Below are 288,358 nucleotides of genomic sequence, written 5' to 3' on the forward strand. Positions count from 1 at the left end.
TGACATATTTCTTCAAACCACGTAAGATCTCTGTGGAGGCGTTCCTTATGCGGGAGAGACCCATAGTAGTGCGTCAGTTGTAAATAGCGGAGAGATGCCATAGGTGAGTTAGGTCTATCGGCCAGTAACGCGCGGAGGGGCCGAACAGTGCCTCCATGGAGGACCGTTCTAATCGGGACGTAGTCTTGTTCTTCCAGGAATATCCATGCCTTTGCTGGGACGCCACCAGCAAGGTTTGGGTTGGGAACTATTGGGAGAAGGGGACTAGGGATCGGGGATACGTGCGTATTTTTGCGCAGCGAGTTCCACGCCTTCAGAGTTTGTGTCGTCGGAGTCTCTATTCCTTCTCTCGTGCGACAGCTTGTACCCCCTTGCCATACTGCTGCTTTAAGTGTGGCAGGTGAGTCCCCGTTGTTCAGGGTAACCCATTGCTTCGGGGAGTCAGCTATATGCCACTCCAGAATTCGTTGTAGAGTGGCGGCTTGATGATAGCGTTTGAAGTCCGGGAGTGCCAGGCCACCTCTAAGTCTAGGTAGGCAGAGGATGTCGCAGCGTATTCTAGATCTCTCCCCTCTCCAGACGTACCGGATAATTGCGGATTTTAAGGTGGAAAAGAAAGTATTCGGTGGCGTCAGGGGTATTGTCTGGAACAGGTAGAGAAGTCTCGGGAGCACATTCATCTTTAGCACTGCGACCCTTCCGTGCCAGGTGATGTGTGGGTACGCCCATTTGTCCAAATCTGAGGTAACCCGTCGCAGAATAGTGGCGAAGTTGTGGCGATAAAGCTCCTGGGGGTTCGTGGTGATCCATATGCCAAGATATTTCATCCTCTCCGTGCACCAACGAAATGGGAAGATAGTTCCCAGTTCCTCGTATTCCTCCGGTCGAAAAGTGAGATTGAGCGCTTCACATTTGGAAAGGTTGAGTTTGAAACCCGAAATCCTTCCAAATTTTTCGAACTCTAGGAGTAAGCAGGGCAACGTGACTCGTGGTTGGGAGATAAAAAAGAGGAGGTCATCCGCATATGCGGCCACCTTATGTTCCGTCCCCATCCAGGTGTATCCCGAGATGTCTGGGTGATGGCGGATCGCGTGAAGCAGTGGTTCCAGGGTCATTGCAAATAAAAGCAGCGACAGAGGGCATCCCTGTCTAGTACCGTTCCGAATTTCAAAGCTGGAAGTGAGGGCCCCGTTCACTCGGACGGCAGCATGTGGTTTATCGTATATGGCTGTGATCCATGCCAACATATTGTGCCCCAGTCCCATGACCCGTAGGGTTTCCATCATGTACGACCAGTTGACACGGTCGAAAGCCTTTTCAGCGTCCGTGGAAAGAAGTAGGATTTTATCCCGCGTCTCCCGTGCCCTGTGTTGGATGGAGAATAGGCGTAGCGTACTATCTCGTGCCTCCCTCCCCGGTATAAAACCCGTTTGGTCTGCGTGTATCAGGTTCGGTAGTACCCGTTGCAGTCTAGTGGCCAAGATCTTTGTAAGCAGTTTTGTGTCCACATTCAGCAGGGATATGGGTCGATAGCTGCCACACTGCTCTGGGTCTTTTCCCGGTTTGAGGAGGACCGTGATAGTAGCAGCTAGAGATTCCGCTCCAAAGCGTCTCCCGTCCGTAACGGTGTTAACAGCAGTAGTCAGCCGAGGCAGGAGGATTGAGGAGAAGAGCTTGTAATACCCCACGGAGAATCCGTCGGGGCCCGGTGCCTTGCCTGTTTTGGTGGACTTCAGGGCTGCGGCCATTTCTTCGGTGCTAATTGGTTCGTCCAGCATATCCGCCGCTTCTGGAGATATTCGTCTGTCTACATTGTCATGTAGGTAGTCCTGAATGAGCGTGGTGGGTTGGCGTCCCAGTGTTGTATTATCAGGGCCCGGGATATTGTAGAGGGCGCCATAGTAATGACGGAATTCGTTGGCTATGTCTTCGGGGAATTGGGACAATTTTCCGGACTGTAAGCGGATTTTATGGATCCGTGTGCGAGGAGTGTCTCCTTTCAGGATGCGGGCGAGATATTTGCCGCCTTTGTTGGCGTGAATATAGAAGAAGTTCTTGGAGTGTTGTAGCGAGCGGTGGTATCGTTTCGTAAGGAGTTCCTTCAGGCGGTGTCGGGCTTCCGTCAGGTCCTGTTGGATTGAGGCCAGTGGGGTTTGCTTATGTTGAAGTTCTAGCCTCGTGATGGTCTTATATACAGTCGTCATTTCCTGCATGGTCGCTTTGCGTCGACGGGAGGCTATTTTTATAAGGATGCCACGTATGGTACTCTTGTGTGCTTCCCAAAGTGTGATTGGAGAGGTATTTGCCACGTCATTTTCCTGGAAGTAAAGGTCAAGGGCTTGTTTGATCTCAGTTTCCACCGCAGGGTCTTGGAGTAAGGTTTCATTCAAGCGCCAGGTCCACTGCGCCGGTTTGAATAGCGGGGAGTCCAGCTCCACCGTAACCGGACCGTGGTCCGACCATGTGGCGGGGCCGATCTCGGCCGACCTCAGTCGTGGCAATCCTTCCTGCTGGAGCAGGACGTAATCTATCCGCGCATAGCGGCAGTGGAGTGCAGAGTAGTGGGTGTAGTCTTTGACATCTGGGTTGAGGGCTCTCCAACAGTCCACCAGTCCCAAATCACTCATTGACTTATGTATCGCACGAATGCTAGATAGCGGTAAGGAACTATGTCCCGTCGACGTGTCCTGCTGAGGGTCCAGTGGGGTGTTAAGATCGCCCCCCACAATCAGCGTACCTTCCGAGAATTCGCTCAGTTTGCTCACGGTTCTGCGTATAAAACGCGCTTGATTCTTGTTGGGCACGTATATAGAGGCCAGAGTGTAGATTCTGTCTGCTATCGTGCCTTTTAGGAAGATAAACCTCCCCAAGTTGTCGGTTACTTTGTCCAGTTCCTGGAAGTCCAGGTCTGCTGCAAGGATAATGGCAACTCCCGCTTTACGGGCCGTGGGGTGGTTGTTGAAGAAATTGTCGGGGTATTGCCGATTTCGAAGTTTAGGCGCAGATCCCTCGAGGAAGTGGGTTTCCTGGAGCATTGCTATGGAGGTCCGTTGTTTCCTCAGTTCCCGAAGTAGGTGAGTGCGGCGTTCAGGTACGTTAAGGCCTCGGCAGTTGAGGGTCACCACACGAAGCGGAGCACTGAGGTATGCCCGTGTTCTGTCGTTGTTTGGGCCAAGGCACGTGGAGGTTTCTGCCCTAGTTCCCATACCAGTTAACCAGAGTTCTCCGTACACTATCTAGCTGGTCCCTGATGGTTAGGCTGTCGTGTAGTTAATGGGGATAGTAAGCTAAACGGTGCGCAAGTCTCGGCTATGCGGGGGACTCGTTCCGCGGGGAATGTTGCTCTGAGTCGGTATGCGTGTAGGGGTGTGGGGCGATGTACGTCGTCGGTGTCTTGTGAGGTCAGGGTGGGTAAGATAACGAGTATGGCGGGCCGCCTAGTGCGAGGGGTGCGCCCCTAGAGCCAAGGAGAAGGCGGCACAGGGACGCCAAAGTAAAAGTACAGAGTATAGAGAGTAGAGGGTGAGTATGTTAAAAAAATGGGGAGTTAAGTAAGTCCCCAAGTAGAGGTGACCCCGAGAGGTGGGGTAAGAGAGGTGTTCACCTCAGTCCTCCTCCGAGAAGAGGAGGGAGTAACCGTGCGACGAGAGGAGAGGCCCGGGATCACCCAGGTACCAGACCAGGGGGTGAGTCAGCGGGAGACTCCCTTGTCTAGGACTATGCACGGCTCGTAGTGGGGGTCAGTGGTCCTACCTCGGCCCGTAATGGACCAGAAGCAAAAGTGTAGTATCTGTGTTATTCCAAATAACTCCTCTCCGCCGGCCACACAGCCTGGTGCCTTAATCTATACATGGAATGTTAAACATAGAAACATAAATACCCATATGTAGGGCAACAGAATAACCTAAGAAAGGGAAGGAGCCCCGTCCCCCCGCCTCCCTCAACCCGGGAGTATCCCTCACGGCAGCTAAATAAAAGGAAATAGTGGTTAGGCATTTGCAGCTCATTTATCATACATATATGCAGGGGATAATGCGATCGGGTCATTTGGATACACATAACTGTGGCGAGAACACATAGATCGGTATCAACATAATTCCTAGCTAAGTCTCTCCAGGCTACCGGGGGGTGGCTCGAGCCTCTAATGCATGGCTAGGGCGTGTCCCTTCCACTCCCCGGCTATATTCTTCTATACAGCTATCTAGGTCATTCATTCCTGACTATGTCAGTGGAAATGGTAGAGCGTGATCTGGAGACTATACATGAGATGTCATACATGGTAATATAGCTGTGTATAAATAGGGTAGCCAGATAACCCAAGGAGCCATGGTCAGAGCCCAGCTAACCTGCTCTTGATGGGGCCCAGCCCCCCGCCCCTCCCGACCCGGGGGTGGCTCCCACGGCAACTGAGCAAAGAAAACAGTGGTTAAGCATTAAGCAACATATTCAATAAACATATATGTAGGGGGCAATGGGATGATTGCAATATTGTACACATAGACGTAACGATAACAGATATAACAGCATCAATAAGTTTCTCAACTAGCCCTTTCTAAGTTGCTGGGAGGCAGCACGTGTCCCTGAGGTATGGCTCGAGTGTGTCCTTTCTACGTCTCAGCCTCAGTTACCTGTATGATTATCCACGACACGCACTCATACCTATGTCAGTGGAGGTGGCAGAGCGTGACCCTCCCGTCCCTGTGGGTGTTAGATTAGTTGTCCACTAGCCAGTGTGGGGTATGATGTGTGCCATCCCCCCCCCCGCCTCTACGTGGTGAAGCGAGAACAACGTGTGGTGGAGTATTGCGGCCTATCCATTAAGTGCCTGTTGTAGCGTTTGGAGGGCTATGTGTAGGGCTATGGGTGTAATCTGGTCCCTGAGTGTCATGCGGGCCCTGTGGCCATGTAGGTGGGTTATCAAATAAGTGCGTAAACGGGACCGGGTATATCCAGTGTCCTGTATGGAGGGCCGTTGCCCCGTACCGTATGTCCACGTTGAGCATCCGAGTAGGCGATGTTGTGGAGTGAAAGGTCCAGGAATGCAGTCAGGGAGAGCGTATGTGTCCCAAACAAAAAGGTGGACTGTAGCGTGTGGGTGTTGACATACCCCAGGGTAGGTGTTTTTCCCCATTAAACCAGTTCAAGTATCTCGCTGCATCGTGGCGAACAGATAGACCCGCAGGGTGTTGTCCGTGTCGTAGAGTGTGTGCCCCCCGTTATCCCCCCTCCCAAGTTCTTTACTGACCCTTAATGTTAGGTAAACGGGTGTTCAGGTCCCGGATCACAAATAGAAGAAACAACCCAATTGGTACCTCTTCGTTGCCAGTTCGGTTAAGTCCCCAGGTTCAGCAGTAGAATGGTGCAAGTGGTCTAAGCAGGTGTAGTGAAGGTTAGGGAGCACGGAGGGTGAATCAGGGGGACATAGCTAGGGGATAGTGCGTGTGCCCCTTACTCCGGCGCCTCCGGGTTGTTGCGCCTGCGTTGTGCTGGGCCTTGCGGTGGTTCTCTGTCTCGCCTCCTATGCGCCCTGTGTTGTTGAGGCCTCCCTCCTAGTGGGCCCAGGACCCAGTCAGGAGTGGGGATATGCGGCAAGTTCATTTCCTCCAGGAATCTCGGGATCTCTTCAGGCCAGCGGATTGAGGCCCAGCCATTCCGGTGTCGGGCCAGTAGGGCAAAGGGGTAGCCCCACTTGTATGGGATGTTGCGTTCCTGCAGGACTGCTGTAATAGGCTTCAGTGCTCGTCTGGCCTCTAGAGTGATGGGCGAGAGGTCATTAAAGAGGGAAACTTGCGCGCCCCCGTAATCCCAGGCACGGCGGGCTCTGGCCGCCTGCATGATGGTATCTTTGTCTCGGAAGGAGCTGAGGCAGCATATAATGTCTCTTGGGGTGCCGTCCGCTAACTTGGGACGTAGTGCTCTGTGTGCTCGTTCGTATCTGAATGTGAGCGGAGCGCCCTCTCCCAGGATCATATGAAAGAGGTCGTTAAGGGTAGTTTCAGGGTTTTCCTCACCTTCAGGTTCAGGGACCCCGCGGACCCTAATGTTACATCTCCTCCCTCTATTGTCTAGGTCCTCCATTGTCCTCCTCATGTGCAATAATAGCTCCCCTTGGCGTGCTAGGGCCATATCAGTCGCCTGCAGTCTCGTGGCCTGTGTGTCTCGGGATTGCTCTAAGTTTTGTATTTGGCCTGCGTGTGCATTTACCTCTGCCCGGACACCCGCTATTTCAGCCCGTAGTGCATCCTGGATGGACGTGGTGTGCACTAGGAGGTCGGCTTTCGTGACCATAGCAGCAGCCATAGATCTGATTTCCTCTCCGATCTGCTCCAGTGTAGTAGTGCCTCGAGGTTCCCTGGAGGACGGCTCCGTCGGCGCCATCTTGGATCCGCTCGCCTCCTCGCACATGTCGGCCGAGTTTTGGAGAAATCCATCCATCGGGCCGTGAGTATGCCCGGATTGGGAGCCCCTCGGGGTCTGGGGGGTGTCGGTTCGTCGGTGGCGTCCCATGTATGCTGATGGGGTCGGATTAAAGGCTGTGTTTTACGCCGGCGGGTCGGAGCTCACTCACTGTGCTGCCATCTCGTTCCGAGCCCAGGCCACGCCCCCTTGTTTTTCAGTTTAACTAATGAATGGTATTGTGTCTCATGGCTCTTTTGATCACTGAAAACAATCTCGGACACCTGTGATAAATATATTGCTAGATGAGCACAATTTAAGGAAAACTACTAAAGGATGGTGTTCCAAATTATTAAGCAGAGCACCATTTTCATGCAATATGGGGAAGAAAAAGGATCTCTCTGTTGCCGAAAAGAGTGAAATAGTTTAATGCCTTGGATGAGGTATGAAAACATTAGATATTTCCCAAAACTTAAGCGTGATCATCGCACTATTAAGAGATTTGTGGCTGATTCAGAGTACAGATGGGTTCGTGCAGATAAAGGCACTTTGAGGAAGATTTCTGCCAGATCCATGCATCGGATCAAGAGACTAGCTGCTAAAATACCATTACATAGCAGCAAACAGATATTTGAAGCTGCTGGTGCCTCTGGAGTCCCGTGAACATCAAGGTGTAGAATCCTCCAGAGTCTTGCAACTGCGCATAAATCTTCTATTCGGCCACCACTAACCAATGCTCACAAGCAGAAACGCCTGCATTGGGCAGAAAAATACATGAAGACTAATTTTCAAACAGTCCTGTTCACTGATGAGTGCCGTGCAACCCTGGATTGTCAAGATGGATGGAGTAGTGGATGGTTGGAGGACGGACACCCTCTTCCAACAAGGCTGTGACGTCAGCAAGACGGTGGTGGAGTCATGTTTTGAATCGGAATCATGTGGAGTTTCTGACTGACCACTTTCTTCCCTGGTACAGAAAGAAGAACTATGCTTTCCATGATAAAATCATCTTCATGCATAACAATGCACCATCTCACGCTGCAAAGAATACCTCTGCATCAATGGCTGCTATGGGGATAAAAGGAGAGAAAGTCATGGTGTGGCCTCCATCCTCCCCTGACCTCAATCCTATTAAGAACCTTTGGAGCATCCTCAAGCAAAAGATCTATGAGGGTGGGAGGCAGTTTACATCCAAACAGCAGCTCTGGGAGGCTATTCTGACATCTTACAAGCAAATTCAAGCAGAAACTGTCCAAAAACTCACAAGTTCAATGGATGCAAGACCTGACCTGTTAAAATGTTTAAAAAGTAAAAATGTTGTAATAAGTTTGATTGAAATAGCTTTTGAGTTCAGTAAATATGCTGCAAACACAACAAATGACAATTTTCAGTTCTTTACAACCTATAAAGTGTTTTGAAACTTACTGTGCGTAATAATTTGGAACAGTGCATTGTAAGTTTATTATGTTTAAAACAATACTGCTATCATTAGGAGGTTTGTTTAATAAAATTTGAATTATACACTTAATTGTTGATAACGAGAATTATGCTGACTGTTATTTACATCAATTATTTAGGTAAATTAGAAAAATATAATTTGCATAATAATTTGGAACAGGGTGTATGTATATCATTATATATAAATAAAAATAATTTTAAAAAATTATATATCTATATCTATATATATAAAAAAGTTATTGTACCTTGCACTCAGGCTTCACTGTTGTATAACCAGGTGACTCACCAGGGCTCCAGTATCCAGGCAATTGAAATGGTTAGCTGCACTCACGGATTTTTCTTAAAATTTAACTTTTATTTAATTATATAAGAGCAGATCAACGTTTCAGTCCCTCTTGTGGACTATGATCCTGATGAAAGTCCACAAGAGGGACTGAAACTTTGATCTGCTCTTATATAATTAAATAAAAGTTACAGAGTGCAGCCAACCATTTCAATTATCTATATATATGTATATTTATCTTAATTCTACATGTATATTTACGTAATATTTTTACATAATTAAGTCATTTTATTAATTACAATTTGCGGGACCTGCCTGACAACCAGGCCGAAAGTTCAGAGAATTTAATTTGCTAGCACTCTATTTAACCCTGTAACTTCCCAAGACTCCATAAAACCTGTACTTGGGGGGTACTGCTTTACTCGGAAGACTTTGCTGAACACAAATATTAGTGTTTCAAAATAGTAAAATGTATTACCATGATATCATCATTAAAAATGCATTTTTTTGCATTTTTGACACACAAACAGCACTTACACTAACTTACTACAGTCTCTTGTAGTAACCACTTAGTCAAAAACACTGTCCAAAATTATCGTTCAATTAGTTTTTTGCATTTGTCACACACAAACAAATATTAACGCTAACTTTGGCCAGTGTTTGTGACTACTAAAAAAAACTGGACATACCCCATTTGCAATACCTTGGGTTGTCTACTGTTGCAAATGGTATGCAATCATGGGGGTAATTATCATTCCTGGGCTAGCATACGGTCTCAAAGGCAACGTAACCAATCTGGCAAATTTCAATGTGAAAAAAACAGAAAAATGTAACATGCTATATTTGACCCTGTAACTTCCCAAAACACCATAAATCCTGTACATAGGGGGTACTGTTTTACACGTGAGACATCGCTGAATACAAATATGTGTATTTTATTGCAGGAAAAGCCAACAGTTATATGACACTCACAGTTAAAATGTCATGCAGAACTAAAAAAAAAAAATTCTTAATTTCTCACATTATTTTTATATTTTATTCATATTAAATTATGTTTCATAGCTAAATATTTGATGTTAAATGAAAGCCCTGTTTCTCTTGAATAAAATGATAAATAATAAGTGTGGGTGCACTTAATATGAAAGAGCTGAATTATGTTTGAACAGGCATAAAGTCAAATTCCAAGTTTTGTTTACGTTTTATTTTGATCAAAACGTGTACATTTGACTCAGTCCTAAACCCCTTAACCCCTTAACGACGAGTGACGGACGAGGTCCGTCACTCAGGGGAATGCGTTAATGACGAGTAACGGACCTCGTCCGTCAACCGTTAAAATTAACCCCAGATCGCCGCTATCGCGGCGATCGTGGGGTTAATGGTGCTCCGGTCTGCCTCTGCATTAGAGGCAGACCGGGAGCACCGGATCGGGCTGCCCCAGTACATGTGCCCGCTCTGACAGCATGTCTGAGCGGGCACATGTGCTCTCTATACTCACCTCCGCCTCCCTGCACTTCCTGGTTCTGTGTGAAGTGCAGGGAGACGGATCTTCAGTGATCCTGCCCCCTGGTGGAAAAAAAAAAATAGTAAAATTTAAATCCCACCCCCCTTTACCCCCCTTTACCCATTTTAATAAAAAATTAACCCCTTCCCTGCCAATTGATCACTGACTACAGTGATCAATTGGCAGGGATTACATTTTACTAAGATTTTTTTTAACCCCTGAGGGTTAATTCTTTTTTTTTTAACCCTCAGGGGTTCAATTTATTTTATTAATTAATTTAAATATTTTAAAATTATAAATTTAGCTAGCTGGGCAGGGTGGAAGTTAGTGGGGAATTGGGGGATTTAGTATTACGCTAACTAGGGGTTAACGTTAAAAAAAGTTTAAAAATAAGCTTTAAAAAGTTAAAAAATTAAGTTAAAAAAAAAGTTTTAATAACATTTAAGTAAAAAAAAAAAAAAAAATAAACCCTTTACCCAGTCCAAATAAAAATTAACCCCTTCACTGCCAGTCGATCACTGCCTACAGTGATCAAAATACAGATCACAGTATTATACTGTTCTAATTTTTTTTTTAACCCCTGACGATTAACTTTTATTTAGATTTTAACCCTCAGGGGTTAAATTTATTTAATTAACTAATTTAAATATTGTATAATTAATTATTTTGCTAGCTGGGGTGGGTGGGAGTTATGGGGAAATGGGGAATTTACTGTTAGTGCTGCTTACTGCTAGTTAGGGGTTAACGTAAAAAAAAAAAGCTTAGAAAAATGTTAAATCTGTAAAAAAAAGTTTTACGAAAGTTTAGGAAACTTTAAAAAAATTAATAATCAAAACAAAAGTTTTAAAAAATAGTTTTAAAAAGTAAAAAAAGTTTTAAAAAGTAAAAAAATACATTTAATAACGCTCATTACCACTACACCTGGTACAAGCTAGCGGAAAAATGATCCCACGCTAAGGTTCAAAATATGCCTTTTGAAATACCCTGGGATGTCTTCTTTAAGAAATGGTATGGCTTTATGGGGTATTTGGTTTATATAGCCTGGTAAAATACTCTAAAATGGGACATGGGCACAGCGTAAAAATTTAAAGTTTGAAAAAAAATGGAATGGCTGTGTCCCAAATGTGCCCCTCCGATGTCCACATATACCTGGCAAAGGTACATACGGGGGTATTTTTGTACTCAGCAGACATAGCTGAGCAACATATGAAGTATTATACAGTGGTAGTACACATAAGGTTTGCAAAATATACTGTGCAAACTCACTTTGTGTGTCAAAAAGGCAGAAAAAACGCTTATTACCACTACACCTGGTACAAGCTAGCGGAAAAATGACCCCACGCTAAGGTTCAAAATATGCCTTTTGAAATACCCTGGGATGTCTTCTTTAAGAAATGGTATGGCTTTATGGGGTATATGGATTATATAGCCTGGTAAAATACTCTAAAATGGGACATGGGCACAGCGTAAAAATTCAAAATTTGAAAAAAAATGGAATGGCTGTGTCCCAAATGTGCCCCTCCGATGTCCACATATACCTGGCAAAGGTACATACGGGGGTATTTTTGTACTCAGCAGACATAGCTGAGCAAAATATGAAGTATTATACAGTGGTAGTACACATATGGTTTGCAAAATATACTGTGCAAACTCACTTTGTGTGTCAAAAAGGCAGAAAAAAACTCTTATAACCACTACACCTGGTACACGCTAGCGGAAAAATGATCCCACGCTAAGGTTCAAAATATGCCTTTTGAAATACCCTGGGGTGTCTACTTTAAGAAATGGTAGGCCTTTGTGGGGTAGTTTGAATTTAAAACCTGCAAAGATGCTTGGAAATTGCACATAGGCCCGGCGTCAAAATTCAAAGTTCGGTCAAAACTGATATGGCTTGGTCTCCTATATGGCACTGTAGCTTCACAAAATAGTGCCATAGACATACAATGGGGGTGTCCTTTTACTCAGAAGACTTAGCTGAGCATAATTTGGGGGGTTTGAACTTAGTGGCACACATGAAATATACAAAATGCCCAGCAAAAATGCAATCCGTATGTAAAAAACGCACAAAATTATTTTTTACCACATACTTTGGCATGTAATAATAAAAAAATGGGGGCATGTTAAGGCACAATATGCACCTTATGAGATACCCTGGAGTGTCTTCTTTTACAAATGGTAGGCCTTTGTGGAGTGTTTTTGAACAGTCAAACTGTTATAATACCCCAAATGGAAGCATAGGCTCATTAAATCCGTCTCTCAAAATTCTACTGTGAATACTGAAAAGGACAGGTCTCCTGTATGGCACTGTAGCTTCACGAAATAGTGCCATAGACATACAACGGGGGTGTCCTTTTACTCAGAAGACTTAGCTGAGCATAATTTGGGGGGTTTGAACTTAGTGGCACACATGAAATATACAAAATGCCCAGCAAAAATGCAATCCGTATGTAAAATATGCACAAAATTATTTTTTACCACATACTTTGGCATGTAATGGTAAAAAAATGGGGGCATGTTAAGGCACAATATGCACCTTATGAGATACCCTGGAGTGTCTACTTTTACAAATGGTAGGCCTTTGTGGGGTTTTTTTGAACAGTCAAACTACTATAATACCCCAAATGGAAGCATAGGCTCATTAAATCCGTCTCTCAAAATTCTACTGTGAATACTGAAAAGGACAGGTCTCCTATATGGCACTGTAGCTTCACGAAATAGTGCCAAAGAAATACAATGGGGGTACCGTTGTACTCAGCAGAAGTAACTGAACACACAATAAAACTTTGTACAGGAATAGCACACACCAACTTTACAAAATACACATGAGAAGTTCTTTGTTATAAGTTTGTGTGCGAAAACCCCCAAAAAACACAATTTTACTCCAATATTTAGCAGAGGTTGGCGGTAAAATGGCTACGTAGAAAGTGTCAAAACAACCTTAGGTAAATAGCCTGTGGTGTCTACTTTATATAAATATATACTTTTGTGTGGCAATTTTGTTTTCTTTTATGGCTATTAGGCTTACAAGACAAACATACCAAATTCTAAAATCGCTCCACATAAAAAGTTTATTTTACTCCTTGTGCTTTGTGACCTGTAACTACCAAAAAAAACTTAAAATCCCAGACACATTATATATTCTGTAATTCAGAACAACTAAATGAATTTATTTTTAATTACTTTCCTTAACCTGCACTAATTATGTACACATTATTATTGCAAAAACTGTAAAAATAAACACACAAAAATTAATTTTTTCGCATATTTCTGTATTTTTTTTATAATAAATAAGCATTTATATATATATATATGTGTTACATCAAATTAAAGCCCTTTCTGTCCTTTAAAAAACGGTATATAATATGTGTCGGTGCAATAAATTAGTAAAATGCAAATTGCAGTTGAACGCAAATAGCAAAAAATGAAAAAAATGCCGTTGTCATTAAGTGAAAGACAAGCTTCTGAAGCTCTGTCCTTAAGGGGTTAAGGACAGAGCTTCGGAAGCTTGTCTTTCACTTAATGACAACGGCATTTCTTGCATTTTTTGCTGTTTGCGTTCAACTGCAATTTGCATTTAACTAATTTATTGCACCGACGCATATTATGTACCATTTTTTAAAGGACAGAAAGGGCTTTAATTTGATGTAACATATATATACATAAATGCTTATTTATTATAAAAAAATACAGAAAAATGCAAAAAAAAAGAAGAAAAATGTTTTTTTTTTACAATTTTTGCAATAATAATGTGTGCACAATTAGTGCAGGTTAAGGAAAGTAATTAAAAATAAATTAATTTAGTTGTTCTGATTTACAGAATATATAATGTGTCTGGGATTTTGAGTTTTTTTTTGGTAGTTACAGGTCACAAAGCACAAGGAGTAAAATGAACTTTTAATGTGGAGTGAATTTAGAATTTGGTATGTTTGTCTTGTAAGCTTAATAGCCATAAAAGAAAACAAAATTGCCACACAAAAGTATATATTTATACTACGACTGTATAATACCTTATATGTTGCTCAGCTATGTGGTCTGAGTACAGCAATACCCCCGTATGTACCTTTGCCAGGTATATGTGGATGTTGAAGGGGCACATTTGAGACGCAGCCATTCAGTTTTTTTCAAACTTCCCCACAAACACATACTATTTATTAAAGAATACACCCTGGGGTAATTCAAAAGGCATATTTTGAACCTTAGTGTGGGATCATTTTTTCTCTAGTTTGTTCTAGATGTAGTGGTAATGAGCGTTTTTAAATGTATATTTTAACTTTTTTAAACTTTTTTTACTTTTTAAAACTATTTTTTAAACTTTTGTTTTTAAATATTTTTTTCTAGCTGGGGTGGGTGGGAGTTATGGGAAAATGGGGAATTTACGGTTAGTGCTGCTTACTGCTAGTTAGGGGTTAACGGTAAAAAAAAAGCTTAGAAAAATGTTAAATCTGTAAAAAAAAGTTTTAAGAAAGTTTAGGAAAGTTTAAAAAAATTAATAAGCAAAACAAAAGTTAAAAAAATAGTTTTAAAAAGTAAAAAAGTTTAAAAAAGTTAAAAAATACATTTAAAAACGCTCATTACCACTACACCTAGAACAAACTAGAGAAAAAATGATCCCACGCTAAGGTTCAAAATATGCCTTTTGAATTACCCCAGGGTGTATTCTTTAATAAATAGTATGTGTTTGTGGGGAAGTTTCAATAACCAACCATCTAAACTACTCCAAATTGGAACATGGACACAGCGTAAAACTTCAAAGTTAGAAAAAAACTGAATGGCTGCATCTCAAATGTGCCGCTTCAACATCCACATATACCTGGCAAAGGTACATACGGGGGTATTGCTGTACTCAGACCACATAGCTGAGCAACATATGAAGTATTATACAGTCGTAGCACACATAAGGTTTGCAAAATATACTGTGCAAACTCACTTTGTGTGTCAAAAAGGCAGAAAAAACGCTTATTACCACTATACCTGGTACAAGCTAGCGGAAAAATTATCCCACGCTAAGGTTCAAAATATGCCTTTTGAAATACCCTGGGATGTCTTCTTTAAGAAATGGTATGGCTTTATGGGGTATTTGGATCATAGAGCCTGGTAAAATACTCTAAAATGGGACATGGGCACAGCGTAAAAATTTAAAGTTTGAAAAAAAACTGGAATGGCTGTGTCCCAAATCTGCCCCTCCGATGTCCACATATACCTGGCAAAGGTACATACGGGGGTATTTTTGTGCTCAGCAGACATAGCTGAGCAACATATGAAGTATTATACAATGGTAGTACACATATGGTTTGCAAAATATACTGTGCAAACTCACTTTGTGTGTCAAAAAGGCAGAAAAAAACTCTTATAACCACTACACCTGGTACACGCTAGCGGAAAAATGATCCCACGCTAAGGTTCAAAATATGCCTTTTGAAATACCCTGGGGTGTCTACTTTAAGAAATGGTAGGCCTTTGTGGGGTAGTTTGAATTTAAAACCTGCAAAGATGCTTGGAAATTGCACATAGGCCCGGCGTCAAAATTCAAAGTTCGGTCAAAACTGATATGGCTTGGTCTCCTATATGGCACTGTAGCTTCACAAAATAGTGCCATAGACATACAATGGGGGTGTCCTTTTACTCAGAAGACTTAGCTGAGCATAATTTGGGGGGTTTGAACTTAGTGGCACACATGAAATATACAAAATGCCCAGCAAAAATGCAATCCGTATGTAAAAAACGCACAAAATTATTTTTTACCACATACTTTGGCATGTAATAATAAAAAAATGGGGGCATGTTAAGGCACAATATGCACCTTATGAGATACCCTGGAGTGTCTTCTTTTACAAATGGTAGGCCTTTGTGGAGTGTTTTTGAACAGTCAAACTGTTATAATACCCCAAATGGAAGCATAGGCTCATTAAATCCGTCTCTCAAAATTCTACTGTGAATACTGAAAAGGACAGGTCTCCTGTATGGCACTGTAGCTTCACGAAATAGTGCCATAGACATACAACGGGGGTGTCCTTTTACTCAGAAGACTTAGCTGAGCATAATTTGGGGGGTTTGAACTTAGTGGCACACATGAAATATACAAAATGCCCAGCAAAAATGCAATCCGTATGTAAAATATGCACAAAATTATTTTTTACCACATACTTTGGCATGTAATGGTAAAAAAATGGGGGCATGTTAAGGCACAATATGCACCTATGAGATACCCTGGAGTGTCTACTTTTACAAATGGTAGGCCTTTGTGGGGTTTTTTTGAACAGTCAAACTACTATAATACCCCAAATGGAAGCATAGGCTCATTAAATCCGTCTCTCAAAATTCTACTGTGAATACTGAAAAGGACAGGTCTCCTATATGGCACTGTAGCTTCACGAAATAGTGCCAAAGACATACAATGGGGGTACCGTTGTACTCAGCAGAAGTAACTGAACACACAATAAAACTTTGTACAGGAATAGCACACACCAACTTTACAAAATACACATGAGAAGTTCTTTGTTATAAGTTTGTGTGCGAAAACCCCCAAAAAACACAATTTTACTCCAATATTTAGCAGAGGTTGGCGGTAAAATGGCTACGTAGAAAGTGTCAAAACAACCTTAGGTAAATAGCCTGTGGTGTCTACTTTATATAAATACATACTTTTGTGTGGCAATTTTGTTTTCTTTTATGGCTATTAGGCTTACAAGACAAACATACCAAATTCTAAAATCGCTCCACATAAAAAGTTTATTTTACTCCTTGTGCTTTGTGACCTGTAACTACCAAAAAAACCTGAAAATCCCAGACACATTATATATTCTGTAATTCAGAACAACTAAATGAATTTATTTTTAATTACTTTCCTTAACCTGCACTAATTATGTACACATTATTATTGCAAAAACTGTAAAAATAAACACACAAAAATTCATTTTTTTGCATATTTCTGTATTTTTTTATAATAAATAAGCATTTATATATATATATATGTGTGTTACATCAAATTAAAGCCCTTTCTGTCCTTTAAAAAACGGTATATAATATGTGTCGGTGCAATAAATTAGTAAAATGCAAATTGCAGTTGAACGCAAATAGCAAAAAATGAAAAAAATGCCGTTGTCATTAAGTGAAAGACAAGCTTCTGAAGCTCTGTCCTTAAGGGGTTAAGGACAGAGCTTCGGAAGCTTGTCTTTCACTTAATGACAACGGCATTTCTTGCATTTTTTGCTGTTTGCGTTCAACTGCAATTTGCATTTAACTAATTTATTGCACCGACGCATATTATGTACCATTTTTTAAAGGACAGAAAGGGCTTTAATTTGATGTAACATATATATACATAAATGCTTATTTATTATAAAAAAATACAGAAAAATGCAAAAAAAAAGATGAAAAATGTTTTTTTTTTACAGTTTTTGCAATAATAATGTGTGCACAATTAGTGCAGGTTAAGGAAAGTAATTAAAAATAAATTCATTTAGTTGTTCTGATTTACAGAATATATAATGTGTCTGGGATTTTGAGTTTTTTTTGGTAGTTACAGGTCACAAAGCACAAGGAGTAAAATGAACTTTTAATGTGGAGTGAATTTAGAATTTGGTATGTTTGTCTTGTAAGCTTAATAGCCATAAAAGAAAACAAAATTGCCACACAAAAGTATATATTTATACTACGACTGTATAATACCTTATATGTTGCTCAGCTATGTGGTCTGAGTACAGCAATACCCCCGTATGTACCTTTGCCAGGTATATGTGGATGTTGAAGGGGCACATTTGAGACGCAGCCATTCAGTTTTTTTCAAACTTCCCCACAAACACATACTATTTATTAAAGAATACACCCTGGGGTAATTCAAAAGGCATATTTTGAACCTTAGTGTGGGATCATTTTTTCTCTAGTTTGTTCTAGGTGTAGTGGTAATGAGCGTTTTTAAATGTATATTTTAACTTTTTTAAACTTTTTTTACTTTTTAAAACTATTTTTTAAACTTTTGTTTTTAAATATTTTTTTCTAGCTGGGGTGGGTGGGAGTTATGGGAAAATGGGGAATTTACGGTTAGTGCTGCTTACTGCTAGTTAGGGGTTAACGGTAAAAAAAAAAGCTTAGAAAAATGTTAAATCTGTAAAAAAAAGTTTTAAGAAAGTTTAGGAAAGTTTAAAAAAATTAATAAGCAAAACAAAAGTTAAAAAAATAGTTTTAAAAAGTAAAAAAGTTTAAAAAAGTTAAAAAATACATTTAAAAACGCTCATTACCACTACACCTAGAACAAACTAGAGAAAAAATGATCCCACGCTAAGGTTCAAAATATGCCTTTTGAATTACCCCAGGGTGTATTCTTTAATAAATAGTATGTGTTTGTGGGGAAGTTTCAATAACCAACCATCTAAACTACTCCAAATTGGAACATGGACACAGCGTAAAACTTCAAAGTTAGAAAAAAACTGAATGGCTGCATCTCAAATGTGCCGCTTCAACATCCACATATACCTGGCAAAGGTACATACGGGGGTATTGCTGTACTCAGACCACATAGCTGAGCAACATATGAAGTATTATACAGTCGTAGCACACATAAGGTTTGCAAAATATACTGTGCAAACTCACTTTGTGTGTCAAAAAGGCAGAAAAAACGCTTATTACCACTATACCTGGTACAAGCTAGCGGAAAAATTATCCCACGCTAAGGTTCAAAATATGCCTTTTGAAATACCCTGGGATGTCTTCTTTAAGAAATGGTATGGCTTTATGGGGTATTTGGATCATAGAGCCTGGTAAAATACTCTAAAATGGGACATGGGCACAGCGTAAAAATTTAAAGTTTGAAAAAAAACTGGAATGGCTGTGTCCCAAATCTGCCCCTCCGATGTCCACATATACCTGGCAAAGGTACATACGGGGGTATTTTTGTGCTCAGCAGACATAGCTGAGCAACATATGAAGTATTATACAATGGTAGTACACATATGGTTTGCAAAATATACTGTGCAAACTCACTTTGTGTGTCAAAAAGGCAGAAAAAAACTCTTATAACCACTACACCTGGTACACGCTAGCGGAAAAATGATCCCACGCTAAGGTTCAAAATATGCCTTTTGAAATACCCTGGGGTGTCTACTTTAAGAAATGGTAGGCCTTTGTGGGGTAGTTTGAATTTAAAACCTGCAAAGATGCTTGGAAATTGCACATAGGCCCGGCGTCAAAATTCAAAGTTCGGTCAAAACTGATATGGCTTGGTCTCCTATATGGCACTGTAGCTTCACAAAATAGTGCCATAGACATACAATGGGGGTGTCCTTTTACTCAGAAGACTTAGCTGAGCATAATTTGGGGGGTTTGAACTTAGTGGCACACATGAAATATACAAAATGCCCAGCAAAAATGCAATCCGTATGTAAAAAACGCACAAAATTATTTTTTACCACATACTTTGGCATGTAATAATAAAAAAATGGGGGCATGTTAAGGCACAATATGCACCTTATGAGATACCCTGGAGTGTCTTCTTTTACAAATGGTAGGCCTTTGTGGAGTGTTTTTGAACAGTCAAACTGTTATAATACCCCAAATGGAAGCATAGGCTCATTAAATCCGTCTCTCAAAATTCTACTGTGAATACTGAAAAGGACAGGTCTCCTGTATGGCACTGTAGCTTCACGAAATAGTGCCATAGACATACAACGGGGGTGTCCTTTTACTCAGAAGACTTAGCTGAGCATAATTTGGGGGGTTTGAACTTAGTGGCACACATGAAATATACAAAATGCCCAGCAAAAATGCAATCCGTATGTAAAATATGCACAAAATTATTTTTTACCACATACTTTGGCATGTAATGGTAAAAAAATGGGGGCATGTTAAGGCACAATATGCACCTATGAGATACCCTGGAGTGTCTACTTTTACAAATGGTAGGCCTTTGTGGGGTTTTTTTGAACAGTTAAACTACTATAATACCCCAAATGGAAGCATAGGCTCATTAAATCCGTCTCTCAAAATTCTACTGTGAATACTGAAAAGGACAGGTCTCCTATATGGCACTGTAGCTTCACGAAATAGTGCCAAAGACATACAATGGGGGTACCGTTGTACTCAGCAGAAGTAACTGAACACACAATAAAACTTTGTACAGGAATAGCACACACCAACTTTACAAAATACACATGAGAAGTTCTTTGTTATAAGTTTGTGTGCGAAAACCCCCAAAAAACACAATTTTACTCCAATATTTAGCAGAGGTTGGCGGTAAAATGGCTACGTAGAAAGTGTCAAAACAACCTTAGGTAAATAGCCTGTGGTGTCTACTTTATATAAATACATACTTTTGTGTGGCAATTTTGTTTTCTTTTATGGCTATTAGGCTTACAAGACAAACATACCAAATTCTAAAATCGCTCCACATAAAAAGTTTATTTTACTCCTTGTGCTTTGTGACCTGTAACTACCAAAAAAACCTGAAAATCCCAGACACATTATATATTCTGTAATTCAGAACAACTAAATGAATTTATTTTTAATTACTTTCCTTAACCTGCACTAATTATGTACACATTATTATTGCAAAAACTGTAAAAATAAACACACAAAAATTCATTTTTTTGCATATTTCTGTATTTTTTTATAATAAATAAGCATTTATATATATATATATGTGTGTTACATCAAATTAAAGCCCTTTCTGTCCTTTAAAAAACGGTATATAATATGTGTCGGTGCAATAAATTAGTAAAATGCAAATTGCAGTTGAACGCAAATAGCAAAAAATGAAAAAAATGCCGTTGTCATTAAGTGAAAGACAAGCTTCTGAAGCTCTGTCCTTAAGGGGTTAAGGACAGAGCTTCGGAAGCTTGTCTTTCACTTAATGACAACGGCATTTCTTGCATTTTTTGCTGTTTGCGTTCAACTGCAATTTGCATTTAACTAATTTATTGCACCGACGCATATTATGTACCATTTTTTAAAGGACAGAAAGGGCTTTAATTTGATGTAACATATATATACATAAATGCTTATTTATTATAAAAAAATACAGAAAAATGCAAAAAAAAAGATGAAAAATGTTTTTTTTTTACAGTTTTTGCAATAATAATGTGTGCACAATTAGTGCAGGTTAAGGAAAGTAATTAAAAATAAATTCATTTAGTTGTTCTGATTTACAGAATATATAATGTGTCTGGGATTTTGAGTTTTTTTTGGTAGTTACAGGTCACAAAGCACAAGGAGTAAAATGAACTTTTAATGTGGAGTGAATTTAGAATTTGGTATGTTTGTCTTGTAAGCTTAATAGCCATAAAAGAAAACAAAATTGCCACACAAAAGTATATATTTATACTACGACTGTATAATACCTTATATGTTGCTCAGCTATGTGGTCTGAGTACAGCAATACCCCCGTATGTACCTTTGCCAGGTATATGTGGATGTTGAAGGGGCACATTTGAGACGCAGCCATTCAGTTTTTTTCAAACTTCCCCACAAACACATACTATTTATTAAAGAATACACCCTGGGGTAATTCAAAAGGCATATTTTGAACCTTAGTGTGGGATCATTTTTTCTCTAGTTTGTTCTAGGTGTAGTGGTAATGAGCGTTTTTAAATGTATATTTTAACTTTTTTAAACTTTTTTTACTTTTTAAAACTATTTTTTAAACTTTTGTTTTTAAATATTTTTTTCTAGCTGGGGTGGGTGGGAGTTATGGGAAAATGGGGAATTTACGGTTAGTGCTGCTTACTGCTAGTTAGGGGTTAACGGTAAAAAAAAAAGCTTAGAAAAATGTTAAATCTGTAAAAAAAAGTTTTAAGAAAGTTTAGGAAAGTTTAAAAAAATTAATAAGCAAAACAAAAGTTAAAAAAATAGTTTTAAAAAGTAAAAAAGTTTAAAAAAGTTAAAAAATACATTTAAAAACGCTCATTACCACTACACCTAGAACAAACTAGAGAAAAAATGATCCCACGCTAAGGTTCAAAATATGCCTTTTGAATTACCCCAGGGTGTATTCTTTAATAAATAGTATGTGTTTGTGGGGAAGTTTCAATAACCAACCATCTAAACTACTCCAAATTGGAACATGGACACAGCGTAAAACTTCAAAGTTAGAAAAAAACTGAATGGCTGCATCTCAAATGTGCCGCTTCAACATCCACATATACCTGGCAAAGGTACATACGGGGGTATTGCTGTACTCAGACTACATAGCTGAGCAACATATGAAGTATTATACAGTCGTAGCACACATAAGGTTTGCAAAATATACTGTGCAAACTCACTTTGTGTGTCAAAAAGGCAGAAAAAACGCTTATTACCACTATACCTGGTAAAAGCTAGCGGAAAAATTATCCCACGCTAAGGTTCAAAATATGCCTTTTGAAATACCCTGGGATGTCTTCTTTAAGAAATGGTATGGCTTTATGGGGTATTTGGATCATAGAGCCTGGTAAAATACTCTAAAATGGGACATGGGCACAGCGTAAAAATTTAAAGTTTGAAAAAAAACTGGAATGGCTGTGTCCCAAATCTGCCCCTCCGATGTCCACATATACCTGGCAAAGGTACATACGGGGGTATTTTTGTGCTCAGCAGACATAGCTGAGCAACATATGAAGTATTATACAGTGGTAGTACACATAAGGTTTGCAAAATATACTGTGCAAACTCACTTTGTGTGTCAAAAAGGCAGAAAAAAACTCTTATAACCACTACACCTGGTACACGCTAGCGGAAAAATGATCCCACGCTAAGGTTCAAAATATGCCTTTTGAAATACCCTGGGGTGTCTACTTTAAGAAATGGTAGGCCTTTGTGGGGTAGTTTGAATTTAAAACCTGCAAAGATGCTTGGAAATTGCACATAGGCCCGGCGTCAAAATTCAAAGTTCGGTCAAAACTGATATGGCTTGGTCTCCTATATGGCACTGTAGCTTCACAAAATAGTGCCATAGACATACAATGGGGGTGTCCTTTTACTCAGAAGACTTAGCTGAGCATAATTTGGGGGGTTTGAACTTAGTGGCACACATGAAATATACAAAATGCCCAGCAAAAATGCAATCCGTATGTAAAAAATGCACAAAATTATTTTTTACCACATACTTTGGCATGTAATAATAAAAAAATGGGGGCATGTTAAGGCACAATATGCACCTTATGAGATACCCTGGAGTGTCTTCTTTTACAAATGGTAGGCCTTTGTGGAGTGTTTTTGAACAGTCAAACTGTTATAATACCCCAAATGGAAGCATAGGCTCATTAAATCCGTCTCTCAAAATTCTACTGTGAATACTGAAAAGGACAGGTCTCCTGTATGGCACTGTAGCTTCACGAAATAGTGCCATAGACATACAACGGGGGTGTCCTTTTACTCAGAAGACTTAGCTGAGCATAATTTGGGGGGTTTGAACTTAGTGGCACACATGAAATATACAAAATGCCCAGCAAAAATGCAATCCGTATGTAAAATATGCACAAAATTATTTTTTACCACATACTTTGGCATGTAATGGTAAAAAAATGGGGGCATGTTAAGGCACAATATGCACCTATGAGATACCCTGGAGTGTCTACTTTTACAAATGGTAGGCCTTTGTGGGGTTTTTTTGAACAGTCAAACTACTATAATACCCCAAATGGAAGCATAGGCTCATTAAATCCGTCTCTCAAAATTCTACTGTGAATACTGAAAAGGACAGGTCTCCTATATGGCACTGTAGCTTCACGAAATAGTGCCAAAGACATACAATGGGGGTACCGTTGTACTCAGCAGAAGTAACTGAACACACAATAAAACTTTGTACAGGAATAGCACACACCAACTTTACAAAATACACATGAGAAGTTCTTTGTTATAAGTTTGTGTGCGAAAACCCCCAAAAAACACAATTTTACTCCAATATTTAGCAGAGGTTGGCGGTAAAATGGCTACGTAGAAAGTGTCAAAACAACCTTAGGTAAATAGCCTGTGGTGTCTACTTTATATAAATACATACTTTTGTGTGGCAATTTTGTTTTCTTTTATGGCTATTAGGCTTACAAGACAAACATACCAAATTCTAAAATCGCTCCACATAAAAAGTTTATTTTACTCCTTGTGCTTTGTGACCTGTAACTACCAAAAAAACCTGAAAATCCCAGACACATTATATATTCTGTAATTCAGAACAACTAAATGAATTTATTTTTAATTACTTTCCTTAACCTGCACTAATTATGTACACATTATTATTGCAAAAACTGTAAAAATAAACACACAAAAATTCATTTTTTTGCATATTTCTGTATTTTTTTATAATAAATAAGCATTTATATATATATATATGTGTGTTACATCAAATTAAAGCCCTTTCTGTCCTTTAAAAAACGGTATATAATATGTGTCGGTGCAATAAATTAGTAAAATGCAAATTGCAGTTGAACGCAAATAGCAAAAAATGAAAAAAATGCCGTTGTCATTAAGTGAAAGACAAGCTTCTGAAGCTCTGTCCTTAAGGGGTTAAGGACAGAGCTTCGGAAGCTTGTCTTTCACTTAATGACAACGGCATTTCTTGCATTTTTTGCTGTTTGCGTTCAACTGCAATTTGCATTTAACTAATTTATTGCACCGACGCATATTATGTACCATTTTTTAAAGGACAGAAAGGGCTTTAATTTGATGTAACATATATATACATAAATGCTTATTTATTATAAAAAAATACAGAAAAATGCAAAAAAAAAGATGAAAAATGTTTTTTTTTTACAGTTTTTGCAATAATAATGTGTGCACAATTAGTGCAGGTTAAGGAAAGTAATTAAAAATAAATTCATTTAGTTGTTCTGATTTACAGAATATATAATGTGTCTGGGATTTTGAGTTTTTTTTGGTAGTTACAGGTCACAAAGCACAAGGAGTAAAATGAACTTTTAATGTGGAGTGAATTTAGAATTTGGTATGTTTGTCTTGTAAGCTTAATAGCCATAAAAGAAAACAAAATTGCCACACAAAAGTATATATTTATACTACGACTGTATAATACCTTATATGTTGCTCAGCTATGTGGTCTGAGTACAGCAATACCCCCGTATGTACCTTTGCCAGGTATATGTGGATGTTGAAGGGGCACATTTGAGACGCAGCCATTCAGTTTTTTTCAAACTTCCCCACAAACACATACTATTTATTAAAGAATACACCCTGGGGTAATTCAAAAGGCATATTTTGAACCTTAGTGTGGGATCATTTTTTCTCTAGTTTGTTCTAGGTGTAGTGGTAATGAGCGTTTTTAAATGTATATTTTAACTTTTTTAAACTTTTTTTACTTTTTAAAACTATTTTTTAAACTTTTGTTTTTAAATATTTTTTTCTAGCTGGGGTGGGTGGGAGTTATGGGAAAATGGGGAATTTACGGTTAGTGCTGCTTACTGCTAGTTAGGGGTTAACGGTAAAAAAAAAAGCTTAGAAAAATGTTAAATCTGTAAAAAAAAGTTTTAAGAAAGTTTAGGAAAGTTTAAAAAAAATTAATAAGCAAAACAAAAGTTAAAAAAATAGTTTTAAAAAGTAAAAAAGTTTAAAAAAGTTAAAAAATACATTTAAAAACGCTCATTACCACTACACCTAGAACAAACTAGAGAAAAAATGATCCCACGCTAAGGTTCAAAATATGCCTTTTGAATTACCCCAGGGTGTATTCTTTAATAAATAGTATGTGTTTGTGGGGAAGTTTCAATAACCAACCATCTAAACTACTCCAAATTGGAACATGGACACAGCGTAAAACTTCAAAGTTAGAAAAAAACTGAATGGCTGCATCTCAAATGTGCCGCTTCAACATCCACATATACCTGGCAAAGGTACATACGGGGGTATTGCTGTACTCAGACTACATAGCTGAGCAACATATGAAGTATTATACAGTCGTAGCACACATAAGGTTTGCAAAATATACTGTGCAAACTCACTTTGTGTGTCAAAAAGGCAGAAAAAACGCTTATTACCACTATACCTGGTACAAGCTAGCGGAAAAATTATCCCACGCTAAGGTTCAAAATATGCCTTTTGAAATACCCTGGGATGTCTTCTTTAAGAAATGGTATGGCTTTATGGGGTATTTGGATCATAGAGCCTGGTAAAATACTCTAAAATGGGACATGGGCACAGCGTAAAAATTTAAAGTTTGAAAAAAAACTGGAATGGCTGTGTCCCAAATCTGCCCCTCCGATGTCCACATATACCTGGCAAAGGTACATACGGGGGTATTTTTGTGCTCAGCAGACATAGCTGAGCAACATATGAAGTATTATACAGTGGTAGTACACATAAGGTTTGCAAAATATACTGTGCAAACTCACTTTGTGTGTCAAAAAGGCAGAAAAAAACTCTTATAACCACTACACCTGGTACACGCTAGCGGAAAAATGATCCCACGCTAAGGTTCAAAATATGCCTTTTGAAATACCCTGGGGTGTCTACTTTAAGAAATGGTAGGCCTTTGTGGGGTAGTTTGAATTTAAAACCTGCAAAGATGCTTGGAAATTGCACATAGGCCCGGCGTCAAAATTCAAAGTTCGGTCAAAACTGATATGGCTTGGTCTCCTATATGGCACTGTAGCTTCACAAAATAGTGCCATAGACATACAATGGGGGTGTCCTTTTACTCAGAAGACTTAGCTGAGCATAATTTGGGGGGTTTGAACTTAGTGGCACACATGAAATATACAAAATGCCCAGCAAAAATGCAATCCGTATGTAAAAAATGCACAAAATTATTTTTTACCACATACTTTGGCATGTAATAATAAAAAAATGGGGGCATGTTAAGGCACAATATGCACCTTATGAGATACCCTGGAGTGTCTTCTTTTACAAATGGTAGGCCTTTGTGGAGTGTTTTTGAACAGTCAAACTGTTATAATACCCCAAATGGAAGCATAGGCTCATTAAATCCGTCTCTCAAAATTCTACTGTGAATACTGAAAAGGACAGGTCTCCTGTATGGCACTGTAGCTTCACGAAATAGTGCCATAGACATACAACGGGGGTGTCCTTTTACTCAGAAGACTTAGCTGAGCATAATTTGGGGGGTTTGAACTTAGTGGCACACATGAAATATACAAAATGCCCAGCAAAAATGCAATCCGTATGTAAAATATGCACAAAATTATTTTTTACCACATACTTTGGCATGTAATGGTAAAAAAATGGGGGCATGTTAAGGCACAATATGCACCTTATGAGATACCCTGGAGTGTCTACTTTTACAAATGGTAGGCCTTTGTGGGGTTTTTTTGAACAGTCAAACTACTATAATACCCCAAATGGAAGCATAGGCTCATTAAATCCGTCTCTCAAAATTCTACTGTGAATACTGAAAAGGACAGGTCTCCTATATGGCACTGTAGCTTCACGAAATAGTGCCAAAGACATACAATGGGGGTACCGTTGTACTCAGCAGAAGTAACTGAACACACAATAAAACTTTGTACAGGAATAGCACACACCAACTTTACAAAATACACATGAGAAGTTCTTTGTTATAAGTTTGTGTGCGAAAACCCCCCAAAAACACAATTTTACTCCAATATTTAGCAGAGGTTGGCGGTAAAATGGCTACGTAGAAAGTGTCAAAACAACCTTAGGTAAATAGCCTGTGGTGTCTACTTTATATAAATATATACTTTTGTGTGGCAATTTTGTTTTCTTTTATGGCTATTAGGCTTACAAGACAAACATACCAAATTCTAAAATCGCTCCACATAAAAAGTTTATTTTACTCCTTGTGCTTTGTGACCTGTAACTACCAAAAAAAACTTAAAATCCCAGACACATTATATATTCTGTAATTCAGAACAACTAAATGAATTCATTTTTAATTACTTTCCTTAACCTGCACTAATTATGTACACATTATTATTGCAAAAACTGTAAAAATAAACACACAAAAATTCATTTTTTTTGCATATTTCTGTATTTTTTTATAATAAATAAGCATTTATATATATATATATGTGTTACATCAAATTAAAGCCCTTTCTGTCCTTTAAAAAACGGTATATAATATGTGTCGGTGCAATAAATTAGTAAAATGCAAATTGCAGTTGAACACAAATAGCAAAAAATGAAAAAAATGCCGTTGTCATTAAGTGAAAGACAAGCTTCTGAAGCTCTGTGCTTAAGGGGTTAAGGACAGAGCTTCGGAAGCTTGTCTTTCACTTAATGACAACGGCATTTCTTGCATTTTTTGCTGTTTGCGTTCAACTGCAATTTGCATTTAACTAATTTATTGCACCGACGCATATTATGTACCATTTTTTAAAGGACAGAAAGGGCTTTAATTTGATGTAACATATATATACATAAATGCTTATTTATTATAAAAAAAATACAGAAAAATGCAAAAAAAAAGATGAAAAATGTTTTTTTTTTAACAGTTTTTGCAGTAATAATGTGTGCACAATTAGTGCAGGTTAAGGAAAGTAATTAAAAATAAATTCATTTAGTTGTTCTGATTTACAGAATATATAATGTGTCTGGGATTTTGAGTTTTTTTTGGTAGTTACAGGTCACAAAGTACAAGGAGTAAAATGAACTTTTAATGTGGAGTGAATTTAGAATTTGGTATGTTTGTCTTGTAAGCTTAATAGCCATAAAAGAAAACAAAATTGCCACACAAAAGTATATATTTATACTACGACTGTATAATACCTTATATGTTGCTCAGCTATGTGGTCTGAGTACAGCAATACCCCCGTATGTACCTTTGCCAGGTATATGTGGATGTTGAAGGGGCACATTTGAGACGCAGCCATTCATTTTTTTTCAAACTTCCCCACAAACACATACTATTTATTAAAGAATACACCCTGGGGTAATTCAAAAGGCATATTTTGAACCTTAGTGTGGGATCATTTTTTCTCTAGTTTGTTCTAGGTGTAGTGGTAATGAGCGTTATTAAATGTATATTTTAACTTTTTTAAACTTTTTTTACTTTTTAAAACTATTTTTTAAACTTTTGTTTTTAAATATTTTTTTCTAGCTGGGGTGGGTGGGAGTTATGGGAAAATGGGGAATTTACGGTTAGTGCTGCTTACTGCTAGTTAGGGGTTAACGGTAAAAAAAAAGCTTAGAAAAATGTTAAATCTGTAAAAAAAAGTTTTAAGAAAGTTTAGGAAAGTTTAAAAAAATTAATAAGCAAAACAAAAGTTAAAAAAATAGTTTTAAAAAGTAAAAAAGTTTAAAAAAGTTAAAAAATACATTTAAAAACGCTCATTACCACTACACCTAGAACAAACTAGAGAAAAAATGATCCCACGCTAAGGTTCAAAATATGCCTTTTGAATTACCCCAGGGTGTATTCTTTAATAAATAGTATGTGTTTGTGGGGAAGTTTCAATAACCAACCATCTAAACTACTCCAAATTGGAATATGGACACAGCGTAAAACTTCAAAGTTAGAAAAAAACTGAATGGCTGCATCTCAAATGTGCCGCTTCAACATCCACATATACCTGGCAAAGGTACATACGGGGGTATTGCTGTACTCAGACCACATAGCTGAGCAACATATGAAGTATTATACAGTCGTAGCACACATAAGGTTTGCAAAATATACTGTGCAAACTCACTTTGTGTGTCAAAAAGGCAGAAAAAACGCTTATTACCACTATACCTGGTACAAGCTAGCGGAAAAATTATCCCACGCTAAGGTTCAAAATATGCCTTTTGAAATACCCTGGGATGTCTTCTTTAAGAAATGGTATGGCTTTATGGGGTATTTGGATCATAGAGCCTGGTAAAATACTCTAAAATGGGACATGGGCACAGCGTAAAAATTTAAAGTTTGAAAAAAAACTGGAATGGCTGTGTCCCAAATCTGCCCCTCCGATGTCCACATATACCTGGCAAAGGTACATACGGGGGTATTTTTGTGCTCAGCAGACATAGCTGAGCAACATATGAAGTATTATACAGTGGTAGTACACATAAGGTTTGCAAAATATACTGTGCAAACTCACTTTGTGTGTCAAAAAGGCAGAAAAAAACGCCTATTACCACTACACTTGGTACAAGCTAGCGGAAAAATGATCCCACGCTAAGGTTCAAAATATGCCTTTTGAAATACCCTGGGGTGTCTACTTTAAGAAATGGTAGGCCTTTGTGGGGTAGTTTGAATTTAAAACCTGCGAAGATGCTTGGAACTTGCACATAGGCCCAGCGTCAAAATTCAAAGTTCTGTAAAAACTGATATGGCTTGGTCTCCTATATGGCACTGTAGCTTCACAAAATAGTGCCAAATACATTCATTGGGGATGTCTTTTTACTCAGAAGACTTAGCTGAGCATAATTTGGGGGTTTTAAACTTAGTGGCACCTATGAAATATACAAAATGCCCAGCAAAAATGCAATCCGTATGTAAATAAATGCCCAAAATTATTTTTTACCACATACTTTGGCATATATTGGTGAAAAAAATGGGGGCATGCTAAGGCACAATATGCACCTTATGATATACCCTGGAGTGTCTACTTTTACAAATGGTAGGCTTTTGTGGGGTTTTTTTGAACAGTCAAACTGTTATAATACCCAAAATGGAAGCATAGCCTCATTAAATCCGTCTCTCAAAATTCTACTGTGAATACTGAAAAGGACAGGTCTCCTATATGGCACTGTAGCTTCACGAAATAGTGCCAAAGACATACAATGGGGGTGTCCTTTTACTCAGAAGATGTAGCTGAGCATAATTTGGGGGGTTTGAACTTAGTGGCACATATGAAATATACAAAATGCCCAGCAAAAATGCAATCTGTATGTAAAAAATGCACCAAATTATTTTTTACCACATACTTTGGCATATATTGGTAAAAAAAAAATGGGGGCATGTTAAGGCACAATATGCACCTTATGAGATACCCTGGAGTGTCTACTTTTACAAATGGTAGGCCTTTGTGGGTTTTTTTGAACAGTCAAACTACTAAAAAAAAACAAATGGAAGCATAGGCTCATTAAATCCGTTTCTCAAAATTCGACTGTGAATACTGAAAAGGACAGGTCTCCTATATGGCACTGTAGCTTCACAAAATAGTATCAAAGACATACAATGGGGGTGTCATTTTACTCAGCAGATGTAACTGAACACAAAATAAAACTTTGTACAGGAATAGCACACACCAACTTTACAAAATACACATGAGAAGTTCTTTGTTATAAGTTTGTGTGCCAAAACCCCCAAAAAACAAAATTTTACTCCAATATTTAGCAGAGGTTGGCGGTAAAATGGCTACGTAGAAAGTGTCAAAACAACCTTAGGTAAATAGCCTGTGGTGTCTACTTTATATAAATATATACTTTTGTGTGGCAATTTTGTTTTCTTTTATGGCTATTAAGCTTACAAGACAAACATACCAAATTCTAAAATTGCTCCACATTAAAAGTTTATTTTACTCCTTGTGCTTTGTGACCTGTAACTACCAAAAAAAAACTTAAAATCCCAGACACATTATATATTCTGTAAATCAGAACAACTAAATGAATTTATTTTTAATTACTTTCCTTAACCTGCACTAATTGTGCACACATTATTATTGCAAAAACTGGAAAAAAAACACACAACATTTTTCATTTTTTTGCATTTTTCTGTATTTTTTTATAATAAATAAGCATGTATATATATATATATATATATATATATATATATATATATAAATGTTACATCAAATTAAAGCCCTTTCTGTCCTTTAAAAAACGGTATATAATATGCATCGGTGCAATAAATAAGTCAAATGCAAATTGCAGTTGAACGCAAATAGCAAAAAATGCAAAAAATGCCGTTGTCATTAAGTGAAAGACAAGCTTCCGAAGCTCTATCCTTAACCCCTTCAGGACCGGACTGTTTTTGCGATGTTGTACATTTGTGACCAGGCATCTTTTTGACACTTTTGTGGTGTTTGTGTTTAGCTGTAATTTTCCGCTCTCTCATTTACTGTTCCCATACAAATTATATATTGTTTTTTTCAGGACAAAAGGGGCTTTCTTTACATACCATTATTTATATAATCTCATGTAATTTAATTTAAAAAAAAAAAAAGAAAAAATATGATGAAAAATTGAAAAAAATACATGTTTTTTGACTTTTATGTGAAAAATCTTTTACTCATCTACAAAAGCGAATCAAAAAAACTGCTAAATAGATTAAAAATGTTGTCCTGAGTTTAAAAATACCCAGTGTTTACATGCTTTTTGCTATTTTTTTGCATGTTATAGGGCTATAAGTACAAGTAGGATATTGCGGTTTCAAAACATACATTTTTAAAATGTATCAATAGTGACATTGTAACACTATTATCTGTCATAAATCTCTGAATACCACCCCACATGTACATATATTTTTTAAAGTAGACAACCCAAGGTATTCAATATGGGGTATGTCCAGACTTTTTTAGTAGCCACTTAGTCGCAAACACTGGCCAAAGTTAGCATTCATATTTGTTTGTGTGTGAAAAAAGTAAAAAACTAAATTGAACGCTAATTTTGGCCAGTGTTTGTGACTAAGTGGCTATTAAAAAAGACTGAACATACACCATTTGCAATACATTGGGTTATCTTCTTTTGCAAATGGTATGCCATCAAGGGGGTAATTCTCATTCCTCGGCTACCATAAGCTCTCAAAGGCAACATAACCAACCTGGCCATTTTCAATGTAAAAATATTTGACCCATATATTTGACCCTGTAACTTTCAAAAACGCTATAAAACCTGTACATGGGGGGGTACTGTTATACTCAGGAGACTTTGCTGAACACAAATATTAGTGTTTCAAAACTGGAAAATGTATCACAACAATTATATCATCAGTAAAAGTGCTGTTTGTGTGTAAAAAATTAAAAAAAAGTCACTTTCACTGACAATATCATCGCTGTGATATGATTTACTGTTTTGAATCACTAATATTTGTGTTCAGCGAAGTCTCCCGAGTAAAACAGTACCCCCCATGTACAGGTTTTAGGGTGTCGTAGAACGTTACAGGGTAAAATACAGTGCTAACAAATTAAATTCTCTGGACTTTCGACCTGGGTTGGCAGGCAGGTCCCTTAAATTGCAATCAATAAAATTACTTAATTATGTAAAAATATTACATGTAGAATTTAAATATATATGCATATTTATATATTTGAAGTCTACGTGTATATTTATATAATTATTTATGTAATTTTGTATATGGACATATGTATATTTCGTATTCTTTTTATTTATTTATACATACATAGATATATATACAATTTCATTCTAAGTGTATTTTGATATAAATATATATATATTAATATCAAAATACAGTTAGAATAAAATTTCATATAGAAATTTTTTTTTTTTAATTTTTATTATTTTTACATTTTTTTATTTAATTTAAATTACTTATTATTTGTATTTTATAATAATATATATATACAATATATATAGTTATTATATATATTATATATATACACGTGTGTAATTTAATTATAAGTGTATTTTTACACTTATATGTACATATTAATATAAAAATACACTTCGTATGACATTATATATATGATATATAGACGTATATTATATATATATATAATATACGTCTTTATATCATATATATACACATATATAATAATAATTTTTTTTTTAATTAACTTTAACTTTTATTTTTTTTCTGATTTTACACTAGCAGGGAGACTGCCTGTCAGCACAGACAGTCCCCCTGCAGGCAGACACATGGACACATGGACACCCACAGGGGTCCTAATTCGCCATGGGGAAACTGTCTGGGCTGCAGGCAGTCTCCCCACAACGGGAGCACCGCCGATCGCCGCCGGGGGAACGACGGCGATCGGGTAAGTACATTGGACCGTTAGGACGGTTCAGGACCATCAGCGGTCGGCAAGGCAAAAATGCCAATGACGGTCCTGAACCGTCCTCGGTTCTTAAGGGGTTAAGGGGTTAAGGACTGAGCCAAATGTACACATTGTGTACAGAACAAAACAAAACAAAACCTGGCATTTGCGCTATATGTCTGTCCAACCGTAATTCACCTCTTTCATATTAAATGCACCCCCCTTAATATATATCATTTTATTCAGGGAAAACAGGGCTTTCATTTAATATCAAATATTTAGCTATGAAACATAATTTAATATGAAAATTTTTTTTTTTTTTTTTTAGTTCTACATGACATTTTTTTTTTTTTTTTTAAATCTTTATTTTTGTTGTGCAGGTAAAAACAAATTACAAACTGGCTCCAGGTACCCCAACGGCAGTCCTTGAGCTGCTTGGCTTGTATAACAAATAGGGTAGTTGCTAGGCATTGCACATTTTTTGGTAAATTAGGTGCAAGATAAGGTTACATGCAGGCAGTATATTTAGTTTAGCTAGGCACATGCTTAGATATGAGAGATATAGCATCACCCCATAGACCCCTATAGCTACATATGAATGCAGTTAGTAAGGCTAGAACAGTAAGACAGGTAATATTTCGACATTGCCATAGTTATACTGGGGCAGGTAAAGACTAGTTAGGTCATATTTAGAAAGTCCCCTTGTGACTGGTTAATTCATGCCCTCTGTGGATTCAGCTTGTTCGCGCTGTTGTCCGGTGGTCTGCCTGTGTTGCGGCTGCTGCGGGGCTGGTTGACAGGTGCTGCACGGAGTGATGTGCGGCATCCGGCTCGCTGGACCTGGGCCCCGGTGTGTCTAGAGGGTGGCGTGGTGCGGAGTGGGGGCTGATGTTCCCTGCTGTTCAGGCAAGTGCTGGCTTGGCATGCTGTGCCCCTTTTCCAGCCGCTAGTTGCTGTTCCATCCCCTTACCGGAGCCGGGAACTTGAAGAGAGTCACCCGAGGTAGGTGTCCCGTTAGGGTGCCAGAATGTGTGCATGCGGCTGGATTTTGTGGGTGTCTGATCCTTTGGTGCTGCTGAACCACGTTGGTTGCGGCGTTTGTGGGGTGGGCATCTTTCATTCAGATCTTGGGGTTAGGCGCGCGGTCTCCGCCATCTTAGAGTCTGCATCTGGTAGTGCTGCTAGGCCTTAGTCTCAGTCGTAGTGGTCGGGGCTTCAGGGTGAGGACCGGGATCACCCCCGCCGGTCCAGAGGGGGGGCGAACGGAGCCGGTTCCTCGAGGGTGTAAGCCCCAGGTTGAGCACTGTTCGGCAGGATAGCAGGGCGGCGGCACTCCGCTCCACTCACCAACGGAGTAGGCCTCAACTTCAGCATTGAAGATTTCTCCCCCAGGGGACTAATACTCATCGAGCAAGCCTCACCCTGGGTTCAGTGCACTCTGCCCGTCGAGGGCCGCCGTTGCTGGCCGGTATTTTTTATAAAAGTCGTAGTTTTGTGGCTGAATGGCTTAGTTTTTGCTGGAGCTGGTCTGTCTTGCGACCGTCCAGCTCGGCGGTCTGGCCCCGCCCCCCCTACATGACATTTTAACTGTCAATGTCATAATACTGTTTGCTTTTACTGCAATAAAATACACATATTTGTATTCAGCAAAGTCTCACGTGTAAAACAGTACCCCCTATGTACAGGTTATGGTGTTTTGGGAAGTTACAGGGTCAAATATAGTGTGTTACATTTGAAATTGAAATTCGCCAGATTGGTTACATTGCCTTTGAGACTGTATAGTAGCCCAGGAAATAAATTTACATCCATAATGGCATACCATTTGCAATAGTAGACAACCCAAGGTATTGCAAATGGGGTATGTCCAGTCTTTTTTAGTAGCCATTTGGTCACAAACACTGGCCAAAGTTAGCGTTAGTATTTGTTTGTGTGTAAAAAATGCAAAAAACGCCAATTTTGGCCAGTGTTTGTGACTAAGTGGCTACTAAAAATGACTGGACATACCCCATTTGCAATACCTTGGGTTATCTTCTATTGCAAATGGTATACCATCATTTCATTATTGGGCTACCATAGGGTCACAAAGGCAACGTAAGCAATCTGGCGAATTTTAATGTGAAAAAAATGAAACACAAGCCTTATATTTGACGCTGTAACTTTTGAAAACACCATAAAACCTGTACATGAGGTCCGGCCCCGCCCCCCCTACATGACATTGTAACTGTCAATGTCATAATACTGTTTGCTTTTACTGCAATAAAATACACATATTTGTATTCAGCAAAGTCTCTCGTGTAAAACAGTACCCCCTATGTACAGGTTATGGTGTTTTGGGAAGTTACAGGGTCAAATATAGTGTGTTACATTTGAAATTGAAATTCGCCAGATTGGTTACATTGCCTTTGAGACTGTATAGTAGCCCAGGAAATAAATTTACACCCATAATGGCATACCATTTGCAATAGTAGACAACCCAAGGTATTGCAAATGGGGTATGTCCAGTCTTTTTTAGTAGCCATTTGGTCACAAACACTGGCCAAAGTTAGCGTTAGTATTTGTTTGTGTGTGAAAAATGCAAAAAACGCCAATTTTGGCCAGTGTTTGTGACTAAGTGGCTACTAAAAATGACTGGACATACCCCATTTGCAATACCTTGGGTTATCTTCTATTGCAAATGGTATACCATCATTTCATTATTGGGCTACCATAGGGTCACAAAGGCAACGTAAGCAATCTGGCGAATTTTAATGTGAAAAAAATGAAACACAAGCCTTATATTTGACGCTGTAACTTTTGAAAACACCATAAAACCTGTACATGAGGGGTACTGTTGTACTCGGGAGACTTCGCTGAACACAAATATTTGTGTTTCAAAACAGTAAAAAGTATCACAGCAATAATATCGTCCGTGTAAGTGCTGTTTGTGCGTGAAAAATGCAAAAAACTTCACTTTTACTGGCGATATCATCGTTGTAATATATTTTACTGTTTTGAAACACTAATATTTGTGTTCAACGAAGTCTCCCGAGTAAAACAGTACCCCCCATGTACAGGTTTTATGGTGTCTTGGTAAGTTATAGGGTTAAATATAGTGCTAGCAAATTAAATTCCCTATACTTTCGGCATGGGTTGTCAGGCAGGTCCCGCTAATTGTAATTAATTAGGATACCTAATTATGTAAAAATATTACATAAATATATGTGTAGAATTAATATATGTGTATATATATGTATATATATATATAATTTTTAAAATATTTTTATTTATATATAGGTATATATATAGTGATATATACGTATTTAATTATGTATATAGATATATATATTATTTTGTTCTACGTGTATTTTGATATAAATATATATATATATATATATTAGTATCACAATACAGTTAGAACGAAATAACACACATCTATATATTTTTTAATTATTTATTTTTATTTTTTTAAATTTCATTCTTTTACGTATTTACATATTTATTTTTTACATTATATATAAATATATATAACAATAATTATATATATATTTAATCAGTATCAGTCTACGTGTAATTTGATATTAATATATATATATATATATATATATATATATATATATAATTATATATATATATTAATAGTAAAATACACCTAGACAGTGTATGTGTGTGTGTGTGTGTGTATATGTGTGTATATATATAATATATATATATGATCTAAGTATATATATATTTTTTTTACACTTATTTTAACATTTATTTATTTTATTTCCAGCCAGCAGGGGGACTAACTGTCATTACAGTTAGTCCCCCTGCTGGCAATGCCTGAGCCAGCTAACCCGGCCATGTGATTGTGAGGTCCTCGCAAGGCCGGGGGGACCCCCAGGAGTGAGGATCTGCCGCGGGTAAGTAACAAAATAACGGAGGGCGTACAATTACGCCCGGCGGCGTTTAGAGCCGCTTAAAATAGGGCGTAATTGTACGCCCTACGGTCTTAATATATGTTCAATACACTTATTATTTATTATGTTATTATTTATATAGCGCCATCAGATTCCGTAGCGCTGTACAATGGGTGGAGTAACAGACATGTAATTGTAACCAGACAACTGGACGTACAGGAACAGAGAGGTTAATTAAAATTTGCATATAGTTTTGCTCTTGTTTACGCTTTTATGATTTGGCAGAGAATTCCTGCTAAATACTGAATGCACATTGCGTAAAAGTAATCAAAATTCTTAGTGATCAAAAAGATAAGAGAAACATAATTTAATGCAAGTGCCAGGAGCTAACACAGCTCACTGTTTTCTATCAGTAGACAGAAATTTTGATTTGATGATTTGCATAGCTGTTGAGGAAAGCAAATTAATTGTTTAACATTTTCTGAGACTGCACTTGAGCCTCTTGTCAAATCACCAGCTTTACTTCTCTGTTTAATACTGCCACACAGTGGGCAAATATGCTTATCGCAAGTTATTTTATCACAAAACTAGAAATGCTTATGTTAGAAGTTTCTTTGCTCTCTAAAGGTAAATTGAGTAAACTGAAGAATAAAATGTGTTGGAATTAAGAATTCAAAGCAAATAGGGGACAACATGAATACTTTACTACCTGAAACAGCCAATATCTTATCAGAAATAAAATATATGCAGCATTCACTCTCCATGTACAGATTTATTGACTAGTAATTATCTACTTTTATAGTTTGCCTAGGAACCATGACAGGTACATCTAAAGCAAAGGCCAGCAACCTATGGCACATGTGGTGTAGATGCATGGCACACAAGGCTGCCAGACTCAAAAAGCCTGGGCAGATCTGAGGATTTCCCGTTGAGCTGGCCTAACAGGGTCCACAGTGGTAAATATGCAAATATCTACTAGTGCCAACCTAACATTTGTCAATAGCGGTGACTGCAGCAAGTAGTGAAGGCAAGTCCTCATATCACTCATTACAACACTTAGAGAAAGTGATCTCAGATTATTTCCTCCCAGTACTTGTGAAGAAGAATCCACACTGGTGGAGACCACTTGCAGCAGCCATTGGAACCCCTGTCTCTGTACAGCCTGGTCCCCTCTGGACCCCAGGGAAGTCATTAACAAACAGCCCCCATACATACACTCAACACCACATACACAATAAATCACCCACACACAATCCCACAAACAGCCCCTTAACATACACACAACACCACATACACAATAAATCACCCACACACAATCCCACAAACAACCCCCTCACATACACACAACACCACATACACAATACATCACCCACACACAATCCCACAAACAGCCCCTTAACATACACACAACACCACATACCCAATACATCACCCACACACAATCCCACAAACAGCCCCTTAACATACACACAACACCACATACACAATAAATCACCAACACACTGTCAGGGTACCTGTTGTCTCTACCTCAGAGGAGGTGAGACACTTAGACGTTCTTCCTCTCAGAGGGGCTGACTCACTCGTTCCTCGCAGTTCTCTTGGTCGTTTACACGCCGTCCGCGAGGGACCCGCTTCCTTTTATGACGCGGCGCTCAGTAGCCGACGTCATGACGACAATCCGTTCCGACCTGTCAATCAAGTCCCGAGCACGAATCAGGACTCGTCGGGGGTGTGATTACCTATCTAGAACCAGGGTATAAAGTAGGGCTTTCTGCATTTGTTCATTGCCCTGTCGTGGTTCTAGCTTGTCTAGTCACTCAGTGCTCTTGTTATCTATTTGTCTCTTTGGTTTTGACCCGGCTTGTTTGTTCTACCCTGCTTACCTCTATTACCCTTTGACTCGGCTTGTCTCTCGCTTATCTGCTCTCTCGTTCCCTCGACCTCGGCTTGTCTCTAGACCATTCTTTGCTTACTCCTTACGTTAGTCCGGCCATTCTAAGGTCCGGTATACGTACCTACCTCCTGTTTGTACTTTGCGTGTTGGATCCCTGTCCCGATCCTGACATTACGACAGGGCCAATGGATCCTGCAGGTACAAACACTCAGGTTGGTTCTTCCGACTCTAGATTTGAGGCCATGGATCATAGAATGGATCAGATGGCTCTAGCGCTGCAGGCTTTATTATCTCGTTCTAGTAATCAACCAGAAGAGATGCGTACTACATCCACCTCCCCTGTAAGTTCAGGTCTAGAGGTAGCCACAGTAGGTGCTTCTTCCCGTATTACTCCCCCTGTACGTTATGGTGGCTCTCCGGATAAGTGTCGTGGTTTTTTAAACCAGATAGGTATTCATTTCGAATTACAACCCCGCTCCTACCCTACAGATAGGGCGAAGGTTGGATTCATTATCACACTACTCATTGATAAAGCTATGAGATGGGCCAATCCATTGTGGGAGAATGATAATATAATGATAATGATAATTATAGACCCGTTAGTCTATAATTATAATGCCTTTGTCGCTGCTTTTAGAAGAACTTTTGACCCTCCAGGTAGAAAGGTCAATGCAGCTAGATTACTGTTGCGCCTTAGACAAGATAACCGAACCCTTGTGGATTATGCACTAGAGTTCAGGTCCTTGGCGGCAGAAGTTAAGTGGAATGAACAGGCTTATATAGACGTATTTTTAAACGGATTATCAGATGAAATTCTAGACGAGGTTGCTACAAGAGAGCTTCCTGAAAATTTGGAGGATTTCATTTCTTTTATTTCTCGTATTGATGAACGTTTAAGAGAGAGGCAGAACACTCGAGATAGAACCCGTAGACCTTCCTTTAAACTAGCTCCTTCATTTCAAAGTCCTGAACACACAACCTCAGCTTTTCCAGAACCTATGCAGATAGGCAATACTTGCCTCTCAGAAGAAGAGAGACAGCCCCACTAGTAAAGGCATGATATCCTTATGCTACTCGTTTTATAACGCCAAGCCCCTAGTTAAATTAAAACACATGTTGTCATGGGAGACGGAGTTGGGTGCCCAGTACGATCTAGAAGAATGGTTCGCTTTTTTTAAAGCTTTAAAAGGTATTTCGTATTGCACCGACCACTTTGAAAATCATTATAAAATTTTATATCGTTGGTACCTGGCCCCGTCTAGATTGCACAACATGAATAATATGTATTCTGACCGGTGTTGGAGGGATTGTGGGGGTGTGGGCAATATGGCCCATATCTGGTGGTTCTGTCCTAAATTAACTAAATATTGGAAATTGATTCACGACCTAATTATTAAAGTGGACAGGACCATTGGCATTTTAACCTCGGAACTAGCCTTATTTAAAAAACTCCCGGAGTCCATTAATAGATCGGACAAAATAATCATAGGTCACATTTTGATCGCTGCTACATCCTGTTTACCTAGACATTGGAAGTCCCAAGATGTGCCATCTCTCAGGGAAGTTTTTAATTTGATTCTAGAAAACAAGGCACACGAATTATCCCATAGAGCTCATATGCGTGGTTTCCCAATATTAAAATATAATTGGGATAAGTGGGAAGAAAAAATCAAAGCAGCATATGGTCTTTGACATATTGTTATTAAAGTGCATTGATGTAAAAACATATTTTTTTTAATTTATTTTTTTGCCATACACTGTTATGCCTATTTTAATACTGGATGGTTATTCTCTTCCATTTCCAAGTTCCCCTTCCCTTCCTACCCCCAAATACAATGTTTATATTCTTGTTGTTATACAAATATGTAAAACTTTAATAAAAATTATTTGAAAAGAAGAAGAGAGACAGTACAGGAGAAGGGAGGGGTTGTGTATGTATTGTGGAGTAAGAGGGCACCTACGCCTAAATTGTCCTAATCGCCCGGGAAACGCTCGCACCTAAGTTTCTCTAGAGGACAGGCCTTGGGTGTTTCTATTTTGTCCTCTATACACAATTATAAAGATCACAGGCTTCTGCTACCTGTTTCTTTAGCTTGGGAGAAGGGAGTACTAAAAACTATGGCGTTGGTAGATTCCGGAGCTGCTGAGAGCTTTATTGACCAAGTTTTTGTTACTAAACACTCTATTCCATCCCAGCTAAGGGATACACCCTTGGCCGTTGAGGCCATAGATGGTAGACCATTATCTGAACCTGTTATTTTTCGTGAGACCATACCTGTTAACTTAGCTGTTGGTATCCTACACGAGGAAGGTATATCTCTTATGCTTATTTCGTCTCCTTCTGTTCCTATAGTCCTGGGGTATCCGTGGTTAAAGAAACATAACCCTATTATTGATTGGGAACTAGGGGAGATAGTCTCATGGGGCCAGGGTTGCCAGAGCAGGTGCTTACAGAAAGTCTCACCGGTTTGCGTAGTTAACGCACCGGCTAATTCTACCCAGTCTACAGACGTACAAATACTGCCTCTGTACCTGGATTTAAAGGCAGTCTTTGACAAAAAGAATGCTGACACTTTACCTTCACACAGGCCCTTTGACTGCAAGATCAGACTCCTGCCTGGGACCATGCCTCCGAGGGGTACGGTATACCCTTTATCCACTAAGGAGAACTTAGTCTTAGAGGAGTATATTCGTGAGAACCTAGACAAAGGATTCATTAGGAGATCCTCCTCTCCTGCCGGGGCCGGTTTTTTTTTTGTGAATAAGAAGGATGGTACGTTAAGGCCTTGCATTGATTATCGAGGCTTGAATAAAATAACTATTAGAAATGCCTACCCGATTCCTTTGATTACTGAGCTCTTTGATCGTCTAAAAGGCTCCAAGATTTTCACCAAGTTAGATCTCAGAGGGGCGTATAACTTGGTGAGAATTCAGCAGGGAGACGAGTGGAAAACAGCGTTCAATACCCGTTATGGGCACTATGAGTACACGGTAATGCTTTTTGGGCTCTGTAATGTACCGGCAGTATTTCAGGACCTGATCAATGAAGTTCTTAGGGAATTTCAACATGATTGCGTTATTGTATATTTGGATGATATACTAATACACTCTAGAGAAATTGAGACCCACCACAGACAAGTCAGAAGGGTATTGCGCAAACTTCTACAACATGGGTTGTACTGCAAATTGGAGAAATGTCGTTTTGACCAATCTCAGATAAACTTTCTTGGTTACATGATTTCTGGGGACGGGTTTAAAATGGATCCGGATAAACTCCAGTCTATTTTAGATTGGCCATTACCCAGGGGTCTCAAGGCCATTCAGAGGTTTATTGGATTCTCCAATTATTATAGGCGTTTCATTAAAGGATACTCTTCTATTATTGCTCCTATTACCAATATGACCAGACAGGGGGCTGACACTAAGACTTGGTCTACTGAAGCTCTCGTTGCTTTCAAGACACTCAAGGAACTTTTTGCTTCTGCACCGATTTTAGTTCACCCTGATACGACTTTGCCTTTTCTACTCGAGGTAGACGCCTCAGAGACAGGTATAGGCGCTATCTTGTCTCAAAGGTTAGGTGTGGATAAACCGTTACATCCATGTGGGTTTTTTTCCAAGAAATTATCTGGGCCTGAAAGCAGATGGGACATTGTTGACAGGGAACTACTAGCGGTTATCATGGCTTTAAAGGAGTGGAGACATTTATTGGAAGGGACCTTGCATCCTGTTACTATTTTGACGGATCACAAGAACTTGTCCTATATTGGGGAGGCCAAGCGCTTGTCCGCCAGGCAAGCTCGTTGGTCCTTGTTCCTCACTCATTTCAATTACGTCCTCACTTATAGACCTGGTTCTAAGAACTCTAAAGCCGATGCTTTGTCTCGCCAACATGAACCTTCTACTATATCTGAGGCGGTTTTGTCTTCTATAGTTCCCAAGTGCAATATTATCGCCAACACGAGTCTCAGGATTCATTCTCCGTTGCTTGCCGAGATCATGAAGTTACAGCATCTGGCTCCTAGACAGGGTCCTGGGGCACGGTATTTCATTCCTCCTGAACTCCAACTGGAACTGTTACAGTGCTTTCACAACAGTAAGGTGGCTGGGCATCCTGGCATTCGCAAGACGTGTGCCTTGATTTCTAAAGATTTCTGGTGGCCTTCACTACGTAAGGATATTAGGGATTTCGTCGGAGCATGTGAGGTCTGTATGAAGACTAAACAACCTCATACGCTTCCATGTTAGTTTTTGCATCCCTTGGAAATTCCTGAGAGACCGTGGTCCTGTCTGGCTATAGACTTCATTGTCGATTTGCCTGTTTCTAAAAAACAGACTGTTATTCTCACGGTGCTTGACAGGTTTACTAAGATGGCTCATTTCGTGCCCTTACCTAAACTTCCATCTTCTCCCGAATTGGCTGAGATATTCACAAGAGAGATTTTTCGTTTACATGGGATACCCTCCGAAATTGTTTCTGATAGAGGTTCCCAATTGGTTTCCCGTTTTTGGAAATCCTTCTGTTCTCAACTGGGCATCAAATTGAATTTCTCTTCTGCCTATCATCCCCAGTCTAACGGAGCTGCTGAACGCACCAACCAAAAGATTGAACAATATTTGCGTTGTTTTGTTTCCGAACACCAGGACGATTGGGTCGGTCTGATTCCTTGGGCGGAGTTTGCACACAACAATCTCGTTTGTGATTCGACTCGTTCTAGCCCCTTTTTCATGAATTATGGCTTTCATCCTTCCATTCTTCCCTCGGTTTCTCCTTCCCAAGGGGTACCGTCGGTTGATGTTCATGTTGCCAATTTGAGGAAGTTGTGGGATCAAACTCGACTAATTCTCCTGCATAATTCCGCGTTGTTCAAGAAACACGCTGATAAGCGTAGAAGGGCGGCTCCGGTTTTTGTTCCAGGTGATAGGGTATGGCTGAGTACCAGAAACATTCGCTTGAAGGTTCCTTCTATGAAATTCGCCCCTCGTTACATTGGTCCTTACAGGGTTCTGACTCGAATTAACCCAGTTGCGTATCGTCTGGTCCTTCCATCTGCCTTACGCATTCCTAACTCCTTTCATGTTTCCTTGTTGAAGCCTCTAGTATGTAACAAGTTTTCCTCCACTGTATCCTCTCCTCGCGCTGTTCAGGTTGAGGGTCAGGAGGAGTATGAGATCAACTCCATCCTCGATTCTCGAATCTCTCGGGGGAGGTTACAATATCTTGTTGACTGGAAGGGATATGGTCCTGAGGAGAGGACTTGGGTACCTCAGGAGGATGTGCATGCTCCTCGCCTCCGCAGGGCTTTTCACTCTCGTTTTCCATCTCGCCCCGGTTCCTTCCACCCGGTGGGCGTTTCTGAGAGGGGGGGTACTGTCAGGGTACCTGTTGTCTCTACGTCAGAGGAGGTGAGACACTTAGACGTTCTTCCTCTCAGAGGGGCTGACTCACTCGTTCCTCGCAGTTCTCTCGGTCGTTTACACGCCGGCCGCGAGGGACCCGCTTCCTTTTATGATGCGGCGCTCAGTAGCCGACGTCATGACGACAATCCGTTCCGACCTGTCAATCAAGTCCCGAGCACGAATCAGGACTCGTCGGGGGTGTGATTACCTATCTAGAACCAGGGTATAAAGTAGGGCTTTCTGCATTTGTTCATTGCCCTGTCGTGGTTCTAGCTTGTCTAGTCACTCAGTGCTCTTGTTATCTATTTGTCTCTTTGGTTTTGACCCGGCTTGTTTGTTCTACCCTGCTTACCTCTATTACCCTTTGACTCGGCTTGTCTCTCGCTTATCTGCTCTCTCGTTCCCTCGACCTCGGCTTGTCTCTAGACCATTCTTTGCTTACTCCTTACGTTAGTCCGGCCATTCTAAGGTCCGGTATACGTACCTACCTCCTGTTTGTACTTTGCGTGTTGGATCCCTGTCCCGATCCTGACACACACAATCCCACAAACAGCCCCCTCACATACACACAACACCACATACACAATACATAACCCACACACACAATCCCACAAACAGCCCCACACATACACACAACACCACATACACAATACATAACCCACACACACAATCCCACAAACAGCCCGACATCCACACAGCCAACATTCACACACATAACATGAGACACAGCCCACCTAAACAAGTAACACACACAATAGCACAAACTGTTTATGCACAAACACAGCATAAAACAGTCCATATATGCACAAATACAACCCTGCAAACAAGCTCTAGAACCTTAATACAAGCAGCATACACTCATGTTAAAAAATTAAGACTGACACACCAAGGGATTTCAAAATCTTGTTTTGGCATGCTGCTAAAAGATTGCCTCCCGACCAACTGAGAGCAATCTCCTTAACGACAACAACATGCTGGTATCAGCATCAGAATTGATTGACATCCGTCAGTCAGTTCCTAAATTCTAATCTAAAAGCAAACATGAAACATGCTTGCAGGGGAGAACAGACGGTGATGATTAACTAACTTACAACCATCAATTACTGAAAATCCGGTATAAATGTCCCCTCATCTTGCAACATTATGTGCTATCTCCATCCCTCCCCCACTGCTTCCCTTTGTCACAGAATGCGTCATATGTCAATTAAATTGTGTGTTTTGTTTGTTCATAACCCTGATACACATATTCACATTACAGTGACTAACACATTGGATACATACTGGTGTAAAATACATGGAGAAATATTAGCAGCACCCACTATTAGGCAGACATAAATAGCAGTTGTTGATTGGGAACTCAACCCTCACAAATCTTTGGCGGACCAGAACATTTATTAGGGAAAATAACGCCGTAACAGGCATCGCCCTACAGTGCCATCAGTATTATGATTAATTATTAAAAGTGACAACATTTTCTGCAGAGCTGTACGAAGCATGGGCAAGTCAAATAAACTCAACAATATGAGTTTTACCTACACATGCCTCAATTGAATACTCGTTCCAAATCATTCAATACGGTTAGAAGACTTTCCAAATGATGTATCTACAAACATTTCTATAGACTTTAATGGTGACTGCTGTAAATAAATCATTTGGAATGTTTTTCTAACTGAATTAAATCATTTAGAACGCTCATGCAATTGAGGCCCTACAAATAGGTTGTGGTATCCTCGTTCAAAAATCTTTTATAATCTTAAAGAAATGGCATAACATTTAAACAAAGTGCACATCATAGTATTTACCTCAAAGTAAAAATGGATTGCTCGATCTATTCCCAACAGTCTGTAAATATTACATGACCTGAGTGGAGGTGCAGAATGAATAATGAATATAACCCCTAACATTCCATACATTGTGAGACACCATGTTAAAAAGGAGAAATTGAATTACTGGTCAACATTTTAAAAGGTGTCACTCTCTGTATTGGTGCTGATCTGTTACTCATTACCTCAGAATTTCTGTATATGGAGATTCTTTAGAGATTTTAACACAAAGGGCAAATAGCAGAAAGTCTAAGCACAATAGAAACTGCGGCACGCTCTAAAAGTTATGGTGCCAGGAGTGCCCAGGTTTGTAACGTTACCAAATCTCCTGCTGTCCACGACCCTTTTCATATCTCGTTCCCTAGACTTACTAGCTTTAAACAAAACATGTCTCTCTCTCCCTCTGACACAACTACCCCTGCATCTTTATCCTTTGGTGGTGTTCAATTTACCCAAACCCAAGACACTCTGAAAGCAAAGGTGGTAATGGATGATTTCTGCTCTCACCTCACTGCTCCTTCAAACCTTTAACACACCTTTCTCCTCATTTGAAATTCATTCAATTCACTTTTTCAAATCCATCTCTGTTAACATTGCGGTTATTTCTCACATGTAATAGAAAAATAAGAAATGATCCCAAGGCACACCACGGTTTTGCAAATAAAAAGCAAAAAGCAAATAAAAAGACAACAAAGCATCATTATAGGAGAGATTAAGTGCACAGTATAGGTGCTAAACCAGTATATAGTACCAAAACCACAATGTAAGTAAAGTGACCAAGAGCAGGAGAAATGAAAGTCTTGCACCCAGTCAGACTTTCTCCACTTTAAATGAATCTTGTGTTCATACAGTGCAGCCCATATCCTTGCCAAACAGTCATAATTTGCATGCTACTTTACCAACAAGATTGAACAGCTAAGGAAATAATGCTCCCTACCTTGCCCCTCTCTTTCTCAACCACATCTAGATCATGCCTTTCCTATCCTTCAGTCTGTCTCCCTGGTTACTAAACAAGAGGTGGCTGCGCTTTTTCTTTCCTCTCGCCCCACCACTTGCCCACTTGATCTTGTCCCATCTCACCTTATCATATCTCTCTCCCCTTGTCTTGTGCCTTTCTTAACACAACTGCTCTCTTTCCTCTGGCATTGTACATGCTGCCCTTAAACATGCTACGGTAGGGGGGCAGGGCTTGACCACCATAGTGAACAGACCCAGGATTGGCGAGCTCCCATCAAAAAACAGCCAAAAGTGTTGAAAAACTAGCTTACAGCGACTTAAATTAAGATACATCAAACTCTGGGGGTGTAGAGAGTCTACTGGACTCCAAAATGGCAAATGAACTGGGCACTAAAATGGCAAATAAAATTTAGCGTAGAGAAATGCAAAGTTATGCACTTTGGGGTTAAGAATGCACAAGCATTTTACACCCTAAATGGTAGTGAACTAGGGATAACCACACACGAGAAGGATTTGGGAATTGTTATAGACAACAAATTAGGCAGCAATATGCAATGTCAATCTGCAGTTGCTAAGGCCAGTAAGGTTTTGTCATGTATTAATAGGGGCATAAATTCTCGAGATGAAAATATAATTTTGCCTCTTTATAAATCGTTGGTAAGACCACACCTTGAATATGCTGTGCAATTTTGGGCGCCTGTTCTAAAGAAAGATATCATGGCACTAGAAAAAGTCCAGAGACAAGCTACAAAATTAATAAAAGGAATGGAGCATTTTAATTATGAAGAAAGGTTAAAAAAATTAAATCTGTTTAGTTTGGAAAAACGGCGCCTGAGAGGGGATATGATAACATTATACAAATATATTTGGGGCCAGTACAAACCATTATCTGGAAATCTATTCATAAACAGGGCTATACATGGGACACGAGGTCACACATTTAGGCTGGAACTAAGGAGATTCCATCTAAGGCAAAGGTTTTTTTTTACAGTAAGAGCAATAAGGATATGGAATTCTCTGCCTGAAGAGGTGGTTTTGTCAGCGTCATTACAGATGTTTAAACTGCAATTGGATAAATACTTGCAAAAACATAACATACAGGGATATAATTTCTAATTAGTGGGGTAATAGCTGCTTGATCCAAGGAGACATCTGACTGCTATTTTGGGGTCAAGAAAGAATTTTTTCCTAGTTTGTGTCAAAATTGGAAGCGCTTCAGACTAGGTTTTTAGCCTTCTTTTAGATCCATACGTGAGGAAGGCTGAAGTCTCTTTTCAGCTATGTAACTATGTTACTATGTAAACGGTGCTTTCACGTGCCCTGCAGGGACAAAAAACTGGCACATAGTCTTTGCGGCCTAGCAAGATCCGATCAGGAGTGGTGGCCAAACTCCCTGTGTGGAACCTAGCAGACCTTGCAGCAGTCAAAACTCAGTTCTCCCCTACCCCCACTGGACCGGTGGGGGTCATTGCGGTGCCCACTGAGCACACACCGTATAATCCATTCTACCCTGGCACCATCCTCCGTGTACATTGCCATAACTCCTATCACTCATGGCTGGCCTTCCAATTCATTGGCCAAACATGCCCCCTTTTTGGGCATGTTCGCCGCTTTTGAGAGATTACGTGATTTGCGTCAGTGGCCCACCCTTTTACTGCACCCATTGACTTCCTGCTTCACTGGACACTGCTGTTAGGGGTTATGGATTTACTTGAAAGATGAAAACATAAATTAGAGAGAGATTAGCATAGGGTATGTGCTTTGTTATATCTGCTGTTTTTTTTTGTCTCCAGCACCATCAGAAACGTGACGCTTGGAAGTGTTTTTGTGTCGATAAGATTCTGTAATTAGGCCCATCATAATTGTCAGCACCAGGCCCACTGAGCTCTAAATCTGGCTCTGGGCCTAAGAAGTTTACCCTTGATACATTTACATGCAAATTATTATTGCATAAATATGTTCTGTATCTGCACACCTCCCGACATGTCTTAATCATCTCACTGTCACAATAACCATCACCCCCAAGAGTGTGTTTTTATGACCCCTAAAAGTTGTGATTTCCAAGCAATGTTATGTAGAGCATAGGATACCATGATGGCATAATGGATGTTATTAGTGCCATAATGTAGTGTTCCAACATTCTTAACCTTCTATATAAGGATTAAAAAAACAAAAAAAAAAACAGATGAATTCTATTTTATCATTCTGTTTATAAACAAAATAAACCTGAGCTAGGAAGGCTTTCAAGGACCAACATGTCAATAACGAAGAGCTAACATTTCAGATGGCTAACTTCGACACTGAAAATATTTGTGGACGACCTAAAGCTGGGCTGAGAATCATGGGGAATGTAGTCAGTAAACATATGCAGTTCAACAATTTGTCATCAGAACACTAGGATGGTTCAAGCAGTTAATCCTCTTCCCATGTTCTCCCATCTGTGCTACAGAAATTAAACTGATTGCACAGCTTTGCTGTTTAATTTTTCAGCTCAATTGACCAGCGTAAGTAAATAAAACAGAGGGAAAGCTCAATTAAACAACTAGCAAAGCCTTGAGAGATATTTAGATTTGTACCGCTGCTTACAAACTAACGATGCGCACATAGCTGGACTAATTTAATAGAAAATTAAGCCAATAAATGAACATCCAGGTAATTTGGTTGCAGAATTGGTTCCATGCATGTTTTATAGTGTAACTATCTGACCTTCAATCACGTTAGGAAAACAGAGTGCACCTCGTGAGAACAGCATTGGACGCAGATCCTATACAATGCTTCTCGGCGTCAATACCAAAATATTATTTCACAAAGTATCTGTCTCGACTGAGAACTACTTCATAAAAGGAATGTATGTTCATAGTATGTAACCTACTAAGACGCTGCTTCCTCTTATACATGAATCCTTGATGTGAACAGGACAGGACTTTACATAGGACATGAGGTCATGCGTTTAGACTGGAAGAAAGAAGATTTTGTCTAAGGCAAAGAAAAGTTTTTTTTACTGTAAGAACAATAAGGATGTGGAATTCTCTGCCTGAAGAAGTGGTTTTATCAGAGTCCATACAGATGTTCAAACAGCAACTAGAAGCATAATTGCAAAAAACAGAATATTCAATTATATAATTTTTCAGATCAACAGCAAAAAACAAATGTCAGGAAGGCCGAACTTGATGGACTCATGTCTCTTTTCAGCCTTGATGGACTCATGTATTTTCTTTTTAATAGAGGTGCGTGTTTTATTTTCTTTCTAAAAAGAATAGTAAAGAAGAATTTAAGAACTAAAATAAATAATGTCAACATTTGAAACTCATTATTCATGTAACTAATCTGTATTCTTTAAAACATATTTAAGATACTTAAGTTACTATGTAAGTTGTTATCTGGAGGTCATACTGGTATCTAATATCTCCCAGAATAGATAGATGCATATCTCTGTATTCACACACTACATTCACACACTATAAAGTGAAATGACTGAGCGTCTCTGAGCATTTGACATTTTGGAAGGTAAAGATTGGGGTAGGAGGCAACACTGTGTGCCTCGTGGATTGGGCATTTCACTAGCATGTGATTATTTTATATGCTAGAACGAGGGGATACAACCTTCGGCACTCCAGATGTTGTGGACCTATAAAATAGATTTTTGTAGAATAACAGATCACTCACAAGGTGTCCTATTAGGAAAAAACGTAAACATACTTATTCATTGGCATTAACAGTCATCTGTTCTCAGTGGCGTACACATGACCCATGGGGCCCTGGTGCGAAAATTGATCCGTGGGCCCCCCCCCTCGCGCTTACTCTGCGCGGGCCGGGGCAGCAACACATGGCGGCGGGCACCTGGTCGCAGGGGTTGCGACCACGGTATGTACGCCACTGCATGCAGATGCACACACACTTAAAGGACCACTACAGACACCCAGATCACATCAGCTCAATGAAGTGGTCTGGGTGTCAGGTCCCTCTAGTTTTAACCCTGCAGCTGAAAGCATAGCAGTTTCAGAGAAACTGTTATGTTTCACTGAGGGTTAATCCAGCCTCTAGTGGCTGTCTCACTGACAGCCGCTAGAGGCGCTTCCGCCATTTTAAGACACTGAACGTCCATAGGAAAGCATTGAGTAATGCTTTCCTATGGGCGGTTTGAATGCGTGCGCGGCTCTTGCCGTGCATGCGCATTCGGAGCTGAGAGGCGGAGGGATCCCCAGCGCCATGGGAGTCCGGCGCTGGAGAAAGGTAAGTGCTGAAGACACACACACATACACTCTCACGAACAAATGCATACACACTAGCTAACAGACACACACATTTACTGACAAAGACACACTCAGCGGCAGACATACATACACACTCACTTACAAAACATACACTCTCACTGACAAACACACACTCACTAACAGACATCAAACAGACTCACTAACACACACACACTCAGTAACAGACACTCACACTAACACACACACACACACTAACGCTCACACACTAACACACACACACGCTCACACACACACTAACACTCACACACACACACACACACACACACACTAACACTCACTCACACACACACTAACACACACACACACTAACACACACACACACACTAACACACACACACTAACACTAACACACACACACACTAACACACACACACTCACACTCACACTAACACTCACACACTAACACACACACACTAACACACTCACACTCACACACACACACACACTAACACTCACACACACTAACACTCACACACACTTACACTTACACATGTTTTTTTTTTAATTTAATCCCCCCAGCCTCCTTACCTTTTGGAGTGCTGAGGGGATTCCCTGGGGTCCAGTGGTGCTGCTGGGCTCCTGGGGGGGCCGGTCACCCGGCGGGCTGGCTGGTCCTGCGGGCGCGCGAGGGAGCACTATCCCCTGAGTGCTTCCTCTTCAGCTCCCTTGTGCGCCGCGTACTGATACCGGCGCCGGAAGATGACATCATCTTCCGGCTCCGGTATCAGTGCGGTGCGCGAGGGAGCTGAAGAGGAAGCACTCAGGGGAGAGTGCTCCCTCGCGCACCAGCCGGCCGCCGGGTGTAAGCAGGGCCAGCCTCGGGGGGCCCGGAGGTGGCCGGCTCCTGGGCCCCCCAGGAGAAGAGGCTGGCCCAGAGCGTACATACCGGGTCGCAGGGGCGGCCGGGCCCCCTGGTGGGCCGGGCCCGGTCGCAGCCGCGACCCCTGCGACCCTGGTATGTACGCCACTGTCTGTTCTGTGTTCTTTCCTCCTAGCTTTAAATGATTACAATATGTAGAAAATGTACCTTTCTTTTTCTTACTAGGAGTAAAAGTGATTTAAAGGCATCATAAATGAAGAAGTACCGGTATATGAAATGACACAGAGAAGAAATACAATACATCTTAGGTATAAACACAAATCGTTGCATCGTTGCATTAATTTGGATGTTTTTACCATCGCCAGAATCACTAGATTAACTAAATTAATTCAACTGACTATTTAAATGAACATGGAAATAATATTTTGGGGTTACGGAAAATGAAGAAGAGGAAGAAAGAAGATGAGGAAGAAGTAATAAGAAGTGGAAAAAAAGAAGAATGCTTTATATAGATAAAGTACAAATTTTTGTGCCAGAAAAAAAATAACAGGTAAAACTAAAAGTACCTTCCTAAAGCAACAGAACCCATTTGGCAGGCCCAGCAGGACCATATAATGCTGGCCATTGTGGTGAGTATCCTTATCCCATAAACCCCTGTACAGCAGGGTTTTTCCACTCATCATTTAGGATGAGTGGAAATGCTTAATAAGCTCATAGCAGCCAAACCATAGTTGTCATCAATATACTCCTAGTTAGATGAGAACCGGGCTGTATGAAATTACCTAACTGGAGTTCCTTGGGCTATCTGCAGAGACAGAGAGAATATAGGAAGGATTGTCTGTTCATGCATGACCTGCATGTATCTCTACAGCAGTAAGCAACATTGAGTAGAGAAACCGGGTGCACAGTACTCTATGCACCATCATGACCATTTCAATGACGAAAAGTTCTGGTGCCTCGGGTGACCCTTTCATTACATTGTTTTTGTAAGCATAATCGTTTTTCCTTAGAGAATCTTGCCCTTTAACCCCTTAAGGACCAAACGTCTGGAATAAAAGGGAATCATGACATGTCACACACGTCATGTGTCCTTAAGGGGTTAAAAGAAATGTAATCATAGTCTATGTATTTTATTATATACGCATTTCCTGAACATATACCCCTCTTCTTTTCAGACAATGATCAGCGTGAACTATCTGTGTATAAATGTCAGACTATAATCCTTAACTGGAACTGAAAGGTGTACTGGCAGAGAGAAAAAAGTTCATTATTTTACTATGAAAAGGATGCTGGTAATTTCAATAAAAAGTATAACTTTAACAGGTTGCTCTACAACAGTTCTCAACCCAATCCTCAAGGATCCCTGAACTGTCCAGGATTTAGGGATTACCCTGCTGTGTCTAATATGTTTTTAGGGGGAGTGGAGGGGAGGACAAACACTTTAGACACAACAGGGTAATCCCTAAATCCTGGACAGTTCGGGGGGTTTTGAGGACTGGGATGAGAACCCCTGCTCTACAAGATTATGTATAAACATAGTTGTGTTCTGTTACCCATAGAGGTAAGGGCATAAAGGAATAATTTAGAATTTTACCATTGTTTTTATTGATTTGTCAACTTAATCAAGAACGTCTAAAAAGGTAATTAGTTCTGAATGTCCTTTGTTTTTAGCACCATGCGTCAGCGAAGCTTCTTTAATGAGGAAATGACACTCATCTAACGGTGGTCTGTCCATTGCTTTTATGAACGCATACATACCAAATGGTAAGCAAGATCAATCAACAAATATTGAATGCTCCCACACTGATACTTACACAGAGGAGGAAGAATTTCACTGATGGAGTTCTGGTTAGCCATTCTGCCTTGCAAAGAATATTTGGAAATCTTTTAGGTGTTTAGTGCTGCTGGATAATAGCTTAGACGGGAGAGATAGTTAAGGAGATACAGCAACACATTTGCTAGAGTTCAGACATTAATCTGTATTAGTCATATGCACACGTGTTATTTAGATATCATGCCCATAAACATTCATAAACCTTACATTCTGTTTCCTCTGCATTTTTCTCTCTCCTAAATACGTTGTTGATTTGAAACTTCCCACTGGTTTATGCAAATAGAACATTTGCTGCTGTGCATCATCTACATCTGCATATCTCAAGTAGGACCAGGACTCAAGCAGGACCACAACCTATTGAGTACTTAGATCCATGCTGTCAAAAAAACTTTAACTCCAAGACCAGAACCAGATCCAGGAGATGAGAATTGTACTACCCATGGAGCAGTTTATGTTCATTGGTCCTTTTGGATCATATCCCATGCTTTATGCTAAAAAGATGTGTGAAAAACAAATAGTCCATTGCTAAAAATGCCCCTAAAAAACTGGATTAAATCTCAAACCGGATGCCTGTTTATGCTCATTTGCATATAGAGCTTGGAATTCTGGTAGGATATTGGAAATTTATTTACTCGTAATTACTGTGCCCAAGGTAGGACTTTTCCCAAAGCCTTATTTGTTATTTGTATGCATGTATGCAAGATGCACAATAGTAAACTAAAAAACGTAAGTAAATTAAAAACAGTAAGTAACAGTAACTAAAAAGTATGTTGAGTTCTGACAAGTAGAGCATTAAAAAGTAAAGGCTTTCTCCTAAATACATGTAATGCCAACTAGAGTACTATCATCTTGCCAAGGCCCTTAGGGCATCCCCAGCTGTGCAGTAATTAAATACATCTTGCATTCGCTGGTATTGTCCTTAGCAAGGTCACTGTTATACTGAGCAAACAGAAATAGCGTCTGCTCTGATTTCCCTTCCAAGTTTAAAACCAGAGATGCAGACACAGAATTTACTGTGTGCAGTTTCACCATTGAAGCTTATGGACTTAAATACTCACTTAGACTCTAATGCCAAAAACACATACGGGATTTCTAGACGGTGAGGAGCGTTTGGATGATTACGGAATAAGAAGGTGAGAATAATTAATCGTGACATTTATCATACTGATTAACAGTAATTAGTGCTATTTATTGAGCCTCGATTCATTTGTACAGTAGAATATCCATCATATCTATGTGTTTGTACATGCATTTTGAAGGTGCTATTTTTCTGAAAGAAGGAAGGTAGTTTGAACGCCCCCTGATGGTAGAGGCAGGGAAAAACAAAATAAATAGCTGTTCATCAAGTACCACTCCCTTGATATGATTTGCTCAAATTGTATGAATATGAGTTTGTACAAGGACAACAAGTGACAGCGTACAGGGTAGCCTTTTCTTATATTCTCTGGCAATCTGTTTCTATCATAGATTTGTGCGCAGATTATGTTAGAAAAATGCTAAAAGGTGTTACTTTACTTTAAGGAGACCTGACCGTCTTGTTTCTTTTGTGGTATACAATAACATGGTATTAATCAGAAATCTATAGAAAACACAGTAGGTAGATCAGTTAAAGAGCTGCTAATAGTAAAGGGAAACTGTTTAAATATGTGAAGTTCTCACCATGGAAAGCAATAATAACCAGCAGAAACATTCCATTGGTTTCCAAGGTGATTGATAGCTTCATGTTTATAACTTCCCCTACTAATACCCACTGTACACTTTTTAGCTTCCCTTACTGCCGGGTGTGCTTCATTTAATTTTTTTTGTCCTGCTCTGTTAATAGCCTGCTAGAGCCTACAGCACCCTCCTGTGTTCGAATATAGTTCAATTAATAACAGGAGATAACATCTAAAGTAAAAACACGGTGCTGTAAAAAAGTTACCTTTTTTCATGTTGGCTGTGTGAGCCACATCCAGGGGAGGTATGACTAGGACTGCATAAACAAAGCAATTTAAAGGACCACTATAGGCACCCAGACCACTTCAGCTCAATGAAGTGGTCTGGGTGCCAGGTCCATCTAGGATTAACCCTTTCTGCTGTAAACACAGCAGTTTCAGAGAAACTGCTATGTTTACTTTAGGGTTAATCCAGCCTCTAGTGGCTGTCTCATTGACAGCCGCTAGAGGCGCTTCCGCGCTTCTCACTATGATTTTCACAGTGAGAAGACGCCAGCGTCCATAGGAAAGCATTGAGAATGCTTTCCTATGGACTGGCTGAATGCGTGCGCGGCTCTTGCCGCGCATGCGCATTCAGCCGATGACGGGGAAAGGACGAGGAGAGTCCTCAGCGCCGAGGTAGCCCGGCGCTGGAGAAAGGTAAGTGGTTAACCCCTTCCTCTCCATCCAGGAGTATGTTTTCCTGGCACTATAGTGGTCTTTTTACTCCTAAATGGAAGAAAATTGAGCAGTGAGACTGCAAGGGCATGATCTATGAACCAAAATGAGTGCGTTAAGCCAAAGTTGTTTTGGTGCTTAAAGTATCCCTTTCAAGAAATATTCCAAGCACCATAACCTCTATAGCTTGTTAGCTCTGGTATTGTCATACCGATTTAGTACAGTTTGAAAACTTACCTGGGTCCCGCAGGTCAAATCTGGTCTCCTGCAGGAGAAGCTGGATGTCACTGCAGAAAACAATGCAAGACAATATGATCTTTGGTGGAGAGCACTCTGTTGACTCTCTCAGCCAATGAGCGTGGTCCTGGTTAGCTCTGTGGTGTGGCCCGGTGAACACCAGTTAAGTTCTGAATTGAAAACAGTTTGCCTATTCACCATGGGATAGAGCCGGCACCATAACCAACACAGCACACTGCAGTGGTTATGGTGTTTGGAGTGTACTTTTGATCACACAGTTCTCATTTTAAAAGGCAGAAAGAAAACTTACGTATCACAGAGTGTCCAGGTGACCCCATTTTGTTTTCCCCTGGCTCACCAACCCCTGTGTATGGTGCTGATGGTGGGAAGGCAGATAACATTTATACATTTGAATATGTTAGTATTATTATCAGTTGTTTAATCACTGCTTCACTGGTCTCTTTCATATAAAATATTTTGTTATATGAAAACGACTAGAATGTTAAAATACATAAAAAACATATTAAGATTGCTTTCGTCTGCATACCGGTGATAGAGTTTTATTATTGAGTGCACTGTCCCTTTATTGCAGGAAATGGTTTGCACATGGCTTGCCTACCTCATTTAATAATGGATTGTGAGTCCCATGGATTACTGTAGGGATTTTATCTTGCTGTAATCTCTGGAAAGAAATATACAAACAGCTGCGAGCACCCAGCAGAGCTCCACTCTATTGTCCACCAACATCGGAATACAACTTTTCTAGACGGACGTTGATGCCTTGACTCAAAATGAATCTTTTCTGTTTTTCATTGGTAAGTTCCTTATTTTGTATAATTTAGTTCACATTTTGTATAATTTAGTTAAATGAAAAAATATTTTGAAATGCAAACATTACAGCATACATGCAAACAATCCTGGTGAATGTATTCATTAAATCAGATATTGTGGAGGAATGACGAATTCCGGGACAAACTCCTTAAGCACACATGATGTTAATATTCCGTCATGCTGGCCTTTGCTTCAGTAGCTGTGTTCTTAAGGGCTTAAATATTAATTTCGAGTTGAAAAATGTTCCCAGTGACGGAATTCCACTTTCAATAAAAAAAAAAAAGAAAGAAAAGAAAGTATGGTTTAGTGCATAACCATACACATTTAGAAAAAGAAACATTGTGCCGAAAGATGGTATGATAACAAAGAAAGGGAAGATTTATCAATATCTGATCAGTTGTACTTTTGTATAAATTTAATATAAAGGAAAATAATTTGATTTGACTTTCTTTCTTCAGGTAATAGATAACATGTATGACAAAGACACAAATGTGAAAATAAAGATTTATCACTAATACAAACTACTTTGTTAGAAAACAACAACTCTGCAATGTCTCATTCTGTAGAATGAATGTGTGTGATTATTGTGAGAATTTGGCTGATTAACGATTTGGGGAGGGATAGAGTCAAACTGGAGAAGGGGAAGAGTTAACCAGAGTTAAAAGAGTTAAAATTGGCGGCTACGATAGGAGTTGTATTCCAGATACAGACCATAAAGGGCTAGCACCATAATATATTATTATGTTTTGTATACATTTTTGAATGTCAGCAATGCTTTGCTTTACACATAAAGTACATATGACCGTATATATTTATTTTTATAAATATCATATCCCAAATATTAGAGTAATTTCTTTTTTTGTTTCTCTGACTATCTGCCTTATAGGACTACTGCTATGTTTATTTTATCATTCAATTTAAACTTGTCATGTCATTTTTAGAAATAGTATCTACTAAAGCAGTAAATATATCATTTATCATAGAAATAAACGATATATTTAATTGGTTTAGCTGCTGTTATAGTCTTACTTAGCGTCTACCCCTCACTCCAGCGCCGATGTTCTTGGAGGCCGTGGGTGTTACATTATTGTAATACTCACCCTTTGTTCCCACCTAGCTCCCCCACTCTGTAAAATGATTGGTGGAACCTCAGCATGAGAGTAAACATCCTCCATGAGGTTACCATTAATTACTCCAATCCTGTATACTCCTAGAAAACACTTGCTGAGTATATTCCTGAAATGAAGAAAAGGAGAACTGCCTGGAGAAAAGCAGGAGAACTCCTAGTGTTCACTGTCACTCAATCCTCACAACAGACCTATATTGGGGAGAAAAAACCTGGGGCTTGAGCCAAAGACAAACAAGTATCCTCAAATCTCCACAAAAGTCCCTTACAAATTCCACCTGTGTACACCTGCAGCATATGTGTCTTTACATTCTTTTTACATAAATACATATACTTACAGTTAGATACTAACAGAGATACACAGATACACATATTAAAATAAACACATTTACATAAACCTATAAACACACGCATACATAGACATTCAAATCATACATAAACACACACACAAACACAGACATATACAGACAGACACATACAGGGTCACACAGTAGGGCTCACACACACACACACACAGGCACACAGAGACTGGCTACACAGAAACACACAGACAGGCTACACTGACAAAGGCACACACAGACACACACAGGATACACTGGCAAAGACACAGGCACAGGAATACACAAACAGACATACATAGAAAGGCATACACACTACACAGACATAGAAAAAACACACACTATAAATATATTTTCCCACCATCTCTACCTGTGCTCTGTGCATGGGTTTGGTGAGCTGCATTTAGTAAACTTTGCAGGGCTGGTGGCTTCAAGCCTCTCTATAGCACGTACAAAGTGAGGGAGAGGAATCACAAAGTCGATGGCTCTGCACTCATGGCCCTTGAATCTCTCAACTGTTTCTCCCATGCTGCTCTTCCTAGTTGAGCCCTTACCGGAAGCAGAATCAGTACAGTGATAGAGATGTGAAAACATGGCCAAATGTTATATTGCCTCTCGCATCTCTATCTTAACTGTTCTACTACCACTAACAGCAAGTGCTCAACAAGGAGAGCGAGAGGGAGAGCAACATGGTAGAAACAGACCTATATGTCCCTACCAATGAGATCTATGCTGAGAACTGAATGACAGATGGGGACGGACATATTGTGAATAAAGCGTATGCCGTAAAAATATTTTTGTAAGTTTTCTTTTGTTTTTCCAAAAGTGTGCTATAAACCCAAAAGTGCCCTTTAGTGGCTGTCTAGTAGACAGCCACTAGAAGAGGAGTTAACCCTGCAAGGTAAATATTGCAGTTTATGAAAACTGCAATATTTACAGTTGCAGGGTTAAGGGTAGTGGGAGTTGGCACCCAGACCACTCCAATGGGCAGATGTGGTCTGGGTTCCTGGAGTGTCCCTTTAACAGTGCTTCTCATCCCCAATACTCCTCTTTGAGGAGCATTTTATCGGAACAAGAAGACAAAGAAGGATGTCTAACAGATAACGTCACATGAGGTGGAGCATGGTGGAGCAAGAATGAGTCTTGGCACTTAAAAAAAGTAAATTTAAAACTCTTTTTAAAATTGAATTTAAGGGCATTAATGGAACCTCCTCTAAAGTTGTGTGTATTTTACGCGGTAAACTTCTAAGTACGCATGTTACCTCTACTCATCATATAGGAATATAATACATACTTTTAATATATAATCGTTGCTCAGTAGTACTAGTATCTGCCTATTCTATATAATTAAAATATAGCAAAGTAACCTGTACAATGCAAGGCAGTGTAACTTCTAGTGATTCATACGAATACACTTTTTGAGGCCATAATGAGTCCACTACTTTATATAAATCCTTGTAACTTTTTTTGTTGTTCTTGAAAACAGAATGAGTGTAGGAATAAAAAAAAAAAAAAACAGTGTAGGAATATTTTTTGTCTCTGCCCATAACCTAAAACTGCTCTTTCTTGGCTTTCTCCATAAAACATCTTTATTATTTTTACAGTATCTATACCTGGGGACACTTACTTCGGATGTCATATTTTCTGACTTTAGCATATGTACATTCATCAATGAGGCCCATCCATATCTAACTAGGTCTCTGTTTTTGGTTTTAGTAGAAAGTCTCCAAATATCAGCAAGTATTATTATTATTTTTTTGCTTTCTTTTGCCACATCAAGTATAAATTTACATAGTAATTGATATTATTTCTATAACAAATTTATTTCAACTTTGAATTGTTTTGTCCTTCCATATACTTTTTTGTTTTGCTTAATGACTCCAGTGTAAGAGACACTAGCCAGACAGTCATTTTGTGCCTTGCATAAAACCGTAACCTTTGTCATTTAAGATAAATGAAGATATTCCTTAAATTATTTCAGGAGGGGTCTATGGACAGTTTGTATGAACCAGTGCAGAATGCGCAAGATTCCAAGGAAAACACTTTAACCCGAGCTTGCAATCCACTAAATTCCTATTCTAAAATGGTGCCTCATGAAAGATCTCTGTCTCTGGTAAGTCAATACAAGTCACTTGTAAATGTTTATTATTTGCCTATCTGCTGTTTGATTGGGACAAGGGATATTCATCGTTCTATATACCCTCCAATGAGCCAATGCTAAGCACCAGCACGTTATGCTCATATTTAACCCCTTAAGGACTGAGCAAAAAGTGCACGTTGTGATCAAAACAAAACGTTAACAAAAACTTGAATTTGCGCTGTATGTCTGTTCAGGCGTAATTCGCCTCTTTCATATTATGGGCACCCACACTTATTATATATAATTTTATTCAGGGGAAATAGGGCTTTCATTTAACATCAAATATTTAGGTATAAAACATAATTTAATATGAATAAAATATAAACAAAATGGGAAAATATAAGAATTTTAAAAAAATGTTTAGCTCTACGTGACATTCTAACTATGAATGTCATAATACTGTTTGATTTTACTGCAATAAAATACACATATTTGTATTCAACGATGTCTCACGTGTAAAACAGTACCCCCTATGTTTAGATTTGATGGTGTTTTGGGAAGTTACAGGGTCAAATATAGCATGCTACATTTTTCAGTTTTTACTTGGTCACAAACACTGGCCAAAGTTAGTGTTAATATTTGAAAATGCAAAAAACTAATTTAAACGTCAATTTTGGCCAGTGTTTGTGACTAAGTGGCTACTTAAAAAGACTGGACATACTCCATTTGCAATACCTTGGGTTGTCTACTTTGCAAATGGTATACCCTTATGGGGGTAATTCTCATTCCTGGGCTACTGTACGGTCTCAAAGGCAACGTAACCAATCTGGCAAATTTCAATTTGAAAAAACTGAAACGCAAGCCTTATATTTGACTCTCTACCTTTGGAAAACACCATAAAACCTGTACATGAGGGGTACTGTTATCTTCAGGAGACTTTGCTGAACACAAATATTAGTGTTTCAAAACCGTAAAACATATCACAACAATTATATTGTCCGTGTAAGTGCCAATACAAAATATAAAACAAGAAAAGAATGTAGCGCTTTGATAAAAAATGAATTAATCACCTTTTAAGTTTGTTCGGAGGAAGATTTCTCCTTGTATGTCAAACATGTACAGATATCTATAAAAAAAATATTAAACATAGTATAGATCATACAGAACAGGGTAATATGTTTTAATCCTAATGTATATACACTCACAAATGGAGAGCTGTGGACCCAGCTCTGGTTTGAATCGTTTCTGGGTCCGTATAGGCGACCCACCCCTATTACCGGTATGAATCTTGTTCTGTAGAAAAGATAGAGGCACAAACGATTGCGCAACATTGTTGATAATAATTCTAATGTAAAGTAAAGGATCCCAAGTGGGTACTTACAAGTATGGAGTCATATAATAATGACTCAATTCTAAAGCGTTGTGCAGATTTAGGACTGCACTCCCTGCTGTATTAGATGAAGTGCTGGGAACCAGGATCGGTGAAAAAAAGTAAAAAATTTATTACCCAATTTAAGATACCCGTTGGCCTTAACTTGTCCGAAGCCTACTGCTATTGATATTAGAAGTAATTTAAATATACTATATACTGTATGATCACTTTACTACTTTAACCTATATATGTATATTTGTTTAGCCTCTGTGGCTTAAGCGCATGTGATTCCCTGTTTACCCACATTTTCTAAATGCTATAACACCTGTCTCTACAGATTTTTTTTCATTCTTTTGATTTCCACAGAGCTTCTGTATTTCTTTCCATTCCCGTAGATCTTCCTAACACACGGATGTTATGCATAATTGACAAACACAGATAAACTAAAAATGCTGCACAACCATTCAGTTTAAAACCATAAGCACAGTGTAATTCTTGCTCCGTTTATAATGCGAATGTCCTTTTCTTCTGGGTTCAGTGCTATACCTTGAATACCGTGAAATCCAACAACCGTAGAGGGTAGATAATAAATATATTATTATATTATCCAGCCCTACACAGACACTTGATATGATAGAAATTGTAGCCCCCACCAATCTCAGTCGGGTTTTTCCCCGAAAGAGACCAGGCTGAAGGGCAAGATACTTAGTTTCTGCACGTTCTCCATGTGCTTATATTCTGTTTGCTATTAGCCCAAAAGTATCTTGTATTGTGATAAGCCCCCACCAAAGACCCCCTATGGTGGGAAACCAGGAAAAGGTGAGATTTACTTACCTGAACATGTCCCTCGTGGGCACCACCATTTTCTTCTGGTCAGTCCTGAACTGCTCCTGGCACATCAGCTACAGACGCCGATGTCACTGCTGTACTCTCATGCATGTGCGAGAGTACAGCACTGAGGTCTATGGAGGATCCTTCGAGACAGTAGGATCCTTCATAGATGCAGCCAATATCTCTGCATCCAGGAAAATTGACACTTCCAAACGGTGTTAGCTCCACCCAGTGTCTAGAAGTGTTGGAAGCGGTGGAAAATATACTTTGTCTCAGTATATCTCTTGACTGCCAGGGGAGGGGGGGGAAGCTGTGAGGGTGCTTCTCTAAAGTGACATTTTGATGCCTATGTTTTAATGCACACCCCCTCGAAACAATATGTTTTTAATCACAAGTCTTAATGTTGCAAATTTGTTTTAATGGGCAAAGTATGTGTGAATTAGTATAATAACATTTAAAGGCCTGTAATCCCATGGTTGGTTACTGCAACGGACGTCTTCCGTTGACGGATGCTCCTAGCGCTTCCTGAGGACTCCAAGCCCTGCAGATGACACCACAACCACCGCAGACTCCACAACCGCCGTAGCTTGACTGGAGCCTCGCCATCTTCCTTCCACCCTGTATGAACCTCCAGCATCCAGGACCGTGTGGGAAAGACCTCTCCTCCAAGGAGAGCGTATCACGATCAAGCTCTCAAAAGAGCTAAGTGATTAAAGCTCAAGGGAGTATGCAGAGCATAGCAATCCCCAGTGTGAATATAGCTGTACCCTCCAAGCACAAGACAAGACTACGTGTTGAGGGTCAAGAAGAACTCTGGTTTAATGGCACACACTCAGCTTTTATGCAATTCTCCCCTGCAAGGGAGACACCCACATACAATTATACATTACCCAATCACACAATGGTTACATCCCACAGATTCCCTCCCCTTAGCCTGAGAGGTAACCCAATTATACATACAGTTTAAACACACTTTTTACCCAACTTTCATAACTCTAAAACCATACATCCAATATAACAGTTATATATTATTAATCAGCACATTCCAAATACAAACATACCCAAAAATCATTTGAATCCATTCAGCCGTTCGGGAGATAGGTATAAGTCCTTTATGACCGACCGCAAGCACATTTTCATGCCCAAAACAGTTCCATGGATTTGGGCTGTGCGGTCGGTCTATTTTGCACCGAGAAAATGACTAAGTCCCAATCGAACGAGTGTTCGAATCTTCGAACGGGACTTAGTCTCCAGCCGCGGTGTCAAAGAAGGTACGGGTCAGCGGTGTTCGTGCAATTGGGTAGCCGCAAACAGTTCCATAGATTTGGCTGCACACACCACTGACCGCATAATCGAATAAGTTAAAATGGCCGCTGCCACGTGTTCGTTTGTCGAATGGTGGCCACTTTGACGACTTCGGCACTTCGGCTGCATTCGAAGTGCCAGTTTAAAAGTTGTAACCCTGCTCCAAAGCATTTAAAGGGCCAGGAACAGCATTAAAAAATCCATTATGCCCAAATGTAATTCTTAAAGGGCAATACATCCCAGGGCCATAGTTGCAGGGCAGGAGGCTAGCGATCAGTCCTCTCCAAAGCCCAGTGGCAAATGGCAGTTTGTCACAGTTACATAGTTACGTAGGCTGAAAGAGACTTGCGTCCATCAAGTTCAGCCTTCCTCACATTTGTTTTTTGCTTTTGATCCAAAAGAAGGCAAAAAAAAACCCAGTTTGAAGCACTTCCAATTTTGCAACAAGCTAGGAAAAAAGTCCTTCTTGACCCCAGAATGGCAGTCAGATTTATCCTTGGATCAAGAGGTTATTACCCTACATTGAAAAATTATAACCTTCAATATTTTGTTTTTGCAAGTGTGCATCTAGTTGCTGTTTTTCATACAAAAACAGGGTATGGAGAGACTAAATATTAACAGAGACAATATCCACCTGGGTGCTATTCCTCACTGGTACTCCTTCTAGTACCAACATAAACATCAATATTATATGAAAGAGGATGCACACCAGAACCAAAAAGAAATATATACAATTATTTAATGAACCAACAATTGGTTAAACATGTATATTACAAGAAAACACAAAAATGACAATAAACAGGCAAACAAATAATCAACAGTAATAATTTACCAGAGTTCACACAAGCCTTATAGGGCAGAAACACGAAAAAATAACCCACCAACATTTCGGCACCAACTGGCTGCCTTTATCAAGGGCGTTGATAAAGGCAGCCAGTTGGTGCCGAAACATTGGGGGGTTATTTTTTCGTGCTTCTGCCCTATTAGGCTTGTGAGAACTCTGGTGAATTATTACTGTTGATTATTTGTTTGCCTGTTTATTGTCATTTTTGTGTTTTCTAGTTGCTGTTTGAACATCTGTATGGACTCTGATAAAACCATTTCTTCAGGCAGAGAATTCCACATCCTTATTCTTCTTATTAACAACCTATAGCTAATTTATCAAATTGTTCTGCTTGCAAATCTGGAATCTATTAGTAGAAATCTGTTGGGGGCGGGGCCTGACCACCATTCTGAGCGGTCGCACATGGAGTGAGCTCCCGGCTATACTATAGGAGAAAGCTGTTTTTTCTGACTCAATACCCGAGCAAACCTGACAAATCTTGCTGAGAACACCCTGCGACACAATCTACGACATATCACCGATTGAATGGTGGTTTTACCCCGACACATCTCAGAGAAATATCGGTGGGGGCAGCTGGGGAGAAACGGCCGATCTCCCTGCTGACACCCTGCCTGGACGAGGAGAGGTGGTCAGGCTTCCCGTCCCCCCCCCCCCCCGGCCGGTAAGGGACATCCCGGTATATAATCGACTGTTCATCGAAAAGAGGCCCCTGCAATCTGAGGCCGTCCACCCAGCCGTCCCAAAATGGCGGACGCGCCATGTGAAGACAGCCTAGCAAATTCCATGAGGCACCTGGACGAAATCTTTGCCAACTTCTGGCGCAAACTCGCTGGCAGGCAAGAGCAACGAGAGGAGACGGAACGGGGCGACAGCACACTGCAAGGTTTACCTCCCGACACCCTCCGACCTGCTAACCCCACGCCATGCATTCTACACTGGCGGAGGCAACGCAATCGACCCCCAGGCACTTACAAGAGCCCAAAAGCGACCAAAAATCAGCACCGCAACCCCGGGCTGAAAACAGCAGGGGGATGCCTCCCAGCGCACACCTCGAACCTCCAGAAGAGGGGGCTTCAAGAGCACGCTGGCACTGGTGGTTAAGGGATGTAAACCAAGGTGAAGGCAGTTGGAGAAGCTGCATGCATGCGGACCGGCAGGAACCGAATATCTCACATATAATATATTTTCTTAATAAATGTAAAAAAAAACTAGCCTGATGAGTAGCTTTAGCTATAGCTGCTATTGCTACAGCCTCTCCATCCTGACGTACCATAATCAACTCATTATAGTAGTTATGGTGTTTTACACCTATGGTTATCATGCCATTTTTTGTGTTTAATCATTTTGGATTATTAAAGATTATTTAAAAAATGGATCTCCATGGCACTTCTTGACCACCTCTTCTTTAGCCATACTGATAAAACTGCATTATCATTGGTAGTCCAGCCAACCTGGAAATTAAGTTTTGCAATTAAGCTTGGCTGAAGAACCTTCTTTTTTTCAAACATCTACAAAACAGTTTGACAAAATAGAAGGGCTACACCAGAGACTTATAGCAGACTGGTCCTTAAAAGGAACAATCAAAACACCGTAACCACTACGGTGTATTGAAAATCAATCCAGAAGTGCCCTAACACCCCCAATGTAAGTAGTCAAACCATTTTATAATAGGACATAGGACATCAGGTAGTTCCTTTTAAGGAAGCGCCTGCTTCCATTGGCTCTCCTGAGCAAGTCCTGCACTGAGGTGCTTAACTCCTGGAAGAAAGCCACCAACTAGGTTAGAGGCAGTGGGCGGCACTCGACAGACCCCAACAACAAGTGAATGTTCAAATGGTTTGGCTACTTATAATAGAGGAGGTGCCATGGCACTTGCTGTAGCAGTTATGGTGCTTGGCATATTCATTTAAAGTTGCAAACAGTGGATAACTACACCTACAGATAGGCAACAAACATCTCTACTCTAAAATAATAAACAAGATATAAACTCATTTAGTGTAAATATTTGATGAGGGTATTTTTTCGTACTCCATTACCTTTCCTTTAATGCAGTTTTATTTAATGTACTGCCATAAAAATGAAAGTGCGAACCAGAAACAAGAAAAGTAAAGTGTCATTTTTATGTACAAAACTGGGACTAATCAAATGCATAATAAAGTAATCTACAGGGTATGTTCTTACCTACAATTCATTGTAATTACATGTTAAATGTATCCATTTCTACTTGGTTGTAAAACCTTGAAAAACCATTAAAGAGTCAAATTTGAACGCAATCCATACAATCTTTTTAAAGCATACGTTGCTACTTGCCAAATAGTTGTGTAATATTTTCTGCTATTGTCCCACTATTTTCTTAACTCCTTCCCCACTCTAAACACAAAAAGTCCAGAATGCAAAGCTATCACATTAAATAAAAAACTAAACATCAGCGTGATGCATAGATAGCTGTTGAGTAATATCACATTGTTAAAATGTTCTTACAGCAGCAAGCAGGTACTTGTTTTTATTTTATTGAGCTCCATTTTTTTCAAATTTACTTTAAAAAAATATTAACAAATATGGTTTATAATTTGCCTTCAAAATGTAATATGATAGTATATTAGAATGTTTAAAAAAAAAAAAAAAGAAAAAAAAAATCGCATTCCATTCTGTTAACAAAATAAAATAAATCTGTGTTATTGTAGTCCATGACAAGTTTCGGGCATTGGGGAAGCAGAACACACAGCCTGACACACCAGCCCATTCCCCTTTCTTCTTTTTGCCGTATTCAATGCTGTTCTTCCCTGTTTTTTTTTTTACTCTTATGCTCTCGGACCTCCTAGTTTCCGTATGCTCTTCTGTATGCATACACATTTTACTCTCCTGTTGCCCTAATGTTCGGGCGGTTGAATCAATATACAGTAAGGTCAAAATAGTTTGAGGAGGTAAAGATCCACTCTTCTGTAATTTACATTATAAAAAGAAAGTTATTGGATATAATACGTATGAATACAGGAAAATACTTATTATGCTTGAGGTTGTTTCTCCTTTGCTGACGATAAATAAAGAATTAATATAATATTAATAATTCTTAGATAATTGTGAAAATCAAGCATATAGTTATATAGTTTTGCATTGCGAACATATTAGAATACACCCGACTTCTACAAAATCACTACCGCACTGGCCCTCATCTAGCTGAAAGAAATGTCTCAGTTTGAGTCAATCTCTTTGCCACGTGTAGAAGAACTTTAAATAATACACCGCCTCCCACTATCTACAAAAGCCTTTTGGATCAAGGTGTACAGGATTCCTGAATAGTAAGGGTATTTTACGCACTTCAGGGGTACTGTAACTTTGCACTTCAAAATGCAGATGCCTGATTTGCAAACTGTCATGATGTTGGCTGCCTGGAGGGTTTTGGGAAATCTTAACTACCAGAAATGTGTGCACATCCTTTACAAGTACCAAAACCAAATCAGTACTTGTTATTCAACACCTACTGTACTTTTTATAAACAGTTTTTGCGCTCCTCTGCAAAGTATTGGACCGATAATATCGTATAATCCCCAGCACAATTTATCACCTTCCCAATATTTCTGCAAAGTATGAACAAATAATTGAGGGATCCCTGGAAATGTAAATAATTGAAAATAATCACTAGGAACTAGATACACATGTGCTGGCTAACACATGTTTAAAATAAAGTTAATTTTAAATAACTTTTTTTTCTTAAATAAACTGGGCAATAAAGCAGTATATGAAGCAAGAAATATATTCACGCAGTGAAAATCAATTGCTTTTCTTACACAGTGTGTACAATACATTAATAAATGACATCTGTTTCAAATGAACAGTTTGAATGCTTTAAAAATATCTCATATGCATGAAAAACATTTACAAGCAACCTTTATCTTTTTATCTGTTCACCAGGAGAAGACGGTACAAGCAAGTCCTATTTTCAACCTTAATGAAGAGGATGTGGTATGTAAGATTTCTTAAAATAAATTGCAAACAGGCTGGACTGAAATTATTGCTAAATGTTCAGTCTGAACCACGATGACGATTATTATTACTATTGTTATCTATAGTGTCTTGTAATTTACATGGAAAAAAAGCAAAAACGTGCAGTCTATCTTGCAAATGTCCTATACAAAATATGTCTAAGTACCTTGATTATCTTTCTGATATTACGCAAATGTTCTTCATGTACCTTATGCACATCAAAAATAAAGAATAAAAAAAAAAGACAAACTACTGTGTACAGAAACAAGAAAAATGGCAAAAATGTTCTGACATATAATGATCTGTTTATATATGTCCCATATATAACACTGTGGAACATGGTGGCACTTTATAAAGTATAATAATAATAATAAGCCAGAGTTGGGATGCTATTTGCGGTAGAATAAGAGAATTTCGAGATGCCGACACACCTTTGTCTAGGGCAAGGGCAGGCAACCTTTTAGCAGCACTGTGCCAAAATAATAGAATTGTGATGTCCCGTAGTGTGCCGGTCCTATTTTTTTTAAATTGAGGTGTGTATGTTGCCGTATTCTGCTTGTGTTATTTATACTGCAGTTGCTTTGTATAGTTGTAGTTGTGCATATGTGAGCTATTATATTGTATATGTTCATGAGTAGTTTGTGGTATCGTGTATGATACCTATTAATGGGGTCTGCTTGTGGAATTGTGTGGGTGGGGATATGTTACATTGTGTGTTCAGTCTGTGTGTGTATGTGTGGGGCTGTTTGGGGTATTGCATGTGAGAGGCTACGTGTGGGGTTGTGTGCATTTATGCGGATTTTGTGTATGTGTGTGTACGGGTTGTTCATATTATTTGTATGAGGGGAGAGTTATTCTGCAGCTCTGTGTATATTTAGCAGTGTAGGTGGCTTCCCTGGGGACCAGGGTGGCCAGGTGCAGGTCAAGGATAGGAGCTGCACCAGCAGCTGCGGGCTGCTCTACTACAGTGTGGATTCCCATTCACAAGTGCTGTAATGAAGTGATCTGACATCACTTCCACTATGTGCTGCAATGCATAATTTGAGGATTGTCCTTCACCACCTTTTCATATTAGCAAATATCTGAAGTTTCACTGGGACTCCTGATAGGCCAGAGCCTGTTTGGCTCTAGTAGCCTTGAGTGCCATGCAAAGACACCTCGAGTGCCGTACATGACACACGTGCCATAGGTTGCCTACCTTTGGTCTAGGGCTTAAATCTTTGTATTCTTTCTTTGATATAAATGAAGTGTGTGACAGAAAGTCAAAAACACAGGGTTATATCAGGAACTCATAGTGAGAGTTGTACAACCTTCAGATGGAATAATTGCACAAACAGAATGCAACTAGGATTGAAGGGATTCAACATACGACTGTCATAATGAGGTCCTGTGGAGGCAACAATGATGTTACAAGGTTTTGTGGAAAAATGGTACTAACAGTGAGGATTAGAAAATATTAGACATATACAATTAGTTTTGCTCCGAATGTACATTTGGACGAATTTCGTGCAATTCGGACATTCAGATGCTTACGAATGTCCGAAGTTCGAATTTACGAAGTGCCTAACCGAACCGAATTGCCGAAGTTCTGAATTGCCGAAGCGAACTGAATGCCATTGGTCCGAATTGCCGAAGCAGACACATTTTTTTACTTACCCGAATTTCCAAACCAAATTTTTTGCCCATGCACATCCCTAGGAAATATAAAAATACTACTACATTTTACTACAGATAAAAAAAGAAAGACACTTTGCAGACATTTAATAGGGTTGTGAGTTTCCAGAGCCCGCACCCCTTTGGGTTATGATAATTATTACTGGAAATTATCAGAGATTATTAAGACAAATTGTGTAGTAAATGGGATCAGGGTTCTCCTTAAACAATATAAGCTTTCTTGACCTGGATAGTTAGCTTTACTATAATTTCTTATGTTACTGCATTAACATAAATATTATTATTAGTAGTAGTATTGCCATTTATATTGCGCCAACAAATTCCATAACACTTTACAATATTATAAGAGAGGAGATTATACTATAAATAGGACAATTATAAGAAAACTTCCAGGAACTATAGGTTGAAGAGGACTCTGCTCAAATGAGCTTACAGTCTATAAGAGGTGGGGTATAAAACACAATAGGACATTAGGATATATGATCACATATCCTGAGATAATAAGGGGTATTACTTAATGATAGACCCTGATATGTCTGACATTATCTATTGTGTCATATACACTATATATTTACAGAGTAAGATAATAATAAAAACACGAGGGAACATATTGATTTATTAAGGTAACTAAAGAGCAACTACGTTTTTGCTTTGTACACTAAGGTGGCCAATGGACATAAAGTCCAGAGGACACAGTAAAGTCCCTAGGATTTGCAAGAAATATATTTAAATTTAAAACCATAATTTATTAAAGAACATAAGTATCATATAAAAAAATTGCACAATATATAATCCCCTAAGGGGAGCTAATAAGCTCAGCAAACCTAATGGGTTGGAGGGGTAGCAGAATGAAGGAGGCTGTTGGACTATAGTTGGACGGTAGCTATAATATGAAAGCCTATGTGGCATAAGCCTTGCCAACCAACAGGAGATCTATGTCTCAAAAAATGGAGCTAGCCTACAGAGCAGAACACAGATAAACTAGTAGGATTATGTTTCAAGAAGAACTTGAACAAGATCACGCTGTGATCTGTATGTTCTAATCTGAAACAATCTGATGAGGGTTGGTGACATTGCTAATTCAAGATTTGGACATAAAATCAACTCGGGCACATTTTTGCACAGACTAAACTATCCCAGCATGGCCAAGCCGCCCTAGACCCACAGGTAGGTCTACCTTTGCTCTCCGTAGTTTTCTCCTTTTCTCTTGCTGTCACTTGTTGGCTACATTGCGTGGGAGCTATTGTGAGCTAGCTGATAATTCTGTTCCAGTCCAAAGTGAATTAAAAGGGCCCCATTCAGAAGGCAGCATGGCCAATAACTCCCTCACATCACATCACATCATACCTAAGAAGTGGCAGCAGGGAATAGAGAAGAAAAAGTCGGGCAGCCAGTATATAACCCAGCAGCTGGCACATTATGTACATCTCTCACAGTACTGGTTGGCATCTCCAGGTACTGTTGATTTAATTGGGCAGACTAGATGGTCCGAATGGTTCCTATCTGCCATCACATTCCATGATTGGAGCTCATAACCATTGTGGTCTACCTAGATTTCCTCTGATTTGCCCTAAACAAGTCCGGGCCCGTGGGAGAGCCTCTAATTTTTATACGTACTTGAAGGATGGATTCATGTAGGTCCTCTCCAATGTGTATATCTAAAAAAACAAGACTCACTGATTAAGCAGTGAGAGAAAGTTGTCTCCTGTAAGCTGGAGATGAGCTAATGTTCTCTTTGTAAAACTGAAAACAAATAACATTTTATTTTCACAGTTTAGTGTCACTTTACATTTTGGAGATATTTCCAGCTATTCAATATGCTCAATGTGTCAACCAAAAAAAAAAAGTTATATTGGAAGAAAATAGAAAGAGAGAAATATTTTATAAGTACAGTAAAAAAGCCTTCCAGTGTCTCAAATGAATTTCATGTATTAATATTGATTTAAAAAAAAAAATGTGTTTCATAGCAAAACATTGCTAATAGTTTTGCTATTAAATATAAAAACATAAAAAACTACCATATAAGATAAGTGATAAATTAACAATAATACAACATAAAAAACCCTATTTTGGGCTATTTCACACATAACACATGAACCAAATGTAAACAAATGAGAAACCAAAGAGGGATATACATGGTGTATAATGCCAGCACCAATATCAAAATAAATAATTGCAACTTTGGTGTTAATAGCACCAAAACTTGCTAAAGGATAGGAGCCTTCTTATCTATTATCACAGGATAAGAATCTATATCTATATCCCTCTTTGGGCTCATTTGTTCATTTTTTACTTTTAAATATAGTTTGCTCTAAAGTCATTTAAAATATAACAAACTTATCAAATGACTTGAACTTCCTCCATTTCTCGATTTTTATTCAACTAAATATAGCATGGTGCAGCAAGCATGTAGTCTGTTAAGATTCAAAATTTGTGCGCAATATATGGAGGAATAGTTGGTGTCTAATGCTGACAATATTAAGTTATTCACTAAAGCGAGAATTCCATGTGAATTTCAAATTTCAGTTCAGAATAGTTTTTAAAATGCATGTGTTTTCAGTGTGGCTACTCTGGCTTTATTTATTTTTTTAGAAAATAATTATTTTTTTTCTTTATTTTTATTTTTAATTTCTATATATGCAAAACTAGTGTGAGTACGCCAATTAAACGTTCAGCCACGCGCAGGTGGATTATGCCGTTACCAACAGTAATGTATTAGAACAATAATAGTGGGCATACAATCACCGTCTTTTCATGTACCTTCTCTTAAGGTGTAGCGAATGTGACATGGGTCATTGGGTTCGGAATTGCCATGGTGTTGCCATGGTGTTGTAGCCCAGGGCCTCAGGAGAAGGGTGAATAATGGCAATCAGAGTACAGAAATATGAAGGTAAACTATTCAGTAAGAACGGTAGGCTTCTCTGGCTTTAAAGTCAACATTATCTTTGATATCACTTTGAATCATCACATTAGTAAATAACCTTGTATATCTTGAAATCTCACTATCACAAAAAAACAGGAGGCAACGTCCGTAAAAAGGAGAACTTTCAAAACATAATGATAAGACAAAGTTTTCTAGTGTAGACAAGATAAAGCTCCAATAGAGCATGACAAACAGAATTTTCATATTTTTGTGTCATGTATACTGGACACGTTAACACAAACTATTTATTTTAGCGCTGAACTAAATATTCTTAATCATGCCAAAAAAGTGTAAAATCAGAATAATTATGAAGAATCACAAAAAAAATCTAAGTCTTGTTAACATTTGTATTATCATGATATTAGCTTGACAAAAAAAGGCATTTTTGATGTTTATATAACATTCAGTATTTATTGCCCAAAATAGATAAGTTAAAGCCTTATATGAAGTGTTATATTAAAGGGGCACTATAGTCACCTGAACAACGTTAGCTTAATGAAGCAGTTTTGTTGTATAGAACATGCCCCTGCAGTCTCATTGCTCAATCCTCTGCCATTTAGGAGTTAAATCCCTTTGTTTATGAACCCTAGTCACACCTCCCTGCATGTGACTTGCACAGCCTTCCATAAACACTTCCTGTAAAGAGAGCCCTATTTAGGCTTTCTTTATCGCAAGTTCTGTTTAATTAAGATTTTCTTATCCCCTCCTATGTTAATAGCTTGCTAGACCCTGCAAGAGCCACCTGTCCGTCATTAAAGTTCAATTTAGAGATTGAGATACAATTATTTAAGGTAAATTACATCTGTTTGAAAGTGAAACCAGTTTTTTTTTCATGCAGGCTCTGTCAATCATAGCCAGGGGAGGTGTGGCTAGGGCTGCATAAACAGAAACAAAGTGATTTAACTCCTAAATGACAGTGAATTGAACAGTGAAATTGCAGGGGAATGATCTATACACTAAAACTGCTTTATTTAGCTAAAGTAATTTAGGTGACTATAGTGTTCCTTTAAAGGATACGGTAGTAGCTCACATAGGAAGACTTCCCATTGATACGAGCAATGATCTCCTACTGACAGCAGCAAAGTAAACAACAGATACCCCAGCAAGCAAAGTGCAAACTGCCACAGATTATATGGAGAGAATTGAGGCTCATGCAGCCTAATGCAATTCATGCATGCAAACACTTCCTAAAAGGAATATCAATGTATTTATTATTTTTGTAGAGGAAGTGTGAATGCCACGTCAAGTTCTATTTTCGAACTGGCCACGTTAGTCTTGCAGTTGAACAGTCATTGGTGGAGGAGGGGGTGCTTTGAGTGCCCTGGCATCACTAGATTTTGATATACCTTTAGACGCCCTTTGTGCTCTGTTATTAGAGGTCCATCCTGGCACTCCTAAATTCTGTGTGACAATTAGCAAAAGGTAGTGGGATAAAAGCACAATCTGCTTAGTCAGAAGGCTCTGGGGGTTTTGCCAGTGATAACTTGCATTATGGATAGGCTTGTCCACTGAAGTGGCATGTCAGCCAATATCAAGCAATGCAGAAGAGCACACAGAGAGCACTGCTGAAGCACTCTTTGCATAATCCAAGTGCCCATAGGACGGAACAAGCGTGTCTAATGATGAGCTTGCATTGTGCTGCCTGGGGACAGTTCCTAAGGAAGAAAATTAACATGGTGGGGAAGAACTTTAAAATGTGGACTGTACTGACAAAATGGAAACAGTTTGGAGACCTGCCCCATGGAAGAATAAAATCTCTCTTTTGAAAATGTAGCCAAGAAATCGTTATAGTTGTCACCGTTCTGATACCGGAGAAACTGACGGAAGCAAAGCACAGAGAGATGGACACAGGTTTCTTCAGGAAGGAAGAGATTCTTTATTGGATCACCGATCGGGACTCAGAGGGACTAATGTCACCAAAATACAGCAAGTTCTGAGCCCCGGACAATAGTGCAGGCTCCTTATATAGGCACATAACTCCTCCCATATTAAGCTCCACCCGCACATTCTCTTGACCAATCAATACAAATAAGAATTAACTTCCTGCTTGACCGCATGGCCTGTCCAGCACAATGGAGGAGGGGAATACTATATCCTGTATTCTTGCACATGCTCCGTACACTACTGATCGTATCTTGCCTCGTGCAACCAACTGATCGATACGTCAGCATATGCACGTACACATGCCACGTGGTAATCTCGGCCTACTAAATTTATTTTTACCGAGATTCCACCACATTCCCCCCTTTGATGCCTCTTGATATTTCACAATTACTTGAGGCATCACTTAACCTAAGTTTGCATACACCGCAAGTTACCTTGAACCAGACCAGACTTATCTTATGATGTGAATCTTCAACACTCATCTTCCTGCATTGGTTCTCCTTGATCTAGAGCCTTATATTTATAAATTGCCATTATCTGTGCAGCAGCCTTCCTCTCTGCTATATTTTCTATCAGGCTTTGCACAGACCTAACTACTAAAGGTATAAGACACGGCAGGAGTAGACACAACATTAAAATCAGTAGGACTCCACCTACCACTGCCTTAAGCCCTCCAAACCACTCATACCAGCTACCAAACCAACTGCTTGGATTGTACCCTTTCCATACCTGAGTAGGCACATGCGCTAGTTTAACCATATGGCTAGTAAGCTCAGCTATTGCTTGCCCTTCGTCATCTATTTGAAGACAGCAATTGCTCAGGTTAAACTTCCCACATACACCTCCCTCTACTGCCAAAAGGTAATCCAAGGCTAATCTATTTTGGTAGACTGCTGTCCTCATCCTGGTATTATGCTTCGCTAGAAGATTGAGCGCTTGTGATGTCTCGTTAGTAATGATCTCAACCACCGCCTGTAATCGTATAATACGGTTGAGCATATAAATAGGGGTTCTATAACCAAAGGTACCATCTTCTGCCCACGTGGCTGGCCCATAATAATCTATAATACGCTGGGGAGGCCATTCATTATCTTCCCAGGCGCCTATCTCTATGGGTCCCCTTTTCTTCCTATGATTCACATCATACACTTTAACACCTAAAGTCTCACCTGTTTCAATAGGTAACAAGAAGAAGGATGGTTTGAGCATACCCAACACACATGCCCCTTCCCAGTCCTGTGGCAACTCAGAATAGGCTTTCTTACCACAGATCCAGTACAAATTTGCTGGGGCTCTCCAAGTAGATGTGATGGATAGGTCAAACCACACATCCTTTAAATTGGCGTATCTAGCAAACGGGTTAGATGGTTCTGAGACATTTGAAGCCGACCACCAAGTTGTATTCTTTGTATCATCATCATAAGCTTTTTGCCCTAGACAAGTTAATTCTCCTACAGAAGTATTATACATCATTCCTTTCCTTGCTATGCAAACATAACCTATGATGGAGGTCTTTAATCTCCACTCAGATTTACCTCTAACACTCATATGATAATCGGCTTGTGTAGATATTAATTGGTCAACTGCCTCAGAACCGGACATTACCTCCTTTGCTTCCCAAGGCCATTGGTCTCCCATGTTAGTACCTCCACACACATAGCAGTTGGTAACATTAAGACTACCGGCAATACTTTCGGCTAAATCAATGAACAGGTTTTTAGCATTATGGGGGATCTTATTATCTATGCTCATCTCTTCATAAAAGGAATGGTATACTTGATGAGTTTGGGAGGATACCGTATCAGTCTCTATCCCTATAAACAATACTGTCCCAGGATCTAAACCCGTCCCATATATTTGAAACCCAAATAAATTACCATATGTATCTAAGAACTTGTCGGGGTTATTTATAAGTATATGGACTGGATTGCATTCCATAGACTTACAATATGGGCTGGTAGGCAACTTAGTCACTATCATGTCCTTGTCTACTGTCTGTCCCCAAGTTGCCCACCCCACACAAGACCAATATGGGCAAAAGTTATAATCTCTATTTGGGCATCTAGGACTCACATATTTATTTTTACTACTGGGACAAATATATTTATCGTTAGACCCATACGTCCTCTCCCATCTAAGATCCCCACATACATTCCACGGCTTTCTACCACTTGATATCGCCTTACACGCATCAAATAGCAGAACCCGTCTTATTAATTAGGGTCCCCTGAGGATCTCCATTCCTGAGAGTCAACCAAATTGTACGAGGTTGATACTCTGGACTGAAGCACTTAGGTTCTCCTACTCCTAAATGGCACACACTATATTCTATATTTAGGTATCTACATCTTGATACTAGTGCTTTGCTCTCTCCTCCAGCTCTGCTTCACTCCTACTTGATATTTCCTATCCTAATGTTTCTAATACCCCACCTCCTATAGACTGTAAGCTCATTTGAGCAGGGTCCTCTTCAACCTATTATTCCTGTCAGTTTTCTTGTAATTGTCTTATTTATTGTTACATCCCCCCCCTCTCAAAATATTGTAAAGCGCTACGGAATCTGTTGGCGCTATATAAATGGCAATAATAATAATAATAATAATAATAATCTCCTTTACACTCGTATTGTGAATGCCAAATTAGGGTTTGGGAAATATGGTTACCTGTTCTTGTAGTCTTAATGCATACCTCACAGCTAGGAGTGTCGGTACCTCTACCTTCCTGAATATAAAAATACACATATAAAAACATTATTAAGAACACATCTTTCGTCGTCATCCTCAGTCTTCGTCCGTGCGAAGGCACCTCAGCTTCCAGGATGTAAGGGCTGCAGGGAATGGAGTTCTGCTCGTCTTCACAGGAGTCCCTTCGAGACTTTTCCTGGCTTATATACTATACGTCGGTGAGCGGACAGGCTTTATTATGGCCTTCTCACTCACGTACCAAATCTCTGAAACAATAAAATTTGTAATCCACAAGGTTCCTCGTCACTCCGACTGAGTCGTGCGCTTTAACCGGATCTTGCAGGGATTCTCTGGATCTGCTGTAACTTGCCAAGAATCGACTGCTGCTGGTTTAACCCTGGAGTGATGTATCCACGGAGTCACTTCGGCTACTTTTATCGCTGTAGGGGTAGACAAAAGAACAACATAAGGACCTCTCCACTTGGGCCCTAACGGTACATTATTCCACTCTTTAATCCACACTTGGTCTCCTGGGTGGTAACTATGAACTGGGGGATAAATATTCACAGGTAATCTATCTTGTACCCATTTCTGTACCTCCTCCATAGTCTTACCCAACTCTACAACCTGCTGCCGGGTAATTCCTTCTCCCAACTGACTCAAATCCCCCCTTAAGTTACCAAGTACGGGAGGTGGTCGCCCATACATGATTTCAAAAGGAGAGAGGCCCATCCTTCTGGTAGGGGTACTGCGGATTCGCAATAGAGCTATGGGTAAGAGAACGTTCCACTTAAGTTGGGTTTCTTGACACATTTTAGCCAACTGATTCTTAATAGTTCTATTCATTCTCTCTACCTTACCAGAACTCTGGGGTCTATATGCCGTATGAAGCCTCCACTTTATACCAAGCATATGAGTCAGTTGTTGTAGGCACTGGTGAACAAAAGCTGGACCATTGTCCGATCCTATAGAGCAGGGTAGTCCATATCGGGGTATTATTTCTCGTAGCAGGAATCTCACAACTTCTCCTGCTTTCTCTGTACGAGTAGGACATGCTTCTACCCAGCCTGAATAGGTACACACAATTACCAGCAGGTAACGATGTCCACCCGATTTAGGCATCACTGTATAGTCAATTTGTAAATCGGACATGGGGAGTCCCCCCATAAACTGGACTCCTGGTGGCTTTACTGGTCCTTGCCTTGCATTATTTTTAGCACACGTTACACATCTTCGTACAATGGCCTGAATCAAGTTGGACAATCTTGGTATGTAGAAATGTTTTCTGAGAGATTCTTCTGTGCTGTCTCTCCCAGAATGTGTCCCGTTGTGATAGTTTTGGACAATTTCTACCGCTAGTGATGCTGGAATGACTATTCTTCCATCTTCTAACTGATACCATTTGTTCTCCAAATACTTTCCAGGTTCAGTCTTTAACCACTCCTCTTCTTGAGCTGTATAAACTGGAGTCTATTGAGACAGTGGAGTTGGTATAAGAGCAGCTATATGCCCCACATACTCCTGTCTTCCCGATTCAGCGGCACGCTTAGCTGTACTGTCTGCCATCCGATTTCCTTTAGTTACATCACCATCTCCTCTCAGATGCGCTCGACAATGTATGATACCGACTTCTTTCGGCTCCCACACTGCTTCCAATAGTTGTAGGATTTCAGCTGCATACTTGATTTCTTTGCCTTCTGAATTCAATAGTCCTCTTTCTTTATACAAAGCTCCGTGGGCATGAGTGGTTAAAAACGCATACTTGGAGTCCGTGTAGATGTTCACTCTTAAACCTTCAGCCAATTGTAACGCTCGTGTCAGTGCTATCAATTCTGCCTTTTGTGCTGATGTTCCTTTCGCCATTGGCCGAGCTTCTATCACCTTGTCTATTGTTGTTACTGCATATCCTGCATAGCGGATCCCTTCTTTCACATAACTACTGCCGTCGGTATAATATTGAACATCGGGGTTCTGGATGGGAAAATCACGAAGATCTGGTCTACTTGAAAATACTTCATCCATTACTTCCAAACAATCATGTTGACTTTCAGTAGGTTGTGGCAAAAGGGTAGCTGGATTTAAGGTGTTTACAGTCTCTAAATGCACTCTTGGGTTTTCACACAACATTGCTTGATACTTGGTCATACGGCTATTACTAAACCAATGATTTCCTTTGTAATCCAACAACGTCTGTACTGCATGTGGGACTCGTACATAAAGTTCTTGACCCAGAGTGAGTTTATCGGCTTCAGCTACTAGCAAGGCGGCTGCAGCTACGGCTCTTAGACAAGGTGGAAGTCCGCTGGCCACTGCATCCAGTTGCTTAGACATGTAGGCGACAGGTCTTTGCCATGATCCCAAGTACTGTGTCAATACTCCCACAGCCATTCTTCTTTGCTCATGTACATACAGGTAGAATGGTCGTGTGTGATCAGGTAGACCTAATGCTGGGGCACTCATCAAAGCCTTCTTCACATCTTCAAATGCCGTTTGCTGTTCTTGAGTCCATAAGAAGGGGTTGTGCTCTGTACCTTTGATAGCTGCGTACAGAGGTTTTGCCAGTATCGCGTAGCTGGGAATCCATATCCTACAGAAGCCTGCTGCCCCCAAGAATTCTCGCACTTGTCTTCTATTCTTGGGTATCGGTATTTGGCACACAGCTTCTTTTCTCTCTGGCCCCATAATTCTTTGACCTTCAGAGATATGGAATCCCAGATATTTGACAGTTGGCAAACACAACTGAGCCTTCTTTCTAGACACCTTGTATCCTGCCTTCCAGAGAATGTGTAGTAGATCGTGCGTCGCTTGCTGACATATTTCCTTTGTAACTGCTGCTATGAACAAGTCATCTACATATTGTAACAATACACACTCTCCTGGGATGGACTCGAAATCCAATAAATCTTGACTTAGAGCTGAACCAAATAGGGTAGGTGAATTTTTAAACCCTTGGGGCAGTCTTGTCCAGGTCATTTGGCGTTTTGAGCCCGTTACAGCGTTTTCCCATTGGAAAGCAAAGATACATTGACTTTCTGCGGCAATTCGGAGGCAAAAGAAGGCATCTTTGAGGTCTAAGACTGTAAAGTAAGTAGCCCCGCCCGGAATTAAAGCAAGCAGGTTATATGGATTGGGTACAACTGGATGTATACTAACAACCGCATCATTGACTGCTCTCAAGTCCTGCACAGGTCGATACTCATCTGTACCGGGCTTTTGAACAGGCAGCAATGGGGTGTTGCAGGGGGAAGTACAGAATTTTAGGATACCATACCGTATGAACTTATCCAGATAAGATTGGATGTTCTTCTTAGCCTTCTGCGGGATGTGATATTGTCTTAGGCTCACTGGATAAACCCCAAGTTTTCGCTCGATTTTAATAGGTGGAATATTGCGGGCCAGTCCTGGTGGGTTGTTCTCTTCCCAAACTCCTGGTATGTTGAATAAGGATTCATCACTCCTAGGGTTTTGGATAGTCAACGCTGTATAAAGTCGCCACTCTTCTTCCTTTGGTACGGATAATGTCATAATACCTGAAGGTCCATTAAACTTTAAGGATGTTGTTCCATTTGGTAGGAACGTAATCTGCGCTTGTAATTTGGATAGCATATCACGTCCCAGCAATTGGACTGGACATTCAGGCATATAAAGGAATTGATGTTTTACTACGTGGCCTCCCAATGTACAGAGTCGACTTTTAAGAACCGGTTTTGCAGCACTTCTTCCAGTTGCTCCTATTACAGTAATAGTCCTTCCAGATGGAGGAGCAACTAGGTCAGTCACCACCGAATGTTCAGCACCAGTGTCGATCATGAACGCACTCCTTTTTCCCCCTATTGATACATCGACCATAGGCTCCGCTCGACCAAGGGGGATGGAGCCCGGTCGGTATCAATAGTCCTCCATGACCGTGTCAGCCAACCCTACAAAGTCCCTACCTTCTCTATCGCGGGACCTTTGCACTGCTGGAAAATACCTATCTTCCCTAACACTTCCTCTGTTCCCATTTCTCCCTCTATTACCATTACTCCCTCCGGGGCCTCCTCTACCTCTCCCTCTGCCTCTAAAGTTTCCATAACCTGTCCTAGGTCTGTCTCTCTCATACTGTTCTCTTCGCGGACACTAATTTCTCCAATGCCCTTCTTCCCTACAGTACGCGCACTGATTTCTACTTAGAGGTTCCTCATTCCACTTACTATCGCCTCTATCTGGGCCCCGTCTATCTACGCCTGCGATCGCTACCGCTAACATATCTGCCTTTCTACGCATCTTACGCTCTTCCTCTTTCTTAGTCTCTGTTTCCCTGTTCATGTATACTTTATTCGCTACCTCCATTAGTTGGGTGATAGACATACCTGCAAACCCGTCTAACTTTTGTAACTTGCGCTTAATATCTCCGTAAGCTTGGCTGACAAAGGCGGAATTCACCATTCGGGAATTATCTGCGTCTTCCGGATTAAAGGGGGTATACAAGCGGTATGCCTCCAATAATCGGTCATAAAAGACACTGGGCGCTTCATCACTTTTCTGAATCACCTCAACTGTCTTCGACATATTAATGGCTTTCTTTCCTCCGGCTTTCATGCCAGCAATTATAGCGTCTCTATAGGCTCTGAGTTGAACCATATCAGCACCATTTACATTCCAGTCGGGATCGGTGTTAGGATAATGTGTTGCGGCCCATGCTGCTGGATTGGCTTGATTCAAAGCACGGGCTCTATCCTCTAGCGCTTTAATGGCCGCTTGGTTAATCCTTGTCCTTTCCTCATTATTAAACAAAGTCATTAATAACTGCTGGCAATCAGCCCATGTCGGATTATGTGTCTGAACTATCGAGGTGAACAGATCGGTCATAGCTTGTGGTTTCTCAGTGTACGAGGAATTGTGGGTCTTCCAATTCAAGAGATCGGTAGTCGTGAACGGGACATATACGAAGACTGGGTCAGCATGTGCCATTTGACCTGCGGCATCGATATAGGCTGACCCGGGATTCAGACGAAGAGGCATCTGATAATGTTTTAATTGTTGGGTACCGGTCAGTTGTCGGGTTAGTATGGGGCTACGTAGAGGGGCGTCAGTTAGAGGTTCCGGTCGGGGGGTAATAAAGCATGAGGATGTGGGAGCTTGGTTTTGGGAAAAGTTAGTAAATAGAACACTTCGAGCCGAGCTAGAAGAAGCTTGACCGAAAGTCTGAAGTGGCGCCAAATCAGGATATTCAGATCTAATGGGGGTTGGTTCTGGTTCCGGAAGGGGAGATTTAGTACGAGAGGGGGTGGATTCTGTACTGGAGGAGGAAGCGGAAGTGGATGGGGGCAATGGGGGAAGGGGTGCAGGACTTCCTGCATTCGCGTCACTTCCTCTTAAAGGAAAGTAAGGGGGCGGCAAAGGGATCTCGGACTCAGGGGGCGTGTCCAAAATGGGCCTAACACCAGTCCTAGTGGACAAACAAGTCCTAGCCACCATGAGGCGACATTGCTCCTCGTGGCATGTCTGAATCCATTTTGGCGAGTCATTTACGGCCTATCTCCATCAATCAATATAAGGAAACTGCCCGTAAAGTTCAGGCCTACCCGATACAGCCACGTGTAAGCGCTGTACCAGAGTTGGATCCAAACTGCCACGTGGCGGCCATGCCGCAACCAAAGTAGGCCACTCCCTAGTACACAAAGTGACCAAACGTACAGGAGACATTTTAACCCCAAAATCACATGTTTTGAATCCCTTTTTAAAATTCTTCACCATACAACCTAAGGGATCCGGAATCGTTGACTGCGACGCGCCCATACTTATCAATGGAACGTCGTTGACAACGAATACTATGCACGCGTACTATTCAACAGTCACACCCGTTTCCTCTGGCAACGGCACCACGTGGTACGGTTACCAAGTGAAACGTACACAATAACACAATAAACACTCAGGGAATTCCCATACACACACAGCTGTTACACCAGTCACTATATAATCAATATTATGCCCTTTGGCGAAACTATACAGTCACCCACGCTATAATTCTCTATATATGAATTACCCGTCTATAACACACCCCAGTAACATCGTCTTTTACAAATAGCGGTTACAGTACGGTTAGCATAGGTCAAAGCACAATTTAAGGTCACAATACAATTATTAGTGGTTATGGTGTTAAACATGCAATGGACGACAGTGATTAGTACTTATATACAGTGTCAGTAAATATACAGGGTTATGGTACCGTGCACTATGATACAGCAACACACTATTAACACTCTCGCTAGACGGCTGAGCTCGCGCTATCTAACAAGATATACACTTTACTAAACAATCTTTATCACATTTACAATTCCCAACTAAACTATTGGCCAGTACCTTGAATGGACTACCTAAAACTATCTACATCCGTTTTGGTTAGCCACACTGCCCAAGCACCACATATAGCGAGCTAGAGGACCGAATTTACACAGACGCCTCTTAGTCGATTACTATCAAAAATCTAGTGGGTTCCAAATTTACACGCCTTCCCACTTAGCCAAGATAGTTTGAGAGCTAGCGAACCGAATTTACACAGACGCCGCTTAGTCTCCCGGTCCCTCCGACCTAGTGAACAAAATATACACCCTAGAACGCTAGTCTAGACAAGACACCGGTGTCCGGCTAGGGCTATTTACACCAGAACCCCGCCTGACTAACAAAATCAAACGGTCTGACTAAAGAGCGTTCGATCGAGCAGTGCGCCTTCGCTCCTTCCCTCCGACAGAGGGGGCAGATTCCATACACAAATAACCCCTTATGGGCCTACCGCACAATCGGTATACCCCTAGTGGGTCTGCCGTCTTAAACAGCAGTTGTCTTACCTCCTCGTTCCTGAACCTGAGTTCACACTCATCGACGGGGACACCCCAGCACTTCTTACGTAGAGGCCGATGATCTCCTGGACAACAGACCAGTGGCGCCGAGACGAAGGGAGGTCCACGCAGAAGTTCAGGGGTGCAGCCGTAGAGAACGTGGGCAAAGATAGACCGTCTCACGCCTCTGCCTCTCAGCTACCGTTGAACGATGAGCTTCCCGGCCAATGCACCAAATGATACCGGAGAAACTGACGGAAGCAAAGCACAGAGAGATGGACACAGGTTTCTTCAGGAAGGAAGAGATTCTTTATTGGATCACCGATCGGGACTCAGAGGGACTAATGTCACCAAAATACAGCAAGTTCTGAGCCCCGGACAATAGTGCAGGCTCCTTATATAGGCACATAACTCCTCCCATATTAAGCTCCACCCGCACATTCTCTTGACCAATCAATACAAATAAGAATTAACTTCCTGCTTGACCGCATGGCCTGTCCAGCACAATGGAGGAGGGGAATACTATATCCTGTATTCTTGCACATGCTCCGTACACTACTGATCGTATCTTGCCTCGTGCAACCAACTGATCGATACGTCAGCATATGCACGTACACATGCCACGTGGTAATCTCGGCCTACTAAATTTATTTTTACCGAGATTCCACCACAGTTCCTCTCTCTGAATCTCAAGTCAAATATACAGGTTTATTCACTAAAGTGCAAGTTCAAAGTAAATTTAAAGTTAAAATAGCCAAACTTAAAAAATTCTCTACATCAGCTAAACTTTGAGTTTGGCTACTCTGCCCTTAAATTTGAAATTCGCTTTGAATTCTCACTTGAGTAAGTAAGTCTGTTGAGTCTTTTGAAAAGGTACAGACAGCAGCCATCGATAGCAGCCAATGACAGTAAAAACAGAAATTGTATTCCCAATTAAAAAGAAAATGTTTCAAGCTTGAGAAACCATAAATCCATAACATCTATCCAGAGATTGCACTACATCAACTCTTTACAGATATGCAGATGGCAGCATAATCTAACCTAAGAATTGTCTAGAATTGCCTAGAATCTCATGATCTACTGTAGTTTTAAGATGCAATCAAAACAGGATGCAAGAAAAAACGCAACAAGCTTGCCCTCAGTTCTCAAAGAAGTTCAGCTCACGTGTGCAATTACTTATTCCATTTTGAATATCAGATTGGTCACAACTATTTGGGCAAAATAGAAGAAAAGCCGAGGCACTCCAAGGTACAAATCAGGCAATTTTATTGAACCCACTCCATCGCAACGTTTCGACCTACACGGTCTTTGTCCATGTGTAGGTCGAAACGTTGCGATGGAGTGGGTTCAATAAAATTGCCTGATTTGTACCTTGGAGTGCCTCGGCTTTTCTTCTATTTTGTTATTCAGCATTTTGGTCTCTGGTACTGAGACTGTCTGAGTTGCACCCAGCTACATACTGCTTAAAGGGATAGAGTGCAGTTCCACACCCTACCATAACTATTTGGGCAGTCCAAAATACCAGACTGATGTGTCTTCTGTGAAACATCAACACCCAGCCAAACAGGTCTGCCAACGTTTACCTACAGAGATTAGATCACGTTATAAAAAATAAAAAAAAATCATAAATAAATGTAAAAAAATCTAAGTATTCAAATATTTTTCAAAATAGTAAATCATTTACAAAGTTTTTCCAAAAATAATAAATAATTTGTAAAGCTTATCCAAAAATGATTAAATTGAGGCCTTAGCGATTAAATTCCTGATATCATACTACCGCTGCGAGATTTAAAGGAATGTAGAGGTTTTATCCTGATGCCAATCACAATATTCTCACTTTATAAGTAAATAGCTAAATGTAGGTCGGTAATAAAAAATTGATAGGAACTGAAAGTAATTTAATAAAATGATTTTTACTTAAACTGACACAGAAAACGGGTTTTCAGCAATGAGACTGTGAAAGCAGATGGGGATTTGCCATGCTTTCAATCAGAAAATCTCAGATGTTAATCCCAAATTACTTTACGGACCTCTTTTAAAGCATGTTAACAGATGTAGAGTATCTGGAATATAAATCATAATGGTTTGGAAACCTCTTCAGTCGGAGGACCATGATAAGCAATTGACACAAACAACAAATATTTACACACTGCCTTCAACAGAAAAAAACAAGGTCGATAGGATTTATATAAAGTAGGCTGACAAATGTAAATGAATGGGCTCAACAATTGTGTGTGTGTATGTGTGCATGAATCACTAGAAGGTCTACTGCCTAGCATTTTACAGGCTAATCTACTGTATTTTACTTATATAGAATTGGCAGATGCACTATTGAGCACCTAGTAGGTACCATTGCACAAAAGGTCATATATCAAAAGTATGTATTATATCCTTATTTGATATGTAGAGGTAATGTGTACTTTTACAGGATACAATATCGTACAGTAAAATGCATTATAATACAGTAAGTGCAAACGATATACATTAAAAGAATGTATGTTATATTTATAATTGGTCTAAGCATACATGAAATTGAAGATTATATTAGCTTTAGTGTACTAATAATCTTAATTTTAGTAATGACAGGAGGCGAATATTTGCATATCTTTCTTTACTGAAAACTCCAGCAGCATAGAAACAGTAACAACCAATCAGAGAAAAGATATGCTGCCCATAAAAGGGCCTGTCTATGACATCATTTCCTCTTTCTTTGAGGCGAAAAAAGGTAACAGTCAATACATAAAATATCAATACAGATTAACGATTCAACAATATAAAACGATAAAGAACTTAGGTAAATCCATGATATGACCCAGTGGAAAACGATTCTTCGTCCCATGAAATGAATATTCACGCTGAAAGAAAAAGAAAAAGGTGAAAGGTTTCTGGCGTGGAAAACGTGTCCGCATATCATAACCATTGTATAACTGAACAATAATATATATTAAGAGTAGAAATTTAAACCTAGGGCATCAAAGTATTATACTTAAACTAGGTTATCAAAAGACCACAACGTCAAATGAAAAAGTGATGATATGAATAATCCATACATAACCAGAACAATGCGAAAAAACATATGCTAACATATACAGTAGTAACCTGCATGCTTACCTGAGCACTAGGACTTAATACCTGAAGAAAAACAAAATATCTGGGGGGGAAAGAAAAAACCCTAGGGCGGGAAATATTCGCCTCCTGTCATTACTAAAATTAAGATTATTAGTACACTAAAGCTAATATAATCTTCAATTTTACCACATGACAGGAGGCTTCATATTTGCATTTTTAAAGCTTAGGCCTAACCAGTGTGAAGGAAGCATGTGAAACCTGGCGAAAATAGAATGTCCGAAAAGTACTTTCCCTAGACCAGTCTGCGCAACGCATAATGTCGGTTAGGGAGGCGCCTGCCAAGAACGCTTGGGATGCCGCCGCCCCCCTAACTGAGTGTGCCCCAAAGCTAGAATCGATTCCCACCAGTTGTAATAACCAGCGAACCCATCTGGCCAGGGTGGTCGTAGACACTGGTCCGTGAGGCTTCACGTAGGAAATCAACAGTTGACCCGTCGGAACCTGCCGTAGAGAGGCTGTGCATTCTACGTATCTCTTGAGTGTCTTGACAACACACAGTTTGGGGTCCAATTCAAAGTATGGATAGGATACGGAGGGCGTATCCGATTTAGTCCGTCTCGCAATGGAAAAGGTGACTCCCTCTGGAGTGAGAGAGAAACCGTCCACGTCAAAGGCCCTAATGTCAGACACCCGTCGAAAGGAGACCAGACACAACAAAAGGGCCAATTTTGCTGAGAGTTGTTTCAGAGATAGAAACGGGTTGTCCGGCCAACCTCTCAGAAAGTCCAGAACTTTACTTACCTGCCAAAGGTTGGAATATTTGGGCGCTGGGGGTCTCGTCATTCTAGCGCCTCGCAGTAGGCGACACACCAGCGGGTCTTGACCCACCGGTCTGCCTTGTACTGGGATGTGAGCCGCTGAAATGGCCGATCTGATCACGTTAAGGGATCTGAATGATCTACCAGTCGAGAAGAGATGGGCAAGATAGTTAAGTATCAGCGGGATAGGGGCAGTAAAGGGATCGGAATCCCTCTCCACGCACCAATCACTCCAGGCTGACCAAGCGGAAATGTAACATCTCCTGGTGCCCGGGGCCCACGAATCCCAAAGGAGGTCCTTAGTAGACTGCGATAGGCCGTGGACTGACCAGGATCCCCTGAAATCGTCCAAGCCACCAGTTCCAACTGGTCTTCCAGGACGAGGGGATGAGGTTCCCCTCGAGGTCCCGACAGCAGGAGTGGGAAGGTCGGGAGTCGCACGGGAGTGTCGTGGGACATCTCCAGGAGGTCCGGGAACCACGGCTGACTCTGCCAGAGGGGCGTTATGAGTAGAGCCGAAGTCCTGTGGGTGCGTAAGTACCGTAGCACTCGTGGGATCATCGAGAATGGAGGGAAAGCGTAGGCTCCGTGTGAGGGCCAGTCCTGCAGGAAAGCGTCCGCCGCTTCGCTCATCGGATCCGGAAGCCAGCTGTAGTATCTCTGCAGTTGGTGGTTGGTCCTCGATGCGAACAGATCTATTGATAGCGGACCCGTCCGTTGTCGCAGTGACTGAAATATCTCTCTGTTGAGCGTCCAGTCGCTGGTGTCTCTCCAGTGCCGGGAGAACCAGTCCGCCGTCAGGTTGGCGACCCCTGGGAGGTATTCCGCCTGTAACGTGATGTTCCTCTGCATGCAGAAGCTGTAGATGTCCTTCGTAGCTTCGGTCAGGTCTTTGGACCTCGCTCCGCCCAGGCAGTTGATGTATTGCACCGCCGAAATGTTGTCCATGCGGAGCAGGATACAGCAGTTCGATTTGTCCTTGGCCAGGCTGCGTAAGGCGAAGGAGCCCGCGATCAACTCCAGGCAGTTGATATGCAGACCGGTCTCCTCCCCTTGCCAAGGGCCCCCTGTGGAGGCCTCTGAGCAGTTGGCGCCCCATCCCCATAGACTGGCGTCCGATTCCACAACGAAGTCCGGGGAGGGGCCGAAGATCGCCTTGCCGTTCCAGGCTTGTATGTGTAGCAACCACCATCTCAGTTCTGATCTCACCTCCCGAGTGAGTGGGATCCAGTGGTCGTAGGAATGTCCGGTGCGTAAGTATCCCGCTTTCAGCCGTTGCATGGCCCTGTAGTGTAGTGGGCCCGGGAATATCGCTTGAATGGATGAGGACAGGAGTCCTACAATCCGGGCGAGCATCCTGAGCGGCATTGAGTCCATCTTCAAGACTCGCCTGATTTCCTTCCTTATTGAGGCAATCTTTTTCGAGGGAAGGCGTAAGACGCATTCTCTCGAATCGATGTCGAACCCCAGGAACTGCACTGACTGGGATGGAGCGAGAGACGATTTTTGCATGTTCACCACGAAGCCCAGGGACTCTAGTAAGTGAACTACAAAGTTCGTCTGCGATCGTAGCCTGGACGCTGATTCGCAGAAAATCAGCAAATCGTCCAAGTATACGAGACAGCGTATGCCCCTTGTACGGATGTGAGCCATCACCGGTCTCAATAGCTTCGTGAAACACCACGGAGCCGAGCTGAGGCCGAATGGCAGACAGGTAAATTGGCATACCCGTCCTCTCCATCTGAAGCGGAGAAACTGGCGGTAGTCTTTGTCCACGGGAACCGTGAGATACGCGTCTTTGAGGTCCAGGCGCGTAAACCAGTCGTTCTTGACGAGCAGGTCTTGTAGAAGATGGATGCCTTCCATCTTGAAGTGTCTGTAGGCCACAAAGGCGTTTAGTTGTCGGAGGTTGATAACCGGCCGATACTCGCCTGTTTTCTTCTTCACCAAGAAGATATTGCTTATAAAGCCTCCCCCGTCTGGCGCGTACTGAACCGCGCCCTTTTCGAAGAGCGAGTGGATCTCCTCGTCCACCAGTCGGTTTTGTTCTGCCGACATGTGTATCGGGGGGGGGAGAGCGGTTTGGACAGGCTGTGCGGTGAAGTCTATTACGAAACCGCGTACCGTCTGGAGGACCCAGGCGTCTCTGGTGATCCGTGTCCAGTTCTGGAAAAAAGAAGACAGGTTGCCTGCAATAAACTTTGGGGCAAATGTACGTATGGAGGGACTCACCATTATTGAAGCGGCCGCGTCCGCGGCTCCTGAAACCTCTGGACCTTCCTGCGCCTCGAAATGTAGAGGATTTTTGTGAGGCGGACGGGAAGAAGGTTGGCGTCTGTGGGAACGCCCTGGAACCTGAGGTCCAAAATCGGCTGCCGGCACGGTTCCGCTGTCGGCCAGCCCTGTCAAAAACACCTCTAGCTGGAGGAGCGTGGAACACTTGTCTGAGTGAGGTCTGGGCCTTGTTCAAAGTTGTGAATAAGTTCACATGTCGTTTCAGTTCAGAAATGAAGGCATCGCCAAATAAAAGACCTTTGGCCTTAGGCCCGAACTCCTTGGCTCCCAGTTCCAGGAGCTTGCTGTCGATTCTGATCAGAGCCGATCTGCGTCTCTCGACACAAAGCGCTGCGTTGGCGTTGCCCAGCAGACAGATTGCGCGTTGGGCCCATTCGCGCATGATATGGGGGTCCAGTAGCGATCCTTGATTGAGGGCCATGTCAGCATGATACAACATCTTGGCTATGGGACCCAGTAGGTCCAGCACTTTGTCCTGTGCTGCCTTGATGCCCTTTTCAACCCCTTTGCGCGGGTCTCTGCCCGAGCGTGACATAAAGGCTACCATCGTATCATCGAATTCTGGTGTTAGTGCCACCTTGTCGGGGATCAGGGGTCTGGGGCATTCGGCCCGGAGGCGCGTCCGCACCTCCTTCTCCAATGGCTTGCGCAGCCAGTAATGAATAAATTTTGCCAGATGTTCTGGCAGTGTCCACTCTGAGGAGCGAGGGTGTCGGATGGTGCGTGGGTCAAACAGCGGCAAGCCCTGCTCGTCCATAAGGACGCCATCCCCGGACGGACCGGCGGTGTGGCTGTCATCGGCCTCTCCGTCCAAAAAGGTCTCTTTGACATAAGTCGAAGAAGTGGGTGGCAGGTCCTGCCAGTCCTCGTTGTCCGAGGGTGAACCCTCCCGTTGCCATTCATCCACCACATTTAGGTCACGTGGGTCGTAGGCGTCGTCCTCGTCCGAGGACAGGGGTGCGCGGGGTGCGGGTTGTTGGTCCGCGCCCTTGACCCGTTTGGCGGGCACCTTGCTCTTCGCCTTGGCGGAGGGGGGGCTCAAAGGTTTCTTGAGTCGCCTGGTCTTGGACGTCTCAGAGCCCGACACTTCCATGCGTCCCGAAGGGCTAGTATCACCATGGCTGTGGGGGAGGGCTCGCAAGAGGGCCTTTTCCACGGAAGCCGCCACGGCGGCATTGATCATGGCTTGAAAATCTGAGCTTTGCGTGTCTTCCATGACCAAAAAGTAGCGTTAAACCTGTGGGGCGAGAACAAGGTTCAGTGGGGAGAACCGTGGAGGTTTTTTTGTATGCAAACGTAGACAATATAGTCGTGTATAGAAGGCTTTTATGCACGTCTTTTTTATCCAAAGGGCTAAGTCAGACTTAGGTACGCCCTAGTGCATATTCTCGGGGTTCACCCCGGGTGGCGTGCCGTGGTAACCAGAGGACACCCACATTAACCAAAAAAAGGGGGGGCCGTAGCGCCCTGCATGCGTGACTGGGGGGTCACCCCAGGTGGTGTGCCATGAAAAAATACCCAGAGGACACCCACATAAGTTTCACCCTTGGGTGCAGTAATTTAACAGGACCCTGTGAGGGGTACCCAATGATATACCCTGGAGGGTTGGTAGTGTCAGTAAATTCCCCTGAGGGGTGATAACATATATATGTGTATATGTATGTATGTCCCTTTAATAGTAGTCACATTGAGGGAACGGTAGCCTTATGAGCCTTCAGATTATTGCATGCAAACCCTTGCCTTACAGTGAGGCAGATGTACACATAGTAAACCAATGTTGTGGAGAAAATCTTGCACCCTCAGTGAGACAGAGTGCATGACACATAAAGCACAAAAAAGGAACTATCCCTGCATGTGGTGCAGGAGCTGGGAGTGAAAGGAGACCGGGGAGACACACTGATGGTGGTCCCCGGTGTCGATACGGCGGTCGGTGAGTACCGAACCGCAGAGAGAGGCCGCCGCGGATCTCGCGATAACCGCGAGATCCAAGATGGCCGCCGGCCGCGTGGGGAAGGGGTTCCCGCTCGCGGCCGCGATCTGCAAGGAAAAAACGCGGCGGAAAACTCGAATAAGCCCTGGCTACCCTCCACCCGTCACCCCACAATAGCCCTGCGCTAGATAGAGGCAGGTCCGCGCGGCGAGCGTGGCACAGGCAGCCGCGCCGCCCGCGGATCGCCGGAAAAATAAAGTGAGAAAAAACGGTCACAGAGCAGAGTGGGGGAAGCAGGTACAGGCAGTCAGGGCAAGGATAAACACATGTTATATAAAATATATAGTACACAACTAAAAAACAGGTATACAGCAAATATCTTTGCACAAGGCAAAATACTCTGACCTGTTAATGGCTGGAGCAGCAAAGAAAGAGGAAATGATGTCATAGACAGGCCCTTTTATGGGCAGCATATCTTTTCTCTGATTGGTTGTTACTGTTTCTATGCTGCTGGAGTTTTCAGTAAAGAAAGATATGCAAATATGAAGCCTCCTGTCATGTGGTAAAATTAGAGGGGGTTCTATTAATGTAGTGGTTATATAGTGAGTGTATATATATTTTAACAGACTAAACTACAGTAGATTGGTTACAGTAAGTGCAGTGGTTATACAGTGTGTGGATTAATATTTTAAAAGGTTACATTACAGTAGTTAGTGCATTGGTAATACACTGCGTGAATGAATATATATTTTAGCAGGTTACGTTACAGCAATTGGGGGTATAGTGTGTGAAAGAATATATATTTAATACATAATATATGGTTATTAATACTTTGTGGTCCTATGTTGGAATATATCCAACAAAATATTTTACCTCTTTCGGTCCAATGTCGGATCTTCCCTGGAGAGTGCCGCCAACCCTCCGTGCCGCGGGCCGTGAATGTGCACCAGGCACGGAGGATAAGACCAATGGTTCATTCAATCTACATCATAAAGCAATCAAAATGGAATGTTTTCAAAATGTACACATAATTACAGTGATACATAGAAACATAGAAACGTAGAATGTGACGGCAGATAAGAACCATTCGGCCCATCTAGTCTGCCCAGTTTTCTAAATACTTTCATTAGTCCCTGGCCTTATCTTATAATTAGGATAGCCTTATGCCTATCCCACGCATGCTTAAACTCCTTTACTGTGTTAACCTCTACCACTTCAGCTGGAAGGCTATTCCATGCATCCACTACCCTCTCAGTAAAGTAATACTTCCTGGTATTATTTTTAAACCTTTGTCCCTCTAATTTAAGACTATGTCCTCTTGTTGTGGTAGTTTTTCTTCTTTTAAATATAGTCTCCTCCTTTACTGTGTTGATTCCCTTTATGTATTTAAATGTTTATATCATATCCCCCCTGTCTCGTCTTTCCTCCAAGCTATACATGTTAAGATCCTTTAACCTTTCCTGGTAAGTTTTATACTCAGATAAAATATGTGGCTACGAGATCAGAATGCTGTCAACAAAACACGTCCTTGCATAAATGTACCAAAGATTAAAATAAATAAATCTTACCTTAATAAAAAAAAAAATAATCTCCACCTTCATGAACATTTCTAAAATAATCATTTTCTACTTAGATGCACCGGTTAAATGTAACCCAGATTCATTATAGTATTTCGTTTTTTTGTATTTAACAAAATAAATAGAAATATCCTTATAATCTAAGGCATTACATTTCACAGTTGGCTGTGTACACTGGAAAGAATATTACTTATAAACACTGTGCGATTCTCCGATTGACTTTCTATCTGCATAGAAATTAATATTATTAATGTTATTTGGCTTGGCATAAACACTATAGCTAAGACTTAACATTTGGTATGAAACACAGGATTTGAGGCTAGCTCTAAAAGTTTTATCATTGATTATAAGAAAACAAAATTGCCTCAATTAGAAAAAAAAATTAATACTTTGATATGTTTTGCTATATTGATATATTTGTATTTAAATGGAAACTCCAGACCCTAAAGCACTTTAGCTCGCTGAAAAACTTTATGTGTGAAGAGTGTGTCCTATTTTTTTCATTTGGGAAAAAGTTCAGATTTTAATAGAAATGTACACTTTTATAAAATATACAGCCTTATACACACCTCCCTGGTCTTTCAATCAGACAACATGTCCTGTTACTTCCTGGTTTGGTAAGCTTAGCACTGAACTCAAGAGGCAGCAATTGCCCAGATCACCAGCCAGAGCATGTGTCATGTGATTGAACAGTCACATAAAGCCTATCCAATAATATGAAATCATTTGACAAGCTTATCAACAATATAAAATTGAAGCCTATGTCTTTTACAAAATAAATTAGTTCGAAAAATATTATATATCATGTATTTGATTTGACAAAATAAGAGTTTTTTTCTGAGCACTTTTATCGTGCATAATTAGCCCACCAGATGCCAATCATGCCATAAAAGTAAGCCTTATTAGTGCCTTAATCCTATATATGACAGAAGGTTAGGCATTTGCCAGGCCCTCAGAAGGAATATCTCTTAATTTATTTAATGGGCACTTTTATTTTTTAAGAGGGTACGAATGACACAGTAGCCCAGGTTTGGATATTCATGACATTTTAGGCAATTTTATAACCTACTGATAAGTATTTAAAGGCACACTCCAAACACCTTCCTGAAGGTCCCTCAGCCTTCCCTGTTGGCAGACTTGTTATAGTTGTTTTAATTTTATCTGGAGTGATGGGAGCATTTAGAGCTTCCATTTTGGGTATTAGTTAGTCTGAGCAGGTCCTCCCTGTGTTGGAACTCCATACCTCAGGTTTCCTCAAAACGGTCTGCAGTGCATAATTTTTGAAAGTATTCTTGGAAACGTGAGTTTATATGTGTGTTCCTGTGTGGATTATCTCAAGGGGTGAGTAATAATGATGATGTGGCAGTATTTGAAGGTCCTTTGACTAAGTGCATTGGGACTTTTCAAGATTTGTTTGCCCCATCGATAAAAATGGATTTATGGATTCAGCTGTAGTGGTATCTCTGTAGCTTATTTGGTCCACCTCACATGGATTTGCTCTTGTGGGAGTATGCATTGGCTCAGAATAGCTATAAGACTATTCACATTGTGGCTCTATAGAATGTTGTAGCCCTCCCATGAAGCCAAGGAAGTATTTGCAACCATTCCCCCGAGCTGTTTACCAAGGGGTGAGCTTATACAAACATGGGCTTAATGTGGGCTGTTGAGGCCACAAAGGTGCCAGTTTTGGTATGTAATTTTACGTTGACGTTTGTAATTTTAAATGTGCCCACATTAAACCCTTCACTCCAAAATACATGTTTTCTCTTTTAGTTACTATGAATAATGTTTTTTATATTTGTGGGTTTATTTCAAAATTATTATTTACATGATACATGTGATTTTTGTGTATCTTTTATATAGCTATATAGATACACATCTTTAAATGGCAGCCTCTCCTTGTCTCCCACTATTCCCAATTTTAGCAGGACAGTCCCGATTTTATGATCATGTCCCAAAATCCTAATTTTGTTTCCTGGTGCCCCAGAAGCAGGGCATCAGGGAACAAGGTCAGGACGGTAAAACAGCACCCTATAATTGGAACTGTTCAGCCAAACACATTATTATATGCACTTGTGCTACGTTCAAAGCACTAGAACCCTGCTGAGTGTTGAAACAGCGTTTCTTGAGTGGTCTGCCTTTGATCGGCATTTTTGATTGATTGGCAGGCAGCCTAGCATTCATTCATAACAGCCTCATCTGCCAATTCTCTGGGTGGCCTCGCCCACACTCCAGGTTGGCCTGCCTCCTTGGGCAATGGCAGCGATGCGATGTATATTACCAGCACTTCATGGGACACCAATGTAGGGGGGTTTGCCTCTCTGTTGCCTGTGTTCAAAGGGGTTCTAACGACCATTGCTAATTTTTTTTAAATCTTATTTGGGGTTTTTTCAACCATTCTCCTGCCCAATGCTAAATATTCTGAATTTAAACTAATTAATCATGTATTTCTTTAATTTTCTAAGACACAGAAAGGGTATTTTATATATTCTCTTTACTTTTCTTAGCTGAGGTTACGAAAAGCAGCATTTATACAAATGTAGTTGGGATCAGCAATTTTTTAACCAAAATAAAAATTTTGACAACTGAAATCATTAAAACCATGAAATAAACTACATAAAAAAATCTAAAATCCTACTTTCTTTTGTTCTAAAAAGGAGTTTCCTGATCTGGATAACACTGATGCAAAAAAGAGACGGAAAAGGTGAGAAATAATTTTATTTCTACTTTGCTGTGTATCGTCGTTTAGTTTTGGATTGTGGTAATGGACAAGTCAATTGCCAAACCTCTATAGAGAACTAGACAAGTGTTCCCCAACCCAGTCCTCATGGACCACCAACAGTCCAGGTTTTGTCAGTATTTCCATTGGAATAAAACAGGGAAATACATAAATCCTGGACTGTTGATGGTCCACAATGACTGGGTTGGGGAATATTGAGCTAGACTATATTAAAATGTTACAGTTAATTTAGAGTTTTCCCAAAAAGGCAGAATCTGAATTTTCACAGAAATTTCAGTCTAATCAAAAGATATCATTAGAGAAAGTAAGAATGTTTTTGACTTAGGTACGAGATGATTTCTGGCAAAATGTGGCATGTACTCTGATTAGCCACAACATTAAACATGTGGCCACTGTCACCACTGACAGGTGAAGTGAATCATATTGATTATATTGTTACAATGGCACCTGTCACAGGGTGGGTTTTTTTAGTGAGCAAGTGAACAGTTGGAATTTCATGTGTTTGAATCAGGAAAATGGACAAGTAAAAAAAAATCTGAGTGGCTTTGACAAGAGCCAGATAGTGATGGCTAGATGATTAGATCAGAACATCTCCACAATGGCAAACTCTTGTGGAGTTTTCCTGGTATGCAGTGGTTAGTACCTACCAAAGTGGTGCAAGAAAGAACAACTGGAGAACCGGCATCAGAGTCATGGGTGCTCAAGGATCATTGATTCTCATGGGGAGCGAAGGCTAGAGTGTCTGGTCCAATCACACAGAAGAGTTATTGTAGCTCAAATTGCTGAAAAACGTAATGCTGGTCATGATAGAAAGGTGCCAGAACACATAGTGCATAGCAGTTTGCTGCCTATGGGCCTGCGAAGCCACACCAAAAGTACCTTCAATTAGGATGTGAGCATCAAACTGGACCATGGAGCAATGGCCAAAGGTTGCTTGGTCTGATGAATCGTGTTTTCTTGTTCGATCAGGTGGATGGCCGGGAGCGTGTTTCATTACCTAGAGAAGAGTTGGCAGCAGGATGCACTATGGGAAGAAGGGAGGCCAACAAAGGCAGTGTTTTGATCTAGGTAATGTTCTGCTGGGAAATCTTGGATCCTGGAATTCATGTGGAAATTAAGCTGCAGGACTTAAAGGATCTGTTGTTTTGCCCAATACCACAGGACACATTCAGAGGCCATGTAGAGTCCATGTCTCAATGCACAAGGAAGTGCTTCCCGATATTGTAGGTGGATTAATGTTGTGGCTGATCAGTGTAGTTTCTGCCTGTTATATTTTGCCATTTTTTGCCATCAGTTGTAAATGAGAATGGACGCTTGTGAGTAAACTTGAAAAGGGGATTTGAATAATGTGTGGTTCTAAGAGGCAGACACGAAGCAGTTTTCATATATTTTGCTTTGATTTCAATTGTAGAGTTGATCATGAAGATTAGAAGAAAATAATAAACAAGCAAACACATTTTTAACAGTTTGGCAGGTTTAACAAATGATTTCAATTAAAGGAACACTATAGTCACCTAAACAACTATAGCTTAATTAAGCAGTTTTTGTGCGTAGATCATGCTTCTCAAGTTTCACTGCTTAAAGGATCACTACAGTGTCAGGAAAACAAAGCGGTTTTCCTGACACTATAGTGCCCTGAGGTTGGCGCCACCCTCATGGTCCCCCTCCTGTGCAGCTTACCTTATTCCAGCGCTGGGCTCCCTCGGCGCTGGTGACCTCTCCTCTCCCCGCCGACGTCAGCAGAGCCAAATGCGCATGCGCATTCAAAGTGTCCATAGGAAAGCATTTCTCAATGCTTTCCTATGGACGCTCTGCGTGATGGAGGCATAATATGCCTCCAGCGTCGCAGATGCACCTCTAGTGGCTGTCCGGAAGACAGCCACTAGAGGCTGGCTTAACCCCAAATGTAAACATAGCAGTTTCTATGAAACTGCTATGTTTGCATCTGAAGGGTTAAAACCTGAGGGACCTGGCACCCAGACCACTTCATTGAGCTGGGTGACTATAGTGTCCCTTTAATTCTCTGCCATTTGGGAGTTAAATCACTTTGTTTCTGTTTATGCAGACCTTGTCACACCTCCCCTGGCTCTGATTGACACTGAAAAAAACTGGTTTCACTTTCAATCAGATGTAATTTACCTGAAAGAATTGTATCTCTTTCTCTGTAAATTGAACTTTAATCACATACAAGAGGCTCTAGCAAGCTATTAGCATAGCAGGGGATCTAAATTAAACATAACTTGCAATAAAGGAAGGATAAACTGTAGATTATTCTTTACAGGAAGTGTTTAGGAAGGCTATGCAAGTCACATGCAGGGAGGTGTGACTAGGGTTCATAAACAAAGTGATTTAACTCCTAAATGGCAGAGAATTGAGCAGTGAGAATGCAGGATCATGATATATACACCAAAACTGCTTAATTAAGCTAAAGTTGTTTTGGTGACTATAGTGTCCCTTTAATTCCCCAATTAGGATTGCATTGCTGTTCTGAACGTTGGTGAGACTTGTTAAAACTTTGGATTTTGTAAGTATGAAGTATTATAGCCGTGTTTCTCTGGATTCTAAATATATAGGATTGTATGTAGCAGAAGTCTGTCATGTAAACATGATTGATATGCACAATATATGAAGTACATGTAGATGAATACATATTTCAACAAAAGCAGGTTCACTATAGTATGTTGCATAATACCTAAACACTGTTATTTACATCAACCCTCTGAAAACAAGAGAGTCAGAGTTTCAAAGTTCTAAATAACTAGAGCCTCTTACAAGCTGAAAGATGAGGTTGCTTGGTCTCCTAGGAAGTGTCTTCCATGCGAAAGGTAGTGTATATTCTAAGTCTGCTTATTCTATGAATAATGATTAGTGTTTACTTGTTAGCAGCTACCTTCTGAATAATAATATATTATTATATTCATGTTACCATGTTGGTGCTTACCTAGTGTCTTTATTTGTTCATTGAGGAGTAAATATCACTACTTGCTTGCCATCAGACATGTGCATTCGTTTTTGTGCGAATACGATTTCATCAGAAAATTTAGTTTTTTTTCATATTCGTTTACTAAAACGTAAACGAAAGCCCGACGAACGAAATATAAACGAAACAAAATTACCTGTGACAAGACCAATCTCGCCACATTGCATTGGAGAAGCCTGGTTGCCCGCCTGTTGCGTCTGGACTATGGCCCCATGTTAAAAAGCTTGATTTTCCCCTGCAAAGACATGAAAGTGCTTGCCCTGTTTGAGCGGTTATACCCCAGATAGCTATGCCATGGAGACCATTCGTATAATGAAAGACTATGGGAAAGACTTTGGCTCCATGGCAATTGAACTGTATGTGTGTGATCTGAGCACCATTCAGTAATACTGTGCACTCAGATCTCCTTTTCCAAGGATACCTCCTCCCCTCGCCCTGTCTCGGTTGGAGTTCCCCAAGGCTCTGTCCTTGGTCCCCTTCTATTTTCTCTTTATACTGCCTCTCTTGGAAAACTTATTGCCTCTTTTGGATTCAACTACCACCTGTACGCTGATGACACTCAGATATACCTCTCCTCACCGGACCTCTCCCCGGCCGTCCTGCAACGTGTCACTGCTTGCCTCTCTTCCATCTCTGACTGGATGTCGTCACGCTTTCTCAAACTTAACCTCTCTAAAACTGAACTCCTTGTCTTTCCTCCTCCTAATACTGATCCTCCTCTCTCACTCTCCCTTCAAGTCAGTGATATCCACATAAGTCCATCCCTACAAGCGCGCTGTCTTGGCGTCATACTTGACTCTGGTCTCACCTTTGAGTCTCACATCCAGTTTGTTGCCAAGTCCTGTAGGTTCCAACTCAAAAACATAGCCCGCATCCGCCCCTTTCTTACGCAAGATGCTACCAAGGAGCTTGTCCATGCTCTAGTAATTTCCCGCATGGATTACTGTAACCCTCTCCTGATTGGTCTCCCCAAAAGCCGTACTGCCCCGCTACAGTCTGTAATGAATGCTGCAGCTAGACTGATTTTCCTATCCAGTCGGTCCTCTCACACCTCGCCCCTCTGCCAGTCCTTACATTGGCTCCCTGTATCCTATAGGAGTCAATTCAAAGTGCTAACCCATACATTTAAAGCACTGAACAATTCCAGCCCCTCTTATATCTCTTCACTGATCCAGAGGTATGCCCCTCCTCGTACCCTCCGCTCTGCCCGCGACCACCTCCTGACCGCTGCTCGCACCCGTACGGCCAACTCACGCTTGCAGGACTTCTCACGGGCGGCTCCTCTCCTATGGAATAACTTGCCTACTGCCATCAGACTCTCCCCTAGTCTTCAATCATTTAAGAAGGGCCTTAAATCCCATCTCTTCAGGAAAGCGTATGGCCTCCCAGAGTAATCTCTCCCTTACATACCTGTCCCTATGGGATAGTGCTTTGCTCTCTCCTCCAGCTCTGCTTCACTCCTACTTGATATTTCCTATCCTAATGTTTCTAATACCCCACCTCCTATAGACTGTAAGCTCATTTGAGCAGGGTCCTCTTCAACCTATTATTCCTGTAAGTTTTCTTGAAATTGTCTTATTTATTCTTACATCCCCCCCTCTCAAAATATTGTAAAGCGCTACGGAATCTGTTGGCGCTATATAAATGGCAATAATAATAATAATAATAATAATAATATGTTGAATGTACCTGTTTATGCAATGGCTGCACAGTTATATATTTTTATGTATTTTATTGTCTTTTGCTGCCATGTGTTCAATGGAGTTTTGCCTGTGTCCTTGGAGATAATTGGATTACTTCCCAATTATCTCCAGGATAGAAGACTCTGTGGAACTGGTTTTGGGCAGAAAAGCCATGCTTCATTTGGTCACAAAGGACTACGATCTATCTTTTGAACCACTGGACCAATTTGAATGATTTTGACATATGTTCGTGTGGCGGCAGCAGCCATTTGTAAAACTGTATTTTTCTTAAACATGTACGTATCACTTTAAGAACCAAGGGTACGCAAGTGTAATGTACTGAATGTCTATCGAGTTCGTATGCTGGTGGTATAAAAACCCGTCGGCATTCAGGTAATCGTTCCACGAACAGTGATTTGCATCTCTGTTCGTGAAACGAACAAACTGCCGGATGGAGACCACCCTCAGAGGGTCGTGTGGCTCTCGTTAAAGATTGCAACATCGTTGCAAACGGTAAATTAAGAGGATTCCCGGTGGCCGTCGTTCGGCTACCGACCACGCAGCGGTCGGCCATCTTGGATCCTTTGTTAGCCCAGCGGTATTTGGTCGTCGAGTGCCTGGAACTAAAATTGGCTACTCGGCAGGCACGAATACCGCTGGACTTCCAAGCCGTTCGGGAGCCCCGGTCCTTCTGTATCAGGTTCTATGGGATCCTTCGGTAGTTTGGGGAGAACTTAGAAAATAAATGTATTGTATGCAAGGTTCGGTTATTTAAGATGGGATCGGGGCGACACTTCCAGGGAATGTGCGCCCCGACCCCAGCTATCTGCCGAACACCCGTTCACCCAAATCTGACGAACAATATTGCAAAACTGTATTTTAATGTAAAAACTTGTTTCAGCTGCACGAGGGGATAATGCACTTAACAGTATATGCTGGTGGGAGGGTCCCTCTCGTGCAGCAGTGTATTATGGGAGAAATGTCTCTCTGGTTCAGTCCCCCACGTAGTCCCCCATTTCCTCACCCCTGAATTGTCTGTAGGGAAACCCCTTGCAGGGGAATTCCCATAAATACTGTGAGTGTGTGAATAAAACCTCAGTTGACCTCCAAGCTATGTGTCGTCTAGTTCTTGAAGGGAAGGGATTGTAACTACGCTGTACCTGTCTTGGATTACCTTTCCTGTCTACCAGCGGAGATACCTTGGATAATACTTCTACTCCGCTACAGTTCGTATCTGGAGTATGCTGATTCTGAAAATGTATGTGAATGTGGTGCCGATTCTGAAAATTTATGTGAATGTGGTGCATACTTTTAAAGTTATGAATAACGTGGAAAAACTGTATTTCTCTGCTTGTGATAATTACATTACCCATTGTGTAAGGTAATTGTATCACAGGCAGAGGGGAGGATTTTGTGTGGGAGTGTCTGAGTGTATTGTACGTGTTTATTGGTTGTTTTCCAAAACCCTGTGGGTGGTACTAATGTGTATATAAGAACAATAAACCTACAGCTCTGTCTGTTCACTGCTTGACCCTCAACACGGAGCTTCGTCTCGTTCTTGGGGGGATTTACTGTATGCTGTTAGAGACTGATTGCCAGGAGTGTAAGCCGCTTGGGTGCTTTTCCTGTTCAGCTGCTAGCAGCTATTCGTGAGGTTCCAGTTCGGGAGTTTGGAGTGCTACTTGGTATCCTGTTCGGGAGTTTGGGGTTCTGCAGTATCTGTGCCTGTGTCTCTGGAAGGGGAAGATCTACTAAATGGCGGTTTAACCCTTTTATGCCTGGGGGTGCCGTTACAATTACCTTGTCATTTCGCTTGTTTAATAGACCCCGTGATGCAGTGGAGTTAACCCCCACAGCATGGAGAAATAACAGTGCGCATGCGCAAAAACAAACAAACAAGGAGGGAGCCGGCAGCGCTAACTATTCCTACCCCCCCCCTGCATTAAAACCTATGGGGTTCACTATGACACCCATATTAATAGAAGGGAGATTCAATCCTCCCGCATGCTGCGAGTAGGGGCATTTCACCTAAACAGCGAGCAGCCACTGTCATTTAAAACTACTAGTGACTGGGCAGCTATTGCTACCAATGGATGTATTTATCACAAAGCAAACAAGGCATTTGCCTAGGGCGGCACATTCAGGGGGGGCACCAAAAAATGCAACTCCAAGCTCCAAGACAAATGCCTTGTTTGCCTCGTGTTCTGGGGCTGTCCACCTTAATGTGAGTGAGTGTACCTGTCAGTGTGTCTGTGAGTGGGAATGGGTGTGCCTTTGAGCAGGGGAGGGCTGGCAGCCTTAGGCCTGGGGGGCAAAACCAGTCAAGTGGCCCATTGCGCCACCAAATCAGTAAACCATCCATGCCCACCTTTTTCTGGTTTTATAACGGATATTGATGTTATGCTAATCAGTAGCTCTTTGCCATACCCGCTCCTTCACGGCTCTGACTTTCAATGTTGTCAGAGCACAGGCTGAGAATCTCTGAGCCTGTGCTCTGACTCACTAACTGAGCGCTGGAACCACGAGGGAGAGGATATGATCTGACTGCACCTACTGCTGGTGCGCACCAGTGGACCACCAGCGAATCGTTTAAATTAAATATGCTGGTGTACCCAACTTGTGAGCTGTGTTGGCCGCTGGGCGCCTCTGTTGTCATGGCACCCTGCGTGACCGCACAGCTTGCCCACCCCAACGGCTGGCACTGCTGACACACACTGATGTTACTACTTAGACATCCCTCAATATTAATACAGAGATGAGAGTAAACACCAATAAACTGTGGAAACAGAGCTGATCCCCCCAAATGTATAAAGGTTTGCTTAGAGGATTTATTCAAGATTAAATCATGCCTCCTCCTCTCTCCCCCATGCGCTGCTCTGTAGGCTGGGAGGAAGTGAAGAGTAATCACAGTCTCCCAGCACAACGCCACCTGTGGCTGCATGGGGAACAGCTGTTTAATGTAATGCTTGCAGGACGGCCAGCTGCCGCAGAACCTCTTTGTTTCCGTCTCTGCAAAGGGCTACAGGCACTGCTTGTTGTGAGTGTGAGCCACTGTAAATTAGGGGCAGAGGGCACTTGCACTGCGGTCAAGACAGGTCTGGGCAGGAGGAGAGTGCAGTGCAATCAGTGCACTCCCCTCCTGTGGGTCACCAGTAGACTGGTGCACCTGCCCAGGATCAGAGCCGGTGCAAGGATTTTTGCCGCCCTAGACAAAATATAAATTTGCCGCCCCCCCCCATGTGACATCACAATGCCCCACCCATATGATCTGCCATATGAACTAACGCCAGTGCTGCACACAGTGTGTGTTTACATTAAAAAGCCTGCAGGGACCAGCTATAGACACCAGAACCACTTCATTAAGCTATAGTGTCCCTTTAATGTGAGGTAAATTATAGATTAGTGTCACTAATAATATACTAGATTGCCTACTTACAATTAGATGAGGATGATGATGGGCTGCAGTTTGGCTCCACTGGTCTGGTGTAGAACAGGACCTCTGGAGGCTGTTTGCAACTGTGGTCACAAAATTCAACGTTCTGGGAGAATTGGAAGCAGCTCCATTTTTTGGGGGCCTCTTACACAGCTCAAGGTCTGGGCCCCAGTGCCTGACGGTGAGTATGCCCATAAGGCCCACTCATAAGTCCACTTATATGTTCCACCCACCCATGAGCTCGCTCACAGGGAGTGGAGTATGTAGGGGATGTGTTATGTGTTATCTAATATGTGTGCTTATGGTATGTAGTGTATAGGGATACCAGTTTGTGCAGGTGATGCAGTGTGTTTGTGTGTAGTGGAAGCAGTGTGTATTTGTGTATGAGGGATGTATTATGTGTTTCTGGTTGTGTGTGAGGGATGCATTGTGTGAATCTGTGTTTGTATGCATAAGGGATGCAAGGTGTGTGTCTGTATGTGTGTGCATTGAGTGTAAGAGATGCATTGTGTTTCTGTGTGTATGTAAGAAAAACAGTGTGTGTGTTTGCATGTGTGTGTAAGGGTTTGCATTGTATGTTTCTGTGTATGTGTGCAAATGATGCATTGTCTTTGTGTGTAAGGGTTGCATTGTGTGTGTGTGTAATGGATGCATTGTGTATTTCTCTGTGTGTAAGGGAAGCATGTTCTGTTTCTGTGTATGTATAGGGATGCATTGTGTGTGTGTGTGCGCATAGTGTTAAAGAGCTCCCTGTCTTGCCCCCTGTCCTATAGAGCTGTCCCTTCTGTCCCTTAGAGCTCTCCCCTGCCCCTTAGTGGTCTCTCCTCTCCCCCACCCTCCCCTAGCGGTCTCTTCTCACACTCACCCACCCTCCCTGTGCTCTTCTCATCCCCCCTCCACCCTCCATGTGTTCTTCTCACTCCTCCCTCTGTGTGTTCTCACCCCCCTGTGTTCTTCTTACCCCCTCCTCCCTGTGTTCTTCTTACTCCCCCCCTTGTTCTTCTTACTCCCCCCCTTCTTCTTATTACTCCCCCCTTCTTCTTCTTACCCCCCTTCTTCTTACCCCCTTCTTCTTCTTACCCCTCCCTTCTTCTTCTTCTTACTCCCCCCTCTTCTTCTTACCCCTCCCTTCTTCTTCTTACCCCCTTCTTCTTCTTACCCCCCTTCTTCTTACCCCCCTTCTTCTTCTTACTCCCCCCTCTTCTTCTTACTCCCCCTTCTTCTTCTTACCCCCCTCTTCTTCTTACCCCCTTTTTCTAATTACTCCCCACTCTTGTTCTTACTCCCCCCTTCTTCTTCTTAGCCCCCTCTTTTTCTTATCTCCCCTCCTTCTTACTTCCCCCTTCTTCTTACTCCCCCCCTCCCCTCTTCTTACTCCCTCTTCTTACTCCCCCCTCCCCTCTTACTCCCCCCTCCCCTCTTCTTACTCTCCCCCTTCCCCTCTTCTTACTCTCCCCCCTCTTCTTTCTCTCCCCCCTCCCCTCTTCTTACTCTCCCCCCTCCCCTCTTCTTACTCTCCCCCTCCCCTCTTTTTACTCTCCCCCCTCCCCTCGTTTTACTCTCCCCCCTGCCCTCTTTTTACTCCCCCCCTCCCCTCTTTTTACTCTCCCCCCTCCCCTCTTTTTACTCTCCCCCCTCCCCTCTTTTTACTCTCCCTCCCCCCTCCCTTCTTCTTACCCCCTCCCCTGTAGGTGGCCGAGCTGCACTCCAGTCCGCGGTCCCAGCCGGAGTGATAGGAAGGTGCTCAGTGTGCACCTTCCTGTCAGTCCGGCCGGGTACAGGAAACAGAAACTCCTGTTCCGCGCGGAACAGGAGTTTCTGTTTCCTGTACCCGGCCGGACTGACAGGAAGTTCACACTCAGTGTGCACCTTCCCATCACTCCGGCCGGGACCGCGGACCGGAGTGCAGCTCGGCCACCTACAGGGGAGGGAAGGGAGGGAAAAGCAGCTGCAGCTGTCTGAGCGCTCTTTACAGAGCGCTCGGCGGCTGCAGCATTTAAAGGGCCGGCCCGCCGCGGCCGGTCCTAAAATAATTTCGGGCGGCCTGGGGGGCAATTGCCTCCCTGCCCCCCGGCCCAGCCCGCCCCTGCCTTTGAGTGTGTATCATTGTGTGTATGTCAATGAAAGTGTGTGCCAATAACTGTGTATATCAGTGCATGTATCATGTGTCTGGCAGTCAAAAAAAATGGCCTTGACACGAATTGGGGGGGGCAAATTTAGATTTTGGGGGTGCTTGAATTTAGTCGTGCCTAGGGCAGCACCAATCCAAAATACAACACTGTTGCTACCCAGTCGCTAGTAAAATAAGAGGGAACCTGTTCCCCCATGGTGGGGAACACAAATAACTAAAATGGGTGGGGATTATTAATATAAACAGGGGACCTAATATCCCCCCGGTCCCCACCCATGAGCGGCGGGTGGGAACCCTAAATAAAAAAAGAACAATGTCATCCCCATGAGCTGCAGGTGGGGACCCTAATTAATTAAAGGGGGGACCTAATGTCCCCCTCCAGGTCTCCACCCATGACCGGAAGGTGGGGACCACAAATAATAAAGTGACTAGGGATCCCCAAGCCCCTAGTCACTCTCCCTCCCAATTAAAATATATCCTACCTTCCCTATAGGCTCCTGATGAGCAATGCAACTGTTGTGGTCCACATTTCCCACCATAAAGGACCAAAAATGACTGGTTACTGTTCAACAATAACTCCCAGAGCTGACACTTTTTTTTCTGCACAACCTTAGGTCTATTAATATATCATTGAATTTGCAGCAAAAAACACATTTACATTATACATTAGCAATGAATGATAGAACATTGTAACACATTGAAACAAAAATATCAGATATTTATATTGCTTTCCTTATTTATTTTGCCTAACATGAAATCCATTCATTGCATTATATGTTTAATATTAAAATATATTTTAATAATTTTAAAACCTGACCTTCAACTGGTAAAAATACATAAATAACCAGATAAACTAGTTACTGTTTATTAAAAAAAAGTTTTAACTTTCTAATTAGCTTAGAAGTGTCTAGCCTTCATAGTGTCTTGAAAATTTCAGGAACTCTCTTTCCTATAGGAAGAGCTCTTTGATCTTTGGACTTCTCCCTCTCCATGTATAAAAACCATAGTAACATTAAATAGCCAATTTACATCATAAATAGAAAATATCCCTGAATCGAGCTCTTGAGTTGTGTTTCCATTTAAATCAATGGACATTTAAGTTGTATGAGCTTGGAAAGCATTGAATTAGCTGAGAACTTATCTTACAGGTTACATGTTTCCCTGGGTACCGACCACTTTTAGAAAATCTAACAATCTAAACTTTATGAAAAGATGCTTTCTTCCAATTCCTAATTTTTATTCTATGAAGAATGCATCATAACAACCTTGACCTGCTCCCTTTTACCTAACTACAGGGTCCCTCAAGAATGAGAAAGACTTGTAGGTACATCGTTTGATAACACAATTGACATCACATAAATTGCTCATTGCTCCTTCTTATTAAACAAAAAACATCAAAAGGTTTTGAGGGAAAATATAAAAAAACTGAACAAAATATAAAGGAAAAGCAGCGAGAATGGCTGAAGCATGTTAAATGTACCTGTCACACACATATATACACGTTGAATTCTAGGGACCTTATATATTGCATTAGCATGCTATAGTTTTATTTCCATAAATTAACACTTTATTTTCTTTGTTTACTTTCCAGGTCCCTCATACAGAAATCTGTCTCAGAAAATGAAGCATTTGGTATGCATTTCATTCAAATTCAAATACTAATGCTATTGATGGTCACTCGTTTATGCAAAGTCCCCCCAGTCAAATAACTCTTAATTAATCTTAAAGAAACAAAGAATAAAAAATGCATAGGTCACGTGTTTAACCAGTGCAGATGAAGCACGTAAAGCACACTGATCATAGCCGAGAAATATTCTCATTTTCACATGTATCAGAGGGGTCATAAAGGTAGACAATTAATTTCGGAATTTTTCATAGCGATAGAAACTTAATGAATCACTATCTTTGAAACATGGTAGAATTTAATGACAAACACAATATTTGCACCCAAAAGGCACAAACAGATCAAAATCAGGATATTCATTTTGAGACTGCATGTTTTGTCATTTCCCATCACAAGTGATTACTGATGGAAAAGGGGCATTTTCTCATGTGATGTACAACATCATCCACAGACTATGATTTGGTACTATCCGGCCAGTGATGTAGAAGTCTTACTAGACTCAAGAAGAGGCACTGGTAGTGCTAAGGAGAAGGAACTTCAAGTGAGAATCTGTAGTTATCTCTTCTCCAAGTACCAACATTCAAAGGACATGCCAAAAAAAAAAAGGTGTTACAGATTCATTTAAATCACTTAAAGGGACACTATAGGGTCAGGAACAAAACATGTATTCCTGGCCCTATAGTGTTAAAAACACCATCTAGCCCTGTCCCTCCTAAATATAGCAAAATCTTACTTTATTTCAGTATGCTGCTGCTGGCTCTGCCCCTGATTTGACTGCTTAGCTGACATAATCAGAAGTGTTATTCAAAGCCAATCACAAGGCTTTTCCAAAGGAAAGCATAGGATTGGCTGAGACTGTCAAGGAGACAGATCAGGGGCAGAGCCAGCACAAACCAAACACAGCCTTAGCCAATCAGCATCTTCTCATAGAGATGCATTGAAATGTCAGTGTCTTCATGCAGAGGGTGGAGACACTGAATGGTAGGGACTGCCCCAGGAAGCACCTCTTGTAGCCATCTGAGGAGTGGTCAGTGGAGCTATCCCTAGGCTGTAATGTAAACACTGCCTTTTCTCTAAACACAGTGTTTGCTGCAAAAAACCTGAAGAGAGTGATTATACTCACCAGAACAATAAGCTGCAGTTGTTCTGGTGACTACAATGTTGCTTTAAGAATAATTTAATTAATTAACTTCAGTAGGGTGGAACCAGCAGATAGATCCCGGGGCTGATATGTCATAATATGGATAAAGGAAAATAAACCGTAATATCTCTGAAAATGGGAACCGAAAATGGGAATCGAAAGGGAAAAGAAGGGCAGAAAAGACTGAAGGATAGAGGGAAAGGAAGAGGAGAAGAAGGAAGGGGAAAAAAAGAGAAAAAAAAAGGAAAGAAGGAAAAGTGATATAAAGATAAAAATTCCTACTACCCTGGTCCAGGGTCCTGCGACGGCAGCAGGGTTAAATATGAAGGCTGTATACAGAACTTCATATTATGGAATGAATGTTGTAAGAGAAAGCTGGAGACTGAGATTCCACAGGAGGTTCAAGTATATAGGGCTGACTGGGGAAGGTATGAATGGATTTGTGTGTCGGATGCTATCTGAGGGGAGGTTAGAGGGGAAGTGGGTGAGGGGAGAGTCGTAGTAGGATGTCATTAAACATACTGTCTATTAACGCAAGGGGCTTAAATTCAGGACAGAAAAGAGGCTATCTGTAAAAATTATTGATTGACAGCAAAACAGATATTGGTTTCGTTCAAGAAACACACTGGACTAACTCTATGCCTAAATTATGGAATTATAAAAAATTTCCAGTGGTCCATAGATCTAATTTGGCAGGAAACAATAAGAAAAGAGGGGTGGCAATTTTCTTCTCAAGTAGCTTGAAATATGAGCTGATCTATGAGGAGGCTGACCCTGGCGGTAGGTTTCTTATAGTGATAGTTCGAATTAACGATATTTTGTATACTTTAGTAAATGTTTATGCTCCAAACCAATCTCCATATAGATTTCTGGGAAAGCTGATGCAAAAGATTGACCGCGTATCGTCTGGAGGCCTTATTATCGGTGGGGACTTCAACTGCATTATAGATAATAGAATAGATAGGAATAGAACTAACCCCGCACATATAGACGGTAATCAAAGAACAGGACTATCAATGATGCAGACCTTTCTAGCAAAAAACTGCTTATACGATACCTGGAGAACATGTAATCCAGAAGAGAGAGATTATACGTTTTTTTCAAATGTTCATCAGACATATACCAGAATCGACTATTTTTTGGTTAAAGCTGAAACTTTGGAGCGAGTCAACAACGTGACAATTGGACCTATAACATGGTCTGACCATGCTCCCGTAAGCTTAGTTATAAAAAACAATGCTGAATACAAATGTAGAGATAGATGGAGACTAAATGAAAATTTGCTAAAATCAGAAATTAACGTAGAAGAACTGCGTATCCAGACCAGAGAATTCTTTGAAACCAACGACACAGGAGACGTTTCCAATGCCATGTTATGGTGTACTTTTAAATCATATATGAGAGGATGTCTTATAAAATTGGGTACTAATATAAAAAAAAAGAAGGGAAAAGAGCTGAACGAGCTATATATTGATCTGGCAAAACAAGAACGCTTACATAAACTTACTTTAGATCATAAGATTCTGGAGGACATTAAAGAGACCAGGAAAAAAATATTAGTAAGAACTCAAGAAAAGATTGATAAAGCAATGTTAATACTAAAACAGAGATGGTATTATGGAAATAACAAAATAGGGAAAAATCTTTCAAATAAATTAAAAAATAAAAATAAACTTCAATCCATAAACTACCGTATATACTCGAGTATAAGCCGACCCGAATATAAGCCGAGGCCCCTAATTTTACCCCAAAAAACTGGGAAAACTTATTGACTCGAGTATAAGACTAGAGTGGGAAATGCAGCAGCTGCTGGTAAATTTCTAAATAAAATTAGATCCTTAAAAAATTATATTAATTGAATATTTATTTACAGTGTGTGTATATAATGAATGCAGTGTGTGTGTATGAGAATGCAATGTGTGTGTATGAGAATGCAGTGTGTGTGTATGAGAATGCAGTGTGTGTATATGAATGCAGTGTGTGTGTATGAGAATGCTGTGTGTATGAGTGCAGTGTGTGTGTATGAGTGCAGTGTGTGTGTATGAGTGCAGTGTGTGTGTATGAGAATGCTGTGTATGAGTGCAGTGTGTGTGTATGAATGCTGTGTGTGTGTATGAGAATGCTGTGTGTATGAGTGCAGTGTGTGTGTGTATGAATGCAGTGTGTGTGTGTATGAGTGCAGTGTGTGTGTATGAATGCTGTGTGTGTATGAATGCTGTGTGTGAATGAATGCTGTGTGTATGAGTGCAGTGTGTGTGTATGAGAATGCTGTGTGTATGAATGCAGTGTGTGTGCATGAATGCAGTGTGTGTGTGCATGAATGCAGTGTGTGTGCATGAATGCAGTGTGTGTGTGCATGAATGCAGTGTGTGTGTGTATGAGTGCAGTGTGTGTGTATGAATGCAGTGTGTGTGTATGAATGCAGTGTGTGTGTATGAATGCAGTGTGTGTGTATGAGTGCAGTGTGTGTGTGTATGAATGCAGTGTGTGTGTATGAATGCTGTGTGTGTGTATGAATACTGTGTGTATGAGTGCAGTGTGTGTGTATGAGAATGCTGTGTGTATGAGAATGCTGTGTGTATGAGTGCTGTGTGTGTGTATGAGTGCTGTGTGTGTGTATGAATGCATTGTGTGTGTATGAATGCAGTGTGTATGAATGCAGTGTGTGTGCGTGAGTGCAGTGTGTGTGCATGAATGCAGTGTGTGTGTATGAATGCAGTGTGTGTGTATGAATGCAGTGTGTGTGTATGAATGCTGTGTGTATGAGTGCAGTGTGTGTGTATGAGAATGCTGTGTGCATGAATGCAGTGTGTGTGCATGAATGCAGTGTGTGTGTATGAATGCAGTGTGTGTGTATGAATGCAGTGTGTGTGTATGAATGCTGTGTGTATGAGTGCAGTGTGTGTGTATGAGAATGCTGTGTGCATGAATGCAGTGTGTGTGCATGAATGCAGTGTGTGTGTATGAATGCAGTGTGTGTATGTGTGTGTGTAATGCAGAGTGTGATGCAGAGCCTTGGTGGGGGGTGGGCATTTTTATTTTTTTATTATTATTTTAATATTTTTTTTGTTTCATTACATGTTTTATTATTATTGTTTTATTTTATTATTATTTTTTATTTAATTATTATTTTTATTTTTTTTATTATTATTAATATATATAAATTTTTTCGTCCCCCCTACCTGCTTGCTAGCTGGCCAGGGAGGGGGGCTCTCCTTCCCTGGTGGTCCAGTGGATGGGCACTGTGTAGGAGGGGGCTGTGGGGGCTGCAGAGAGATGTTACTTACCTCTCCTGCAGCTCCTGTCAGCTCTCTCCTCCTCCGCCGGTCCGTTCAGCACCTCGGTCAGCTCCCAGTGTAAATCTCGCGAGAGCCGCGGCTCTCGCGAGATTTACACTGTGAGCTGACAGAAGAGCTGAACGGACCGGCGGAGGAGGAGAGAGCTGACAGGAGCTGCAGGAGAGGTAAGTAACATCTCTCTGCAGCCCCCACAGCCCCAGTCTGTATTATGGCAATGCAAATTGCCATAATACAGACAATTGACTCGAGTATAAGCCGAGTTGAGGTTTTTCAGCACAAAAAACGTGCTGAAAAACTCGGCTTATACTCGAGTATATACGGTATATAACAGTAGGAAACAAAAAAATGTTCTCGCCAACTCAAATAGCCAATGCTTTTGAAGATTTCTATAAAAGTCTATATAACATAAAATTTAATGAGCCATCCGTAGGTGAAACAAAGCAGTTTTTGGATAAATTGAATCTACCAAAAATAGCTTTGGATAAATTAAGACAATTAAACGCCCCATTCTCCATTCTGGAAATTAGCAATACTATTAAAGCACTAACAGCAGGTAAAGCTCCAGGCCCAGATGGCTTCTCTTCAATTTTTGATAAAAAATTGAATGATATAATTTCTCCCTATATATTAAGGACATTTAAAGATCTTGCCAACCATAAAACCATCCCATCGGAATTACTCCAGGCCTCCATAACACCAATCCCTAAGATAGATAAGGACCCAACTTATACTTCGAATTATAGACCAATTTCTCTTATTAATTTGGATATCAAGATTTACTCCAGAATTTTGGCTGATAGACTCAAACAAATCATACCCAATATTGTACATTTAGATCAGAGCGGGTTTGTAGAGGGTAGGGGCACATCTGATAACATTAGGAAACTACTGAATGTCCTATATCATGCGGATCAAAGTTTGTCTCCCTTTGCCATGGTTACCCTCGATGCCGAAAAGGCCTTCGATCGGGTTAATTGGAAGTATTTGGAGGAAGTACTGAAGGCCTTTGGCATCGAGGGTTCCTTCAAGGAGTGCACAATGGCACTTTATAAAGATCCCCAAGCCAAAGTTTTAGGACATATGTTCCAATCACAATGGTTCCCAATAAGAAACGGGACGCGACAGGGATGCCCTTTGGCACCCCTGTTATATATCCTTTCTATAGAACCGTTGGCAGCCGCGATCAGACAGAACGAGGATATCAGTGGGCTAAAAGTGAACAACTTGGAGAATAAAATTGCACTCTACGCAGATGATGTCCTATTGACCCTTACAGATCCCATCAGATCTATCCCAGCCGTATTTCGGCTTATTAATGAGTACAGCAAACACTCAGGATATAAAATAAATATAAAGAAAACACAAATCCTGACAAAAGGTTTAAGTGGACCTGGGGCAGATAAACTCAAAAAGAAATTTAAGTGCGACTGGGAAGCAAGGAATATAAAATATTTAGGGGTAAGATTATCTCTAGATTATAGAGAAATTGGAGAACTTAACTACACAGAAATTGCTACCCAATTTAGGAGCATCCTTAAAAGTTGGAAGGGACTGGAACTGTCCTGGTTGGGAAGGACTGAAGCTGTAAACTTCTATCTTCTCCCCAAACTCACATTTTTATTTAACAGTCTCCCGCTAAGGGTGCCATGCCAGACGATACGCGGTCTCCAAAGACAACTATCAAACTATATATGGCAAGATAGGAGACCTAGAGTGGCATTGGAAATATTACAGAGAGATTGGAAAGAAGGGGGAATTTCTTTCCCAGATATACAGAAACTATACTTGAACAATATGTCAGCACACTTAATTAAGTGTGATAATTTTACAATGTCAAGACCAAATTGGTTAGATATCGAAAAATCAGACCTTGGTAATATTGAACCCTTATTTCTCTGGTGGTGCGACAGTGAATTCTTAAAAAATATAAGGTCTAGCAACCCGATGAACAATACAATGATTTATATTGTCAAGCACTTGAAAAAAAAATATGGAACAAAATATATATCAAGAAACGCCCCATTAGCATGTTTAAAACTTTACATAAAGGATATAAATATTCATGAATGGGAAAACTGCGCAATCATAAGAATCGCGGAACTCCTAAATGATAACAAAATAATGTCATTTCCAACGTTACAGTCGAAATATAACCTCCCTTCGAAGGAATTATTTAACTACCTAAGAATAAAATCTTTCACTATGGGAAAAATTCTTTTCGGAAACTTCCCCAATAGACCAGTTCGTAGCATCCCATCACAAAAAAAAATTGCATCTAAATTTAATCAATTCCTAAGAAGCCAAAGGCAAAAAGATAAAGCGCCAGCAATGAATAAATGGGAGCAAGAACTCAATTTTTCATCTTCGGCTGAGGACTGGGTTTCGGGCCTACAAGCAGTAAAAAGATACATACATGGGGTGAATATTCAGGAAGTGCACTTTAAAGTTGTATATCGTTGGTACTTGGTACCTACTCGTCTTCACAGATTTCAACCCACACTCCTACCAGACTGTTGGAGATGTGGCAGGGAGTTAGGTTCATTCTCCCACATCTGGTGGGACTGCGAGGAGCTGAAGCCTGTGAAAATAATCTTATCAGAACTGGTAGCTTTTATTTTTGAGATTCAGACTGTGATTACGCCTCAAATGTTTTTGTTTCATTTGGATCTGCCAAAAAGCAATATAAAATTAAAAATTCTCATGATTCATATTTGTATGGCAATAAAAATAGTTATGGCCAGAAATTGGAGAAATATGGGTGCGCTAAACTGGCACGATATATGTTTACAGATAGAATTTCAACGTAGTATGGAAGCTGGGATAGCTCAAAATAAGATATCCAAAGAGAAATACAATGAAGTCTGGGCCCCTTGGGTTAGATACCTAAATCACAAAACTCAAACCCCCCGCTCCCCCATAGATCGCCACTTCTAGGTAGCAGAGAACTGTGTATGGATAAGTTGAATAGTATGTAATGTATGAATGTAGATATAGCAGAAAGAGTATTTATTAGCATTCGAAACACGGTCCTATTGTAATATATGCACAATATTCTACTGTAACACAACTTATTGTACTGTGTTTCAATCCTATATCTGAAAAGTCGTATGTGAATGAATTTTTTTTATCTAATCGAAAATAAAGATTTATATATATAAAAAAAAAAAAAGAATAATTTAATTAAATGGCATCTGAGAAAGCTTCAATAATATATAATGGTATGCACCCATAAAGGTTATTTAATAAAGATACAATTTTACGCTATGTGTGATCATTTTTCATGCTTTAACTATCAGACAGGAAATCCTGGCCCACGGCACAATGGCAGAACCCCAGGAGGTTTGAATATGATTCCTATCTTCGTAAGCATTGTCACATTGAAGGTATTATTTAAATATATTTTTACTTAGTGGTATTGATCCCTAAAGATGTGTCAATGACACCACAATTGTTTGTTTATTTCAAATGCAATGAACTACATGAGTCTTCAATGCAAAGACAGATTTGTAAATAGGGCAAATGGCCCTTAAATTGACACTCTGCCCATTGGAGTGGTCTGGGTGCCAACTCCCACTACCCTTAACCCTGCAAGTGTAATTATTGCAGTTTTCATAAACTGCAATAATTACCTAGCAGGGTTAAGTCCTCCTCTAGTGGCTGTCTATCAGGCAGCCACTAGAGGGACGTCCGTGTTCTTAGAACATGAAAAGTGTGTTATACGACGCTGGATGTCCTCACGCTATGTGAGGACCTCCAGCGTTGCAAAAATCCCCATAGGAAAGCATTGTACAATGCTTTCCTATGGGGAGGTCTAATGCGCATGCGCGGCCATTGAGGGACATTGGTGCTGAACTCTGGTAATTCACTGAAGGGGTTTTAACCCCTTCAGCAACTTGGGATGAGGGGTGGGAGGCAGAGGGGCACTAGAGGGTTCTGCAGTGCCAGGAAAACAAATATGTTTTCCTGGCACTGGAGAATCCCTTTAAGTCAATAGCAATTCTTAATTTATTGTTGTATCTTTCATTTGGTTTTTTTGATAGGTACAAATTAGATATTGTGAACCAAAAATTATACTTATAATACTTTTGCCAATCTTAACTTAGCGTGGAGAAAACTGTGTGTTTTCCTAAAAAAGTTGAAGGATACCAATACTTTCAGCCACATCTGTATATAAGCCCACAAAAAAATGTCAAGGGCTTTTCTCCATGCAATAGATGTTCTTGTCTATATTGACTGAGACAGAACAAGAAAATGTATAAACTGTAGATAAGACTGGCAATGATAAATATGGTAAATCTGATGACTCTTAATTCGCTCTCGCCATTGTCATAAATACATTATGTATTAATAATTTACAACACTATATTCAGCATTTGTTCTCTCTATTTTGCAGACCTCAGTGAAGATGACACAGTCATAGGTGACAGAATGAATTTACGCACAAGAAAACATGCTACAGAAAACATGTGTCAGGTGAAATGATCTGAATGTATAATATATCTGTGGTCATACTGCCTAATGCTTCTGTGCATCCATAATACTCTCATCAATATTTTACTTCTCATTTTTTTGAATGAAACTTAATGATGTTTTTTTTTTTAAATTAAACATAATTAAGTTTCATTAAATATAATAAATGTTTTAAAACAGTAGCAACATTTTTTAAATTTTATGATTTTGCTGAGGGGAATCTGGGCTGCCGGTCTGGATCAGGAGAATGAAGGAATGCAAAGTTGAGAATTCACAAACATGCTTCTCTGTAGGAGGTGAGGGGGGAGGAAGGGGGTATAGCATTTGGTGTGGTACTGAAACATTTTGGCAAAATATTCTATCTCCTAGACATGTGCAATTTGTTTCGGTCCGAATAGGAATTCGGACGAATGTCGGGCAATTCGGACATTCGGGTACTTCGAATGTCCGAATTGTTGAAGTACCGAATTGCCGAAGGGCTGAATTGCCGAGGTGCCGAAGTTCTGAAGTTCCGAAGGTGCCGAAGTGTCGAAGTGCCGAAGTGCTGCAGTTTCGAAGTGAAATAGAGAAATACCCATACCAAAGACAGTGCTGAGTTCAATATAGAGATACAATACACAGACCTTAGTACAGGAAGGAGATACCCATCACTGTGATGAATACACAAAGCTGTAATACTGAGGTACCCATGTAGTACAATGTCTCTGGACAATGCTCCAGTTCTCTCCATCTACTTCTAGCTCTCTAGCTCTTTCTGAGCCTCCAGCTCTCTATTTTATAATCCCATCTTCAGTAGTGCAACTGCTATGAAGACTTCAGCTTGCTTCTGTTATGGAACGACTACTCCTGACTCACTACTACCACTGCAGAAAGATTTTATTGTTAGCTACAATAAGGAGCCATTTAGTATCCTGTTGCTTTAACTTTCTAGTTCATTAGTTTAACTACAGATTGATCACAAGACACTGTGTAATTAATCAGGGCTAGAAAGTGACTTAAATTATAAAATACCAGAGGCAGCTTTCAACACACAGTGTGTACAGGGCTAAAGCAGCAGGATACTCATAGACTCCTTATTACCACTGCAGCTGGCAACATGATCAATTTGCAGTGATAACATGGAGTCAGGAAGTAGTTGACATGGTTGATAGAAGCATTGTTATAGATTGATCCTTCCTATCTTTTTATCCCAAATGTTATCTCCTTTTAGTTTTTCATCTCTAATTAATTACCTCAATAGCCCCATGTCTCCCCACCCATAATAGTGTGTTTTATTTCTTTTTTTTTTTTTTTCTTTCTAACCTCAGACCTTATATTTCAGACTGGGCCCCTTAAAACAGCATTAACACCCAGCACTCCCAAGCAACCAAGTCCTGCTGAATCTTCAGAGCAGAGGTATCATCTCTGGAAGATTGCCCACCCTACCCTCCCCACACCATCCCACCCCATGGTCGACAACTTACTTATAGATAGTGCACATCAGCTGGTTTTCTTAACACACCAATCAAATCGCTAAACCTCTCTTCACCTGAGTTTATTTTAACACACTGCATCCTTACATTGGTTTAATCACTCATTGATATTTGTGTGTTTGTATATGTGATCTACATATCTATATAATACACATTTTTTCTAATGTTCTCCCTTCTATTTTTCACTTTAACACTAACTTCTCTCATCACTAAAATATCTCTATCCTTTCACTCACCTGTTCCTAGCAACACCATAATTATTACTTCCACCTTACTCCCCTCCCCTTTCTATTCATCCCATGCACTCTACACATACCTTTCCAGCCTATCTCCACCAACTTCTCCCAAATCCTCTACATACATACCCTCCTACAAAACTTTCAAATCCTACTCCCACCTTCACTTCCTTTCTATCCTTCTGCTCCTAGCTGCTGGTGATGTCTCTCCTAACCCCGGCCCCCTCGCAACAAACTCAGCACATACTAATCTCATACACATCTCATGTTCCTCTAAATCCTCCTTCAATACTGCCCTCTGGAACGCACGCTCTGTTTGCAATATAACTAAATCCACTGCTGTCCATGACTTCTTCATCTCTCGTTCTATAGATTTACTAGCCATAACTGAAACCTGGCTCTCCCCCTCTGACACTGCCACCCCTGCATCTTTGTCCTTCGGTGGTCTCCAACTTACCCACAACCCAAGAAACTCTGAATGTAAAGGTGGTGGTGTTGGGTTTCTCCTCTCCCCTCACTGCTCTTTTAAACCTCTTCCCACCCCCCCTTCTCTCTCTTTCCCGTCATTTGAAATACACTCAATTCGCCTTTTCAAACCCTTCTCTGCTAACATTGCTGTTATTTACCGTCCCCCTGGTTCCCCTCTTCTCTTCCTTGACCACTTTGCTGCCTGGCTACCCTATTTCCTCTCTTCTAACATTCCATCCCTAATTCTCGGGGACTTCAATATTCCTATAAACCCACCTTTGACCTCTGCAGCCACTAAACTACTTTCAATTACTTCCTCCCTCGGGCTATCGCAGTGGGCAAATTCTCCCACCCATGTAGCTGGCAATACCCTTGACCTAATCTTCACTTATGCATGTACAGTATCTAATATCTGCAACACTTCATATCCACTCTCTGATCACCACCTCTTATCATTTGCTCTCACATACCCCCTCACCCAAAAACCTCAGCCTAACCCCCCTCAACTCAGGAGGGACCTTAATTCTCTTGATCTCCAACAGTTGTCAGCTGACATTGATTCTCAACTGCTGTCCATCCCTTCCCTCTCCTGTCCTTCACGGGCCATCTCCATATATAACTCTACTCTTACATCTGCCTTCAACACTGCAGCACCACTCCAAACAAGCACCTCGAGGAGGACCCGCCCCCAACCATGGCATACTAAATCAACGCGCTACCTGCAAAGATGCTCCCGTTGTGCTGAACGCTCCTGGAGGAAGTCCCGCACCCAGGCAGACTTTCTCCATTATAGATTCATATTGTGTTCATACAGTGCAGCCCTTGCCCTTGCCAAACAGTCCTATTTTTCCGCTCTCATTAGTTCATGTTCCCGCAACCCCAGGCGTCTCTTTCACACCTTTAATTCTCTTCTTCGCCCTGCTGTGGCCACCCCCAAAACTAACCTTACTGCTGATAACTTTGCATGTTACTTCACTGACAAGATTGAACAGCTAAGGAAATAATTCTCCCCTCCTTGCCTTTCTGTTTCTCAATCACACATAGATCATGCCTTTCCAACCCTTCAGACATTCTCCCCAGCTACTGACCAAGAGGTGGCTGCTCTTCTTTGCTCCTCTCGCCCCACCACTTGCCCGCTCGATCCTGTCCCATCTCACCTTATTAGATCTCTCTCCACTTGTCTCGTGCCTTCTCTAACACACATCTTCAACTGCTCGCTCTCTTCTGGCATCGTCCCTGCTGACCTTAAACATGCCACTGTAGTATCTATACTAAAAAAAACCATCCCTCGACCCATCCACCCCCTCTAACTACCGTCCCATATCTCTGCTCCCTTTTTCCTCAAAGCTTCTGGAAAGACTTGTCTTTACCCGTGTGTCTCATTTCCTCAATTCCAACTCTCTCCTTGACCCCCTTCAATCTGGCTTCCGCCCTCTCCACTCTACAGAGACTGCCCTTATCAAAGTTACTAACGACCTAATCGCAGCTAAATCCAAAGGCCACTACTCCATACTAATTCTTCTTGACCTCTCAGCGGCCTTTGACACCGTTGATCATGCTCTCCTTCTTCAAACTCTTCAATCGCTTGGTCTCTGTGACTCTGTCCTCTCGTGGTTTTCCTCTTATCTCTCCCAACGCTCATTCAGTGTCTCTTTTTCTAATGATACCTCCTCCCCTTGCCCTGTCTCGGTTGGAGTTCCCCAAGGCTCCGTCCTTGGTCCCCTTCTATTTTCTCTTTATACTGCCTCTCTTGGCAAACTTATTACCTCTTTTGGATTTCACTACCACCTGTACGCTGATGACACCCAGCTATATCTCTCCTCCCCGGACCTCTCCCCTGCCGTCCTGCAACGTGTCACTGCTTGCCTTTCTTCCATCTCTGACTGGATGTCATCCCGCTTTCTGAAACTCAATCTCTCAAAAACTGAGCTCCTTGTCTTTCCTCCTCCTAATACTGATCCTCCTCTTTCCCTCTCCCTCCAAGTTTGTGGTACCAACATCAGTCCATCCTTTCAAGCACGCTGTCTTGGCGTCATACTTGACTCTGGTCTCACCTTTGAGCCTCACATCCAGCATGTTGCCAAATCCTGTAGATTCCATCTTAAAAACATAGCCCGCATCCACCCCTTTCTTGCACCAGATACTACCAAGGAGCTTGTCCATGCTCTAGTAATTTCCCGCATGGATTATTGTAACCCTCTCCTGATTGGTCTTCCCAATAGCCGTACTGCACCCTTACAGTCTGTAATGAATGCTGCTGCTAGATTGATTTTCCCCTCTAGTCGTTTCTCTCACACCTCACCCCTCTGCCAGTCCTTACATTGGCTTCCTGTATGCTATAGGAGTCAATTCAAGGTACTAACTCACACCTATAAAGCACTGAACAACTCTAGCCCCTCTTATATCTCCTCACAGATCCATAGGTATGTCCCTTCTCGGTCTCTCCGCTCTGCCCGTGACCACCTCCTGTCCGTTGTCCGCACTCGTACGGCCAACTTGCGCTTGCAGGACTTCTCACGGGCGGCTCCCTTCCTATGGAATAGCCTGCCTACCGCCATCAGACTCTCCCCTAGTCTTGCATCTTTTAAGAAGTGCCTTAAAACCCATCTCTTTAGGAAAGCTTATGGCCTCCAAGACTAACCCTTACCTCACATACCTGTCTCTTGCCCTCTCCTAAAGGGCAGCCCACCTTATTTGATTGTAAATTCCTGTCCCAATGTGTTTTACACCCCACCTCCTATAGAATGTAAGCTCGTTTGAGCAGGGTCCTCTTCAACCTATTGTTCCTGTAAGTTTATTTGTAATTGTCCTATTTATAGTTAAATCCCCCTCTCATAATATTGTAAAGCGCTACGGAATCTGTTGGCGCTATATAAATGGCAATAATAAATAAATAAATAAATTGAAACTATTAGAATGAGTTCAGTCCTTCAAAGTCACAGGCTAGGTCCGGCAGTGTGCAGCTAGCCACATTGTGTGTGTTGCAGGCAGGGCTCGAGTCCTGCAGGAACGGGTGGGAACGGCGTTCCTGCACTTTCTTTTGAGCAGGAACGCCGTTCCCGCTGTTGCTGCAGGACTCATGCCGCTCCCAAATGCCCCCGTGTCCCCCCTGTCATGGGGGGGCCCAAGAGGTGGCCTAATGGCCACCTGCTGGACCCCCCCGGCGGGCGGCTCTCTCTCTGTCACACGCAGCGAGGGAGCTGTGTCCTCTCTGTTTCCTCTCGCCGCGCGCTGTTTGCTGATGCTGGGAGCCGGAATATGACGTCATATTACGGCTCACAGCATCAGCAGACAGCCTGCGCGGTGCGAGGGAGCAGAGAGGACACAGCTCCCTCGCCGCGTGTGACAGAGAGTGAGCCGCCCGCACCACTGGACCCCAGGAACACGTCCAGGCCAGCTCTCCAGGTAGGGAGGCTGGGTGGACATTCTTTTAGTTAAAAAAAACAATTTGTGTGTGTGTGTGTGTGAGCGTCTGAGTATCTGTGTGTCTGTGAATGTATATGTGTGTGTGTGTGTCTTCGAATGTATGTGTGTGTGTGACTGTGAATGTATGTGTGTGTCTGTGAATGTTTGTGTGTGTCTGAATGTATGTGTGTGTCTGTGAATTTATGTGTGTGTGTGTGTGTCTGTGAATGTATGTGTGTGTCTGTGACTGAATGTATGTGTGTGTCTGTGAATGTTTGTGTGTGTCTGTGAATGTTTGTGTGTGTCTGTGAATGTTTGTGTGTGTCTGAATGTATGTGTGTGTCTGAATGTATGTGTGTGTCTGTGAATGTTTGTGTGTGTCTGTGAATGTATGTGTGTGTCTGTGAATGTTTGTGTGTGTCTGTGAATGTTTGTGTGTGTCTGAATGTTTGTGTGTGTCTGTGAATGTATGTGTGTGTCTGTGACTGTGAATGTATGTGTGTGTCTGTGAATGTATGTGTGTCTGTGAATGTATGTGTGTCTGTGAATGTATGTGTGTCTGTTAATATGTGTGTGTCTGAGTGTGAGTGTCTGTGAGTGTATGTGCATGTGTCTGTGAGTGTATGTGTCTGAGTATGTGTGTCTGTAAGTGTGTGTGTCTGAGTGTATGTATGTGTTCTGTGAGTGTGTGTGTCTGTGAGTGTGTCTGAGTGTATGTGTCTGTGAATGAATGTATGTGTGTGTGTCTCTGTGAATGTATGTGTGTGTGTGTGTCTGTGTGTGTGTGTCTGAGTGTATGTGTCTGTGAATGAATGTGTGTGTGTGTCTCTGTGAATGTATCTGTGTGTGTATGTGTGTGTGTCTGAGTGTGTGTGTGCAGGCGTATATGTATATGTGTGTCTCTGTGTGTGCACGCGTGTGTGTATATACACGAATACACAAGTGTATTTTATTATTTTTTTTGGGGGGAGAGGGAATCTTGGGAGAGTTCCCACACTTTATTCCCCAAGACTTGACCCCTGGTTGCAGGCCTTAGCTACAGAACTACTGAGCACTTTAAAGAAGATAGTGGGCACTGGGTATATGAGCCATCACTATGCAGTAGGAGTTATTACACATTTGAATAAACTCCCTGCTTAATCAGACCAGCCTAACACTGAGACTATTGGGGGAGATAAAGAGATACTGTTATACACTTTCATTTGACAGGGGCTACTTCCAAGATGTCTTCTTGCTTCTCTCTCCCATGGGCACTGTAACCGCAGCCCCTAGTGCTATGAGCAAACCATGGCACCTGAGTAGAGAGGACAATAGCATGCCTCCACTCATTGTCAGCTAGCCCTGATACCCATGTGGTAACTCAATAGGAGGCCCCTGAAATGTCTTGTTATAGGAGACTAGTCATGTGCAAGACCTTCTGAAACAGGACAGATTTAAAATCTGACCTGTTTCTTTGGCATGCTAAGATGCTCTCACGTAAACTTCTCCAAACAGCCATTAATCTGAGGGGAGGGGCTTACTATAAAGCTTACTGACACAAGCTTACTACAAGCTCACTGACACACACAAGCACACTACAAGCTCAGACAAACACAAGCACACCACAAGCTCACTGATACACACACGCTTACTACAAGCTCACTGATACACGCAAGCACACTGCAGACAATCTCTCTCACACACACACACACTCTCTCTCTTTCATTCATACAATTACCTGTCACGGGCAGTGTGGATTCTAAGTTCAGTGTGAGGTTCCTTCACAAGGTGCTTCCTGTACTTCCTCTTCCTGTGTGAAAGTTCAGAGAGTCCAGACAGCAACTCCCACCCTGCAGAGACAGCCTACAGCTTAGGGAAGTAAGGGACGGGGGAAAGGCTGCAAGGAGACATACACTGAGACACTAAGGGACATTGGGAGATATTATGACACAGACACATGGGGACACAGTGTCCCCATGTCTCTGTGTCCTCATGTCTCCCAGCAAGTGTCCCTGGTGTCTCAGTGCCCCCTAGTCTCCTAGTGCCCCCAGTCTGCCAGTGTCTCACTGTCCCCATGTCTCCCAGTGCCTCCATGTCTCCCAGTGCCACAATGTGCCCATGTCTCCAAGCTAGTGTCCCTAGTGTCTGTGGCCCTGGTGTCTCAGTGTCCCCTTGTGTCCCAGTGCCCCCATGTCTCAATGTCCCCATGTCCCCCAGCCAGTGTCTCTAGTTTCTGTGTCCCTGGTGTCTGTGTCCCCATGTCTTCAAGTGTCCCCTATTTTCCCAGTGTCCCCATGTGTCCCAGCCAGAGTCTCCCAGTGTCACTGGTGTCTCCGTGTCCCTAGGTCTCCCTGTGTCCCCAGGTCTCCCCATCTTCCTAGTGTCCTAGTGACATGGGACACAGGGAGACATGGGGCATTGAGACACTGTGATACATAGGATCACTGGGAGACCTGGGGACACGACACTAGGGGACACTGTGAGACATGGGGCACTGAGACACTGATACATAGGAATACTGAGACCTGGAGTAATCAACACATGGGGGCACTGGGAGGAATCCATCTATACAGCAGAATCAAACTAAGTAGTTTTTCTGGTGATTTTACACCATTTTCTCTTATGTCACTCCTTGTGATTTACATCATGTGATGTCAGCCATACATATTTAATTATGCAGGTTAGCAAGGCCGGTATGTTTTTCCAAGAAAGGTGGCAACCCTACCTATTTTTCACATACTCTTACTTAAGTATGGAAACTGTAGAGGGATGTATGGGAACAAAACTTGTGTGGACTGGCTGACAATGAATATAGTTAAAGGGACACTATAATCACTAGAACAACTACAGATTATTGAATTTGTTCTGGTGAGTAGAATCATTACCGTCAGGCTTTTTGCTGTAAACACTGTCTTTTCAGAGAAAATGCAGTCTTTACATTACAGCCTAGTGATAACTTCACTGGCCACTCCTTAGATGGCTGTTAGAGATCCTTCCTGGGTCATGGCTGCCTAAAATGCATCCAAACATTTAGTGTCTCCTCCCTCTGCATGCAGACACTGAACTTTCCTCATAGAGATTCGTTGATTCAATTCATCTCTATGAGGAGATGCTGATTGGCCAGGGCTGTGTTTGAATCATGCTGGCTCTGCCCCTGATCTGCCTATTTGTCAGTCTCAGCCAATCCTATGGGGAAGCACTGTGATTGGATAAGGCCACTACTTCTAATGATGTCAGCAGACTGCTTGTTTTTCTGAGTCTAACAGCATGCAGAGTTACAGCCTCAGGCTTGAATACAGTAAGATTTTGCTATATTTATGGAGGCATGAGGTGCCCACGGGGGCTAGATGGTGGTGTTAACACTATAGTGTCATGAAAATACATGTTTGTGTTCCTGACCCTATAGTGATCCTTTAAGGTAATGCTGACTTTGGTCTCTCTAAAACTGTGGCATGTTCCCTTTCTTCTACACTCACTACATACAGCTTTTCTCTGTCCCAGACTATATACCAGGAGCTTCTGCCTGCTAGTAAGAAGGTAAGGAGACAAGTGGACCAGCGAGTGCTAGGGGACAGTCCTTAGAAAGCGTTGAGCGAGCGCATTATTAGACGCATTTATGCCAAGCTCAGGGTGCTGTCTGCATAGTATGCCCTTAGTTAGCCAGCTGCATGATTGGCAGGCAGCCTGACATGCATTCATGCCAGGCTGGCCTTCTAATTCTTTGGGCAGACATGTCCTATTTTTGGGCATGTTCGCCCCTTTTGGCAGGTTACGTGATTTGTGTCAGTGGCACACCCTTTTACCGTGCCCATCGACTCCCTGCTTGACTGGACACTGCTGTTAGGGGTTATGGATTTACTCGAAAGATGAAAACATAAATTAGAGAGAGATTAGCCCAGGGTATGTGTTTTCTTATAGCTGCTGTTTTCTTTCTCTCCAGCACCATCTAAATCAGATACATGACGCTTGGGAGTGTTTTACTGTTTTTGGTCGATATGATTCTGTAATTAGGCCCGTCATAATTGTCAGCACCAGGCCCACTGGGCTCTTAATCTGGCCCTGGCAGCGGCCCACCGTAAAATTCACCCATCTCTCTATTATTGCCAATGATATTAAGGTTAATTAATTAAATAAGCATTTTATAATAAGTTGGCAGACAGCATGTAGGAGCCTGTAGAGCCAGTTGGACGGCCCTGTTCTAAGGCAATAGTACCAACTTGTTTTTATATGCCTTCTGCAGGTTCCATCCTATGAACAAAGGATTCCATCTCATACCCAAAATGTCGGTGGATTTGCCAATGAATCGGTGAGATGGCAACAGAAAGAAAATGTCTAATTTGAAAAAGGGTGTATATAAATATCTATAAATGCTTAGTTTATAAGACATTGAAAAACAACAAGAGGTGCACAGGGGAGGTAGGCTGGTTGTGCAGCTCTCTGTGACTATGACATATCATATGTACTAAAGCTAACACCATCACGGTATTAGATTGCTTTGAATGCAGTAAATGTATAATGACTTGCTGATATTATGACTTTGTCTCAATGAAACAGAAACATTAGAAAAGCATTTACAGTCCATCTTTTTTACCACGTGGTGTGAGTGCATAAATGGCTATATGTATTTTATAATTCTGATAGGACACACAGTTGGTTGAAATGACAAGAGATTGCTAATTTTACACCATAAAAAAAGTAATTACCACCACCATTACTCCCAACCACATGTCAATTGTCTTCATCATAATTCACTTGATTTAGTTATTATTATTATTGTTATTTATATAGCGCAACAAATTCTGCAGCGTGTAACGGGCAGTGGGTAGACTAACAAACATGTAGTTGTAACCAGACAAGTTGGACACACAGGAACAGAGGGGTTGAGGGCCCTGCTCAATGAGCTTACATGCTAGAGGGAGTGGGGTATAGTGACACAAAAGGTAAGGATAGTATTGGATGACAGTTGCAAGAGAGGAATCAGTCGGGAGCTTTTAACAGTTTAATTTATACGCTTTTATGAAGAGGTGGGTTTTTAAGGATTTTTTGAAGTGGAGACTGGGTGAGCATCTAACGGAGGAGGGAAGTGAGTTCCACAGGAACGGTGCAGCCCTCAAGAAGTCTTGAAGGCGAGCATCAGAGGTGAGAGTACGGACAGAAGATAGACGTAAGTCTTCAGCAGAGCGTAAGGCCCTAGACGGGACATACTTGTGCATTAGGGAGGATAGGTGGGAGCAGTATTATGTAGAGATTTGAAAGCAAGAACCAGAATTTTAAATTCTACATCTTACAGGAAGCCATAGAAGGGACTGACAGAAGGTGAGGCGTGGGAGGTGCGGGCAGACAGGAAGATGAGCCTCACCACCGCATTCATTATGGACTGTAACGGCGCAAGTTGGGAGCATGTGAGACCACTGAGAAGCAGATTACAGTAGTCAAGGCGAGAAAGGACAGTGGAATGGACCGGCACCTTAGTCGCATCTGGCATTAAGGAGGGTCGGATGCGCGCAATGTTTTTGAGAAGGAAGCGGCAGGATTTGGCGATAGACTGAACAGGAGGCTTGAAGGAGAGGTCCGAGTCAAAGAGAACACCTAGGCAGCGAGCCTGCGTGGTGAAGCTGATGGTAGCACCGTTGACTTGGAGGGAGACAGTCACATGAGTAGTAACACTTGAGGAAGGAAAGGCCAGAATTTCAGTTTTGGTCAAGTTGAGTTTAAGGAAACTCAACTTGACCAAAACTGAGCAGAGAGACAGTCAGAGACACTTGGCAAGAGGGACGGGGAGAGATCAGGAAAGGACAGACAGATTTGTGTGTCATCCGCATAGAAATGATATTGGAAGCCAAAGGAGCTAATGATTTTACCAAATGAGGCAATATAGATAGAGAACAGTAGTGGACCAATGACTGAACATTGGGGGACACCAACAGAGAGGAGTTGGGGAGAATTAGCAGAGCCAGAGAAAGAAACACTGAAAGAGCGCTGGGAGAGGTAGGAGGAGCACCAGGAGAGAGCAATATCTTGTAGACCGATATTGGGGAGGGTGAGAAGAAGCTGTTGATGATCAACAGTGTCAAAAGCTGCAGAAAGGTCAAGGAGAATTAGGATAGAGTAGTGACCACGAGGTTTTGCAGCGAGTCGATCATTGGATATTTTGGTCAGTGCCGTTTTCACAGAGTGCTTATCGCAGAAAGAAGACTGAAACGGATCTAGCAGAGAGTTGGACTCGAGGAAGTCTGTCAATCTCCCATACACAACTCTTAAGGATCTTGGACGCAAAAGGCAGTAGTGAGATAGAGTAAAGGTTGGGCTTCTTTAGAATTGGGGTTACAGTTGCATGTTTGAAGGGCGATGGAAATATATCCCCATTGTGTACATTCTTGCCAAGCCCAATGCATGTTACTTGCATATAGTATAATTTATATTTTGGGGCTATTTTCGTAACATAGATGATAATGTAGACATAGATAAATGTTGATGTTGCTTTTTTTATTGGATTACTTGTTGTCCATGAATTTTGCAATGAACAAATAATAGGGTCTTTAAGGCATCTCAGGTCATAATTCAAGATTACGTAATATTAGAGGTTTTTTTTTATGCACTGCCTAGGAAGTCAGTGTCTGTGTTTAATAAACATGCTAGATGAGAATTAACATTATCCAAAATAGTATTTAGAATAAACGGTTTTCTTACAGGAGTTGGATGACAGATCAGAATCTATGGGAACATTGAAACGGCTACAAAAACTGGTTAGAACCAAAAAATCCAGTATAAACGATGATGTCAAACACCCCCTTCTATCAGCATGTAAGTAAAGGAATCTACAGACTGCTTTGAATTATTTAGAGTTATCACAGTAAGCTTCTGTTGTCATTTTAGTTGAATATTCTTTTGATTAATTCTGAGTAGAATTGAAATGAAGGAATACATGTACAAAAACATGTTATACAATAAAGAGTTACCATACAATAGGTTAAGGACAGCGATTTATTGCGCAACACTGTAACAACATACTTGGTGGTTTTGCATTAAATTAAACCAGCTGGTATAACTACACATTGTTGGAAAAATAGAAACTATAGAGTAAATTATTTGAAAAAATGGTGAAAAAAGCATTATCATTTGCAGGAAGTGACTTACATCTCTGGTACATGTTGTCACAAAATTCTAAGGTGCTCTTAACAACATCCAAAAAAAGCTATTCTTTATTGCTTGCTCAACAATATGAAAGATGTCTTAATTTACAATCTCCTTAAAACATGGGATGAAGAAATAGAGTCCTAATCGATGAGCCCCCTATGATTTTTCTTGGGACGAACGAAATCTCACATTCTCTTTCTTCAACTCCCCCACCTGCTGTTCAGTGGCAGCTAATACGCTCAACCTACCACAGACCTCCAATTAAGAGAATTAGTATGTACCAGCGTGCACACAGGGGTGCAGCGGAATGTTTCCCCGGTGCTATGATTAAAGCACCGGGGAAACATTACTACTGAACAGGGGCCTGTCACTTCCTCCCAGCATCCTGCAGGGAGACAGTGCAGGAGGAGGCAGCCGCAGCATGAGGGGAGAGGAGCACGAAAAGCTCCAGACCCCTCACTCCCACAGCAGCAGGACTCCAAGTTGGAGGAAACAGGAGGGTGGCTGGAGATATTAAAAAAATATCACTTGCATGTGTGTGAGTGTGTGTATGATTTTGTGTGTTTATGTGTATGAGTGTATGTGTGAGTATGAGTATGTGTGTGTATGTAGGAGTGTGAGTATAAGTGTGTATATGTGTAGGAGTGTGTATATGTGTAGGAGTGTGTGTATGTGTATGAGTGTGAGTATGAGTGTGTGTATGTGTATATATATATATATATATATATATATATATGTCTGAAACCAAGAGGGCTGCACTCACCTGAACATGCATACATTAAAGGGGGCTGCTAGGGCCAAAATATACAACATACAAAATACACAATCTAGCGCACTCGCTTATTTACTAAACAATGATTTTTAAATTTTACAGATTGTAATAGTTTTATTTAAAAACACCTCACCAAGGCAAAAAAAATAATGGGGGTTTAGTTACATTACATGACCATATATTGCATAAGCCTGCCACAACGTCAATGTACCCCCTTCTTGGCAGGTCCTACTTTAGCAGCCTAATGTTTGCTCCTATTTTATATATATGTCAGTGTGCTTCTGTGTCTGCTCACACATCTGTGTATGTGCAAATGTGTTTTAGGGTGTGTGTTTTTATGTCAGTGTGGGCATGTATTAATGTTTGTGTGTGTCAGGGTGCATGTGTGTATATGTCGGTGTGTATCTATGTGGGTGTATGTGTGTATCTATATGTTTGTATGTCTCGGTGTCTATGAATTTGTGTGTATGTGTCAGTGTATTTATATGCATCTGTGTGTTAATGTGCATGAATATCTGTATAAGCATGTAGGTATGTATGTATGTGGTAGTGTATGTGCATACATCCAAGCAGTCAAACACCAGCACAACATACAAGCACACTCCTGCAATCTAACACAAATATTACATACAAAAACAGCCCTGCATTCAAACTCAAAAAATATATACAAACACACCCCTTCACTAAAACAAATACTTCACACAAATGAACATCTGCATTTAAAAGTGATCATAACATTCAGACACACCCCTGCAATCAAACGCAAACATCACATACAAACACACCCCTTTATTAAAACACAATAACTATTTACAAGAACCCCTTCAAACACTGTACATTACATCATAGCGCCAGTAAATGCCGCAGCGCTGTACAGATATACAACCTAGAAATTTTGACTTGGGGTGCCTTGGAAAAATACTGAAATATTTAGAGCTCCTTGAACCTAAAAAGTTTGGAAACCACCGGTATTTACTGTTTTTTTCTCAATGGGTGGCTAATGATAGAATGAAAATAGATAGAAAGAGTGTCAGGTGATGCACTTAGTCTATCATCAGCTACATCTTCCTAATTCTGTGGAGGCAGAGAGAAAGGAAGCCAGGGGTAGCTGTGCCAAGTGCCAGAGCCAAAACTTCAGGGTTTTGCAACAGTTTAATCCCAGAATGCAGGGTGGAGCCCAAACATTACTGCCATCATAACATTTTAAATACGTTACTGTAACATAAAACTGCAAATATAAGTGTACAAATCATTAAAACCATCAGTGCAACAGACTGACAGAGCATTTCGATAATTGCAGTTCGTAGCATTTTGAAGGTTGATACCTCTATCCCTAACTCTTCTATAAGTCCTTCCAACTATAAACAACAATATTCCTCTAACCACAGTTTTAAAGCACCCGAATCTAATGGACCTCATTTTAATGGAAATGCACTATTCTGAACACAGAGCCATGTCAGCATTTCCTCACATTTAACAGCACATTTTCAACTGAAATAAATGCATAATTTTGTTGTGAAGCATAAAAGATGCAGTTCAACAACTGCTAAAGAATGCCAGGTTATCTGTTTGTGCAGTTAGAACGTGATACTATAAACACCCTCCTGCTGATTTTTTCAAAGCTCCTGCCACAGATCCCGAAGAGGAGGACGTAGCGTTAACGACATGCATGAAATTAACAAAATCACAAGAAAAGAAATCCTGCAAGGACAATCCCAGAAAGAAACAAGAAAATGAAATCTGTCAAGAGTCAAATTACTCTCCCTCAGACATACCTTCGCTAAAGTGGAATACATCTCGAAATGCAACCATCAATTCAGAAAAGAATGTCCAGCTGTTTAGTGAATGGACATCTCATCCCGAAAATGTAGACCCATTTATTTATTCCATTATACAAAATGAAGAATGGGAAAAATGCGTCTGCTGCAACCATCATTCCCAGCTTTCCTATTCACTAACAGATATGGATCTACCGTATTCATGGGTAAGTGACTACACTTATATAATATTTACATTTAATACGTGTTTTTAAATGGAGGCATAAATGGGGAACAAGGTGAGCCTAGGGAGAACACCAAGCTGGGTTTATCCAATATTTGGTAAAAGTTTCCTGATCTAAGATGTTTGTTGTAAGTATAAAAACATATTTGTCAAGAATTAAAAATGAACCATCTTCTATCTGATTTACCTTACTGATCGATAATTCCCATAATCTACTTCTGCCAGGATCAGACATCAGGCATCTTGAAGTAAGACAACTGTTGGAATATATAGGTTGAAACATTTGATACAATGAAGAAACAAAATGTCCATTTCAGCTCACAACTGGATTCTCAGCACAAAGGGCAGTTAAAGTAGAGAATGGAGTTAAAACTGAATTTAAAATCCAGTTGGACCAGAGATACAATTAATAATTAGATTTCTAATTACATGAATTTTTTTTTTATTAACAATAAAATATTAGGGGCGGAGCCTGACTAACGACCAGAGCAGACGTGCTTTGAACTAGCTCCTCAGCACCGAGCAAAAAAGAGGGCATGAAACGGGCTAAAATGCGCACATCCTCCTACAAGTGGGCCTGCTGGACTGGGGAAACCGGCCCGAACCCATAGACACCAAACTCGGTGTCCGGGGCAACCGTGCACAGCATCAGTAGACTAGGGCCCACCGAGGGTGGTGGCGGAGAAAGGCGGCCGCTTTCCCGCCAGAAGCACACAGCCAACAGTAAGCTTGGTGCACCACCTTCCCGCCCCCTCTATGGACCGGTGGGGGACATCCCGGTCCCTGCCAGCAGGAGAGCCCCGCGCCCGGCACCTTCCGCATAAGCCCGCGACGCTCCCAAGCAAGGTGGGCGAAGGGGCCTCCAAAATGGCGGAAGCATGTAATTCAGGCCAGCTAGCCAGACAGAGGCCTACTGGGTTGGACTACCCACTGCTGGACTTACCGACCGGGCAGCTAGCAGAGATGACACCCGAACGGGACGTTGCCAAGACGGTGGCCCAGCAAAGGCCCAAACCAATGGCGCAGTTTGACAAACTTTGCAAAAGCTTCTGGACGACACTCTGCAACCAAGGAATGACCCATAGCCAAGCGGTGAGAGCAGTAGCAAAGCTGATTCGCCCGCATACCTGGCGCTGCCACTACAACCCCCTGCCTCAAACCTCCAGAGTGGTTACCCGGCTACTCAGAGGCAAGCGACCGATAAGTCGGGAAATGGCACCAAGAGGCTTGGATATAAACACCTGCCTCCGCACAAGCTGGAGCCCGGGGCAAGCCCCACGAACACGCACCCCACAGGACCCTAGCATCAGAAACCAGCATGGCGCACCTCTGCCCCTTGGACTTACAGCCTCCATCCGGGTCGCAACACAAGAGCACACTACACAGCTTATAGGCGAAGCTAGAATCCAACGCAGAGACGCCATTGAAGGGGACCCTGACGCCAACCTCTGGGACACTCCAGCGCTGGGCATAGGCTGAAGCACCCACCATGCAGCCTCCCAAGGGTATCGCTGTCTTTCGCCTGGCCTGTTCGGAGCCCCCACAACAGCTAAGTACCCAGACACAGAGGCCTGATGCATACCCTAAGTAGACTATGCTTCCATTTTCACTTTTATCCCCAGGACTGTCAACCATGTCGAAACCAACTCCCGGCGGCTTACTGCCTGATTGACTCTTGACCTACCAAATTGTACCTATTCTTATGCTTAGATAGCACCAGTGTCTCCCTTGCACTAGTCCAACTAGGTCCCTTAATTAATCACCAAGATACAAAAAAGGTTTCAGGCCCTTGGGTCTTCTGCCTTTAAGAGTGCAGCGCTATGTTTGGTGTAGGATCACAGTGAATTACCTGTAGTTCAGAGACAGGTATCCTTTATATTCTCCAATGTAATGAATATATAAAAGGAAACAAAAATATATATAAATAATTGTGCAGTATGTTAAACACTGTGATAGAAAATTTTAGTGAGTTCACAGATATGTCTACACTCACATTTTTTAGAGCCTTTTCAAGTGAATTAGGCTCTAAACTTGTGCACGTCTGTGTCTTTAAAGGTAGATCACACGACCCCTCTCTCCAAGGTGGATTGTGTATTTTCCTCTCCACAGGGTATATAAAAGACACAGAATTATCGAGCTAAGTGTAGCATCCTTTGCAGTATTTTTGTGTGTTTAAGTAATGAGTTTAAAATGCTCACCTTGTTTAGAGCCTTTTGGTAACTGGCTCTAAGTATGTAGGCCTAGTGTCAATTTGTGGGGTGACACTGCCCCTTCCCTGGAATCACTGGTGCTGGATGCAGTTGGTTGTATAAAATAGATGAATTTATTACAATTTATATAAAATCAATATAAAATACTTTCTAGAAAATAAAAAACAAATAAGAACAATTATATTGCAAGTATTAGTGGTTTCCAATAAAATGTTGACTCCACTTTAAAAGCTAAAACGCGTTTCGGCGGTAAAAACGGCTTCCTCAGTCAGCTTGTAAAAGTCCTCTTGATGTTCTGCATTTTAAGCCTCTAAAATCCCGCCTAAAATGTGTCCTTCCAATCAGAATGGTCCTTTCGGTCACGTGACGCGGCTGAACAGCCGTCGCGTCACTTCCGGGTTTTCGGCACTACAGGATCCATAGTGCTTTGCGCCCAGTGCATCACTTCCGGTTTTCGTCCGGTCATTTGTGGGAAATATAGTCCGAAAAATAGTGGATTGCCAAGTCCATATTTAGAGCCTATTTTGGCTCATATGTGGTTATAAAACAGAAATAAAAGAAGAAAGTGTATAGTTAGATGTTCTTTTGTGTGTCTTTATATATTTTACAAATACATCTTTCTGCAATCCTGCTTGTGCATTTTCATTCCTCTATACATATTCTAATGCTTTGGTAACTTTTATTTATTTTTTATATATATTAAGAGAACTATATCCCCTTTATATTCTAATTAATGTGGAATTTGCATTAAGTGAGTACATTTAGTGACTCTTCGTTCTAAACAGTGGTGTCACATCTATAAAAAAGCATGCAGATAAAATAAAATAAATAAAATACATTAAAACCAGTGGAACACGGATATTGATGATTTGTATGTATATATGGTTTGTTTCATAAAAAATGGCATAGCTCAAAGTCCGCATTTAAACCTGCGGGGGCTAAAGTGTTGAGGTTAAAAATCCATTTTGTTTCAATTCTACCTAATTTTCTGATTTCATCTTCCCCTCGCCAGTTGAGTGTGATTTTTTGGATTGCCATAAATTCTAGAAATTGGGGGTCTTTGTTGTGTACTAAATTAAAATGCTCTGAAACACTGTGTTTATCGTAACCTTTTTGAATGTTTCTAATATGTTCATTTATACGAGTTTGTAAGGGGCGTTTTGTCCTGCCTACATAGAATAAATTGCACGAACATTTTAAGACGTATATGACTCTTTTAGAAAAGCACGTAATCATCTGGCGTATCTTGTACTTATTTTCTCCTTTTGGATCATAGAATTCTTTTTGTGCTTCTACATGCTAAGCACTGTCCGCAGCCGAAAAAACCTTCTTTCTGAAAGAAGGGGGTAGGTGTATTTTCTTTGATGTGGTTGTGTGTTAATTTTTGTTTTAAGTTGGGGGCTCCCTTAATTGCTTACCAGATGTCCTTTTCTAATTTCTCTGGGGGCATGATGGATATCAGCTGCAACACAATAAGCCCCAACAACTACAGCCATATGCCTTCTCGTTTTCAGCTGCCACACCTCGAGTATTTTCATACCCGTCCCTTTGCCTCCAAGGCTCCGCTACATTAGCTTGTACCTTAATGACCCTACCCTTTGGCAGGTGTTGTCAACACCAAATAGGTTCCCATAGATATGGCTTACGGTACCCGGCACAATAACATGTATGATATACAGCTCATCAGCATCTCCCGCTCATGAGAGTAACATCTGTGACACCCAAGCATAGTTACAGATGTTTATCTTGTTTGGCTATCTTGTTTGGCTATCCGCGTACTGAGCCACCGTCCTAGGTACCCTGGGTGCATGTACTGCTTCATCCCGGTAAAACAAAACCAATTATTAATTCTTAATCTAGTTGCTTGCATTCACTTTTATTATTATTTTCATTTTATTTCCTCTGTTGACACCCTCAGGCAACTACAACACCATCTTGTTTTCATATAAAAACGTGCAGTATAATCCTGTCAAGGTATCACTAAGTACTATTTGCACCCAAGCGTAGTATAACTCACACTCAAGCACGTTGTATTTCAAACTATCTTTGCAAGCGTAGTATAACTCACACTCAAGCACGTTGTATTTCAAACTATCTTTGCATTTGATATAATTTACTGTCAGTCTAGATAGTATACCCTTGGGTAAATCTTTATGACATACTTAGTCTAGACCTGTAACTCAAACTTAGAAGTGAATCTTCCATTATAAAAAAGAAAAAGGGCACTGTATACGAAGCCGCTCTGTTGTTCACCATTGTTTTATATGATTGCACCAGCTATTGTGGCTGTGCAAATCTGTTTGTTAATCCATGCACAACTTAAATAAAGAATTAAAAAATATATATATTAAAAAAGGGTAAAAAAATTGTTGTTACTGCGTTGCCATAACATTCCATAAATTGTGTACAAATCTAACAAATGTAAGATGGGTAAAGAACAATACTATACAATACCTGACAATTATTTCATGTATTTATCCTGATTTTGAAAATACCTCGTAGGCCTCATATTTAATCTATTCTGGAATTATGGGTCATATATTGTAGGGAGCAAAGTAGTGATTTTGGCAAACACTAAATAATCGTCTTAAAGGACTATCATGGTCACCCATAACACTTCATCCCAACAAAGCGGTCTGGGTGCAGTGTTCCTGTAATTTTAACCCTGCAATGTAAAACAAAGATAACTGTAATGTTTACAATGCTGTGTTAAATCCACCCCCATTGGCTGTCTTCAGCCTGAAAGCCACTAGAGGCATTTCCACTGCACTGCAGCGAATAAAACGCATTCACCTGATGCAAAAGCTCATTAGATTCAATGCTTTCCTATGAAGCATTGCATGTCCCACGTGGTGCTCACTACGCATGCATATCAGGTACCCAGTGCTCCAACGAGGACATATCTCCTCGATGACATCGGCAGAGGCAGAAAAGAGCTGTGCTGAGTCTACTTGCTGGGAAAAAAATAAAAAGTTATATTTAATTTGAAGAGGTGGGTACCTATATACAACAAGTGACTGGGTCATTATAGTGTTAGAAATACAGGTTTGTATTCCTAATGCTGTAGTGTTCCTTTAAATATCCCTTCGACTGTAACTCCCATGATTCTCAGCAAGACCAAGTTAATTGTGATCAGAACATTAGAGGCAGCCCCCTTCTTGTACTGCAGCTCCTGCTTGCTGTCACAGCCCAGTGCTCACTATCTGTATTCAGGTATTCAGCAGCCCCAGAATCTTACAGAGGGAACCTCAGAATCCCCCCAGCTTCTGATGTAATCACTGAGGATGAATGTGGTCATTCAGCTGGCCTCAGCTGACAGAGATATCTGGCTCTCCCCTGTTCTGGTACTCTCATCCTATCACTTGCTCCCAATTTATAAAAAGTGAGTGATAAAAATATCCATACTTTTCACTAACTTTTCTGTATGGGAAGTTAGTAGTAGGCTGATGCTCTCAGCCTATCAGTGACACCTAATTTGTGGCTTTCTGATGGAATCCTCCGACCTTCACAGGAAGTAGAGGGGCAAAGTGATCTGCCACAATCTTCCAGACATTGGGGTTAAACCATTTATTAACTCGGAGTAATTGGCCATGCTCCACATTTTTATGTATTGATTAATTAATTTGTATATGTTGGATTGGTGTACTGGATGCTTTGACTATTTGTAATTTGTAATGTATGTTTGTGTAGAACTATGTCTACGCTGTAGAAACTAATGAAACCCCATTGTATTATAGTTTTGCATGAAAGAGAAATGGAAACCTGGAACTTGTCAGATATTTAGAGAATAACACAACACACACGCTACTAAGGAAACGCACTACATACATTTTTGATAACTATGATTCACCAGTTTGAAAATAATTTTTACAATAAATTCCGAATGTACCTACAATGGAAACACTGTGTGACACGTTTTGATATATCTCCCCACACCCTATCGGCATCAAAACTGCAGACGTTTTGCAGTGTATATTGTGTTAGTTGGTGATAACTCAAATATTTTTACCAAATTAAAAATTGCTATGTACACGGAAATCTTTCTTTAATGTTCCAAATACATTAAGAAACACCGTTTGTATTTATCTTTTATTGTGAATAAAACAATTTGGAAAGAGGGAGCTTAACCCCTTAAGGACCAAACTTCTGGAATAAAAGGGAATCATGACATGTCACACACGTCATGTGTCCTTAAGGGGTTAAAGGACCACTATAGTGCAAGGAAAACAAACTTGTTTTCCTGGCACTATAGTGCCCTGAGGGTGCCCCCGCCATCAGGGTCCCACTCCTGCCAGGCTGAATGGGGAGAAACACTCCCCTTTCTCCAGCGCCGGGCTCCCTCGGCGCTGGGGACTCTACTCCTCCTTCGGTCGTCATCGGCTGAATGCGCATGCGCGGCAAGAGCTGCGCGCGCATTCAGCAAGTCCATAGGAAAGCATTCTCAATTCTTTCCTATTGATGCTGGCGTCTTCTCACTGTGAAAATCACAGTGAGAAGCGCAGAAGCACCTCTAGCGGCTGTCAAGGAGACAGCCGCTAGAGGCTGGACTAACCCTAAAGTAAACATAGCAGTTTTTTTGAAACTGCTATGTTTTCAGCTGCAGGGTTAACCCTAGATGGACCTGGCACCCAGACCACTTCATTAAGCTGAAGTGGTCTGGGTGCCTATAGTGGTCCTTTAAGAATTACAAAACAGATTTCTTTGTGGGTAAAATGTGACATGGTATTCCCTGCTCTGGAATGTACAGAAATGCCAAAGCAACATTTTGTAGGCTATAATGATAAATTATACGTTTGTTTTTCATGTGACCGGTAAACTTTGCCTGCCTTGATAATGACAGTTCATTTTTTTAAACTGCATGCGTGCAGTACAATTTAAATTAGTAATTTGTGGGACATGAATGGAAACCCTGCATAAATCTTGATTTTATGTAATAATGCTATGAGGATGCCGAAACTCAATAATGGAATAGCACATCTTAGATCTGCTAATATGAATAACATGGAAATGAGTTGGTATCAGTTCCTAACTCTCTGTGAAGACTGTTATGCTAACATTATTAACTAAATTCTATGGCCAGAAGGTGCAGAGGATGGAAGATTTTATTTAGCTGGACCTGTCCCTCATGACATCCACCATCTTGATCTGTTGCATCTTCTTTAACACTGCATTTTATTTGCCAGGAGACTATGTCAGTGCTGTACTCTTGCACATGTGCGACAGTACAACACTGATCCTGTGAGACCCTCCATAGACAAAGCCTTTTTCCTCAGCTGTCACTAGTGAAGGCTAGGGCTTGAGAAAGCTTGTCAGAGTTAGCTCCACCTGTTTGTCGAGCGTAGGAAAGTTACATAAGACATAGTGTCTCTCCTTTGTCTTATGGTTTCTTTTGATTGGTGTTTGGCATGGAATTTCAGTTCAATTCCAACATAGTAATAATGAACATTTCGTAAAGATTTTTCTTTGGGGGGGTGAGGGGTGGAGTGGGAATGGTGATAAGAGTTTTTTTGGGAGGAGTGGGGGCTGGGCAGTGATAGAGTCGCTTTAACCTCATATTGTTTTCTTAGTTGCTGGAAGTTGCATCAGAAACATATTATAATTCAACAGGAAACAAAGTATATACAATAATTAGCTTGTGTCACCATGTGTAACCAACATGTCTCAATTTCACTGTTTATACTATTACATCAGGTATACTCTTTCCTAGGCTCTATTTAGTATTGTCTCTATAGGGGAATACAATTCATAATTTGGCTTAACAAACAGAGTATTACATTCCATGATATTTATTCTATATAACATTTATATATATATATATAAATTCTGCAAACCTAATCGCTTCAAACTAGATATCGTATTAAATGGCTATAACACTATTAAGTGAATGTTCAAAATCCTGAGTGCAATCTGCTCATTACACTGATAGATGAGTTTCAGCCCAGCATATATTGCTGTCACTTGACCACATGCAGACCATTAAAGCAAAGAGAGAAAATAAGAAGAGGTCAGTAAATATTGAGGGAGATGGAGTACAAAAATAGAGAGAACTTATTTCGAATAGTATAGAATCCATCTCTGATATACTCATCTATACTGGGTTTGCTCACACTTCCTCACAATATTTTGTTTATTTTTTTAAACTTATGTACAGTGCTAGTCACGGTCCATCTTGGTTGGAATTCCGATCAGTCTGGTCAGCCACTGAATGACTTTTCTTCTTACCCAGTTTTGAGCGGATCTAATATTGGCCATGTGGTTGCTGCTCACCAGCTGGTACACTTTCTTTAAAAATGTTTTGGGTTTCTTTTTCAGGTCATGGGATTAGGGGGTAGATTAGTCCAGCGTGAAATCAAACCGTTTGGTACCTATTGGCCAACACTGTTTTTTTTATTCTTTATTTTTGCAGTGCATATGAAGGTATCATACAGGCACGTGGTACCCCAAAGGCAATCCGCGTGCACCATTCAAAACAATAGTAACATAACATTGGGAGCATTGGGGTATGTTAGGACAGTGCACTAATTTTATATTTAAGTGCAAGCTTAGGTCATGCTAGTTCGGCATAGAAGGTAAAGAGATACAAGTGGAACATTTTCAAATAGAGATGCAAATAGTTGCGAGTCCATTAGAAAATCATTAGTGATATGCTAGGCTGTATATGCACGCTTGCTAATATATTTCGCTTAGGATTTCGCTCATGAGAGAATATGTAAAGTTTGACAGATAGAAGATCACTTGAAATACGACATGAATGGGTGCATATCTTTGTCTGTCTTGCTATACGTGATGTGTGTTCTCCCCAAACCTTAGCCAGGTGGGGATAGACAAGTAGGGGCTTACGGTTGAACAGGTTTAAGTTAAAATGAGTATCTAAGTATGTAAATGCTGTGGTTGGCTAACAGAGGTTCATTGCGACAAGCAATCTAATCTTACAGTTTAAACTGGAATGTTGTTTGTCAGCTTCTAGTAGTGTAATAACTGGCTAATCCTGCAACTATTGAAGTTATCATGCTTAGGAAGTATGGCTAGGCCCTGTTGCGAAATTGTGTCCTCGCAGTAACATCTAGACATATCTAGGTGATTATGCTATAACAAGCTTTAACAGAATGTGAGACCACTGGTAATAATTATTAACTAAAGGAAAAGTAATATATGCTTCATTTTATGTTATGGGTTGTCGCTATGTCTAGTAGATTAGGCATATATATGTGAATCATGTTTGTAGTGTGACAGTAGCTGCTTAATATATAATGTGTAGGTAAGTTGCGCTACATGTATATAGGCTAGGAGGCATGGAATAACGGTTAACATTGCAGAATCTTGCCTATCACATAGGGTAACATTGTTGTGCTATCTGGACGTAGAGTAACATCGCTATTCATTTTAAACACAAAATTAGGTTTACTGTGTATTAAACCACTGGGAACAGGTTTTATCGCAATCAACATTATAATAACAGGTGCTGGCATGGGAGCCTAAACTGTATGGGATATGCATTAGATATCTGAGTCTGGGTGTCTAGTTGATGTGAGAGTTCAGGACAGTCCAGGCTAAAGATATCCTTGTGAAGCGTTGTGGCTGGTGGTTCAGCCTATACCTAATGCTGGTAAGTCCCGGGTGCCGTTGCTGCTTGTCGTTCCGTTGTAGCCCCTGAACTGAACGTCTCTGCTTCAGAGGTCAGCTCCGGTATTGCTGTGCGGGGTGTGTATCCTCTCTGCCACATGCGTTGCGGCGTTGGCTGGGAGGATTTGAAGCTTGCTGCATTGGGTGCCGGGGTTTTGGTCGGTGAGGATACTCCTGGTAATCCTGGTGTCGTTTGCTTGCGAGTTGTAGCGTGCGCCCCAGAGGTATGGCACCATTTCCCGCCTCGAGGCCCGCTGGAGTCTGCGTTGCCGGATGGCCTCCCTGGAGGCTCGTGGTACTTGCATGTAGTGGCTGCGTCTCGTTGCCGGTCTTATCACCATGGTATTCGCTTGGCGGGGGGTTGCTCCACGGCTTTGCAGAGCATCTCTGAAGCTTGCGCAGAGCCGGTCGAAGATCTCCAGCGGGGACATGGGTGGCTGGGTGCGGGTGTTCCGCCCTCTAGGTTTGTACCGAGCAGCCATTTTGGTTGTGCCCATGGGCCTGGTGCTTCAGCGTGTCTTGTAGCTGACGTACCTGCTTTCCAGTCTGGTCGGTATGTCCAGTGGGGGGGGGGGGGGGAATAGGCTGAGGTAAATTTACTTGAGGGCTCTTGTGCCGAGGAGAGCGGCCATCTCCCCCCGGCTTCAGCCCCAGTAGGCCGCATTTGGGTCTCTGCTTTCCTGGTCATGACGGGCCTCGGGATGGTATCGTAAATTTCAGTGGGGCACCCCCTACGTGGGTGGTGCACCCTCGGGTGTCTTTGGGCTTCATAACCGCCGCTTATGTCCCGAATTCTGCCCGCCAGGCAGGAGCTCGTGTCAGACACGTCTGCACGGCTCAGCGGTCAGGCTCCGCCCCTATTGGCAACACTGTTGACCAATAGGTTAATGCTTCCATGGTTAATAGTTAAGTTCCGTTGAGGTACTCATTTTGATTGATTTTCAACTGTGTACATTTAACCTTACTCTGTGTTCACACCCAATGCATTGTGCATACTAGTATCTAGATTATCATTAAAGTATAGTATCAGATTGCAATAACTATTCATCTAACCAAAGTCATAAATGAATTAAAACAAAAACTTTTAACATTCATTAATATATGTCTGACAAAGTCCCCTTAAAGTAAGTTATAAAAATATAACCTACACAGTGTCCTAGTAGATTCACAATAAAATGTACATATATAAAGATATATGTAGCTGATGCTCTTGGCATGACCTGTGCAGTGGGATGCCGTAGATCAGTGGTTCCCAACCTTTTTTCACTTGAGTACCCCTTGGCAGTTTATTTCCAAAAATTGTATCCCTCATATTAGCGAAATGTTTGTAATTAATATAGTTGCGGTTATTTTAATTGTATACGTTTCCTATGCCCCATCTCCCCCATTTCTCCTCTGCCATAGGCTCTCACTGCTCCATTTCTGCCCCAGGCTCTCCTTGCTGCTCCTCTGCCCTAGGCTCTCTCTGCTCCCCCATTGCCTCAGGCTCCCCCTGCTTCTTTTCTGCCCCAGGCTGCACTGCTTCTCCTTTATCCAGGATCCTTTGCTTTGTGTGACAGTATGTGGGGAGGGGACAGGGTGTGTGGGAGGTGGGGGGCAGTGGGACTGTGTGTGTGGAGGGGGCAGAGGTGGGGGGACAGTGTGACTGTGGGGAGGGGGCGGTGTGACAGTGGGGAGGGCAGTGTGAGGGGCGTCAGTGTGACTGTGTGAAGCAGTGTGACAGTGTGGAGTGGGCAATGTGACAGTGGGAAGGAGGCAGTGTGACAGTGGGAAGGAGGGAGTGTGACAGTGGGGAGGGCAGTGTGTGGGGAGGGAGCAATGTGACATTGGGGAAGGGGGCAATGTGACAGTGGGTAAGGGGCATTGTTACAGTGGGGAGGGCAGTATGTGGAGAGTGGGCAGTGTAACAGTGGGGAGGGGGCAATGTGACAGTGGGAAGGGCAGTGGGACAGTGTGGTGCAGTGTGATTGTGGGGTGGGCAGTGTGTGGGGGGGTCAGTTTGACTGTGTGAAGCAGTGTAACAGTGGGGAGGGGGCAATGTGACAGTGGGGAGGGGGCAATGTGACAAAGAGAAGGGGGCAGTGTGACAGTGGGGAGGGTAGTGTGTGGGAAGGGGGCAGTGTGACAGTGGGGAAGGGGCAGTGTGGCTGTGTAACAGTGGGGAGGGCAGTGTGAGAGTAGTGGGCAGTGTGAGAGTGGGGAGATGGGCAGTGTGACAGTGGGGAGGGGTCAGGGTGTGGGAGGGCAGTGTGACAGTGTGTGGGGAGGGGACAGGGTGTGCGGGGGCAGTGGGACTGTGTGTGCGTAGGGGGCAGGGGTGGGGGGCAGTGTGACAGTGTGTGGGGCAGGGTGTAGGCAGGCAGTGTGACTGTGTGTGGGCAGTGTGTGGGGGAACAGTGTGACTGTGTGTGGGGAGGGGTCAGGTACTTGACAAAAGGAGATCTCATCTATTACCTTAAGTGTGATTACACCATGTGGACCATGCATGGTACTCGATGTATAGGGCAGGGGGCGGGGCCACGAGGTTCGGGGCAGTGCCGCCACGCGAGTAGCCAATCACGAAGAACATTGAGACCTTTACCATGCATATCCCACACATAACGTCAGGCCCCAACATGCAGTCGGGCAGCTGCCCTGGATTGATCCTGTGGAAGATAGTTCTGCCATTATAGAAATTTGTTTGTGTACCCCCAGGGAAGCTGAATTGTACCTCTGGGGGTACGCGTACCACAGGTTGGGAACCCCTTCCGTAGATCAACCTCAGAATATCTGGCAATCTGCTGCATTGATTACATTCCAGAATCATTTGTAAGGCATTGTGGGTATTGACAGCCTTGTTCACATCCAAGAGGAAACTTGTATTTCAATGCAAAATGTATCTATGCTCTGTTCATTAGCACAATGCAGAAATCACATTTTATTATTTAAAATGTCTAATTGGTGCATGACAGGTGCTCTTTAATTTTAGTTTAGCAGGTGAATACCTTTGTAGGAATTTACTCAGAGTTTAAATACTATCAACTACCCTTATGAAAATCCTAAAATATACAGCATTACATTTAATGAGCTGCATTTGAAGATTTACAATGTCTGACTATCCAAATGACGTATTGAATAAACTGGTAAATATATTTACAAGTTCTCAGTATAAATAAAATGTGTTATTTTACGGGAAATATGGGTGAGTTAAAGTAGGTAGTTTCAAAACAATAAATTGCTTTGCAAGCGTTACTGTTTCCATGTATTCAACTGTCCCCATGTTGACAAGTGGTGCCTCATTAAATCTAGGTACAAATGTTACAATAACTAAAATGAATAATCATTTTTATTTCCAAACCATGAGGCAATTAAGATTATTTTGCTTCGTCAAGGGAATTAGACTGTTGTTCCTGCATAAGTAGAACTTAAACCGGGGAAATACAATTCTTTAAAGACCTGTGATCCAAAATAGAATGTGAAAGTGTTTGTTAAGAATATTTACGAAAGCTCAGGATTCATAGAAATAAAAAAAATGTGCTTAAAATGTCAGGGCAAATCTACTTCTAGATTCCATGTTCAGATTGCTTTATTCCGTCTGCTGTTGTATGTATAATGGTATTTGCGATCCAGCATCAACAACTGATCAGTAACATTCTGACAGTCATTAGACACATGTTCTCTTGTAATTGTAAAGATTGTCCTGTTATGTTGTACTCACAGTGCTTATTTATACTTCAATAACTGATTAACAAGGAATAGTTATTTCATGTTTCTTGCATATGTTGTGGTGTCGGTTTCACTTGGGGTAATAGTTATTTATTAGAAAAAAAAGTGTTTCTGGTGACTTTTTAGTTGTTGAATTCGTTAAGTGTCCAGTGATTCTGTTACTGTACCAATACCTCTTTTCGGAAGGTTAGTACTTGCTGAAACTACTAACCTTAACAGATCTAAAAAAATTATAAAAATGTGATCACTTATTAGCAACCATTAAGATGTTGATAAATACCAAATGTGAGATTGTAATTTGCCCCATAATTTCACTTTCACTTTGTTTATGCAGCTTTGTTTATGCAGTTATAGTCAGACCCCCCTGCATATAATGTGCACCACCTTCCTAAACAGCTCCTGTAAAGTGAGATCTAATGTTTACACCTTTATTGCACAGTCTGTTTAATTTAGAATTTCTTATCTCCTGCACTGGTAATAGAAAGCTAAAACGTGTGTGATTAAAGTTCGGTTGACAGAGCAAGATATACAAATTTCTAAAGTAAGTTAACATCTGATTAAAAATGAAAAATATTTTGTTCATGCAGGCTGTGCTACTCACAGCCAGTGGAGAATGACAGAGAATTGAGCAGTGAGACTTCAGAGGCATGATCTATACCAGGGGTAGGCAACCTACGGCACTAGTGCCATGCACGGCACTCGAGGTGTCTTTGCACGGCACTCAAGGCTGCTAGAGACAAACAGGCTCTGGCCTATCAGGAGTCCCAGTAAAACTTCAGGTATCTGCTAATCCAAAAGGGTGGTGAAGGACAATCCTCAATTTATGCATTGCAGCACGTAGAGGAAGTGATCTCAGATCACTTCCTCCCAGCACTTGTGAATGGGAATCCACACAATAGTAGAGCAGCTCGCAGTTGCAGCTCCTGTCCTTGACATGTACCTGGCCGGTCTGGTCCCCACTGGACCCCAGGGAAGCCACCCCCACTGGTAGATATACACAGAAATGCAGAATAACCCTCCCCTCATACAAATAATACGGACAGCCCACACACAAACATACACATAATCCGCACAAATGCAACACCACTAACAATCCACATACATGCACACAACCCCACATGCAGCCTCTCACATGCAATACCTCAAACAGCCCCCACACACACTACCAAACACACAATGTGACATATCCATTCACACACACAATTCCACAAGCAGCCCCCATACACAACTCACGTTCATATGTATCATACACAAAACCATAAACTACTCATGAACATATACAATATAATAGCTAATATACGCAGGGCCATCTTTAACGCGGGGCAAACTGGGCAGCTGCACAGTGAGCCCTGCTGGCCTCAACTATTTCTAACACCTGGCTGGTAATCCGCACACTAAGGAGGCCCACCGGGTGGCCCGTGCACAAAGGGCCACCCAGTGGGCTTCTGTCAGCAGGAGCCCGGTCGCGAGCGAGTCCCTTGCTTTTTGGCAGCAGGCTGGGAGGAAGTGACGGACACGCATCACTTCCACCCACAAAGAGAGGAGCGCGCGGGAAAGAAGAGTAGGCAGAGTGGAGGGGGGCTGGCCGAGAGAGCCAGACCCCAACTCCCAACACCTTCTGCCACCAGCAGGTTTTTAAAGTGTACATTTTGTGTGTGTCAGTATATCTGTGTGTGTGTGTGTGTGTGTATGTCTGTAAGTGTGTGTTAGTATGTCTGTGTGTGTGTGTCAGTATATCTGTGTGTGTCAGTATATCTGTGTGTGTATGTGTGTCAGTATGTGTGTGTGTGTGTCTGTCAGTAAATCTGTGTCAGTATATCTGTGTGTGTGTGTACCAGTATGTCTGTGTGTGTCAGTATGTCTGTGTATGTTTCAGTGTGTATATATCTCTGTGTGCGTGTATATGTGCATACATCTCAGCATTCACACACTAACACTACACACAAATACACCCCTGCATTCAAATTTCAACACTACGTACAAACACGTCTATGTTACACACCAAAATCATTTGTAAATACAACCCTGCATTCAAAACCAACACTACACAAATACATGCTTGCAATCATGCCAACACCACACACAAACATATTCCATACAAAAACCTGTTTACATTCAAACACACAAAAACTGCTTAGTGCTAAATACAGACCTGGAAACATGGGTTAATGGTAGAGCCCCAGCTGTCAATGAATTTCTGGAGTCTACCTTTTAATCACCCGTGCAACAGGGAGGCCCAGTAAAATTCTTGCACCTCTCTACTTTAGGTCTGCCACTGCGTTGAGGTGGAGGACGTGATTGCACGCCTGGGGAGGGGGGACAGGGTCCAGGGGGCCCAAGCAAATGCTTTGCCCAAGGTCCAGTCAATATTAAAAACGGCCCTGCATATTACGCACAAATACAACGATACAAAGCAATTACAGTAAAAATGACACAAGCAGAATACGGCAGCATACACACCTCAATTAAAAAAAATAGGACCGGCACGCTACGGGACATCACATTCCTATATTGGCACAGTGCTGCTAAAAGGTTGCCTACCCCTGATCTATACACACAAACTGCTCCATTAAAGGGACACTATAGTCACCGCAACAACTACAGCTTAATGTATTTGTTCAGGTGAGATCTATAGCTCCCTACAGGCAATCTAATGTATCTAATTGATAGGAATACCTCCAGTGGCCGTCACTCAGACGACCACCAGAGGGACTTCCTATCATGTAGGGCCCTAAAAAGGCCTTGTACACGTCAGACGTATTAAGATACGTCTGACGTGTGCAGGAGAGAGAAGGCACTGTGTGCGCGCCTTCTCTCTCCAGCCTGTCAGCAGAGGAGAGGGGGCGGGCAAAGACTGCGAGCTGAGCTGTCAGTCAGCTCAGCTCGCTGCCGTGCACACCGCGCGCATGCCGCCCTATGAAGTATGTGCGCATGTGTGGCGAAGCCGCGCATGTGCACAAGGGAGCAATGACGCTTCCAAATGGAAACGTCTGATTGCTCCCTGTTCGCGCCAGCCTATTTTGTCATTTTGAATAAATAGGGGGCGCGGCTTCACGAGGCTCCCGGCGCTGGAACCAGGTGAGTAAACTACTCTGCCTGGAGAGTCCCTTTAAGCTAAATTTGTTTTGGTGACTATAGTGTCCCTTTAAGCATCAACAGGTCAGGTCATATGTTTAGTGAAAGTAGGGATGACTTTGTCTTGTGGTTAAGCCAGTTTTTGGCAAAATGTGCAAACGGCAGAGTCTTAATCAGCTTACGCTACATCAAGCCATTTTCCATCATCCGTAACTCAAAAGAGCTGAGAGAAATCGTCATATTTTCAAGCAATGCACAATGCCTATCGCAACTCATTTCATATTCCTGAGATGGTCTACGGAAGACTTCTAAAATATGGTATCTCTGACAGAACTCTGATTTGCTTCAACGTATACATTGGCGCAGCAGATTAACCTATCAGTAACTGCAAATGGAATGGGAATGACATCTTCATATCTCTGTCCCTCCATATCTCTCTTACTGCCATGGAAGTGGACATTACCTAAAAGATCAAAACATGGCAGTGCCCCCTAAAACTGAGGTGTGTAGTAAAGTTATATATACACCCTACTATGTTTAATCATAGTGAGAATACATTCGATACCTGCGAAACAGAGTTTGATCTCAGTTCCAGAGCAGTGCTATATATTTACTGTAAGTCTTTCGTGAACGTATTGCAGTAACCACTTCCTGTTATTTTCCTCTGCTAGAAGTATTTCAATGTAGAAGTCAGACCCTATTAACTTACACGTTGTCAGAAGTTTTTTTTAGGTCAGAGCACTGGCCTGTGGAAAGAAAACACTCTTGTGAAACTTACTTCAGCTTACTGTGACCTTCACAGTAAAATTTGACAATTTCATGCTAAAGAGTTACCCTCGGTTTTGAAAAGATTAACATGGAGTGCAGTGGACAGTCAATTCCCTCAAGATAAACTAGCAAAGCAGTTTAAACATCAACCACATGTTCTTACTTCCCTCCTGAAACTCCAATGGTGAAATATTGTGTACATTGGCATCAATGGTCACATATATCTCAAACGCTAAGATATCGAATTCTACACTAATTGCAACACTAGTCAGAATTAAAAATAGGTGGCAACATTCCTATTTTCCTATCACTATTCAACCTAAATTAACTGACTGGGGAAAAAAATATAGTTTTAGTTTCTAACACTAAGAAGTAGAGAGAGAAAAGAACTTAAACACTAATTTCTCACCTGCTCAAGTCTATTTAAATCTCTTCCATGTTTCTCATGCATGGTAGGACAAGTAACAGAACTGATACAAAGATCACATACATATTCTCAAATACAAACATCAGGTCCAACTTAGTTTACCTGTGTCAAAGCCTCATTGTCTTGTTTTCTTTCTTTTTAAAGTACATAAGACGAAGTAGGGATTATGCCTTTTTCCTATCCTTGTACTATTTTGACAAAGGGTGGAGCTTAAGGCAAGTTCCCTTTCATTTGTCAAGATTTGTCAAGTCTCCTTTTTTCCACAAGACTTGGCTGCACACAGTGGCGGATCCAGAAGCTAATCTCGGGAGGGGCACTGGCAGATCATTTTAAGAAACAATCCAGGCACAATAACCACTACAGCTCTCTGAGTTGCCGTGGCGCCTTCCCAGAGTAAGTAGTCAAACCGTTTAAAAAAAGTTTTATAACTTACCCAGGATCTGCCGGGATAGGGGCTGTAGTGTGTATGTGTGTGAGGGGTGCAGTGTGTGTAAGGGTCGCAGTATGTGTATGGAGGGGTAGTGTGAGTGTGAGAGGGGTGCAGTGTATGTATGGGGTAGCAATTTGTATATTGGGAGCAGTGTGTTTGTGTGTGAGTGGCTCAGTGTGTTTTTGTGTGAGGGGTGCTGTGTGTGTATGGGGGGCAGTGTGTGTATTGGGGCTATGTGTGTAAGGGGGGGAGCTGTGTGTATAAGGGGCAGTGGGTGTATTGGGTACTTTGTGTGTTTATGGGGGGCAGTGTGTTTATGAGTGGCAGTGTGTGTAATGGGGCAGTGTGTGTAAGGGGGCTATGTGTGTAAGGGGGGACGATGTGTGTAAGAGGAGGGCTGTGTGTGTAAGGGGGGCTGTATATTTGTGTGTGATGCAGTGTGTAGGGGTTTATAGTTTGTGTGAAGAGAAAGGGGGGCAGATTAAAGAAAAAATAATACAATTATTAAATGATAATTAAATAAATATAGCTAATGTCCCTTCTCCCTTCTTACCTTTGCTGAGGGAGGGGGAGACATTGCTTTCTTTCCATCCCTGGTGGTTCTAGTGGTGAGCGTGAACTATAACCTGCAGCTCAGGGTAGTGTTAACTCTCGCGAGAACGGAGCGTTTCCATAGTACCCGCTGCAACGCTCCGTGCTCGCGAGAGGAAAACCTGGCGGAGGTGCAGGTAAGAGCTCCCTCGGGTTCTCTCTCTCTCTCCCTCCCCTGCTAGCCTGCCATCAATGTGTCTGTGGGCCGGGGAGGGAGATCACTGATCTCCCCTCCGGTCCGTGAAGGCAAACAGTGGCTGGTGCTTGGATAGCGCCAGCCCTGCATGGGTCGGCAGGGGAGAGCCTCGGCCAGCACTATTTTCTTGGGGATCCACCACTGGCTGCACATCACGTTCCTTGTCTAAAATCTTGCAATGTGTGGTCTGTTCTTCCCTGAGGCCATGCATGATCAGTACAACTGCCTTTGTTTTTTGATTTCTTAAGCATCAACTTCAAAATGCAAAAAATAAAAAAAAAAGAGCATTAATTAACAGAAGCAGGCAGGAAGGCCAGAAGAAGGCAGTGACAACATGTCACTGCCAGGCTTCTGAAGATGGCACATGATGGAAAAAGGATCCGGTGCTAAAATCAAATAGCATTTTAGAAGTAAAACATGGGACCTGTGCCAATAAAATTGCATTGGGGGGAAAAAAAAGACTAATAGGATCTGGGGCATAAAAACAAACAAACAAACAAAAAAGCAATGCCCAATGACACAGTCGTCTTATGGGACCTCTTGCCCTGCCTCGATTCATCACAAATGTGGATTTCTGTGTACATACATATTGTTTACATGATGCCTCTGCGAAATTTAGATTTTTTTTTTTTTTAAATAAAAAAAATTAAGTGGATAAACCCAAACAAAGAGCACAAGGTAAAGCTCTCTGGTGCAGTAAAGCTTATTGAAGAACACAAAAACATACAATAATGCAATAAAAGAGTTCACCCCTATCATAGTTCACTTACAGAATGGGAGGGCAGAATCAGCACACCACACAGTAGAGTAGAAAGTCCAGTGAACTTTGAAGCTGTTACATGCTGTTTCTTGGGAACATGCGCCCTTCACCGGCCCTTCAAATTTTTTTTTTTTATTTTTTTTTCAATTCTTCATTTTTGGTATGCAGGTAGGTACAACAGTGCCTGTATAGCCACAACCGCGTCAACAGGCTCGATTTCTATAAGCAGTTTATAACAGTTTATAACAGTGTGGTGGCATGTAAGGTATGCATACATTTTAAGTAAGAAAATTAACAATTATTAAGAGGTCGAATATTCAGATGCAACGACTTGTCAGTGTTTAAACAGGTTTGGATAGATCAAGAATACGCTTCAAGTAAAAGAAGTTTGAGCTGGTTATCAGTTGTCTACAGATGTCACATCAGTGTGTTTAACGTTGTACTAAGGTTAGACATTGGCGTAAAAAGTTGCACATTTTATGTAGTGATTACCAGCACGGCTAGACAGTGAAATCTTTAGAGTGAAGTAAAACAAAGTAAAATATAACATATATCATGGTCAACGTTGAACAGCACTAGATGAGCTATACCTACATAAGTGTAGAGTGGCAGTACAATTTGTAGTGTATCATAAGTTGGCTTGTGTGTGATGTGCATACAGGTTACGCTGCTCTTGTGGAGACTATCATACTAGCACAAGTTATCAACATAAGTTTAAGCCTGCTTTTAAGGTTATAGTGACGTGCCCGCCGTGGGCTAAACATTGTTAACCTAGAACAATTGCAAAGTATTCCAATATACAGACTTTCTAGTTATGGTACTATACTATACATGCAGGAGCATCAGCCAACTCAACAGAGCAACCCGGCTGGTAAACAGGCGTTACGGTGCGGTGAGCAACGTGGTAAGCAAGCTGTGGGTGCTGGTTGTGGACCCTCAGCATATGTCCCTGGCAGGTAGCCCTGGAATCGTGCGGTACGTCCATCATCGGTGATGGTGATGGTTGTTTTGGGTAGTTCTTTATAGGGCGGGAGGTAATATATGGCAGCAGCGTGAAGTATTGGGACAGCCAATCGCTCAGCTACCTCTGTAAGCTACTGTTCGTCACAGTTGCGGTGATGGATGCTCGGTCCATCGATTCTTCACAGCGGTAGACCGAGCGTGGGGATGTCCCTGTGAGCAGCAGCCAAGGTGATGCCGTGTTGGTTTCACCACCGTCCTCTGGCTTATGTGTAAGTGATTGTTGTTAATCCACGGGCTTGGGTGTCCTGTAGTGCCATGCCCGTCCCTCGACTAGAGTATATATGCGCTTGCGGTGGCCCGCTTCAAGGGTAATACTTTACACTGTCTTTTCTCTGCGCCATAGTATTTAAGGTGGGAGGTCAGGAAGGTGATAACAACCCAGCTTTAATCAGGGAAGGCATCCCAAGTCGCCAAACTCTTATGTTTCCTGTGAGTACATTTCTGGAGTTTACTCCGTTTTCATTGTAATTCACTATATGGTTTATGTTTATCTCTTTACAGCTATATGACTGATTCTCGGATGTTGTGTGTGACCCGTAGTTCAATAAAAAGATGGTAAATTAGGAAAACTTACATGGGTCTGGTCCTTCTTAGGATTAAGCAGTTAGCGCTTTGTCCCTGGGCACAAAGATACGGGTAGCCCCAGGGTCCCACCCGTGAGGGTTTGTCGGGCCCAGTGAGTCCGGTGGTAGGCCCAATGCTGGCAAGTGGCTTACTGCATCCGGTAGGTCCCGTATGGTGATGATGGTGTCCCCGCGTGGTATCTGTAGTGATCGGGGCTGGCTCCAACGGTAGCTGATGGATTTCGTGTGTAGGAGGGAGGTAAGGGGTCGGAGCGACCGTCGACAAGCAAGGGTTCCCCCCGACAGGTCTGCAAAGAAGGTTAAGGACATTCCCTCAAAGTTATAGGGAGTTTGCCCCCTGACGGCCCCCATTACTGTTGCCTGTCCCTGAGGTTCTGGAACTGCATTACTATGTCTCCGGAGGCTGCAGCTGGTGCCTTTATACGGCTTCTGTAGTCGAAATATGCCTTCCAGTAATATTGTTTTAGCCTGCCTCGGCATAGGTGTGGCTGTCAGGAGGCGCCTTGCGAGGTGTGTAAGTTCTTATGGTGGCACCGTGTCCCCGACACCCCTGAGTTTGATATTCCTCTGTCTCCTCTTGTCTTCTAGGGTGTCAAATCTGCTCTCGTAAGTTGCATTCCGTTTCGCGAGCTCTTCCACCCGTTGTGTTAGTACATTAATTTGTTGTGTGTGGGCTTGTGTCGTGTGTTCCATCTCTCCTAGGCGGCCTGTCAGGCCCCGCAGGTCCTCACGGATCAAGGCCACATCCGCCGAGATTTTAGTTTGGAGATCCGCCATGATCTCTCTGATGGCCGTTAGGGTTACTGGGGCGGCATCAGGGGATCCATGCAGGGGTGCTGCTCGTGTTGCCAGTTGCCACTTCATTGTCAGCGTGTGGTCTTCATCTCCCTCCTCCGACAACCCATCGGAGAAGTCGGAGCAGCCTCCATGGAGGGACGCCATTGCAGACTCCTGGGCGCCATGCGCCTGCCGCCATAGGTCCCCAATGCTTCTCCCCTGTTGGGGTTGGTCAGGCCTCAGTTTTTTCTTTTTCTTTCCCATCTCTGAGTGTTAAACACCTTTTAGGTGCCTTTTGTGCGTGGGTCACCACTATTTTCAAGGTTTTTTCCCGTTGTTTAGCCAGAGCTATGAGGCCGTGCGACTGTCTGCTTCGGTGGTTAGGCCACGCCCCCTGGAGTGGTATTCTTGAGTATTCTTCCTTCCCCTACTTTTGCAGCTAAAACTCAGTTATATGTGACATTCTGGAGAGCTCTGTGAACTAAAATCTTATTTTGAATGTCTGTAGCTGTAGCCCAGAAATATATTATCCTATTCTGGGCACATCAGGTTCTGCAGAGATTGAACAAATAGCGTGCTGAGTGACTGTGGTCTCTATACCAAATAGTCATATGTTTCAGTTTCTTGGTATGATACAAATTACATTTGTCAAAATACCAACATTTAAAACCAACGTACAGGAAGAAGGTTGTCACCGATGATCTGCGGCAGTTACAGTAGAGGTTTGACCTAAAAGCCTGCTCGAGCCACAGTGGACGAAACCGCTCCCCTTCAATTTTTTTCATCTATTCAGAGTAATGTCTCTCTGTTAATATACATTATAATGCCCCTGAAAAGGTGAAGCAAAGGAAGATTAAAATATATGCTTGCGTGAGTAATAAGAAATATATAGTATACTAAAAGAAATTTCAATGTCAGAATAAATATATATATATATATATATATATATATATATAAAACCTCTTGATGAATATACATGAAAATATAGTTGTGTCAGTAAACTTTATAAGACAATACAGCTCTGGGTATAAATAATACTATAATATATATATATATATATATATATAAATATAATAATATTTAGGTTCATAAAGAATGAAACATACAAAATGCTCCAATTCCACATGGTGCCGGTGATCGTGAGAAGAGCCTTCACCCGGCCAAGGTGAAGGCTGAGAGCCTCTACACTAGGGAATGCACTGCCCACCTTCCTGGCCACAGGTAAGCAACAAGAACAGGGAAAAAGCTTTAAAAAAATAAATAAAAATAAAAGCTGCTCCCCTCTCTCAGCCCCCACAAAACTCAGCCAGTGCCCTATTCCACAAACTCTCTCTCACATACACAAACATGCAATGCATCCCTTACACACAATAAACTACATTCCATAAACACACTGATTACATCCTCTACAATAACACACAACATATCCCCTACACACATGCACTCCACACCATGTAAGCAGACTCACGGGTGGGTTCTATGGGTGGATTCAGGGTTGGGCCTTTTGGGCAGACGCGAGGGTTGGCTCTGGAGGCCCAGGCCTTGGGCTGCGTAAGTGGCCCCACAATTTCTGCTCGCAGTCCTGAAGGCGTGCAAATCAGTTAGGTACAGTTCTAAGACATGTAAAGGTTTGCAATCACACTTTTTCTTCCCACTATAAAACAAATATAGTTTAAATATCTCTGACAGTAGTCATGGTGACATCATGCATCCAGGATTTAACCCCCTACAATGTCTAGGGTCAGATTCTAATAGTAGCTGTTATACACCATGATCTTCCCTGTTTCCCTCCCAGCACACGAGCAGGGAAGACCAGAGAGACTAACAGGGATATTCACTGAAGGGTAGAATTCAAAGTGAATTTCAGATTTAAGACCAAAACAACCAAAGTGGAAAAATTGATTGTTATTAATGACAGTTGCTTTAAGCGGTATCAAAAACGAATTAATTGTGCGCAATATTACATAATTAACAAGATAGTTGAATTAATTGTGCGCAATATTACAGAATTAACAAGATAATTATGGAAAACCTAGTAGGATCCTTGGTGTCTGGATACATACCCAAACTTTGGAAGACTGCAAGAGTAGTGCCTATCCATAAAAGTGGTGACACTACTTTGGTTTCTATCGCCCAATATCATTGCTCCCAGTATTGTCAAAAATCTTAGAAAAGTGTGTCCATACGCAACTATATGAGTATTACCAACAATCTAACTACCTGACCCCGGATCAATCAGGTTTTCGCCCGAATTACTCCACTACAACTCCCCTTTAAAAGTTTGCAATGACATCCAAACTGGCATGGAACAAGGAGACCTAACTGGAGCTATTTTCCTTGATTTTGCAAAGGCCTTTGACACAGTAGACCACGACATTTTACTGCACAAACTCAAAAACTCAGGTATTGGTGATTGTCCACTAACCTGGTTTCGATCATATGTATCGGATCGTTCACAATATGTGTCCATTTCTGACAGCGACTCCCTCCCTCTCCCAGTCAGGTGTGGTGTTCCCCAAGGTTCCAATCTCAGCCCCCTACTATTCACATTATTTATAAATGATCTGCTTAATGTCTGCAAATCCTCACATGTACGCAGACGACACAGTAATCTATTCAAGCAAATCCAATCTACCGCACCTTGAGGCTGTGCTCCAAGACCAGTTTACAGAGGTAGAAAAGTGGATCACAAAAAACTAAGTGTTCCTAAACACTGACAAAACTGTCACAATGATCTTTGGAACAGTACCTAAATTACACAAATTACACAATTCCCACCTATCCATCAAAACAAATTCAAATGGCACACTGACCGCAGTCCACTCTTTTAAAAAAATTTCGGTATGTTGTTAGACCACAATTTATCTTTTGGCCTCCACATAGAAAAACTTGCATCTAAACATTTCCAAAAGTAGGTGCCCTGTACAGAAACAAATCCTGCCTAAGCCCTACAGTAAAGGAAAAGATTGTACAGCAAATGCTGATGCCAATCATTGATTATGTGAATGTAGCACCGCAAACCCACCTTAGTATAAACTTAATACATTGTATCACTCGTTCTGCCGATTTGTGCTACAATGTAATTACAGGACCCACCATTGTGACATGCTAAGAGAACTAAACTGGCTGTCGCTGGAATCCAGATGCACCCGTCATCTTTCCAGCTTTGTGTTTAAGAGCTTTTCTGGGAAGCTCCCACCCTACCTGAGCAGAATGCTCTCCCTGGCTGTTCCCACCTCCTATAACATCCGATCCAGTACCAGCGCTTTATTTAGTCTACCTCAATACAAAAAGAAAGCAGCCCGATCCTCCTTTTCCTACAGAACACAGCAATTATGGAACGACCACCCGCACACTTTCAAATCTTCCCCAAGCCTAAAGTCTTTTAAGAGATCCCTCTCTACATATCTCAAAACAGAATGCACCTGTCATGGTTGGTTATATATTTCCTACCTGTTCTATGTTAAATTTGTATATATTGTGTATTAATATTGGTTTTGTATTTTATTGTACCATAATGTCTCAATGCAATGTTTTGTGGACCCAGGACATACTTTATAACGAGAGAAATCTCAATGTATCTTTCCTGGTAAAATATTTTATAAATAAATAGGATAAATAATGTTAGAGGGGTTTATTCACTAACCAACAAACTGTCGATAAGTGGAACCGAACTTCAATATTTTGGCCACATTAAATTATTTGAAAAAAAAATCTTCATATTCACTGTAGTCACAATCTGGCTGTTTTAGCCTGGATTTTGAAATGCACAATTCACAGTTTAGTAGATAAACCTTTTCATGTTTTTTTTTATCAGGTGCAGAAATCTTCTTCAATACAGGGACAGGAAAAATGAGCATTGCAAAATAGTGTTTGTATAACTGCCTCGTGTGGCTTGTGGTGTAATATCCTCTCATCTAGCAAGGAAGTCTCACTTGTCTGTACAAACTCTGATCTTAAGGCAGTTAGTGTTAAATTGGTAGCTGTAGTTTATTACAATAGTTTTACCATGCTCAAACGAAAGACATCCAATGTTTCTGAAAAGGAAAAATGCCAAAAACCTAAGGTAAGAAAGATTTATAACATATGGCAGGATTTATGTATAGAGATAGCTTATAGAACATTAATATGAGGCATGAAACCATGCTTCGATATAATGAATACTATAGAATGCAATTTCTATGAAAGTTCTGAAATGCGCGGATAAAGCTGACGTAGGAAAGGATTTGTCATGTGTGCTTACACTCTAACGGAGGTGAGTGTGTGGTGTCAATGGTTGGAGCTACTGAATCTAGAGTTGTTTCAGGTTAATGGCAGTAAAAAAGTTGGTTATTTTACTATTTGGTGAGGAGTTGTAAAGGAGATGTAAAAGTTGTGAGGAGATGTAAAATGTTGACTTAAATTGGAGAAATCCTCTTGTGGTGAAAGTTGTCAATGCCAGAATGGCAATTCAGACTCCTGAGGGAAAAAAATAGTGTTCTCAAGCATAGGTCCATTGATGAACCGTGTGTAGTGCCTAGAGGAGGGAAGTTTGATATTGTTACACATAAAAATATGGTCCAAAGTTTTAAAAGTGGAGCACACCTCATCAAAAACAAAATCGAATCACCAAGAACCGTTCATTGGTTTTTAATGGCAATTGCTCAACTTTTAAAATTATGTCCCACTTTTTAGTGGAAACACATTTGATATAAACTGCTTGCATCTTTTGTATGATTCTCTACTCAACTGGCATTTATTCCCAAAACCTGTTAAAGAGAAATATTGTACTTTTTAGTGTGTGATATTGTTAAATGCTTATTTGTTGCACAAAATGGGATTGTTGCTTATTCCAGGCTTCAAATATAGTATTGTCAAACATTGTGCATTTTCTTCTAATGAATCAACAATAAATTATTAAACTTGCTGCATACAATGTTACATGTCAACAAAACAATTCCAAGGATACTTTGTCATGAGGTGACTATATCACAGGACATCACAAGGTCAATAATATTGGGCTATATACAGTCCCTTCATATAACCTGACAGAACATCACAAAGGCATCATATTTAAATGCTAAAAACACTAAACATATGATCTAAAAACTATAAACTCATATGAACCTTAAAACTATTGGAGCATAGTGTGTTCTAAGTCTATTTTTTATTTAATTCTAGGGATTTCACCTTAAAATCCAGAACGCAGTGGTTGGTATCACTGTTGAGTTTTGGTGTTTGATACCTGTATATTAGGTCCATAATTAACCTCAGAAGATAGGTTGCACAACCAATACTTTAATCAGCGTTTGTGTGCAACAGAGAAGTGTAGTTTTTTTATCTGCATGCATAAGGATAAACATGTGACACTTGTTATAAACAGTTTTTATTTACCCTTTCTGTGTATTCTGGTTTCTTGTTAAATAATGTGAGACAAGCAATGCTTGGATTTTACAATATTGAACAGAGATATATAGTAGAACTTATACAAAGAGTTTCGGGACAAGAAAAAAAGGGGGTTACCCCTAAGTAAACAGTTAATTTAAAAAAAGGGGTAGGAGGATAGTCCTGAGACCTATTAGCTACCTAATATGATAAAACCGTAGCTTTTAATAGTAATTAAAACAAAGTTAAAAATTGGACACACAAAACAAACAAATAATACAAATATTATCAGTAGGGAAACATAAAACTGAGCCAATACAATAAGGTGGTATCAGTTAAAGGGACAGTGTAGGCACACAGACCACTTTAGCTAATTGACGTGGTCTGGGTGCTGTGTCCCTTTTGCACTTAGTGTTCCAGAGAAACAGCAATGTTTACATTGCAGCTCTAAGTCTGCCCTTAGTGGCTGTCTACTAGACAGCCACTTGGGGCGCTACAGGAATCCAAACGGGCCTTTATCTGATGCTGGACATCCTCACGCTCTGCATGAGGACCTCCAGCGTCAGATTTTCCTCACAGGAAAGCATTAAATAATGCTTTCCTATGGGGAGGTCTAATGCGCGCGCGGCCATTGCCGCGCATGCGCATTAGGTCTTCCCTGCCGGCTGATGGTGGTGGGGGTGGAACATGGACGGAGCCTGACCCAGCACTGGGGGACATCGGCGCTGGATTCTAGTAAGTGGCTGAAGGAGTTTTAACCCCTTTGGCCCAGCGGGAGGGGGACGCGAGCGTGGGGGGACCTAATAAACCTATAGTGCCAGGTTGTTTTCCTGGTACTATAGGATCCCTATATGCACAATGTCTCTACTAACATGTTAAAGTTGCAACTAAAATGTATCAACAGAGGCTCAGATACCTATCTCCCTCAAAAGCTAAGCTGCATCTCCTAATCTAATTAGAACAATCCGGAATAAACTACAAATAAAAACCAAATTGTTCTAAATAATGGTTTAACAGCTAAATGCTGTGCCTTTGAGGGCACCTAAGCTATAAGACAGGGGAGAACGAAGTACCAGCTAGCAGCCAGCATGCAAATAGTTAAGAAAACCTTGGCCTCAACGTCCCCACAATCAAACTGACATTCTGCATTTAAACAAACTGGTATAACAGAAGATCATCTATTACATTTACACACATTTATAAATACTTTCCTCAATTAGCAAATATATTGACATTTCACAAAAATGCACCATTGTATGAACCCACATCAACATTCTTGCAAACAGAGCACTGCATATACACACATAGGCACAACACACAAATATATTTTTGCATTCTGCAAAAAAGGAACCGTGCATTCACAAGTTCTGACACTAACAAAAACGCCGCTACATTCAGAGAAAGATTGTGAAGTTATACACAAATATGTGCATTTATGTATACTCAAAATCATTCTTGAATTCACACATAATGGCAACAAAAATAAATTAACATATACATTCACACTGACAATACATGCACATACAAACAAACTGGCACTAGATACACACACTTACCTCACCTAACGTACCTACACTCACTATAAAACAATACACACACTAACACATGTACTCATACACATGTCCTCTCAGTATATGCACACATACAGATATACAAGGAGTTTGCTCACTAGAGTGGGATTTGTGGGTACTGACAATTAATATTATATTATATATAGGTCAATACAACTGAACTGGAAAAAAGTTTACAATTATCCTCTAACCTCACCAGACTTCCCAATTATGGCAGGTCTGATATCAGATGGGTGAGTGCACAGATGGTAGCTGTGTGTCAATGATGCAATCAGTGGCAGTCAATGTCCCCACCTACAAAAGGAGGCACGTTATCCTGACAGCCAATCAGGGTTGCACATACACCAAGTGCTGCTTTAGTGCACTGTGAACATGGATAAACAGGCACGTGTGGTGCATTTTCCCAAATCCTCCCAAAACAAGGTGGCAGAACCAGGCTGCCGGGTGATTGAGAGGACTGAGGGAAAATCGAGACCGTGTGAATTGTCTGGTCTGTCTCACTTTCAAGTTTGCAACATTGAACTAATGAAGCCGCCATGTTGTTTTTTTTTGTTTGTTTTTTTAAATTACTACACTTCTCATAAAACAAGTACATTACATCAGATATGTTGTAATTTACATTCATGTATCTCAATGAAAAGGATGATTTGTGTAATCTGTTGCTGGAGATGCTGAGCCACAAATGGGTGAAGCAACAGTGGTATGAAAATGTGATGTGAAATCTATAAATTCAAACATTCTCATTGCTTCTTTAGCCCAGAATAGGTCCTTCCTTTTGCCTGTTTCTAAGCTAACACCACACAACAACATTTCTCAAACATAAATTAATATTTAAAGTATGCAATATTTTTGGTTATTGCTATGTTATATATATATATAATCCTAACTTTACAACCAATCATTAAAAATACAGATTAAGAAACAGTGCACACACAAAAATACAGTTTTAAATTTTACAAGGCTACTTAAAATCACCTATCTTCACAGATAAATATTGGGATTCAGCTCTACCATATGGCAACATCGTGTGAAGCCTACAACTACGCCACAGTATCCCAATATTGGTGGATCCTACACTAATTCCAACATGGGAGACAAATAAATAGTGTTAGTGTTAAAAGAGCTAAAATATATTTTAATAATCTGTGAATATATTCACATATATATAAGAGCATTGTGAATATATTGTACAAAATTAATGTGATAAAAAAACAATACAATTGTTATCCAAAACCTCCTTAAATGAATACATCCCTGTGGTCACCTTCATAGGTGCATCTGAAGTTGGGGGGTGTGCCCCCAATTCCTTTTTTTTTTTTTTTTTTTATAACCAGTCATGTGATATAGCCTATATTATGTGATCCCATAATTGGCTGCCCAAAGGCTGCAGTGTATTTAGGAGCAGAGGAAGAAATTGAGTGTGATATAGAAGGTGTCAGCAATGGACCAAGGATATATGACAATAATATATACGGAAAATGTGATCAGATCTACGGAATATTTTAATATCTGCATACCTCTTAATTTTCTATAATATATATATATATGATGCCATTATTCTACCTCCCCTGTTCTGTAATGTGAGCTGTAAAAGTGCTGGATTCTCCTAGAGTAGGGATCTCAAACTCCAGAAGTTATTAGCCTACAACTCCCAGAATTATTTGAAAGCAATGGATGTCCAGAGAATGATGGGAGTTGTACTTTGAGATGCCTGACCTAAATGCCTCCATTTTCCTTTTCACAAATATACATTTTGAACATAATTTGTATAGGATGACATTTTCCATCATATGAATCTGTGAATTATGTAGCATTCTGCAGACTTTGGCAATAGAACATTTAAGTAAAGTTGCTCAATGAGAATTATTGACATGCGTAATGTTAAACCTGCCGTCAACTTCACAGTAATTCCAAAAGTACTTTTGCACAGTTGCAAGATTCTCAAAACAAGATGTCTGGTAGCAGATTGCTGAGCCATAAAAAAAAGTAAAATACACAGTTTAAACAGCCTGATAACTTCAATCTGCAAGGGCAGCACTATGCTGTTTTGGAAAAGACATCATGTATTTTCAGTTTATTGTAGATTACATATTTTCTAGTAACATTGTATAAATCTGTCACTATTTTATCTCCAAAAAATGTATCTTCCAAAAAAAAAAACCAAGTCTTGAGGATTCAGGATCACAAACTCCATAAGCGTATAGATATTAACGGCTGATGCTGAACTCAGAAAACATAAACCATGAAAAAAAAAGAACTCTCTGTCAGTTTTATTATGTCTCCAAAGGTTCCCCTTGAAAGCCAAGAGTGACCTTGATATGCTGAGTTGGCACATGCCAGTGAATTAATGGCAGGAGTTTGCTGGAGGGAGGCTTGCAGAAACAAAACTGCGCCAAGGGCTGTGTTCTGCTCTGATCATTAACCAGATGAATCAAAGCAATACATCAAATAAACTAATCTATTGCCGGCCTCTTATACTTTGTTTCAGGACCTCAGACGGCAGAACTGCTAGTGTTATTCAGCATCTTAAAACAAAAAGCACTGCAGAATAAGAACATATTAAGAATGGAATCCCAAAACATAGAGTATATTTGTCAGTGCTCGCCATTTCTGAGAGCATGTTGTTTTTTTTGATACATCAAACTGAGTACTTTATCTGAGCCAAGGAAGCACGTCTGACAGTATTGGCGTTAATGAGCTAAGATGAATGTTTTCTCCTTTAATTTGCAGTACCTGATTTACATTAGGTGACTGTAGGCACCTCCTGTTCCCCCATAGACAAAATGAGTTTAATACATTACCGGACATTGCAAGCATAAAACCATCTAAAAAACATGAATTTTTAGCTGATAAATATACATATTTATATTTGTATAATAATCAAAGGGACCCCATATCCGATCTGGCAGGTAGATAGCGGAGTGCTAGATTTGATGCCAAATGTACATATTCCCAGAGTGCACTCAGTTGGATCAAAGTCACTGCGTGGACTGACGTTGATTGTCTTTTGTGTTCCTGTTTTTTATATGAATTAAAGCAGAAGAGGAAACTATGAAATGTAAGTGTGGCTTAATTCTCTCTGTATGTATAAATACAGATTTGATATTGTAGATAGGTATTCTATTCATTGGACTTCATAGTTTGTAAGCGCTTTCCGTGTTCCACATAGACTGTGCGTCACAGTTGCCTAACAACCTGAGCAACTGCGCTATCTATGGATGAACTAAGCAAGCAGCCTGTACTGCGATTTGAAGACGACGAACCCACGGCGAAACGCGTCATCGCATGGGATATCACTGCCCTTGGATGTAGCAAAGCGTGCCTTGAACACCTGGACTTTTACTAACCTTGGCTGTGGTCTGAATGCTGCTGCTCTTTTCTCCTCCTGACGATTTGCACTTTAGAGTTGAAGGCTGTCTTTTTTAAAAGTTGTAATAAAAGCTATTTCCTACAAATCGTTCATGTGAACCTGATATTTCCCCTACCACAGAGGAGCTCCATTCTTCTGAGCAGTATGTAACTGCACCCTGTTTTTGAATGCCATCCAATCACCCCCATCTACATGCCTTCCCCATTTTTTTCCATTCTGTCCTTTTTTATACAGTTTGTACTATGTTATTTTTCCTTTTCTTTTTTCTCCATAAGCATTTCTACTGATCCTCCCTTAAGCATCTTCTGTGAGTTTTAGTTTCATTAGAGTGACCCCCATCACTAAATACATTGATGCACTTTAAGTTGTTTCACCTTTGTATGTATTTAACTAAATTGTGTTTTTTTTATAAAACAAGAGTAACACATCCATTTGCACCTTTTTTTAAATATATTTGTAGCTACTGGGATTAATTCACAAGTTGGTTACAATTACTATACCAAGTGCCTGTTATTTATTGAAAGGTATAAGCCACCTTAATTTTATATTTATTGAATAAATATAAGTGTGTTTTTCTGGGTCTTTGCACTATATTAGGTTGCTATTACAGTAATTAAATTATATTGTTTTTATCTTTACACACAAAAGTGTAATTTATTCACTTTGCATTATACAATTATATTATTATATCCTTACCAGGGCCAGATTTGTCATTTGGCTAAGTAGGCACCTACCTTCATTCAAAAGGCAAGAAAGAAAAATGGGGCAGCGCCAAATAACATAGTATTAGGCAGCACACCTGAAAAGGGGGAATTCCCTCCAAAAACCCTTAACCACAAACAGAAAAAACAAGAAAAGAATGTGCCTGTTTCCTGGTTCTGCTTTTATATAGAGAGCACTATTGTTGCTTTTTATTACGTTTGTTTGGGTCCTATCAACATCCTGTTTCTGTGATACCAGTTTTCCACATCTCCAATTAATATCCTATAAGTTGGGATTTACACCATACTAGAGCTGTTTTTAGCTCTACTCAATGTGAGTACATAGGAACTTCTGTATATATTTTTGACTTGTTGCACCCACCATTGGAGTTTCTCTGTCATCCTTGTGACTAGCCACTCCCACTAAGAAGAGTTCTTCCCACAAGGTTTTATGTTGGACTCCAAGTACTACTAGAAAGTCATACCCTCACGTCACAAAATTACTGTTTAAAATATATGCTACAAATACTGTAATTTAGAGAATGCTGCTATTTTTCCCTGGGTACCTATTTTATTTGTATAATTTTTTTTTATATTGTATTACATTTTATTGCATGTTCCTTTGCTTTACTGCCTTATCTCTCAGATTTTGGGTCTCACATTTTCTCCTTGGCGCACCCTGTTTCTTGTTTTTACCTATTTAAATTAACCTAGGAGGGCACCTACCTTTGCATACACACACTCACATATCACTTTTTTTTAATACAGATTATTAGCTGCATTGCTAACACCTTGCAATTGAAGTAGGCATGGAATTTGTACTACTAAAATATTTTTCATTTAAGGCATACTGCAATCCAAAAAGAGTTGTTGAATTAAACACCGTTTTTGGTAAGAGTAAACTTTACTGGCATGCTTCCCTCTCCCCAAGTAAAGAAAATAATACATTAGAAACAAATGAAAACTTACCTTCACTCCAGTGCCAAGTCTGCAGTATTAGGAAAGTCAGGGAGGACAGGCTGATGAGAGAACTTGGGCAGCATGGGGAGGACAGGCTGATGAGAGGACTTGGGGGTTGCATGCTGATGACCGATATGCACCGAACTGACATTAGGAAGTAACACCTCTGGCAGCAAAGCTGTTTAACTCTACATTGGTAGCGTTTCTTACTGAAACGCTGCACATATAGACTCCAAGCACAATAACCACTTCGTAATGGTGCTTCAAATAGCCCTTTAAATTGGGAAAATTGCATCTGAATGTTGGAAAATTGCATCTGAATGTCAAAATACTGAAAAAAAACAGTTGGAAAAATATATACATTGGAGAATGTTGGCACACAGATGGAGCTTGGTTGTCAGTAATACTGTACATATTATACAAAACAATTCTATTGTAAAAAAAAAAAAAAAGCATCACTGTGTTATTTTACAGATTAGCTGCTACCTTTGCTATGTCTCATGTTATACTTTTTATCTTTATGTTTTTTTTTTTGCCTCCCCTTCATACTTTGCTTATTTTTTTCCCCCAGCGCACCAGTAGTTTTGGAACTTTTGACAGATTCAGGAAGCCGTCTGCATCAAAGCCCGAAGAATTACACGAGGTTGGTGGTTGTTTTTTTTTTTTATTACAATTTACTTTAGAAGTCTTATTTCATTAATGTGAAAGAAAAATAAAATCACATAGCAATGAAAAGAAAACCTTTGAATATATTTACTTCCTTTGAGTTTAGCAGCAAGAAATATCCTGTTAGTTGTTGCAGTATGAAAAAAGGTGATAAAAGACAATGGATTATTGTTTTTTTACAGAGAAAGAAAACCCAAAGAGTAAATGAGAGCCCCAATACACATGTTGTACTTCAATATGACTTTGTACTGACCCTCTGACAATTGACTCAATTCTGTCATGTAAAAAATAGATTGTCTTTCACAAAGTGTTTTTTTTTTTATATTTCCCGTGTCCTGTCCAAAAAGCTTTTTACCACGTTGGTTTTTAACCAAGTCATGATATGGACAAGGGCTTTGCTTGTAATTTTACATTTTTAGAATTTTTTAATGTAATTTTCATAACCATATAAACATAATAAATGATTTATTAATATATCTTAAACATGTTTGTATAAATAAAATATAAAACGTGGAAATGTGAAAACAGGATATGTATATAATTTATTATTTTATTTCATAAGAAAAGAGATAATCGACGTCATATGATTTTGAGCTGATATTTATTGCACGTATTTCTTTCTTTTTTTCTTTTTTTTAGACGGGGGAAATGGAAAGTGTGTATGAAGGGGTAACGGTGGAAAGCGATAAGTCAGCAAATAATGCTGGAAGCTTGAGTAAAAAGATGAAAGCTATATCTCTGACTATGAGGAAGAAGATGGGGAAAAAATATAGCAAGGCACTATCAGAAGACATGGTAAATAATGTAACGCTGTCATGTATTTTTTTATTTACACAGGTATATATTTTGTAGTTTATATTATCCTAGAGTAGAGTTCTTGACTAGAAAAATAGGATTGTGCGTTTATTGAGTTGTAAGCTGCATAAAGATTGCATGGACTCCAGGAGCTCTGATGACCAAGGAGGCAAGGAAACTAGTTGCTACAGGCAGCCTGAGATGACATGATCTTGACAGATCGATGATCAAATGTTGACCATGACTGCTGAGCAAAGTTCCAACACTGCCTAAAACACACAAGGCACAGGATACAACTAGTAGCTTCCATAGAGTGTTTCTATCTCGTATAGAAAAGCAGTAAAATCATACATAACCTTAAGCAAAACTTGAAGACTATGACTCATGAAGCAGAGTTAACCTGTTGCTTGGTTGTACAACCAGATGCTGGTGGTTGCTATAATCTGACTAACTAAGAATGATATTGTTCCATCAAACTTGATTTAGTAAAGGAAAATAAAGCCAATACAATTTTAAAGCTTTTGACTGAACTACAAATATTGACCACATTTCCGTAAATGTCCTTATCCTCCTGAGACCCAGCCCAATAACTTGTGTCCTCTGTACTGGACATTTCGTTCACATGCATATCCTTTTATTCTTTTGAGCTACTCTATCAAGCCCTGTATTGCAAAGAGGACATCCTGGGCTTTCCAGTGGTATGTCATATGATAGACTAGAATGCTGGGAACTTCCTTTTCATTTTCCTCAAAAATGGGGGGCATATTGTAAGACAATTTTCTCCTCGGTTCCCAGGAGGTTAAGGCTACTGGTCCAGCCTCCGAATACCTAAACAGTGCTTGCATAATCTCATCGTACTATAATCACCCCCTCCTTATATAGTTTGTATCCTGGAATTTCCTTATTCCTGAATCCTGAACACTAATTAAACCCTTTTCTTTTTCAGATTTGTCCTCAAAAGTATTATAATTCCTATATTTTTCATCTCTAACACTGAAAATGCAATAATATGCTTATAATATCCACCATAGTGGAAAACCTTTGTTATCCTAATCTTTTGACTGTGAAATCAGGCACCTCTTGTTTTTTTCATGATTTGGTTCATGAACCTGTGAAGACCACGGTCTATTCTTATAACTATGACCTCCGTCCCTTCCCCCCACTCCCCTTTCCATCAAAGAATATATAATGAAGGAGAAGAGGTAAACTCTAATATTTTAATTTAATAGAAAATGGAGAGTTTCAGCAGTGGAAGATACACTCAAAGGACCATAACCACTAAAGCCTGTTTTAGCGATTATAGTGCCAGGATTGCCCTGGCAGCATCTCACGGTAAGCACTCAAATCGTTTTAGAATGATTTGACAACTTTTCTGGGTCCCATTGTGTGCCCACAGCCACATCCCTGGGACCTGGTCTTCTCCTGCAGGAGAATCTATATTGCTCTAAAGAGCTAAGCCCGGCCATGCAGGACCACACTTATTAGCTAAGACAGCTCAGCTGATGCAGTGAACAAGGTTCAGCATTGGCCATGCTTTATGCTAAAGACACATTTAGCTTCTTCTGCAGGAAAAAAGTAGGCTGCAAGTTAGTAAACTATGATACTAGCTTTGGATCATAATAGAGTGCCCCACTCATTTAAAAAGTGCAGGGCTGTATAAAACTGCAAGTGCAAAATAAGTAGTACATTCTAAACTAGCACAGTCCTTAAGGTGTTATGAATCTGATCCATTGAACAAAATCTGAGAATATGAACTTGCAAATTGCCCACCATCTAGGAAATAGTTTGTGTATTGACTTTATGTCATTCAGACTAACTATAACATAAATCAGCACCTGATATTAACTATTAGCTGTGGAAGGTTAATGCAAATATATTAAGTCAGAGCATTGGCAAAAAAAAAAAAAAAATGTTTAACGAAAGACCCAGAAATATGTTTCCCTGTGTGACATATATCTTTACTTTTATTTGTCAGGTTAAATGCCACTATTTAATGTAATAGCAACTGCAACTGTACAAAAATAAAGAAATGTAAAGTCAAATTCAACATTGCACACAGCATTCACAATTTTTAATTTTTAACTCGATTTGATAAACAATCTTTGTAGGCAGAGAGTTCCATTTCTGGATTGTTCTCACCGTAAAGTAACATTTCTACTAAGGTGGTCTCATCCGTACTACATACTACATAAAGGGGGCCTAAAAAATGGTGAAATGAACCGGCACAGAACAGAAGTTCATATTGTAATTAATTTAAATGTATTTTTTAAATTATAATGTCTATTAACAGTAACATATTATTAAATCTTATGTGTACGCAATATTCATGTTTTATTGTTTTTTGTTTTTTTTTTCCAGAATGAAGATGATGATGGCTTCTGCTTTCACAAGGACTCTGACCCTGGAGGTGGGCTTTCTACTGAAAAGGTCACACTGAAATCTAGTGAATCGGTCGAAAGTCTATACAGTCTCAACAGTGGGCAGAGTTCATCCAGTAAGTACCCATAAAATATATATATATATATATAGACTAACTAACAAGTGTATTATTGAAAAGGATCACACGCTCTTGTTAATTTGCTACAGAATTCGCTGTTTTTAATACAAGGGTAAAACGTTTGCTGTTAGAATCTCTCCAGTACTTGCTGTGGCATCTGGCGTCATGTAGAGCCTCAACGGGCAAGTAATAAAAGAAACGTATGGTGACTCTTTCCAGTGCTTCATTGGAATGTATAGACGTTCAATCTTTTGTAGGTGCGCCAATCAGCAATGGCATCTATATTCCATACCATGTATTCTTAACATCTTGTGGACATACGAAAATTAGAAAGTACATTCTAAATTCCTGCAGCTACCTCTAAACCTGATAACTTTGGACTGATTCAGACGCAAAATAATTTGGATGTGCAAATATATTTAATTTATTTTGGCACATTAAATATATTCTGTAATATCTTAAAAAAATACATGGATGACAAATTGTACTTCATGAATTTCCCAACATTAGAAATCAGAAATAGAAGAAAGGTCCAGGCACTCCGAGGTACAAACAAGGCAATTTTATTGAACCCACTCCATCACAATGTTTTGACCTACACGGTGACAAAGTGCCTGGACCTTTCTTCTGATTCTGTTATTCAGCATTTGGTCTCTGGTACTGAGACTGTCCGAGTTGCACCCAGCTACATACTACTTAAATGGACAGTGCAGTTCCACACCCTACCATAACATTAGAAACCAGACATTTAATGAAAGTGAGTTCATACTCTATAGTGATTTATTAATTAATGTACCTTTAAATCATTTATGAATATTTTTCTTAATAATGTGAAGGGAATAAAATAGAGTAAGTTTTGCATTTCTTAAAATTCCCAAACGGTGAGTTTAGAGGTGATTTATTTAAATACCAGGAATTTAAAGTCTCTTTTTATTTGTATTTTTTTACTAATGCCAATATAGCCAAATGGGGGCAGCTAAATGATTATCGTAATGCCATACCCCTCCCTACCTTATGTTGATCACATCATATTAGCTACATTGATGTTTGTGATAAGAATTATACCTATGTATTTTATTCATTCTACTATGGTATAGTGTTTATACATTTAAACAATGCTATAAAACGTGTTTCATTAAAAAGTAAAATTACTTCTAGGTGGTGTAACCAGCTGCTCTGATGGGACAAGCAACCGAGATAGTTTTCGACTTGACGAATATTTCTCATACAGTGGACCTTTTTGTGGCCGAGCTAGAGTCCACACGGACTTTATACCTAGTCCTTATGACATGGATTCATTAAAAATTAAGGTAAGTCCTTACATATTGATGGTCATTATCAAACAGTACGACAGAGAACCTGTGCCAGACAATGAATATGATGGTAAATGATTGTATTTAGAACGATGAACATAGCAACAAAAAGAAATGTGATTTATTTGTGCCTTCTCACTTATCTGGTTTGCACATTTTGCCTTTTTTCTGGTTTACCTACACAAAAGGTTAGTAAAATAGCAAGGTAAAAAACAAAAAAAGAACAAAAATAAGTGTGAAATAGTAAAAATTACTTTACTATCATTATAACAATATATAACTTCTTACTGTGCAGTATATTCAAAATACACTCAAAGTTCTTCTCACCACAAACAGATAAAATATATTTACTCTCCTTCTTGATTGAATCTTCAATAACACGTGGACTTTAATATGTAAAAGAAAAAACTACTAGTTAAATAATAAATGTAGTGTTGTATTGTTTATATAAAAATATATTTATTTATTTTTATAGTAGCACAAGATCATATGTGACCCAGAGCCCATTCACTTGAAATACTATTTTGTGTTGATCGGTTCAAGAAAATCCTGTCCTTGACATTCAGAACCTAAGCTAATCCTAACCCTAATAACAAAGGTAGGGAAATAGTAACTTGTTAGCAGTACTTAAAGGGAAACTCCAGTGCCAGGAAAACGATCCGTTTTCCTGGCACTGGAGGGTCCCTCTCCCTCCCACCCACCAATCCCCAGTTACTGAAGGGGTGAAAACCCCTTCAGTCACTTACCGGAGGCAGCGGCGATGTCCCTCGCCGCTGTCTCCTCCTCCGCGCCGCTCCTCCTTCTTACTCCGTCGGCCGGCCGGCGGGCGAGACTGATCCCGCCCACCGGCCGAGGAGACCTAATGCGCATGCGTGGCAATTCCGCGCATACGCATTAGGTCTCCCCATAGGAAAGCATTGAAAACTATTTTCAATGCTTTCCTATGGGGATTTGAGCGACGCTGGAGGTCCACACACAGCGTGAGGACGTTCCGGACGCTCTAGCACAGGTTTTCTGTGCTATGGACCAGGAAGAGACCTCTAGTGGCTGCAAGGTAATTATTGCAGTTTTTAAAAAACTGCAATAATTACACTTACAAGGTTAGGAGTAGTGGGAGTTGGCACCCAGACCACTCCAATGGGCAGAAGTGGTCTGGGTGCCTGGAGTGTCCCTTTAACATGAAGGACACCTCAGGGCAGGTCAAACAAGACAGAAATATGAGGTTCGGAGAACAGATGTACAGAGATTTAATTAAATAAACCTTGTAGGGAATAAAGAAAGCAGTATGAACAAAACGACTAACTGAGTCAAAACCAAATTATGGTGCGTTAATGAATGCACTCTTGTGTCAAGCAAGAACCACAACAGGGAAAAGAATATTTAGTGCAAGGGACATAGGGAGAAAAAACAAACAACGAAATTAGTGGGCATCATTCCCGACCACTCAAAAGCTACATTGGCACGAGGATACAGTATCAGTACTATCACCTGTAAAATGAGGCATAGAATATAATGAAGAGGGACAGCATCTAACATCTACATTCATGGTGGATGACATGTATCATCAATTTGTGGAACAACATTCCAGACGATCGGACAGAAAGATATAGATAACACGACAGATGCTAGTCTGTAGCTCTGTATGTTACGTTAGCACAATATATGGACCAAGAATGCAGGTTTCTTTTTTATTTATTTTAATTTCAAGTCTTAAACATGCTCATATGCAAGAATCTCCATGCAGATTTTTATTGGTTCATTTATTTCCTGGCTACACTAGTTATTTGTGATTTCAGAGTAAGTGTGTTTTTGTGTGTTTGTCATGCTTTACTTATCTGTTGTCTGCTTCTTATTTTAGAATACTTGTCACAGAGTTGCCTTTTGCAGCTAATGATCTGTTTCTATCTTTCATCAGCCTTTATTATCTTTTTTTTAAAAAATGTAAAAGTAATTCGTTAATATAAAAAAAAAACAGATAACCCAGGTGGACCAAACCACTAGAGGTGTCTCTTAGTGGAACGCTAAGAATATATAATTGGCTCTTCACAAGGTGAGCAATTACTTCATATCATAGGGGGATTTGCAATTTAACATCTTGATAATACTGCACAAATAAGTTTTCTCTTGTTTCTCTTCCTTTTTTGGTGAGGATACCGACCGGACACCATAAGAAGGTTTTGGTATTACCTTAATATACCTATGCTGAAGTGATTTGAGCCTATCCGTATGTGGCTCTTGACCATGTGAGTGTGGTCCCTACTATCTTCACATTTATGTTATTGGACCTTGATATACTTCACCATTGTGTATATCTTTTTATCATAGAGGAATTATCTTACTGCATATTTCCCCATTGTATATAGGGGTAAGTCTGCCTTTCTTAGCGCTCCACTAAGAGACTAAGTCTGCCTTTCTTAGCGCTCCACTAAGAGACCTGAGTTATCTGTTTTTTTTTTGCATTATACTTTGTGTGTGAAATTTGGGGGTATTCACACGAGTGTGAGCTGCTTTTTCACCTGCATCCATTGTTTGGTTGATCTACTAAGCGCCTTTATACACAGAGCACTCTTTTCTGTATTAATTAGTTAATATATAGCTGTACTGTATGCAATAATGTTTTTACGAATAATAAGCTATTCCATACACACAGTACATTCAGCAGAACTTTCACAACTAATGTGTTAATGCATTTTAGAAGTATACTTTAATATGGCTTTTTATTGGTGTGTTTAAAATCACAGCAGGCCATATACGAGAAAGAACCATATTATCCGATAGGGTGGTAGAGAACCATAGTCTTTACGCCAAATAAAATGTTCAGATTTTAAATATCATACTAGTGTACAATATATAAAAAGTAACTGATTTAGCAAACCACAATGTTCTATTCTTTTCAGAAAGGAGACATCATAGACATAATAGTCAAAACTCCGATGGGTATTTGGACCGGCATGTTGAACAACAAAGTAGGCAATTTTAAATTTATCTATGTTGACGTAATATCTGAAGAAGAAGTTCCACCTAGAAAAACTATAGTGAGGAAGAAAAGTAAGAGGCCGAGACCAAAAACTTTGCAAGAGTTCATGGAACGGCTTAACCTACAGGTCAGTAATGAATATGTTTTGGTGTAATCTGTTATATAAAAACACATTAGATTCAAATGTTCTTAATTTGTCCTATCAAATTTACCTTGTACCTACCATAACCAATCAAATTTACCATAGTGCCAACACTTTATCAATTAGAGACCAACCTTGATATGATTTTGACATAAGTTGTGACTTTCCTGATACATGAACGTGCTACGTGTTAATGACTATATCTCACCTGATGGCTTTGCCAATGAATGATTTTCAGCAGTCTTAGTCTATTAAATTAGAGATGGTTTTGGTATTTTACTTTCACACACTTCGTTAAGATACATTTTAGTTTAAATTCAATTCAGTTTTAGTTAACATTAGTTTATGTTGTAGTTGGAAACATCCCGCGTGCTGAGCTGTACTAAGACACCTGTTGCTGGAGTTAATAGAGCCGCAGATACAGTTTGTGTATACTTGGACAAGTTCCGTCTACTTTAAGGATAGTATGTGCACTTATCATAGCTATTAATGAGCTAGTTGCCCACAATGGATATTTGTGATTTTTTACACTTACGCCATATTGTGTGAGCAAATAAGCAGAAAGACTTGCTAGGTCTTTCTAATAAAAGACAGCATGCAGGATAGGATAGACACATTGGGTTCTAGATATATTATTTGTCCATATCCTTACACTACCCCACATGGAACTTCAAGTATTGTACATGTGGAGGCTGCTTGTGGGATTGTGTTTGTGGAGTCAGCTGATTGTGGTGTGGGGTTTTGTGTAAATAAATCGGTTTCAGTTGTGTTGTGCAATATGTGTGGTTAGTAACTGTAGAGAGTGAGACATCGTGCCCAGTTTGCCCAATGGCCAGTCTGGTTCCACGATTATATTTTCTGATTAACAACAATAACTTTTAGTTATTTTCCCAGAACTGTAATCTGCTCACTGCAGGGTTTTAGTCCTAGTTTATTACCCTGAGAGATCTGATATTATAAATCACATTATGCCTATCATTCCAGACAAATATATACTATATACACTGTGTATATATATAAAACATGTGGCATGATAGAACATAAGAATATAACTTCTGACACATAGCACGCAAGCTTTGCGTTTCTTGTCTAATAGCCACTGGAACCCCCCTCTGAGAAATAGATAACTGTACACATATGAGGGTCAACACTACTTACTATGGAAACTCCATCTGTCATGTCAGCAGTAGAGACAAACTACTGTAAGCTGTTCTATTGTCTAATTCGCTCTGAAGAATGCACAGATTCCATTAGACCAGCAATATGTGCTCTTTACAGGGTCAGAGATCATAGCTTTCATTTTCTGTTCTAACAGCGCAATCTATGAATTTAAATGAACATTTGTGATGGTTTAATAATTTAATCATAACTCAGCACAATTATTATTCATAACAAAGTGGAATTATTCATATCTTTGCTTCTAGTGTAGATGCTTTATGCTAGGGGGATTGGTAGATTACAGAAACATCTGGATCTTGGTCATCTGGGGACACTGTAGGAAAGGTAACTGCTTTATCTCGTTGAAGTGCCTACAGTGTCTAGAGTCGCCTGGCACCATTCCTCAATTCAGAATTAAATCATGTTTAATGTTTTAATGCTGTACGAGAGCCCTCAGCAGCCCATCAGTTCTGTGCTGCTTGGGCTAATGAGGGGTCATGAGCCTGAGCAGCCATGGGCGGCTGTGATTGGATGAGAGTGCAAGTCTATCACAGTGTCCTTTCAGGAATGACCAGGTATGGCTCGGAATGTCTAATCCAGTCACACCTCCTGTGGGGTCGGGCGATGGGAAGCCAGGGACCCACATTCAGTGTTACATTGATCATAAATGATTTAACACTGAATGAAGGGACAGTGCTAGGGTGTTCCAGGCAATAAAACTAATTTATTGAGATTATATGGTTATAGTGACTACAGTGTCCCTTTATGCCCAAAGGAAATATGATGCTCCATACACTAACAGTGACATACCGCACAATTCTATTTTATGTCCCTCCTTACTACCTATGAACAACAGGCTGCTGAATCTCTTTGGGACCTCAATGAAAACATACCTGAAAACAAGCACATGTTGCACAGTTAGGTCTGTAATCCCATGCAATCCCATCACATTATCTAACTACTAGAGGGTGTGCTGCAAAGTTCTGTTTCCCAGACCACCCTGTTGACAGTCATCTGGAGAGCACCACCTCTCCCCTATGTAGCCTGGCAGGGCACTATAACACTGATCTTTCATTGTATACTATGCCCATGGCAGTATGCAAATTGACATTAAAGAGTCACTTTATGCAACATAAAAACTCTGTATAATTTGCATAACTGATGGTTTACAGAGCAACCATTACCTACTCTTAGCTGCAGAGAGCTGTTCAAGAAAACCGATAAAAATGTTGTCTAATTGGTGCATGCACAGTTTGGGATGAGCTCTCTGTCATCCGCAGAGAAAGCCAATCCGCATGTGTCTTTGCCTATAGCTGCTCACAGACCACTTCACTTCATTTATTTATATATATATATAAAATGCATTACCGAAACCGGGGGTCATTTTTATCCCATAGTTTTCTTTTATCTTGACTTACAACTTATATAAGTAAATATTAGTAAATTAGTAAATATGCTTATTTGCAAGATTGCTTAGCGGATAGGGCTCCAGTTGCAGAGTCTCCCAGATATGATACTCTTCAAGCTCAAATTCTGTTATCCTTCCAAGGTCGATATGTAAGATAATAATATCTAGGGATGTATGCGTGAGCTAGCAAAAATCTAAACGCACTTGTTCTGGTTTGATATTAATGCATTGTGGGGCTCATATCATATAGGTTAGACATAGATGGATGGGAATAAATAGGCAGAATACCCACATTTTATGTTATTTTATATGGTTACCACTTTGTATTTTACAGGATTATATATCAAGCCTCTTGATCAATGGATATGAAACACTAGAAGATTTAAAGGACCTAAAGGAAAGTCATCTCTCTGAACTTAACATCACAAATCCCGAAGATAGAACAAGAATGCTGGTTGCCATAGAAAACTTACAAGACTGTGAGAGTAAGTTTCACTACATAATGAAAGACTTAAACAATAGTATTAGCACCCAGATAATGTTACTGTCTGGAAAGGTGTAGTAGAGATTAGAATAAATTATTTTCAGTTGCCTATATCAGTGGTTCCCGAACATTGTTCCCGAAGGGAATACCATAGGCATCAAATATCTTTGGCTTAATGAAGCAGTTTTAGTGTATAGATCATGCCCATGCAGACTTTCTTATTTGCTGTCATTTAGGAGTTAAATCACTTTTGTTTCTGTTTATGCAGCCCTAGCCACACATACCCTGCCTGTGACTCACACAACCTGCATGAAAAAAGTGTTTCATTTTTAATTAGATGTTAACTATCTTTAGAAGTTTTTATTTCCTGTTCTGTAAATTGAACTTTAATCACACTCCGTCGGCTCCTGCAGGGTTTAGAAGGCTATTAACTGAAGAGGAGATACAAAATTCTAAATTACAAATGTTTCCAGGTATTTCAGCTGTATACTCCGGTATTAATAGTAGTAGTAGTAGTATTCAAATTGCCATAAGACTTATGCACGCACAATAAGGAAGACCAGCTGGAACACTTGTACTTTTTGGTGTAGGTTTCCTTCTGTTCCAGGTGTGAACAGCCATAACTTTCGCATACAGCAGTTTATCGCACTCTCTTGGCTTAGAATGATAAGTACAGGAATACTCAATGAGCCAGTGTAATAGACCCTTTTAACTCCAAGTAAAATGGTCTCTGCTTAAAATGTTCAGCACTGATTATGTACATTGAATATGATTGGGAAAGTGTTTCCAATGTTTCCTAAGTGTAACCATGTTCAGTGTCATTGGCTTTTACAGGATTTAAGGTTCTGACATTTTAGCAAATGCTAGACCTCCACTGTTAAAGGCACACTCCATTGCCAAAATAACACAAATAAAAAATAATGTTTAGTATATGTACCTCGAATTAAAACATGCATGCCTTTAACTATGTATTTTTCTATTGGGGATATATTGAAAAACAGATGTCAAAAGCTGCTGATCTCTTGTCAGAAGTGTTTGCAAATCCCTCCTTCTAACCTCTCCCAGACTTTATTTGACTGTCCAATCACAGACTTCCCAATGCAGCTCAATGAGAAGTCTTTGCAAGGCAGATGCTCTGGATAATTGCCTGCACTTGAGTTTAGCTCCACTGAACCTATCAAACTAGGAAGTAACAGGACCGGTTGTCTGATTGACATTCAGGGGGTGTAACCAGGTTAATACATAAAAGTGTCAATTTCTATTGAAATCTGCACTTTTTGCAAAATTAAAAAAAAAGAGGAAACACTCTTCACACATAAAGCAAGTGCTTTAGGAGTGTGTCTGGAGTGTCCATTTAATTCAAATAGTGAAATTGTAAAGAAATGAGATTAGCAGAGGGGAAAATGTTCCCGTGGTGCTCAGCATAATCAGTGTTATCTAACATTTGATAACAAAGATGAAGGTGAGGACTCTGGTCCTGTTAAGTGAAAATAGGTTGATTGAAGGCCAGATATATTCTGTGGTTAACCGAGCAATGTGCTGGGTGAAAGTCTCCCCAAGAATGTGTAGGATGCTTTATGTGTGGTAAAAAGCTAGTAAAATCTAAAAATAATCTGTAGTTCTTCTTGGATATTTTAAACTAAATATGATATTTGAAAAGCAGGTTTTGCATCAGTTGAAAAGAGATTATCAGGTTTAAATGGCATCTGTAGAATTCCCTGACCACATTAGACAGGCCTCAGACTTCCTCTCACAGTTCTCTTTATCACATTTTATTTGGTTTATTGATTTTCAGACAGACATGTTTTTGGTACATTTTGGGATGCTGTTACCATCTCAGACCAGATCACATGCATACTTACCATCTTCTTCTTTAGCCTCCCTTCCTCACCCAAGTTACTATGTGGACTGTGCATCTCATTGCTTAACTATAAAGGTGTCAGATCAACACTTTAATTGGAGTTCCAATGATGCGTGGTTTATGAGCATTAGCCACGTCAATGGGTATGTTTAGAGGTCTGTTTGTTTCTTCATTATAACAGCCTATGTGGTTACTATTTTTTGGTTTAGAAGTAAAAAATATCATGACTTTAGGTTTTGCATGTAATTTGGGACAACATTCAATACTCACCCTTTCTTCTAGTATTAGACATTGCGATGAATAATTCAACTGCGTTTATTGTATTTGTACGCATGATATTTGACTGTTCATGCACAGCAGTTTACAGACTCTTTGGATTTATAAGACAGAATAAATCTTTTAAAACCCAAGGTAGCATGTTGACTTTGAAAACACAAACAGGATTATCACTTTATAGGTCATGGCCTCCTGGGTGGTACAGTCTATCCTACGGAAGCTAATTTAAGGATGCACAAGTGGCATTAGAAGGATTCGTGGGATTATAGGTGTAGGTTTGGTTAAGTTCATGAAGTTGAGTTTTACCTGTGTCTCACAGTGAGGTATTAACGTGTATCTTCACCTTTGCAGACTTTCAATGTTGAAGAAATAATGCTGTTAAATTAAATGTATACACAATAAGTGAATGTTCATTATTTTAACCCTTTCTAGTAAGAGAGTGTGACCAAGCAAAGTAACAGGTTATTTTTCCCCCACTCTGTTCCACCATTTGACCATATTGTGTTAGACCCATCACTACTTCACAGTCCCCCAATATCGGTGGGTCCTACACTAATGCAGACATGGGAGACAAATGAAATAGTGCAAGTACTAATTAAGCTAAAGTGTATTTAAATAATCTGTTGTAAGAGCATTGTTAATATATTTAATTCAAAATTAATGTGATAAACACAATTTGAAAAATGCCAAAGTGTCAAAACTAAACAATTAAAGTGATAATGCTTTGATGTACATACTCACAATGGATAATATGCGTACAAATACAATAAACGCAGTTGCATTATTCATCGTAACATCTAATACTAGAAGAAAGGGTGAGTATTGAATGTTGTACCAAATTACATGCAAAACCTAAAAGTCCCTCGAGCCTCAAATATTTAAAAGTTGTCTAGAACAGTGTTTCCCAACCCAGTCCTCAAGGCACACCTACCAGTCCAGGATTTAAGGATTACCCAGTTTTGTCTAAGGTGTTTTTTCTTTTTTTTCTAAAAACACCTTAGACAAAACTGGGTAATCCTTAAATCCTGGACTGGTAGGTGTGCCTTGAGGACTGGGTTGGGAAACACTGGTCTAGAAGATCCTGAATAGAGATGTCGCGAACATAAAATTTTCCGTTCGCGAACGGCGAACGCTAACTTCCGCAAATGTTCGCGAACGGGTGAACCGCCATAGACTTCAATAGGCAGGCGAATTTTAAAACCCACAGGGGCTCTTTCTGGCCACAATAGTGATGGAAAAGTTGTTTCAAGGGGACTAACACCTGGACTGTGGCATGCTGGAGGGGGATCCATGGCAAAACTCCCATGGAAAATTACATAGTTGATGCAGAGTCTGGTTTTAATCCATAAAGGGCATAAATCACCTAACATTCCTAAATTGTTTGGAATAACGAGCTTTAAAACATCGGGTATGATGTTGTATCGATCAGGTAGTGTAAGGGTTACGCCCGCTTCACAGTGACAGACCAAACTCCCCGTTTAACGCACCGCAAACAGTCCATTTGCACAACCGCAAACTCCCCATTTGCACAAGGTTGGATACCAAGCTAGCCATGTCCCGTTCCTTGTCCACACTGATGTCATTGAAGGTCTCTTCCTCCACCCAGCCACGTACAACACCAAGGGTCCCCGAAAGGTGACAACAAGCCCCCTGTATTTTTTTTTTTTTAAATGTACACTACTGTTACACCAGATATGAGTTGCACTGGTGTGACACTGTGCCCTGGCAGGCCCTGAAACGCACACGTGTGAAGGAAACTGACTGCTATTATTTCACAGTCAAATTTCTAGTTTTTTTTTTAATGTACACTATTGTTACACCAGATATGAGTTGCACTGGTGTGACACTGTGCCCTGGCAGGCCCTGAAACGCACACGTGTGAAGGAAACTGACTGCTATTATATTACAGTCAAAAAAGTTTTGTTTTTTTTAAATGCAAGCTATTGTGACACCAAATATGAGTGGTGGCACTGGGCAAGTGGGCACAGTATACGCTGTGAGCCTGACACACACGCTGGCAGGCAGGCAACTGCAATTAGATTACACAGAAAAAAAAAAAAAGCAGACTGATGTTCTAGCCCTAAAAAGGGCTTTTTGGGGTGCTGTCCTTACAGCAGAGATCAGATGAGTCCTTCAGGACTGTAGTGGACACTGAATACACTAGCCTAGCTATCGATTTCCCTATTAAATCATCAGCAGCTACACTGTCCCTCCTCTCACTAAGAATGCAGCTTCCGGGGGGCGGGGCCTAGCCGTCATGGAGGAAAGACGCACTTCGTGTGAGCTCCCTCAATATCTCACTTTAAGCAGCTATCAACAAGCGAATTTCACCCCAGAAGGGGATGACCCAGCAATGTTGCTCCTACCTGACCGACCCGACATGCTTAATAGCGGTCAGCAACTCAACAGAGTCTTACTTACCTCCGCGTGGCAAGTGTGCTCACCGGGCGGGAGAGGCGGCCGATCTCCCGATCCTGGGATGCCCAGGAGCAGCTACTTCCCGGCAGGAACTCCGTTAATCCCCCCCCCTTGGAACGGTGGGGGTTATCCCGGTCCACCCCTGAGAGGCTGTCTGGAGCTAATGGACGCACAGAGCACAGGCTGACATACTCATCTGCGACTCTCCCAATATGGCGGCAGCCGCGTGTCCTCCTGGTACCAGCAAAGCATGACAGGATATTGAGTCTAAGCTGGACAGACTCTTTAATCAATTTTGGAAGCAAATAACAAGCAGGAAGCCCCAACAAGCTCCACCACAGCTAAGCGAAGCAGTCCCCATTAAAATCCACCAACGCAAAAGGCGTTGAAGACGGGACCGGAGGCACAAACAGAAATGCAGAGCCTGCCCCACGTCAAGCACTCGCCTCCACCTTAAGCCACCACAATCCCGTACCGGACGTGAAGCACCACCGGGACAGCTCCGACCACCCGACAAAACAAGCTTCCACCACCTCAAGCCATGAACCCGGCACTCAGCCAGAGACTTGCCTTTGTTGTTCCAGGTATCAGGGACTGCCAGGCTCTGCACCTGGCGCCCAGAAGGGATCGGATGAGCACAAGCAGTAAACAGCAGCCTGCCAAGCATGTCCCACTATAGCCGATCCTGCACACCATGCCTTTGATCACATGAACTGCTCTCTGCACATTAACTAATCGTAAAGTAGCAAGCGTTTAAACATGTCATTATTTCACCTCCTAAAGAGTTTATTGTCGTAGTTCCTTACATGCCTTTACCTTAACCGTTCATGTATTATGTTATTCACTAGTCTCATCTCATGGGGCGACTCACACTTGAATATAACTAGTGGTGGAGCTGCTGATATAAATACACAGTTGATAACGTGCAAGCTACATCCTAAACATGACAGCCATCTTTCACAACAATGTACTGCTATATACTCATACCCTCAGTGCAACTAGCCATGATATACGCACGTTCAGCCTTGCATGCTCCAATATAACACACTTCTGTCTAAAAAAATAATAATAATAATACAAAAAAAAATGAATGCAGCTTCAGAATGAATCTAAAATGGATGCTGTCCAGGAGGTGGGAGGGTCTGGGAGGGAGGGTCTGCTGCTGATTGGCTGGAATGTGTCTGCTGACTGTGAGGTACAGGGTCAAAGTTTACTCAATGATGACGAATAGGGGGCGAACTGAACATCGCATATGTTCGCCATCCGTGGCGAACGCGAACAAGCTATGTTCGCCAGGAACTATTCGCCAGCGAACTGTTCGGGACATCTCTAATCCTGAAGCAAAATCAGGCGTGACATTTTTTACAAACTGTAACTAGGCGTTTAAGCTATATAAAACCAAGTTAAATATGGAAACGACTTGATTTATTTAGTTCCCTTCTCTATATAATCATTATACAAGGATACATACAGATGATACAAGGATAGCCTCTTAAGACTAGAAGAATCAGAAGCTGAAGTTAAAGGACCACTATAGGCACCCAGACCACTTCAGCTCAATGAAGTGGTCTGGGTGCCAGGTCCCTCTAGTTTTAACCCTGCAGCTGAAAACATAGCAGTTTCAGAGAAACTGCTATGTTTCACTGAGGGTTAATCCAGCCTCTTGTGGCTGTCTCACTGACAGCCACTATAGGCCGCTTCCACGAAAATCACAGTGAGAAGACGCTGACGTCCATAGGAAAGCATTGAGTAATACTTTCCTAAGGGCATTTTTAATGCGCGCACGGCTCTGGCCGCGAATGCGCATTCGGCTCCACTCGGGAGCCAACATCAGAGGGGGAGGAGAGGTCACCAGCGCCAAGGGAGCCCTGCGCTGGATAAAGGTAAGTGGCTTTAACCCCTTCAGCCGAGCGGGAGGGGGCCATGAGGGTGGGGGGGACCTAAGGACTACATAGTGCCAGGAAAACAAGTTTGTTTTTCTGGCACTATAGTGGTCCTTTAACCATTGGAATTATTATATACTGCACAGTAATGACACTAAGGTGATTCATTTAAATTTGCTCTTATGTTAGGTCAGGATTACTGTCTACTACCTAGAAATGTAATGCCCACCACAGGCTAACCTTGAGCCATTCTTTTTTTATTGTATTATATTATCTGAGAAAAAAGGTAGTTGGGCTTATGGATCAAAATACATGAATTATTTGTCTGGAGTGTCCTTTTAAAGGCAATTTCAAAGTGCACTAGTATATACATTCTATATTTGGTAACAGTAGTACATCCAGCAATACATTTTATTTATGATTTCAATTACTATTTACTTTAAAAAGTTGGGGAGACAAATATTTTTTGATACTTTTTTTTCCACGTGTGATTCCCTATCTGCTGGTTAGATAATTGGTAACGTCACTACCTCAGAACCAGGAAGCCCACGTTCAACTCCTAATGAGACCACCCTGTAAGTGCCCATTAGCAAAGCACCTAACAACATATATGAGTCTACCTCAAATCCACATAAATTGTAACCTTATTTGAGCAGCGCTCTTTTCTTGTCACATATCCCCTTTCTATAATTGTAAAGTGCTGTGAATATGTTGGAGCTATATAAATAACCAATAATATTAAACTGTGTTCACATATACAATGATGTAAAAAAAATGTGTTTAAAGTTGTGGAAAAGGTCCAGTATGCGAAATGATGCATTTGTTTGTTTCTTTTTTTTTGACAGGTGATCAACAGCTTGAAAATACATCTAAGGCCCTAACAGTGACTACTGACATTTCTGCAAGTAAATATGACTTAAAAGAATGTCCTAGAGATTCAGGGTGTTACATTTCTATGGAAAATTCAGAAAGCAACAAAGAGGATGTGGAGTCTGACGCTTTGTGTGAAAGTGTTACAAAAATCACCATTATAGAATCCGCGTAAACATAACTCATCGAGACTCGGTGTCTCCACGAATGGACATGTACAAAAACACCGATGTACAAACTGTATATGTCATTTAACTGAATTCCCAATATTTTATTATGACATGCACGTTTACAATAGTACCAGCAAAAACAACGGAAGGATCATCCACTTCACAAGTTATGGTGGAAAATTAACCAGAAAATTCCAAATTTATGTCAAAGAAGCAAGGACAGGAAAAATCGCTATATCACATAAAATGTTGTCCTTGGTGGGTTGAAACGTCCTGTCAATACCCAATAGTTACCTGTTCCCATGAATAACCCTGTGGTCTAGTCATTAAACCAGGAATTGTGGACAATCAAAAAGGGATTTTCTTAATTTAATCCAAATGGAAACTTTCTCAGAATCCGCTATTTTGCAAAAAAAAACAAAAACCTGCTATTCCCTTGGAAATGTTGTGGTTTATTGAATATCGCAACACAGTTCTTGTGATACACATACAGGCAGCTAAATAAAATTAGAGGGCATGTGTTCAAAACCACTGAAGTATTCCTTCATGCAAGGTACATTCAAATCTGAAGCACATCCAGTTACACAGTACATTGCTTGAAAGGTATGAAATATAAAATCACAACCACATAAACAAAGCATTGCACTGTGTGACTGCATTAAAACAAACATGAATGTAGAACATGCATTTACAGTTATATAGTGATACTCTAAGCATCTGGAATACTTACATACATATAACCAAAATTAGGACACCTCACCTTACTAAATACACAGGATAGATAGGTGCTGTCCAGATATCACAGAAAAAAAAATATGTTTAAAACCTGCAGAATTTAGTCCCCCTTAAGCTTCCATGTTGTACTGCTGAATGCAGTACAAAATGTACGATATTGTCATGAGCAGTAATTATGGGAATATTTGCTTTTACTTGAATCTACATAATCTGAATAATACAAAATCTAAAATTATATATCATATCCATTGTTTAATTTTACTTATCTGGGAAGGTATATCTTACTCTCTGTAACAGTATTAAAGGAACACTATGGCTTTAGGAATACAAATATGTATTCCTAACGCTATAGAGCCCTAGTCACCATTTAGGTGACTAGGGCCTGGTTCCGCAGCGAGTAAATGGTTAATGAACCATTTATTTGCTTACCTTCATCCAGCGGAGGGCTCCCTCGGCACTGGTGACCTCTCCTCCTCCATTGACGTCAGCTCCCGAGTGGAGCAGAATGCGCGTGCGCGGCCAGAGGCACACGTGCATTGAAACCCGTCCATAGGACAGCTTTCCTATGGGGAACATTTTTGACGCTGGACTCCGCAAGGACGTTCTGCGTCAAAAAAGTGCGATTTACTCCGTGTAAATCGCGGAAGCGGCCTCTAGTGGCTATCAGGGAGACAGCCACTACATGCTGAATTACCCCTGCAGTGTAAACATAGCCGTTTCTCTAAAACTGCTATGCTTTCAGCTGCAGGGTTAAAATTAGGGGGACCTGGTGCCTATAGTGGTCCTTTAAAATACACGAGTTATACATTCACAAACATAAAATAGTTACGTATAATTTTGAAGCATTTATACCTCCCCTGTTGGAAAAAAATGTCTAGTTCAAAAATGTTTAGGTCAAATGAGACATTCTCCAGGAAAGCTCTGACTTGAGAATGAAAGAATTCTCCATAATTAACAAGTTTTGTTATATATACAATTTGTTTTATAAATATAGAACATAACATTGCAATATATGATGTGAGTGAAATTAAGCTATATTTTAAGGCAGTGTTTTTTCTTTGGTTAGATAAGAAATTAAAACTTGCTGACTGCTGGAGTGTCTGACATGCACGGTGTAGATGAAAGTATTTTGTTTGCAATAGGTACTTGTCCAGGGAGGTTGTCTAGGGTTAGTGTACAGTACAATAGTCCATACATTTGTTCTACAGTATTAGGGAGTACTAGAAGTTGTTGCTCCCACTTTATAGGAGAGTACAGGAACAATTATTGACCTAATAAAGAACTATGACTGCGCAATATATTACTGGGATTTTTTGTTGAGCATGACCTTGCTTGTGAATATTGCCAGCCTCTGCCAATTTTACTAAACATATGTTTGATGCCAATGAGACAGAACACCAAAAAGACTCCAATAGTAGTATATGCATAAGGGTTCTACAGGATGTGATTTAAAGGGAAAATAGAACTTGTCTGGTTTTGGCTCCCTCTAAAGATTAAAATATGCTGGGGTTAAGTCACAGCATCCTAGTCATCTCAGCAAAGAAGAAAAAGATAGAAAAAACAGTTCCATCCCCAGCTTCTGCCCATCTTGCTTTACAGTGGGTAGAGAACTTAGAATCCTATATTTTAGTAATGAAGATAAATTAGTTCAGTCTGGAGGTTCATACTGTCAGTTATAAATGGGAACCCAAAAATTAACAATATCCAAATCGGACTGGTCTCCTAAAGAGCTAGTGGGAACAAATACCATTTTCAGCTGTCTGAAAGTTTGAGATCAGTTGATTTCAATGGTGCTACATGCAATATGTATGAAACCAAAGTTTGCTTAACGTTTATACTTTACAAATGTCATATTACTGTTATGCTGCAATACAGGTGGTTCTCACTTTACGACCTGTTTTACTACGGCTCGCACTTACGACCAGCTCTCTAGCGTGGGGATTCAACGGATTCCCCACTTTAGAGAGCTGGTCTATGTTTGGGAAATTTTCCCCAAACATAGATTAGATTGATTGTCCTGACTGGTCTATGTTTGGGAAATTTTCCCCGAACATAGATTAGATTGATTTCCTGCCTGGTCTATGTTCGGGAAATTTTATAGACCTGTACACATCCTCACTTATTGACCAATTTGTTTTACGACCGGGTCGTAAAAACAGAACCCGGTTGGTAAGTGAGGAGTGTCTTTACTAAATCAGTTATCTTTTTGACATTCAATCATCATTAGAGGGGGCATCCTAAATAAAATTTTAAAAAGCAGACTAATGCAATTAATTATCTAATGCAATCTACAACCACTTGTCACGTAACCTTAGATTGAGTAATATTGCATCTGTTTGATATCTGTACATCACTTACACGAAGCTCTTGTTAGTTTCATGTGCGTGTGTGGTTCATTGTACATTTTCACATGTTATAAGGACAAGGTGCAAGAGAAAAACATCTTTATTTCAAAAAATATGTTGTAGCAAAATATTCTGCAAGATTGTTTTTAACTTGTAAATATTTCTTCCTATTTATATTGTATATATGCATTTAAGGTAGTTTACAATTTTTTATTCAGTATTTTTCTTCCTGGGTTCACACAGAGCTGGGAGATGTATTAAGGATGATGAGTAAAAACAAACTCCTCCCCCAAATTTTTATCTTTGTTGTGTAAAGCTTCCCGTACTCAGACAGCAGAAACTAGTAGATTTGTGTTGGGCTCTGGTTGTGTACAGTTTTAACAATATATTCGTATTATCCAACCAATACATTTATGGTTTCTTTAACTCGACTTGAAGCAGGCAAAAGGACATTTGACGCAATATAGGGCTTGATTTAATATTTTGGAACAAAAATCAATAAACATTCCAATAAATTAAAATATTACAATCTTTTTCAACAAATTCAATCTTTTTAAAAGTTTTTCCAAAATTATTAACACAAAGCCATAATTAGACCGAGCTGTTAAAGAGACACTTGAAAAACCTAAAGCACTTTAGCATGCTTAAGTGCTTTATGTGTGAGGAGAGTGTGAGTGGGTCCCCTTTTTTTTTTTAGTTCACAAAAAGTGCAGAATTCAATAGAAAATTGCACTTTTATAAATTAACCATGTTATACTCCCCAGCTGTCAAGTAAACAACAGGTCATGTTACTTCCTGGTTTGGTTAGCTCAGTGGAGCTAAGCTCAAGAGGCAGCAATTTCCGAGAGCACCTGCCTTGGAAAGACTTCTCATTGAACTGCATTGGGAAGTATGTGATTGGACAGCCACAGAAAGTGTAGGCTGGGAAAGTAGGGGAGGGCTTGAAAAGTCTGCAGACAGGAGATCCACAGCTTTTGCAAGTTGTTTTTAGATATATATCTCTAATAAAAATATGCATAATTAATTACACACGTTTTCATTTGAGTTATATCTACTAAATAGTAATTTTTTTTTAAGTTTGTTTTGTACTTGTCAAATGGACTGTTAAAGCATTGACTGAGTTGCTCAAAATCTTTTAACTTTACACAAGTTTGAGTTTTAGTTTACTTCAACATGTTTTGTATTTTCACAAATATGGCACTTCATGTGATACATTTTTTGCTTATAAGTAATCTAGTTGGGAAAATGCTCTACGAACTGATCATCACTTAAATGTAAGCAAATAAGGAGAAAACATCTCAGAAGCTGACAATCTTTCTTTAATATGGAATTTGGTAATCACTTTGAATTATACATTTAAGAGTATCTGTGATGGAGAAAGGTTAGAATAAAAATAAAAATAAAAAAGGTGATAACTTCTTTGTAAAATGTTTTGTTTTGTTAAGTTTTGACTTTGTGTTAATTGTGCATTTTTGTTACAAACACTTCTATAAGCATCTAACAGGGATCTATAATATTATTGTTGTGACAGTTACTACTGCAGTGTCATATTCTACATTAGAAATGTCCTTGAACATGAATTAATTTGTTTACATGTTTGCATTTCTAAATCTGTATAGTTTGTTTTGTAACTTAAAATTCCTAATAAAGAGATCTAATAAGTTCTGCCTTGCGTTGTTGAAATAGTGGATATATTTTGTGTAAAATTAACATTGTTGTGGATGAACACTGTGTATGTTCTTTATTAGACTGAACCATCTGGAAACAGATAAAAATAATATTGGTAAATTGTGAACTATATAGTTAATAGGGAATAGTATGTCCAAGCAATACGCTATAGTGGCTTCTTAACCAGACAATTTTATAAAGGTGTGAAAGTCTACAAAACCCCCAGTCCCTCTTTCAATTTAAGCCTATTTCTGAAAAAAATTCTTGCATTTTTTTATTTAACGTGCAGAGTCCCAGCACACCTGGGACATGCAGACATCAGCCTTTTATGTCTCTCAACTTTTATAGATCTCTATATAACTCTGTTTTTCTGCATTATTTACTAACACATAAAGGGGCACTCAAGGCTAGAATCCATCATTATTAAATTATATATTTAATTACTTCAGAATCATAATTAAATATAGCTTTTTTTTTTTTATCTTTACATTGGCTATGAATTATGCTAGCACAATTTTATTGATGAGCTTTATCAATTTTAATCAAACCAAAGTTTGCGTGCACCGTGACATTACATAGATAACACATTGAAAAGATACACACTAGAAAACAATCCAAAATAATAAAAGATAATTTATTTCCCTTTTCTTCAAATCTGTGCACATTGCATCTTCAGCTTACATACCCAAAAGCTTCTTATTCTGGTCTATGGAATGTAAAATGTTGAGTACACTGTTCAACCACAACGTTAATACCACTAATACTGTGTAGGTCCTCCTCGTGATGCCAAAACAGCTCTGATGCATTGAGACATGGACTCCACAAGAACGTGCCCTGTGGTATCGTTCTTGGTAGACATTAGCAGCAGATCCTTTAGATCCTGCAAGTTGTAAAGTGAGTCGTATTTGTTGTTCTAGCCCATCTTTCGAATTGCGATCTGGAGAACTTGGAGTCCAAGACAACACCTCAAACTCTTTGTCATGCTCGTTAACCCATTCATGAACAATGTTCGCAGTGTTAGTGGTTTTAAAGGAACACTATAGTCACCTAAACAACTTTAGCTTAATGAAGCAGTTTTAGAGTATAGATCATGCCTCTCAAGTTTCATTGCTCAATTCACTGCCATTTAAGAGTTAAATCACTTTGTTTCTGTTTATGCAGCCCTTGCCACACCTCCCCTGGCTCTGATTGACACTGCCTGCATGGAAAACAAAACTGGTTTCACTTTCAGATGTAATTTACCTTAAACAATTTTATCTTTTGCTCTGTAAATTGAAGTTTAATCACATACTGGGGGCTCTTGCAGGGTTTAGCACCCTCCTAACATGGCAGGGGATAAATAAATATTAATTAAATATAACTTGCAATAAAGGAAGGATAAACTTTAGTTGACTCTTTACAGGAAGTGTTTAGGAAGGCTGTGCAAGTCACATGCAGGTGTGACTAGGGTTCATAAACAAAGTTATTTAACTCCTGAATGGCAGAGAATTGCACAGTAAGACTGCAGGGGCATGGTCTATATACCAAAACTGCTTCATTAAAGGACCACTCTAGTGCCAGGAAAACATACTCGTTTTCCTGGCACTAGAGTGCCCTGAGGGTGCTCCCACCCTCAGGGACCCACTCCCGCCGGGCTCTGGGGGGAGGAAGGGGTTAAACTTACCTCTTTCTCCTGCGCCGGGCGGGGAGCTTTCCTCCTCCTCTCCTTCTTCCTCGCGACGTCATCGGCTGAATGCGCATGCGCGGCAGGAGCCGCGCTCGCATTCAGCCGGTCGCATAGAAAAGCATAATCAATGCTTTCCTATGGACGCTTGCGTGCTCTCACTGTGATTTTCACAGTGAGAAGCACGCAAGCGCCTCTAGTGGCTGTCAATGAGACAGCCACTAGAGATTTTGGAGGCTGGATTAACCCTCAGTATAAACATAGCAGTTTCTCTGAAACTGCTATGTTTATAAAAAAAAAGGGTTAATCCTAGAGGGACCTGGCACCCAGACCACTTCATTAAGCTGAAGTAGTCTGGGTGCCTAGAGTGGTCCATTAAGCTAAAGTTATTTTGGTGACTCCAGTGTCCCTTTAATGTTGTGGCTGATCAGTATATGTTTAACCCAGTGATGCATGGTTCAATGTGTGACCTGTCTATGTAATGTTATTGGAAAAATTTAAATGTATGAAAGTTGTGGTGTTGCTTATCTCCTTACAGATTTCAGTGTGTCTTTAAAAGTATCGGTCTGGTCAAACATTAGCTTAAGTATGCAGATCCTTGTCCAATTAACAAATCTAATTAATGTAATGGATTGAAAATGCTGTAGAGGCAGATTTATCTCCGAGTAAGCAATTCTGTAAATAAAGCAGTTCTCTAGTAAACTGTTTTTTTTTCCATTAAAGAGCTTTGCGCATATTTATAAAACGTCTCATTTTATATTCTTTCTGAGGTTTCAGTAACCTGCACATACTATTTCTAATGTGACATTTACAACATTAGCCTGAGGTCTAGTTACAAACTGTGTTCTAATAAGTGTTATAAAGAAACCATCCCTTCTCTGGAAACAATTAAGGCATCGATTAAAACATTGAAAAACACTTGCAGTTTATTTTAACCTTTTTGTTGTGCGATGCACTATTTTCTTTTAAATTCTTAAATTAAAGATTAAGTAAATGACAATTATAATCCAGTTTAGGGCACACATTACAAGTGAGGAGAAGAAATAGAAACTATTTAATTTCTTCTCTTCTCTGTATACTTTCTCTATGCTCACTGTAAAGGGCAAAAGACAGTTTTTCTAACAGCGATTGACGAGGAGCAAGATGGCAGCGCCCAGTTGCAGGATACAGGGGTGTGTATTTCTACATTTTTACATTAATATTATTTTTCACAACTCAAAAATACATATTTGTTAAATATAAGTGATAAGTACTTGAAATAATATAAGTGGCTTTTACCCTTTAAAACATAATTATTTATTATTTACTTGGATTCTACAGTATTTGCGCACTATATTTACTGTGAGTGCCATCTACTGACTTTACAGAGCTCAAATTACTCATCATATGTAAATAAAAAGATGTATCTTATATAGGGGCATATAAGTGAAGAAGTTCAAAGGACCATTATAGTGCCAGGAAAACAAACTTGTGTTGGCACTATAGTGTTAATAGGTCCCCCCCACCCTCATGGCCCCCCTCCCGCCAGGCTGAAGGAAGGGGTTAAATCACTTAAGGGGTTAAACCGCTGGGCTCTAGGGGGAGGAAGGGGTTAAAGGCTTACCTTTCTTCAGCGCAAGGACTCTCCTCCCTCTTCCGCCGAATGTGCATGCGCGGCAAGACTCGCATTTGCATTTAGTCGGTCCATAGGAAAGCATTCTCAATGCTTTCCTATGGACGCTGGTGTCTTCTGTGAAAATCACAGTGAGAATCGCGGAAGCGCCTCTAGCGGCTGTCAATGAGACACCCACTAGAGGCTGGATTAAAGGACCACTATAGTGCCAGGAAAACATACTCGTTTTCCTGGCACTATAGTGCCCTGAGGGTGCCCCCACCCTCAGGGACCCCCTCCTGCCGGGCGCTGGGGAGAGTAAAGGGTTAAAAGTAACCTTTATTCCAGCGCCGGGCGGGGAGCTCTCCTCCTCCTTTCCGCCTCCGATCCTCCCTTTCGGCTGAATGCGCATGCGCGGCAAGAGCTGCGCGCGCATTCAGTCGGTCTCATAGGAAAGCATTTACAATGCTTTCCTATGGACGCTTGCGTGCTCTCACTGTGATTTTCACAGTGAGAATCACGCAAGCGCCCCTAGCGGCTGTCAGTGAGACAGCCACTAGAGGATTTGGAGGCTGTATTAACCCTATTATAAACATAGCAGTTTCTCTGAAACTGCTATGTTTATAAAAAAAAGGGTTAGTCCTAGAGGGACCTGGCACCCAGACCACCTAATTAAGCTGAAGTGGTCTGGGTGCCTAGAGTGGTAACCCAAACTGACTGTACTGGCACATACAGCCTCTTTTATTCACAATCCACAAACATAGTACTGCCTACAGGGTTTTGAAATACAACCAATCAATCCGTACAATACACACAGACACTCCCACACAAAATCTTCCCCTCTGCCTGTGATATGATTACTGAACACAATGGTTAATATAATTATCACAGGCAGAGAAATACAGTTTTTACTAAATATTAATAACATGCCATTCACATAAAACATACATTTTCAGAATCAGCATGCTTGAAATATACACATACTCAAAAATCAGGGCAATCGGTTCAAGGGTTAAAAAGTTAAGGGAAAGTCCTATTTGACCGACCGCAAGCACGTTTTCATGCCCAAAAGAGTTCCATAGATTTGGGCTGTGCGGTCAGTCAATTTCACCTATAAAAATGTCTAAGTTCCATTTGAATGCACGAACGTGGCCATTCGTGCAAATAGCCCAGTCTAACAGTGCGTTCGAATTGTCGAACGCACTTCCATTCCAGTCGAAGCGTTGAAGTTCCTGAGAAGGTAAAGGTCAGCGGTGTTCGTGCAAATGTGTAGTTGATTTTAGTTCCATCGATTCAGTGGCACGCACCGCTGACAGCGTTCGATTAAATTAAAATGGCCGCCAACACGTGTTCGGTTTTTCGAATGGCGGCCACTTTGACTACTTCGGCACTTCGACTGCATCCGAAGTGCCAATTTAAAAGTACAAATCTTTTCTCTGGGAGTTAAAGGGCCAGCAGCAGCACAACACAAATCCATTATGCCCAAATCATGTATTTAAAGGGTAATACATCCCAGGGGCCATAGTCACATGGCAGGAGGCTGGCAATCAGTCTTCTCCAATGCCCAGTGGCGAGGTCGGTTTCGCCACAGTCACAATGGGGGCCGAGCCAGCGCCGGCGGACCCACGTAGTGCTGGAAATAAGGTGAGTTTTAAACTTTTATAGGGAGGCTAAGGGGGGCAAGCCACCTATATGGTGGGTTTAGCACTATAGGGTCAGGAATACATGTTTGCATTCCTGACCCTATCGTGATCCTTTAATGCTGCAGGGTGTTCTATGTGGTTCTGAAAATAACGCTGCAAGGCGGCATAGAACGCCATGTGGATGATTCCCATGCTTACCCTTTATTATAATCTGGTTTGGGGGAACTGTCTGACAACCTAGACAGTCTCCCTTCAGCAAATGCGGCCCTTGCAGGCCATGTGATCACAAAGACATCACATGACCTGATTGGCAGTTTGCTGATCTGCCTGCAGGGGGACTATCTGGGTTGTCAGGCAGTATCCCAAAGCTGCAAATAGTAAAAAAAAAAAAACAATTATACACACATTACTAATGTGGCAGAGCTCCAGTACTCCAACTAAGTACCTCCGCCAAGTCCGCTTCCACTTAGTTATTAGGGGTCCTGGAGCACATCAGACCCAGTCGCTGAGGCTTGTCTAGGATTACTGAGGGCCTTTCCCACCATGGACCAGGCGACTGTGTTTATAGCCCTGGACACCCTTTTCATCAGCAGATTATATCCCTTTTCCCAAACACCAGACAACACTTGGTGAAAGTTAAAACAGCAACTAACTTTACTATACATAGAACACAGATTTATGCCCCCAACAGCCTTATTTACATACAATAGGGTGAATAGAGCACTATAGTACAAGGAAGGGTGGGGCCAGACAAAAGGAAGGGCTGAGGTCCAAATGGGAGATTGAAGAGGGACAGGGTAGCTAGTATAAACTTGTCTGGCAGTGTCCCTGGAACAATTGGACAACTCCCTGCTGGGGAGACAATAGGACAGAAAAAAGGAGAGGGAAAGGCATATACAGCCTGGATAATCAATACATTCAACATACCCTGCACCAATACTGGTCACAGCGTGACCAAAACACAAGAGGAATCTGGGGACCCACACATAGTGTCTGTCTTTCATCCCCAGTAATGATGACTACCGTCACAACTAATTCAATATATACTTAGATTTTTTTTTAAAGACATGGAGGCTCCTATTATGCATTCTGTTTCTTTATTTTCCCTCAGCAGCAAAGAAAACTATGAGAGAAAATCATCTGAAAAAAACAAAACATAGCAACACTGCAACCAATCAGGATCCAGTACAATTCATAAAGGTGTGGTACTTCTAGACTCCTCCTCTTTCTTTGTTGCTCCCTCAGATCAGCTAAGTATTCCTTTTCCTTAACTGCCATTTAAGTGAGTGTTTGAAAATGATTTTATTTAATTCATACTTAACTGTTGTGTTCTGTGCCTCCGTGCCTTGTCCCTGCTTGTTACTGTGTTTTTCCCCTCTATCTGGCCAGGCAGCCATTTGCCTGCCCTCCCACTCTACTGACCACTTTGTGGCAGTGTTTACTCTGTGAGGGGCCTTGGACCATAAGTCCTGCGGTCCTCACCATTCTGTAGCATGTCGCGGGTGCGTGAATGTCTCTGGCGACTGTTTTGCTGTTGGACCGCCACTCATGCGCAGTTCGCATTGCGGCAGCTATCTTTTTGGAATTTATGTCGCCACAGATGCACAGTTGCGCTATTTTGGTGGCCATTTTATTACACGCATGCAGGCAAAAAGAGCGCAAAATTAAGTAGCTTTTTGCTGGATCATTTTTCTTACCTCTCCCAGGCGCACTCCCCGACCATATATTTGTGTTTTGTCAACAGTGAGTAATTTTGGTGTGTGGATTACTCAATCCTTTAACCACCTTTATTGTAATTAGTTTGTGTTCGTATTAAGGTTTTATATTCAGGCTTAGTGCTTTTGAATATTGTTGCAACACATTGGCCCTGGTCTACTTAATAGTTGCACTTGCTGATTGGTGTGATGTATTAATCCGTGTATACTACTAGTAGCACATAGGTGTGATTACTCTTAATTGCTATTGGATTTAGTTTTCTCTACGTATCCTCACTGTGCAGAATCAGTGTGATGGATCTTCTGGCTTCACATTTCCCTTGCCTGGGGTTTCCCCCTCTGACACAGATGTTGGAGATGACGTCAACCTTATGGCATCGGAGGAATTCCAATCCCTCCTTGATTCCACCATGGCTCAATACATTAATAAGGCATTGGCCTCAGCAATGAGTGTTATGTCATCCTCGATTACACAATCTATCACCCAGGCCTTTATACAGGCACAGGGCTGTGGCCCAGAGGGTAATCAGGCCCAGTTAGCTATTACTCTAGCGCAACCAGGCCACAAAGTCCTGTGTAAGCTAGAAAATACTATCTCCCCTACAGGTGAACAGGTTCATCCTGTCTTGAATGACACGCATAAGGCTGTCGATGATGGCGCGCTACCACGGTGCTAGCTGGGCAAAATCAGCCAGATCGTGGAAACGGGCACGTGCGCACAATGATTCATCCGAATAGGACCAGAGCATGGAGGAGGACTATGGACCACTATAGGGATCACGGCTCCGACTTTTGCTCGGATGAGAAGCTGGACGTTTTGGCCCAGAAGGCTGAGGTTCAGGGCTCTGAGCCTTCTGAGGCGAATGAGGGCAGTGGTCTCCAGTACCCACAGGGTAATCCCTTGTTTGACCAGGATGATCTGCGACAACTTCGTATAGCTGAGTGGGAGCCTCCTGAGGACATTGCTCACTTAGTAAGTCTTTGTCTAAGGAGGGTCGCAGCAAGCTTAGAGCTGAATGCCCGCGACCCATTCTAACGAATCTGGTGGGTAAAACCCTAGATGTTGACCCCCAGTTGGTTCAGTTCCTGAAAAATTTGGGATGGAAACCAAGGAAAGGCCTTGATTTCTCACTTAGAACTGCATATATTTCTTGGATACCCTGGGCCATATTGTTAAGCTTTACGAGCTGGTTGAGTCCGCCCAATCAGGTGAGATGGCCTTTGATTTCGAGGTAGCAAAGGGTTGGTTGCAAAGTTTGGTTTGCGTGGTGGGAAATGCAAATACAGTGATGTCTACCGAGCGCCGCAAGGGAATCCTGTTAAAAATTAAGCCCAAGTTGGTCAGCATGGAGACCAATGAACTGGGACTGGCTGCTAAGGGCCTTCTTTTTGGAGAATCCTTTATCAAGGATTTAGGGCTTTATGTTAAGACATTTACAGCACTTGAGAAAGCACAAACTTCTCTGAAAAGAGTGTTTACACCTAAGGTTTTTGGAAGGGCCGTCTATCCGGCCATGGATTTCAGGGCTCATTCAGAGCCCATCTCCCATCTTGAGGATGTCCCTGGAGCTCCCATGGACCACGGGGGTCAGCCTCCAGCAGATGACCTTATGGTGAGTACCGCTTATTTGCATTTTTCCCATGTAAGAGTGGGGGGAAGACTAGCACTGTTTTCCAGGCATGGACTGTTATAACCTCAGATGTGTGGATTTTACAAATGATACAAGGATATCAGTTGAAGTTAGTCTCTCATCACGTACAGGTGCTCCTTCCTCGGGAGATGGTCATGCCCACCGACCATCAAAGTAATTTCCTTTCTACGCACGCAAGGCGTGCGCTTAATTAGAAGAATATAGCGAAAAAAAGGAACCAGAGTCCCTAGTGGGAAAGTTATGCAAGGGAAGGGGTCCCTACCTTTAATAATCCTAAGGATAAAAAAAAAAAAAAAAAAAGGAAGGCAGGAAAGGGCTAAACAGGGATATAGAGCCGGGCTAAAACTGCGCTTAATTATATACTTAGACGACATCCTTCTCCTGTCTCAGTCACAATTCCAGCTTTGTGTTAGTTTAGGGAATAAGATCCATGAACTTGTGGCAATAATGGCAACTGATAGTGTAGATTTAGTCGCTGTTACTGAGACATGGTATAATGAGAAAAATGACTGGGACAGAGCAATACCAGGGTACTCTTTATATAGAAAAGACAGGGAAGGCAGGGAAGGGGGAGGGATGGCCCTGTATGTGAAGGATAGCATAAAATCTAGCCTAATAAAAGTTAGTGAGGTGAACATAGAGTCCGTTTGGGTTACGTTAGAATTTGGTAATCACACAGTAATTCGTGTAGGTGTGATTTAGAGACCCCCAGGACAAATTGAAGAGTTAGATAATCTACTAGCTGAGGAAATAGCTAAAATGACAATGAAGGGGGAAGTTATCATCATGGGTGACTTTAATCTTCCTGATGTGAATTGGAAAACAAAAATAGCTGCTTGTGCCAGGAGCACACATATTCTAAACTCCCTACTGGGATTGTCTCTAAAACAAGTCGTTGAGGAGCCAACTCGTAAAGCGGCCATACTAGATTTAGTGTTAACAAATGGAGATTTGGTATCCGATATTACTGTAGGTGAAAGTTTAGGATCCAGTGATCATCAGTCAGTGTGGTTTAATATAAGAACAGTGACTGAGTCACACCACACAAAAACAAAAGTTTTAGACTTTAGAAAAACAGACTTTTCTAAAATTAGAATATGTGTAAAGGAGTCATTATCAGACTGGAGCAATTTAAATGGCGTCCAAGAGAAATGGGATTATTTTAAAGTTGCACTACTGAAGGCAACAGAAAATTGCATTAGGCTTGTCAGTAACAGCAAAACATTCAATAAACCACTGTGGTACTCCGCAGATGTGGCCAAAATAGTAAAAAACAAAAAGTTAGCATTCAGTAATTATAAAAAAACACAGAGTGAGGAAGACAGAATGATCTAAGATTAGGCAGAAAGAGGCTAAGCAAGTTATAAGAGCTTCCAAATCACACACAGAAGAGAAAATAGCACAGTCAGTAAAAAAAGGGGGACAAAACTTTTTTTAGATACATAAATGAGAAAAGAAAAGTAAAACAAGGATTAGTTAGATTAAAAACAAAAGAAGGAAGGTATGTAGAAGAGGATAAAGGTCTAGCTGACTTCCTCAATGAATATTTTTGTTCGGTATTTACAGATGAAAATGAAGGAGAGGGACCTCAGTTAAGAAAAAGGATAAATGAGTTATTTATTACACGTGAGTTTACAGAGGAAGAGATTCTATTTCAACTGTCAAAAGTAAAGACAAATAAGTCAATGGGACCTGATGGAATACACCCAAAGCTATTAAAAGAGCTTAGTGGTGTACTAGAAAAACCATTAACAGATTTATTTAACCAATCATTGATAACAGGAGTAGTCCCAGAAGATTGGAAGTTGGCGAATGTTGTGCCCATTCACAAGAAAGGTAATAGGGAGGAGTGGGGAAAGTGATGGAAACAATGTTAAAGGATAGGATTGTTGAACATCTAAAAACACATGGATTTCAAGATAAGAGACAACATGGGTTTACTTCAGGGAGATCATGCCAAACTAATCTTATTGATTTTTTTGATTGGGTAACTAAAATTATAGATCAATGTGGTGCAGTAGACATTGCTTACCTAGATTTCAGTAAGGCTTTTGACACTGTTGCACATAGAAGGCTTATCAATAAACTGCAATCTTTAAGTTTGGATTCCAATATTGTTGAATGGGTGAGGCAGTGGCTGAGTGACAGGCAAAAGAGGGTTGTAGTCAATGGAGTATATTCGAAGCTTGGGCTTGTCACCAGTGGGGTACCTCAGGGATCTGTACTTGGACCTATTCTCTTTAATATTTTTATTAGTGATATTGCAGAAGGTCTTGATGGTAAGGTATGTCTTTTTGCTGATGATACTAAGATATGTAACAGGGTTGATGTTCCAGGAGGGATAAGCCAAATGGCTAATGATTTAGGTATACTAGAAAAAATGGTCAGAGTTGTGGCAACTGACATTTAATGTGGATAAGTGCAAGATAATGCATCTTGGACGTAAAAACCCAAGGGCAGAGTACAGAATATTTGATAGAGTCCTAACCTCAACATCTGAGGAAAGGGATTTAGGGGTGATTATTTCTGATGACTTAAAGGTAGGCAGACAATGTAACAGAGCAGCAGGAAATGCTAGCAGAATGCTTGGTTGTATAGGGAGAGGTATTAGCAGTAGAAAGAAGGAAGTGCTCATGCCATTGTACAGAACACTGGTGAGACCTCACTTGGAGTATTGTACGCAGTACTGGAGACCGTATCTTCAGAAGGATATTGATACCTTAGAGAGAGTTCAGAGAAGGGCTACTAAACTTACATAGTTACATATAGTTACATAGTTACATAGCTGAAAAGAGACTTGCGTCCATCAAGTTCAGCCTTCCTCACATATGCTTTTGCTGTTGATCCAAAAGAAGGCAAAAAAAAACAGTCTGAAGCACTTCCAATTTTGCAACAACTAGGAAAAAATTCCTTCTTGACCCCAAAATAGCAGTCAGATGTCTCCTTGGATCAAGCAGCTATTAGCCCACTAATTAGAAATGATATCCCTGTATGTTATGTTTTTGTAAGTATTTATCCAATTGCAATTTAAACATCTGTATAGACTCTGACAAAACCACCTCTTCCGGCAATGAATTCCATATCCTTATTGCTCTTACTGTAAAAAAACCTTTTCTTTGCCTTAGATGAATTCTCCTTTCTTCAAGCCTAAATGTGTGACCTTGTGTCCTATGTATAGCCCTGTTTATGAATAGATTTCCAGATAATGGTTTGTACTGGCCCCGAATATATTTGTATAATGTTATCATATCCCCTCTAAGGCGCCGTTTTTCCAAACTGAAGAGATTTAAATTTTTAAACCTTTCTTCATAACTAAAATGCTCCATTCCTTTTATCAATTTTGTGGCTCGTCTCTGCACTTTTTCTAGTGCCATGATATCCTTCTTTAGAACAGGTGCCCAAAATTGCACCGCATATTCAAGGTGTGGTCTTACCAGCGATTTATAAAGAGGCAAAATTATATTTTCATCTCGAGAATTTATGCCCCTATTTATACATAACAAAACCTTACTGGCCTTAGCAACGGCAGATTGACATTGCATATTGCTACCTAATTTTGTTGTTGTAAAGCGCTACGGAATCTGTTGGCGGTATATAAATTGCAATAATAATAATAATAATAATAATAACAATTCCCAAATCCTTCTCGTGTGTGGTTATCCCTAGTTCACTACCATTTAGGGTGTAAATTGCTTGTGCATTCTTAACCCCGAAGTGCATAACTTTGCATTTTTCTACGTTAAATTTTATCTGCCATTTTAGTGCCCAGTCCCCCAATCTGTCCAAATCCCTCTGCAGCAAGGCAATATCCTGCTCACATTTTATTACTTTACAAAGTTTTGTGTCATCTGCAAACACTGATACATGGCTTTCAATGCCCATTTCAAGATCATTTATAAATATGTTAAATAGAAGCGGTCCCAAAACAGAACCCTGAGGGACACCATGGATTGCAGGATAACACTTACCAGGAAAGGTCAAAGGATCTTAACATGTATAGCTTGAAAGAAAAAATGAGACAGGGGGGATATGATAGAAACATTTAAATACATAAAGGGAATCAACACAGTAAAGGAGGAGACTATATTTAAAAGAAGAAAAACTACTACAACAAGAGGACATAGTCTTAAATTAGAGGGACAAAGGTTTAAAAATAATACCAGGAAGTATTACTTTACTGAGAGTGTAGTGGATGCATGGAATAGCCTTCCAGCTGAAGTGGTAGAGGTTAACACAGTAAAGGAGTTTAAGCATGCGTGGGATAGGCATAAGGCTATCCTAACTATAAGATAAGGCCAAAGACTAATGAAAGTATTTAGAAAATTGGGCAGACTAGATGGGCTGAATGGTTATTATCTGCCGTCACATTCTATGTTTCTATGTGTTCACCTGTCTTGAACAACTAATTTTCTCCAAAACCTGTGATTTTTGGTGAATTGGGAATAATCGGTCCTTCTACCCTCCCAATCCATAGAATTTCAGGGATTCCGTGTAGATTCGGTCCAGCAAATTTTGTGTCTACCAAAAGACAAAATCACATCAATTAAAAAAGAGATCAGACATCCGATGATCATCGGATCGAAATACTCTTTTACATGCTACCAGTTTTCATCCAACAGCTTTGAAAAATTCTCTCCCCATCTCTCAATTTAGACTCTCTCTTAGAGTACTCAGGAACAATTCAGATTCTCACAACACTGAAATTCAAATAACATCTATGAGATGAGCCTTCTTGGAAAGAGGTTACTCCAAAAATATACTGAAACAGTTCTTGCAAAGAGCATTTGAAATACATAGTACCATTTTTTTTTTTTTTTTTTTTTTTAAATTCTTTATTTTTGCTGTGCAGAAAAAAAATAACATGAGCGTGCTAATAATGCCACAACAGCATAATCAGACAGTTTGAGCACACAGATTTGTTAACATTCAAGCAGCATTTAGAGGAAATGCACAGTTTTTTTATAGTAATAAAACATGCTAGGTACAAGCTGGCTAAGTACGTTTGTCATTATTAGTTACTTATCGCTATGTAACAGTAGCTTAGGGTTAAGAGTCATAGTGAATGTCATCGCTTTAGTAGTTAAACCGTGGTTGATTAGCTAGGTGATAAACTAAATATATCAACGAACAAAGTAGGCAGTAGAGGCGTATTAAACATAGTATTCGGCAACATGCAAGTATGGGAGACATATTAGAACAAGATTATGGCAATCGTAAATAAGCATTAAGTATAGACTGATTAGATATCTCTGTGGTAGGCAAGTTAACCAGTATAGGCTATGCTAAACAATAGGTAAACATGTTAAGGTTGGTAGGGTTTTCCCCGTGGTCTGGGGTCTCAGGTGGCATGCCGTCTTTTAAGCTGAGTTGTCCCAGTTGTGTGGCATGATTGGTGCAAAGTCCTTTCAACCTATGCCTTCCTTCAGGAGGCGGCGGACGACCTGTTGTGGGTCTTTCAGAGTGCTCTCCACAGTGGGCCGCGGAGGGGCGCTGCTGGCTTCTGGCTTCCTTGCTTCCCGGTTATAGTCGCGGTTGGTATTGTGGGCCGGTGAGGATGTAGTGGCGCCCTGTTTGAGGAGGATAATTGGGGCCGCCAAGGTGTGGACAGGTGGGATGTGTTGGTGGGGCCTTCCCTGTAGCGTTGGGGCGCAAGAGCTGGTGCCCAGGATACCTGTTGCTGTTTCTCCCCGTGCCGGTCTCCGGCAGAGAGGCTCACTGGAGGTACGAAGGGGATAACCGCTCAAACGGCGCCTAAGTGCCGGACGAATCCAGGACGCCACCGCTTTGGTTGCCATCAGATAGGATCGCCTTTGGGTATGAAGCAATGTCCAGAGTTTGGAGCAGGTCCGCTCATAAAACTCCTGTGTTCGCCTAGGAGGTTTGATTAATGTGCGGCTTGTGGTTCGCCGTGTTCGTGGCGCCATTTTGTTTGGGCCTGAACTGTCCCATGTTGCCTTGGGTGCTGGTGTTGCAGGCTTACTGTGCGGGTTCGTCGCTTGTGTCCTGGGCAACCAGGCTTGGGTCGGGATAACCCCCACCGATCCGGGGGGGGGGGGGAGCATCATACCACCGGTGCTGCTATCGAGAGGGTGGGGAGAGCGGCCGCCTCTCCCCTGTTCCCGCGCTTGTAGGCCGCGTTCATGCAGCCGTGGACTACTTGCACCGATCTCCACAATACGGGTATCCCCGTGTTCAGTGGGGCACACTGAGCTCAGGCAGGGTGGTCTTGTGTGGGTGAGAGCTGATTTTGCTTATTTTTATGCCGTTTTCCGAATGTAACTGCAGGAGCTCTGCAGTAATGCGTGTGATCAGGATGCTGGTCAGGCTCCGCCCCCCCATAGTACCGTTTTTATATCACACAGCAAGCAACAAAATTTCAACAACCATTAAAAGGAGATGAGATCTTTTATCTTCTGACCACACGCTATATTCCAGCTTCATTCAACCTCCTTGTATCGCCTTTAGTCGGAACAAAAATTTGAGAGACATTCTTGTTAAGAGTGACTACCCACATCAATACGAGGCAAAAAAGATCCACACCAAGAGAGGATGTTTCAAGTGTGCTGGCTGTGTAACATGCGGACACATGCTCACAGGTCCTTCTTTTGCCTACCCTTATTCATGAAAATTACATCTGATCCAGCATCATATCACCTGTCTTACTGACCATGTAGTATACATTATATCCTGCCCTTGTGGTCTCTATTACGTGGGGAAAACAGATCTTACCCTTCGTGACAGAATACGTGGCAACAGATCGGACATGACAGCCTTCAGAGATAGCAAAATGGACAAACCTGTAGCTAAACATTTTTGGAGGCACAATATCGCCTTCACACAATTAAATTTAAGGCCATCGACCACATCTCCCCTCTTTCTAGAGGAGGGGTTAGATCTAGATTGCTGCTCCAACGGGAAAGGTATTGGATCAAAACACTGGACACAATGCACCTTTGCACCAATGCAAAGGACTTTAATAAATGTTTTGTTTAACTCTTTCCTAAACACATTGTGTTGAACATCTGAATACGTTACTCATGTTTATTTAATTATTTTTTTGACAACTCCGGTAGTTCCATGCATATTGAGTATTTATTTTCATTAATGTTCTTATATTTCATACCTACAGGCATGATTTTTTTTTTCCTTTTCTCTAGGGATTTGTGGATAGAAAATTTACTTCTCATGTCATTTCATGCAGAAGTAAGAAAATAACAAAATGTATTAATTTAATCGTTTTTTTAGATTGTATTCATATTAAATTATGTTTCATATATAAAGATTTCATGTGAATGAAAGCCCCGTTTCTCAAGAACAAAATGATATATAAAAGTGGGTGTACTGAATATAAAAGAGGTAAATAATGGTTGAACAGATATATAGTCAAATTTCAGGTTTTGTTTTGATTGTGTTTTGATCCTAACATATACAATTGCTTATGTCCTAAAAGGACCCCTACAGGCACCCAGACCACTTCAGCTCAATTAAGTGGTCTGGGTGCCAGGTCCGTCTAGGGTTAACACCCTGCAGCTGTAAACATAGCAGTTTCAGAGAAACTGCTATGTTTACATTAGGGTTAATCCAGCCTCTAGTGGCTTCCGCGCTTCTATATGTCAGTTTTCTCACCCTTCTTTTCTATACAGTTCTATCTGTCCTCTATCTCTGTATCTCTTTAACACTTCATCATTTTTCTGAAGGCTCTTGGTCTATTTTAAAATTGTGAGTGGCCAATTATATTAGACCACTTTTTTATTGTACAGTGTTGCACTATGTTGTACTGTTATATTAGACCACTTTTTTATTGTACAGTGTTGCACTATGTTGTACTGTGTTTTTTTCCCCTGATAGGATACCCCTATTCTATATATTGGCATTTGTGGACGATTTTTGAGATCTTCGGGGTTTTTATATCTAAAGGGGAGTAATCTTTTAATTGTCACTTGCCACTTTAAAGCACTGTGAAAGTCATGTTTGTATTTACATATCTCTTTAACACTGTCTGTTTGTATGTCGCTCTATTCTGATGTATAAATCCCCAATAAACGTCCAACTTCATATGGAAATGTTTCCTCAAACAATTCTGCGTTACTACTATCTTACTACTAAGATAGTTCTTATGAGTATTGACATTAAAAAGGTACAATATTAGAATTTCTAGAGTACCCAAAAGAATAAAATCTCAGCCAGACCTGCATTCCGTTATAGACCTAGAATCTCATGACCCCACACTCAATTCATCTTCTTGTGCGTCCATTACGCATAATTATCTTCCTGTTTCCCCACAAACTTATCAAAGGACCAACAAATTAGACAGAGAAAACAATGAATTTATTCATTAACTCAGGATATCTAACAAAGCTAAAAATTATCTAAAAAAATGAGTCTGCTTCGGCAACTCGCGCCAATGGCATTCGGTTTGGTTCGACACTTCAGAACTACTGAACTTCAGCAATTCGGAACTTTAGAACTTCGGCAATTCGGTTCGGTACTTCCCAAGTACCGAACTGCAGCACTTCCGAAATTCGGCACTTCAGACATTCAGGAGCATCCCTAACCCTACCCCTAAATCTAAAGCCCTTCAGAACTTCGGCAAGGTTCGGCACTTCCGATGTACCACACTTCGCTCTTCCAAAATTCGGAACTTCAGACATTCGTGAGCATCCGAATCACCGAATTTCACGAAATTTGTCTGAATATACACTCGGAACGAAACGAATTGCACATGTCTAGAAAATCCACGTGTATTCATCAGCACCAACTATACCCTGCCAAATGTACCGTCTGGTGCGTGGTGACCTCGCAGGGAGCTATCAGGCAGAAATTTGAGCACTTCAGCCTCAAACATTAACTCAAACAGCCTGAAACAATAACATAAACAATGCAATCAAAAGAGCCAAAATTTGCAAAGCGACAAATGGAGCTCATTTAAAGATGTCATCTTCTGTACCAAGTCAAACAAGTCTCCTTACATTAAGCATTCATTGTATGTAGTCTCATTGAAAATGGTTCCCTAATGAAAATAGTAATTGACTCCTCAAGCCCACCCTGTATATATGTTACATGCAGTGGATAAAATGTGTCTGGTAAAATCTATAGAGCTACATTTTGAATCTAACCTCAACCAACTGCATTACATTAATGGATAAAACAGAACTATAATTTTTAAATTACATGATCATTTTAGAGGTCTGATCTAGTTGTTAATGAAAAGTTGACAAGATAACTTGTGGTTTTAAGAAAAAAAATACCCTGAAAAATGCAGTTCTTAGAAAAGAGGAAGAACGCAGATATGCATCAAAAGTCAAAACATTTTGTGTTTTCGAAAGTACTTTAACAGATGCAGATAATTTAGATGACAAGAAAGTTTCCAGGACAGGAAAGAATTTATTATATTGAAAAATGGTTTGTGGGTACATAATGGAAAACAATATTTTTGTATCATTGATAGTGTTTATTTCATGACAGAAGCCATTACAACGTTTTTATACTTTTAGAAACCATTAGGATGGCAACGTATAACCAGGAAAAGAGACAAAAATCACTCAGCAGAACAAAGCTCGAAAAAGTAAGAAACTAAGCTTTGTATTTGATATATAATATCAGTTGCAGTCCTTTAACTATGTAATTTTGATAACTGCAATTCATGTGAAGGTCAAAAAGGACATAAGAGGGTGTTGGAGAGGAATAAAATGATAAGGACCGATGGGCAGATTAAAACCATGGATATTACTGTGCCACCAGAATAATTAAATAATTACTGTGTATAATCATATCTATTAGCCATTAATTTATCACTTAATTAATACTATCTATCTACATTAATGAAGGGTCTAGCTTTCGTCACTTACAAATAATTTAAATCCACTTAATATTACGTAAAGTTATATATTTTCCACATAACATTAAGTAGATTAATTTAAACGTGTTGTTTTTTTTATTACAATTATAACTTCCTTATACGAGAATTGTTAAGAAGAAAAAGATAGAGAGAGTGTGTCAGATTGCTGAAACAAAATGGGGGGTAACCCCTATTGAATAACAACTAAAGAGAAAAGGTACTAATATATCTGTTGGATAAACTAAATATGGGTAGTACACCTACAGATTACTAGTACAATTACAGCAATCCATAATTAAAGAAAATATAACTTTTAATAATCAATTTTAAAAAAACAGAAAAGCACAATTGCTATATACACGGAAATGAATAGTAAGAGGAGAAAGAAAAGATAATAAGCATATTAGTCAGAGCGTGCCATATTGGTCAAATAGTGGCACAGGTGATTAGGGAATTAAGGGGTTAAATCGTGATTAGAGCCGAATAGCCAAGCGTTATCACCCCACTCCTATAACCCAGTATCACCATAATGACCCCAACTCCTAAATAGTATATGAGTAAAGTCTGACGTTAGGTAGAATTTTACTAACTAAGCGTCTAAAATACGAATAAAATCAAATAGAGAGGATGTCTGTATTAGTATAAAGAAATCACTGCTGCAGCATCGTCCCTGTCTGCCTCCTACACCCTCCACTAAACTAGTCCCGACGAGCGTTTTGCCGAGAGTCGGCTCTTCCAAGGGAACCGAGTCTGCATTCAACCGTCATTTAAATATCCCGCCCTCTCTCAGGATTGGCTGTTAGTCTAGCCGGAGTGAGAGAGGGGGGGTGGAACCTAGCTTCCCTCCCAGTTAACCCTAGGTAGCTCAGTACACTGTGAAGGGAGATAGTATATATACTCTCACATGAAGATTTATTTAGTAAATTCAGAGAGTGTGGTAAATGTAAATAAGCTGGACAGACAATAAATCTTAAATGATACAGTCATTAGTATAAAAGAAAAGGAAAGGAAATGAAGTGCAGGGAAAAGGGAAATAACATTAATATACAAGCCCCTGGTGTTCCAATCACCAAATCCACATATGATACTTTGTAAAGGGAAAAATAATATGAAAAGTGGTTCATGAACATTTGGCAGCATTATTGTATCCAATGTGTTGCTCATTTCTTTATTATGTTAATTGAAAGTGCAAACATGTTTCCTATCAAGCTTCAACTATTCTCTCATAGTGATTTTTTGAGAGACCTGGTACACTTTAACTAAACATTAATAATAATAGTAATAAAAAGAAATAAAGTGAAATATCAATCAGTATATATGCTCAATAGTAATTATCATGGGTCATGTCTAATAGATCACAAAGAATTATTACTTGCAGTTGGGGTCATAACCTAGACCCTTGGTGAATAAGCTACAACCACACGTTTAAATCTTATAGACGTATATCTAGACTGTCAAGAAGAGAGGGGTCACACCTTTGTCTTTATGAATGAATAAACAGAGTAAAATTAAAATCCTCATTTAGTCCTTTGGGGTTTAATGTTTGGAATGAATAGATCCAACGGGACTCAGCCTTTAGTAAGGAGATATTGATATCTCCCTTTCGATGATTCTGAAATATTTTTTGAATCACCTGAAATTTTAGTACACTGGATTTAGAGGCATGATTTAACTGTACATGTTTGGCAATGGGTGTATCCATACGTGGATTTGTGATAGAATTAATATGTTGCAGAGTCCGTCGACGTAGTTGTTGATACGCTTTGCCAATGTACTGTAAACCGCATTCACATGTTATAAGGTAAATAACATTGGTAGAGCTGCAGCTAATAAAAGAGTTCACCACTATGTAAGAGAACTAGCAAACATGACAATTTAATGAGCAGCTCACCTACATCACAATTAAACCATGCTTAGTAAATGACTGTCATTAAATGATCAATAAATAACCTTTATATGATATTTGGCAATTTCACATCATAATGATAAGTAAGTATACTGCAGCTCATGCTGTGGTTATGTTGCCTAGATTCTCTGTAGCTAAACCTTAAATAATTCTACCGACTGCTCCACTCCAGCCTCTTTTATACCTAAAATGATGCAGGTATTGCATCATTTTGGCGATAGAGCCAAATTACGTTTTAGTGTATATAGGGTAATATATTATCAGTCTGACATGATACCTGTGCCCTATCATAGTCTCTACTAGACAGGGAGTGTGTTTCTATACTGTCTTGTTATTTCCGTTTTTCAAATTCAACTTGTTTTGTGACCATCCAGACTTCTCCACTCATGACCTTGGCCTGTTTATCCACACTGTAGTTATTCTCTTATACCTTGACCATGGCTTGTCTTTTCTACCTCTGTTTCATAAGTTAAGCCCTGCCCCTAAGGACCAGTAATATGTTGATATTTCTCTGTGCTCACACAGTTTTCATGTTGAGACCCTGTACAATCCTGATGCAATTTCTTTTTTTCTTATGGCAATGACCAGTACCCTCTCTACGCCATTGTATTAAATGGACCCTCCAGTGCCCAAATACTATTTTTTTTAAACATCATTTAGCAGACCTATCCCAATAAATAAAAAAAAAAAAGCATGCAATTTAAAATGCATTTTTTTTCCAATGGTAGTACAGGTAGAAACAGCTTGCAAATACTACAGATCTCTTCTCTTCCGCCTTTGCAAGTCACCCACATGCCCCAGCCCAGACTTTCTGTGGCTGTCTAATCACAGACTTCCCAATGCCAGTGCTCTGGGCAATAGCATACCTCTTGAGTTGAGCTCCACTGAGCTAAACAATCAGGAAGCAGAAGGACTGGCTGTCTGATTGACAACCAGGGGGTGTAGCAAAGTTAGTTTATAAAAGTGTTAATTTAGACAGAAATGTAATTCTTTTTTAATATATAAGAGGACAAACTCTGTTAGTCTTTCATATAGTCCGATCCTGTATCACCATGCCGATACAGCAAATAAGATTAGTGTTGTCCATATTAGGAGATTTTTCTTGTAACAAATTTGACCTCTGGGACAATAGGACTCTATGAATAGGTTAATTGAGATAACGATTACTGTAGCCCTTACACTTAAATTGCAAGTATAAGTCTTTTGAGCTAATGTTACATTTTTCAATTTTTAGGGCAGTTCCTTCTAAAGCAAGCATGCTAAACTTGCGGCCCACAATGAATATCTTTGTGGCCCAGCCAAAATAACAGTATGTAAGTAATGTTTTCATAAAATCTTCGTAGCTTAATTTTTACAATTATACATAATTATTCATAACGAACCACAACGTTCGCCAATGACCGATTACTATAGTCGTGTTGCATCTATGTAGTGACCTTATGCGTAGGTGCACTAATGCCCTCCACTGATACTAGCAGTGAATATTTTAGCATCCGATTTTAACTACCACGCCATTAGTATTGTACTGACTTGCTTGGTGCCCCTAACAGGAAATATTAAGCTTTTTTGGAGAACAAGAACAATAGTTTTATTGACATTATGCTTATTAATTTGTGCAGTAATACTGGTAAGTTCATGTTCAAGAAATAATATTGATTTTTATTAAAAAGTTCTAATTATTTTGTGTTAACGATTACTCATTTATTTCAGCCCTTTGTATTCAGTACATCTTTTTTTCGAAACCAAGTAGTAGTAAAACTAAACGAAAAATCATTGACGAACATCGACATTTTCAAGAAAAGTGGGAATTGGAGTATTTTCGTTGTGAAGTAAAAGATAAAATAATCTGCTTGATCTGTAATAATGCTATGAGTGTACCAAAGTTATACAACATTAAACTTCACTACGAACAACGTGAATCAAAATATGATAATTACGAAGGATTGATGAGACAAGGGATGTTGAAAGTCCTTAAGTTGGGACTAAAAAAAAAGTTTGTGTTTATTCAAGTATCACAAGAAAGTAGAGCAGCAGTGCATGCAAGCTACGTCTTGTCGGAATTGATAGCTAAACACTCGAACCCTTTTACTGAAGGTGATTTCATCAAGGATTGTTTAATTAAAGCTGCAGAAATTGTTTGTCCTGGAAGTGTGAAGGCTTTTCAAGTAATCTCATTGTCTCCAAATACAGTTGTGGAAAGAGTTACTGATTTGGCCGCCAATTTACCGTAATTGATCAGATCAAAGCAAAATCATCTAGTTTCAAAGCTTTTTCTATTGCCTGTGATGAGAGTACGGACATTGAGGGCATAGCTTGATTAGCTGTGTTTCTTTGTGCTTGCGACACGGATTTCAAAGTTTTTAAGGAATTATTGGAACTATCATCGATGCATGGCACTACTACAGGACAAGATATATTTAACTGTGTTTATTAACTTTTGCAAAAATACAATCTACCTCTGTCAAAAATAACTTCTGTAGCTACAGATGGAGCTCCTTTAATGACCGGAAAAAACAACGGTTTTGTGGCATTACTACGAAAAAAAACCTTGAGTGAATTAGATAGCAAATATTCCGGTTTGTCCTACTTAACAATTCTGGGACTTAAAAGAAGAAATAAATGTCAGTTTTTAATAACTAAAAATCAAGACACAAGCTTGTTTTCTGATCCAGTATGGTTGCAAGATGTATCCTTCATGGTTGATATAATAAAACACTTATACGATTTAAATTTAAAACTGCCTTTGAAAAGACAAGATCATTACGAACATATGTGACCAAATTAAAGCATTCAAATGTAAGCTAGTTATTTGGTAAAAGCAGTTGAAAATAAAGATTTAACTCACTTTTCAACATGTAACATGAACAAATCAAGTTTACGTAAAACTGCATCGTATCAAAAATATGCACAAAAAAAAATGTGAACCTTAGAACTGAATTTGAAACAAGGTTTGCAGATTTTAGATCTTTGGAAGACAGGTTTTCTTAGTTTTCTTAGATTTTCTCTATAAATATAGAATCAGTACGTAATCATATGCAAATGGAGGTAATTGAGATCCAGTGTGATGCTTATTTTAAGGCATAATTCAATGAAGTTGGCGTGCCTGAATTTTACAAATATTTGCTAGCCAGGTTTGCACATACTCGAAGATTTGCATATGAAATGATTTCCACGTTTGGAAGTACTTATCGAGCGAGCAGTTATTTACACTTATGAAAGGAAATAAGTCTCCTGTCAGATCCAGAATTGCAGACATTTACCTTGGGTCAGTTTTGAAAGTGATCATTGCGAGCAAGATTTGAAGTAGGAAAGATAGTAGCAGGAAAGAGATGCCAAATGTCAAGAAGAAAACATTAATTTTATTGTTTATTTTTTTTTTATACTGTACTTTTCTAAATAAACCTACGTTTCTATGAAAATTGAAGTTCTGTTTTTTTGACGGCTCACACACACTTAAACCTTGATTATTTGGCAAATACTGTCCTACAGTGATCCTTTTATTCAAAGGAACAGGATGGATACTGGATCATTGAAGTTAACTGTTTGTAGCCTTTTTTTTACAATCTAAGGTGGTTTTAAAGCGTTTGCTATTTGAAACAGGATGGTCAAGTCCCAAAATGTATAGAGTTCCTCAGAGGCAAGTCATACTTATGAGTCATACTCTTTTACTGTAAAACCCAGCACCTTTGTTTATGCAGCAGATGGTGTTATGTAATGCCAATGTCCTGGCAAACAAGTGTACATAATCAGTCCATGTGAACTTATCAAAAGGAAAGGCACTGTCTACATACATCCAATTCAGGGACTGGAAATATGTGCTAGGATAACTTGATCACGCAAAAACTAGTTAGTTGACATATTTGTTTGTATATTATTCATCTGCTCCCTCTTTGGGAGCCCTTTGTCTTGTTCATATGTCCTGTGTTCCAGTCACTTCTAATTTATTTACTACAAAGTGATCTCCCACTTGTTAGAATCTACTGCAATTACAATGAGATCGCTTTGCTCTAATCTAACCTCATAGTCAATTATATATATGGATTTTGTTCACACCAGACAAATAGTGGTTTGCACAGTTTATTTAGATTGTATAAACAGTAAACATACACTGACCAGTCACAACACTAAAACCAACTGCCTAATATTGTATAAGTCCCCCCTTTGCTTTCAAAACAGCTCTTATGTGTCAACCCTTGGACTCCATTTAAACCTCTGAATGTGCCCTGTATATCTTGCACCAAGACATTAGCAGCAGATCCTTTATAAACCTGATTTACTGTTCCAGCACATCCAACAGATGCTGAATTGAATTGAGATCTGGGAAATTTGGATGCAATATCTTTAACTCTGTCATGTTCTTCAAACCATTCCTGAACTTTTTTTTTGCAGTGTGAGAGGGTGCATTGTCGCTGCTGAGAGATGGCCACTGCCATCAGGGAACACCAATGCCATGAAGGGGTGTACATGGCCTTCAACAATCTTTAGGTAGATGGTAAGTGTCCAATAACATTCACGTGAATGTCAGGACACAAGGTTTTCCAGCAGAACATTGCCCAAAGCATAACACTGGATTTGCCAGCCTGCCTTCTTCTCATGCACATTTACCATCTACCTAGTCTAAAATAAAACGTAATTCATCAGACCAGGCAACTTTTTTCCATTGCTCCATGGGCCAGTGCTCACGCTCACATTCCCATTGAATGCGCTTTCAGTGATGGATACATCATGGGCACTCTGACCAGTCTGCGGCTACGCAGTGCCATATGCAGCAAACTGCAATGAACTGTGTGTTCTAACACCTTTTTATAATGGCTTGCAATAAGTTTTTCAGCAATATGAGCTACAGTAGCTCCTCTTTGTGATCTGATGTGAATTAATGAGCCTAGGGCAGCTATGACTGATGCCAGTTCACAGTTTGTCCTTCCTTACTCTACTTTTGATAAGAAAACCCCACAAGGCTTGCCATTTTGGAGATGCTCTGGCCCAGTCATCTAGCTATCACAATTTTTTACCTTGTCAGAGCCATTAAGAACTTTTTATCCCAACCCTTGCCGGGTATTATTATATACTGTAATGATATAATCAATTTTATTCACTTCCCCTGTCAGTGGTTTTAGTGTTGTAACATCCTTCCACAAAGTAGATTAGATAACGCCCTAGTCTCTATGGAAATGAGTCACTACAGGATCTAGGTAGGTACGGCTTAAGAACCTCCATCCATGAATATGATTGGATATATGTATAGGGTTTACCACCAACCCTTACTCGTATTGGCCAGAGTTGACCCAAACCCTCACTGGCTGAGCACTTTATAGAGGGCATACTCTTTGAGGGATTTAAATCACCCTACTGACTGAAGTTCCGTTTACATATTTTGTGACATGAGGAAGGTGCACTATGTGGCAATAAAAGGTGTGTTGTAAATTTTTTCAATGTAGTTTTTAGTTTCTTCTCAATGGGTATGTGATTATTTATAGAGATATTGGGTAGAGAGATTCTACCTTTCATTAGTAAGTGGGGGTTTTATAGGGGGGAGGAGGCGGGGGCACAGATGGTATTTTCAATGAGCGAGTTTTTATTTTCCTTCTCATCGAGGTATAGACTGAACATGAGTTAGAGGTCTTAATAAGTAAGGCTTGTAACGGATCCCCTATACTCTGAGTATATCCGTTGTAATTCTTCCAAGTCCCAAGTGAAACAGTGATTATAGCTCTGGTATACCCAAACATCAGCCAAGAGTTGATGAAGGGTACAAGAAGACTGATTTATTATGGCCCAGTGGCAAGCTTACATACACAGACCCCCAGCATGGGGTCTCCAGCAGTAACATAGTTAACCACTCCCCCAACATGTCCAGGAATCTCTGTGTCTGGGAGATAATTAAGTGTACTTTGCGTAAACTAATGATCTCCCAGGCACTGGAGGTACAAAATATAAAACACCCTAAAACATACATAATATTAATAGGGACCCCAACAAATCCTATACCTCTGGATAGACTGGATCTGAGTGCCCAAAGAGTGCTCAGATCTCATGAATACAGCCGAATTGCCACTGGGGTAAAAGGGGTTAAACTTACCTCTTTCTCCAGCGCTGGGCGGGGAACTCTCCTCCTCCATATCGACGTCATCGGCTGAATGCACATGCGCGGCAGGAGCCGCGCGCGCGCATTCAGTCAGTCCATAGGAAAGCATTCTCAATGCTTTCCTATGGAACGCTGGCGTCTTCTCACTGTGAAAATCACAGTGAGAAGCGCCTCTAGCGGCTGTCAATGAGACAGCCACTAGAGGCTGGATTAACCCTATTATAAACATAGCAGTTTCTCTGAAACTGCTATGTTTATAGAAGAAAGGGTTAATCCCAGCTGGACCTCGCACCTAGACCACTCCATTAAGCTGAAGTGGTCTGGGTGCCTATAGTCCTTTACCTCTTGAAAATAGAATGAGTAATTTTTGTACATTTTACACATGTGGGCAAGACTTAGGTACTTTTGAATAAAAATCTAATCTTTTTCTCTGAACTCAAATATGTTCCTCAGTAGTCTATACCCATTTTAGGATTCATTGTATCCCCTCTCTCACTCTGTACTTCATCTAACATGAAGTGAACCTATTTAATCAATAAAACCTAATACAATGTGTAATGTGGCTTGTGCTACCACCTAGTGGTGGGCATTATTATTGAATAAGAATTTTCACAATGTATGGGTATATTAGTGGAAACCTATATCTACATTTGGTTATATTATTCCATATACTTGATCACAAGGATTAATACATTTCACTTAGAGCATTACTACCAATAGCCTCCTCCCCTCCCCCCTCTGTTTTTGGTTGGGATTAGACTTGGTTGCTACCAAAATTTATGTTTCCTCCAAATAAAGGCAAAAAAAAAAAAAATTTGTTCATTCGTTTTCAGATAAAGTGCATCCATTATTTTCATTTTAATCTGGACTAATTAAATTATGATCCGTGTCACCGGATGCGGCTGCAAATTACAACCATTTAGTAGATAACTCCCTAAATTTTTACCCTTGTGGGATTGCATTATTTAAGGGTATCAAATTAGGGAGCTGTTTAGTAGATAGCTCTTCTTTGGTATCCTTATGGCTATCTACTAAAAAGCTGAAGGAGCAACATTACAAAAGTCCTCCCTTTTCGTAATTTTGGTCTTTTAGACAACTATAGTAATACGAAGTAAAAAATACTTAGTATTTGTAAATAAAAAAACCTGTAAGGCTGCTTTGACAGGTATATCTTGAGACTTACATCTCAACTTTATTATTTAGGGCCCTCACCCGGCGCCAATAGGTGGGGGCAGTTTGGGCACTGTGGTTCACACGCCCTTATTATTTTCAATAGCACCTACCAGTGGCACTTAGTCCTGCAATGTAAAAGATTGCAGTTTTAGAGAAACTGCAATGATTATATTGTAGAGCGAAGACTGCCTCTAATGTCTTTCTACCAGACAGCCATTAGAGGCTCTTCCTGCTTTGGTCGCCTTACTGACACTAGAAGTCCTCAATCCCTATAGGAAAGCATTGAGTCAATTAATTTCCTATGGGAAGGGCATAATGTGGTCACTGTGCTTGTCATGCATGCGCACTACCTCTTCGTTAGATGACGATGGAGGAGGCGGAGCGCCGATCCAGCACAAAGGGAGATCTGTGCTGGAATAGGGTGTAAAGTGTTAACCCTTGCAGTGCTGCGGGGAGAAGGGGCTTCCATAGGCCACTATAAAGTAAGGCAGGGGTTCCCAACCAAGTACCCCCTACCGGTCCAGGATTTAGGGATTATCCTGTTATATCTAAAGTGCTTTTTTTTTTAATATTTTTATTAACACCTTAGACAACTGGGTAATCGCTAAGATTCTGGTGTAAGGATACAACTTTGTATTCCTAGCACTATAGTATCTCTTCAAAGTATATCTGAGCAAGCCTTTTACCACTTCGGCTATATTTACCTTAAATTTTAAATTCACTTTGATTCCCCACTTTAGTAAATAGCCCTACCACTGCCTGTCTCTCTCACAAGGTCTGCTTCTCACACACTCAGCTTATTGACAGAATACAGACAGTGTGGTTAGTACTGGCAGGATACAGGTTTAGTATTATATGTCTATGCTCCCAGTCAGCCCGGAATACTCTGTTTCCCGGCATGCCGTGCGCTGGTCCTCCCAGTCTGCCCGGAATACTCTGTTTCCCGGCATGCCGTGCGCTGGTCCTCCCAGTGAGCCCGGAAGACTATGTTTCCCGGCATGCCGTGCGCTGGTCCTCCCAGTCAGCCCGGAAAACAATGTTTCCCGGCATGCCGCGCGCTGGTCCTTCCAGTCAGCAAGGAATACTCTGTTTCCCGGCATGCCGTGCGCTGGTCCTCCCAGTCAGCCCGGAAGACTGTTTCCCGGCATGCCGTGCGCTGGTCCTCCCAGTCAGCCCGGAAGACTCTGTTTCCCGGCATGCCGTGCGCGGAGTGGATGCGGTAGTGTCTGGGCAGGGAGTTAGGTACAGTCAGCATCCCGCAGAGTGACACACAGGAAGCGTCTGTCACCGGCTGGTCTGAGACCGTCACACGCAGAGCTCCATGGCCGGGGAGATGACTATACTGGGTGAGTAGCTGTGGCCGAAACGTAGGTCACTTCTATTGCAGAACTACATCTACCATGATTTATCTTGGGGACTGACTTACTGACAGCTGGACCACTTAGACACCTTTATCCATCTCCTGTGTAATATATATCATATAATCCATCCCCTGTGTAATATATATCATATAATCCATCCCCTGTGTAATATATATCATATAATCCATCCCCTGTGTAATATATATCATATAATCCATCCCCTGTGTAATATATATCATATAATCCATCCCCTGTGTAATATATATAATATAATCCATCCCCTGTGTAATATATATCATATAATCCATCCCCTGTGTAATATATATCATATAATCCATCCCCTGTGTAATATATATCATATAATCCATCCCCTGTGTAATATATATCATATAATCCATCCCCTGTGTAATATATATCATATAATCCATCCCCTGTGTAATATATATCATATAATCCATCCCCTGTGTAATATATATCATATAATCCATCCCCTGTGTAATATATATCATATAATCCATCCCCTGTGTAATATATATCATATAATCCATCCCCTGTGTAATATATATATCATATAATCCATCCCCTGTGTAATATATATATCATATAATCCATCCCCTGTGTAATATATATATCATATAATCCATCCACTGTGTAATATATATATATATATATCATATAATCCATCCCCTGTGTAATATATATATATATCATATAATCCATCCCCTGTGTAATATATATATATATCATATAATCCATCCCCTGTCTAATATATATCATATAATCCATCCCATATCTAATATATATCATATAATCCATCCCCTGTGTAATATATATATATATATCATATAATCCATCTCCTGTGTAATATATATATATATCATATAATCCATCCCCTGTCTAATATATATCATATAATCCATCCCATATCTAATATATATCATATAATCCATCCCCTGTCTGAAATATATCATATAATCCATCCCATATCTAATATATATCATATAATCCATCCCCTGTGTAATATATATCATATAATCCACCCCGTGTAATATATATCATATAATCCATCCCATATCTAATATATATGATATAATCCATCCCCTGTGTGATATATATCATATAATCCATTCCCTGTGTAATATATATATATATATATATATCATATAATCCATCCCCTGTGTAATATATATATCATATAATCCATCCCCTGTGTAATATATATATCATATAATCCATCCCCTGTGTAATATATATCATATAATCCATCCCCTGTGTAATATATATATCATATAATCCATCCCCTGTGTAATATATATATCATATAATCCATCCCCTGTGTAATATATATCATATAATCCATCCCCTGTGTAATATATATCATATAATCCATCCCCTGTGTAATATATATCATATAATCCATCCCCTGTGTAATATATATCATATAATCCATCCCCTGTGTAATATATATCATATAATCCATCCCCTGTGTAATATATATATCATATAATCCATCCCCTGTGTAATATATATATCATATAATCCATCCCCTGTGTAATATATATATCATATAATCCATCTCCTGTGTAATATATATCATATAATCCATCCCCTGTGTAATATATATATCATATAATCCATCCCCTGTCTAATATATATCATATAATCCATCCCATATCTAATATATATCATATAATCCATCCCCTGTCTGATATATATCATATAATCCATCCCATATCTAATATATATCATATAATCCATCCCCTGTGTAATATATATCATATAATCCACCCCGTGTAATATATATCATATAATCCATCCCCTGTGTAATATATATCATATAATCCATCCCCTGTATGATATATATCATATAATCCATCCCCTGTGTGATATATATCATATAATCCATCCCCTGTGTGATATATATCATATAATCCATCCCCTGTGTAATATATATATCATATAATCCATCCCCTGTGTAATATATATCATATAATCCATCCGCTGTGTAATATATATTATATAATCCATCCCTTGTGTAATATATATCATATAATCCATCCCCTGTGTAATATATATCATATAATCCATCCCCTGTCTAATATATATCATATAATCCATCCCGCGTCCAGTTTATATCACGTAATCCATCCCGTGTCCATTTTATATCACGTAATCCATTCCCGTGTCCATTTTATATCACGTAATCCATCCCGTGTCCATTTTATATCACGTAATCCATCCCGTGTCCATTTTATATCACATAATCCATCCCGTGTCCATTTTATATCTCGTAATCCATCCCGTGTCCCTTTTATATCACGTAATCCATCCCGTGTCCATTTTATATCACGTAATCCATCCCGCGTCCATTTTATATCACGTAATCCATCCCGCGTCCATTTTATATCACGTAATCCATCCCGCGTCCATTTTATATCACGTAATCCATCCCGCGTCCATTTTATATCACGTAATCCATCCCGCGTCCATTTTATATCACGTAATCCATCCCGCGTCCATTTTATATCACGTAATCCATCCCGCGTCCATTTTATATCACGTAATCCATCCCGCGTCCATTTTATATCACGTAATCCATCCCGTGTCCAGTTTATATCACGTAATCCATAATTAGGATTCCTCATAAAAGGGTTTGTAGCCTTTTAAAAAGCAGCCATTTAAGCAGAGTTGAAGAGACACTGTGACTGCTTCATCTAATGGAAGTGGTTATAGTTTTTGGCTTTCCCTGGTGCCACCCTTCTATTCAGTGTTAAACCATTTTTAAAGGGACGCTGTAAGCCAATGTAACCACTTCATCTCGTTGAAGTTGTTATTGTTTCTAGATTCCCCTGGTGCGGTCTTGCAATTCAGCATCCCCTGTAGCAGAGATTTAAACATATGTCAGAGTTTGTTCTGCATTGACTTCTAAGTAAAAAGTACAGTTTAACTCAGAACCACTGTCTCCAAAATTATGTACAGATTTCCTAAATATTCAGATTATAATAGCCGAATATCCAGGTGAAATTATTGCTGCCACTGCTTCCAAATGATTAGTACGTATTGTTGTGCTGTTGCATCACAGACCAGCTGCTTCTGCAAAGTAGGAAATGATGCGCACCAGTGTTTACTCTGTGAATTGAACTGTACTGGTATAGTGCAAACATATTATATTTTTGTTGTACTGTTCTGGGAGATTGGTTTCTCCACCGGAATAGTGAAAATAGAAATCATATCTCATTCCTATCAGCCAATTTGTAATATTGTTGCGTTCATGCATTTAATATGAAGAAAATGCACTTGGTTCATCAGTAATCCCTTATAAAACTGGTTTTATGTGTGAACTCATCGTGCAGTTATTTTCTCTGCCTATGATTTAAAAAAAAAAAAAAGTTTGTCAAACTTGCTAGACTTGTTTTATGCACAACCTGTTAGAAGAGAAGTCAAATTTAAAAAACAAAAATAACCCCTCTCTTCCTATCTAACTTGGAGCTGGTGTCAGCAGTCTGGCAAGGCACCGTTTTAAATGCAAAATGGTGGAGTATCTGTTAGTTGCATATTGTACCTTTTTGTATGCAAGGTGTGGTTTTATTATGCTTACATTTATACATTTGACTTTAATGATCTTCCGGTGCTATATAAAACATTCATTCCAATGCTACATATGTACATTATCATGTAGTCATTTATTGTTCTATATTTTAGTGATGTGTTTGCTTGATTGCCTCATTAGCATATATATATTTATTTTTTTTATTTTATTTTCCCTAACCAACTTAGGTTCTGCTATCCTAGCACTCCTATTAGCTGGATATTTGGCACAACAGTATTTGCCAATGCCAACACCAAAAGTAATTGGTATCGATCTTGGAACCACATATTGCTCAGTTGGCGTGTTTCACGCTGGCACGGGCGAAGTAAAAGTCATCAGTGACGAAGACGGCCATCAGAGTATCCCTAGCATTGTCTCATTTACTAAAAAGGATGTCTTCGTTGGATATGATGGTCTTGAATTTGCTGATTCTAATCCTCAAAACACGATATATGATGCTAAAAGATATATTGGAAAAATCTTTAATACTGAAGAATTAGAAAAGGAAAGTTCCAGGTATCCGTTCAAGGTTAGTGACATTTAATATTCCGAAATTCTTGTTATGAGTCACCCCCAAACCTGGCTTGCTACTAGTGCTAAATGAATGGTATCTCTCATTCCTGTAGAGTTTTTGTATGTGAAGTTATTAACTAACCTTCAAATTATAGTAACTTGAAATTCGAATTTACTTTTTTTATAAAAGAAATAATTTGGAGAAATTATCCTAGCAAAAGGCAGAGCTTGGTTATTTTAGCGTAAATTTGCAATTCGGTTTTCACTTGTGTGCAGTATGGTGTTAAATGATTAAATTACCCAAATGTGTTCACAGTAGGAATACTATAATTGTTTTAAACAGTATGGCCATATTATGCTTGGTGTGTACCCATGCCTTACAGGCAGAAAATGGACTGACATACACTCACGCTCACTCTTTGGACTGTCAAACCAAGATGTGCTTCTTTGTACAAACATTTATTCATTTTATAAGAGCCATAAACTTTATTAGTGCTTTTAATTTTGCTGTCACCTTCAGAAGGTATTGCCTTTTCTATATACATAACTGAAAATTGTTTCCTTACATCTAAAATAGTCTTATGGAATATATAGAATGAACTGCTTTGAATGCAGCCACTAAAGCGTTTGAGTGACATTTCACAATTCTTGACCCTGCATGTATGTATGCAACCAACAGCATGACAATGAAGCCAAAAAACATGTATGCTCTGACATGCTGACTCTTTATAAAGCACTGGGTTCTAGTTAGTTGCTTGTAAATAGTTGACTTGCTGTACTTAAGTAACAAATGATTTTTATCTCAAACTTGCTTTAAGTGAGGTTGAGTTGGTTGCAGATGCTTAGCTTTGCAATCATATTGGTCAACTAGGCAAATTGGTCAAATTAGTTCTGACTGTGTGTAACATTTGTTTACCACCCTAATTTTAGGTTCTGCATAATAACGGAGATGTAGTATACTCCATCACAACCAATGAAACCTTTACAGTAACACCAGAGTACATTGGATCTCAGCTCCTTTTAAAGCTAAAGAATATTGCAGAAACCTACCTTGGCATTCCTGTTTCTAAGGCTGTCATTTCTGTGCCAGCGGAGTTCGATGAAAGGCAAAGGAACTATACAGTAAAAGCTGCCAATTTAGCAGGTAAGTGTCCTAATACAACTTCCTACAGTTACATATTTAAATGTGCGGTGCAGTATAGAAACATAACATTTTCTGTTTAAATGAAAGATAATTATTGTTCAAGTTTGCATGCTTTGCCAGCAAAATGGTTTCTTTAGTCTCAAAACAGCTAGCCATTGGCTGGCAAAGCCCTACTCACTTCAGTTGTGACTCATAATGTTTTTCTAAATTCAGTATCGGACAGCACAAAGTTTTTTTTAAAGGGAAACTATAGGTTAAGAATACAAAATTGTATTCCTTGCACTATAGTACCATAAAGTGCCCCTTTCGCCCTCGCTGCTGGGTCAGGCCCCAACATCGCCGTCATCGGGGACCTAATGGCCGCGCTCATATTAGGACAACCCCATAGGAAAGCGTTTTAGCTGACGCAGGATGTCCTCATGCATAGCGTGAGGACGTCCAGCGTCAGTTAGGTGACCAAAAGGCGCATAAAGACCTGGAAGCGCTTCTTGAGGTGGAGTTAACCTTGCAAGGTAATTATTGCAGTTTCTTAATAATTACAATTCCAGGGTTAAACTGATGGGGGCACTGCACTCAGACTATTACAATGAGCTGAAAGTGGTCTTGGTGCCTATTGTATCACTTTAATTATGATTTCATTTTTACAGTGTTGAATTTTTTATTTTATTTTTTAACCTACCTTGCCACTCTAGTGAACTGTAGAACAGACTCGGTAAACAAGGGGAAAAGAAACAGGGCTTGGCTCAGGTCCATATATAGTATGAAGTAGTTCATACTTCCCTGAAGGAGTAAACAGTTTAACTAACCACAGTCTGACATTCCTTCTTTGTTCTGTCTGTTACATAATTACTGCAGAGTTTTGCATCTAATTATATATACTACGGTGCATGCAATTAAATAAAATGGCATATCAGCATGTATACCTTATGTGTGTGTATGTGTATAGTATGTATATGTAAATCAACAGATGATATTAGTATTTTGTAGTACCTTTTATTTTTATTGGACTAACAGAGCTTTAGAACGGAAGTCTTTCAGGAGATCCTCCCTTTCTCAAGTTTTAAAGCATTTGTGAGCAAAACTACACCTAGAATTCAGTGTTCACTTTTAATACTGGGGTTAAAGTCCCATCAGAGCAGATATTACACAGGTTTGATTAGGCTAAGAGGGAAAAAAATAATATGAATAACATTCTCCCGGAGGTATGTAAATATTCTGTAAAAGGATCACGAAGTAAGCAGAAAAAAAACCAGGAGAGGAAATGGTAGTAGAAACATACATACGCACACACAAATATATATGTTTATATATAATGGGAATATTTTTCACTTAAGATTTGCGCAAGGTGTTAGACACTAATTTCATCTGTTAATTTACATCAACAATACTGAACTAACAAAGTTAAAATGTCTTCATATATAGTGTGGAAATTGTGTCCTGGATATATTAATGGTTACTCTTATTTTCAAGATAAAAATAAATATTATTTGGAGGCAGGGTATCACTCATTACAGACATTGCTGTTACTCCAATCCATTTTTATTTACTCTCTCTTTTTAAATCTACAGGTCTGGATATCTTACGAGTTATAAATGAACCAACTGCAGCCGCAATGGCTTATGGGCTCCATAAAGCTGATGTCTTTAATGTTCTAGTGGTGGATTTGGGAGGAGGTACACTGGACGTCTCTCTGTTAAATAAACAAGGAGGGATGTTTTTAACACGAGCCATGGCAGGTAAGCAAAAAGTAACCTAACTCTGTTTTAAGATCAATATATACTACAGCCGTATTAATTATTGGCACACCGGGCCCTCAAAACATATTGGCTCTGTCAAAATTGACTTTGTATGTCAATAATTGTTTTATATCCCTAGTGTATTACCATAAAGAGCTATGCAATATGTTGGCACTATACAACTGATAATGATAATGAGAAGCATTGTTTTACATACTAAACAATAGTATGTGCAACTTCCTTGTTACTGGCATAGTCGAGACTGGTCTCTGCAACCCTGTGAACGTTCTAGTGGGATGTGAGTTTGAAATCTGTGCAATTGTGGCATAGAACACTAAATTGCTTCCTTTTATAGGTTCCATAATAGTATTGTGTGTGTATATATATATATATATATATATATATATCAGAAACATATTCTGCAATGTAAACATGAGTTCAGCACAATTTGTGATTCATGAATTCTTTTCATTTGTCATATAGGTAACAATAAGCTTGGAGGACAGGATTTCAATCAGAGACTCTTACAATATATTTATGATAATATTTATACAACATATGGGTCATTGCCATCGAAGAAAGAAGAAATTCACCGACTAAGACAGTCTGTGGAAGCCATAAAATTGAACCTGACAATACATAAGTCGTCATGGATTAGATTGCCTTTAACTTTGGCCCGATCACCAAATATAGATTCTTTAATGGGAAAACCAGAGGAAAACCTTGTGGACAAGTCCACAGAAGAACGAATGTTAAATCCCAATGAACACTATTTTCAAGAAGAATCTCAACATAAGAAGACCAGCCTAGACCGAAATGTGAACTTTAAAATAGAAATTTCTCGCAAACTTTTTGAGACTTTGAATGAAGACCTTTTCAAAAAGATTTTGGTCCCGGTAGAACGTGTGTTAAGAGAAGGACATGTAGAAAAAGAAGAAGTTGATGAAATTGTGCTAGTTGGTGGTTCTACTCGTATTCCACGCATACGCCAAGTAATTAGGGACTTTTTTGGTAAGGAACCTAACACCTCAGTAGACCCAGATCTAGCAGTGGTGACTGGAGTTGCAATTCAGGCAGGAATTATGGGTGGTTCCTGGCCACTGCAAGTCAGTGCTATAGAAATTCCTAATAGACATTTACGGAAAACGAACTTCAACTGAATGCTTTTCAGTTCCTGATTTTTCCAGAAATATATTCAATGGGATGTAAACGTAAACAGTCTGTTTTTTTTTTTTTACATTTTATTTCTATTGTAAATTGGGCTTGGGGAAAATGTTATTTATTTAAAAAAAAAAAAAAGTTTAACCCCATAAGCACACATGACATGTGTGACATGTCATGATTCCCTTTTATTCCAGAAGTTTGGTCCTTAAGGGGTTAAACAATAGAATGTAGAGTTACTTAGAAGTGTCTTTGGATGCAGTACGTATTCCATATTATGGGCAGTTTTTTCAATTTGTCCTTGGTATAAGATATACCAACTCATTACTTGAGGTACTGAAATACTATACATTCGTAGAATTGGTCTTTTGTATGTTTTTTTTTTTTTTTTTATACCATATAAAAGCATAATTGTTCATACCAACAACCAAATTTTACAGCCGCCTAAACTAGCTTTGCGGTGTAACAAAAGGAAAACACTGAGTTGACATACTTGTGACAGCTCATATTATTTTTTTTTATTATTATTATTGTGCAATAACATGGGCATTTGTTGTGGTTTTGAAAAAAAAAATCTGTGTTAGGGGTAAAGTCTATACAGCCTTTTTTTTAAGGCAGTTATGCACTTTTTAGGATTTATAGAGATGTCTCTTATTCTAAGCAGTGTTGGAGTAATGTTAAAGGGACACTGTAGGCACCCAGACCACTTCTGCCCATTGGAGTGGTCTGGGTGCCAACTTCCACTACCCTTAACCCTGCAACTGTAATTATTGCAGTTTTTTTTAAACTGCAATAATTACCTTGCAGGGTTAAGTCCTCCCCTAGTGGCTGTCTATTAGACAGCCACTAGAGGGAACTTCCTGCTCTATAGCAAAGGTTTGCTATGCTAGAGCATCGCTGGACGTCCTCACGCTGTGTGAGGGCCTCCAGCGTCGCTCAATTCCCCATAGGAAAGCATTGAAAATCGCTTTCAATGCTTTCCTATGGGGTGCGCTAATGCGCATGCGCGGCATTGCCGCGCATGCGCATTAGGTCTCCTCGGCCGGTGGGTGGGATCAGTCTCGCTCACCAGCCGACGGAGACAGAAGGTGGAGCGGCGGAGGAGGAGCAGGCAGCGACGTGGGACATGTCGCTGCCTCAGGTAAGTGACTGAAGGGGTTTTCACCCCTTCAGCAACTGGGGATTGGGGGTGGGAGGGAGAGGAATCCTGCAGTGCCAGGAAAACGGATCGTTTCCTGGCACTGGAGATTCCCTTTAAATCTTTTTGTATTTGTACGTACGTGTATGGGAAAGGTACAAGGCAGTATTAATGTTGGAATTGATATTCTGTTTACACATTCTAACTCTTACTCACATTGAGTAGAACTGCTCTAGAAATATATTGCTGAGTTTCTATCTTGCAAAATGTTTTTACAATAGTCAGGAATGTGAAAAGTGAAAATGTAAGGTTCTCTTAAAATCAGGTCTTCAAAATAAAGTGATTTAACTTTCTGAATACTTGTGTGTCTATATAATTTAAAGAAATTTGTAACTTTGTCTTGAATAATGTCATGACATATACTGCATCCAGAGGTGTAACTAGAAATCACCGGGCCCCGGTGCGAAAATTGTCATGCGGCCCTCTCATGTGTCTCTTTCCCACCTTAAACCCTCTGTGTGTCTCATTCCCTAGCTCCACAGCCCCTCCATGTGTCTCATTCCCTAGACCCCATGTGTGTCTCTCTTCCCTAGAACCCATGTGTCTGTCTCTCTCTCTTTCCCCGACCCCATGTGTGTCTCTCTCTCTCTTTTCTAGACCCCATGTGTCTCTGCTCTCTCATTCCTAGACCTCATCCCCTCCAGGTGTCTCTCTCCCTTAGACGCCCCCATGCCCTCCATGTCTTTCTTCCTTAGCCCCTAGCACCGGGTGGGGGGGAGAGTAGGGGAGTAATCATTTTATATTTATGAAAACAACCAAAGTTATATTTTAAAAGAGGCATTTATACAAGTATTTAAAAAAAAAAAAAAAATCTCAAATGCAAGTGGGAAAAAAAAAAACTATACAATTTTTTTTTTTTTCTTTAAAAAAATCTTGACATTTGCTAAAGTGCAGCACCAGTACTTGCCAAATTTGGGGTAAGATTACATTACACAAGATAAGATGATCGGTTTTCATTTAAAAGCATTTTCCCAGAGAAATAAACTACATAATATTATCGATACAATAATAAACAGTTGCAGCTAGTACCAGCCGACATTTACAATCAACAAGTCATCTTCAACATTAAATGAACTGTATTAATAAATATCTAACAAAAAAAATCGGTAATCAATTAGTTATTTAGGGTTTTCCGACAGTAGGTGATGTTATTTTTTTTCTCATGATATGGAATATGTACATTTTACAACCTTCTATTAGTTTTATTGCTGAGAATCAGACTTTTTAAATACTGACATTACAGACATGTTTTGGTCTTTTCTTTTAAAGTGGACTCACAACCTTGTTGCAACATGCAAAAACATTATATGGAGACAAATTATAGCTAAAACATGCATATTATTTGTAAGATCATGTGTTCTTTATTCAATGGACTATTATGCATTTACTGATGAAAGTGTCTTTCCTTTAGATATGTTTAATGGGACACTATAGTCACAAGAACAACTACAGCTTAAAGGTACACTCCATTGGAGTGGTCTGGGTGCCAACTCCCACTACCCTTAACCCTGCGGCTGTAATTATTGCAGTTTTCATAAACTGCAATAATTACATTCCAGGGTTAACTCCTCCTCTAGTGGCTGTCTACTACACAGCCACTAGAGGGCACTTCCTGGATTACAGCACAAGTTTGAGGACCTCCAGCATCGCTCAATTCCCCATAGGAAAGCATTGAAAGCATTTTCAATGCTTTCCTATGGAGAGGTCTAATGCGCGCGTGCCATTGCCGCCCATGCGCATTAGATCTCCCCCACCAGAGTGTGGGCGGACCCGAAACCACCGCCGAGGGTCATCGGCGGGGGTCTCAGGTAAGTCACTGAAGGGGTTTTCACCCCTTCAGCAACATGGGATGGGTGGTGGGAGGGAGAGGGGACCTGCATTGCCAGGAAAACTATTTGTTTTCCTGGCACTGGAGTGTCCCTTTAATGTAGTTGTTCTATTGAGTACAATCATTCCCTTCAGGCATTTTCATGTAAACACTGCCTTTTCATAGAAAAGGCAGTGTTAACATTGCCCGAATGGATACCTCCTGTAGCCACTCCTCAGATGGCCACTGGAGGTGCTTCCTGGGGCAGTGCTGCACAGTAGACAGCTCTGGCATTCAGGGTCTCCATTTTCCTCAGAGATGCATTGAATCAATGCATCTCAACGAGGAGGTTCTGATTGGCCAAAATGGCATTTGTCCCTGCCCCATCCCGCCTCTTTGACGATTTCAGCCAATCCAATGCTTTCCCAGAGAAAGCATTGGACTGGCAAAAAATCGTAAAGTCTGATGATGTTACCAAGAAGGCGGGTCAGGGGCGGGGCCAGCGCCAGCGGACCCGCGTAGTACTGGAAATAAGGTATGTTTTAACACTTTCTAAGGAGGCTTAGGGGAGGCAAGCCACCTAAATGGTGGTTTTAACACTGTACGGTCAAGAATACATGTTTGTGTTCCTGACCCTAGAGTGTTCCTTTAATAATATGCAGTCCAACACTATGTAACAAATATTCTCAGTGTTTTTTTTTTTCTTTTCTCTTGTATGAGAGATCTAAGCTGCAATTTCATTCATTGCTGCTTCATCTTGGACTGCCATCCTTCCATGTCAATAACATAAATACCATTCAGCTGGCTAATAATAATTTCAAGTCTCCTGGATGTACTTACACATTGGCAAAAGCAAAATATGCCCCTCCTGTTTTGATTTTTATTGTAGTTCACAATTATTTTCATTGCCAAAGTTAGCCATCGCTGCTTTAGGGCATAAAGGGAAAATTGTGCAGGCGATGTAGTTTATTAAATTAACTTTTTAGAAGTGGGAGCTAAAACCAAATGAAAACAGATTTAAAACTGAAATACAGCCAAGGCTATCTGCTAAACTGCCTTAGCTTTGTCACCTTTAGTGAGCAATGTCCTATGTGTATGAATCCGTACAGGTAAGCAACTGGATCACAAAATTTATATAACCAAATTGTATCTAATGTATGTGCAACTTAAAAATAATTGTGAGTACCCCTTTAAATAATAAAATACTGTAGATTTCTTATTGCCTTACAGAGTTCACGTGTAAGTGTATCAAAATATTTCCTAGTCACAAATGGAATTTCAATATTCAAAAACATTTCTATGATATAAAAAAAAATTACCGTACAAATATATTTTTTTCCATGAAATAAATATAAAAACCACATGGTTGAGAGCATGTCATATTTCACTTTTGCACGTATCACCGTGGTACATTTTTTATCAAGATGACTAAGAGAAAGGGATTCTTTTACTAAATACCACATTGTAGTGAATTAAAAATCAAATTACAAAGTAAAGATAAACACTTTGCGTTTGTAGCCTACATTTTTCAATTCAATTTATAGTTGAGTGAATAAAAACAGTGAGATTTTGAACTCCGAAACATTAGTTTGTATGTTGTGTTTATTTAATCTGCAAATAATGCTTCTCTCTGCTTAAATAGATATTTGCAGATTTTAACCACAAAAATAAAATTAAAGTAATCATTCAAATTGTGGAGGTACAATACTTATGTCTAGAAATCAGTGCTCCTTAGATGTTCTCAAAATCTAGGCAATGTGCTATTTCTATGTATTGCACATTTGTTTGATGCACACAATGCTAAACTGTTCCATTTCAAAAGCACCATAAATATATATTATTTTTAATTTGGAAAAAAATGAGGTAGATTAATGTCAAGAGCTAACTTGATTTAGTACACCTATGGCCACAACACTCATTTTACTACTTACATGTGATAAAACTTACTACTACTATAAGTGTAAAAAAATAGTCTTCAAGAGTATCTGGTGCATGTGTTTTTTTAGTAAAATATTGCTATTTTGTAAAGATCTTTAAAATATACACTGAATATTTAAAAGCATTGTTTTGCCGCAGTTATTGTATTTCATCCGTGTTGATGTTAACTTGGTGTTTCTAAGACAACAAGAATGTCCGTCAAACACTGTTATCTGAAAGGATTACAATAAATCTGGTTCAATAAATATTAATGGGGCAAAATGTGACATGATGAATTATATATGGGCAGGTCTTCAGTACTTGAAGATATTAGGAATGATCTTGCTAATTTCAATAATTTTGAAGATCATGTATTCAGCATGTCGGGTGGAAAGTCATTCAGTGCTTTTCACTGGGTCCTTGTGTTCCGCATAGTAAACTAGCATAGGCCACATATTACAGAAACAGAGATGCTGTTCATTTTGGTTGTGATTGAATGGCGATTTTTAAGATCAATGAGGTTGATAGGAAACGGACCACTAATGAAAGATGGTTAAGAAAAAAAAAATGGTTAAGAAAAAAACAACTTGAAAAAGAATTACTGTAACCACCTGTGGTCTTTCAAATCAGATATAATGTTTGCCGTCTTAGCAAACTATGTAATAATGCTTTAATTTGCTGGATCTGTGCCTAAAAGTATCCCGGCTTCTGTCACCATCTTTGAGAAAACACCTTTCTTCTGGATTAGTTTTTGTGGTTCACCAAATTCTACAACTTTACCAGCATCCAGAACAAGGACCCTGTTGAAAGATAATACAATAGTAAACTTTACAAGGTTATTTATTCATTTTAATCCATCATATGCCAACCAGTATGGTCACACGCACTGTGCAAAGGGGTCAGACCTGTCTGTAAAGGGGGGCAAGTCAGCCTGGTCTATATCCAACCAAGGTTGACTAGAAATCACACAGTGAGGACCATGAAAAAGCGGGATTCAAGGGAACATGGCTGGGACAGCAGAACAAATCCCTGAAATAGGGACTGTCCAGCTGAAGTTGGGACTGTTGGGAGGTGTGTGATCCTGGCAAATAAGTATCTCTCAGATGTTACAGTGATCATGACTGATGCATTACCTGGAGTTAAAGGGACTCTATAGTCACCATATAAAAGCAAGAAAGACAGGTCCCCCAGCCTTCCTTCTTGCTTTTATATGAACTTTCATTAATTAAAAAAAAAAATGTCGGTGTTTTTATATTAAAAACTTACCTCCGTTCCAGCGCCGAGCTCCCCGCTAGGCCGCGCCCCCTTTTTCGTCAAAATGACGAAATCGCGGGGCCCAATGGGACGGCTTCGCGCTGCACCAATCGCGTTCTTCATAGAGCGGCATTGAATGCCGCCCTATGAAGAACCTGAGCGCTTTACCGCGCATGTGCGCGGAATGCGCGTTCGCGAGCTGAGCTGTCTGACTGACAGCTCAGCTCGCTTTCTAAAATTATCAATAAGGGGGGGGACCTACTGTCCCCCCCGGCCCCCACCCCTGTGCGGCGGGTGGGGGCCCTAAAATTATCAATGAGGGGGGGACCTACTGCCCCCCCCGGCCCCCACCCCTGAGCGGCGGGTGGGGGCCATAAAATTATCAATAAGGGGGGGGACCTACTGTCCCCCCCCCGGCCCCCACCCCTGTGCGGCGGGTGGGGGCCCTAAAATTATCAATGAGGGGGGGACCTACTGTCCCCCCCCGGCCCCCACCCCTGAGCGGCGGGTGGGGGCCCTACAATTATCAATAAGGGGGGGACCTACTGTCCCCCCCCGGCCCCCACCCCTGTGCGGCGGGTGGGGGCCCTAAAATTATCAATAAGGGGGGGACCTACTGTCCCCCCCCGGCCCCCACCCCTGTACGGCGGGTGGGGGCCCTAAAATTATCAATGAGGGGGGGGACCTACTGTCCCCCCCCCGGCCCCCACCCCTGAGCGGCGGGTGGGGGCCCTACAATTATCAATAAGGGGGGGACCTACTGTCCCCCCCCGGCCCCCACCCCTGTGCGGCGGGTGGGGGCCCTAAAATTATCAATGAGGGGGGGGACCTACTGCCCCCCCCGGCCCCCACCCCTGAGCGGCGGGTGGGGGCCCTAAAATGATCAATAAGGGGGGGGACCTATTGTCCCCCCCCGGCCCCCACCCCTGTGCGGCGGGTGGGGGCCCTAAAATTATCAATAAGGGGGGGGACCTATTGTCCCCCCCGGCCCCCACCCCTGAGCGGTGGGTGGGGGCCCTAAATACAAAGGGGGGGGGGACCCTAGTTAACCCTCCCCCCCCCCCCCCCCCAAAAAAAAAAATATCTCCCTACCTACCCCCCTCACCCTAAAAATAATGAGGGGGGACCATTAACTAAAAACCTGTAAAAAAGAAAAAATGAGATAAAATCAACTTACCATTCGATGTTTTCTTTCTTCTAAAATCTTCTTTCTTCAGCCCCAAAAAAGGCCAAATAAAAATCCATAATAACCGACGCAATTAAAAAAAAAAAAAAAAAAAACGAGCGCAAAAAAAAAAAATCCACCTTCACCCATGGAAGGCTCCGCGCAGACTGAGCTCCGCAGGGTGGGGAAGGCTTATAAAGCCTTGCCCCGCCCTGCAATTAGGCTAAGAACACTCTGATTGGTGGGTTTGAGCCAATCAGAGTGCTCTTTGTCATTTTACAAGCGTGGGAAAGTTCTTTGGAATTTTCCCACGCTTGTAAAATGACACAGAGCACTGTGATTGGATGGATTTCAAGCCATCCAATCACAGTGCTCTGTGTCATTTTACAAGCGTGGGAAAGTTCTTTGGAATTTTCCCACGCTTGTAAAATGACACAGAGCACTGTGATTGGATGGATTTCAAGCCATCCAATCACAGTGCTCTGTGTCATTTTACAAGCGTGGGAAAGTTCTTTGGAATTTTCCCACGCTTGTAAAATGACACAGAGCACTGTGATTGGATGGATTTCAAGCCATCCAATCACAGTGCTCTTTGTCATTTTACAAGCGTGGGAAAGTTCTTTGGAATTTTCCCACGCTTGTAAAATGACACAGAGCACTGTGATTGGATGGGTTTCAAGCCATCCAATCACAGTGCTCTGTGTCATTTTACAAGCGTGGGAAAATTCCAAAGAACTTTCCCACGCTTGTAAAATGACACAGAGCACTGTGATTGGATGGCTTGAAATCCATCCAATCACAGTGCTCTGTGTCATTTTACAAGCGTGGGAAAATTCCAAAGAACTTTCCCACGCTTGTAAAATTACAAAGAGCACTCTGATTGGTTTAAACCCACCAATCAGAGTGTTCTTAGCCTAATTGCAGGGCGGGGCAAGGCTTTATAAGCCTTCCCCACCCTGCGGAGCTCAGTCTGCTCGGAGCCCTCCATGGGTGAAGATGGATTATTTTTTTTGCGCTCGTTTTTTTTTTGTTTTTTGTTTTTTTAATTGCGTCGGTTATTATGGATTTTTATTTGGCCTTTTTTGGGCTGAAGAAAGAAGATTTTAGAAGAAAGAAAACATCGAATGGTAAGTTTTTTTTATCTCTTTTTTTTTTTTTTTTTTTTACAGGTTTTCAGTTAATGTTCCCCCCCTCATTATTTTTAGGGTGAGGGGGGTAGGTAGGGAGATAATTTTTTTTTTGGGGGGGGGAGGGTTAACTAGGGTCCCCCCCCCTTTGTATTTAGGGCCCCCACCCACCGCTCAGGGGTGGGGGCCGGGGGGGGACAGTAGGTCCCCCCCTTATTGATCATTTTAGGGCCCCCACCCACCGCTCAGGGGTGGGAGCCGGGGGGGGGACAATAGGTCCCCCCCTTATTGATAATTTTAGGGCCCCCACCCGCCGCACAGGGGTGGGGGCCGGGGGGGGACAATAGGTCCCCCCCTTATTGATAATTTTAGGGCCCCCACCCGCCGCACAGGGGTGGGGGCCGGGGGGGACAGTAGGTCCCCCCCTTATTGATAATTTTAGGGCCCCCACCCGCCGCACAGGGGTGGGTGCCGGGGGGGGACAGTAGGTCCCCCCCCTTATCGATAATTTTAGGGCCCCCACCCACCGCTCAGGGGTGGGGGCCGGTGATAATTTTAGGGCCCCCACCCGCCCAGGGGTGATAATTTTAGGGCCCCCACCCGCCGCACAGGGGTGGGGGCCGGGGGGGGACAGTAGGTCCCCCCCCTTATCGATAATTTTAGGGCCCCCACCCACCGCTCAGGGGTGGGGGCCGGGGGGGGACAATAGGTCCCCCCCTTATTGATAATTTTAGGGCCCCCACCCGCCGCACAGGGGTGGGGGCCGGGGGGGGACAGTAGGTCCCCCCCTTATCGATAATTTTAGGGCCCCCACCCACCGCTCAGGGGTGGGGGCCGGGGGGGGACAATAGGTCCCCCCCTTATTGATAATTTTAGGGCCCCCACCCGCCGCACAGGGGTGGGGGCCGGGGGGGGGGACAGTAGGTCCCCCCCCTTATTGATAATTTTAGGGCCCCCACCCGCCGCACAGCGGTGGGGGCCGGGGGGGGGAAGGAGAGTAGGTCTCCCCCCCCCCCCCTTCAACAACTATTGTGGACAGTAAGCGTCCCTGTGGGTTCGGGCTTCAGCTGTCAGCTGAAGCTGTCAGCTGAAGCCACGCCCACAGCAGTGCTGACAGGCTATCAGCACACAAAGCGCGTTCACAGTGCTTTGTGTGCTGATAGCCCGTCTGATGCATTCACCCAGAATGCATCGGACGAGAGGCCTTTTTAGGGCCTCTGAACTCGGAAGTCCCTCTGGTGGCCGTCTGATTGACTGCAACAAGAGGTGTTCCAAGCTTCCAATGTAAACACTGCATTTTCTCAGAAAATACAGTGCTTACAAGAAAAAGGCTCCGGGTAGCTGTAGCACTCACCTGAACAACCTCATTAAGCTGAAGTTGTTCAGGTGACTATAGTGTCCCTTTAAACACAAACCAACAGAGTGACTACAAACTATTGATTTAAGCTAAAACAAGGATATCAAAATGCATATATAATTTAATATTTCTTATATTTACAGTTACTCAGATACTACTATATACTTAAGCATAATATATATATTATTTTACATATTTATTTTTTAAATACAGGGCTCAAAATTCCACTTGTCTACTTGCTGTAAGCAGGTGGAAATTTAAAGAACCACAATAGGCACCCAAACCATTTGATCTCAGTAAAGTGGTCTGGTCACAGTCTCGTTGTTTTTGTCCTATTCACCATTGCAAATATTCACTGGAATTAACAGAGAATACACTTTCCACCATACAATACCCCTAACCCTTAGCTACACATTCTTAAATCTTTGTTCTACCCCCAAAAATAATCTTAGCCATAACACTACTCCTATCCTCATCATTAACCCGGTACCCTTAAACTTCAAATAACAGGTAGCAAAAATGAAATATATATAATGCCTAAACATATATTATGTGAAAAGCTTCATCTTATGGAAATCGTGTGTATCTTTCAAGGCAGTGCTAACTGTCAAGTTTACGGTTTACAGTTGTTTTCGTTCCATATAATGCAAAATAGTTCCAAAAAGAAACATTATTAACCATACCTTTCAGAATCGAGAACAGTATGCAGCCTGTGGGCGATCGTAAGTACAGTGCAGTCAAAAAACGCCTTGCGGATTGTAGTTTGTAGCAAGTTATCTGTCTCCATGTCAATGGAGGCTGTTGCTTCATCTAAAATCAATATTTTTGATTTCCGGAGTAATGCACGAGCCAGACAGATTAGTTGCCGTTGTCCAACGCTAAAAAATAAATAATACAAAGCAATATTTTTTATTAAATTAATGATATAATAAAAAAATATATACCAGCTCCATCAAAAAATGTGATGCTTTAAAAACAAAAAAAATTAAATAGTTTTCAAAAAAATAAAGAAATGTGATGCTTTCCAATAGTTTCAGAAACTATAGACCATTATAGTGCTATAGAAAATGCTACAGAAATATGCTTAAAAATTGGCATCCACTTTTCTGGGAACTTTTTTCATGAACCTACAATTCAGAGAACAAATACTCTTAGGTAGGTGAAAATAGGTGAAAGGTAGGTGAAATGTGAAGCCTTAGAGATACCTCCTTTCCAGTATTTAGTACTAAACTGGATACATGACCACTTCCGTGATTTGAAGAATTCACACTGTTTGGAGTCGGTATGTGCAGAGCTGTGTTTCATTTTGTTTGCTTGTACCTTTGTACCTTTCATATACAATAATAAGATATGGACTATAAATACATACAAGTTGTAATTAGGAAGGAAAGAATCATCACTCATCTAATATATATGAAATCAGATGCACAGCTGAACCTGAGACTGGCAAACCCCATACATAAATGTAAAGCGCAATGTGATCCAGGCAATCAAGGTATAAAAAGATAGATTTATTTGGAGCAATGTTTCAACCTCCAATTAGGGCTTTATAAAGATAACACCACAATAACACATTCCATATATATATAAAGCACATCATTAACCATAGATACAATTTAAATGAGCTGCATCAAGATCCCATTTCATTAATTACTAACCTCATAGGCAAAAATAGATTTGCCTATGAGGTTCAACCAATGGGATCTTGATGCAGTTCATGCAAATAATGAAGTAAGTGTGTGTTTGCAATTGTATCTATGGTAAAGTATGTGCCGTATATATGGATTGTGTTATTGTGGTGTTGACCTTGACCTCATTGCAGGTCGAATCATTGCTGTTCATGTTTTTATTCTCCAAATAAATCTGCTACCTTTTGTACCTTAAGTGTCTAGATTAGGAGTAGTCAATCTGGCCCCTACCGCCCAATAGTGGGCAGTTTGGGATTTCAGGTGGGCAGTGGTGGGTTCTGCAGAAAATGCCCAGTGGGCCTCGATGGCCAAGACCAGCAGGGGAGATCCTTTCATCCCCTCTGCCGGTCCATGCAGAGCCAGCCTTGCTGTAAGCCCTCTTGGGCTGGTGAGGAGATCAAAGATCTCCCTCACTGTCCCGCTGGCACTGGAAGGCTCTGTGTTCCTCCCTCAAGCAGGCTGGTCGGAGCCTTGATTCAGTGCTGTGCTCGCAGGAGGAATGAAAGTGCCACCACTGGACCATCTGGGCTTGCAGCATTATCCCCCCTCACTGGTAAAAGGTAAGAAAATTGAAGGGGGGAGACATTAAGATATATTTTCACATCTCACCCACCTACACACAGCATAGACCCTATGCACCCTTTACACACAAACACACACACAAAGACTACCCCCCTGAGACAGACTGCACCCTCACATGCACTGCCCACACACACTCCACATGCACTGCCCCCTCACACCCGCACTGCCCCCTTCACACATGCACAGCACCCATCACACACAGAAAAAAAAAGTAGAATAGAAAAAAAATAGATCAATTAAATTAAGTAAATAATTTTTATTTATTTTTTAAAACCTTTAAAAAAAAATGATATATATATATATATATATATAATCACACTTGCGCTATAAAATTTGTGACTGCGGCACTGATGGGAAATTTTGCCATCAACAAAGATACAAAAGTGGGCGATTGGTATTAAAAGGTTTAGATCATATTGCTTTTTAGAAATATATACATCACATGGCTAAAAGTGTGCTGTTTTGCTGATCACTACATCACAGGATTAGATAAATTGCAATTGTTACCTTAGATTCTCACCACCTTCTGAAATGTCATGATAGAGCTTTTTCGGGAGAGACTGCACAAAGTCCTTTAAATGGCACATTCCCAAGGCTTCCCACAGTTCAGCGTCAGAATGTTTCTCTAGTGGATCCAAATTCATCCGAAGTGCTCCTGAAAACAGTACTGGATCCTGCAAAACAATACGACAATTCTTTATCTGACCAGTGGCATGATAGGACTGTCTTAATAACAAGGGATCTGTCTAATTGTGGACCGGCGAGATTACTGACAAAATAAGGCTGTGGCGGGTTTTTATGAAAGCTTTTTGAAAAGTGACTTAATTTATAGTCTATTAAATGTTTATTTCTAAATTACTCTAAAATAGTCTAAGAAGTTTTATCTTTTCTTTGCCTACATTAAATCATTTGTAGTAGAAATATCCACTTCAGAAAAGAGCACCACATTTAGAGTCCTGGGAAAAAAAGTGAAACCGAACTTTACATTAGGAAAAATGTATTTAAGAAGGAAAACAATATTATACATACAAATACATGGGCAATAAGAACCATTCTCTAGTTACCTATTAATTAAAGCAACACGGTCACCCCCTCCAAACTGAGTATTTCATAAAGATAGAATATCTATACTCTATATACTCAGATTGACTGTATTGTAATCTTTTTTCCCTTCGCCTGACAAAGCGAGCTACCACCGTCAAGCCTTGTCATTTCCCCCAGCTGTCATCAGTGACAGCTTTAGGGAAATTAGCTTTTTCTACAGAGAATCACTCAGTCTTGCACTATCCTCCATAGACCTCAATGCTATATTCTTGAGCATGGCGAGAATATAGTGCTGATGTCGACTCTTGGCAGCTGAAGCGCCAGGAGACAAAGAGGAGTGACATAAAGAGGATGGCGGCACCTATGAGGGGCAGTTTGGGGAAAGTAAATCTCACCTCTGCCTGATTCCCCATCCACCGGACCGAGATTGGCAGTATCACTGTAGGGGGTCTTTGCAAAGTACGGAAAATTTTGGACAACACACAAGGTCATTCACTGAAACTCCAAGACAGAAGATACAAACTCCAGTACAAAAGATGGTTATTTACTGTAAGAACTTTAAATATATGGCAAGTACTACCTAGTATTGGCTGTCAAATTCAACTGATGTCTTTAAAGGGCCAGGATGCAATTGTATCACAGTATAAATAATCTGCCCCAGAAGCAACTATGATTGAAGATCCACAGATTAAATAATTGCAGAAACCTTTCCTCTCTTTCCATTTATCACTCTGTCCAACTCTACCTGTGGTATAATATTCAGTTTACATCTTAGATCGTGGAGTCCAATGGTTGCTATGTCAATTCCATCAATAACAATACTGCCTTCGGCTCGCTCCACAATCCTGAACAAGCAGTTTGTCAACGTGGATTTCCCGGCTCCTGTTCGTCCTACAATGCCAACCTACAAATGGGATACGCAGACACTGGATTTAATCTACAGTACCATTATACGACTAAAAGGAACTCACAAAACACAAGAAAGAACTTTGTAAAAAATGATCAAACTCAGCAGATTTGAATTATTTTTTTCAAGTTAGCTATATTTGGCAACATATTTGTCAGATAAATCTTTAGTTAATAACCCTCCGTTTTGTGTGGGGCGCTTGTAGGAAGCTCGACTGTATACTCCCCATTTACAGAAGGATTTGCAACTTAAACCCTGGTGTTTTGGGAAAAATAGAAGAAAAGAGGGTAATTCAGATTGAACTGTCAATATGTATATAAATATCGCAGACCCAGCCTAACAAAGGAAAGCAATGTTAAACAGCCGTTATAAGAGGCTAAATACATTTCAGTGTTGCATTAAGTAATCTCGGGCAGGCACCTAATTCCAAGGTAAGCAGTGTCTGTCAAATAGTGCATCAAAAATACCTTCTTTTTTTGTTATTTAATGCATCTTCATCAAAGACAAATTATTAACCTGAGTACACATGACAGAAATGCATTTCAGGCTATATTTTTCTTTTAATCTTTTTTTTTTTATGGTTTAGGAAACTATTTTACTGTTTTACTATTTACTATTTTCAACGGGGGCCTATATTTCAGTCCAGTGTAGCAGTATGTTAGGCTATACAGTTGAGGTACATTAGATGTCTAGCTTTTACATGTTTTTAAGAGCTATTTGTGGGCTACTCTGTCCGAGGTATTAGGCAGGCTTTCAATAGCCTTTTGAATATCTGTATAGCAGTAAATGTAGACCTAGTGGCTGAGGTACCCGTAGCATGGTACATTCAGTCCTTGTATGATTAGTCACTATCAGCGGATTCCAGCCTTCGAGGAACTGCAAGGATTTTCATTGGCCGATAGTGTTAATCTTGGTGAGATAATCTTCCTTTGTAGTTGAGGTGGTCAGATCATATGTTTGTAAGGTTTTTCTTGGTGCACTATTTGCCAGGTGTCACTTACACTGGAATTAAATACAGGTTTGAGATTATTTCACCCAAAACAGCAGTTTGTTATCACATTGGTTTCCCTTTTAAAGCTGGATTTATGCTTACCACATTTGTCAACGAAAAAAAAGTTGTATTATCTTTTTTTTTTGGCTTTTCGACCTAATATCAATGGATTATGGGACAAAGACATCTTTTTATTTTTGTGTAAATTTTTAGAAATATAAAAACGTATTCAAGCAGTAAAACCACTATGCAATAGTCATTTTTACATATAGGGTTAGTTAAAATTTTTGGGACATCATATGGAATGTGTGCCAATCAACATTCCAAAAAAGCCCTATAGTCAGTGCCCACATAGCAGGACACAAGTCACAAAACTTGTTTCAATCATAACAGTAAATATACAGTTGCAAGAAAAAGTATGTGAACCCATTGGAATGATTTGGATTTCTGTACAAATTGGTCATAAAATGTGATCTGATCATCATCTAAGTCACAACAATAGACAATCACAGTCTGCTTAAACTAATAACACACAAAGAATGAAATGTTGCCATGTTTTTATGGAACACACCATGTAAACATTCACAGTGCAGGTGGAAAAAGTATGTGAACCGCTAGACTAATGACATCTCCAAGAGCTAATTGGAGTGAGATGTCAGTCAACTGGAGTCCAATCAATGAGATGAGATTGGAGGTGTTGGTTACAGCTACCCTGCCCTATAAAAAAAACACACACCAGTTCTGGGTTTGCTTTTCACAAGAAGCATTGCCTGATGTGAATGATGCCTCGCACAAAAGAGCTCTCAAAAGACCTACGATTAAGAATTGTTGACTTGCATAAAGCTGGAAAGGGTTATAAAAGTATCTCCAAAAGCCTTGCTGTTCATCAGTCCACGGTAAGACAAATTGTCTATAAATGGAGAAAGTTCAGCACTGCTGCTACTCTCCCTAGGAGTGGCCGTCCTGTAAAGATGACTACAAGAGCACAGCACATACTGCTCAATGAGGTGAAGAAGAATCCTAGAGTGTCAGCTAAAGACTTACAAAAGTCACTGGCAAATGCTAACATCCCTGTTAGCGAATCTACAATACGTAAAACACTAAACAAGAATGGATTTCATGGGAGGATACCACAGAGGAAGCCACTGCTGTCCAAACAAAACATTGCTGCACGTTTACAGTTTGCACAAGAGCCCCTGGATGTTTCACAGCAGTACTGGCAAAATATTCCGTGGGCAGATTAAACCAAAGTTGAGTTGTTTGGAAAAAACACACAACACTATGTGTGGCGAAAAAGAGGCACAGCACACCAACATCAAAACCTCATCCCAACTGTGAAGTATGGTGGTGGGGGCATCATGGTTTGGGGCTGCTTTGCTGCGTCAGGGCCTGGACAGATTGCTATCATCGAAGGAAAAATGAATTCCCAAGTTTATCAAGACATTTTGCAGGAGAACTTAAGGCCATCTGTCTACCAGCTGAAGCTCAACAGAAGATGGGTGTTGCAACAGGACAATGACCCAAAGCATAGAAGTAAATCAACAACAGAATGGCTTAAACAGAAGAAAATACGCCTTTTGAAGTGGCCCAGTCAGAGTCCTGACCTCAACCCGATTGTGGCATGACCTCAAGAAAGCGATTCACACCAGACATCCCAAGAATATTGCTGAACTGAAACAGTTCTGTAAAGAGGAATGGTCAAGAATTACTCCTGACCGTTGTGCACGTCTGATCTGCAACTACAGGAAACGTTTGGTTGAAGTTATTGCTGCCAAAGGAGGTTCAACCAGTTATTAAATCCAAGGGTTCACATACTTTTTCCACCTGCACTGTGAATGTTTACATGGTGTGTAAAAACATGGCAACATTTCATTCTTTGTGTGTTATTAGTTTAAGCAGACTGTGATTGTCTATTGTTGTGACTTGATGATGATCAGATCACATTTTATGACCAATTTGTACAGAAATCCATATCATTCCAAAGGGTTCACATACGTTTTCTTGCAACTGTATAGGATATAATTTGACAGACTACATCAGCAAAGGGGAAAAGGGGATGCAAGTCACAGACTGAAGTAAGACAAACACTTAATATGACAATTAAAACATTAAAGGGGAGTTCCACAAATGTAGACAAATTTGTGTTAGCACCTCTATAAAGTATTTAATACATGTCTGGACCATAGGTGTGCGTGTGTGCACCCTGGAATTATGTGTCAACATTTATTACATCATTAATAGTAAGGAATATGCATTTTTATTCAACAAATCAATTTTTTTAACTTACCATTTAAAAAATATAAAAAGAGGCCCAAAATCCGAATTATTTATTGTCGCCAACTATGGGTGGGACAGGATACAGACATTTCCCAGTCTCGATCCAATGAATTTGCAGGAGAAGTCTGAGAGAAATATATATATATAACATCCTATACCCATCCACCAAAGACCTGGAGACTATGCTTCATTTCAACAGTTGTTCTCTTATTAATTCTGTCCACCCCAGTACCCCTACAGAAGAACGGGGGCAACCCTATAAATAGTAGGTACACACACACTGTGTTTTCATTATTTTACCTTCTCTGTGGAGCGCAGTTGAAACGTTACATCTCTTAAAGCAAGGTCAAGATCTTTACGATACCGAGCCTGGTAGTTCGTGAATTCTATAATGCCTTGGTCTGGCCAACTCGTTGAGGGTCTTTTTGTCAAAACCCAGGGAGCCTGAAATGAAACAACAGCAGCTCTTACTCATCTTAGTGCTATAAATAAAATGACCGAAATACATTGAAAACAAGATGACATATGGATAGATATGTGTCACTGTGTACTGGAGGGCAGACTTAAAGAAACAGTAAATCTCCCAAAGTGGAAAAGAAAAATCATAGAAGAAGCGGCGAGCTGTATGATGTATTTCTTGTGTGTCGTTTCTGCTGGATTATGTGCTGTTAAATTCCTATTACATTAGCATTACATTTATTATACACATGAACCACTCTTTTTGTTACACTCTACAAAAATTACCTTTTCCCCTGGTTTTATATGTATTTACTATTTCATTCCAAAATTAAAAGAAAGGGGTTTATTCACCCAACTTATTTGACGATTCTCTAACAAAATTCACAGTTTAGTCATTAGCCCCTTAAGGACGCAGCTTAAAAAATGGATTTACCCTTAAGGACACAAGTCATTTTTGCATTTTTTGCGGTTTGTGTTCAAACGCAATTTGCATCTCTGTCATTTATTGCACCAACACATAGGACATTAATTTGGTGTCACATATACATAGATAAATTCTCATTAATTATAAAACAAATGCCCCCAAAAAAACAAAAAATAAAAAAGTGTCACAGTTTTGGCAATAATAGCATGTGCATAATATGTCCAGCTTAGAAAAAGTAATTCAAAATAAGTTCATGTATGTGTCTTGATTTATAGAGCACATAATATGTATAGGATTTCAGCTTATTTTGAAAGTTACAGGTCACAAAATAAAAGGACTCAAATAAAATTTCAATGTGAAACTATTTTAGAAGTTGGTATGTTTGTCTTGTAGGTTTAGTAGCCACCACAGAAAACAAAATTCCCACACAAAAGTATATATTTATATAAAGTAGACATCACAGGCTATTTACCTAAGGTTAGTTTGACACTTTTTACGTAGACATTTCATCGCCAATCTCTGCTAAATATTGGAGTAAAATTGTGTTTTTTCTTTATTTTGGCATACACACATATAACAAGGTTTTTGTAATGTGTATTTCGTAAAGCTGGAGTGTGCAATTCCTGCACAGAACCCCATATTGTGTTCAGCTATATCTGCTTATTATGACGATACCCCCATTATATGCCTTCGGCACTATTCTGTTAAGCTACAATGCCATATAAGAGACAAGGCTATTTCAGTTTCTATTGTTAGAATTTCCCTAGATGGATATGAAGGGCCTATGTCTCATTTTGGGGTATTATGGTTGTTTGACTGTTCAAATAAACCCACAAAGGGCTTCCATTTGATAAAGCAGACACCCCAAGGTATCTCATATGGCATATATTGTGTCTTAACTTGTCACCATGTTATGCCAATGTTTGTGGTGAGGGGGGAACAAATGGGATTTGTACATACATGTTGCATTTTTGCTGAGTATTTCTTACACTTGATATGTACCACTGCCATAAAACCCCCCAAATTAGGTTACAAAGTTGGCTATTTAAGATTTTTGGCCCATGTAATACTAGTTCCATTTATTTCATTCACCTCTTTTTCCATTTCTTCATATTCACAAATTCTTTCAATTGCAACTCCATTAGTTTCAATTTCACAGGCCTTTCGAACCCAAAAGTTCAACGTCTGAGTAATCTAGAAAGAAGATTAAAAAAGTTTTCCATGTTTAATGAAAGTTATTTTCCTTACATAAAATCGAGGTCTGTAAATATCCACGAAACTGCTGCTTTTGAGAAACAAATAAATATTCAGTACATTGTTTTTAAAAGTGCAAAGCAGTAACTTTACAGTAAGAATAACTCTGTCACTGAAACAACCTGGTCTAGATAAATATATATATATATATGAAGCAAAAAACAAAAAAGGTTATGGTGAGGAACAATTGTGATTGAAAACCCTTTCCACCTGAAGTCTGTGGGAAAAGCAAGTCTTATGGCTTGACTGGTGTGCAGATGTTTGTTTAACATTGTACTGACTTCAGGTGGAAGGGGTTTCCAATCACAATTTTTTCCCCACCATAATTTTTGGGGGTTTTGCTTTGCAGGTACTGCCAACCCTTAATAGCAAGCCAGTAACCAAACTCATGCTGATGATTTGCATTAACAATGAAACAGCTGTCCATGACTGTTTCACTGGCTTTGCATCTTTTCCTAAGTTGTGTTTCAAAGCTGTTGTATACAGCAAACACAGACTCAAAGGAATCCATGTTTAAAATGGAAAGAGGCAAAAATGTGATTCTTTGTTAAACTAATTTGCATATGACCACCCAGAATCCTTTGCGGTAGTATCATTGCTGCAAATTTGTAATTTCTGTGGGAAAAGCAAGCCTTATAGATTGACTGGTGTGCAGATATTTGTTTAACATTGTACCGACTAAATATATAAAATTATGTACACATTAAAATACAGATATATATATATATACGCTAAAATAAAGGTTAGTGCTTTGTCACACAGGAGGCAACAAAAGAATGTTTGGTGTACAGGAAAAGCAATCTTTGGCTGGACAGTGGAAGATACTGTTTTGAAGCACTCATTAAGTCATTTGTATACCTGCAGGTACTGTGTGAATGGACTACTCTGTCGCGTTTTGCTGCTGGCTGCTGCAACTGAAGAAAGTGGGCGGTGTTTGCCTGTACCTTGTGTAACCTGGTAATGCGGAGTTAGTTACAGAGACTTGTGTCTGTACTAAACCCTTGGTGGAAGCATTTGAAATGCTTGGGGAAGGGATACAACTCATAGTCAAATGTATAGTTATATGGGGTATAGTTATACGATACAGTGCAGTAATCTGCTTCAATAAAGGGAACTCCAAAACTCGAAAACATTTAAAAGTTTGCTAAGTTGCTTTAGGGATTTACTGCATGCACCGCCACCCTCCCACACTTTGTTCAGTTTCAGAAAAGTGCAAGTTTCAAGAGAAATCAGCACTTTTATGAATTCATTTAGGAACACCCATCCAGTAGTGAAACTGACAGCAAGGAGGGATGCTGGTTATATCAGGAAGTGGAGAGCTTCCATAAGGAATCATTAGAAATGACTCCCTATATGAAGCATTCTATTTGGTTGCTGCATTCCCCCAATGTAATTGCTGCATCCACAGCACTATAAACCACTATATCTGATAACTAATAATTGAGAATCCTGACACTATATCATGATAAAAGTATTATAACTGGAAACAAAGCAGCCAAACGGATCATGTGTTTATTCCAATAATGTTACAGCTGCTCTTTTTTAATGTATCAATACATAGCCAATAGACTATATAAAAGGGCATAGAAGTAGAGATATTAAAATAGGCCTCAATAAGACACATAAATAAAGAATTAATGGGTCTACAGAACCAGCATATGCAGTATTTACAAGAAATCAGACGTAAAGAGATTTTACTTTATTGTGATTGGTTGGTGTGAGGATAGGTAAAATGAGCTTGCGGTAAACATATCTATGAATTTAATTTCTATTCTAATTAAATGACTAATTCAGGATCCCATATGAAATGTATAAACAGTTCCAAGTAAAACTAATATTCAGTCAGGTCAGTGTGGCCATGATCCCAGCTTGCCTGTATATAATACCAGTAGAACTCTTTGAACATGTTGTCCATTAGGTTACTTCCCGAAAATACTCACATTTAGAGCATATGTAATCGATAAACCCACTGTGCCCGAAGTCATCTTATCACCAGCCTGAACAGCGAACAGGGCAGCAAAGAAAACCATAAGATTTCCCAGGAACTCCAATCGTACTGCAAGCCATCTGTTCACATGGGATGTGAGTTGTAAAAAGGACATGTAATTGAGGCAAGGAGTGTACCGTTTGTGCAAACATTCTTTAGTAAAGGTAGTTGTATCTGAAGTGTATGAAAGCACTTGAGTCACAGACATAAAACTCACAGCAATGTGTATCTTTATAAGTCAGCCCAGTAAGAATTTGCAGTTATATATGGTGGTTTTGTGTGTAATATAGAGCTCTACATACATGTAGGTAGCTCACTGTAATCTAGTCATTGTATCCCAGAATCCCTGGGTGTGATACGTTATAATTTGGGATGCTGCAACTAGACTGGAATGTCCAGTTTGTGACTTGTTTCAATGTCACTCCCAGTTTTATTCATCAAGGAAATATCCAGCCAGGAAAACAAACAAATACAATAAACTGTTTTATCAGTCTATTATGGTATCTAGCTGTAGACATTTTGAAAGTGTAATTTTAACACAGTATTGTTATTGTATATATGCTTTAGATAGGACGTGTTTAGTAATTTTACACCAATGATCTCTATACCTACCCATCGCAAACATTATATAATGCACTGCTTACTATGTAACGAGAATCAATCTGGAGGTATTATCAGTTGCTACTTTGTGGTTCTAATGGTCAGGGCTCACAATTTTCACTTGTCCATTAGCCAATGGTAAGTTGGAATTAGGCCCTGACGTGTAATGTCAGCCTTGGTGAGTGTGCTATAGACCTCACACTGCTGGAAAGAACCTTCCATTCTCTTCAAAAGCAGCAGTTTATTGTAACAGCTTCTGCATGACTGATACCTGTGGCCCTCAGGAGTGGAGTTATGCTAAAATCAGAGGCCCATCAGTTAAAAGCTATAGAGATTCTATAAATCTGCACATCAGCCACCTAACTCAGGCACCAAATAGGGAATACTTCAAATTATGCAGTATACAGAAGAATACCTCTCCCCAGATTTCACCACAGTGAAGTTAATAATGTAATGTACCTCTAACTTCACTGTGAGCAATGTCAAGATCATATACTATACAATTGCAATGTTATTTATAAATTGTTCCAGCTAAGGAGGATCAACTTTATATGAATGCCCACGATGTTTCAATTAGATGTTCTTTTATTAGGTGCCTGTATATGTTTGGCCATACAGTGAGTTTTTCTGCTATTGAGCTAAGCCTGTCTACTTTTGTGGGTAGCTTATCACCTTATGTAGCTGGAGCTGCTCTCTTTCTTTGTCTATATGGGAAGATCTACAAAGGGAATGAGAATGGTTCTTGGGTATCTACATCAGACGGTCACTAATGAATTACTTTACTTTAGTTGGGTCACACATTTTGCAGAACCTTTCCAGACTATGACACAATTTTACTGTAATCAATCTGTTGTGTGTTCGATAACCTACCTATTTGAGATGACATTATTATAGTAGCACACAAGGTTTTCATTAACCACATGTTTGTTCTGATTCAGGAACCTCTCCTGATGACCATAAGCTCGGATGGTAGAAACCCCCAACAGTGTTTCACCAAAGTGGGAGATTACTGGGGAGCGAGATGCTCCATCGAGTCTTCTGATTTGCCGCGAGCTTGCAATGTAGTACCGCTGATGATGCACAGAAAAAACGATTGTTAAAACAACTTTCTGGTTCATAGTAATAAATATCATTTTTAGAACAGTTCTGATAGGTTTGATTGAATAGTTCATTTTAGTGAATATCAAACTGGTCCTAAGCAAATAACATTTACCCCTATGTGAAGAGGGTTAGACATATCTTTTGTAATCTTAACATGCTTGAAAGGCCATCTATCGTAAAGGAATAAATACATTGACATTCCTTCCTGAATACAAGTGATAATGCAAATATCGAAACTTGATTTTCATTCTGATCTGTTACAATGAAACTGACAATGTTCTCCTCATTTATCTCTTGACTCTTTAAATCTATTCTTTTTAGCTTTCTTATTTATTTATTTTTTTAAAAATAACCTTTCTTAAACAGCTGCCAAGGTGATTCTTAATTGTTACGTCTTATTACTCACAGACATAGTCAATATACATTGATACAATAACCCTGACATATTCAAAGCTTTATGTGATATTAATCTTTAGGTGTTTTGCTGTGTTCCTTTACATAGAATCTGTAATGTTTCACTTACTTGAATTAGTAGATAGAAGAAAGCAAGTGGGATAATAACCAATGTGAAAAGGGGTGTTGCATAGATGATGATTAAAACCGTCCCTAGAACATCCAGCATACAGTTTAGCCAAGTGCGCAAGTAGTAATGGAACCGCTCATCAATCACGTACACATCCTGCAACAACAAACTGTTGGATAGTAATTTTGGCAAAACCTGTGATTTATACAATAATCATAGTGTAACCTTGATTAACTTAAAGAGGAACTGTCACTTCCAGGCAAAGTATGTAAATTAGCTCACTCTAGCTAGCAGAGGCATCATGGGTCATCCTTCAGCAATGCCGAAGTACAGCGGAGGTAAGTAAGCTTTTTACTTACTTCTGCTGCTCTTAACACCCCAGTAAACGCTATAATAACATTTACTGGAGTGGAGAAACAAGGAACTGACACTTCTCTGGAAGTCACAGTTCCTCTTCAAGACAGTGAACTTATCTTACATCAGCTTTGCAATCACCACTTGCAATAGCAGATTAGATCAAAGACCAAACTTGAAATAATAATCTGCCTGATCAAAGACTTTTATTGAAGTACAACTAACTAGGCCAGACTGTCGGATCACCATTTATTAAGCTGAGCAGCTATGAAGAACGGCTAAAGCATCCAACATCTAGTCTGAGGCTTGTAGCATAACAAGAGCTGCACACTATGAGGTCCATCAGTGGGAAGGACAATCTAATTCTAATTTACACATATCTAGTAACCAGCTTGTAATATGGAGACCTGGGGAGATCATTTTTTTTTCTTTGTGGTTGTATCCTAAATGAAAAATGTTATTAAAGACTTCTCTGGAAATTACACTATTGAATAAAACATTGAAACTCATATATAATGTGTATTAATCTTTTTTTTTTTTTCTTTTTTTTTATAAGGTGCTTCATTTTCTTTTACATTTACATTACACGTGTAGCAAATTACATCATAATACAATTCAGGCAAGGAAAGTCAGGGCAAATATTGCAAATGAAGAGGACAAATACAATATTTGTTTCTCAGCATGCCTACTCTGTGCTGACTGCCAGATACAAAAGGATAGAGTTTGTAATAATGATTGACAGGGATCCAAGACGGATTAAAACATCAATATTAATGATCTTTACCAGCAGAGGCAGGACAAACACTTGGATCCTGGCATAGGAGGAAATAGGATATTTAAATCTGCTTTTATCTTACTAATCCAAATATGTAGTATAACACAGCATCATGAATACATGTTTCTATTACTAATGCTATAGCGTTCCTTTAAAAATATATCCAGCCACAACTAATATTTTATGATTAGAGTCAAGTACTCTGTTGGCAGACATAGAGAAAATGTTTTTTTTAACACCTCATGTGATGAACAACTTTAACCCCTTAAGGACCAAACTTCTGGAATAAAAGGGAATCATGACATGTCACACATGTCATGTGTCCTTAAGGGGTTAAAGGAACAATATAGGGTCAGCAACGCAAACATGTATTCCTGACCCTATAGTGTTAAAATCACCATTTAGGTGGCTTACTCCCCGTTAACCCACTTAGAAGGGGTAAAACTTACCGATCTGCCTGCTTGGAGACATCATCAGAATTTACGATTTTTAGCCAATCTAATGCTTTCCCATATGGAAAGCATTGGATTGGCTGAAATCGACAATGAGGCAGAATGGGGCAGGACCTCTGAAAAGGCAGTGAAAGGGCATGAAAGCAATGTTTATACTCACCAGAACAACTACATTAAGCTGTAGTTGTTTTGGTGACTATCTCCTTTAATCTGAAAATAGAGATAAACATTTTAACCCCTTATTTCCTGTACGTTAAGACTGAATCCTGAATGTAATGCATATTCAGGACTCCCAAAGGTATATCGTAACAAGCTGCAGAAAAAAAAGTGTGTGCCTTTCATACCTTGGTAAATCTGTTTAGCACTTGACCCATTGGTGTTGTTTCAAAGAACTGAAGAGGAAGGTGCAGAATATCATCCAACATCTGGTTATGCAATGACCGGGAGGCAAAAATTGTTCCTCTTGTGATCACATATGCACCATAGCACACAAAAATACCTGTTAACAGAAGGATCAACATTAACAATTAAACATGCAGGAATGTGTACAATGTTTCAAACTACTAGCTTTAAGAAGGAAATCAAGAATCACGGAGTTCGGTCAAAAACAGTTTTATGAGATATATTGGTAGAAAGTCTAAAATGTGAACGATGTAACTCATTTCAAATAATAAAAAAAGCCCAATGCATTCAAATCATACCTTGTACAAATCCTAAAATGCCATATATTCCAAGTTTATTGCTCCTTAGTTCTGTCCATTCATTGGCATCTTTAATTAATTTGGCTTCCATTGTCCACTGACTGAGCCACACATTTTGACCTATTGCCATGGCATTTTGGCCAACATATGCAATTACAGTAAAGAACACCCAGAACCATCCAAAAGCTTGTAGATACTTCATCACAACAGACATTTTCATCTAGGGAAAAGTAAAATAATGTTAAATATATGGCAGCCAGATGATGTCAGGCAAGTAACCAGTTTGACAGGCAATCCTCTTCTTACTTCATATCTGATAGTATCAACCACTATTCTAAAGTGTCTATAGGAGTATTTTAAGTAATTAAATAACTTTTAATCCCAAGCTGTACCCAAAACATTATCAAAGATTTAGAAGGTCAATACAAGGCGATCGATGATTACATTTCAGGAACAGACAAGACCTACATCAGGCACGAGTTAAAGGATCACTATAGTCAACATATAAAAGCAAAAAGACAGGTCCCCTAGACTTCTTTCCTGCTTTTAAATTAGTTTCCCATAAAAAAAAATATTTAAAAAAAATTGCGTGCTTTTTATGATATAAACTTACCTCCGTTCCAGTGCCGAGCTGCTCGGCAGGCCACGCCCCCTTTTTCGTCAAAATGATGAAGTAGCAGGGCTCAATCAGACGGTTCTCTCTTGAGAAGCGTCATCGTTCTCTGCACCAATCGCGTTCTATATAAGGCAGCATTGAATGCCGGTATGCGTGTTCGCGAGCTGAGGTGACTGACAGCTCAGCTCGCTGTTTATGCCTGCCCCCCTCCTACGGCAACCCTCCTCAGCCCAAAGTTTGTGTGTTTCCATAGAAACACTATATATATATCTATAAAATATAAAATACAGATATCTATCTATATATATATAAATAAAAAATGTCTGGCACTCTACCTTAAAGTTGATTCAAATGCAAAAAAAGCCTCGGTGCTGCAGAGCGTAGGTATATATGCAGGACATAGAAAGAGCACTCCAGAGGTCTTATTCGAAAATATTTATTCGGTGAGAAAATCAATCGACGTTTCGACCCTAAGGTCTTTATCAAGATACAAAAACAAGTGCAACAGTGACAATATATAGCCAAACCAATAAGAGAAATGATCACTAACCTGAGAAAGCTGTGTATCCCCAAGCCATGTGTGAACGCCAGTGTATAATTATAAACAAAGCCGGAGTGATCCTGTCGGCGACTGATGACGTCACAGGAATGCGACCGGAAGAAATCGTGTAAGTGTATCTAGGTAACCTAGGTTACTGATCCGTGAATACCCAACTGTGCTGATATGTGAAATAGTAGTTAAAGAAATATGGATAGAAGACTAAACTGCTAACGATACTGGATGTTTCTGAATAGATGTGTAGTGTACATGCCCTGACTAGCCTTATAACGGGAGGAGGTTGCAGAAAGTGGTTGCAGGAGGTGAAAAATGATGTATAATTAAAGGAAAAAGTCAAAAGGACGGGAGAAATCAAAGATATGTAAAGCATGGGAACTGAGAAGTGTGTTATCCAACATAAGACCAGTGAATAAACGGATGAGTGAGAGCTGGAATGTATGGTGTGTATGTGAAAAGGTGACGTGGCAAAAACTGAAAAATGAGACCGACATCTAAAAAAACGAAAAACGTGACAAGCAATCCTATATGGATGAATGACAGGGAGAGTGTAAATAAATGAAATAGACTAATAGAGAACAGAAGAGTGAGTGAAAAAAGTGTAAAAGGATGTGTGGGGGAGCAGACACTACGCCAAGTATACTATAAAGGTGAAAAAAAGTGAGTGTGTGAGAAACTCTGATAAGTGGAATACATCATGGCCTCAATGTCAGTAAATAGCTATATCTAGCTACGTGGTATAACATCCAGTAGTGTATGCATGATATATACCCATGCCAACAAAACAAATTAAACTATAAAGCCTTAAGCAACTGACAGAATGGAGCAATATAAAAAAGTCAAAGGCGATGGACATCGTCATGTCAATCGTCATACTGGACCACTAATGGACATCAGGATTGATAGATCTGTCCTAATATGAGTAAATATTGGGAAAATATGTTCGAATAATACATAGCGAAAAAGAGGCATCATAGTAAATCGCTTGAGAAAAATATTCCAAACCTATATACAGACTAAACAAATTCAAAAACGTTCAAAAAAGTTATATCTATAAAGCATATTCAACGAGTGTCCAAAAAAGCGTTAAAGGAGACATATTCATTAAGGCCTCTGGGATGTAGAGTGTCCAGTGTTTTAATCCAGTATGTCTCCCGTTGGAGCAGGATCCTAGACCGATCACCCCCCCTAGACAGGGGGGGGATATGATCAATGGCCATGAATTTGAGAGTGGGTAGCCGATGGTTCATCTCCAAGAAGTGCTTGGCCACCGGTTTGTCTGTCTTGCTGTCCCTGAACGCAGTCATAATGCCTGAGCGGTGTCCTCGCATTCTATCCCGTACTGTGAGATCAGTTTTCCCCACGTAGTATAGTCCGCATGGACAGGATATTAAATACGTGGGTGGTAAGACAAGTGATATGATGTTTGATGGGATAACGCTTTCCTGAATGTGGATGGGCAAATGAGGAGCCTGTAAGCATATGGCCACATGTCACACAATTGGCGCATTTAAAGCATCCTGTCTTATTATGGATTTTCAATGTCTCATACTGTTCAGGACGATCACTTTTAACTAAAATATCTCTAAGAGTCCGGTTCCGTTTGAACGCAATACGGGGTGGATGAAAAAAGGCAGAGTGTAGTGTGGGATCAGAGGATAGTAAGTCCCATCTCTTGCGGATAGACCTCGCCATTTGGTCACTGGCCGTGTGGTATAACAGAGGTAATGTGACGATCCTTGATTTGTTACAAAGTGTCATAGATCGTGCATCTGACTTGTTATGGATCGCCATCGCTCTGTCCAGGGAGCGTTTCAGTGTTGGATATGAGTATCCCCTTTTCAAAAATGCTAGTTGCATGGAAGAGATCTGCGTTCTAGTGTTGTTTGGGTCCGAATTATTCCTGAGAACTCTAAGGAACTGTGAGATCGGCAATGATCTTTTTAGTGCTCCAGGATGGAAGCTTGTGGCATGAAGGAACGTATTGCGGTCTGAGCTTTTCTTGAATAGGGTATAGCCAATAGATTGCTGGGAGCGATAGATTTCCACATCTAAGAATTGGATCCTCTCGATGTTGCAACAGTGGCTAAGGCGCACCGGGGAGTTGATCATATTGAGCTCATGGATCATGATTTCAAAAGATGAAGGAGGACCTGCCCATAGCATAAGGATATCATCCACATATCTCCGATATAGTATGAGGTTGGATTGATATCTCGACAAGATGTACTTCTGTTCATACGAGTACATGTAGCTGTTAGCATAGTTCGGAGCTATGGCTGATCCCATCGCAGTCCCCATTTGTTGGATGTAGAAAGACTTCTTAAAACGAAAATAATTATTGCTTAACGTAAATTCAAGACATTCCAAAAGGAACTCGATGGGAGGTCCGTTATATTGATCAGATCGACTGAGTATCTGTCTCATGGCATCCACCCCCTCAGGGTGAGGTATAATCGTATATAAATTTTTCACATCTACAGTTGCCAGAGTGATGGGACCTTCCGGGAGGGTGATCAGTTTAAGTTGTGAGAGAAGATCTTGTGTATCTTTGAGGCACGTGGGTATCGATAGCGTAGGTGTTTTACAGTGCTGATCGATGAATTTAGCCAGCGGTTCCAATACACCTCGTTTGGCAGAGACGATGGGACGTCCAGGAGGGTTGTGCGCATCTTTATGAACCTTTGGTAAAGTGTACAGTAAGGGAATTTTAGGATGTAAATCCATCAGATAATTAGCAGTTTGGTCGTCAAGCCAGCCGGCCGTGACACCTCTATTGACCAGTGCTTGTAGTTTCTGTATGATGGTCTTAGTAGGATCAAAAGCGATTTTCTTGTATGTGGTTGTGTCCGATAGTTGTCTCAGTATTTCTGTGCGATATGATTCGTAGTTCTGTATCACGATTGCTCCGCCTTTGTCGGCCGGTCTGATGGTGATATTTTTGTCATTGGCAAGGTCCTCAAGTGCCTTATGTTCCTTCATTGTAAGATTGTGTGGACCAGACTTGGACTCAGAAAATATCTGATGTGTGTCTTTCTTGACCAAACTGGAAAAGCATTTGATAGAGGGGTGGGACGTTTTTGGTTCCCATGTACTTTTCAGTCGAAGCTGGTTCTTGGATTGCGGATAAGGATGTTGTGTAAATGTTTGTAGATTCAAGGTGCGTTCCATCTTATATAGATCTATGTCTGTCTTAAACATATCCAATTTAGGAGTTGGGACAAATGGGAGGCCTTTGGATAGGACCTTGATGTGTTCGGAACTGAGGGTCTTGGAGGATAGGTTAAAAATAGGAGTTATATCTTCCTGTTCACAGTTCTTGGGCGAGTGCCTGTATATCTTGCCCCTCTGTCCTCGTCTACTGACTTTGGGTCTCTTAGATCTTTGCGTCCTCTTGTGTTGAATCCTGGTGGGTCGTTGGAGTGTTGGTCCTGTGGAAAAAAAGGTGGTCGTGTGGATTTTCTCGGTGGCATCACTGAGGTGTCCTGGGGTACTCCCGTTCCTTCAGTTTCAGATGTAGACTCTGCAGAGCTGGTGTCTATGGATAGGAATTGAGGTTTACGAACCTTCTGTTTATATCTTGGAAAATTCGGTTTGCGTCGCTATCCACAGAGCCAATGATAGACCTGATGATGGGTATAATCAAAGTTAACCCGTTCAAGTTTTTGTTTTTTAAATCTAATTAGATCGTTCCTGTATCTCGCGATCTCATCTTGCAGTTTCACCATATATTGCGTGGAGGCTGCAGCTGTTAATGTGGATGTATGTAGTATTTCAAACTTGTTAATGGAGTCTTTGGTGAAGATTAGTTCACTCCTCACTTCCTCCACCACTATCAACATCCAATCTAATGAACATTTGTTTGAGATTCCTATCCATTTCTTACAGAATTCAGGATTCTGGCGTCCGATCGTGGGAGAATTGCGGACCCTAAATCCTCTGGGGATCCGTTTGGCCCGATAATAATCGGAGATAAAGACACCATGAAGGTCCAAGTCAGTCTCCCGTCGCTTTAATTTGGTCAAATCATTATACAGATCCTTGATGGAATCTGTGTGCATCAGTTCTGTAGTGGTATTAGGCCAACGTATTTGATCTGCATCCTGTTCGTTCAGTTGCAGGGTTTCTGCTATCTCAGATAGGGCTTCCCGCCCTTAGCAAAAAATCTTCCATATTTCTTTAGGTAACTAAAGCTGTGGAGACACTTAATCAGGAAGTGTGTATCATATGAATAGTATTTCAATTTGTGGAACATAGATTAAGTTCCTGTGGAGGTGCTATGTATTCCACTTATCAGAGTTTCTCACACACTCACTTTTTTTCACCTTTATAGTATACTTGGCGTAGTGTCTGCTCCCCCACACATCCTTTTACACTTTTTTCACTCACTCTTATGTTCTCTATTAGTCTATTTCATTTATTTACACTCTCCCTGTCATTCATCCATATAGGATTGCTTGTCACGTTTTTCGTTTTTTTAGATGTCGGTCTCATTTTTCCGTTTTTGACACGTCACCTTTTCACATACACACCATACACCATACATTCCAGCTCTCACTCATCCGTTTATTCACTGGTCTTATGTTGGATAACACACTTCTCAGTTCCCATGCTTTACATATCTTTGATTTCTCCCGTCCTTTTGACTTTTTCCTTTAATTTTATTAAAGACACGGAGGCTCCTATTATGCATATCTCTTTCTTTATTTCCTCAGCAGCAAAGATAGAGGAATATAAATATTATCAAAATGAAAGAAAAAACTGTACAGGCATAACGAGTAGCCAATCACATAACAGAGGAAGTAGCTATATAAGTCCTGTGTCTCCCACAATCCCCCTCTTTCTTTGCTGCTTCCTCAGACAGCTAAGTATTTTACTTGAGCTCTCCTACTCATTGCATTTTGTTTACTTGTGATTCATGTTTTGCTTATGCTTGTTTCATTATTGTCGTTTTTATTTATTGTTGATTACTATCTAGTACCTACATCGTTGGTGTATTTGGGGGTTTCCCCTAGGGGCTTTGCCCGCCGCCGCGGGCTGTTTTCCCTCATACCGCCCCTGTTGCCGCTTCTCGGCGCTATCTCAGCCGCGTGCCCCCTTTCTCTGTGGACGCGACTGAGTGTGCTCGTTTTCCCTCTCGCGGGCTGCCCACGCGGGTAGGTGCACGCGCCCCTTCCCCCGCCTGGAGCCGGTCCACGGGCACACCCTGACACGTGCGGCGGCCATTTTGGGCGATCATTCGTTTCACCCTGCTGTGCCGTGCGGTCGGTCCCTTTACTACGGGCCTCCTTACTACACCAACGATCAGGTTTAGCTTTTTCTCTGTTCTGCTGGGTTAATCAACCCATTTCTAGTATTCAGTTTGCTTCTCTCATACCTCATTATGCAGGATAGCAAGGATGGGCCTACCGTCCCCTCTGGGGATTTTCCAGTAGATAATCCTGAGGGCGCTATGGCCTCTCAGGAGCTCCAGGCCCTGTTAGAAGCTACTATGGCTTCCTCCCTTGAAAAGGCTATTGCCTCCGCTATGGGGACTGTCTCATCCTCTTTTGCCCAGTCCCTTCAGTCTGTGCTCTTGCCTCCTATGGCTGCCCCTAACCCTCTGAGTGTGGGGTCCCCCTCCCCTGCCCTAACTGTGCCGGGTGCCCGTAAGGCAATGGCAAAGGCTAGACATATCGGGTCCCACTCCTCGATGCAGGCTTTGCCTGTCATGATTGACACGCCTCTGGCGGTCGCAGATAGCGCGCATCCCACGCGCACAAGAGCCCCTGGCCGGGCTAAAAAGGCTAGATTGTGGAAACGGGCTAGAGCCCTGGATGATGGGTCGGATACCGACCGGAGTGTGGACAATGATTCCGATGTTATGGAATATGACTCCTATGGGGAGGACGAGTCTGGCGAGGATCAACCCCTTGCGGGTGTAACCCCTTCTGGGTCCTCTGCCGTCCCCCGTAGAAAAGTGCCAGACCCCGCTGGGGATAATGGAAAAGGGCTTTTAGACCCACAGGGGAACCCCCTGTTTGACCCGGACGACCTGCGTCACCCGCGGTCTGCCGAATGGGTCCCTCCGGACCATATCGCCCAGTATGTGGCTAAGAGGATTCGCACACCTCTGTCAAAGGAAGGCCGCAATAAATTGCGTGCCGAATGCCCACGACCTTCCCTCCCTGGCGCTGCCTGTAAGACCCCTGAAGTGGACCCTCAGATTGCCCAATTTCTTAATAAGTCTGGGTGGAAACCTAAAAAGGGTCTTGATCACTCCCTAAAAGGGTGCCAGGATAAAATTCTGGATACGCTGGGCCCCCTGTCTAAGCTGTACGAGCTCCTTGAGGCAGCCCGTAATGGCGACTCAGTTCTAGATATGGATGTGGCCATCGGGTGGGTCCAGCGAGCTATATGCCTTGTGGGGAATGCCAACACGGCTATGTCTTCCGAGAGACGCAAGGCTATTCTCTTGAAAATAGACCCTAAACTGGCTGCTATGACCGTAGCTGAACCTGACTCAGCCGATGAGGGGATGTTGTTCGGCACATCCTTTGTGAAGGACATGGGGTCCTATGTAAAAACCTTTACGGCTATTGACAAGGCGCAGGCTAATATGAAGCGCGTCTTCGCGCCCAAGGTTTTCGGTGGGGCCGGGCGTAGCAGGAACCGTCCTCCCGGCCGTGGTTTCCGAGGCTCATTCAGGGCCAACAGAGGTTCCTTTTTCCCCTCTCGAGGGCTCCAGGACCCGAAAATGCCTCCTTTCTTCCCGGCTAGAGGGAGATCGTGGGGCTCTAGATACCCCCGTGGTGGGTCGTCGGGCAGACGCCCTTATGGTGAGTACCCCTTCTTCCCTTCTCGATCAGGTTCGGGTGGCGGGGAGGCTAGCCTTATTTTACCCAAGGTGGGCAGTTATTACCTCAGATGCTTGGGTTCTGCAATGCGTAAAGGGTTACCAACTAGATTTTGTTTCCCTGCCGGTCCAAACGTATACCCCCAGGGAATTGTCCCTCCCACGGGAGCAGGACGCGATGATCTCCGCGGAAGTCGCGGAGATGTTCTCAAAGGGCGCCATCGAAGAATTGCCGTTCGCCACTCCAGGCTTCACGAGCAATCTCTTCCTTGTACCCAAGAAAGGGGGCGGTGTCCGCCCAGTGATAAACCTTCGCCCTCTCAACGCCTTCCTACGCTACCAACATTTCCAGATGGAAGGCATCCATTGTCTCAGAGACCTTCTGAGACAGTCGGATTGGATGGCCAAATTGGACCTGAAGGATGCGTACTTCACGGTTCCAATAGCGATAGAATCCAGGGACTACTTGCACTTCACCTGGCACGGACGGCGTTGGCGTTTTACATGCCTTCCGTTCGGCCTCTCCTCGGCTCCTTGGTGTTTCACCAAGGTTATGAAGCCGGTGGTGTCGTTCCTCCGTACCCGAGGGGTTCGACTAATTATTTACCTGGACGACATCCTGATCATGTCACAGTCGTTGGAATGCCTGACGTTGCATTTAGACTGGACGATCAACCTCTTACAGAACCTAGGTTTTCTGGTAAACTGGGACAAGTCGGTCCTGACACCCGCCCAGTCTATGGAGTTCCTGGGGTTCCAGGTGGATTCCGTACGGCAGTTCCTGTACTTACCAGAATCCAAGATAAAAGCCATCCAGAAGGAGCTCCGTCGAGCTCTTCGCGCTTCGGACTTGTCAGTCCGGCAGTTGGCGAGGATCATCGGCCTACTGGCCTCCTCCATTCAGGCGATATTCCCAGGCCCATTACATTACCGGGCTCTCCAACGGCTCAAGGGGTCACACCTACGTTCGGGTCGTTCGTACGAATCCCGACTTTGTCTGGACGAGGAGTCCAGAGACGAGCTGGTATGGTGGTTGGCACACATGGAAGCCTGGAACGGAAAAGCAATTTTCGGTTCCGTTCCGGACGTGGTCATAGAATCAGATGCCAGCTTGCACGGCTGGGGGGCTCGTTGTGGCGACATCTCCACGGGGGGCAGATGGTCCGACGCAGAGAAGTCGTTGCACATCAACTGCCTGGAACTCCTGGCGGGGGCCTTTGCGATTCGCAGCCTTACCCCTGGAAAGGCGAACTGTTGTGTTCTCCTCAAATTGGACAACGTATCGGCAGTCCGATACATAAATCACTTGGGCGGAACCAAGTCCAAAATGTTGGCTCTGCTGGCGAAGGACTTTTGGCAGTTCTGCCTCCTAAACAACGTCTCGGTGACGGCGGAACACATTCCGGGTCTGGACAATTCAGGTGCGGATTGGAACTCCAGACATTTGAGAGACTCGGGAGACTGGCATTTGCACGCCTCGGTCTTCCAAAGCTTAAACAGGCTGTGGGGTCGGTTCGAGATGGACCTGTTCGCATCTCGACTGAACACTCAGTTACCGAGGTTCTTCAGTTGGAGACCGGACCCGGCGGCAGTGGCGACGGATGCCTTTCTTCAAGAATGGCCTCCAGGCCACCTGTATGCCTTTCCCCCATTCAACATGATCGCTCGTACGATCTCGAAGCTGGTTCGTCACGACTGTTGTCTGACCCTGATCACCCCTCTGTGGAGATCACGGCCGTGGTTCCCTCGTCTGATGGAGTTGTCCATAGACTTCCCTCGTCTGTTGCCGAACTTCCAGGACCTCCTTCTGGATCCGGATGGGAACTCGCACGAATTGGTGCTCCAGCACCAGTTGCCCCTGGTAGCATGGTTCCTTTCAGGGGACGCTGGCTTGTCCCTGACGTTCCACAGTCGACTCTCTTGCTCCTCGATAACGCCTGGGCTCCGGGCACACGATCAGCTTACCGAGCTGCATGGAAGTCTTGGTCTGATTGGTGCATGGAACGGGCAGTGGATCCCATATCTGCCCCTCTCCATTTGATACTGGGGTTTCTTACAGCCCTGTTCGACTCAGGCAAGGCGTACAGGACTATCAATGTTTTTCGATCGGCCATATCGGCCGGTCATGGTGGTTTGGAAGGTGTACCCATTGGCAAACATCCTTTTGTATGCCGTCTTCTCAAGGGTATTCGCTTCGTCCGTCCGCCTAGGTCGCGGTTTTCGACATTTTGGGACGTCAACATTGTGTTGCGTTTTCTGTCGGATTGGTACCCTAACCAGGACTTGACTCTTAAACAACTATCCTCCAAGATGGTTATGCTGTTTTGCCTGGTCTCTTGTAAGAGAGTCTCCGATGTTAGGGCTCTTGACTGGGGTGCCTTTGTGTTTACGCCGGATGGCGTTACTTTCACCATATCTAGGAGAACCAAGTCGGCGTCCAAATCCTTCGTATATCCTAGATTCCCGTTGTGTCCGGCGCTCTGCCCGGTGGATTGTTTGAAGGCCTATCTAGAGGCTACACGTGCGGTGCGCTCATCTGAACGCCATCCCCTATTCATTTCGTTTAAGGCTCCTCATCGCCCAGTATCGACTCCGACGCTGGCGCGTTGGATTCGTTGGCTTTTATCCCTAGCGGGTATAGACACATCTGTCTTTACGCCTCATTCTGTAAGGGGTGCTATGGCCTCGAAGGCATCCACAGTTGGTTGCCGCCTAGAGGACATCATGCGCGCAGCGGACTGGTCCCGGGAGTCGACCTTCAGAGACTTCTATTTCAGACCAATTGAACACGTCGCATCTCAGGTGATAGCACAGCTTTAAACTTGCATAATAGGAGCCTCCGTGTCTTTAATAAAATTCCTAGATTTTACTAGTAACATGACGTAAAGTCATGATTTTATTAAAGACACGGAGGCGAGTATTATTCCCTCCCACCCTCCCGGTGTGGATTTGGGATTGGAGATGCTTCGATGCAATACAAGTACGTGGGCAATTGGGTCTGTATTGAGTTCATGTTTTTGTACTGTGCAGTTTTTATCATGCTTAGATGATTTGACAGTTTTATATTGATTTCTAATCATGTATATATTCTATTTCAGAATCATGTTTCATGTAGATCCCTCACGTTTATGTTTGGTAAGTCTACAGTTTGAGTTTGGAAATTACCATATTTTTCTATCTTTTTTAGCTTGAAGTTCTCGTTTTGTTTCCCGTTTCCTGTTTGGATCAAGTGGGACATCGTTTATCTTACCTGGTCTTCGGTTGCGCAAGAAAGAGGGGGATTGTGGGAGACACAGGACTTATATAGCTACTTCCTCTGTTATGTGATTGGCTACTCGTTATGCCTGTACAGTTTTTTCTTTCATTTTGATAATATTTATATTCCTCTATCTTTGCTGCTGAGGAAATAAAGAAAGAGATATGCATAATACTCGCCTCCGTGTCTTTAATAAAATCATGACTTTACGTCATGTTACTAGTAAAATCTAGGAATTATACATCATTTTTCACCTCCTGCAACCACTTTCTGCAACCTCCTCCCGTTATAAGGCTAGTCAGTGCATGTACACTACACATCTATTCAGAAACATCCAGTATCGTTAGCAGTTTAGTCTTCTATCCATATTTCTTTAACTACTATTTCACATATCAGCACAGTTGGGTATTCACGGATCGGTAACCTAGGTTACCTAGATACACTTACACGATTTCTTCCGGTCGCATTCCTGTGACGTCATCAGTCGCCGACAGGATCACTCCGGCTTTGTTTATAATTATACACTGGCGTTCACACATGGCTTGGGGATACACAGCTTTCTCAGGTTAGTGATCATTTCTCTTATTGGTTTGGCTATATATTGTCACTGTTGCACTTGTTTTTGTATCTTGATAAAGACCTTAGGGTCGAAACGTCGATTGATTTTCTCACCGAATAAATATTTTCGAATAAGACCTCTGGAGTGCTCTTTCTATGTCCTGCATATCTATATATATATATATATATATATATAGTGTTTGTATAAAAACACACATATTTGAAATAAATATTGTAAAAATACCCACACACTATCTCTATCCATCTATTTATATATCTCTGTCTATCTATATTTCAGTCTATCTATTTATTTCTATCTATTTCTATCTATCTCTTTCTATCTAGCTATCTATCTATCTATCTCTGTATCTATCACTGTGTGTATCTATCTATTCCTCTCACTCACTCTCTCTCACTCACTAACTCTCTCTCACTCAATAACGCTCTCACTTACTAACTCTCTAACTCTCTATCACTCATTCACTTTCTCACTCTCGCTCGCTCACTCACTAACTCTCACTCACTCACTAATTCACTCAATCTCTCACTAACTCTCACTCACTAACTTTCTCACCAACTCTCTCACTCTCACTAACTCTCTCACTCATTAACTCACTAACTCTCTCACTCACACTCACTTTCTCTTTCGTGTTCACTTTCGCTCTCTCACTCACTCACTCTCTCACACTCAGTCAGTCACTCACACTCAGTCAGTCACTCACACTCACTCTCTCCCTCACTCTTTCTCACTCAATAACGCTCTCACTTACTAACTCTCTATCACTCACTCACTATCTCACTCTCGCTCACTCACTCTCTCACTAACTTTCTCACCAACTCTCTCACTCTCACTAACTCTCTCACTCTCACTAACTCTCTCACTCACTAACTCTCTCACTCATTAACTCACTAACTCTCTCACTAACTCTCTCACTTACACTACCTCTCACTCACACTATCACTCACACTATCACTCACTCTCTCCCTCCCTCACTCTCTCTCTCTCCCTCACTCACTTTCTCTCTCCCTCACTCTCTCTCTCCCCCACTCACTCTCTCTCTCCCTCACTCTCTCTCTCTCTCCCTCACTCACTCTCTCCCTCACTCACTCCCTCCCTCACTCTCTCTCTCCCTCACTCTCTCTCTCCCTCACTCTCGCTCTCTCTACCTCACGCTCTCTCTACCTCACGCTCTCTCTCCCTCACTCTCTCACATACTCACTCTCACAGGTTCTAATGTAAAAACTGTATTTTCTCTGACATACTCACTTATTTGAAAATACAGTGTTTACATGAAAAAGCCTGCAGAAGCTATTGTACTCACCTGAACAACCATTAAGCTGAAATTGTTCAGGTGACTATAGTGTCCCTTTAACTCTTATCCTTATCTTGTGTCTCCCAATGTCAGACTGTTCACCTGCAATCACTCACCTTTTATGTGTTATCATCAGAGCCTCAATACACCAGGAAGAGCATCCAGCATCACCTAATCATGCCATCACCAAGTACAACGTAACCAGTACTAGATCAAAGTCTTTATGGGCCTGGACTTAATAAGTTATATTAGGCCTAATTATTTAACAACCCTTCTCCATTCATGTTCTGTAAGAATTTACCAGTTCTCACAATGTTCCATTTTTGTTTGTGTCCTATACTTACAAGGATTGCTTAGAACAAACTCCGAGGGCCAATTCACAGTTAGTATATTAAGGCCTAGAGGAATGCCAAGTGTACAGGCATACCTTGCTAATAGTGAGTTAATTTCGTAAGAGGCCATCATTGTAAAGTGAATCACAGGCTTATTCTGTTTGATAGTGCATACAAAAAACTTGAATCATGTTTATAGTTTTATCCATTATATGTATAGAACAGTCATTGGAAAAAGAAAGTACCGGTACACCCTCTTTGAATTCTATGGTTTTACACATCAGGATATAATAACAATCATCTGCTTCTTAGCAGGTCTTACAATTAGGCAAATGTATCATCAGATGAACAACAACACATGACATATTACACTGTGTATCCTGTATTATGTCCTGATGTTTAAAAGAACAGAATTCAAAGAGGGTGTGCGTCCTATTTCCCATGACTTTAAGTGAAAGATTGAAAAGTAAAAAAAATAAGACAAATGCTACTACCAAACATATTGCTAACCTAAAAAAATAGAGATAATGGACATTCACCGTGTGAATATAATTAAAAACTGCTCTATTTGCAAAGCATCAAAGGATGTGACAACCAATTAAAACCAGAATGAACAGATCACAAATACGTGTGTGTCATTTGCATTAGCAAATATATTTACTTTACTTTATAACTTACATTTCCAGTTGCCACCTTTTCTTTACCTATTGTAGTCTGTTTCGGAGCATGAAATGATGGCCTGTTTTAAAAAAAACAAAACAGTTAATAAGTAAATAACTGACCAATGTGCCAGGCAATTGTCCTGAAAATCAGATTTCATTTGTGGCCCTGGAGGGCAGTGGCAGCTGACGAAGTTTTAAAATGGTGAACCATGAGACTTTACCCATGGAATTTGACTCTCTGGAGAGCCCATCCCCACACCTCCTGATGAATTTACAGCACAGAAAAATCCATTAAAAAAAAAAAAAAAAAAGAATTGAGAATTCAGGACAAACATAACAATGGTGTGAGCTGTCCCTGGAAATCTGAAATAATCTACCAGCATGTTTCAGACACACATATGGATGGGATTGGGGAACACATTGACAGCACACACTGCTGGTAGAGAGGAGAAATTATAGGCAGTCACAACACATTATCAACAGACAGACAGACAGACAGTGTTGGAGCTGAGCGTTGTTATTACATGTGTTGCCATAGAGCCTCAATGGTTTAGTGTTTTGTTTTTCACTCTGGCAACTTAGCTTAAATTCCTTGTATAGGCATAAAACATTTTAATATTATATTCTTAGTATTTATTTATTTATTTTTGAAGCACATGTATTTTAATGCACAAAAAATTCTGTTGTACAAAAATTATTTTTTCAATTTTAAATGTCAATGTTGATAAGACTGCCAGGCAACGCATGGCCCCAGTAAGCGTATGTTTTAAAACGGCAATGGAATTGGCTATCATTCTGGCTCCCAAAGAGTTGAGCAACCTCAACAGATAGACCTTCGAATTAGACCAAAGACACTGCATCTGTCAAAGTTTTAGAAGCTGCAGTCTTCGAGGAAGGAAGGACATTTGTAACGTTCCATGACAGCAAGAGTGTATTCTTAGTATTTTTGTTAATTTAGACAAAAACAATTATTGTTCGAGATGTCACATGTAGTGATTATTTTGCTTAGACCAACACATAAGTAAAGGAGGAGACTATATTTAAAAGAAAAAAAAACTACCACAACAATAGGACATAGTCTTAAATTAGAGGGGCAAAGGTTTAAAAATAATATCAGGAAGTATTACTTTACTGAGAGGGTAATGAATGCATGGAAAGCCTTCCAGCTGAAGTGGTAGAGGTTAACACAATAAAGGAGTTTAAACATGCGTGGGATAGGCTATCCTAGCTATAAGATAAGGCCAGGGACTAATGAAAGTATTTAGAAAATTGGGCAGGCTAGATGGGCCGAATGGTTCTTATCTGCCCTCACATTCTATGTTTCTATGTTTAAACCTATTCACTCATATATTCACACCGTAGAAACTCAATAAGTGAGGTTAAGGAAGTATTTCCCCCAAGTTTACATATAACTATTCACAAAATACACATGCATGGTACCTACATCTAAATTTGCTAAAGCATGTTGAAAGAGTAAAGAATTGAAAGTTGATATGCGTGATTAAGGCTACAGTCCAAAACATTGTATATGTGTTTTTTAATTGGATATATGCCCTAAAAAGTTTTGGATTTTTAGTGATACTACACACTGTGTTAGCTTGTTCCTATGTGGTGTTTCCTACTTCAGTAAGTCCTAGTGTGCATGAATACTGAATCTCCTGCTCTACATGTGCAAGGTCATTTGCTGCCACAGAAGGTCAAGAGAATCTTAGTGCAGAATATCCTGGGTTGAGCTATGAAGTACCGTCAATAAAAGAACAAGAAATTTCACGGTGATAGATGTCGTGACAGACTACAGAGAGCCAGGTGGGGCATTATGAGGACTTAATAAAAATAAAGTTCAATGGATAAAAAAAAATGACAGAGCTGCTTTACTGAATGTAATTAATATATTAACATGAAACCAGACTCCAAGTATAGCCTGCATTTAACTTTTAAAGACTGACAGCAGTTACATGTGTTTCTGCTTGCCTGATATTTATAGGAGTTGTAATTTAATCCCATTTAAAAGACAATATTTCAAAGAGCATGTTGAACATAGATAGCTTAATACCACAACCACTATGTGTTGGTGTAGTTGTTATGGTGCCAGCACAGCCTTGGCACATTCCACATCTGCATTAGCAATGTCAATTTTGTTCAGGTTTGGTTGGCATTGATTGGCTAAGTGTGTCAGCTAAGTCAATTCATTTTGTCCAAATATGATATTGATAAGTGTAGCTGCCTCATTAGAAATATCGCCAGCCAGGGTCTGTGTGACTAAGTGTGTGTCAAACTGCTCAAACACGATTTAACGCAGTACAGCGGAATGACATCAGTTACCAGATGGCACCATAACCACTGATGTGGGATGAGTAAACAGCAACTGTTCTGGCCATGATTTCAAAAGAGAACAATATTTTGATCTCAAACACTACATTTTAATTTTATTTCTGTGTGTAATTAATCTGATAATTGTAAAAAAAAAAAAAAAAACAAGCAAACACAAAACATACCTCTCTTTTTGAGCCAAAATATCCCTTTGTGGTATCTTCTTCACATTTCTGGCTTTCAAGGGACTTGCTGAACAAAGATCAGATTTTATTTTAGTCAATGTAATGATAAAAAAATAAAAAGTGACACAAAGAAGTAGTAACATAAACATAATTTCTTGATACATTATTCAGAATAAAACTGCCAAACTAAAAACCAAACTGCTAAATTTAAGCAACTGTTTCACAAGCCAGTAAAGCATTCTCATTGGAAAAGCTGATTTTAAAGAACATTTGGTGATACAAACCAGTAGCAGTGGGACATTCTCCTAAGCATGCTGTAGGGATTTGTTTAGGATCCTCCCCCCCCCCCCAAAAAAAAAAAACTACCGTATATACTCGAGTATAAGTTGGGTTTTTCAGCACATTTTTTGTGCTGAAAAACCCCAACTCGGCTTATACTCAAGTCAGTGTCTGTATTATGGCAATTTACATTGCCATAATACAGACAGGGGGCTGTGGGGGCTGCAGAGAGTGCTTACTTACCTCTCCTGCAGCTCCTGTCAGCTTACTCCTTCTCTGCGCCGGTCCGGTCAGCATCTCTGTCAGCTCCCAGTGTAAGTATCGTGAGAGCCGCGGGGTCATAGCGCGGCTCTCGCGAGACTTACAATGGGACTTGCAGAGGGAGCTGACCGGACTGGCGCGGAGGAGAAGGGAGCTGACAGGAGCTGCAGGAGAGGTAAGCGCTCTCTGCCAGCCCCCTCCACTGAACTGCCAATGCCACTGGACCACCAGGGAATGAGAGCCCCCCTCCCTGCCATGTATCAAGCAGGGAGGGGGGACAAAAAAAAATATATATACATAATAATAAAATAATAATATTTAAATAATAATAAAATAAAAAATATTAATATAACAAAATGTTTTTATTAAAATAATAATAATAATAAAAAATAATAATAAAAATGCCCACCCCCCACCAAGGCTCTGCAACACATACACAAACACACACTGCACTCATATACACACTGCATTCATACATACACACTGCACTCATGCATACACACTGCATTCATACACACACTACACTCATACACACACACTGCACTCATACACACACACTGCACTCATACACACACTGCATTCATATACACACACTGCACTCATACACACACACTGCACTCATACACACACACTGCACTCATACACACACACTGCATTCATACACACACACTGCACTCATACACACACTGCACTCATATACACACACACTGCACTCATATACACACACACTGCACTCATACATACACACTGCACTCATACACACACACTGCACTCATACACACACACTGCACTCATACACACACACTGCACTCATACACACACACTGCACTCATACACACACACTGCACTCATACATACACACACTGCATTCATACATGCACTGCATTCATACACACTGACTGCATTCATACACACTGACTGCATTCATACACACACTGCATTCATACATACACACACTGCATTCAAACATACACACACTGCATTCATACACACACACTGCACTCATACATACACACTGCACTCATACACACACACTGCACTCATACATACACTGCACTCATACATACACTGCATTCATACACACACTGCATTTATACACACACACACTGCACTCATACACACTGCACTCATACATACACACACTGCACTCATACATACACACACTGCACTCATACATACACACACTGCACTCATACATACACACACGGCATACATACATGCACTGCATTCATACATGCACTGCATTCATACACACACTGCATTCATACACACTGACTGCATTCATACACACACTGCATTCATACACACACTGCACTCATACACACACTGCACTCATACACACACTGCACTCATACACACACACTGCATTCATACACACACACTGCATTCATACACACACACTGCATTCATTATATACACACACTGTAAATAAATATTCAATTAATATAATTTTTTGGGGATCTAATTTTATTTAGAAATTTACCAGTAGCTGCTGCATTTCCCACCCTAGTCTTATACTCGAGTCAATACGTTTTTCCAGTTTTGGGGGGTAAAATTAGGGGCCTCGGCTTATACTCGAGTATATACGGTACTTACATTCTACTTTATTCAGACCTTCTTTTTCAGTGTCTGCATTCAGAACTTGAATCATATCAGCAAAGTTTTGCCTTTTAGAGATCAGATCGCCATATGTTCCAAATTGAACTATTTGTCCTCCCTCCATTAACACAACGAGGTCTGCATGTGGCAGTACAGTTAGGCTGTGGGTCACAAGAATTCGGGTCTGGGAGGAAAAGAATGAATTAGCAGAGCAAAAAATTCATGCAAGGTATAGAAAAAATGTTAACACGATACAATGGTCACAATTACTTCTGTTAAATTAAAATGTATATGTTGTAGTATATAACAGTATATAGTATAGTATAGCAACTATTATGTTGCGGATCCATTGTACTAATGTAAAATTAGGCCAGCGAGCCATTTTCCTATACCAGCATATTTTATAACACAAAGTCTGCAAAACATTTAAATTCTTTCCCAGACATCACAGAGATCTCTCAATAGCAGTGGGGGAGTCAGCACAGCTACAGTAAACAATTTATTGCATTCCATTGCCTAAAGCATGATGTGCCTAGTCCTACCATATAGGAACCCTATGACCACAGAAATGGCATGTGGCCCAATTTATGGTTTTATCCTATAGAATGTAAGCTTGTTTGAGCAGGGCCCTCTTCAACCCTTCGTTTCTGTGAGTTTTCTTGTAATTGTCCTATTTATAGTCAAATCCCCCCTCTAATAATATTGTAAAGCGCTACGGAATCTGTTGGCGCAAAATAAATCACAATAATAATAATAATAATCACAGGATTATGACCCACTGATATATATGAATAGACATATTATACATAGAAATATTACAAAGATACATTCACACCACAAGCCACAACAGAGTTATCTGGATCAACCTTTCTCAACTGCATATAGTAGGTGTTCACCTTTCTCAACTGCATATAGTAGGTGGGCAGTGATTAAATGTTCAAGTAAGTTGCTATGGAGTACGGTAGAGGAAGTACCCTTGGGTGTCCATCTCTGATAAACATGGTTACTTTGTTAATTTTTCTAATGAGCGCTTGAGTGTCTTGGTTCCAATGCAAAAGTGATTTATTTAGATTGTTTTAAAACTTCCTATTATAAACTAGTATTAGAGGTTAAGCAACATTACTCATTTAAAAAAAAAAAAAAACAACTTAGTGGCTGAAAATAATTCACCTTATTTTTCAGCAGGCCGTTGTGACCAATGACCTTATCAAATAAATGCTTCCCAACGTGGACATCAACCGCAGACAGGGGGTCATCGAGAAGGTAGATATCGGCATTATTGTAAACTGCTCTCGCCAGGCTTACTCTCTGCTTCTGACCCCCACTAAGATTCACTCCCTGCCGAAAACATAAAAGCATATTTAGGACAGGATGGCATATTATCAAAACAGATATACAAGGTTATTCAGTAAAGTGAGAATTCAAACCGAATTTAGAATTTAAGGCCAATATAGCTAGACTGGAAACATAGATGATTTAAATATTTTTTTTAGTGTGGCTATTTTGAACATCATTTTGAAATTCAATTTCTCATTTTAGTAAATAACCCTGATAGAAAAAAAAAACAGCAGAAATGGTCAAATTGCGCATTTCGCATTCGAACACTAGAATAAAGCACTCACCCTTTCTCCAATTTCAGTTTGGTCACCATTTGGCAATAATTCGAGGTCTGGCAGCAAAGCACAAGCTTCCAGGACTTCTTCATAAAAATGTCTATTGAAGGTCAACCCAAATAGGATATTTTCTTGAAAAACAGCGTTCTGTATCCAGGCTTGTTGTGAAACATAGGCCACAGATCCCTGTGTTTAATTAAAAACAGGTTGGCTAGACATACATGTATAGCTCCGTAAACATTCTTAATGTATCGTAAGCAATAACTAAAGAAAAACTACAGGTACATGTGAAAAAAGCAACCATACAGCTAAATGCTCATAGTGGAGCTCAACAAATAGTCTACTTTTAGCATTCTGCTTCACAGTAAACATAGCCCCTTCCTCAAAACATATACAGGCGAACCCACAGTGCTACCACACCATATATATCTGTAATTTATGCTTACCTTTCGCTGAATAGTTCCTTCCAACTTGCTCATTTCTCCAAGGATAGCAGAAAGCAGAGAGGATTTCCCAGATCCTACTTGGCCCACCACAGCAACTAATGATCCTTCGGGAATCTTCATATTTAAACTAAAGAATACAAATGATTTGTGTTATTACAGAAATTAAAAGACTCTTAACGTTCTGTGAAATAAAGCATTTACTTTTCCAAATACAAGCTGAAGACTGCTTCTAACAAAACCTATTTAGGTATATGTATTTGAGGAATTCACTCTATCTTTACAAATAATAATACAGACTTTGCTGTCCTGATCTTGTAGAGATTTGAAAAATAACAAGAAAAAAGTGTATCTAGGCGTTTCTTGGAGTAAATATTGATTATGTATATTTTACAAAGTGCTTCCAAAGCCCCCTTGCACTAGAGAATAAAATAGTAAAAAAGAATAAGCACTAATACAACCACCAAAAGTGTGACACATAAAATAAATAAAAATACTAATATTGATTTATAGCAGAGGTCTTAGGATCAATCTTAGATATGATGCAGAACCGTGTCAGGCTCTGTATGTAAAGCCCAAGGGTGCCTATATAAGCAGAATAGTAGTACCAGAATGATCCAATAAAGTAAAATTATATTTATTACAAATTTAGGGTAATATTAGGACATTTGTTTTTACCGAAAAAGTTGAAGAGTGGAAGAGTTCAGGGGAAGATGGAAAATGCACACTCCGTAGTACAAAAACAAATTAAGAATTAATGTTTCATTATTCGAAAAAGAATGGGGAGTCAAATTACATGTTTGGCATCAACATCTGTTTAATCATATCTCTGCATATGTTGTATTTATAAAAATGTAGAGAATACAGATTCAGTACTACTTATATCATTTAACTACGGTACTTACTTTTTTAAAGTACAAGGTCCTGTCTTATCCCATTGCAAGGAAGCGCCAACAAAACCCACAGAGTGACCTATTAGTACAAAAACACGAACATGTATATGTAACACAGCAAGTATGAAGACAGAAAAAAGAGTGGGGGCTTTATTTAAAAAAAATCTACTTACTTCCATTATAATTAGTTTCAATGCAATTTGGATTAAGTTCTTCTCCGCAAAAAAAGTTTTCCAATCGATCAAGGGAAACTTTAGTCTAAAAAAAGTATCAACTACATATTAATAGAGATATAAGTATTGTATAGGAAAATAATATTAACTCCTTAATCCCCCAAGCCAGAGTTTATGAGATCACTTAGAGCCAATAATTGCTGGGTTCACGCGTACACATACGTCTGAGTGGTGACAGGCAGCCGTGAAAGCGTTCTATTTCAGCTAGTAAGTATGGTATGGCTAAAGTGGAGTATAATTGTGATTTAGCCATACCCAGGATCAGCAACGGCTCTGGTGACCCTCATTGAATGTTAAACCCTTCAAAAATTAAAGTGTGACCAGTGCCAGGGGACCCAAGCACCATAACCACTTCAGGTGAGTTGTCATGGTGTCCATAGTGTTCCTTTATCAGCAGCACAACTGTCATCAGGTTACAGAACATCCCGTGTTGGTATGGATTATTCCGTGACTAGAGTTTGATAATATTCAAAAATGCATTTGATACTAAAGGAGTTATGTTCTTGTGACCAGATTGAAAATGTGTTTCGGCTTTTTAAAGTTGAAAGGATTATAAAAGTGTGTTAAAAATGCTTTAAATATAATGTGCTAAAAAACACCAGTAAAAATTTGTCCAGATGGAGTCAAGACATTTGGTGGCATACAATATAGTAACACAGTGAGAAGAGCTGATAAAAGACTAAAAATTCAATTTCAAACACCTGAACCACAAGCAGGAATATTAAAATACAAGGTAACACAACTTGCCTTGCTTTATATATATACATGCTGTAAATTGTTCAGATTGAGCAAAGTAATTAAAGCTAAACAAATACATTCTGCTGATAAAACTTTAGGAATGTGTAAATGTATCTTCTGTAAATACATGCTGTAGAAATTCTCATTTCTTTACCATTCCCAGTGACCCTAGGAGTAAAGTATACTGTATTTAAAAGAACAAGTGTTTATTTCCATCTCGTGGTGTCCTTTTAACTCAAATTCAACCTTCCATGCATTCACGTTACTCCTACTGACCCATATTGAAGCCATTCCATATTTTGCTGAAAAAATAACTATTCTGATTATCTGATATCTTGTTTGATCGATGAGGTATTATTAACACAGTTATTTAGAATAATTCCAACTGTACATTCTCCTTTGCTGGGAATGCACTCAGTCCATTTCCGTACTTGTGATGGTCCTGCCGCATCATCTGTCATGACCGTTTTTAAAAAGGACGATTTGGGATTTTAAATCAATCATTTCTATATCTTTAAAAATTATTTCATTGCTGTAATTTCATTGTCCTTTTCTCTTACTGTGTGATAATCTTTATACATTTATAAATTAACAAAACATCTATTTTATCAAAAAGTAAGAAAAAGTTTCTCAAATGGCATAATTTTTTTTATATATTTACCTGCATTACCAAGGAGATTACAGTGGGCAAGTCAAAGAGCGGGAGGCGCAAAATATTAAACAGCGAAATAGTGGTAAAAACTTTGGAGGCCGTCAGAACATTTGCATCATCCAATAAAAAGTACACACCAAAGGTTGCTATGGATACCTACAAAACAGAGGTTTGGGGGAGAGAAAGGATTAGCTTTAGCAAGCTGTATATTAAAAACATCTATTTCTGGATTGTTCAATTCTCAATTTTGTTTCTTTTTTGTGGTTTTATTGTAGTGGAAAAAATATACTAGTTTTGTTATATTTTTGTGGATTTTTTTTTTCCAGGCACAGCTGGAATCAAACACAAAAACTGACAAACAAAGGAGTAGACAACATCAAGGGTTTTCACTAAATCGTACATTGTTTGGAATTTTACATTTTCAAACTGAAAACTGGAAAATTAGTTTTTCTAGTTTGGCTATTTTATACTGAAATTTTAAATTCACTTTTAATTTCTGGAATGTGTTCGGGTAGACATCTTCTGATAAACTGTAGTTGATGAAATAATAGATAAACTGTAAGATCAAGGATTTTCATATAAACCAATATGTGCATATAAAAGGTATGCACGTATCACATAAAGGGTTAGTGTGTTTCATTATATATAACTAAATGTTTGATTGCACAATTTTAGAAAAGCATAATTGTCAAAAATCAAATATTCTGACATATTTAAACAGCAAACTATAGCATGCCACGTGGAAATAGCCATTTAAAAGGTACATTTGGGTAAAACAAAAAAAAGTTTATTTACACTGCTTTAGGTACTTTTCCCAGCTAATGTATCATTATGGTGATAATCGATAAGCAGTGAAAAGTGGCAATTTGACAAGGGAATTGTTATGTTTCTGCCAATTCTTTGGCATGACAAATATTTTAAGTACTACTCCAACCAAAATCCAGTGTTTTCATGAGCACTGGTTTTAGTTAGAATAACCCTTGCTCTGCTAGTTAGTCTCTCTGAGGTAAACCTCACGCCCGTTCCAGTTCTGTGATGAGATTTCAGCTAGGTCCAAAACTTAGTAGGCTCAAAATCTCCATGTGGCATATACAAGTACAGGTATCTGTTAATTAGTTAGTTAGTTACGTGTAGCCAAGATACTGTCATCAATGTACTGAGCATGTGCTGGATTTGAAAAACCACATTTCATTCCCTAGTGCCATACTACCTATCTATATAAGGTAATGCTGTAAATAGTGTTTGTTGATTGGTTTAAGGGTACAGATGGGGGCTGAATAGCTATAAAAAGCCTGTACTCCATGTGCTCAGTGCTCAGACATTTTGAACATGAGTTCAGTTGAGACCCGATCGGTGAGAATAAAGACCTTTGCTTCCTGAACTGACCTGTGTCCGGACTCTCTGTACGTGGCTTCTTTAGAATTCTCCTATAACAGTTTCAAGGACACGTTCTCGCTCCAGCCCAATCCTCCTCTATTGACATGAATCCAAGGCCGGATTACCCATTAGTTAACCAAGGTGTCCCCCAGGCAGAGCCCAGGAGCTCCAGCTCTAATTGTTCCTCCCCATGCGAGCTGGCAGGGAGATCAAAAGATTTCCCTGCACAGCCATACAAAATTCACACAACCCTGTCAGACTCACCATGCCTTACTTTGCAGCACTGCCTGTCACACTCACCCCTTAATCTTGTAAGAATCACCCTCCATCACAATTACCCCCAACCTTGTTACACTCACCAACCTACCACTCTAACCCTTTAACATGCACCCCTCAACTCTATCACATTAGTCATCTTTATACACAGTCAACTCCCACATATGGAACACTGCAGCACCACAAACAAAAACACAAAGCAACATCAAAACACAAGCAACCCCCCTTACACACAACACAAGCAACTATCCCACAAACATATAGTCACAGACACACACAAGGATGCTCATGCACATACAGTTACAAAATGCCAGAAACACATACACACTCGGTCAGAAATGCACATTCAGAGACACACACTCTTTCAGGCACATATACAGGTACATAATGCTAGACACACAGAAACACTCAGCACCTCCCCCGTCCAGCTCTCAACATAACATGAATTTTACTATATTGTTGTTAAATTATATAAACTAATCATTTAGAGCATACAACACCAAGTTTAGATTACAAAATATCTTTCCAAATGGCAAATATATACATAGACCAGGGGTAGGCAACCTTTTAGCAGCACTGTGCCGATATAGGATTGTGATGTCCCGTAGCGTGCCGGTCCTATTTTTTTATAAATCGAGGTGTATGTGCTGCCGTATTCTGCTTGTGTTATTTGTACTGTAATTGCTTTGTATCGTTGTATTTGTGCGTATATATGCAGGGCCAGGGGTCAAGTCCTGGGGAATAAAGTGTGGGAACTCACTCGAGTTCCACCCTCACCCCACCACCATAAAATCAGCAAACGGCGCGGCGAGAGGGAGCAGAGAGGACACAGCTCCCTCGCCGCATCTGACAGCGAGACAAGAGCCGGCCGGGGGGATCCTTCAGGTGGCCATTAGGCCACCTCTTGGGCCCCCCATGACAGGGGGCATTTTGGGGCGGCATTTTTTGCCGCCCCCTGAGCGCCTGCAGGACCATAAACGGGAACGGCGTTCCTGCACTAGAAAAAGTGCAGGAACGCCGTTCCCACGCGTTCCTGCAGGACTCGAGCCCTGTGCAGGGCTGTCTTTATTAATGACTGGACCCTGGGCAAAGCATTTGCTTAGGGCCCCCTGGACCTTGTCCCCCCTTCCCAGGCATGCAATCACGTCCTCCACCTCAACACAGTGGCGGACCTAAAGTAGAGAGGTGCAAGAATTCTTGGCGGTCTCCCTGTTGCACGGGTGATTAAAAGGTAGATCCCCATCTGTTGTGCAACTCCAGAAATGCATTGACAGCTGGGGCTCTACCATTTACTCATGTTTGCAGGTTTGTATTTAGCACTAAGCAGTTTTTGTGTGTTTTTGTGGAATATGTTTGTATGTGGTGTTGGCATGATTGCAAGCACACACACACACACACAGATATACTGACACACACAGAGACATACTGACATACACACAGACATGCTGTCATACAAACATACTGACACACACACACAGATATGCTGACACAGATATACTGACACACAAATAGACATGCTGACATACAAACATACTGACACACACAAAGACATACTGACACATACTGACACACAGAGATGCTGACACACAAACATACTGACACACACAGATATGACACACACACAAACATACTGAAAGACATACTAACACAGACATACACTTTAAAACTCACCCTCCAGTTTCCTACCTTTCCTGCTGGTGGCTGAAGGCGTTGGGAGTTGGGGTCTAGAGCTCTTGGCCAGCCTCCCTCCAATCTGCCTACTCTTCTTTCCTGCGTGCTCCTCTCTTTGTGGGAGGAAGTGATGCGTGGCCGTCACTTCCTCCCAGCCTGCTGCCGAAAAGCAAGGGGCCTGCTCGTGCTGTTAAAGCACCTCAGCGTGTGCCGGGTCCCTGCTGACAGAAGCCCAGCGTGTGGGGCTCCTTAGTGTGCAGATTACCAGCCAGAGGGTTAGAAATAGTTGAGGCCAGCAGGGCTCACGGTGCAGCTGCCCAGTTTGCCCCGCGTTAAAGAGTCATGAGTAGTTTATGGTATTGTGTATGATACATATGAATGTAAGCTGTGTATGGGTGCTGCTTGTGGAATTGTGTGTGTGTGGATGGATATGTCAAAGTGTGTGTTTAATAGTGTGTGGGGGCTGTTTGGGGTATTGCATGTGGGGTTGTGTGCATGTATGTGAATTGTTAGTGGTGTTTCGTTTGTGCGGATTGTGTGTAGGTTTGTGTGTGGGCTGTCCATATTATTTGTATGAGGGGAGGGTTATTCTGCATTTCTGTGTATATGTAGCAGTGTGGGTGGCTTCCCTAGGTTCCAGTGGGGACTAGTCCGGCCAGGTACATGTGAAGGACAGGAGCTGCAACAGCAACTGCGAGCTGCTCTACTACAGTGTGGCTTCCTATTCACAAGTGCTGGGAGGAAGTGATCTGAGATCACTTCCTCTACGTGCTGCAATGCATAAATTGAGGATTGTCCTTCACCACCTTTTCGGATTAGCAGATATCTGAAGTTGTACTGGGACTCCTGATAGGCCAGAGCCTGTTTGACTCTAGCAGCCTTGAGTGCCGTGCAAAGACACCTCGAGTGCCGTGCATGGCACTAGTGCCGTAGGTTGCCTACCCCTGACATAGACAGTAAGTAATTGGTGTGGACATTACAGAAAACACTATTATAAAACAATAGTATTTGTACTGTATTAAATAGAACAGTGATTACCAGAAAAGGAATGCATGTTAATGTCAACATGGAGAATGTAGTCAAGTAGCCGGTGGATTTCAATACATCCATCTCGTTTTCCCGGATGTCAACAACCTTCTTTTGATAAGAGGGTTCCCATGCATATAGCTTTAAAATCTGCAAAATATGACTATTTAGCAAGAAATATCAATGATAATTTCAACATTTTCACTTTTAGTAATATGCTCTACTTTTTCACTAACCATGTCGAAAATGACTATTAGACTGGATAAGTCACTTACACAGTACATTACTGATTTGATTTATATTAAAATGCATGCCATATACCCATCATTGTTTTAAAATGACTTTCTAAAAAAGTGGGACCCCATTCATTTTAGGGAATACAGGTGGGGTGTAGTATGAGAGATTTCCCAACCCATTAGAAGCCGTGTAATTAGGAAAATGTAATATAGAACAGGACCAAAATATATTTTTAACAAAGACTAATTTCTAAACACATTTATTGGAGTTTAAAGATATATTGCTGTGAGTTTCATTGCTGTAAAGCTTGGTTATACACACATATACAGCAAAAGATAAGGTACACCGTAGGGAGGAGTGATTTGGGCCCAAAAAAAAAACAATATTAAAATCAAAGAGGCATACTTGGAATATGTTAAAGGGACACTATAGTCACCAGAACAACTACAGCTTCATGCAATATTATAAAAAAACATACCTTTATTCCATGCAAGATTTCATTTAATAATTTGATTCGCTGGTCTTTACTCTTTAGATGACTTTTCTGGATAACATAAAACAGAAGGGAAAGGTTTTTATTTTGTACCATTCGTGACCTATACGACAGAAACATTTAAGATGTATCATTGATCTCATAACAGTAACAGAGCCAAACCGACATGTTTAACATGTGAATGGAGAATAGCAATATAAACATTATTTATGCAAATATAACGTAGAAGAAAACAATATCTTTTGAGTCTACCTTTAGCTGCTTTACTTTAGCAGCAATATATGCATTCAGAGGTATAATAAGAATCAGTACGGCTACACCAGCTAATATTGCAACACCAAGCTCCTGCCACAGGAAAACGATAGCCATAAGAATTTGGAACGGTGCTGACCACAGGAGATTCAAGTTGACCATTAGGTCCATGAGCTGCTGAGCATCAGACGACATCAAGTTCACCAACTCCCCAGCTGTTAATTTCCTCCGTGAAGAATTTGCCAAATTCAAAGACTAAAATAAAAAAAAATAGTTAATTATATTTTCACATGTGCATTACGGAGGTAAATAAAATGACCATTAGAATCATTAGGAACAAACATGCATATATGAGTGCTTCCAGAGGTGGAAGTTATTAAGTTATTTCTTAAATGAATTGTAAACTGGACACTGCAATTTAAAAAAGAATTCAACAGAAAATACAATGTCTCAACATAAATTTGCCTCAAATGCCTTAGTGTGCCTTTGAGCAAATGTATAATTTATTGTAAAATAAATATATAGAGTAAAGTAGAAATATAGCAGTACATGTTCCACAAGCTACCTAAATGTAGCAGGATTCATAGACTCATTAAAGGACCACTATAGTGCCAGGAAAACAAACTCGTTTTCCTGGCACTATAGTGCCCTGAGGGTGCCCCCACCCTCAGGGTCCCACTCTCGCCGGGCTGAAGAGGGTTAAACACTCACCTTTCTCCAGCGCCGGGCTCCCTCGGCGCTGGGGACTCTCCTCCCTCTTCTGATGTCATCGGCTTTCCTATGGACGCTGGCGTCTTCTCACTGTGAAGATCACAGTGAGAAGCGCGGAAGCGCCTCTAGCGGCTGTCAGTGAGACAGCCACTAGAGGCTGGATTAACCCTAAAATAAACATAGCAGTTTCTCTGAAACTGCTATGTTTACAGCAGGCAGGGTTAATCCTAGATGGACCTGGCACCCAGACCACTTCATTAAGCTTATAGTGGTCCTTTAATGTAACAACTAAGGTCAAAGGGAGAAGAAGATCTTATCTGAACCCTAGAAGAACAAATATATTCCAGTCTGGGTCACCTCTGTTATATTTCATATAATGGAAAGAGAGTACTGGGATGGGCTGTCTACATCTTTAAAAAAAAAAGGTTTTTTAATGTGTGAAAAAGGAGGGAGGAAAATGAGAGAGGCAAAAAGCGAAAAAAATATAGTCTTTGATTTGTGTTCTGCTCTTATAAATCTGGGTTTATTCAATAAATGTCTATACCGTACTATATTAAGGGTAAAAATTGGCTCTCATAAAATACAACCCAGTGCAGCAATAAACACCTAAGTGTACTGTTACTCCTTTATACTTGTAATAAATATAATAAAAAATATTAAAAAGGTGATGGCGCGCACAATGGTTATAGTTGGCTCCTGTTACAAATTTATGTATGTAATACCTGTATAACCATAAGAATAAAAAGACATTTAGTGTAATATATCATATCAAGCAGCAATTTGCAGTGTTATGGGAAGAACTCACAATCTTTAGAGCCTATTATGAGGCCTATTATGAGGATGAACTATGCAGGTAGAATATCACATCTAGCTTAGAATCTTGTAAACTTGCTTGGCTCAATTTCAGGTCCACAGGAAGATTCCACTATCATTAGAATGAGTAACCAAAATAATAAAATTGAAAATAATTTAGTTACATCAAACAACGTTAAAAAGAATAATAGTAACATTCTAGTAATAAACAGGTCAGCACAATGCATTTTGACCAGTGAGTTGATCTTCCTCAGGTGCATGGACCTCAGAAAGACCAGCTCACTGGTGGAAACGTGTTGTGCTGGCCAGTTTATTACAATCGAGGCTATGTTTTTTTTTTGTATCCTCCTCACTTAGTGTGATTTGACTTCTATATTCCACTTCCCATCTCACAACTATTTGTTTGGTATTTCATTCTATTTTAAGCCTGTAGAATTATCCGATTTCTGTTTAGTTGAGGACAAACCCTGATCACCTCTAAAGTGAATATTGCAGGATTGCCACGCCTAGTTCATCCAAAGGGACATGGACAGCTGCTTTGCTGATTACAGAATGATCCTTGGTAAGGCATTAATGAGCAGTGACTATAAAAATGCTGTATTGGGGGGACGGGGCCTGACCATCATGGAGGAAAGACATGCTCTGCTGTAGCTCCTCTCCGATGTTGGGAATAAATGCATGTCTTACCCTCATTGAGAGTAAGATGGAACATTTTAAGCGACTTACCCGATTCATGATCCTACTGAGACCTAATGCAGGGCTTCACTGAGAGACTGGAGCTCATTAACTGCTTGACTCGAAACATGCGGCCTGAGACACACCCAACAGGGAGGCAGCCGATCCCCTGGGCTTGAGACACGTGTCGGCACCCGCTGCTGCACAAAAGCCCCGTTACCCCCCCCCCCCAGACCGTTGGGGGTTATCCCGGTCAAACCACAGGTGCCTATCCTGACCTAATGGCGGAGCAGGGCGATACCTTCGAAGGCTGCTGCACACTATAGTGACCAACCTAAGATGGCGGACGCCATATAGATCCCCGGCGACACAGAGGAAAAGCAGGACTTTGCGACTTGGCATATGCTGGAGGAGAAGATGCACCACCCTGCCCAGAAACAACCAGTTGCTGAACCGTCACACGAGCGACTGCCTGACTCGCGTAAAAAATCCACAGCTACTGCAACAAAACGAGCCCCAACATAGCGGCGGCGCAAGACGCACCAGAAACGAGCTGCAAGCAGGAGGGTGCCGTTACGACCCAGCACAGGGTCTGTTACACACTCCCAAGTTATAAACCCTGGCTTAGTTTGCAGGTTCCCAGCGAGGATCAGAGGCCTGTCTATTTAATATTCCCTTGGCAGGGGTAGGGTGATAAGGGTCCTTGACTAAAGTGGGAAGAACTCTGGGTCCTCCATTCTACCCTCTCACTCTTGCTTTGTGTAGAGACACAACAACACTGTCTATTAATCTGTTTATTCTCTTTCTCTTAAAGCCTGCTCCTCGGCCTAGTACTTATCTCCCATACCTGGAGACTATGTCATACAAACTCACATGTTGATTTAAACTTGTTTATACCTAAAATTGTGCAGATTCCTTGTCTTGCATTGTGCTGCAATGTTGGTTTCTTCTTATGCCGTTATGCCCAGACTGTGAATATGTTCTCTTTTACGTGCATTACAAAAATAAAGACTTATATAAAGTGGGGGGAAAAAAATGCTGTATCAGCTTTATCTGTTACATATTACACAAGGCCAGTTTAACCTGCGCTGTGCATGCTGGTGTCATTTCACAGTAAACGCACTGAACCAGTTCAATGAGTTCCTTAGTGATGGGGCTTGTTCATTTACCAATCACTGTAATATCATATTACACGTAAAGGCCAGTATACAATGTACATTATCAGATTACACACACATTGTAGCATTTACAATAAGTTACCTATTAAATTATACAATCTAGGGAATATCTTTAGAGGACCGTATAGGACATACATGTATTGAAAAGAATTCTGAATACAAAATGCATTTTTACAATTTAGAAATCCAAGTAAAGACAAATCATAATTTATACTGCTATTGGACTGGTGCCTTTAGACTGGACTTTTGTATTAAAATTAAGTTCCGTACACACTCGTATTATGTGTTCAATGATTTTTAGTGCTTTCTGATTGTATTCAACCTTATTTTATGATAGGAAAATTGTCTATGTAATAATGTAAAGAATCAAGTGTTGCCCAAGCCTGACATCCTAATTTCCTACATATTCAATTAAAGTTCTACCAAGTGGATCCTCGGCTCCCTGAACAAATCACTCCGAACTCCAAAAAAGCCCTCAGTGGAACCAAATATTAGAACCATGCAAAAAAAAAAAAAACACACACAATGATGATTTGTTAAACATCTGATTTTGTTGCTGGCTTTACCTTACCTTTTTATAGATCAGTCCAACAACCGAAGTTTTAATTTTCACAGCCGTGAGCATATTAAAACGCTGGTAGACCTGCAGAACCAATGTTTGCAAAATAGTGACCACAAGAAGAGCAACAGCAAAGATGTATCCATTCCACGCATTGTCTGACCGGTTCTCGCAGAAAAAAATCATCTGTCTGAAGACAAAAGCAGAGGTAAATTTTATACACACGCCCTGTAATTTTACAAAAAGAAACCACAAACATAATCCAGTGTACAATTATCTGCTCTCTTTGTATGTGATTAAATAATAATAATAAAAATTAACTTGTTAAAATGTCTGCAGAGGAGTTTACCTACTTTAAAATTTGAGGACTTGCAAAGGCCAAAATATCAGCTACTACTTTCATCAGAGCAGCCTGGACAATCAAATATTTAAACGTATTCCATAACGCCCGGAGTAAAGACGCTCTCCGATAGTTAGAGCCCTGTTGATACATAAAGAAGACCGCAGTTTTAATGGCACCAATAACTTTCATTGTATTTACATTCACACAGTTAAAGGGACATTATAGTGTCAGCAATACAAACATGTATTCCTAACACTATATTGTTAAACTAACGATTCAGCTAAACAGCCCCCCTCAGATCACTTTTAAAAGGTTTTAAACTTACCTTTTCTCCCACTTTGTGCCAGTCTTGCTGCGGTTGGACCCAGCTCCGTGGCTGAGATCAGTCTTGATGATCTCAGCCAATCCAATGCTTTCCCATAGGAAATCAACATTTCCTCATAGAGATGCATTGAATCGGTGCATCTCTAAGGGGAACGTTCAGCGTCTCCATGCAGAGCGTGGAGCATTGAGATTGTGCAGCAATGAGACAGGAAGTACCTCTAGTGGCCGCCTGAATGACTGCCACTAGAGGTGTTTCTAGGCAGAAATGTAAACACTGCCTTTTC

The 288,358-nt window shown here is 40.6% G+C and overlaps 3 protein-coding genes across 4 annotated transcripts in view; 2 read left to right on the top strand and 1 right to left on the bottom strand.

The window, feature by feature from the left end:
* The first annotated feature begins 57,526 nt into the window (after positions 1-57,526).
* Positions 57,527-188,182, top strand: SAMSN1 (SAM domain, SH3 domain and nuclear localization signals 1). Of its 2 annotated transcripts, XM_063443079.1 has the most exons (17): positions 57,527-57,749; positions 61,211-61,342; positions 69,574-69,624; positions 97,978-98,024; positions 109,878-109,918; positions 117,647-117,733; positions 118,744-118,823; positions 128,621-128,686; positions 131,073-131,184; positions 133,912-134,273; positions 168,997-169,068; positions 169,731-169,886; positions 172,245-172,380; positions 173,542-173,693; positions 176,594-176,800; positions 179,716-179,866; positions 187,149-188,182. In XM_063443079.1, the coding sequence occupies exons 1-17, from the start codon at positions 57,726-57,728 to the stop codon at positions 187,346-187,348; spliced, it is 2,076 nt and encodes a 691-aa protein (XP_063299149.1). In that variant the 5' UTR covers positions 57,527-57,725; the 3' UTR covers positions 187,349-188,182. The 2 variants fall into 2 exon arrangements, with proteins under 2 accessions (XP_063299149.1, XP_063299158.1); XM_063443088.1 differs by lacking the exons at positions 57,527-57,749; positions 61,211-61,342; positions 69,574-69,624; ... (5 more) ...; positions 131,073-131,184; positions 133,912-134,273 and adding an exon at positions 160,394-160,525.
* Positions 188,183-220,497: 32,315 nt separating this feature from the next.
* Positions 220,498-228,911, top strand: HSPA13 (heat shock protein family A (Hsp70) member 13). Its single transcript, XM_063443101.1, has 5 exons — positions 220,498-220,703; positions 224,496-224,836; positions 225,751-225,964; positions 227,533-227,700; positions 228,184-228,911. The coding sequence occupies exons 1-5, from the start codon at positions 220,679-220,681 to the stop codon at positions 228,858-228,860; spliced, it is 1,425 nt and encodes a 474-aa protein (XP_063299171.1). The 5' UTR covers positions 220,498-220,678; the 3' UTR covers positions 228,861-228,911.
* Positions 228,912-234,379: 5,468 nt separating this feature from the next.
* LOC134602991 (multidrug resistance-associated protein 1-like) overlaps positions 234,380-288,358 on the bottom strand; it is a 62,532-nt gene continuing 8,553 nt past the window's right edge. Inside the window, exons 4-28 of the mRNA XM_063448530.1 lie at positions 287,761-287,888; positions 287,420-287,597; positions 283,472-283,726; positions 283,205-283,270; positions 282,502-282,639; positions 278,149-278,295; positions 276,690-276,774; positions 276,529-276,595; positions 275,627-275,753; positions 275,190-275,366; positions 274,738-274,905; positions 273,565-273,751; positions 271,429-271,495; positions 268,950-269,010; positions 254,806-255,025; positions 254,449-254,603; positions 252,524-252,679; positions 251,770-251,969; positions 250,253-250,379; positions 248,151-248,252; positions 246,476-246,619; positions 242,746-242,904; positions 241,464-241,630; positions 239,370-239,564; positions 234,380-234,583 (exon numbers count right to left, since the gene is read on the bottom strand). Of these exons, the coding sequence (XP_063304600.1) occupies positions 234,454-234,583; positions 239,370-239,564; positions 241,464-241,630; positions 242,746-242,904; positions 246,476-246,619; positions 248,151-248,252; positions 250,253-250,379; positions 251,770-251,969; positions 252,524-252,679; positions 254,449-254,603; positions 254,806-255,025; positions 268,950-269,010; positions 271,429-271,495; positions 273,565-273,751; positions 274,738-274,905; positions 275,190-275,366; positions 275,627-275,753; positions 276,529-276,595; positions 276,690-276,774; positions 278,149-278,295; positions 282,502-282,639; positions 283,205-283,270; positions 283,472-283,726; positions 287,420-287,597; positions 287,761-287,888 (3,606 nt within the window). The 3' untranslated portion in view covers positions 234,380-234,453. The remainder of the gene's footprint in view (positions 234,584-239,369; positions 239,565-241,463; positions 241,631-242,745; positions 242,905-246,475; positions 246,620-248,150; positions 248,253-250,252; positions 250,380-251,769; positions 251,970-252,523; positions 252,680-254,448; positions 254,604-254,805; positions 255,026-268,949; positions 269,011-271,428; positions 271,496-273,564; positions 273,752-274,737; positions 274,906-275,189; positions 275,367-275,626; positions 275,754-276,528; positions 276,596-276,689; positions 276,775-278,148; positions 278,296-282,501; positions 282,640-283,204; positions 283,271-283,471; positions 283,727-287,419; positions 287,598-287,760; positions 287,889-288,358) is intronic.

Source organism: Pelobates fuscus, chromosome 1, assembly GCF_036172605.1.
Source record: "Pelobates fuscus isolate aPelFus1 chromosome 1, aPelFus1.pri, whole genome shotgun sequence".
Lineage (NCBI taxonomy): Eukaryota > Metazoa > Chordata > Amphibia > Anura > Pelobatidae > Pelobates > Pelobates fuscus.

What these genes read in the sequence shown, in the direction of transcription:
- SAMSN1 (XM_063443079.1), top strand. Translation starts at nt 57,726, where the DNA reads ATGAATCTTTTCTGTTTTTCATTG. An exon ending in TAAGCATTGTCACATTGAAG is followed by an intron (nt 117,734 to 118,743) that starts GTATTATTTAAA and finishes TCTATTTTGCAG; the next exon opens with ACCTCAGTGAAGATGACACA. An exon ending in ACACCCCCTTCTATCAGCAT is followed by an intron (nt 131,185 to 133,911) that starts GTAAGTAAAGGA and finishes ATTTTTTCAAAG; the next exon opens with CTCCTGCCACAGATCCCGAA.
- HSPA13 (XM_063443101.1), top strand. Translation starts at nt 220,679, where the DNA reads ATGGCCGGGGAGATGACTATACTGG. An exon ending in GTTCCAGGTATCCGTTCAAG is followed by an intron (nt 224,837 to 225,750) that starts GTTAGTGACATT and finishes CCCTAATTTTAG; the next exon opens with GTTCTGCATAATAACGGAGA. An exon ending in TTTAACACGAGCCATGGCAG is followed by an intron (nt 227,701 to 228,183) that starts GTAAGCAAAAAG and finishes TTTGTCATATAG; the next exon opens with GTAACAATAAGCTTGGAGGA.